The sequence below is a fragment of the Paralichthys olivaceus genome, chromosome 2 (assembly GCF_024713975.1).
Source record: "Paralichthys olivaceus isolate ysfri-2021 chromosome 2, ASM2471397v2, whole genome shotgun sequence".
Classification (NCBI taxonomy): Eukaryota; Metazoa; Chordata; class Actinopteri; order Pleuronectiformes; family Paralichthyidae; genus Paralichthys; species Paralichthys olivaceus.
Window position 1 is genome coordinate 26,806,775 of NC_091094.1, and position 265,875 is coordinate 27,072,649.

At 40.4% G+C, this 265,875-nt stretch overlaps 5 protein-coding genes and 1 long non-coding RNA gene across 6 annotated transcripts; 1 reads left to right on the plus strand and 5 right to left on the minus strand.

The window, feature by feature from the left end:
- Positions 1–23,947: 23,947 nt before the first annotated feature.
- On the minus strand, positions 23,948–28,694 carry LOC138406034 (uncharacterized). Its single transcript, XR_011239703.1, has 3 exons — positions 27,544–28,694; positions 24,354–24,412; positions 23,948–24,268 (listed from the first exon to the last, which is right to left on the minus strand). It is a non-coding gene; the product is annotated as an uncharacterized lncRNA (long non-coding RNA).
- A 5,546-nt stretch (positions 28,695–34,240) lies between these two features.
- Positions 34,241–46,067, minus strand: klf15 (Kruppel like factor 15). The gene is made up of 3 exons (XM_020086481.2): positions 45,506–46,067; positions 41,516–42,984; positions 34,241–36,069 (listed from the first exon to the last, which is right to left on the minus strand). Exons 2-3 carry the CDS (start codon positions 42,757–42,759, stop codon positions 35,901–35,903), a joined length of 1,413 nt encoding a protein of 470 aa, XP_019942040.1. The 5' UTR covers positions 42,760–42,984; positions 45,506–46,067; the 3' UTR covers positions 34,241–35,900.
- Positions 46,068–54,008: 7,941 nt separating this feature from the next.
- On the minus strand, positions 54,009–63,032 carry LOC109629007 (zinc finger protein ZXDC). The gene is made up of 10 exons (XM_069513640.1): positions 61,004–63,032; positions 60,510–60,662; positions 59,808–59,886; positions 58,402–58,532; positions 58,086–58,256; positions 56,554–57,338; positions 56,056–56,143; positions 55,787–55,959; positions 55,393–55,494; positions 54,009–54,763 (listed from the first exon to the last, which is right to left on the minus strand). Exons 1-10 carry the CDS (start codon positions 62,973–62,975, stop codon positions 54,677–54,679), a joined length of 3,741 nt encoding a protein of 1,246 aa, XP_069369741.1. The 5' UTR covers positions 62,976–63,032; the 3' UTR covers positions 54,009–54,676.
- A 1,306-nt stretch (positions 63,033–64,338) lies between these two features.
- LOC109629003 (copine-9-like) lies at positions 64,339–206,440 on the minus strand. Its single transcript, XM_069513655.1, has 21 exons — positions 206,023–206,440; positions 204,517–204,807; positions 186,943–186,983; positions 176,557–176,603; positions 159,034–159,137; positions 145,607–145,646; positions 142,014–142,093; positions 104,216–104,279; positions 101,197–101,300; positions 100,480–100,584; positions 98,058–98,099; positions 91,993–92,068; positions 91,801–91,854; positions 91,497–91,558; positions 90,479–90,525; positions 88,142–88,323; positions 82,136–82,263; positions 75,954–76,056; positions 75,369–75,426; positions 69,270–69,343; positions 64,339–67,344 (listed from the first exon to the last, which is right to left on the minus strand). The coding sequence occupies exons 2-21, from the start codon at positions 204,591–204,593 to the stop codon at positions 67,126–67,128; spliced, it is 1,707 nt and encodes a 568-aa protein (XP_069369756.1). The 5' UTR covers positions 204,594–204,807; positions 206,023–206,440; the 3' UTR covers positions 64,339–67,125.
- Positions 206,441–210,649: 4,209 nt separating this feature from the next.
- Positions 210,650–242,086, minus strand: mtmr14 (myotubularin related protein 14). The gene is made up of 19 exons (XM_020086479.2): positions 241,281–242,086; positions 240,129–240,277; positions 238,825–238,933; positions 237,646–237,721; positions 235,951–236,011; positions 235,591–235,713; positions 233,433–233,506; positions 232,694–232,764; positions 232,013–232,087; positions 231,491–231,557; positions 230,551–230,636; positions 229,428–229,504; positions 228,804–228,840; positions 227,617–227,687; positions 227,434–227,492; positions 217,546–217,672; positions 216,608–216,784; positions 215,852–216,058; positions 210,650–214,546 (listed from the first exon to the last, which is right to left on the minus strand). Exons 1-19 carry the CDS (start codon positions 241,413–241,415, stop codon positions 214,366–214,368), a joined length of 1,962 nt encoding a protein of 653 aa, XP_019942038.2. The 5' UTR covers positions 241,416–242,086; the 3' UTR covers positions 210,650–214,365.
- A 6,021-nt stretch (positions 242,087–248,107) lies between these two features.
- On the plus strand, positions 248,108–262,138 carry lhfpl4a (LHFPL tetraspan subfamily member 4a). Its single transcript, XM_020086485.2, has 4 exons — positions 248,108–248,643; positions 260,176–260,412; positions 261,160–261,176; positions 261,952–262,138. Exons 1-4 carry the CDS (start codon positions 248,238–248,240, stop codon positions 262,003–262,005), a joined length of 714 nt encoding a protein of 237 aa, XP_019942044.1. The 5' UTR covers positions 248,108–248,237; the 3' UTR covers positions 262,006–262,138.
- Positions 262,139–265,875: the final 3,737 nt, after the last annotated feature.

The following is a 265,875-nucleotide window of genomic DNA, read 5'->3' on the forward strand; positions in this document are numbered from 1 at the left end:
CTCCAATGAGTTTTTATCTCTTCATTACATGCCATACCAAATAAATAAGGTAAAGTTCTAAGTGAATCTTGATATGATAGAATCTTCTGTTTGACCTACATACTCTATATTCCTCTAAAGGTCAGCAAATTAAAAAATAATACAAATGATCATGAAAATGTATATTTAGGCTAATTATATCATTATATTATATAATGATTGATCAATGTTGCCAATTTCCATGTCAGAGGTTCTTAACAGTCAACACAGAGAATTTGCATGGGTTCATTTAGTGGGCATTTCTTTGGAATTCAGTTTTGTTGTGAAATTTGGCCATTTTTAATTTTGAAAACAGGCTTTAAACAAAAAGAGTCATCTTCAAAAGGCCAAAGCTACGCAGAGCAGCATAAATTGTGTTTTAATGGCTTCATCATGACAGAAGTATAAATTATGAATCACTTTGCTGATTTTCCTTGTTTTGATTAGTTCTGTTTTGTCAATGACTTTTAGTTTCTAAGCTGAGCGCTAACATTGCTCATAATGAAGTCATATTCAGTGGTGAAAATATCTGTCTTCAGTTCAAAGTTAAGTCTCCTGTTGATTAAATATGTTATGTTTGGTTTCAGTAGCCTAAAGCTAATTAAACATCATTTATAAAGTAAGTAGATCAGTAAGCTCCTATTTGCTGATTTCAAAACATTAATGTTTCAGTTTGCTTTCAATACATTTTTAACCAGGAAGTATAACACATGTATCACAGCTGATCTGCTCTCATTGAGGGGAGCTTCCCTGCTAAAGGCTAAATTGAAGGTAAAGACTCCTACATATACTGCACAACTCTACATAATCTTATAGATATTTAATCATTGTTAATAATGAAATATTCACAAGGTTTAAATAAGTAAAGAGAAATACTGGAGGCATCAGGGGTTTTTGAGAGACCAGGTTTGTCTGTCATTTTGTTACTATACAAGCTAGTTAATAGTTTTAAGGGCTAGCTTTGTATTGTACAACATTTAAAATACTAACATTAGTTTGCATTTACAAATGGTGTGAAAATGCTTTACTTGTATCTAACTGTGATATTAAACTGATCACATTCACACCTGGTGTTAATATGTGTCTCTCGTGTCCCAATTGAGGTCACATTACATTCTCCAGTTGATATAGGTGATAATTAACACAGTTCACACAAACAAACAACTTGGAGATAGACACTGATGTTGCAGTTTGAGTTTTCATTCTTCACATTTGTAGTATAATCTGTTCCTTCTATGAAGACCTGAGGACAGGGAAGTACAAGAAAGTAAAGCTGAGGAATCCGTCTTCAGGATTGTGAAACTTTGTCACAACACCTGAAAGCTGGCCATCACACAATGCATTTTTTTTCCTTATGGGATTCTTGAATCCAGCCAGATTCCTGTCACATTTCCTCTTCATTAAGAGCTTTTTCTTTGCTCCTCTGTGAACTCTTTCTCTCCTGCTCCTGCTTCCTTCCTCCCACCAAGCAAACCATAGTGTGTTTTTATGACTGTAAAATACTGACCCAGGGTAAAGGGGCCCAGCTGTACGACAGCACTGTTTTCCCAGGTGACCTGCAAGAAAGAACTGGAACGAGGGATAATAGCATCAGCACAATATGCTGGCCTATTTGTAAGTACAACTGTTATGGAGTTTCTTTTTCTATCTTTAATCAAGAGCATGGTCTTTCAGTTCGAGCGCATGACTTGTTGAATTTATGTTCAAAATGTGCATTACTTTTCACCTAACTTCATTCAAGTTAAGTGACGTTGTTTCCCTTCAGAGTAACCGCCTGCATGGGACACACTGAAGTAAAGCGAATGACACCTGGCATTCTATTGGTTGGGGACTTTTGAGAGGGTTTTAACACAAAAAATTCCAAGCGTACAGGAGAAATCCAAGAGCAGACGATTCACGAGTGCACAGAAAGCAGCCAAGCTGGAGCGCAGGAAATCCTTGCAAGCACACAGTTTGAGCAGAAGCAGAGCAAATTTAAGTGCAAACAGGAGCTATCTGAGTGCAAGGGAAGGGTTTTGATGAAAAGTAATACACATTCTGATCATAAATTCAACAAGTCATGCGCTTGAACTGAAAGACCACGCTTTTGATTAAAGATAGGAAAAAACTCTATAAACTGTCAGGCTCTTTTTCAAAGTATAAAATGAAGTCACACATGATGACATATGTATTGACTGTGACGTTTCGCTGTTATCACACTTCACCTGACATCTTGACTGCTCTGATGGAAGATAATAATGAGGTATAAAGCCCAATTCGTGCTTCTGCGTGAAAGCTACGATGGAGCCTACGTGTAGAAACAAGAACCCCACACAGAGCCCTACGCTCCCCAAAAATGTAACTATGCGTAATTGCTCTTCAACATCTATCAGCTCCAACTCCAACATGATCTGCTATGTAACACTCCCCATTGTCCTGAAGCAAACAGAGATGGCAGAAGATTGTATATAAGTGGACCAGAAACCGGAAGACACTCAACACCAACATTGAAACTCTACCGTCACCAGTGTTTCGGTGGTGTAATTGCAGCGCGACTCACACAGACCTACGCACAACTATGAATGCTCGACCCCGTGCGTAGGCTTCGTGTGTACCCACAACGTAGCTTCAACACGGAAGCATGAATTGGATAATTAGCCACACAAACAGAGGAAAGCAAAGCTGATCTTTTATTAGCATTTATTTTTAGTGGCTTAATCTTACATTATACATTGAGTTGTTTGCTGCATATCTAAAGGCAAAGGTGTCTTTCAATGAGAGGGATGAGAGCTGTATGAAAAACAACATTGTGATTGTTAGCTTGTCAACCTCAATCATGGCCAAAGCAGTCTGCAGAAATGTTCAAAAGATTTAGTATCAATACCAGAAAAGTGAGAGTAAAACATTTCAAAGACCTTGAGAAATCTACCTTATCACAAAATCTTGAGATGAGAAGTCAATACACTTAAATATTTTGCAGATAGAGCCCTGCTAGTTGTGATATGTAACTTTTCATGGCTGATGTTAGCAAACATTGTCTTATGAAAACTTTTTTACTTAATCAACTGCTGAATGTGGCACTTAGACCTCTTTTACACCAAATTTAGCAGGTACACGTGCACCTTTTCTTTTAAATGCCGTCAAACCTGGCAAAAAAAGCAGTCGACTCCTTTCCCACTGTCAGTAAAGGAGTTTGCCACAGCTGAGGCGCTCCTTCAGTTCACGCAGTTCTCACGTTTCCATTGCTGCCAATCCGAGGTGGAATAAAACTTGTACACCTTGTCTACTTTAGAGTCATTTGACCCGGGAGTGAATGCTGATTGAATCCATTCCCGTTGCAGACAAAAGTCAGATATTAGAACAGCTGCTGCTATTTAAAAAAAACATACATAGATGAGGGTTTGCTTCTCAATAACAAAGCAGGATCTTAGCCACTCAATAAGGCATCTGTGAAAGAGAGTGACACACATATTTCTTGATGATGCACTTGCCCACCAAAGTGAAGGCCCTCAAGGATTTGCTCAGTCTGTTTGACCAAGAGTACCACTATATGCCTGATCCAACTTTGAACCCTGAGTATATGTTACATCCTTGAACTCCCTTCACTATTCCTATTAGATCTGCAAATGGACGACATGAAGGCACACACATGCAAACAGACATTAACGGTGCCTCCATTCATACAAACACATTTACACACATTTCAAACTGGGAAATATATCTTCACTGCCCATTCAGATTTCTTGAGATCATATAGCATATCTCTGCAGCCTCACATGCTTTCACATTAGTAAAAACCATTGCACCTCCCATGAGACCTCATTAAGGCCCTCTCTGCCATACTAACAGGACAGAATGGGGTTCTTGCTTTGTACGCTGGACTACACCACTACCTCAGGCAGAGGAAAAAAAACTGCACCAAGAATAAAGGGCCATTGTCTGATTCCTGCTTTGCTCCCACTCACTGTGTCACTCTTCATCCTGCCACAAGCCAAATGCCAAATGTTCCTGGTCCACTGGGCCTGGGAATCTGGCAGCCAGATTACACATTGAAAACTCCACTTCATTTATCAGATATAGTACTACAATAATGGGCATATAATACAGACGTTTCTGATGGATTCAGTAAAACTTTGTTAAATCATGAAGCCAATGCACAGTAGCAGTCCTCTAGGAACATGTTAGGAAAGTTCTCCATTGTCTATACAGTTAACCTCTGGACAGCCAACACTGATGATTTTCTCAATACTGGCAGTTTGGTTGCGGTTGCATTTTGGTCACTCCGTGTAGATGATTGTTTGTTTTTTCCTGATGGGACAAATGCTATGGGTACAAATATCAATCCTGCACAGCAGTTCCCAAGAGGCCTGCCAGAAAGAACTGGGGTGTGGAACAATAGCATCAGCACAATATGCTGGTCTGTTTATGAGTAAAGCTGCCAGGCTCCTCTTAAAGTGTAAAATAGGGTCACACATGATTACGTCTGTCCCAACTGTGAGCACTCTCTGTGATTCCATTATCATGGAAAACATGCTGTGCCTTACACCTTGACTGCTCTGTAGAAGATAACTGAGCTCGAGGGGTCTTTCAAGTGAAACAGCACATCCTCTGCTGCATGCCCGTAATAATGGCTGATTTTGAAAAGTCGTCTTCCTAACTGACATCATTAATCAATATCTCAATTTAATTATTATCGATGTAAATTTAGATACAACAACTTTACATAAACTCCATCCATCTACAATCTGTAGCTCTAACATAAAAAATATATAATGATCCCATTTTTAGACGTACTTACAGAACCATTTTTTTCCAGCCAGAGAAAATAAAATGATGCTGAGGCTGGGGGCCAAGCTACACACAATACTCTTTCATAAACATTTACTGTATAAATGAATCTGTAACATCAGTGTAATACCTTTCTTTGGGTACTGGTGGGGTAGCTGGGTTTCCAGCATTGATGAGCTTCACACTAACATAAAATACGGCACCCTGGAAAATAAAAGAAGGTTCAGGTTATGAATTAAATCAAAGCCCTGTTTCCATATCAAGATGCACTGAGTGGATCAGAAATTAAAATACTTATATTATATAATACTCAGTAACTGCAGCAGGTCCCTCTATGCTATGCCATACTACTTTCTCAGCTTGATGATGAACTTGTCTCGTAGAGAGATGAGATTTTTTCCAAAAGCAGTCAATGTTTTTTCCATTTGTCTCTATTTCTGTGTAGGCACAGTGAATATGATAGCCAGTGTACCTATTCAGTGTCAGAATGTGCTGCAGTGTAACTGTATAGCGCAGCCAACAGCAAGTAAACGTAGCACGATATGCTGGTACTCAGACACAAGCAGTAATTAGATACAACACCACGAACCCTTGCTTTTAACTTCCTCATCTCTGATCAGCCTGGATTAAAGGTCACTGCGGACATTGCTATACTAAACAGAACCCACTATGCAAATTAAGTACTAGTATTATTAACATTTTTATTGTTTCCTTTATTATTAGTTGCAGCAGTAGTGGTATTGGAAATTATATATATTTTTAATCTGCTGCACTCGACCAGTTCTTAAACTGATCTGCGGTGGTTTGGCACACAGTATGTCTTAATGATTTGTGCTGTAACGCACACCACTAGTTATGTAAGAAAAAGACAGGGGGATAATTTCCTGTCTGGGTGTGTGTGTGTGTGTGTGTGTGTGTGTGTGTGTGTGTGTGCTCTTGTACAGTTATCTTTGTGAGGACCACTTTGAGCCTACAACCTACAGAGGGAGGAGATTTTGGGAAAGTGAGGACATTTTGGCTGGTCCTAACTTTCTGACTCACCTTAAATGATGTGTTGGGGGTTAAGACCTGGTTTTAGGGTTAGAATTAGGTTTGTAAGGGTAATGGTTAGGCATTTAGTTGTGATGGTTAAAGTTAGGGTAAGGGGCTAGGGAATGCATTTTGCCAGTGAGTGTCCTTACTAAGATAGAAATACAAATGTGTGTGTGTGTGTGTAAGGGGAAGAGAGAGAGAGAGAGAGAGAGCGTGTGTGTAAGAGCAGACAAGCTGGTGACTTGGCTCCAAGCTGCATGAGCTTTAAACAAACCTGATTCTAGGAATATGCCTGAGGGACTGAGTAGAGCTAGAAGGGAAAAAATGTATACATGCACACGCTCTGCCTGAACAGTAAGAGTACACAGTAGTCCTCTCAAAGAGAAGCTACACTTCTTATTGAAGTCCAGCATCCTCCCATGTGGATAACTAATTCTTTTCAGTGTTTAAAGGTGCATAAACAGATACAATACATGTTGTGTTTTGTTTTTATGAGAGCATTTTATTTACTTTTGTTTTCATTGTGGAAAATGGTAAATATTTTTCTTCATACTTTGCAGTATGAACCACAGACAGGCACTATATTTGTCAGGTTTTGGTGGAGGTGCGTGGGGAAGGGAACGGACGTGGTAGGAAAAAAGGGAAGGGAAGGACCAAAACGCAGAAACTAAATATGGTTTAACAAAAAAAGTGTATTTTATTTAACAGGGGGTAACGTAACAAAAGAAATCTTCAGGAAACAAAAGTCGCACTCAAAAAGAGGAGTGGAACAGAGAAAGGACAGGAAACCAACTTACGGGGAAACGTGACGAGAGCTGATGGGACACATGAACAGGACCTGACCAGAATCGAGATGACGAACCAACAACCACATGGGGGGAACACAAAGACTTATATACACACTGGAACTAATGAGTAACTGGGGACAGGTGGCACAAGACAAACAGGTGAACCCGATGAGGGCAGGAAGTCAACGGGTGAAAACACACAGGGAGCAAGGACTACAAAATAAAACAGGAAACACTGAACAAACTTATCAACAAGAACAAAATACAATAACCAAGACAGGGATGAACACAGGAGAGGCACAGGGTGAAACATAGCGAGGGACAAGGAGGGGAACACGGCAGAGGGATACAGAGAACAACACAGGAGAATACCAGGGTGGAGCACAGAGGAAGGCAGAAGGGAACATGAGAGGAACACAGAAAATATACAACCGTGACAAAATACACCAAAACGTGACCAAACAAAACCACAACCGTGACAATATTTTTAAAGGCAAAAGAACGACTGAGCTGTACCTTCATGTAGAAAGAAGCACATGCTTTTCAATGTTTGAAACACAGATGGATAAACTCACTCATCAGACTTACCCATCTCCATAAATAATGTGCCACATATTTATTTTCTAATCGTGATCGATTGGCAGTCACTGTGCTTCCATAAACCATGCTGGGACTAATGTACTGAGATTAATTGACAAACACGGGAAAATACGTCTGCTGTGTTTGGACATAAAGCAGACGACCTTGACGACTGCTGTCAGTGCTTAGTTTATGACGTGTTGACTCAGGACTGCTTTAAACGTTGTGATGGAAGAGTATTTACACTGAAGTGAGACTGTGTTGGGGAAATGTTATGCAACATGCTTACTAAATGCTCATTCAGAGTGACTGAAATATACATGTCTCCTGAAATTTGTAACGTCAACATGTGTTCTATATGGCGTCCCTTGATAGAGCTGGCACGGTTGCGGATGACAGATGTACATACCCAAGAAGGCGTAGAGTTTCACAGTGAGCGTCACAGTGCTGTGAAGCTCCGGTGTCTGAAAAGCTGGAGAATGTGGGACATCCCCCATTTGAACATGAATGTGCATTGCAGTAGTAATGATGCCAAACAAATTCAGTTTCATGCCATTTCATTTCAGCAAAACAGAACAGGCTTTTGCTACAGATATGTGAAGTGTTCAAACTAGCTGAGAACAGTCCTACAATTACTCCTAACTCTACTCCAGATTACAGGTTAGGTTTTTATCATGGGCCTTCCACACATGAGGCGCTGCTGCTATCAGATGTCAAAATATAAACTTTTGTCTTTTGGGGCTGATTTGTGTATTTGGCTTGGATTAGATTTTCATTCCAAACAAACCCTACACTTGTTCTGGAGGAGAAAAAATGATGTTAAGTTATCGCTCTCATTCAGCCAAATAAACCAAACTCAAAGAGCAAAGAAGAACTTGGATAAACTGCTCTGATCTTGCTGGGTGTGAACATGGCACATAGTTTTTTTCAGATATTTTGAAAACACCCACAGTATGCTGTCACTTTTTTGAGGGAAAAGCCTTCCAGATTATCATGTCTAACATGAGCCTGTTTAAATATTATAGTGTGAGGGCAGATACAGCCTTTGACCAATCAAATCCAACCATAGACACTTAAAGTGTCCTTTAGAATGAATGAAGATGAAACAAGTGGTCATCTAGATGTCCAGCATAAGACAACAGAGTCACTGTTTGTTAGGGTTAAGATTTTATCCCTGGCCTCTTGCAGACTTTGTAAAGACTCACTGCTGCATTGTAGTTGTTTGACGGCTTTTAGCACATGTTAGGGTTTTACATTTTTCTTCAATAAAACCAGGTCTCACTATGCATTGTTTTCTCTCTGCTCTGCACTGCATGGCGGTAAGATCCTTCAGATTCTCTGCAGAACAAAAGACAATGCTTTCTTACATCATAACTGAAACTAATTTTATTGTAAGATAGCATACTCATCATCTGTTGCATTAAGTTCCTTTTAACTGCAAGGCACAGAGATTTAAAAAAGACAAAGAAGTTGATTGATTTCCTGTTATTTCCAAATGTTAAAGACTTTATGATTCATTTCTACATTGCACCTAGCCAGATGTGAAGGCTGAACTCAGATGCAGGCTAGGAAAAACAGTACTTCTCAGGTAATGAGAAACTTAGAAAGTACAGCAGATGACAAGTTAAGTGGCAGACAAACCAGGTAGGGTCTTGCCATGGGGTAAAGCAAGCGATAGCCTGGGGCCCCAAAGAAGGACGGGTTAGTCCACAGCAACAACAATTTTGTGAGAACCCCCATACATTCTTTGAGTGACTCTGTTTTCATAATTTTAGAAATTTGGCTTAAGACTAGAACAATAACGTGTGTGTGTGATGAGCCAGGGGTAGCACCTAATCTTTACTGTTATTTATGTGTATGCACAGTATGCACTTATGTTTTATGTTTACAATTTGGATTCTAAAAGAATAATTTGAACATTGGAAGGAGGTGGTTTGGTATGATATGCTTCTTTTGAGAGTAGGGCCCCTGAGGTCCCTTTTGCCTGGGGCCCCCAAAGTCCCTTAGGAATGTGCAATACTGAATTATTGCATATTAATGGGGCGGCTGTGGCTCAGGGGTTAGAGCGGTCGTCCTCTAACCAGTCTGCATGCTGAAGTGTCCTTGGGCAAGAAACTGAGCCCAGAATTGCCCCTCCTCATACAGAAAGTGCTGCACATAGATGCACTGTATGAATGGATGAATGTAAAACTGTACTGTAAAGAGCTTTGAGTGGTCATCAAGACTAGAAGAGCACAGACCATTTAATGCTGGATGTATCAAAATGCTGGGTTTAATTGTGAATGTTTTCATCTGGTCTTTAATCTAATCACCTCTGCTCGTAGAGTATGGGAAAATTGTAAATGTAAGTCTTTTTCCACTTTGTGCTTGTGCTTGTTTTGTCCTCATACCCACCTGCTGCTTCTTTCTGTCTCTCTCTCTCTCTCTCTCACACACACGCACACACACACACATACACTAGCACTGTAAAGTCTCACCCATTTAGCGAGGATTTACTACTTGTTCCATGTGTTTATATTATACTATATATGATACAATTACTATTATTCATTAATATTGGTGTTATAAATAGGTTTTGAATATGATTAAAATAATGTGTAAATGCTAATGGTTTTATTAGATTGTTCCTTTCAGTGTAATTGTTTCTATGATTTTAAATTAAAATGTCTTTACTATGAGAGTGACTCATCACTCTGACTCTATGAGAAAGATTTGGATTTGAGTGATCTGAACAGCCAGATTACACTGACTGGAAATATTGATATCGATAAAACAAACAGCCGTTTTGTAATCTTATGTTGTGTTGGGTGAAACAAAGTAAGAATAAAATGATTCGTTGTGTCCATTAGCTTTAATAAACTAAATGTGAATACTGAACTCATAAACCAATCCCTTTCATGCATCATTTTGTGTTTATCTCTACTGCATATAGGTATGTGATTTGATGCATGTACTTCAGTAAGGTTACTCTAAGAAATAAGGTTACACATGTTTACATGCACTGCAGTAAATTGGTTGCTGTAAATAGACCTTGAAGCTTGACTTAGTGACAGAAGTTGCTACTTCAAATATTTTTGGTGTGTGTCTATAACAGAGCACATTGTAAAATACAGAAGTAAATACTGAATTCATTGGTCCATAAATGTACTATTGAAAATGAGGCTACATTGAATGACATTTTTTAACATTAAAACTTCCTTATACACTTTATAAGTGTCCACATGCATGTTCTTTTTTCAAATAAGCATTCATAGCTGTTGTCAGTCTAAGAGAAATATTTATCAAACTTCATTCCGTTCCAAACACATTAGCCAGTTTGACATGAAACAGCACGTAAACACATGTTATCACATTAAGTCAGGCTCGGTACAGAAATAGATCAGAACCTCGGTTAATGTGATCAGATTCATCTGTGTTTATCTGCTATTCCGCATTCAACCTCAGAACCCATCGGCTATATAGGGAGCAGTGGCCAATAATTTGGGGCTTCTGCCGTAGACAGTGGATATCTAGGCCAAGACTCCGTATTTAGTTTCTTCTATCACATGAGTCAAACATCTCACAAAACACAGTAATGCTTTTTGTACGTGTTTTAGGTCCAGACAACATTTTGGCTCATGTCTATTAACAGCTATGTGCATAAAAAACAATAGCCAATGCATTTTAGTTTATGTGTTTTTTGCTCTAGCCAAAGACTGTTGAGCTCAAACATGATTAGTCAAACTAGAAATGGAAACCAGAAGGCTTCCAGCCCAAAATCTTGTCCCTTATCTACAGATTCTGTATTTTCACAAACAGAATCTGTTTATAGAGATTATTCTGCATCAAAATGGCCACCGTGAAAAAGTCTTTAATGATTACTGTAGTATCAAATCCATTCAATTCAATTTTATATGTATAGCGCCAAATCATAATAGACATTATCTCAAAGCACTTTACATAGAAGGTCAAGACCTTCAGTCTGCCTTGAAGAAGTAGCATTGCTCAGAGTGGGTATCATGACCTCTAAATAAGACAAGCCATCACTTGCACCTTTAGATAACCTGAGGATTCTTAATGTGTGCACTGTCAACCAGACTCAGGGTGACATGTCACTGATTTTTCTCAGCTGGAACACCTAGCAGTACTATAAATGTCCGCTGTTGCTGCTGTAGTAATGAGGAGGAGGAGGACAGATGACATTTAGGCTCAAAACATGGTGTAAATGACGCCGCTTCAAGTTGAATTGGAATATCGGAGCTTTTGACACTTGGATGAAACCACAGGAGCAGTATGAAGGCTTTTTATCTTTATTTCTGTTGTTTTTTTACGTTTGAAGAAGTGGTCGTCTGTCATTTCAATAGTATTGGATTTGGCTGCAGAGCTGTTTAGCCCTGAAACTCCTAGTGACTAGCTAAAGGAACAAATGGAGGATAATTGTTGTTGCATGTTCTTCTTGTCACGCACACTGGTGCTGGCAAGGGAGAACCCAAAAGCACGCCAACAGACAGTCTTAGTGTGGGCAACGTGGTTTATTCACCAACAGGCAGTGAAAAGACAGGCAGAGGTCAAAACCAGGATATCAGTCAGTACAGCAAACAAATCCAAAGGGGCAGGCAAGAAGGGAATCCAAAAATCCAAGCAGGGTAGCAGTCAGGTCAGGAACAGGCAGGCAAGAACACAGAATATAATGCGGGATAGCTAGGCAAGAACACACTAGACAATCTGGCAGGGAGCGAGTGAAAATGACTGGTATTTATACTGAGGAACTAATGAGCAAATGAACTGCAGGTGAGGAGGTGGGCGGGGAAAACCATGTGAGGGAAATGACGTGATAGCAAGGCAGGAAGAAGGGCAGGCCCTGAAATGACAGGAGAGTTAGTTATGAGACATGGAACCAAACAAAAAAACAAAACAAACTAAGTGTTAGTGTGACTACGTTACAGAACCCCCCCCTCTAGGGACGGCCCCTGCCGTCCCACCCGGTTGCTCAGGATGAGCCCGGTGGAAGTCTATAATGAGAGCTGGATCCAGGATGCTGCGAGCAGGGACCCAGGAGCGTTCTTCGGGGCCGTAACCCTCCCAGTCAACCAAATACTGCACTCCCCTACCACGTCGCCTGGATTTGATGAGACGACGGACAGTGTACGCAGGTGCCCCGTCAATGAGCCGGGGGGGTGGTGGGGGTTTGGAGGAGGACTGAAGTGGACTCTCCTTGACAGGTTTGACCTTGGAAACATGGAATGTGGGGTTAATCCTCATGGAAGATGGAAGACGAAGACGGACAGCCGCAGGATTAACTATTTTAGAGATCCGGAACGGGCCGACAAAACGGGGAGCCAACTTCTTGGATTCTACTCTGAGGGGAAGATCCCGTGTCGACAGCCAGACGCGCTGTCCTGGAGTGTACCGGGGTGCAGGATTGCGATGTCGATTGGCCGATCGCTGGTAACGGTCGGAAGAGCGCATGAGTGTGGTGCGGGCCTGCATCCAAGTGCGCCGACACCGTCGGACATATGCCTGCACTGAGGGAACGCTGGCTTCACGTTCCTGTTCTGGAAAGAGTGGTGGTTGGTACCCCCGGGAGCATTGGAAGGGTGAAAGACCAGTGGCTGAACTGGGCAGGGTATTATGAGCGTACTCAATCCACAGGAGCTGCTCAGACCAGGAGGAGGGGTTGTGGGAAGTAAGGCAGCGCAGAGCTGTCTCCATTTCCTGATTCATGCGTTCTGCTTGACCATTGGATTGTGGGTGGAAACCAGATGACAAACTGACAGTAGCCCCCAACATCCTGCAAAACTCGGACCAAAAGTGAGATGTGAATTGTGGTCCCCGGTCAGAGACCACATCAGATGGGAGGCCATGCAGCCGGAACACATGTTGCAACAAAACTTCAGCCATTTCCTTGGCGGTAGGTAATTTGGGTAATGGAATGAGCATGGCAGCTTTGGAAAAGCGATCAATAAGAGTGAGTATAACTGTGTTACCGTTTGAAGGTGGTAAGCCGGTGACAAAATCCAAAGAAATGTGAGACCAGGGACGGCGAGGAACTGGCAGAGGATGAAGGAGACCGGATGGAGCTTGGTGAGAGCTCTTTTGTTGAGAGCAGACACGGCAAGCAGCAACAAACTCCTTGGTGTCCCTTTCCATGCAAGACCACCAGAAGCGTTGTCGAAGCAGGGCCAAAGTGCGTCTCACCCCGGGATGGCAAGCCAGGCGAGAAGAGTGCCCCCACTGGAGGACTTCAGAACGAAGACTGTCTGGAACAAACAACCGGTTCTCTGGACAAGCACTAGGAGTAGGGTGCTCGGTGTGGGAGCGTTTTACCTTATTCTCCACCTCCCAGGTTACCGCCCCGATGACGCATGCAGAGGAGAGGATACCTTCAGGCTGGGATGGAGAATCCTCTGACTGGAACTGACGGGACAGAGCATCGGGCTTGACATTTTTGGAACCTGGTCTGTATGATAGGGAGAAATCAAAACGGTTGAAGAAGAGAGCCCACCTAGCCTGACGAGAGTTCAGTCTCTTGGCCGATCGGATATATTCAAGGTTTTTGTGGTCAGTCCAAACCACAAATGGTAGCTCTGCCCCCTCCAACCAATGTCTCCATTCTTCTAGTGCAAGTTTTACTGCCAACAGCTCCCGGTTCCCAATGTCATAATTCCTTTCTGCTGGATCTAGTTTTCGGGAGAAGAAAGCACATGGGTGAACTTTATGGTCCTCAGCCGACCGCTGAGAAAGGACTGCCCCTACACCGGTGTCCGAGGCATCCACCTCCACGATAAACTGGCGAGTGGGATCTGCAAAAATGAGAATGGGAGCAGAGGTGAAGCGTGACTTCAACTCACCAAAAGCCGCTTCAGCCCCGGAGGACCACCGGAAGGGCTTACTGAGGGAGGTGAGGGCAGTGAGGGGAGCTGCCACCGAACTGTAATTACGAATGAACCTTCGGTAAAAGTTAGCAAATCCCAGGAAGCGCTGAAGCTCCCTGCGTGTGGATGGAGCTGGCCAGTCAGCGACTGCCTTGGTCTTGGCCGGGTCCATCCGGATGTTGCCAGCGTTGATAATAAAACCTAGGAAGGATACCTCTGAAGCATGAAATTCACACTTCTCCGCTTTAACAAAGAGCTGGTTCTCCAAGAGCCTCTGCAGAACCTGGCGTACATGCACCACATGCTCCTGCCTGGACTTAGAAAAAATTAGAATGTCATCCAGATATATGAAAACAGACATGTTGAGTAGATCCCGCAGAACATCATTAACTAAACCCTGGAAGACTGCAGGGGCATTGGTAAGACCAAATGGCATGACCAAATACTCATAATGACCATTAGGAGTATTAAAGGCTGTTTTCCACTCATCACCCTCCCTGATTCTCACCAAGTGATAAGCGTTGCGGAGGTCGAGTCTGGAGAAAATGGTAGCCCCTTGTAGCAGTTCAAAAGCAGAGGAGATTAATGGAAGAGGGTACCGGTCTTTGATGGTAATGTCATTAAGTCCCCTGAAGTCAATGCAAGGTCGCAGGGTTTTGTCCTTTTTGCCCACAAAAAAAAATCCTGCTCCAGCGGGAGACGATGATGGTCGTATGATCCCTGCCGCCAGGGAGTCATTGATGTATTTTTCCATTGTCTTTGTCTCAGGAACCGATAAGGAGAAGAGTCGCCCTCTAGGGGGAGATGTACCTGGGAGGAGGTTAATGGCACAATCGTAAGGGCGATGTGGAGGCAAAGAGGTGGCCCGGGCCTTGTTAAAAACCTCCTTCAGATCCAGATAATCTTTAGGAATTTGTGACAGGTCTGGAAACTCAGAGGGAACAGTCAAACCAGAGGCAGGTGACAGGGCAGACTTCAAACAGATAGCGTGACAATGAGTACTCCACTGCAGTATAGTTCCCGAGGACCAGTCAATGTGTGGATTATGTCTCCTAAGCCAAGGAAATCCCAAAATGACAGGTTGTTGTGGAGCATTGATCAGGTGAAAAGAAAGAGTCTCAGTGTGATTACCTGAAATGGTCATTTGAAGGGGAGTAGAGCGATGTGTAACCCGGAAGAGGAGACGACCATCCAAGGCTGAGGCGTCGATAGGTTCCTCCAGATCCACCTGACCAAGACCCAGCTTGGAGGCAAGAGTCCTGTCCAACAAGCTTTCATCTGCGCCGGAGTCAATGAGGGCTGAGACAGTCTGATAATTCCCGGAACAGAACAGCTTGACCTGAACCAAAGACCGAGAGGGCATTTCAGAGTTCATAATCCGGCTCACCAGCGCCCTCGGGATGACTGGTGAGCCATGTCTTTTACTGGACAAGAAGAGGCGAAATGGCCGTCCTGGCCGCAGTACAGACACCTGTTCTCCTTTAGGCGGCGCTGTCGTTCTGCTGTAGACAGCCGTGTCCTGCCCAGCTGCATCGGCTCAGAAGCGTCACCAGGAGCGTTCGTGTGCTGCTCAGAAGGACGCCCCGGAGGATGGAATTGCGGGTTGACCCGCGCAGGTGAAGCAGCGGACCGAACCCTCTCCCTCCGCCGCTCCCGCAGACGACCGTCTATGCGTATAGAGAGAGAGACCAGTGCGTCCAAATCAACGGGAAGATCACGAGCCGCCAGCTCGTCTTTGATGTCGTCTGAGAGACCGTTGTAGAAAGCATCGAAGAGCGAGGCAGCGTTCCAGTTACTTTCAGCTGCTACGGTCCGGAACTCGATTGAGTAATCGGACACGGACCTCCCTCCCTGTGTCAGGTTAAACAAACCCCGAGCGACCTCTCTTCCTGGTGTAACATGGTCGAAAACTTTCCGCAGCTCGTCGGAGAACAGTTTAACAGATGAGCAGATGGCGGATTGCTTCTCCCACTCTGCGGTTCCCCAATCTCTAGCTCTGCCGGTAAGCAGAGAGACGATATACGCCACCCTGGACCTCTCGCTGGGAAAGGCGGAAGGCTGGAGTTCAAAGATGAGGGAACACTGTACGAGGAACGGCCGGCAGGAACCCGGAGCTCCGGAATAACGTTCTGGAGGAGGCAAACGAGCATCCGACATCGGGGGAGACTGGACATGAGGACTGACAGAGGATGCAGGATCCCGACCGCGTTCCGACAGAGAGAGCCTTTGGAGATGTTCCTGAATGCTGTCCATGCTCCTCTCATGACGAGCCGCCATCTCCTGCAGACCGCCTGAAATGGAGGTAAATTGTTCGTCGTGTCGCTGAAGAGCGCTGGCCTGCGCTCTCAGCTCATTGCGCATTGAGTCTGCGTCGGCTGGGTTCACAGTGGCCAGATTGTTCTGTCACGCACACTGGTGCTGGCAAGGGAGAACCCAAAAGCACGCCAACAGACAGTCTTAGTGTGGGCAACGTGGTTTATTCACCAACAGGCAGTGAAAAGACAGGCAGAGGTCAAAACCAGGATATCAGTCAGTACAGCAAACAAATCCAAAGGGGCAGGCAAGAAGGGAATCCAAAAATCCAAGCAGGGTAGCAGTCAGGTCAGGAACAGGCAGGCAAGAACACAGAATATAATGCGGGATAGCTAGGCAAGAACACACTAGACAATCTGGCAGGGAGCGAGTGAAAATGACTGGTATTTATACTGAGGAACTAATGAGCAAATGAACTGCAGGTGAGGAGGTGGGCGGGGAAAACCATGTGAGGGAAATGACGTGATAGCAAGGCAGGAAGAAGGGCAGGCCCTGAAATGACAGGAGAGTTAGTTATGAGACATGGAACCAAACAAAAAAACAAAACAAACTAAGTGTTAGTGTGACTACGTTACACTTCTGGTGTGTTGCTTGATTCCTAACTGATGGCATGAGGTGTTCTATCTCTTTAAACAAAGTAAAGACAAAGGTTTATTTACTGTCTCAACTATCTGAGAAAAAAGCACACTATAGCATTTAAGAAACTGATGAAAGTAATGATTTGACTTGCTGCTGTTCAGAGTTTGGGATTCTACTTGTCCGCAGTGATTAAACGTGTATATCTAATCTAAATTACACAAAGACAATTTGATGAAAAGTTGTTCCACAGAGCAGAAGCCACATTTTGAAGGATGACTGATTGACAGGCTGGTATAATCTCTGCTGTCGTCATCAGCGGCTCACTTGTGTTTGTTTTGCCTTTGCTATCAATATCAATAAAGTGCAGGTCCTGGGGTCCTGAGGGGACCCTCTGGAACACCATCTGCCTGCACAAATATTGACCAGAGCCACTTTCGTCATCAGCTCTGAGCAGATCACCGTCATGAGGTGAATGATGTGTTGCAATGTGTGCATTTACTTACTGATAATCAGTGGTTAAAAGTAACTAAATACTTTTACTTTTGTACTTCACTGATGTACTTGAACTTTTAATTTTGTCCTGCTTTATACAGTTCTTCTACTCCACTCAAAAAGCCATCGAAGGGCATTCTATGTCCAATGAAAATGCTTTCTGGAACAACAGTATAAAGTCTCTGTCAGTGTTTCATGATTTATTAAACTGATTTCATTTTCCATGTGGACATAAAATGAAATAAATAATCTGATATCTGGTTCCGAGTGATACATACGTTTTGCCATAGTGGCTTTTGTATAAGAGTGCCTGTGGCGGTTATTTAGTCACGAAACCAACTTGTTAAATTGCAGGCGAGTATATAGATGGGGATGTGTGTCAGGGCTGCTGCTCACCAGAGGATAATCAGGCCAATCTTTGACCCAAGTGGCCCCATTCCGACAATCATGCAGGTGTTCCCGATAAGAGGCCATTTGGTGCCGATTTAAATAATCCTTAATTGTAAAGGGTTTACAAAATAATCTTAACGCCACCGATTAAGTCAGAGCCCCCCTGGACTTAAATCATAAATATCAAACATATTAGATATTTACAATACTCGGCTCCCATAGACACATGCAATCGCCAATGAGAGAAAGCTGACCGGAAACATCACCTTGTTTGCCAACTGCCGTAGAAAAAAGGAAGGAGAGGAATCTGTGTAATCTGATGTTAGAGGAGAAGCAAACACATCTCACCACATTTTGTAGCTCAGAAGCCATTGAATTTCGAGTACAGATGTTTATTTTTGCAGTGAAATCAAGTATGTGAATTCTTCCTCTCTAAATTCTCTTTCTTTTCAAATTTCTTAGTTTTCAATGTCTACTCATTCAGAATCAAAAATTCTATTTTCAAAAAGATCTCAAGTTTCAAGCTGTTTTCCTCATATTGAGTGCTGTTGTTTCCTACGCTCTAAACTCCTCTGTGGGCGTGGGGCCATCCTTGTCACATAACTGCACGTGATGTGTTGCTCCTAGTGCTGCTTTGTTACAATGTTTGGAATTTTTCCCCTTTTCCATCAACAAACTGGAAAACTTCCTCGTTGGATAAATTCCAGGTTGGAGGCTTGGCCCTCTGGCAGCCGGTGGTGGGTTGCTCTCACTGGAGAGAGTTTTGAACAAGATTTGTCTCTTGGTGAAGCTCAACTTTTTTCTCCAGTGGTGGTGGGCTTACATCGTAGGCGGACAGAGAGCTGGGTGGAGATTGATGAGGTGATGGTTTTACTGGCTGACCAGCAAGAAGCAGCAGATGGGGAAGCCTTGATATGCTCTGAATCAAGAGAAGCCAGTTTCATTACAGTTCCAGAAATGCAACAGCATGTCCTCTAACCCCAGGGTCTGTATTACATCTTGGAACATGTCAAACCAGTTCTTTGCAACTGTTGGGTTGAACCTTGCTGCTCTTGATGCAAAGAGGCTTTCTGCTTTCTGCTTTCTTAATCCCCAGATGTGAGTTCCTCCACATGAACCCTTGGAACCTGCCAAAACCATGTCCCTCACTGTATTGAAGCCCTTTAACACCCTTTTTTGCGCAAACTGAAACACCAGTTTTTGGGTGTCTTGCACACGTAAAGGAAATATTTATCCCCGAAGGATTGTTATTATATCTGCAAGCTCTGCCTTGTCACTGGAAGAAATTATTGGATTTGTCTCAGCCGTGTGCTTGTGATAGCCTATTCCTTTTACCCAGCACTGATGTTTTGACTCAGGGACTGTCCTGGGTATTAGCCTCAGCTTGGGAACCCCACCAGCCTTCAGCTATTACCCTTCATCCTGTCTTACCTTCCTGTGTCCTTTCTCCTCCCTCTCTCTCTGTTGCTGAGCTTCACTCTGCTTTTGTAGTAATAGTAGTGTTATAATACACTGATTTAGTTAACTGATGGATATATTTGTTCAATGAACAGAATTAATTGATATTTAAATAAATATACTGTGTTATATTTGATGTCAATATGACTAAAAGCTATTTATTCAACACAGCTACCTAGGTAGCTAGTTAGCTATACACTGAGCTAGGTGGAAAATCATGACAAGATTTTGAATACTGAGACAAATACGATTCAAAGAATCAGTGGGACAATGCATACTCTGCATGTGCTGGACAAACCCCAACCAGGCATGCAAATCCTAGCATGCAAAGTCTTTAGTCTGAGTTCAGGGGTGTGCCTTCTACTGGAATCCTGCAGTGACATGTGTAATACTTTGACAAGTATGTGAATAATAACATTCCCAATGCAGCCAGTTCCCTATGCGTAGGCATGTTAAACAGCAAGTATATTGCAGGCCTAATAGGAAAACTAATTGAGGAGTGAAATCTTGTCCAATTAAAATGTTTGAATGAAATAGATATATCTGGCTGATAGCTAAAATCACTGACTAAGATAATTGAATATCTCAGGGGTGTTTGCTATCGTATTATATAATTCCAGGCACATCTTTAAATGACAGGGTTCTGCTTTTATTGATTTCTAAACCTAACAAACACTTACTTCACAAAACATATCTTCAAACGGCTGCTGTCTGCCAACTTAAAATACCATCATGATTAAACTCTTTCATTGGGTTATTGCAGAAGTTTGGCCGGTCTGGTTGAATGGAAGTGTTTCCATGACTGTATTCTCCGAAAAACAGACAGCTCCAGCAAAGCACATTCCTCATATGGAAATCTTTATCATCATTTTGGCCTTGTTACATTCTTTAACATGTGATTGAGGACATAAACTGTTCACTGTGTTCTTGTGTGGAGAAGGGGGTTCATTTAAAGCAGGGACATCCCTATAAGAAACATGTGTTGCTGCTTGGGAGCCACTTATAAGCTACTGAAATTGCAGCATTCAAAGAATCCCTGTAGTGTTTACAGAAACACAGGTTGACAGAAGACTGAAGGTCTGTACACAAGCAGGAGTGAATGGAATCCATATGCAGTCCAATCATACACACTGAACACACACACACAAGGGTACAAATATAACACGTTCACAGAACCAGGAACATATCACACCTTACACTTACTGTTGGGGCTTGAGTGTGAGATTTTTATAGTAGTTGACAGTGTGAAGGCAGTGATACCACTGAAGGAGAACAATGAAACCCAACATACATGTCCTCTAGGTGCTATGGGGTTTCTGACCTGAACTTATGAAGCCAGTTGGCCCCCATTTTCTTTGTACCATGCACACGTAATTCTGTGCAATGGTTTTTAATCATTGCACTCTCCAACTGGTGTAAGCAACAAACACAGTAAAGGGAGACTCCTAGCTGGTAAAAATGAAGGTGACATTTTAAATTCTTTTAGATGACAGATTTTCTCTCGAGAAGTGAATGTTTTAATACCTTAGTTAAATCTGTTACGACCATAGACACGAATGCGGGTGGACTCAAAAGCACGACTCCAATGCAGGCGGTGAATATAACAAAGGTTAAAAAGGTGCATAAACAAAAAGCTCTTTCATGGAGGATGAAAAAGTGACAGAACAAAACACTTGCAAAATTATGAATCAAACAAAAGATCATAAACATGAAGAGGCACACAAACTTGGCTGCAAAACTCTCACGGACAGAGCAAGACAGACTGGCACAGGACAAAGGGAGACGAGGACTATTTATACATGAGGAAGGGGAAAACAGGTGAAACCAATCAAGGGCGGGCAAGACGATCACCAAGGCGGGAAAATCACACAAAGGGAGGAAGTCAGGGTCTGAAACGAGAGGGAAAAGGTGAGTAAAAAATAAAACAGGAAGTGCACGACGAGACTGGGCATGAGTGAAGTTTAACTTAACACAGAGTGCTCAAAACACACAAGACTAAACATGGACAAAACACAGGCATGACATAACTTAAAACATGAACATGAATTAACTTAACATAATTGACGAGACATAACAAAACGTCATTCATCACACAGTATTTTTTGGTTAGCTCTGAAAGTCAACATAACATTTTCTTTGTTCCCAAGAAAACTCCACATGGCATCTATAAGCTGTGTTCTAGGCTGCTCTACAATCGGCTCATGCAATTTAAGCAATATAACAATAGATGCTGTGTGCATCAACAAACACGTGGTAAACACCCTGTACCGTATAAACTGTAACACGTGTGCCCGCTGCTTAGCGTATAATCGCTCTGATTGCTTGAGTCAGTAGAAGTGGAAGTGAAGCACTGATTCTGCAGATGACATTTCAAGACAAAATTCAAAAATCATGATTTAAATTAGATTGTGCCATTCTGAAATGTAACAGAAAACTTCATGTGACTGTGGCATTCTGTTGAGCCTGTTAATACTAATGAAGTGAGGGATTAAGGATAAGACGTTAGCCTTTTCTTTGACTGCATATTACATATCAGATTATTCAGGATCAGTATCTGTATAATTAGGTTTAGGGCATGATTCAAAGCATGCACCAAAACGGATATGAAAATGATATAATGATATAATATGATTTATATACAAAATGACCCACAATGAACCGACTTCACATCATGTATACATCAGTCAGCTGGTTTTAAGTTTTTATATCAAATATATAATGGAATTGAGGTCAATGCAATCCAGCCAGACACACACACACACACACACACACACACACACACACACACACACACACACTTTCACCCTTGAGAGATCCCTGCTCAGCTGACGCTGCATGTCAAAATCTCCCAGCATGCTGAATTTCAGTGTCACCATATTGTGCAATTGTCCCTCTGAGCTCCCCTATGTGCTGCTTCATTACATAAGAGTCAGTGTGAGTCTAGTTAACCTGACCTGCTCTCACTGGCAAATGATCATATTTCAAACACTGTCTGACTACGTGACAGTACTGAAATGTAACTTTTAGTCAGTTAGCCATGTGTACAATAAAGCAGCATAATGCAACACTATGACCTTACATAGCTGGGGTTTCAGCTAGCTTTAAGCTGTAAGAAGCTATGGGAACACTTAGATAGGGATTATTTCATGAACACGAGCTATCAGCTGCTTCTCGTACACTGCTCTCATAACATTTATGAGCATTTACAGGCAGCGGTCGCCATCTTGATTTGCTTCGTTCGTTCGTAAAGCATTCAGGACTTTCTGTCTACCACTTTGTTTTTAGAGGGGTCCTAAATGCATTACAGTTGAGGAGGTGTTTGAAGAACACTACCCCTTCATGGCCACGCGCAAAACAAAGTGGTAGGGCCAAGGGGTGAATTGGGACAGGGCATAAGTCTCCCTTTGCTTCCTTTGTCTCAGTCTATATCTGTTGTGTGTGCTTGCGCTTTTGGTTCTCCTCGTGTTTCAGGTATGGATTATTTTGGTCTTGGTTTTTGGACCCCGCTTTGTTTTAACTATATTTGCCTTGTACTTGGTCTGCAAATAAAGACATTTTTTATTATTTTTCACCTGTACCTAGCTCCTGCATTTGGGTCGTCCAGCTCCATTTCTTAACAAGGACTTGTTTCCTCCTCACACTGGTGTCAGGAGTGCAATGTTTCCCCAAACACATGTGTAAGTGTATGTAAGGCTTGGGTGAATGTGTCTTTTCCATGTGTGCGTAAGCCTTTTAGCTGTTATCCAGAATTATCTTACAAAAATCATCACATATCAGAAAACTCATTGACTGCTGAAGCAAAATCTTTTGAGATAAAAAGTGTGAATACAGTTGAATGACAGACTGGTTTGAGGGACACTTACATTCTCAGCACTGTGCTGAATATTAAAGAGCACTGCTAACTCTGCCGAGGTTGACATGCCACAAATCATTGTTTCTAATGGGGAGAGCAACTTTGCTGTTCTTGGCAGCACTGTAACTCAAAGTTAAACTTAAGTGAATTTAACTTTGACCTTCACAATGTGGGATTGACAGGTGGTGGAAGTTTTGCCAACAGAAATGTTACCATAGAGAAGAGTGTTGGAAAAGTGCATTTTTGTGCATTTGTGGATTGACAGAGTTCAGTGACACTGCTCTGTGATCCTAACAGGAGTTGAGTAGAAAATGCCAAGCATGACAGAAACATGACGGGGTCTTTTTCTGAAGTCACTGTAGTATGTTTGACCCACCATGTAAACCCTTCACTGTATTCCAGATTTGTTATCAATTTTACAAATGCCTCAAATGCTGTGGTATAAAAAGAATGTTATTGTACAATATTGTTATTGTAGTTATTGCTTTCTTTGTCAATCCACGCAGATGGTCTTGAAAGCACCTGGCTCGTCAGGTCAATGATGATCTAGAACTCCAGTTTAATGGTTACTAAAACAGACATATGCTCAGTCAATAACGTCCTGAAGATCCAAGAGGTAAAGAAATAGCTGCCTTAGAGCTTTTTACATATTCTGCAGAATCACATTCCAATATTGTAATGAGGGACTTGTTCCATGCAGTGTCATGGTCCAGCTCAACTGTAGTTAGCTGTAGCTGTAGCTACAGTTTCCGCACTGTCTATGTGTGGACAGACTGAAAAAAGTCTAAATTTAAAGGTAATGTATAATAATGATAACAATAATCTTTATTTGTATAGCACCTTTAATAATATAGATACTAAAATAAATACTAAAGAAAGAAAAATAAATTAAATGCATAAAACAGAAAAGAAAGAAAGTGAACAAGAGTTAGTCTGTTTTTCCTCTGCACTCATGAGGAAATACTGTTTTTCTGTGTCTGAACCAGATTCAGGGACCAGCTGTCTCATCGTATAAGGACAGTCTGGGACGCAGATACTGTCGCAGCCATGTGTTCAAACTCCAACACATGTCAGAGGGCAGCAACCCTCCATACAGTGTTGCACAGTAATCATCTGTGGTGCCTCTTCAGCTCTCTGATCCGCCCCTTTTAAAGTGAAAGAAAATGTGTGCAAGGTTTAAAAGAATCACTTCAGCATGGATTCATTAAACTAAACCTGCAACACACACACCTCTAAGGCCTGAGTGCCTTAACATCTTTCCAACCTTGGGCAGATAAGGTGTGAAGGACCTGTGAAGATTGGAACAACAACAAAAGCCACATGAGAGGAGAACTTCATTATCAGGTTTAACAAAGAAAATATTTCAGTTTTTCAGTTTTATTGGACAAAAGATCTTAATCAGTTAAGAAATGAACTTTAGTCACGTCGTCCAATATTTGAGGTCAAATCCTGTATTTCATTGACTGTTTGAACTATGATCCATAGACATCAGAAGATAAGAGACAAAGAAAGAGAAAAAAGATAAAGTACAACTCCCCTGATGCTCTGCCAGGCTGTAACAGACTGATTTTCTTTGAGGGACTCAGGGAATCTGGATGTTTCTCATTTGTCCTCGGTGGTTCCATTATTTCCCTCACCTACACCTTATCGTCATTCTTGTCACCTGATAGGCGAGGAGAGAGGAAACGAGGAAATGCATGTGATGTCCTTCCCTTCGACGCGGCACAGCAGACTCAGCTGTTTGGCTGCATGTGTTAATAGCTTGGACTACTTTGGAGATTGCACAGATTTGTGAAGTACTGCCCAAATGATAATAATTACAGCAATTACTGCCAGTAATAGTGTAGTGATTAGGGTCTGCTATAACTCGGTACTTTTAAGGGTATTATCCAAATGTGTTACAGTACAGCAGAGCAACAATTCACATGAAATCTATCTGAGAGCGCAAGTAGAATAGAATAAAAGAGTAGAATCTAAGGAGAGCTTCCAATAGTACACATTAATTCTTGTGCCATGGTTTATCTGGGTGACATTATTGGGAAGGTATGCATCGGGCTACAGTGTTGCTAATTGGAAGCACAGGCCCCAAGTCTGGTTATGCTTTTGAAAAGTTGAAGGAGACAAATTTGTGATGGGAAGTCTGGCCATGGCAACACATCTAACTTGAGGAGACGCCTGATACAAAATAAATGAAAGTTGCAGAGGAAGTTGAACCGTCCATGGACAATGAAACCCTAGGCTATATGAAGCATTGACAGCTTTACTTCAGGTAATTCATTTGCCAGTTGGATAAGTTATGACTGTTGAAAATACAGCTCACAAACAACTTTAAGGTGCATACTGCCAGGTAGTGTGTCTTGTTTTTTAAATACTTTACTCTAGGAGGTTCATTTTTTGATATTACAGAGTGAGCAATAAAGTACAGTTGATACCACTACTGAATTTCAGGTACAGGAACTGGTACCAAATCAATTCAAAACCATAGTGGTGATTTGAAATATATTTCCTGCAACATCAGCTTCTGTAGAGGACTTATAACAGTATACAACAGTGGCATAGGTCAAATATTCTGCAGCAGATAATAACAAGCAGTGTTAAACAGACAGTCGTTAACAACTAGTTTTCCCTTTCAACCTGCACTGGGCTACGTGCTGTGGTTAGCCACCTCTTAGCTATGCTGATGGACAGGAAAACTACAGGCTGTTAGGGTGGGCAGGCAAACTGTGACCCATGCATTTACTGTAAAGGACCTGGGGAGTTAGTTCTGCCTCCTCAGCTTCCTTTTGACACAGTTTCAACACACAAGTGTGTTAAAGAGAAATCAGGAAAGTGTCATTCCACAAGTTTCCGTGCTGGCAGAAAGTAACCAGAGCTGCAATCAAGTGTATTTATGGTCTCTATACTTTGCCAGAACTAGCTGTTATCTTTATGCATTAACTTTTATGTGGATATTATGGTGGTCCAAGGAAAAACACTTTTTACAATAACAAAATGTATCACATTAATCAGTCAAACAATTTTTATTGATTTGTATTTTCCCAGCTTTTTCTAATTGCTATATAAGCATACAGCACATTTCATTACTGGGTAAATCACGTAAAATGGCCACGTAAAGAAATAATAAGTTGTAGATTTTTTATAGCATGAGGTATATTTGTTCGCCCTCCCTTGTAATAACTAAATTTCTCCTATATACTCATTAATGTTTATTGGCTGAAGAATTCCACACCTCAGCACAAAGTTATATACATTTAGCTCACCAGGTATGTGTACCGTCCATAAAATAACCTCCCACCATCAGTGCATTAACTGGTCCCAGCCAGTCTGAGCAAGGCCCCATTTACAGCAGCTCCCTGTTGAAATCTTCTCTTCCTGTGTGGTTTCAGGACAGAATATGGCCTCCACTCGCAGCCAGTGTGCATAACAAAGCAGAGAACGAGAGTGAAAATAGACGCTGCAGACGTCCCAGTGGACAGACAATTGCTTAAGAGTAGAGTGAGCATTTCTGTGTGGGAGTAGTCTGGTCAGAGACAGACAAAGGAGGAGAAAGTTAAAGGCAAGAGGAAGACGATAAAAATAAGAACTGACAAAGTGGTTTGTCAATCACAAACTTAACATACAAACGTTTAGGACTGAACACAATCTTTGTTGTTGAACCACACTGAGGAAGCACAGCTTTAGCTCAAATTAAGTTTTGGAATCCAGTAAAATAACAGTAGCCAACTGTGTGACACAATTAGTCAAGATAATTTGAAACGCTTGTTAACTCTTGTTATTTTGGAATCAACCATCTGAATCCATTTACTTTGCTTTAGAGGTCATTAGTAAGAGAACTTCTGCACTCAAAAGATATTAAGACACAGGTAATCGGCTAATCCAAATGAAAGTTCAAGAATATTATAGCAACAATGGTGTTTTCTGAGCTGTCTTCCCAGTTGGCAGGATTGTTTGTGGCCATTCACAACCGTCAAAATCAAATACCAAAAACTATCAGAACTTTTAGGATTCTACATTGCTATGGTTATGGTTTGGTTACAGATTTAGTGAAAATATGGGAATTATGTTTGTCATGCTTCAGAGAAATGTCTCTGCTGTATAATAATTAGCCTTTGCAAGCCATCAGGCTCCGAGTGGTAGGCAGACGCCTATGAAGACTCAGAAGACACTGAGGAACAAGAGGGAACAGGAACAGCAGCTCGAGGTAACACTGTGGAGCAAAGTGACTAAGACTGAATTCGCAAGAGAGGCTGGGATAGTAGGACAGAGGTGAAACACACCAGGACTGAGAAGACAATCACAAGAGTGGGAAAACTAGATGACAGTGTTAGAGGCCAGGCTTGGACGCAGAGGCTGAGACAGGTTTAAGGTCACTGAGGTTTATTGGAAAAGTCCAATAGCTTAAGCAGGCAGGTAGACAGACCGGTAAGCAGGCAGGCAGGTAGACAGGCAGGTAAGCAGGCAGGCAGGACTCTGGAGCTGGAGTTGGGGCTGTAATCCAGCTGCTGGTCTTGAACTGAGTCTGTAGTCCGGCGCAGATTGAGAGCAGTAGTGGAGCTTATATAGGCAGCTGGTCAATCAAGGCCCCAACTCCAGCACAACAGGTTCACATCAGTAATCAGCCACGCACCTACACACCAACAGAGAGATAGAGAGAGGGAGAAAGAGAGAGCCTAGTAGGCAGGTGAGGAGGAGGGCATGACAGACAGGAAGTAAAACAACTCAGAAATACAATGAAAGTGACTTCAAAATAAATTTGCTAGAGTCCCAAAAGTCCAAATCCACATTGCAGATTTGCTGTGCCACAAGAGACAAATGTTTAATTCAGCCCCTCATGGATCAGAACTGAACATGAGGCAAAGGTTTGCATTTGTGTGACTGGTGCGTCATTTGTATTAACTCATGATACTTGTGTGAGAAACGCGAGTTAATACAACCCAAGAATATTCACCCATTCTAATACAGAACAGCGGAGGACTCCTAGATGAAGTGACTACAATTGCTGCATTGTTCATATTTGTGGAAACCAATCCAAGACCAATCTAAGGCTCATACATCTCAGGGAATTTCACCATCCTATCCTGGAGCTGTGTCTGGATGACTTGTCGATGGTTTGTTGACCTGTCTCCGGTGGGGTTCATTCTCAACGCTGATTGGCTTTCGCAACATCACATCACGTGAATTTTCTGCTTGAGTTCAAATATTTCAACTGAAGTGAGTGACGCCTATGACCTGAATTTAGCCCAAATTGCAAAAGTCCAAAGAAAGCAATCACTGCAGATGGTAGTTCATGAGTATTTCTGCAGCTTTCAACCAAATCTTACTGTCTTCATAGATCGATGAAATTTAGATTTGTTAAGGATTTGCTGTGAAGGCTACAGCATCTGATCCACACATCTAGTCCAACCACTTAATAACTCTTTTTGCTTTATATGAAATGCATTCAAACGTTGTTGTTTTTTTTCTCTGTCAGACTGATAACAATAATTTGTCGACATTTCAATGCTTCACTTTCATTATAAGGGATTGTCTGATGATTCAAAAGGTTTGTTGAGTTGGGTTGTTTGACTAATTGACGACGACTGAGAGGGAGAAATGGAGAACACAGCTGATACTGCTTGTTTCAAACTGGTACACTTAGTGTCTGGAAATCGACACACACAACCACATGGTCATTTGCGTAATGGACCACAGATGCGTGCTCGGCCCTTGGCTCTCTGAAGAGTGTGCCGTGATGACTGCTTTTTGGAGCTGCCAGGTCTTCACAGAAACACAACGAGAGAAATAATGCAGACAAACACCACGAGAACATTAGTCACGTTTAAAATGATTATACATATATATGTATATCATGAAAGAGAGCAGATCTTTTTTCAGACTGAAGTTTGACATCTAGTTTCTGGTGGAGCCAATGTTCTGTACATACAGTTACCTTGTTGAGACGGAGCAGACTTCTCTTACCTCAGCAGAGTGACATGATGGTCCTCACACAAACAGAAGAACAGGCAACAGGGTTTCATTGCCCGACTTAACTCTATGAAGTCTTTACATAACTTTCTATTTCATAATTTGGGGATTTTACAAGCCACGGCTGAAAGTTCCCCTGTGAAGAGAAGATGGAACAATATTTAGTCTGTGCTGGCAAAAAATAATGAAGAGCAGATTTGGATGTTTGATGAATTTTCACTTTACTGAGCCACATTAAAGATAGTGATGGTCATGAAGTGTGTAAACATACAGACTGAAGCTAATGATAATGCTTATATTTCACAAAAGAATCAGGGTGCAGAAGGTTTACAGCCACGGCATGAAGTAAAAGTTCAACATATTGGCCAGTATATACTATACATATGAAGCAGGAGCTAGGAAGCAATTAGCTTCTATCAAAAGTGAAAAAAAAATGTAAAAAAGACTTTCACCTTGGATATTATTTATTAAATATGGACAGATTTTTTTCAAATGCAAATTTGTATGCACAGTTTTGGTATAAAGACGTATAAAAAAAGGTGTTTTTTGTAGATATGTGCAGGAACTCTTTCTCAGCTATTAACAGCCAAGTACAATATGGACCCTTTCACATTTCTGTTTTTGTACAGATTGAAAAAGCCAGATACCTCTTGCTAAAAAACTAGATTATTAGGTAAACTATCATATGCCATATTGTTTCAAGATAGACAGATAGGGACCTAGCTGTTTTGCCTGCTTCCAATCGTAACGCAACGCAACACTAAAAATACTCTAAACTGTAAATGCCCTACAAACTTCATCCATGATGTTTGTTTGATTTCTGTAACTGCTGATTTTATGCAGATATTGATTCTCATTCGTGTTTCAACTGGTTCACAGAAATAGACCTGGATATTACTCATTAACGTCTTAATTTAGTAAAGCTAAAATGCATAAAGATGTATCAATAATTATAATTAATAGTAATTTGGATACATTCACCTCCCAAAGCTCATGTTTTGTATTTGCCCAGCAGTTCTGGAAACAGGCAGCAGCAGCCTATTGTTCCACTGTTTCCCTTCTAACAGGAAAGACTTCAAGACTTTATTCATCATGTGCACACTTTTACATACAGCAGTTGCTGGCAATGAAATTCTTGGGTCACAGGCTCCCTTCTAGCCATGCTCAAAAATATTTGAAACCACACAAGGAACAAATTTAAAGACTAAATATAAAAACTAAAATTAAATAAAGCTAAAGTAATACAATTAAATATACAGCTAAAATATACATTATAAACTAAAATAAAATTATTGAGTAGAATGAATGAATAAAAATGGAAGGCATACTGATTAGGTAATGCAAATATTACAAGGGTTCCCTGTGGAGGACTGTGTCTGCTTGGAAAGCATATTGACACACATGCAGAACACGTGGACACATATTCAGTCGCACCAACACGTCTAAGATAAACAGTCTTCCCTTGGACATACATATTGCAGAACACACAGCCATCACCCAATGCTGTATCCACCATCATGTTCACAACATTAATGATGGATCGCAGCAATTCTGCACGAGTCCTGAAAACTGCAGCTGGCTGTGCTCCCCAAAGCCAATTCATCAGCCCAGACAATCTGCTGAAACGTCGCTAACTGAAACTCAATACAGACATTAAGCACCTCCTGTCAGGCCATCAGCATGTAACCTTGAGCCTGTCTGAACACCATAAAACCAGCAGGAACACTGATAAGATACTGAATGTGTACATAAAATATACAGCTTTCTGTGCATGGCACTAATAGAATGCAGTGATGGTAAATGAGGTGTCTGGATTATTAATGCAGTTGAAATACATATCTGTGGCCTGTGTAGGTAAAAGACAGCCATAGAGCATGATAAATTGAACTGGTCCCGTATGAGCAATAAACACTTTCGGTGTCTCCGCAGAGACCACCTGTGCAGACACAGTGTACAAATTCCAAATGCAAATAATGCATACACAGATTTGACTTTCAACTTGTCTCTATTGACTTTGTGAACATGTCTTCTACATCTGATTTTAGGACAGGCAACACGTTCCTGCAGCACGGAATCATCTCCCTCAGTGGGCTGTGTCGTTCCTATGGGATTTCACAAATTATCTCTGGGGGCTTTTAGATAAATAGAGTAATTGCACTGCAGTGGTCAATCTGTCTACTCATTCCAGAGATCTGTCTCTGTGGAATGCATATCTGGAACCTGGGAGTCGAGTTTCACAAATCCTGAACAGGTGAACAGCTGTTTGTGCAGCAGAGGTGGCTTTGGGGTTCTGTCCAGACTTGCAGAGTTTTACTGCCAGTCAATTTTACAGTTTCATAAAGAAAGCTGCAACCACCAGCACCACAGGCCAAGCAAACAGCCAGTTCCAACCAGGCAGGTTTAGAGTGGGGACTGTAGTAGTTGATCCAATCAGAGCTGCTGACACTTGAAAATACACCTGAAATGGATTTGGACTCAACCATTCATTTCTAATTGTGTCACAAACCAGAACGGGCCCCAAATGCAGTACAAAAGAGTTCTTTAATTACTCCAATGACTAAGGGCCACCCGTGGCGGCCGGCGGAAACACAGGCTATTTTAATCAGCAGGTTAAGCAGGTAAACAGCAGACCAGAGGACATGAGCTGGAGAGGTGAAGCTGATCAGGTGGGTCTTCTGGTTGAGCAGGAACAGGCCAAGTGCCACAGGCAGACGAGGAACAGAAAACCGGCAGACAAACTCGTGGTCGGGGACAGAAGGCTAGTGGATTTTCCGGGGCGGAGACGAGAGGCGATGTCGGAGGCAAGTCGGGTCGATACCAGGGAAGCAATCCGGGAACAAGTGCTGGAGAGTCAGGCACGGGAACGAAGACAATCTGGTAAAGAGTGAGTGGAGTGAGGCTGCTGAAACACTGGCTTGATGGGAGATGGTGAGCAGGTGAAAGCTGTTACACTGATGAGGGGTGTGGCTGAGCAGCAGCGCAGGGGAGGAGCAGAGCAGACTGTGACATAATTCAACTGTTCTGTATTTATACATCACTATAGTCTTGATGACCACTCACAGCTCTCTACATTACAGTTCTTACCACCCATTAGCACACTTATCCATTCAGTGCCTCTATGTGCAGCACTTTCTATCATACAGGACTCACACACTGCTGGCACAGCTGCAGGGGAAATTCGGGGTAGTATCAGTCAGTCAGTATCTTGCCCAAGGACACTTTGAGCATCAAATGTGTATGACATTGAAAATAGCCCCTAACAATTGCAGTATTCACAATCATTTGTTTAAATCTACAGTGTTCAAGTTTTTCTGAAAATCTAACTATAAAGTTGATGTATTTAATGTGTCTGGATGACTTGCTTCCCCTAAGGCTGACCCGTCGATGGCTTGATGACCTGTCTCCGGTGGGGTATATTCTCAACGCTGATTGGCTTTCGCACACATCACATCGCGTGAATTTTCTGCTTGAGTTAAAATATTTCCACTGACGTGTGTGACGCCAATGACCTGAATTTAGCTCAAATTGCGTTGCGCCGTTCACGTTGCCCGGCACAAGTAACATGAAATCTGCATCTATTCGCATCTTTACTTTGCCTTTGTATGAACAAAAAATGTTGCTTCATGTTTGGTGTTGAGGCACCATTACAGTCACACATAGGCAAATGTATCAATGGCAAAACTTTGCCTCCCATTCACTTCAAAGCGAGCGAGGGGGCAAATGCTTCCTGTGGCAAAGAAAATCGCAGCGTGGCTGAGTGTTGATCCATGATATTCATTATGCGTTGTATGATCATGCCCTTAGACTGAATGAAGGGATAACCGCTGCCTCATTCATTATTTGCTTATATTGAGACACCCTATAATACATTATCACTCCCTAGACTGTGTCTGTTAAGCAACGCTGGCTACACAAATAGTCAAGTCTGTAGTGGAACTGGACAGCTCCCAGAGTAAATATGTGAAATCAAAGCAAACTGTCGTGTTCTACTAAGATCAACCAAATCTTCATTGATAACAGTATTTATTATCTTTATGTGCCAATATTTTATAAAGTAGCTCATGACCAAACCAGATGCAGCCTCCTGTGCAGTGTGTGTGTGTGTGAGCAGTTGTCAAGTGAAATGCTTCCTCACTGGGTTGGATGAATTATGAATCTGAATCTGGTTTCATCATCGCCTTCTTAATTGCAATATTTGGTTATTACAGCTGGTATTTTACTTTGTTTGACTCATTCACATACATGGATTCAGCATCATGAGCGGTTAGGGGTTCAATGTCTTTGCAGAGGCTGAGTCAGAGACTTTTCAACATGAGATGTGTCAAGACACTCTGGTTCTCACAAGTATTGAGTGTAGGCATGTGTGCCAGCAGGGGTTCAAAAGGTTCTGGACGTGTCAGTCCAAACAGTGTCCACTAACATGTATCTAGGGTGAAGCCAGTGTAATACTAGTCGTTTTACTAGCTCAGCTGGGACAATGTATGTATACAAACCAACCCTGGTTCAAGGGTGGTGTCAGACAGTGTTCAATCACCTTATCTTTTTATTTTCCTGTACAACAGAGCAACCGGAGGAACCTGAGTAATGTATGAAGAGTTATCAAGATGGAAAACATCGGCCACATTTGACTGCGAATGGGATTTTTGCGCCTGAGCAAAACTTGGCAAGTGTAAAATGGACACTCAATTTCTGCAAATTTATAGCTCAACAGTTCACCTGGGTTTGTTTAATTCTCTTTGAACGTCTCATTCCGTGGCAACAGAACAAACACTATCTGCTGATGAGGACTGTTTTATGTTTGAAAGCTCCAGCAAAGCTCCTACACTGACTTGGAGTTTTTTGTAAAATTCCAATCAGAGTAACTTTTACCTTTCAGTCAGCCAGTGCATGTGGAATGGATTAAAATATCAATGTAGAATGTGTACAGGGTTTGGTGTCTGGGCTGTGACCTCATCACTCCCCACAGAGAAACACAAAAAAGTGGATATTAAAACTTTTTAAAGTCAGCATCCATTAAAGTGGTAATTTTAGGCTAAGATGAATGAAGAAATACATGAAGGATTGAGTGGAAACAGGCAGAGTAGAGAAAACAGCATTGAGAGCAGTCAGTATAATATCACTTCATAATGGTTGGTAAAGATGAAGTACACACGTTTGCTTCTTTTCACTTTTATTTGTAAATGCATCTTGGATAGAACAAAGAAAAAATATATATAATATATTCATATGTACTGAAATGTTAAGTTATATACACATTTAGGTTGAAACTACAAATCTTCACAAGCACTCATTTGTTTTAAGATATGGTATCAGAATCTCTGTGTCTTTTCCCGGATGCAGCGATGTACACTCCTGCATATTTACATACATTCATAGGATGCGATAAAACACCTGTGTTCGCACAAGCATTGACAATTCAAAAATTGAATGAAAGGAATGATGCACAATGTGCCCCTGCATGTTGTCCCCTTAAATACATGAACTACGCATGGACGGCACCGTCACTCCCCTACATATTCACAGTGGGGTGTGCTACACCTAGAAAACAATATTTGACAGCATTTGGGGCATTTGAAGGTGTGTCATGGCCTCGAGAAGGTTGTTGTGACTACATTTCCCAAGGAGCTTGTCCTCCTGGTAGTTCAGCACCATGGTTTGTAGTGTGTCCACTGATGTCACCTCAGAGGTGGAAGGCTGTCCAGGTCGCTCCATTAACAGATAAAGCGGAGCTGAGGCAGCTTTTGTATCAAGTCGATAGAAAACTAGTCGTTCAAATACTGATCGCAGACTGAGACATTCAGTTCTGTGGCTGTGCACAGGGCCACTGCATGAGACCATGTCACCAGTCACCTGATTAACATGTGGAAAACACTGACAAGCCTGATTTTCAAAACCATTTGGCTCTGTGGTACAGTAAGGCCAGAAAATTGATAAAAAATACAAGACCAGCATGTAGGTACATGTGATAGCTTAATAAAAGGATAACAAAGAACACTTAACACTGATCAGAAGGCTGATTTGACAATCACTGTGCGCTTAGCCTTTTAGTTGTGTTTCACTTTTTGCATTTCTTGTGTTGCTGTGTCATTCTCGCTCTTGAGTCTCAAGCAGCTTTACAAAGTTGCTGTTAAAAATGTCCTGGAAGATTGTTGCAAGCTTAACTAATCTGTACTTTATGTCTTTGTAGTAATACAGTTCTCCCCCCTCCATCAACAACAAAATGAATTTCAGATATATATTATCCACCTTCTCCGTCAATGAACTGCAGCGCAAGGCGACCAAAAGTGGGACAAAGCTGTCGGAGACCCCTCACAGGCTTGGGAAGCCCGGAGAGTAATTGTGACTCTGATAGTAGCTAATAGGGATCCCAGTGAACTTCAGTCACACTTCCATTACATTGCATAAGACGAGGAATGTGCAAGATAAAGGCAGTTGTTTTTATTCAGGTAGAATGGACAGACAAGGCTTTTACCAAGTCTACCACATAGTCCAGACTGAATCTTCTGCTGAGGCAGGAGATAAAGACAGGACAAACACGCCAACAGCAATAACAACCAGCGTATTACAGACAAGATGGTCAACTGTGTGGGCTTGTGGCTTTGATAAAATAAATTAGAACAATCACAGACTGCTGAAATAAAAAGAAAACCTCCTTTCCACTCACATATTCATTTTGACTCAATGAAGGCCCAAAAAGTGTGCACGCACACCAGTAAGTTCACACTCACACACTGCTCCTGTGGCTTATGTCTGTATGAGAGTGATCCCAGCATTCCCAGCGTTCCCAGAGATCCCAGTGAGGCGAGCGCAGCGTCAGTTTTCTGCACGAACTGTCCGGCTGCTCCGTGGAAAACGGTGGACTTTGATGTGTTTCGACAGGTGGTCGCTGCGGGCAAACTTCTTCTCACATACAGGACACTGGTAGGGTTTGACCCCCGAGTGGGACCGCCGATGTCGAGAGAGCTCATCCGACCGTGAAAACCTGGAAGAAAGAAGAGAAGGTGTTTCAGATTCAGGGTCAGACATGAGTGAACAGGAATCACGAATCTGATGATTTTAGACTCAACTTGAGAAAATCATAAAAGTCATAACACTTGACTTTAACTTTAACACTGATAGCCCATGGTTTCACTTTGACTTCGGTCTTTTGACGTGGAATAACTTCATATCTATCCCCAAACCCAAGGATAAAAAAGTGTATATTATAAAAGAAGCGTGCCACAATTTTGATGGCAATAGATGCATATTGCAGTTGGCTATGCCTCGTTGAACCTTAGTTATGACACAAGCACCAAACTTTGATTAAACTGGAAAAAGTTTATATATGTGGATTAGGGTGAAAGTAGAAATAAAATCTTGTTTTCTTGGAATTTAATTTAACGTGGGAATTGTGCAGGATGGGTGAAAACAAACTTATTATTGGATATCAATTTTGGTTAAGAATTATTACTTAATTGTGTGAAGGAAAGGGAAAAGTATGCTCATGCTGGTTCTAATGAGGATCCTAATAAAGAAAGAAAGAAAGATATTCCAATATCCATCCATCCATTATATAGTGTGTTCCTATATAATGCAGTACACTTGTTGTGCATGGCAGTACATTACGTTCATTCCTCAAACAAAGTCTGAAGTGTGGTTCTTTTCACATGGAAACTATTCATCTTTATTCAGTGACCCACTGTACATAATGAAAGAAGTGATGAAAACCTTGATCTTTCCATCGCTCTCACACTATTATTTTGTACTGTGTTCTGGCAACATCTCTGATTTTCCTTAACACGGACCCCTAATGACTGCAGTGGCCCTTTCTCAGTAAGGCGAATCAACAGCATCATTTTCTTTTTTATGAGCCAGCATCACAGACTGATGTGACAAGTTTCCTGTAACTCTTGGACAAGCTAAACGTCGCAGCAGCAGGTTTGGCATGTGAGGAAAATGCTACCTGGCTAGAGCCACAGGGACAATAGCTCCACGGCTTCTTCCCAGAAACCTAGTTCTCTGAAAGTGACTGTCCCCAGCCACACTCTGCATCCCAGATGTTGCTCCACTGACCTGACAAGATGATGAATTGATACAATTCCACTCTGTAATTAAGCAACCACACTTGGGGAGCTTCAGTAGGAACTTGCTGTACTCTCCGTCATATGCAGATAAAACAGCGTTAGGCTCAGGGCTGGAGTAGAGTGGCTGCAGTAATAGACGTGATTCAGATACATGAAGCATCAGACAATAGTTTATACAAGGAGACACAGCCAGTAATAGCAGCTGAAACACCTACCCCATGCTTGCTAGTTCCCCTACTCAAATAACTAACTGTATGGTTGGATCCCATGGGAAGCAGCACAAATATCACGGGATATATTTACTGTGGAGCGAGAAGTCAGCGTCATCACTGCAGGATGGATGTGGGCTGAAATTTCATACATGAAAATAAAGAGGTTATTGGCTTAACCAAATGTTTTCAATCATGCACTGCCTTCCAGTAAACCGCGTGCATCCAAAACGGATCTACAAGCTGGTCTACGTAGTTAGTATGGATGGTCTCATGATGTTAAGAGTAACACTATCACTGCCACTCTGAAGCCTGACATTCCAACATCTGGTTCGGATCTGTTGCTATGTGAGAGAACAAAACAATGACAGGATTTATAACGCTTCATCCGCTCTCAGTCCCAACGGCATCAATTTGAAGCTGCTCGCTCTCTATTAAAGAGATTTGTTTCCATCTCATGTGAGCTCAAGTCTGAAAGGCTGTATATAGATTTCTGCAAATTATAAACCATCCATAAAGGCAGACAGACACTGCAAACTGATCTGGCGAAGCAGGCGGGAGGGAAAAGCAAGTCAACACACACAAAAACACAAACACACACACACACACACTAGCTCATCCATCCCTACCAACGGAGACCCTGACTTCATTCCTACAACAGTCAGCTTGAAGCAGTTGAGTAACAACACGTGGGCTTGACGATGTTCTGCTCTGTAGGAAACAACCTGGAGACACCTTATTGTTTTTGTGCCTCCTGAGGTTATGTTTTTGAGTTATCTGTCCGTCCCTCTTTCCCATTCTTGTGAACGCGATTGCTCAAACATTGTGATGGAATTGTTCAAGTTTGGTACGCTTCAACTCAAACCCATATCATTTTGGTGGTCAAATATCACAACACAAGGTCCCTGTGACTTGGAATCGATGCAAAGTTATTCTAAAATTGTTCTATGGTTCCACTTGGACAGAAAAAGACAGATCATCAATGAATCCACTGTAGATCATTCAATATACATCCTCCTGGCAGCACACCTTTTGTCACAAAAACAGCAACAGGAATAGCGTTAGGAGAGATCATCTTCTCATTCAGGGGCTGCAGCACAATAACAATCACTTCACAGAGTGAGGGACGATAACCAAGAAATGTTCAGAACAATAGATGGTTTGTATTTATAAAGCTCTTTTCTCGTCTTGATGACCACTCAAGGAGCTTTACAGCACAGCTTGCCTTTCACCCATTCACACACACATTCATACAGTGCATCTATTAGCAGCACTTTTTTTTCCTGTGAGGGGCAATTCAGGGTTCAGCATCTTCCCTGAGGCATGCAGATGGGGTAGACTGGGAATGAACTGCCGACCTTCTTGTTGGAGGATGACCACTCCACCACTCAGCCACAGCTGCCCACTACAACAACAAGGCTCCATAAGCTCAAGAAGCTTGCTACAGCTGGTTAAAGTTAATAATATATAATATACAAAGACACCAATAGTTACAAAATGTTACAAATGATGTCAATGTTCTGAAAATATCCAGAGCTAATCTAACCAGTAACACCATCTACTAAACTTGAAATAAAACATTTTTAGAAGTCGACTTCCTGCACTATAAATTAAGTCGAGTCTGTCTGAAGTTGTGTATACATTTGAATATACAGTGGGACGATCAGTTCATCTTTGCATCTGACCATTCCCTCTCTGTTCCTCCTCCATGTGTGGAACCCTGACTGATCCCTCTCTTCCCTTTCATGCAGTATGGCAGCCTGGACGTTCCCAGCCCACAGTCATGGTTACTATTCAACGCTTTGTGTTTGTTCGCTCCACTTCCTCACTCACCCCTTCAAGTGATTGTGTGCAAAACTGAAAATCTCACTTACTCTCGGCTACTCACTCTAGTCGCTTGCATCTCGCAGACTTTTCCCAGCCTTTTTTTTTCCTTCTGCCGGCCCCCTCATTTAGCCCATCACATACAGTGAGTTACACACACACACACACACACACACACACACTGGTTCTCACACACATGCTCACTTCCATCCAAACTAGATCCTGCCTTTTGTGTACAGACAAGAGCCCTTTGTTAGTTGGAGCACACAGCCTGGATTACTACCACACAGATTTCTCCGCTCATGTACTGGGACACACTTGTGCAGCATGACAAGAACAAGTGGCAGGTTGCCAGTTTGGTTCCATGGACCTACATACATCTTGTATGGGATATTAATGATCAGCCAGTACCTGCATGCAAAGAAAGGTTTATAAATAGCTGCACGTACATGCGTTTTCATTCTGATTGAAATCATTCCATTTGAAGATTTTGGGATAACTGTTTAATAAAAAATATGGTGAAAATAATCTTCTTAATTTGTTATCATATCTTTTAGCACGTCATTGATCTGCTCCATGGAGAGTGGAGAAACAGACACTGGCCAATATTGGCCAGTCGCAGGTATCCTATTGGCATGTATGTTGTTAGAGATGCATGGAAGAATACAATTTATATAATCTTGTCGGCATTGGGGGCAAAATACATAGATATAACATCCTGTAGCCTTTTTACTAAGGGACACTGCACCATTAGTAGATTATATGAAATATTATTGAACTGTTATTACTGATACATTAATATATTGCACTTGAATTGAAAATGGTTGAGGAGGAGTTTTAGCTATTGTATAAATATTGTCTATAGTAGTGCATCCAACAGCCCATCTTTGCTCATTAGTTCTTTTGTGAGTAAAATCTGTGAGAAGTAACTAAAGATTTCAGTAAATATGGTGGAATAAAAAGTGCAATACTATTTTTATATCTAAAATGTAATAAAACAAAGGTATGATGTTGACAAACTGGAAACGCAGCAGCCGATGGTAACATGGTACATGGTCTGTATTCAAAGCACTTTGATGGCTAGTCAAAGCTCTTTACAGCACAGTTTTACCATTCACCCATTCACACACACATTCATACAGTGCATCTATGTGCAGCACTTTCTCAATCACACAGCAATCAGGAGCAATTTGACCCACTCTACATCCTGAGCCACAGGTAACTTTGATTTATATTTAAGTTCTTTAAATGCACAGTTACACTCCACATTAGATCAAAAATATATTTGAAATAGCCAGGGAGAGTGTGTGTGTGTGTCACATTTATTCTAAAAAGTGATGTGTGTTTGTTCTCCGGCTGCAGTCGAGCCAGTCTCACTGACTGACCTGATGTCAACTCAAGACAAGAAATCGTCTCACTGATGAAGATGCCTAAGTTGTCTCTCTGCCTCTTTCCATTGCACACAGCAGGTTTCAAATTAGATATTGCTGCTTTATACTTAGCAAACAAAAATACACATACACATGCACTCATACTGCCTCAGCAACTGCACAGCTGTCGAGTCTCAACAGGAGGTTCCCATGTTGTTCCCATGTGACTCCAGCCCATATGCGCTGTCCCAGATTTAGTTTACATCCTTAAAAAAATGGGACCCCAGCTATTCTTGCACATCCCAGATATCTCGCCTCCTGAGAAGTGTGACTGTGTACAAGTCCTCCTCACATTATCGCAACTGACACTTGCAAGGCTGCATGAGAGAGACGCGTCTCAGACAGAAGCGCACGAAAGTCTGCTATTGTAGTTAACCATATTACCACTTACGACATTCATGTTAACAAGTTGCCTCTGTGTGTATCTGTGTGTGTGTGTGTCACTTGAGGGGAGCTATTGGATGTCCCTCAATGTCACAGGTCAGTTCAAGAGTCAGTTAAAAACTGCACTAGCAACATGACACTATGCACTATGCACAAATTATACACATGTCCCCTGAAATATAGTTACTGCTGCTTCCAGATAGGAAACGCCAAGTAATGGGTGTTAAGCTCCTTTTCAAGCACCCTGCTAACTGATGTTATTGCTCAGTCCTGCAATAAACAAATCTTTAAACAGGCTTTTTATAACCAGTCATAAATATGAGTCAATCGCGTATTGTAATCTTCTAAGATAACAAACAATTAAACGTAAAAGCTGCAGTGAGTAAGTAATTGTGTATGGGCAGAGATCATTCTGTCTGTGAGGTGAATGTTTAATCCTGTCAGCCAGGGCCTGCATGTTAAGACGTATGTAGAAACACATTCAATCACTCAGTTCACACTTCCTCCACAGTACCCACCTCCATCCACAGCCCTGCCAGTTGCAGGCGAAAGGCTTTTCCCCAGTGTGCCTCCTCAGGTGGGCCTTGAGGTGGCTGCTCTTGGTGTACATCTTGGTGCAGCCAGGAAAAGTGCATTTGTGCATTTTGATAAGATCCGCCACTGGATTCTTCTGGAACTTTTGACCTCCAACAAGAATCCCTGATCCCTGGCTGGCTGAGCAATCCCCAAGCCCAAGAGGCTTGGCTGCGATGGGGACAGGAGCAATGCGCACAAACTTGGAGGAGATGTTGAGGTTAGCAGATGGCACGATGTGGGGCACCAGCGCAAATGTCTGACCTTGGATGTTGACTAGCAGCTGTGCAATTTTGATGTCTGATGCTGGGGGAGGCTGTGGCGGCTGTGCTACTGGGGCAAGCGGTGCCACTGTGGGCTCCTGCTTGATTTGAAGGGGTTGAATCTGTAGGACGACAGGCATTCCACCATTGTTAGTACGACTGTCTACTGACGAAGGTTTGTTGACTGGTGCATTCTTGGCCCCAGCTCTGGATTCATGTGTGGGGTTAACTAATGTAGCTTTGGTCTCACTGGAGGCAGCAGTGGCCAGGTCAGTTTTGCTGGAGGTTGGGACAGTTTGGTCTGAGTACTTGGTCTCTGGTTCTACCTTATAATCAGAGGATGCCTCCCTGCACCACTCGAGACCAACGTCTAGACCAAGAGCTTCCTCCAGTCCCACTCCCAACTCTGAGCAACTGTCTTGGATCTCCTGCTTCATTGTCACCACATCCATATTCTCCTCCAGGAATTCTTCAATTTCTTCCAGAGTGGGCTGAAAGGACCCTCCAAGTTGCTCCTCTGTCTTCACATTGGACCAGTTGAGAAAATCAAAATTTTCCTCCTTTACAGGCTCGCATTTGGAGGGCTCATCTCTTCGTGAGTCCCAAAGGAAAGTGGCTAAAGGTGTAACAGACCCTGCAGGGACACTGTTGGCACCTCCTAAAGAGGTTTGGGACAGCAGGTGGTCCAAGATGCTATCCTGGCTCTCAGCACTGGAGTTGCTGCCATAGCTTGAGCTGAGCACTTGGGAGTCTGGGCTGGAGCAGGAACGAGGGCTGGACGATTCGCTCAGGTCGTCCTCCGAAAGCGGCGAAGGCATCACCTGGTAGGACCCCAGGTCTGTCACCATGTCAGACAGCCAGTAGGTCGGTGGAGAGCCACTGTGAGGAAGAAAAATCTCCTTGCTTGCTGTCAAGTTATCTACCATTCCTGGCTAGTGCCAAACCTCAGTCTCTTGTTGGATTCAGAGTCTGTTTAGAATGATTTTTAATAGAATTATTCCTTCTGCATCTGGGAAAGTCAGGCCAAACAAACCCAGGTCACCAAGGTCACTTTTCCCACACGTGTGGGATAGTGCAACACCTGGGGTTCTCTCTCAGAGTGGAAAAAGTAAATGAAACAATCCAAGGTCTCCAGTCAGGATACACTGTCTCTAAATTGAAAAAAACACAGACAGAAAGATATCTGTTAATCTCAATACCACATGTGCCTGCTGCTCAAATCCAAAATATGGCCTGACTTAAAAAAAATCAGATGATTGCATATTTCTTGAAAAATGCCTGACAAGGTGCCATTTCCTTCAATCCATCTGTCAAGTAGTACCCGATGCAGCCACGTCATAATATAAATGACAAAGCACAGTGAAAATATGTATTACATAACACGAAGGATTAGCTGCATTTGGGGCAGAGGACTTACTGGCAGTGTGTTTATTTCAACAAGTCCTCAGACCTACATGATCGCAGAGGTCGTCTGTCCCTACCCTTGGACATGACCCACTGGTGCATAAGCATACAAGACAGTCATCACCATGGTAACAACAACAAACACATGGTTAAGGTTGTGGAATGGCCATTAAGTAAAGAAACACTGACATTGAAATGACCTCCTGAGTACATACCAAGTCTTGTGTTATGCTGACCCATCTATCCACTTTGTTTCTCTACATATTATCTTTGTTAACTTCCTCCTTTACTCACATCATAATTACTATGGCACACGACTGTCACATAACAATACACAGAACTATCGGTCAAAGTAAGCGGAGTGCAGAGACGACCAAAGGGCTCGGATTCAGTTTTAAACTATCACTTAAACAGTTTTTCTGCTGCACTGGTTCCCAAGCATATTGCTTGAGCCTTTATTGAGGACATATGAGCTATGGACAGTTTAACACAAAAGTGATGTTCTCAGAATGAGAATATTGAGGTAAAATATAAAAAGTGCTTTAATTAATATTAGAAATACAGTGGCACTACTTCCTCTACATATTCCCTAGTCTTGTACGTCCATAACTCCACACCTGAAAGGTCTGCACCCAATATCATTCTGCCACGGGGGGGAAATGCTCTGTCTTGCTTTTGTTTTTCATTAACAATCACAATTGTTTTGGGTCTTGGGCAGCACTAACCACAGGATGCAGGGTTGTTGGCCACATCGATTTGAGGTTGTTTTAGTGAAAATTGTTTAAGTGAATGCACATTATTGCAAGAAAAATCTCACAAAAAAGAGATTAGACATAAAAACATATTAACTGGGTGATTGCTCGCTTGTTGATCTCCATAAGCGGAATTTGAAAACTAGTGGTGAGAAGCAGAAAAGGAGAATGCCACCTGAAATTGGCACCATATGATAAGTTTATACTCACAGTCAGACTAAGTCAGATCACTACAGTCCCATTGAAACTTAAATTATTACTGTAGCTAGTTACAACTTATCTCCTTTGGCATCAGACTTTATGTATCATACTATCATAAGTAGTGAGAGCTTCTGTGAAACTTACACCATAAATCTAAAACACTTTATGGATTTTATGGCATAAAGTTTACTGTAATATTACAATGATTTTCACACAATGTGGTGGCTTTAGTTACTTTCCTATTATATGATTCAAGAGTTTTATTGACTGCATGTTACTTAAAGTCGTCTTCTTTTGTAATAGAAGTGATTTAATTTTCTTTTAATATTGTTTAGCTTCGTCCTTTTTAATCTCTTGCTTCTTATCTCTGTTATGGTGGCCAGTTTAAATGACTTAAAGATCAGTAGGTTACAGTTGTCTTGTCTATAAAAACTACACTATCTTCTTCGACTTTATCTCATTTTTTACAATGTCTTACTCTTGAATTCATAGGTTATTTTCCAGAGAGAGTCGGTCATACCCCCCTCCCTTATCCACCCTCCCGCTTCCACCTCCTCCCTTTCCAGGGGCCCCTACATGGTCTCATTGACCGAGAGTAAACCCAGGCTGAGGGGGGAGAAAAAAACACTGTCAACATTATTATCAGAAAACACGCATGGGGCAGTGGGCAGCAGTGTGCTGCTCAAATCCCCTGCCTGTTTACGGGACAATTACAGAGCATTACAGCAGCCACGTCACCAAGAGAGAAATATTTAGGTGCAGCTGCAGGTTGGGCCACATGTGATGTGTATTTCTTGCACATGGTCATGGAGAAGTTATCTTATTATTATTTAAAATGTGCATTTACAAAACTTAGAGTTCACCTAAATCATAAATCATAAATCATCTATGCCGAATCATCTCAACAAATATGATCTTTCTGTGTTAGAATAACAACAACAACAATTACATAACCGTGATCTGCTCCAGCGGCCACGTTTCTGAGGCAGCGTGGATCAGAGAACGCGCAGCTCCGAGAGCCAAACTCGGTTCATTCATTTACGTCGCGTCGTTAATCTTCTGCACAGCGACACAGACCCTCCTGTGGAGACACTAATCCACAGGCTGCACACTGACCGAGCCCCGTGCTGTCCTGACCGTCCGCTGGCCTCCGGCCGCGCGTCTTAACGCACGGCGCGGGTTGGCGCGCGTCTCCGCTCTCAACGTAAACATGTTTTCGTCCAGGCTGCTGCAGCACGGGCTGTGGCACGGAGCGGAAACACGCGCACGCTGCAGCCCGGAGCCGCTAACGGGGAGAATAAAGCTCCACACTCACCTCACAGCAAATATATTCCCAATGCAAAAGGCGCGGGGAGCTTGTTTATATCCGCAGTGTGTTACCGGAGCAGGATTTAACCTTGAGACTCGCCATACAGCAGCAGCAGAGGCAGCAGGGTAGGACTGGACCGATCGCTCACCGAGTTGTACTATATGACCGTCACATGACTGCCAGTGTGCTCCTGAGGTGCTGTAGTGAGAAATAAGAGGCTGCTGCTGCTGAAGGCTCGTCCCCGCTCCGCAGCCTCATTGGACGGCCGCGCTGGGATGGAGGCGGGTCGTCCGGTCTTGTCAGTCAGTGTGACTGAAGCGGCGCTGCGTGGAACAACATGTGGACAGAGCAGTTGGGACCTGTCAACACCACAACACAACAACCGGACTGCAGGTGGAGTTGATCATCCGTTTCGACATGATGAAAACAGATCACATTCATGTACTGGTTTCATCTGAAGGATTCTGTGAATTGAGCTGAGCTGCATTAAATGAGTCTGAAGTCAAGTTCGTTTTTTACAGTTGGAAAAGTTCCAAAACAAACCACATAGAGATGACGTGAAAACAGAACATAGAGGACAGGGAGTGAAAACTGGGACTTATTTGTTTGCCTCTAATAAAACACTATTGATTAATGTCTGGACTCAAGTCCAACAGGGCAAGTCAAAGTCCCATCACCAAAATCACACACACACACACACACACACACACACACGACAGATAAGAGGATCCCATTAGTCCCACAATGGGGACAGTCAAAAAATCAGACAAAATCGACATCAGTAAAAGTAATAATAAAATGACATGCAATATAACCACAAGGAATTATAAGAGTAGAAATAAAATATACACATATAATATATAGATTATAGAGGATTTTTTTTCTCATTTATTGATTTGATCTATTATTGATATAAAACATTAATTAGGATCTGAACATTTGTGCTGGAATATTATCATGCATGAGGATCAACAACATTTTTACTCAGTACATTAAAAGATCATAACTAACTCAGTCCATTCTTGTTCTTCCTTGAAAAGTTGAAAATTATATCAAACTCATGCATTTTCCTCTAAAGTGTTCCTGTTCCTTGTATATATCGATGCTGCGTTACACCAGCTGCAGGTCTCAGCAGCCTGACATGTCTTTGCAAAGTGTCAAACTGTGTATTTGTGATATACTGCAGATCTGGTTTGCTTTTTCTTCTTTAATTTGTCTCTGAAATGCCCCAAAATGTGTGGGTCTGTGTCTCAGTACAGTGTGTGGCATTCAGCCATAATCCCGGTGGTTCCTACTGAGGATATAAAGCTCTGGAATAACCCCACAAATGTGTTTGATTTTCAATACAAAGGTTGAGTGATTTCCTAAAACAGCAGGGCACTGCCATTTTCAGCAAACATTAGTCAAACAGGAGGCAGCAGTGTACAGTATCTTCAGCTGCCATTAATATACAGGGTTTTCCAGCAGCAGGACTGAGCATGTGAACCAAGGTGAAATAAACTATAGCATGTGTTCATGCAGAAACATATAATCAGAACAGTGTGCCTCACTGATGTGACTTCTTTTCTTATTATTTTGGCTTTTGTGCCTTCATTAGACAGTGAAAGTAGGAGGAGAGAGGATGGCAGTGACATGCAGTACAACCTGGACCCTGTTGCTTGGGGCATGTATCTAATACCATGACCCCCTCCTGCGTCCTCCATGAGTCCTCCTGCCCCCTCTGACCTCACACTATCTCCAGTGAAGTATAAAGTAAAGGGCTTGACCAGGCTCTGCAAGGGGCCTAGACAGAACATGCTGCAGTAACTGGATGTTATTAGACCTACCATGTTGTGCAACAGGCACAGCAGCATGTCTGGCTGATCCCACTTGACCTCTTAATCCAGCCATCAAATAGCTGGAGCCCCGAGACTGTCCCCGCAGGACAGGGTGGGGGGGCTGAGCCTGGCTCGCAGATTACAGGCTTGGTCCAGAGGGATGGAAACGCCGTTGATTCAAGGATTAGTCACTTTGCCCTACTTCCTCCTCTCCATCTCACCAGGGATCTGTACAAGCTCTGTTTCAGATGGTTGATGTTACACTTTCTCTCCAGAGATGCTACAAGCCTGAGGAGCTGTACCAGAGCTGAATGTGAATGAGCAGGATGATATATTTATCATAGAATGACTCAGTGCTGACAAATTCACAAGCAGAAAGAGTCAAGAAAGAAGCTGGTCACTTTTTCAACAGAAGAAATTAACTTTTTGATCATTTTAAAACCTTAAATACAAATGTACTTTCTATTCTTAAAGACCTTTCAAAATCTCTCCTCATTGTCGTCTTGCTTTACATAATAGTCTATTGGAGAATTACACCCACCCACTGCTTACAATGATTTCAACTCCTTTGCTTCCATATCAGTCAATCAAATCAATCAAATTTTATTTGTATAGCCCATATTCACAAATAACAATTTGTCTCATAGGGCTTTAACATGGTGCAACATCCTCTGCCCTCAACCCTCAACAAGAGTGGGGAAAAACAGGGGACAAGAACGTAGAAACCTCAGAGAGAGCCACATGTGAGGGATCCGTCTCCCAGGACGGACAGAAGTGCAGCAAGAGCCACATGCAATGGAGAACGTCAGAACAATAAGAACAGGATTACAGCATCGGTTAGAGTAAATAGTATATAGTTTGATGGAGGGTAAATTAATTGATGAATTATTGTCAGTAATGGTAGATGATGATAATGGATTATCTGAGGAGACATGTTGTATATCAAGCAGTCTTGTTGTAATTATAGTCCATGACCAGCTGCCACCACGATCAGGATACACCATTACAGTCCATCATCATGATCCACTGCCGCCATCAGGATCCACCATGAGCTGCAACCTGAATCATGGTCCACCACTATGACCAGAAGCCTCAGATGCATGAGACATGCTTGAAGTTTAGTTAATTGATTACACTGTCCTGGTTTTATTGATACATATAACTGGGTGTCATCCGCATAGCAGTGGAAATTTACAGAGTGTGTCCTGACAATGTTTCCTAGTGGGTATACAAAATACCTACTCACATATATTACTATTATTGGCAATACCTCTAATTACAATTGTCATTACTGCTCTCTCAGACTTTATCTGTTGTATAAATACTTTAAACATTGACATCCCTCATGAATGTTGTATATATTGATATTTTGTTGATTTGCTCTGTTAAACGCAACATCAATTGTTCTTCTGTCCGTCCAGAGAGAGGGACATGTGACTGTCTGTAAGGATTCTGCATTTTTTCCCTCCTCATTCTTTTTAATGAACATTTTATGAAAATTTGGCAGAAATCTGTGATAAATTGAACACGATTAATACATTCATCAGAGATTTAAAGAGGGCTGGTGGAGCCATGTAGACTGAAGACTGTGTGAAAATCCCAGTGCCGCTCATGAACCCGGAAATGCAATCTTATCTGCAGTGACATCCACCTGTCTTACCATTTGATTCGTAAAGCTTCTGATAGAGATGAGTTTCTCAAATCTTTCTGAGTTAGAACTCACCCAAACATGGAATGGTTGAAAACCTGACATAGAGCTTTTCGACAGCAGCAGAGAACCTGTCGTGGCTGGTGCCTAATGACAGATATTAACTCCATGTAAGTTTCCCAGAGAGTCGGCATGAACAACAGCAGAGCCCTGGAGCTGCAGCAGGTATTAACAGTATTAGTTAAACCTGTGCTATGGTAGGTCAAAACTCTGGGATAAAGTCAGTTGGCTGAGAGGGACTGCAGGAGACAGTATGCTTGAATTGAAAACTGTCAGTGATTTGTTCATCAAGCAGCAGTCATATATTTAAAAGCTCAGTGAAATAAACTGCTCACACTGAGTAAAATGAGAAATATGCTTCACCAGAAATAGTTCACTGTGACCTGAATTTCTCGATAAACTTTCAATATCTTCCTTTGCATTTCTCCTCTTTTTATGTTTCTGTTTGCAATATGCTGTTTAACCACAGTTCAGTTTTACAGATCAGGAAATGCAAAATGAATGGTGGCTGAATTCCAAACAGCTGTTTGAATTTCATGGTGCTGGTAAGATACTGCTGCCTTCACTGGGACACACTGAGAAGGCAGCCATTGTTAATGTTATACAGTGAGTAACACCTGTGACTTTCCTGCTATGACAAGTAGTCTGCTGTGAAAAAGGCTCAGAGAGGAATGAGTCCCAACACATATGTTTGCAGGATTACACTCTGCCAGTGTTTTCTTAAAAAAAAAGTCTTTTAATTCTTTGTTTCATTTTATGAAATAGAATGTGTTGTTAAATAATCTCACTCAGGATTTTTTTAAGGTTTCACAATGTTTTCCAAAAATGTGGTTGCAAAGAATGGCTTAATAAGACTTGAGAAAGTTGCCAAGGACATTAAATGTCATCACACTGCACACGTAAACCGATCTACTCACCACAGCCTTGTGTTTATTTGTGTTTAAAGCTTTTATTAACTTTTTAAGTGGAGTGGCTTTTGTAGAAGAGTTAACTGTGTTAAATCAAGTTACAAGTTGGACACTGCTTATTGTTTATAGGCTAACGTTGGCTTTTTATTTCTGTTGATTGTATCTATGCTTCATTTGTTTGTAAAGATGATCATACTGAAAGAAATTCAGTTCTCTTTCTAATGCACCAAATCACAAGATACATTATCTGGAGGCACACTCAGGTTGAGACTTTACAATATTATAGAGATCCCAACGAGCAAACACTTAGTGACATTGGAGAGGAAACAAATCCCTTTTGATCTGAAAGAAACCTCCAGAGTATTAAATCTAATATGGTGGTGATTGTGTCAGTGAGATCAGGGAAGTTCTGAAAACGAGCTCATTCAAATCAAATTTGTATAGCCTATATTCTCAAATCCCAGTTTGCCTCTGAGGGCCTTGTACAACCTGTCACAGTGAATCCATCACCCAGGACAGACAGACTGCAATAATAATGTCACGTGAAGCAGAGCATGTCAGAAATAATATATCTACACGCATGAGAAAACACAGTATCTAATATAAATGAAGAGGTGTATCAATGTTTTAAGTGTTTGTACAAAAGGGAGCAGCAATGAATATTATAATGAGGTATGGTCATTAATACTCCTATCTGATTAGTCATATTGTGTATCTGAACAATCTAGTTGTAATCATCAGCCACAAGCAGCTACCGCCACAAACCATGATCTATGGTTGATCCTGGATCTGCCACAATTGGTCTGATTATTGTGACATCTTCAATAAACAGAAGATTTGAAAAAGAGTTGAAAGGGGCCATTCTTACTATGCAAGCATAGGCCATTTTTTACATTACATATCATTGAGCTGACGCTTTTATCCAAAGCGACTTACAATAAGTTCATTCAACCATCACCTTTTTAAACAAGGTGTAGTTGGAAGAGATGTGTCTTTAGTCTGTGGCGAAAGATCTGGTGTCCTGGTGTCAATGTGGAGCTCGTTCCGCCATTTAGGAGCCAGGACAGCAAACAGTCGTGATTTTGTTTGGTGGTTTGCTCGCAGTGAGGGAGCAGCAAGCTGATTGGCGGATGCAGTGCGGTGTGAACTGGCTGGGGTGTAAGGTTTGACCATGTCCTGGACACAAGTACAAGTGTCTTGAAGCAGCCTCTTCAGTGTCTTTGAAGGAGTCGAGCAGAACTGTGTTGAATGCTGCAGGTGTGGTGTGTGAAAACAATTCTACATGGCTTGTTAAACCTCCAGTGTGTGAAAATGAGTCCTGGTCATCACTTCAAAATGTACAAACCAAAGGACAAGCCTGAAATATAACTGTACCTATAACTGTAACAAAACAATTGCAGTCTATCTCATCGATCTGCTACGGACGTCACCATTGTGTATGATTTATATTTGCTGTCATCTTTATGGTCATGAAACTAGCCTGGAAATCTGTCTTGCAGATTTTCTCTGTGAGTGCTTGTAAAGACCACCTGGATGATTGTAGATTTAAATAGCTTCCAGTGCAGCTCAGTATGATTTGTGAATGACCGCTTGTCTTCTTCGGTACGTGCAGGGAGTAAAACACACTGCACGGAAATATCGTGCAGTCCGATAATCCTGTGACACAAAGCAGTTTCCTCTGTGCTGCTCGGTGCAAATCCAAGAGAAAAAAGTTCTTGGACCTTGAGTTTGACCTTTGGGTTCAGTTTGTGTTATGTGCTGATCTGTGATCAGATTTAAGCATCATAGGTAGGTCAGAAAACAAATTCTAAACCAGCACCAGTTAATTATAAACCTTGTTAAACTACGTGTGTTGTGTGTTAGTGAGCATACAAGTTCTTGCACGAATGTAGTGGGGTGAAAAGGTCCGACGAAGGCAGGTTGAGACACACAGGGTACATAGCAAATGACTATATAGTAACAATATGATCTTCATTATATATTTCAGCTAAACATCATAAGGGTTATTATTAGTAATACTGTCATCAGACTTTTGGCATCTTTGAAGATGTACATGAGTGCAGGTGCAAACGCATGTTTACATGTTAAACTTGCCATTAGCTTAGTGGTGCCCTATGTGTGGAAGCCACAAGGGAAGCTCTATATGACTAGGGCGCCATCTCCTGGTTCACAAATAGTACTGTGCAAGACTACAGCTGCACTTCTCTTTCCCAGGGAGAGGGCACTGTTACCCCTCTGGAGTCTGAGCGTGCACAGGCAGATGGGGAAGGACCAACTTAAGTACAAAGGGAACATGTTGGTCCCAATAACAGAATATGGACAAACAATAGTGTGAGGATTTGTGGGAAATGTGGTCCAAACAAATGAGATTGATGAGCACTGATAAGACATTTGTAAATAAGTGAACACATCTGTGAGATCTACTGTCTCTATAAAGTGTCACAGTCCTGTTCCCTTCATTTAACCACCATGTGTTATACTGTGTTATTATTTATTGCTGGACCTGTCAGGGCCATCTGACTAGAGACAACGTATATGATTTTATGAAACAATAAATGCAACAAATATGTTTGAATTGCACATCAACTTACACATGCATAGGCTACAGAGAAGATAAACCACTTTTTAAATTAGTGTTTCTGCTAACCAAAGTGGAGAGGAGGCATATAAGAAGTTCAGAAGTGAATATTTGGAGAATCTCCCACTGTCAAGTTTGATGACAAAATGAGAGAAGAGGATCTTAAGACCTGTTTCACCGTCAGCAAAAGTGAGTGAGTAAACCAAGCACAAAACAAGGAGGTGGAGGAGTTAAGAGCAGACACTAAACTCTGGGTAGATGATCAAAGATTAACAAAGTAAAGATGTTGACATTAGAGATGTCCTGGTACCCTGGTCCAGTAAAACTAAAAAGCCTCCTCTAAAAAAAAAAGAGAAAGCAAAATTACAATCAGGAGTGGAAGATACTGGAGAACTCTGCATCTATCATGGAACAAGCCTCTTGCTGAAAGATATAGTCGAGTTTAAGTGAGAAGCACTCAGTGGAGCCTTGATTATGTCCATCATGGACCAGTGGTAGATAACCAACTAAAGCTACAGCATCAGCAAACACACTGGAATGTTAATGAAGAGCTGAAATGTTCCCATGAGGAGGCAGATACTCGTCTGCTCCTGTGGATATCTGACAGTTACTGCAAGTGAGGATACAGACGTCCGGAAGCTTTGTCTGGATACTGGAGAGAAGGCAAGCTGCCCCCTGTATCAGAGACCACTCAGAATCCACAAATTAGCCACTGGCGATGCTAAACATCTCACAGAATGTGCTCTAAATGTTCGCACATGTAAATATAAACCAAAAAAGGAAAAAATAAATAATGAAAGGGCAAAGACCTGCAAGGACATCAGTGAGATATTTCATCGACGGAGAGACCAAAGGCAGTGCAAATGGATGAGAAGGCTTTGTTTCTACGTGACAGGGATGTACATTCATATTTTGCTCACATTTAGTCCATATTGAATTTTCCCATTTACTGATGTTTGTAATGGCTAATTCCAACAGCATATGTGCATGAATTTGGAGGGTGGAGCTTCTGAGGGAGTAGTGTATTTGTTTTGGCCTTGAGTTAAAATAGCAACAGTCATCACTTACCCTATCTTTAAGTGGTTTTACTGTGAAGGAAATCCCTAGCTAAATACAGATGGGTCATGGAAGAAAAATCTTGATTGAAAGGATGTGAAGAGCTTCTCTCTTCTGAGTTAGACTGAGAAACTGCTCATAGACTTGACCCAAGAACACTCAAAGCTGTAACTTTGAAACTAAAGAGGCTTACACAGTACTGAATTAAAGGTCTGAATACAAAATGAAATGAGACAAATAAATTAATTAACATGTCCAAACATGTCAATTTTGTTCAATTTGTCATTAGGGCAAAATACTTATCTAAATAAAATGAAAGGTACGACACAAAGTGAGTCCAGCATGAAAAGGTCTGAATGTTGTCTGACATCATTGTATCTTTCATTAGCTCAAGATGAAAACACTGCATCATAAATGAAGACCTCTCAACAAACTGCTGTGATTGTGCTTTAAATCTTTAATCCATCTGTGTTTGGCTCAGCCATTCTGTAAACCCACAGCTAAATAATAAATAAACAAACAGATGAGATTATTACGGGAAGGTAGCCAGTTATTATATACTGTAAATAGACACATCAACAGGCATGTTTTCAACATGATCTCACTACCAACATAGAAAAATAAATCTAACAAAACTTGAGAAATCGAAATGGCACCAAATAAAGCAGATAACCTTCCGGCGGAGGTGTGCACGGCGTCTGTAAGGCAACTGGAGCGTAGACGGCACACTGAGTGTGTGCATGATTGGCAATGTGGCACCATGGAATAGACACCGATGCTGCGAACACCCACAGGACAGAGCAGTCGGAGCCACTGACGTGTCAGTGCTCTCCGGCCCGATTTTGGTACAAAACTGGACTTAAGAAACAAACACTATAATAATAAACTTCTGAACAAAGAATCCTCAAATTCTCTTCTCAAGGTGCATTATCTGTGACATCACGTCCACCCCCTCCTCCAACCATATCGACCACATGTCCAAAAAGGCTTTTAAAGTCCTGGCAAAGCTAGGGCCAACTGTTTGATGGAGACAAACATCACAGGTGGGTTGACGTGAACTGTGGACAGTGATGAGGAGCCAGAGAGACCTCTGACCTGCAGCTCTACCGCTCACTCCAGGTCCTGCAGGTTGATTGTGCTTCCTGTGAACTGGGAGTTGTCAGAGCCGTTGTCATCCTCGGCCATGACTGAAGGTTCCTGTGAACAGAGCCACAGAGCTCAGCTGCCTGGCACAGGTGTGCCTGTGTCGACTCACAGGTGTTGGTTGCAGGTGATGCAGATTTTAAACAATTGTAGGCCAAATTAAATGTAATGCTCCTTTTACGTATAATAGTAATTAATCTAGTGGGATAAATCATGTTCAGTAAAACTGTAAAATTAGTAGCAAAAAGTTAGATAAAACACAATAAACAATGTTATGAAATTAATCTTATTATCACCCACAGTTTCTATAGATACTGTAAATATATCCTTATTGTGAATTATTTTGGCCCCGATAATGGTTCAGTGTGAATCTGACATTGTGACAGCTCTAATCATTGCTACTAGTAGTTTGGCCACTCTGCATTGACACCATGTGGTAAAACCCACCTGTGCTTCCAAATGAATAAATATAAATACACTGTTCAGCTGTCAGGTCAATCAATTAATATTTTATTTTACGTGTTTCTGTTCTTTTCTTATCTACACTTATGACTTTATAAAAAATGAACACAAATTTTACCATGCCTTGATATTCATGTGCTTTAGTGTTTGATTTGCTGTGAAATATAACCTCACTGCATCACAAAATGGATTAAAGGGATGAGAAGCTGAAGATGTCTCACCTGTAAAATGTTGACAGGCAGGTCGACAGTGAGCTGAGAGTGGGAGCTGGAGGGCTGAGAGCTTAGCTGAAAGGCCAGATCTCCATCACTGGCTGGGTCATCCTGCATGCATACACACATACACACACACACACACTTTGTCAGCATGTCTGAATACAGTCACCCTTTTTAGAAGATGCTGCACAACACAGGTCATCATCATATATTACTTAAAACCTCAGATGATACATTCAGGTAGAACCCTCATTTTCAATGGTGCAGAGGTACAGCAATACAACTATACAGGGAATACATACAATTTTGGGTCAAGTAGCAATTTCCAAAAATTATTTTAATGTCAGTTGGCAATGTCAGATCTACATACTGTATCGAACCAGATGTCTGGGGATCTCACCTGCAGCAACTGAATCTGGACATACTGGGTGCCTGTGACGGGGTCTCGCAGAGTCAGGCCCCCATTGGCTGTTGCAGCCCCCTCACCATAACGAGCACCAGAGGGAGCCAGTGATCCAGGAGCAATAGCTGCCTTTGCTCCTTTGGTTTTTCTTTGACACAATCCTGAAGTGCCTGGATTTGACAACAACAACTTAACCATCACTCACTGTTTTAGATTTGAGTTTTTTTCTCGTCTGAATGAGCAGTAGCCAATGATGAGTGTGTTACCAGAGGAGGCTGATGGGCCTCTTTGTTTCTTCTTCTTCTTGGCCAGCTGGATGGCTCTATAGTCAGTCCTGGCTGAACCTCCACTCTCCTGATGCACAAAGTAGACTCATATTAGAACTGAAACCTGTTATGTTCACCATCAATTATTCTGTCAAATATCCAGATATCAGATTTTTGGTCTAGAAAATGTTGAAGAATGATGCACAGTCAATGGTATTTCTTGAAATTTACCAACGGTATATATCACTTTCATAGACGGATAAGAAAACCTGCAAATGTTGACATTCGAGAGGATGTAGAACAACGCAAGCTCTGTGGGTATGAAAGCTATCAAATTTGTTGGATATTGTTGATTTGACTTAGTGATACATGAGTAATAACTTCGGCTCTGGTTCATTTAAGACATTTGTGCCATTTACAAAAAATATACAGTATGAGATTTTTAATATTTCAATTTCCGATTAAAGACAGCCAATGTATCAGTCTAAAAAAACTCACTAGGAAGCTGCTCGGTGACACAGCGTTGAGTTCGGGGTCTTTCTGAGGGCTGAAGCTGCTGCCATGAGTGGGAAAAACAAACTGAGTGAGGACTTTTCCTCCTTCCGGAGGCCCCAACACCTCCACACAGCCCAACAGTGGTCCTGATCCCCCCTGACCACCAACCTCAACCACTGTAGAGGGTGAGGTCAGCAGCTCAGCCACAGGAGCCACAGCCAGTGTAGCTGTGGCCTCCACGCTCAGAGCGCTGGAGGAGCTGAGTGGGTGGTGCAGAGTGGGGTCCACAGAGGCACCAGCACCCTGCAAGGTGAGAGCTGTGAGGGTACCCAGGGCCTCTGGGGTAACTGTCTGCACATCATCTAGGTTAAGGGTGCCCTGTGGGGGGAGGACATCACCAACTGTTCCCTCAAGACTGTGGTGGGGGGCCATGTCTGCACCGGCTGCTAAAATAAGAGGGTCAACAGTCTTGGCCAAGGTAGTGCTCGAGCTGTTACAGAGAGTGGTCCCAACTGAGGAGGGGTCAATGGTCAGGATGCCTGAGCTGACCAGGGAGAGGTCCATGGTGAAGGCGCTGTTCGAGGTGCTACTGCCAACAGGAATTCCCACTCCAATACCAGCTGTGGGCGCAGTGCCTCCAGGCACAGCGGAGAAAAGAGAACTGAGGTCCAAGTGGGTCAGCTGATCGCCCCCGGCAATACCAGGCCCAGCAACTGTTGTTGAGGTGGAGCTGATGAGCTCGCTACTGGGGGTCAAGGTGGGCGTGGTCTCCATTTGGTTCAAAACATCTGGCATGGAGGACAGAGGAAAGAGTGTAAGCATTGTTCCCACAGCTTCTAGTGGAAGAAATGATGTTTAGTATAAACCCTGCATCTCCATATGACTACTGCTCTCATTCATGTTGATATTCCTCGTGGCTGATGATATGAACAAGTGCTCGCCTACAACTACCTGGTGCGTCATATAATGCAAAAATAAAATCCTACATATACGCCTCGTACTATCATTCTGTGCCACTGCAGTCAAGTACATTTCCTGACAAATATTTTTCCATCTATAGTGAAAGATGTATATGTGAACATGTTTTTGTATTTTCTTTCTATTGTATTGCCTACTTCATCCTATTATAATATTTTCTCGTGTTCACTTCTGCTGCTGTAATTAATTCCCCTCAAATTTATTAAAACAATGCGCTCCAAAAATCTGAGATCACTTTGAACTGTGAGCTTATTCTGTACTGCTGCTCAATGTTTACAGGTTTCATAATTCATGAATTGGAATTTTGATCATTCTTCATTAACACTGCCACATCTACATACATAAATTATAACATGCACAGTATAGTAAGAAATCTTTTTTAATATGCACATATATTTTTCTGCCAAGGCTGTGACCTGTGGTGGCATCTATTCCATTTATACAATTTCTATTAATTGACTTATAATAAGTGGTACTACCATGACACCCTGCTCCCCATAAAAAAACATCAAGTGTATTCCTTCTAAGGTTATGATTTATCAGTGAGAGTTACTAACCGGGGCTGAGGTGGTGGTGTTTGAGCATGTGGCTCTTAAGACTGCTGCGTGAGGAGAAGTGCTTGGAGCAGTTGGCCACAGGACATCGGGTCCTCAGGGTGCTGCTGTCTTGCTTATGCTTCTTGGAGTGGATGTACAGACTGCTGCGTGCAGAGAACTTGGCATTACAGCCTGAGAAAAACACAAAGGAGACAAGTGTCAAAACATGATAAACTGTTCAGAATATGTGATATGATCAAAACATGCCCATGTCATTTTAATCAAGCATGTACAGTATAACCATTGACTTTCTCCCAGCAGAACATGTGACTCCTACCTTCTGCATGGCACTGGAAGGGCTTGGTACCCAGGTGGGTGATACTGTGACCCTTGAGGTGCTCTGCCCGGGTAAATGACTTGCCACAGCCCTCCTCCGTACAAACAAAGCGACGGTCATCATCATGTTTCCTGATTAACATAGAGAGGGCTGTGGTCAGTGAGACATACTCATACTAAATGGGTGGACCACCAGCAGAGGTGGATATTAACACTGATCTCACAGATTCATGTTTAATGCAGAAAATGCAGAATCGATTGATATATTATTCAATTTGATTTGACTCTTGATTATTTAATTTCATCAGATGAATACCATGTTGCATAAACTTATCTCAGAAATTATTCAATTTGAGAGTAGGGTTGCAAAAAAATCTTATTTTGATAATCAATTAATTGATTATTAATCTAATAAAAAGACAAAAGCTACATTTTACCCTTTCCAGCAGTTTCTTTGAAGAATTACTTCATTTTCCTGCACAATGCTTTATGTTTATTACAGATATCTGCAACTTAAATATGATGATAATTCCAGTTACATACAATCAATCTTCAAGACATCTTCCAATTAAATTAAGTTTGAACTAGGCAGCATGGTGTTGTAGATGTTGTCATGAACATAATAAAATATCATAATTCAACTGATTTGTAGATATCTATAATGAGAAACCAGACAAAAGGAATGACAAAAATAGTTTGAATCTTCCTATGTAATTATAGATATATAAAATTGAGTTTTGAGTAGTTAAAACAGATTCTAAGAGAATGTTTCAAAGTAAGAATGATTTTATATTTTATATACATATATATATATCTTACACAAAAATTCTTACTAGACACAGGGAAAATACAACCAGTCAAAATTAAGTTGTTGACAATGTAATTGTTTATTCTGGATAGTTAAACTTGGTTAAGAAAAGTTAAAAGGTCCTGCTGAATGTGTCTGAGACAGAGAGCTGTCTGTGTGACCATAGGTGTATCTGTCTCACACTATCTCTGTTACTCACAGCAGACGAGCTGCACTGAGTTGAATTCATGTCTGTATTTACACAAGACCTCTTCCAGCAGATTGTTTTTGTGCTTTAGAACATAACTGCTGTGAAACAATCAGAAATGTACAGTTTGTGTTTTTGTTGCACTGCTTTATGTTCAGCGCTCCCTCTCTTCATTAAGCCAATAGGTGTCTCTACCACTGCTGCTCTCTCTCTCCTCGTTGAGCCATGGAAGTGACAATCGAAGTGTGACTATTTTAAGTTTAAGTAAAAAAGTTTAGCAGTGTTTACCTCAGCTCTCTTTCAAACGTTTACTCAAAAAAGGACCTACATCACGTGAGCTACACAATGCAGGGAAGTATTCCGACAATACACATTATTTATTACAATCACTTACAATAATTTGACAACTTACCGTTTGTGTCGCAACAACTTGGACATGCTGGTGAAAGACCAGGCACAGCCCTCAGAGTCGCAGACAAACGGCCTCTCACCTGCAAACAGGAAACTGAATGTATTTACAGTGAACATGATCTGAGATCTTAAAACACTAGACCTGAGTTCACATGCATTACACATTAAATTCAAAATCACAGTTTGAGATGTAAACCAAGTAGGATTACTGTAAAAACACAAATAATTTGTATGTGATCACTATGACAATGAGGCTGGACAGAAGCACAGAATATAGAAATAAAATCACTTTCTTGACTTATTTAAGCCTACTTCAAAAAACAATTCAAAGCCATAACTTTTCCCCTCTGAAATTCACAAACTTTCATGAATTTCAAGGACTTGTGGGGGCATGTGTGCAGCCCAGTTCAGACACATTCTTAGTTCTGTAACATTTTGGAAATGTGCAACATTAACAGCTTCTCTCCACTGACATGAGAGAACAAAGAGCAACACATTCACAGCATCATGTGATTGGAGAATGACTTGCTTCTTAAAAAAACTGCATCAAACATCTCTGTTGCCTCCTGTGACTATTGTAGTGAAAGCAAGTCACCATTCACTGACCCTGAAACTCCAGACTAGGAGCAAGGTGTGGGGACTGGTTGGGGGGGGGGGGGGGGGGGGGGGGACAATGTTACTGACATATCTAGTGTGTGCTTACCCGTGTGACTCCTCATGTGGATCTTGAGGCGACAGGCCTTGTCGTACGTCTTATCGCAGCCTGGGTAAGTGCAGGTGAAGTGGCCTGTTTCTCTGAAGTGAGTGCGATTATGGGAGAAGAGGGCACTGAAGGTGATGAAGGTTTTCTCACAGCCTGTAGATGTGACAGGAAAGTGCATGTTGCACCGGGAATATATGAACAACTATTGATTTATACACATTAAGATAATTGTAGCAATGGGATTTTTACAGATGTACTGTGTTAAATTCAGAAAAATGTCAACATTAAACAGACTAAAATAAGGCTCAACAACATCTTTAGAACAAAGAATCCAACTGGTGAATGTGAAGTGTGTTTTTTTTAGCAAAACCTTACACAAGACCTTACCAGTGCAACAGCCATTGTGGGATTATGCAATATTAGGCAGATATGATCAGCTGATGGAGAATGTGGGCACGGGGGTGGGCTGAAATTGTAAAATGAGCTTGTGTTACCTGGGAATTCACACTTGTGGGGTCTCTGAGGCTCAAAGTGGACCCTCTGGTGATTGGTGAGTCGTGCAGCGCTGCGAAACCTCTCGCTGCAGATCTCACAGATGAAGGAATTATCATGCTCGTGGACTTTGACGTGAGCCTTGAGGTTGTACACGGTGGTGAAACGCCGCCCACAGCCTTCAAACTGGCAGGTATGTGGCCGCTGCTTGTCATGGGACTGAAGATGCCGCTTTAGCTTGTAAGAGGTAGCAAAAGCCCAGCCGCAGCCCTCTACGGTGCACTGGTGGGGGCGAGGATCCTCTGCATGGTTCAGGAGGTGAACCTTGAGTTTCTGGCGTGTGTCAAATGTGCTGGAGCATCCTGGTTCTGGGCAGCAAAAAGAGGCCAACGTCTCTTTCTTAGACCGGACTGGTGGCACAGACTGGAACTCCTCGCTGTCACAGCCCGCCACAGTTAATCTGGGGGCTGGGGTCACCAGATCAGCCTCTGTCACTGCACAGAGGACCCCTGGCTCTTGCTTGATGATGGTGCAGGAGTCCAGAGAAGTGCCCAGCTCTGATAGTGAGCAGTCATCGACCAGAGCCAGCTCAGAGTCACTCACTGACAAACCAGCTCTGGGCTCTTCCTGCTGGCTGGTGCTGGATACTGCTAATGTGCTGATCTTCCCGATGGATTTAGTGCCACTTTCATAGTTGAGCAGAACAATATCCTCATGGTCTTTCATGCCCAGATGCTCCTTCAAGCTCACCATGTCATCATCTTTGTGCACGTGACCCTCTGGCGGAGCAGCCAGAGTCAGGATCCCGTTTTCTATGGTCACTACGATGCTTTGGTTGTTTATCATAATAGTTCCGGAAAAGGTTTCGCTAGCAGGCGGACTCGAGGAGGCCGTGACGGGCTCTGCGTCGTCCTGCAGCCCCGATGAGTCTGAAATAAAGTCCGAGGTGTCCATGGCTTCCGCGATGCCCGAGCTCCCTGAAATCAAGGCACTGCTGTCGTCGACACGGGACTGCGGAGAAAGCGCCAGTTTACCTCCGTCGTTTTCTGTGCAAATCTGGCCACATATCTTATCGCCATATTTGTTGGTCAAAACTACGTCCTCGATGGTTCGGTGACACGCAGCCTGTTTAGCGCACACAGCGGCACAGCCACTGTTCAGCACATTGAAAACATGCTCCGTCTTACTCACGGCCTGTACGTCCACACAGCTCGGGCTGTCGCTGGACTCACGGAGAAGAAGGTTACTCCCGTTCCCCACCTCCATGAAGGGACGCGCTGTGCACCACTCCTGCTTCTTACCCTTCACTTTACCGCCGTCCGTACACGGTACATCCGCCCCGGGTTGGCTCTCCTCGCCATCCTCTTGAAGCACGTTAAAAACCACATATAACTCCGGGGTGGGTCTGTCCGCCCTGCTCGCCCCGCCGAAGCTCCCCGGCGCAGCGGAGACTCGGCTGCCCAGTGGAGGCTGCTTGAAGGCGCCGTCCTCACGCTGCTGCTGCTGCTGCCGTAAACCTGGAAATGGTAACGTTAGCTGCCGCTGCTGCTCCGGTTCCTCTTCCCCTTCAAACAGAGGCAGCGCCATTTGCATTCCGCTGTCCACACTCTCCGCACAGAGTCTCCAGGCACTTCTGACGGACTCGTGGGAACCGAGCAGGGCGTTGAGCTCGTTTTCTTTCTCCGTGTTCACGTCATGAAGTCCGGCACTTTGTTTGTGACCCGGTACGTGAGCTCGGTTCGCCGGCTGCGGTTTGCTAAGAGGTACACAGCCCGTCCCGCTGCCATTTTCCGCCAGCAGGCGAAACGCAGATGTCCTCGGCCTGGTGTTGTTGTTGTTGTCCCTGTGTGGTTCACACTGCTCCGGCTGAGCTCTCGGTCCTGCCGCTGATCGAAGCGGGGACGAAGGGGCTCCATGTAGGGCGCCATGTTGAGAGTGGATGTTTTGGGCATCAGATAGCCCCTGAATTTCCATCTTGGTATCCCTGTAGCAGCGACACACAAAAGGCCCGCCCTAGTGCACACACACACACACACACACACACACACGCACACGCACACACACACACACACACACACACGCACTTACAGTATACACACACACACACACACTTAAAGTACACACACTGTATACACACACACTTAAAGTACACACACACACACACTTACAGTATACACACACACACACTTAAAGTACACACACTGTATACACACACACTTACAGTATACACACACACACACTTTCAGTATACACACGTTAGTAGGTGACTTGTTGGTGTGACTGGTAACAACAATATAAATACATATTTTAATAGATATAATATTTACTCTACAGATTCCAGCATCACAACACTATGTGGCCGTATATAAAATATGGACCCTATGTGTTGGCTATATTCTAGCTCATCCTCTGAGGGGTGAGGTTCACACTGGTCAACAATCCATCACTGGCATAAAGGACAAACCACCATTCAACAGCTCAGGTTCAAACCTACAGACAGCTCAGAGTCCTCAGATAACCTGTGTGTCTTTAAGAAATGTTTGATTATTCCAAGAGACATACATGAGGGCCCCCTGAATATTTTCAATCTTGTAGGAGGTCATTAGCTGAGGAAAAATCATGACTATTGCCTTCCAACTTGTTTTATTGTATCAATGGATACATGTGCATCAGGTACCACTATTTAGAATGTAAACCCTTCTGTTCCTCGTCTTCTTGCATGATGAGTCACAGAGCAACACATCCAGTCTCAGTCAGTGTTCTTTCACCCTGTTTCCACTGAGTGGCAGCACAGTACAATAAAACAGAGAAAACTCTGCACAGCTCCTCCGATCCACGATTAAACCAACGTTTAAAGAAAGTGATGCACGCAGTGTTCGCTCCTCATCACCTAGTAAACTTATTGTTCGATAGTGGAGAATACTATGTATCACAATAACCGAATAACAATAAAACATAGGATGTGTGACATAAAAAAAATTTTTTTATGTAACATCCTCACTCACAATTTGACAATTTCTTTCTATCCATCCATCCATCAGTCTGTCTATCTATCATGTATGTGTAATAATAATGTTCACAATAGCAAATAGATCTTTATTGCCCACTGCCTTAAAGGTCCAGTGTGTAAGATTTAGTTGACAGGGATCTATTGGCAAAAATCTAATGTAGAATAATCCTCATGATGTTTTCACTGAACAAACTAAACACCTTTTGAGTTTTTATGACTGAAGCTACCACAGGTTCTTTTTCATGTTTGGAAGGAGAGGGTGAGGTGACGGGTGTTCAGCTGCAACATGAAACTTCAAAATTAGATATCACAAAATTCTACACACTGTACCTTTAAATAATATCTTTATTTGGTTCCCAAGCAAAAGATAGAAAACAGTGACAAAGCTATAAATTACCTGTGACCAACACAAATGGAGACAAAACTAACAGATACACATTTAGAGTATCAGAGAGGAACAAAATGGAAGGAAGACCGTTCACAAAATATCCTGTACATCACTTTCGACATATTTAAATCTGACCTACATGTAGACTGCATGGATCACGTTTAACTGGGGAGCATTAGTGAGCAGTAAATTGTTTGTCAGTGTCATTAACTAATACTGTACACACTGTATAGAAAGCTTCACATGCTTCATACAAAAATATCCAAGAGGTTACATGTATGTGACTTTGGGTTGGTGTACTAGTGGATAGTAACACACACATGCATGTATGTTTTAACACTATGATACAAATCTACCCTACTATTCATGTGTCTCAGTCCTATATGTTTGGGATTATTATTATTATTATTATTATTATGTTGGCAGTTCCTTCAAGTATATTGTACACAATAACAGTAGAAATAGAAAGAACGCTCACAAGTCAGCACATGTGGGAATACAGTTTGAAGTCATTTTCAGAATAAAGATACAGATAGTTTTCTAAACAAGTACAATCATTGGCAGCATATCAGCCCAGTAAGCATGCAAAAGAACAGATGTCCTGTGTTGTCATATAAAAATAGAGTCCTCCCTTACACACACACACACACACACACACACACACACACACACACTTGTAGAATTATGACAGAAATAAGGCCACATATCCGTTTCCTTTCTGATACAATATGACACAAGTTCAATAGTGATGAATCTATTTGTTATTGTTGGCTTGAAGGAAATCTCTCCAACTTTATGTGTTGCTGTCAGGTTGAACCATTTCTCTACGTTCCAAAGGTCAGAGACAGTTTTAACCAGCCTGCACAGAATCTGTTTTTAGATCCAGTGTTCAGGGAAGAAAATAGAGCTCAACCTGTTACAGTAAATTATATCTGGGGTATAGTCAAGTACTCACTTTTGCTGGATTTGTTCATGCACACGACAAAGGCATAACAAACTAAATAAAATTTAAAAAACAGATAAGTCTGAAAAAAGTCTAAATTCTTTGCTAAAAAGCCGGTTTATACAGCTGCTGGTTGACAGACCGACACAGGAGAAATGCAGCTGTTTATCACACAGCAGAAGTGACGAGGGAAATGTGTGCATACATTTTAAAAAGCAGTCAGCTCTCATAACAGTGTCACTGACACAGCAGTATATGCACTCAGTTGTCGGTTTATTAGGTACACCTAGCTAACACTAACATAGTCACATACAACAGTTCACAAGAGAACTGCATTATGATGAATTTGTCAAAAGCATTCAAACCAATAATGGTAGGCTCAATAACAAATGCAATAGTTATACAGTATCAATATACTATATAAACTATATCCTTTTAATACAGAGTAAAATCAACTCTTCGACACAGTTCAAACACAAACTGATGAGTATAACCATCACAGAGGATGTTTGCAGGACTGCTGTATTAGACTGTATTAGTTTTACCTAATGAACTAATAAAAGAGTATACCAAACCACTGTTTCAATTTCCACTGTTTTTCCTTCTCTTTCCATAAAACAAAATAAAGGAAAGCAAAGGTGACCCTGACACATCCACGCATTCTCTGCTACATATGAAATATTCTGGACTGTGAAATGCACACTGATCAGCTCCAGGCAGCTTCAGACAGAGGCACCCACAGTCAAGAATGATTCGCCTCAGCTGAGAGTGTTACAATTTAGAGGAAGAGGCCGGACAGCGGAGCACACTGATATGAGGATGTCCTTTGCAACCGGGGCTGAAATAAATTGCCCAGCCTGATAATGTTAAATGGTACGCTTGCCGGAGAAAGTGGAGGTGCTGGAATGGAGGATATTTTAGTACGTTCTCCAATTTGAGCCAGTTTCAGGGCCACAAATATATTTCCTGCTTGCAAGTGTCTCCCTTCATGTCCATGTGGGATTAGTTCAGACTTGACGATGCTCCATCACTGGATATTGACCTTGAAAGGCAGAGCATTCATTACCCCCTCAAGGAAAAACATTTGAATGTCATCTTCAGCATAGAATAATATACAGCATACACTTTCATGAAGCAATAAAAACAACTGGTGTCCCCTGGTGCTGAGTTGCCACGATCAGGACAGGATATCATTTCTACTCCACAATTTTCAGTTTCCTGCGTTACCGTCAAGCCTTTGAAATGCCCTGAGAATTAATAAACAAGGAAATGGACATCTTTCTCCATACTGCCTTTCTTTGCAATTGATAGCAAGCACATTGTCGGCTACTTCAGGATTCATTACTATATTGGAGCAGACAGAGCCAGAACCGAATAAAGGAGGATGAAGAATCAACATCAGCAGAAGTTGGGTTTTCAAAAAAAAGGAAAAAAGAGAATCAGTGACTGAGGAAAAACAGCCAAATGACATTTAAGTGCAGTTGTGTGTGACAGCAGAGCTGGGTGTTGCACCTCCAGAGGGAGTATAGTGACAGGAGCTGACAGAAGACAGAACGAGAAACATTAAAAGATCAAAACTGCATTTCTTTTACACTTGTGATCCAGATCTTGTCAGAAGAATCCTTTACACATACACTTTTATGATGGGATATTTTCTCTTCTGGAAGTTGTCCCTTTAAGTACACTGTGAAGCAGTGAACAAGCCTGACCCGGTTCCTCTTAACAACTCCTGGAAACCATGCAGAACACACATGCGCACACACACTCACACATGCCCTAATTTTCAGGCATGCATGTTGCGTTCCTTGGTGGTGGTTGCAGTGTTGGTGGACATTGAGGGGGATTCTGAGGTGATGGGCAAGGGGGGCCGGGGTTCAATCCCCCGACTCTTCATGAAGGACAGCAGCTGGTCAGGGATCTCTGCCAGGACGTCCTTGGCTAGGCGGGCCATGCTCAAGACCTGATTACCGGAGCGGTCGATGTAGTCCCTGAAAGGAACGAACTGGATGGGAAAAGGAGAATGGAAGATGATAGATGATAAAAAACATTTTCTACTTGATAAATTGTGTTTACCTCTTAGTTGTTGCACGTCAAAGTGGCTATTGAGAATTAGCTTGGAATTGCACGTGGATTTATTTAATTGACTTGAGATCTGATTTTTGACTCATGGACGAAGTTTGGAGCCAACACACACAACACACAAAGTGGATTTCCCCCTAGTGGCTGGCTGTATTAAAGGTCATAATAAAGTGCTGCTCATTGTGGGAACTGTTGGGTTTCTCTATATTACAGTAATACGATTTTAAGGTATTGACCTTGAGATAATGTATATTATGATTTGGCACTATACAAATAAAATTGAATTGAATTGAATTGAATTGAATCCCCAGCCCATCCATGTAATTGAACGGAACATGGACCAAAAATACCAGAGTACATGTCAAATCATTTAGACAAAGTTCTTATCACACGGATGTATGTCAAATGGTGTATGTTTCTGATAAGATTGGTTTTACTTACTTATATGATGCTATAAAAACAGGGTGAGACATCATGATTGACAGCTGAGATTGACTTGTTATTGGTCAGGTGGGTACATAGGTGGGACCACAATATGGTGGGAGCCCGATTTCAAGATCACGACAGTGCAGACTCTGGCTCCAAATAACGTCACCAGTGGCCCCTTACTCTCATATCCAACACTGACATACGAGTTTGCCCTCTCCCACATACTCTGCATTCATTTGTTACCAAACTATGCAAGTATATGCAGGTATATGGTGTATACTGATTGATTAGTTAGGACAACACTATCAGAGTTAGCCAATCAGAGGCATAGTAGTGCCTGCCATGTCTGTGTTTGTCTTCCTGCAAAAAAATATCACCAGCCCTTTACATGACGTCCTGATTAACTGAACAGTTGAAAAACACAACATAGTTCAGCCTCTATTGAAATCCAAACATGAAGCAAACCACCCAAACAAAACCTTCAGCAGAAAAGACCTTGTGCTGCTACCTCGGTGCCAGCAGCTCAGTTAGCGTTGGTAGTTCAGTGCCAGAACCAGTACGTGCTCCACCGCCATATCCCCCACGTCCCCCACCCCCTCAGAGAGGATGCTGATAGTGACAACAACTTCAAGAATTTGTCAACCACGGTGAGCACTTTCTAATGGAAGAACCATTTCAATTACGTGAATAATATTTAGTGGAGTTATTTATATAGTGATATTTGTAATATTTAAAACTGTAATATTTATACAGTAATATTTGCAAACTGCCCCATGACAAATCATTTTAATTTTAAAATAGTGGCACACTCTTTCAAATCAGCGACAGTTTACAAAAGAAACTCATAGAATATTCAGTTGACTCAAAACCTATCATCATGCAGTTATTCTGCCATGCAGCCTAAAGTCTGCGGGCCAGTACTGATGAAAAATCTGCATCTGCATCAGAAATTAACTGACAAACACAATTGGCAAATTCTTTGGGAAACAAAATATGCAAATGTCATCTTACGTGTCACTGTTTAATCAAGGTTTATTCTGCTGGAAGTGGAAAGAGAGTGCAAACCAGGGGACTCAACTTGACTTGATTGCTACTGATACTTGTAAAAGTCATCCACAATGTCCTGTACACCACAAACAGCATTTTTGGGAGCCATCATGTGAACACACCTCTGTCTACTACCTAATGTCTCATTGGCCTGTGTTCTTCTCTCACACTGAGGACTCAAGCTTGAGTCCCAGAACTTGCGTTGTGTAACTTTAGTCAAACTTCAGTGTTTTAACCAAACCACTGCAGGATGCAATTCTGAGCCACATCTTGTATATTCAGCTCCATGCAGGTGGTTGCAGGTCACAGTGATATCTTAAAATCAACATTAAAGGACAAAGAGCAGTAGTGTGTATGTAGAATATACTGCACCTGGACAATGTCTCTCTCAGCTAAGCGCCCCCTGGAGGAAACTCTGACTTCATCCCCATCCAGCTCCTCCATAGCTGCAGACAAACACAACATTTAGCTGTTAGGTAGGAGGCATTATATATATTGAACATCCTACATGTATTTTATACAACAAAACTAGATGAGCTGCAAATCTAGACAACCCTGTCTCCTTACCCTCATGCTTCTATATTATTAAACTGCAACTGCAAACAATTGCACAACAAAAAATGTGTCAGGTTTCAAAAACATTTACACAGAACATATCGGTAAAATATTCACATGTTTGTTTTCGGACAAAATAATCAATATCCACATAGTATCCAATGTATTAGCCTCTATTAGCCTCCTGATCCCATGTAAGATGAGCGGCTCCTTTTTGTTAAATGTGGTGTATATGTATGTGAAGTTATCATGGGGAGATCAGTTCACAGTGCTTCATTATTCTATTATTTATTTTCACAACTGGTGTTCTTGTTTCCATCACTGTTAGAATTCATTATAAATCTGCAGTACAAAGTTTGGCTGGCTAACTGAACTCCACTTCCAGAGTAAACAACATTAATTACCTCTCACAGGAAATAGTTCACCCACAAAATGTACAATATTGTTGTTGAAAGGTTTTTCATTTCAATCCTCTGAAGGAGTTCTTTGTCTAACTGTGCAATGGTTATGTTAGCAAACACAACAGAAACACAGAAACACAGAAGGTGATTAAGGGAGAAAACCTCTTTTAGACCCATGCAACTCAAACTAAATAGTATATTTTAAACCAGAAATGTATAAGTTTAGCAGAGGTGTCCCACTTCACACCTCAGGAGGGGGATTATTCACTGTACGTTTCAGTCTCACCCTTTCATGTGAGTAGGATTAAGTTTGGTTATTTGCAAAGTGCATTCACCCTTGTCCACAGGGACCCTGCGTCCCTCTGTCTGAGTCTCAGAAGGCAGAGTGAGGCACCAATTATATAGTGGGAAGTGGAAAGAGATGAGGGGAAAAGAACAAACTGAGAGGGAATACATAAAGTTAAAGCAATTTTAAATAGATTTGTGTGTAAATGAATGAAAGGGTCAGTGTATCCAAAAAATCTTCAAAATAGTGGAATGCAAGAGTGGTTGACCAATCTGAAATGCTCTATGCTGCAAGTAAAGGCTCATGTGCTTTCAGGAAGTACTTCCTCCTGAACAAGCACTTTTGGGGGATAGAACATTTCCCAGAACTTAATTTAGACCCTGCTGGGTCCTCAATATGAATTTGACTTAATTCAATTTTATTTGTATAGCACCCAATCATAATATAAATTATCTCAAGGGCACTTTACAAAGAAGGTCACGACCTCAAAAATCATAGAGAAACCCAACAGTTTCCAGGATGAGAAAGCACTTACGACTCACTCCTGCTCACCACAGTTGTAAAGAGTGGATACACACGTCAGTGCCTTGTTGAGTTCGGTCTTTTCCCGGAATTTATAATAAGAATTATATACTCAAACATAATCTTTCATGCAATGGAATTAACTGATAGGGGTTCAGGGCTCAGAATACGCCAAATGTGCATCAAATGTGTGTAATTCCTACAAAATACCTTTGTTTTCAGTTACACAGTCAAAAGATGTGTCTTGCTGTGTCATGGTGTTATTCCTACATTTGGTGGTTTGTAGTTCTCAGTAAAACTTGACAGTGTTGTCATTTGATGTTGCCTTAACGTTTGATTTTCCTCAGGTCATTGCTCCAATTCTCCACAGAGATTAAGAAAAGTTCATCTTTCCTTCTGTTGTCTTCAGAACATTTTTTGAATGAAAGCTACACTAACAGTTTTGGCCCATTTTTTATCAAATTTTCAAACTCTCAAATGCTTCCTAAAATATGCGTGACGTGTATTTTTGGCAGCACAAGGAAACAGGCAGACGAGCCTGAGGGAACAGAGAAGAAAAGACGCAAGAGTGGATGAAACGAGTCAGAACAGAATTTGTAATAATAATAAACTTCTGATTTCAAAAGGCTGATCCTCTCACGGTGCTTCCTATGAGGTTTGATGTGGAGGTTTCATCACTAAGAGAGCAGACCTGGGCACAACAACAACTGAATACATTTAGAGCTCAGAAGTCACAGTAGGAATGCATCATATATTCTCCTTTGGAAACCTCATCTCTGCTTTTCCGGCTTTTCAAGCATCGCAGAGGGTAAGTCAGGTACACATGGACAAGTTCAGGATGCTGAGCGACAGAAACTGTGAAATGTTCTGTTGAGGCCACACCGACACTGACAGGAGGCGAGTCAAAGGAACAACAAAGATGATTCATCAAATGCAGCAGTGAAGCTGTGCTCTTGTCACTTTCATTCCTGCAAGTGTCTCAGCCTTTAGTCTTATTTGATTCAAGTGTAGTGGACCTCTGTCTGTACAGTTCAATCAGATTGGTGACTGAGGTAGATGGATTTAGAAATAGCTTCACCACATGTCCACCATCTTATTCTCTAATTCTGCTTGAGTTTCCCTTGCTGTGTCACACACAAGCTCTCACCTCTATTTGCTGCCTGCACAGTGACACAGGCCCCAATGTTGGACTGGTCCTTTCTGATTGATTTTGCCAGTAAACTGCAATTTATTTCCACAAGGTTCAAAAAATGAGCTATGAAAATACCTTACCTTTTCTACCTTACCTTTCCTACAATATGATAGTTTGGGAAATTGGAGGATTTTTGGATTGGATTGTAAGGTTAATTAAATAAAACACAATTAAATATAAATGTCAGCAAAAAGGATTAACTTGTATAATTAAATCAATATTAAATGTGGACCAAAGTTTTAATAGGATGCTGATGAAATATAATTAGCAACATGAAGAGTACAGTATATATCAGTTTTATACATTCCAGAAACAGTAAATAGGAAAATTGAAAAAGATAATCAAATGAATATGCAATGGAAAATGATTTAGGTTCACTGTGCAGTGGCATCATGTGGTGAAGTTTCAACTGGCCCCCAATTGAGCCCCCCTTTCTAGTGTATAGGAGAGCCCATTGATCAGATCTGCACTGTGCATACAAGTATATGATGTCACTTTTGTTCTCGAAAACATAGCCAGAAATAAGAATCTCTCATGAAGCCTAAAACTATAATCCTGTTGAAGAAGAATATTTTCTGAGCCTTTGAGAATTGGATAAAATGAATGAAATTAAATTTAAAGTTTAACAAAGACTCTTGCCAACAGAGAAGCAGGGACCCTGTGCTCAGGGCAGAATTCAGACTACACAATAACATCCTGAAAACGGGCCAACCCAACAGATGTTAGGTGCCTGAAACCAAATTCAGCATCAGATGCAGAAAATGCTTTTAATCCATCTAATGAGTAAATGTGGCACACAACCATTGTCTTGGATCAATTATAACATTGCAACAGAAAGGTTATTGAGTCATTCATTTGACGACTTGTAGTTGTTGTTCCACCTTAATAACAAATATGGGCACTGAACCATCTTCCATCCGTGACTGTAAACATGGAGATGTGAAAGTGATTCTGCTTCTGAACAGGAATGAAATTCTATTCATATGCATTGAATGTGTAACCATTATTCCTCTATTGGATTGCTATTTGGAATACCAAATATGGATGTGACATGAATTCTACATGTGAGCTTATATTATTCTTCAATGTATGTTTATATAACTATGATATGAATATATTCTCTATTGCTGATATATCACGTAGTTTGTTCAAAATGGGTTGTGTGTATTCAAGATGGCGACTGTCCTTTATCTGAAGTCTCAGGAACACCCTCGTGCTTGAGGAGCTTTAGGGTGTGTGAGTTTTATATTTGTTTAACGTTTTGTGATGTTTTGTTGAACCAGCACCCGTAACATTTTTCACTGGATGTGTGTGTTATTCCCATTTTTTGATTTCAAGAAAATTATACCACATGATTTATACCTGTGGGGTCAATGTCCCCTTCTGTGCACATTTTTATCCTCCACACTCACACTCTCACTGCCCAGTGACTCCAGCTTCACATTCCTTCACAACATTATGATTATGTCATAAACATTTGTCCATTGTCCTGTCAGACAAACACTAAAGGTCCCATAGTACCTCACCCACCTACACTACACAGGCTTGAGGAAGGGTGGATGCAGGAATTCATGACCCTTCTATCTCCTCATCTGACAGAGAGAGCATCTCAGAAGACTTAAATACCTCTTTGTTATCAGGTTGCTCCAATAAGTCTCTTAGGACTTTGCAGCTAATTCAGAATGCTGCTGCACGTGTTCTAACAGGAACCAAGATCAGAGATCACATCTCTCCCATTTTGGCTTCTTTACATTGGCTACTGGTTAAATCCAGAATAGAATTTAAAATTATCCTCCTTACATACAAAGGTCTTCATGGGCAGGCACCATCATATCTCAAAGAGCTCATAGTACCCTACTACCCGTCCAGAACACTACGCTCTCAGAATGCTGGGTTCCTTGTGGTTCCCATAGTCTCCAAAAGTAGATTGGGAGCCAGAGCTTTCAGCTATCAAGCTCCTCTTCTGTGGAACAAACTACCATTTTGGGTTAGGGAGGCAGACACGGTCAACACTTTTAAGAGTAGACTTAAGACTTTCCTCTTTGATGGAGCTTATAGTTAGGGCTGGCTCAGGTCAGCCCTTAGTTATGCTGCTATAGGATAAGACTGCCGGGGGTGATTTGATATCTAATATCTGCAAAGATCTGTTGTTAGAATATAGAAAATACCATGCTAGGTTTCTTGCTGTGCAGCTGCTGAAAACACCTCTCAGTTCAGCAGCGAGTCCATGATATCTTTGTTCTGACCAAAGTAATTGCTTGCTATGTCAAAATAGATGTTGTTGTACAACAATGTAATTAAACTGTAATGACAAATGTAAATAACAAATGAAAGGGAGGAATGGAGCTATGAAAATGAAACCCAAGCTGTAACAAGTTCTCCGATAAAAGCTGAACATTTGATTAAAGACACGCTGTTATTGGCTGGTGGTTAATTACATATCAAGCCTCCAGAAATGTTCTCTGTTTGAAAGGTTGAATTTTTCCATATGTTGGTCCGTCACTCTTGGAAATGAAGACATTCAAGCAGATTTCTAATTATCCTCTCACTTATCACTGACTGTGGAGAGAGAGTGGTGGCGTTCCGTCTGTATGCATGTCTCAGAGCTGAGAAAAGTAGTTTATAACTAAATAGAAGAGCCAGCAGCTCTGCTGAGTGTGATACATCTGCTCCACTGCAGGTTATAATGTCATGGGAACCATTAGACATCATCATCATCTGAGAATCAGTGTTCAGAATATCCCATGAGCCTCCTCACTCCCACAGACGGCGCTCAGTGACAGGCCACATCCTTGAATGTGATGAGTTAAAGCTCTGCAACATGCAATCTTTTACCACTTTGAATGACTGACAGTCCTTCTGACGTGTGAAAAAGGGCACGGTAAACATTTTGTTCTCCGGAGGAAGCCAAACATTCTCTTTGAAATGCAAAGATTTTTACATCTCCATGGAAACGAATTCAGTAAATAGGTCAAGTGCACGTGTGTGTGCACGTCAAGAGTCTTTGTAATGCTGTACTTACATGTATGGTATAATTAAAGGAGATCATGAATGGTAAAATGACTGGAGTCCAACAGAACAAAGGGCTTATCAACAGAGGGTTTAGACGACAGTTTGTACAGATGATCTAAACCCCTTCATTTGGCAAAAAACCAAAGAACAACAGAAGAGAAAAAGTGGGATCATCCCATGGAGATGCTGGTATAATCCCTCACTGCATTGAAGTCTAAGGAGGCCCTTCCAGTTGCATTGGACTCAGTATTCGTGTGTAGTCCAAGTCCATTCTAATTTTAAAGTGCTCAGTGTTGCCCAGACATAAACTCCCCATTCAAGGATTTACAAGTCTATGCCATGAAATCTGCCATGTTCCTGTAAATATATAAATCGTTTTTTACAATGCAGTGATACAGTGAAGAAAAGGCTCCTCTGTTGCGTTGATTGTAAACGGTCTGATGCGCCCCACACAAACACGCACAGACACACACACACACACACACGCAGACACACACACTTACCATCAAACTCAGCAGGACCCACTCCTACTATGATGATAGACATGGGCAGGGAGGCTGCCTGTGGAGAGAACACAGGGGGCTTGTAAGCCACACGAATGCTCCCTTTCTCAAAAATACACACATATGTACGTAAGAACACAATCTTCTGAGACTATTTGTTCACTGGGTAATAAACGGTTGACTTATTAAGTCGCCATTGTGACATATTAGGGGAATATGGAAAATCATGTTTGAGTGGCTGAGACCAAATAAGAATGACTGAATAAAGTGCATCCACCTGTTTGGACCTCTATGGGGTTCCTCAGGAAATTTGATCTATGTTATATATGATTATGTATATATAATATGTTTCATTGAAGTGGGTGTTCATGTTATTCTTTGTCCATGCATACATATCTTTGAGCCTTGTGATTTTTCAGCCGACAATGCACACATTAAGGCTGTAGTGATATACTGTACCTCTAACTGGGATATTTCTGAGACTTACTTCACCCACTGATCATTTTATTTGAGTCTATATGTTAAGTTCTGAACAGGGCCTTATTCACAATGGTGTGTTTTGTTTGCAGTGTAGTGTTGACTCACATTCACCACAGCCTCCTTGGTCTGAGCCATGTCTGAGATGACGCCGTCTGTAATCATCAACAGCACAAAGTACTGGGAGCCGTCAGTCACTTCTCCAGCACATCTGAATACACAATACACACATACAGAGATTGGTTAATTAAAATGACAGACATTTGAGATGGTCTGATGTGGTACTGATCACCGACACACATGAACATTTTCAGTTGCTGAATAATTGAAATAGAGAGAATGAAGTCAAATGAAATGTCACTTCATTCTGATCATCAGTCTTCCAGAAAACACTTTATGTGGATGTCTGGCAATGTCTCAGAGTTCTAGCATGAATTGAAAGCAGCTGATAACATCTATAAATGGGATTTTATGGGACCAGCTGTGTGAAGGGAGATCATGACATTGTATGAGTGTGGTCATTGACAGCAGGGCTCACTCTGACTCAAATTCTGCTGTCAGGGAAAGCACAAGTTTGAATGCATTTCCAGGTTGTCTTGCATTTACTGCACATCAGCACGGCTGCGGTAAGCATGCAGTGTGGTCTCGAAGAAATGGAGGCCGACATACGATCATGCCAGTCTAAATACAGTATCAGTCTAAATACTAAGTATTTATTTGAATCAATCTACCTGATAGTTCTCACATATAATCTGTTAAGAGGACGCAAGGGTGAGCGATGAGTTCTTCTCTGCCACAGACTTCTCATCATATAGTCCACATAAAACAGCTTTTTATATTCCAAAAGGACACTGTGTGTGTGTGTGTGTGTGTGTGTGTGTGTGTGTGAGTGTGCTTGTGTGTGGGTGTGTGTGTGTGTGTGTGTGTGAGAGAGAGAGGATCCCAGCAGGGAGAAGGAAGACCTGCTGTCTGACTCTCTGTTTGATTGGCTCACACTCTGTCTGGCCTGAGGATAAGAGCAGACAAAATGGCAAACTGTCTTTCTGTCTGCTGGATTTCTCCTGCCTGTCTCTACACCTGTCCCTATTGTTTCCTCCACCTTTCCTCCTCTGTCCTCTTCCTCTTGCAGCCCCCTGCTCCTCCACTTGCTGTCTGTGTCAGAATAATGGAAAAGTCCACTAACAGGTAAAACAATGGAACTGGGAAACAAATTGTACTGTTACAGTAGTTTTTCAGTGTCTCAAGCTAAAGTCCGTAGGAAGTCTGTCACTTCAAATATTCACTGTGCACCAAATGCAAATACAGGAAGATATGAAAGTTAATATATGTCACTCGTAGAACTGAGGATTTTTTCAGTTGAACATGCCCCTGGCACAGGAATAAATATATAGGTCATTGTTGAATCTACCCTTTCACCTCGAAGCACCACTGCAATGCTTCAGGGATGTGCCATATGTGCAAACATTAAACTACACAGCCACAGTTGTGTTTGAGCACTTGCAATGTATATAAATGGATTTTCTGTATGAAAAACATTTATCCAGCTTTTAAGGAAGGTTATAGTAAATTAATTATCAGAGCAGGAACAAGTGAGGGATTTGCTTGGGCTCATCTAAGTTTTGCTAGTGCACAAAAAGTAAGATGGATAGCATCAACAACTCTGTTCACAGTACAAACAGATCAGAGTGGCACACAATTATATATGATGTAAGCTCAAGAATGCTAATGCTACAGCTGAAGCAGGTTGTAGGAATGACGTATAAAAGACTATCATGAAGTTGGTGTGAAAGCTGAGCACTGTCAAATAATTCTTGACGGCAGAGCTGATGACATATTACTGAAATCTGACTGAAAGAGACGGCACGCTGGAGAGAGCAAGGAGAACGGGAAGAGTGTAACTGGAAACATGATATTTAATCAGAGGCAATAACACCAACTGTGAAATGACTCACTGGCCCTCGGACTAATATTAATTCCATGCTGTGCCACTGGAGAACACACGAGCCACTCAAGCTTTCTGTACTGGCCCAAAATCTTGTATCTAATACAACGGTGATTTGTGGAAACAGTTCTTGAGGTTATTCCATTATTATTATTAGATTTAGTTAGAGGATGATTTTGCACTGGCTTCATGACTTTTTGATTGTTTTTACAATAAGTTGTTGTTACGACATGAACAGTTACATGTGGCTGTGTATATTTATGTGCATATGGATTACACCATGCATCTTCCACCTCCACCTCCTCTATCTCTGTTTTCATCACAACTCTTTACCTCCCACATGGATGACAGCAGTAAAGTAGAGGTGGATGAGGAGCAGTGTGGGGAAGAGCTGGACCAAGCAGATGAAGAGGAGAAACATGGGGAGTTTATTGAAGAAAACAAAATACGAGGGGAGGAAAAACCAGAGAAGGAGAAGCAGGTGAGGGACAAGAAGAAATGAGAGGGTGAGGAAGACAACAAGGATGTGGGGGGAGGAGGAGGGACAGTACAGAGGGGAAGACAGTCAGCGTATAGAAAAAGTGAAGAAGGGGAGAGTAGTGCGTCTGATGATCACAGCGACAAAAATATCGAGAGACATGAAAAAAACAAGTATGAAATAAAAAGGACAGAGAAGAAATAAAGCTGTAGGCTCTCTCTTTCCCTCTGTGGATGTCAATGTATCTTGAAGCTCTTGAACCCACAGATGAACAACTCAGCACTACACTCCATTTGATTATCCAACCACAACCACTCAACTGGAACAGGATATTATTTCTTCATGTGGGAGCTAAAAATACAGTAACAGGTAATAAGCAGCCAGAATCCATGAAAAAACTGAAACCGGCTCTACTCCAACATTTCATTGGTGAAAATGAAATTGTTTTTAATAAGAGCCTGCAGGATGATATGTGCTGCAGGGTTCAACATGAAGACACACTGTATTAAGCTATTCCTATCTATTTGTATTACAAAGGCATTCCCATTGTGGCTGTCAGAAAATTATACAGCACTTAATGTGTGACCCACTTGGTTCAAATTCTTAAAGCCAGGGTTGGTAAGCCTGGAAAAGTTTGCAAGAGCAGACTGCGACATGAAACTGGACTTTTCTGTGATTCACTGTGCTCTGGCTATAGTCTCTGCATCAGTGGATGAGTCTCTGGCTGAGGTCTTTTACAGTGAGAGCAATGGCAGGGTGCACACAAGGCAAACAGGTCAATTCATTTCATTTGGTCTAAATGAAATCGTTGGACATTTCAGTCCTGGAATTGCTATTGTTCTTTTTTTTTCTCTGATGATTTTTGGTAGTGATGGCTACTGAGGATGAAGATGGGGCAATACCTTTAATGGGGCAACTGCATCAGCTGTTAAAAAGGAATTTAAAATAACTACATATGCAAGACGACTCAAATTTAAAGCCCTGGTTGTGGGCTGTAATGTACTTAACTTAATTGATAATTATATTGTTGAATAATTATGAAATACATGTTAAATGTTATATAGTTGATGAATATGAAATAATATAAATAAGAGCTGCTATTTGTAAATCAAAACAACCTGTAGCCATGGACATGTTAGGAGATAATTGACTCCTAGAAAACTACACACTGAAGCTGCTCCATTGTGTCTTAGACCATTTTGTCTCTATTTGTGATTGTTTTGACTAATCCAAGCCACCAGCCTAGCAACCATTGTACAAGGTGCAACAAGGGGGACAAGACCATCAGGAATAACAGGAGGTCTCTGTTGGTTGCTATGCTATACAGGCTAACGATGTTTGATTACCTGGTTCCTGCAACTCTACCACTGCTGTGATAGTGAGGTTCTTAGGATGATGACAGGCAGTGAGCAGCAGACTGACTGCTTTCACATGAATAATGTAAATGTGAAGGAGTTATTTAAATGCTCATAGTAAAGAAGTTATAAAACGGAAAAGACTAAGGCATCCAAATACTTCAAAATAACTTCGTAAAGCATCGAGGACCAGCAGTGTAAATTCAGGAACACCAGTCAAAGTTTTATAGCAAAGTCAGGTTCAGACAACAGGGACAGAATAACTTAAGTTCACTCTGTTTTCAATTCTAACTTCCAAGATGCTGATGATACAAACTTCTATACAAAGATAATAATATTGGCAAAGTATTATGTCAGTGAAATGATCTCATACTTTAGGAAGTACAGTCTGACACTGGCTGTATGGGTGTTTGTGTATCTCTGGGTCAGGATTGTTGGGTCTGACTCAGATGGGTTGATTTTCATCCCCACTCCACCTCTGCTTATGAGTCACTTATTGGAACTAAAGGACATAAAGTTCAAACACTTCTTTTCTCAAGCAAGTTGTCTCTGTGTGAAGAGACACTACGAACGCCCCTGTCCTGACACTCATCCTTTAGCATAAGTGGTTACAGGGAAAGATTGTTCAACCTAAATGCATAATGAGACATCAATCTCCAGTCTACAAAAGCTATGAAATCTGCATTATACTTTATTATTATTATTATTATTATACATTTTATTCATAGACGCTTTTCACAGCACTCAAGGTTGCTTTACAAGGCAGAGATAAAAACAGAACAAAAAAAATAAAAAGGTATCAAAAAGATCAATAAACTCAACAGTGAGTAAAACTGTATGTAGGTTGGCCAAATGGAAAAAAAAGATTTAAAGATGGGTCTTTGATACGGGATTTCAAAATGGAGAGCGAGTCAATGTTACGGATGCCTGGTGGGAGGGAGTGCCAGAGGCAGGGAGCAGAGCGACTGAAAGCTCTCGATCCAATGGTGGTCAAGCGTGCAGGTGGTTCGGAAAGATAGAGGAGTGAGATTATGGATGGCCTAAAAGTTGAGGAGCAGAAGCTTTAAAAAATGTGGTATGTGACCGGGAGCCGATGAAGCTGCATGCTGAAGGACAGGAGGGGGTTCTGGAGAGAATGCAGGACAGAATCCTGGGGAACACCAGTGGTGAATGGAAATGGATTTGAAAGATTTGAGTTGGATGAACTGCGTGTGGCCAGAAAGATACTATTGAAACCAGTCCAAGACTGTGTTAGTGATGCCAATGGAGGCTAGACTGTCAAGGAGAATATTATGAGAATTATTATTATTATTCAGATAGCATTGCCTTGGTTGACAAGGGAAACCCGCAAAATAAATTGTGTAATAATTAAAAGAAGTTACATAAAGTCACGGGTAAAGGCACATGTAAAACAAGGTTGTAAAGTATGTTTTTTTCTGGAAAAATAAGAATTATAAATTATTGTGCAGTGATTTTAACATCCAAATAAGCTGAACCCTCTAGTCAGATGAGTGAGAGTCTTCATAAGGGTGTTGGCAGTGGACTGAAAGAGGTGTTAAGGCACAAGAGACATTATCACATACAGATTAAGGTGGTACATCTGCACTGGCTTACCCTGATATATAATTCATGTCCCTTGATGAACAGCAACAAGAACACTGCCTGTATTTTAACTAGCTGCCCCATTAGTCAAAATGATAAGTTCAGTTGTCAGACATTGCATCGCACAAATACCTCATTAACAACTGCAACCAATGAGGTTTTTACTCTGAGAGTCAGAAGTAAATCACTAACGGTGGTGTCAGTTTATTCCAGCCCCACTGTGATCCAATATAATACCCACTGAAAATGTCTGGAAAGAAACTGAATAAAACTGATTTCTCTACAGAGTAGAGGTTGTTTTCTGGAACATGCCTCCATGTCTTCTGCTTTTCGCCATCGAGCCGCCTCAGATCTTCTGTTTATATTCATGATATGCGCACTGTATACAAACAGCTGGCTTCCCATGATGGTGCAAGTTATACATGCATATGAAACATCTTTACATCTTTAATGGATGAGAAACATAATGTACAAGTGAATATGAAACTATGTGTCAATGTGTGTATACTGTGTGTGTATCTTGTGCAGTATGCATCTGTGCACAGGTTGTTTGTGATCCTTCTCATGTGTGTGTTTACATCACTATATATTTATGAGGACCAATTTCAGTTTCAGGACATTTCTGTATTACGAGAACTTTTTTGCAGTTTGAAGGCTGAAACTGGGATTTAAAGTTAAATTTATGTTTAAGCTAAACTGGATCAATCAACATAAGTGGCCAGTATTCTTTTATTTCACATTTAAACTGTGTATAATTTATTAATAATGTGCAAGTATAAAATCGTTTTGATTGTTGGAGGGTGAAAGTCAAATGTCAATCTCGTGAGTCACAGACAGAGCAATCTGTGTGTGCATGTGTTTGTGTGTGTGTGTGTGTGTGTGTGTGTGTGTGTGTGTGTGTGTGTGTACTCACCGAGCCACCTGGTTGATGACTGGAGAAAAGTTGGTTGGACCATACAGCTGAACTGTTCGCAGACTCTGGAAATATGCCTCTAGCACCCCATCGATCCCCACACAGTTTGGGTTTTCTGTATTTGAGTTCTGCAGGAGGAAAAGAATGTAAGCATGAGGCTAATGACCTCAACAAAAGCTAGCTGCAGTAAAGAGATAGCAAACCTGGAGTCTAATCAATGAAAAAAGTTTGGAGGTGGGGGTTGGAGCTTCTTTTGCTACATCTAAAATCAGATACTTCAATCAGTACACATATTTGTAGAACACTGTGTGAGTCCACCATGTACAAATCATTGTGGATGGATGCATGGTGCCAATCGTAAGAGACAACAGAGGAAACTGCATCAAAAAGTACCTCACCTGAGGTCAAGGTCAACGTAATATTCCCATAATGCTGCTGGGAAGACAGTCATGAACTTGAGTATTTTGGATGAACATGCTTCACTGCATGTGGTATAAACTGGACACTGCATACCAATCATCCATTATCTCTATGGAAATGGAGTATCACTATTCATTCACTTTTATAACATATCTTCCAAATTCTTCTGTTGCGTCTAACAACAACTGAAGCTTTCGGCCACGTCTCTGTGCCTTTATCTGCTGAGTTGCTGCAACATGATTAAAGATTTGAACTAATAAACAGCTTAGCTGTAACAAACGAAGTGGCCACTGACAGACACACAGTCAGCTCTATGATCCCAGAGTCTATGATTTACATGAGGATGTTTCAAATCTGTGAGAAGCCCTTTCATCTCCTTCTTCAGTGTGAATGAAGATAAAGTTAAGGTGGAAGAACTGAAAAATCTTTTATTTCAGACACATCCCCAAACACACAGTCGTGCCTTCACCTTCTTTTTTTTTAACTCTTTGAAATCCCTGCACCGCTGTTGTGAATGTGCCATTCAGTTCATTTCTGTCAAATACGCGTTTATTCATTGATCCCTACAATACGTCTTCACCCCAGCCAAGGTCAGTAATAATCGAAGCTGCAGGTAAATTCAGAAACACTCTTCAATCTGTCTTTCTTAAGAATAAAGAACTCTCCTCAATCAGTATCATAGTAATGCTCCAACTCATTAACACCACATCATGCACACATGGATTCAACAAGAATAGCACCATTTTGTGTATAATTCCAAGGCTGAACAATTCTACACACGAGTGTCTAGTCCTGACACAAGTTTAGAGGACATCAGTTCAGTAGCTTTAATGTAATCTTGCAAACAAATAATCCAACAAACAGACAGGAGTGAAAACAGGACCTCATCAAGACCATTTACAAATTCTAAACCTAAAGCTTTACGCCAACATATGCCCAAAGTTCAAACACTGGCATCTCCACACATTTATTGTAATCCCAGCATTTCAAGTTGATCATGTCAGAGAGTTGCATATTTGATAATTTATCACTATATAATACAGACAAAAGCTGAATTTTATACTGCAGAGTTTAACGTTGTGTTGTTGAGGAGGCCAAAAACCAAAAGTTTATTTAGCCACTGGGTTTGGTGTTGTTAAACATGAAAGGAAGAGTTAGCAAATACTTGGTATCAAAAAACTCAAAATCAGCCTATTAAGGATGAACCATACAAATGATTCTTGTATGAGATATAGTACAAACATATGCATGTTTTTTGAGTCTTTTGACAGTGCAGTGAGACATTTATATTTTTGATAATATTGCACAACAGCGAATGATAAATATGAAAATGAAACTTTGCAATGTTGCTGCCATCCGTACATATCGGGTTTCCTGAAATGACACAGTTTTCCCTTGAACAGATACTTTTGTTGTTCACATAATCACAACGTGTGGTGAGTGAGCAGCTCCTCCATTTCTGCTGTTGTCTGGATTTTTCTTGCAATTTTAATCCACATGCTGGCATTTTCAAATAGTCCACATGTTATTTTCCCACTGTTGAGACAATTCAAATGCAAAACTTGAATAGAATTTGAGTATAGACAAAGACAGCTTAAGTATTTGTTTACCACAGTGATGGTCCCTGGTGGCTCTGTTGCGGTAGAAGCTGGATAATCTTTGCATAATATTATTCATATTCAGACTGTGGAGAAACATTGCGGTTCTGAATACAGTAGAATTATCCACCATGAATACAATATGCCTCCGTGCACAGTGCATCAAAATAAAACAAATCCAACTGCTGCATGCCGACAGATTCATTCAGCATGTATGCAACCTGAAATGGTGCTGACAGTTTAATAAAACACTGATACAGCCGGAACCATCCCCCCTGTTTCAAAGGCAGGTTCCCACTCTGAGAGTCTTCTCTTCTCTATCTCTCTCCAAGATTTCTTCTTAATTATTTCCTATGAGACTGAAGTTTTTCTTTAATAATATGGATTTCTTTAAAGTATCAAAAGCGGGCTCAGAAGCCAGTGTTAATTAAGCTCTGAAACAGAGGAGCTCTGCAGCAGCATCTCCAAAGTTAATCAGTGTCAAGTAACTCTCATCAAAGACAAATATTTGATCTCATGTACTTATAAAGGCGAGGCTGCTGTAAGGTACATTGACTCTTCATTTATTGCAAGTGTGAGCTCTTCAAAATGCATATGTTCTTTATTAAGATATAACAAGCTGGTTAATAATTATTCTGACCCTTATATGAAACAGGGATATTAAGTAAAGGGGCATGAACATCGGCACACATCGCACTGTACCCACGATCTGTCACATGTGATCCATAGATTACAGACAAAGTATGATGACTCATAATTTACATGATGTTGATGAAGTCTAAGATTGCTCGACATGCTTCAAGCATTTTCCAAACAATATAGTGCTAATTAGAGTCGGATGACGCAGTGGCGGGATTTGTCACGCCGAGGTAGACCCTAATTGCGAGAGTTAATTGAGGGGCTGCTCATATGGAAATGAGCATCTAGACCAGCCAGATTCTGACGCTCTCGTCCACCTCTGACTTCTGATTGGGAGCCAGGAGGATCATGGGATTTGATCAACCTGATTAAAAATGACAGTTTCAGGTCAGAGAAACTCAGTCCACAAATGCAAAACCTGAGGCATGTCACCCACATTAAAAGCTCAGCCCCTTTTAGCATCTTCTTTGAAAAACCTCCTACTATTCTTATCCTGCAGTGTTGGAATGTCAACAGATTTAATGTTTCTCTACAACCCACTTACGTCTTGAGTGTCTGGGAAGAAAGTTGCTTTGAATCAAAGACAGAGTTGTTCCTTCTGTCTTCCTAATTGCTATTGTTGCCGTCCCACTGACAATGCTAAGCTAAGCAGGGTAACATCAAAATGTCTCCCTGTGCTGTGCTGTGTCAGTCTCATCTGGATTGTTTCTCCATCACTGCCAAACCACCTCACAGACACCACCATCACTTTTCTCTTGATTCATTTTCTTCCTCCCACCTTTTGTCCCTCTCCTCTGCCTCAATCATCCCCTTCACAACAATACTCCACAGTGCCTGCAGCTCGTGGTATTGTGCAACCTCTCCTTTCATTGACTGAGCAAGTCGTCCTGAGCTGAATAGCTGTGTTGTTCAGTAAAGTGCAGGGGGTAAATTGGCTTGTCCAGATACATTATCCTTCTAATTTGAATGTTAATGAATTAATGAATTGATGTGTGTTTGCGATCACTCACAATTAATTACTAAAAATAAATTTGTGAAATAACATCCTGTGTCCCTGCAGGGACTTCAGAATGGGTAAGGAGTGTAGAAAACAGGAAAATCTGACAGCTCACAGCCATAATTTTCAAAGTTCATAGTAGGCCTTCAGCTTTTGCAAAGGCGTCACATGGCATATTATGTAATAATTTGATACGTGCATGCATCAAATACGATGAAGGATCATAAGAATATACACAACAGGTGGAATTTTCTTGTAAACAAACATTCATCTTGACATGCCAGCATGTAGCTCAGTGGAAAAATACAAAACCATTGACTGGAGTGTATATCAACACACTAAACAGGGGCAGCCAAATAAACACACTGTTCCATTGTGTTAATAGTGGTCACTAACTTTCATGTTCTTTCAGCAACTTTGACTCTGTGTGGTTGAGCTTATGTTTTAGCACATGCATGAAAAATAAATGGTTAAATGACCCGACAAAGATTTTAAGTAACATTAAATACTGCATAGATTCACATTAATCTAAGGAAAACATTGCTGAGATGGCATTGACTGATCCCAGTTTGCCATATTTGAGCTGTCAGCCAATTCATGTCCAGCACCAGCAGGAGGGCCAGGTCATGAATGAGCTTTAGTCAATCTCCTTGTAGCTCTACTTTGGTCTCCACCAACTCCACGGAACAATATCTGTGCCAGCGCTCCGCTATGTTCCCCAGGTAGTTGCTCATTGTGTGTTTTTGGTGTTGGTTTATCGGAACTCTTTCACTAAAAAACAATGGCTGATGTTGTTATGGAAATGGTGCTGACAGGTTTGGAAAAACAAAGCAAAATAAAACGCCTAGCAGACCTAAGGAAGGTCAATTGTCCATTATCAGGCAGTAAACATCCTGGTTAAAACATTTATAGTGAAATCCACTTGACCTCAACGTCACAAAGAACAAGGAGCTGTTGTTTATTATATAATGAATATATTGATTCAACAGTCATTGTCAGACCTTAAAGGTTCTTCCACTCTAATGTATTTTTCTGCTTGATGCTTCTTTTTGCCTTGACTTGCTCTGAGTGTTTGATTACACTTTTATTTTCAGCCTTGAAGAAAATCCAAAATGGACTCGGGCTCTACATCAGTGAGACCTTATATCTGACAGACACATGTCACATCCGGTGATTTAGTCAGAGCTGATCCGATAAATAAAACCTCCAATTTCAACTTGGCAAACCTGTTTCTGTACTAATAAAATCAGGTCATGAAATTAGTACCAGTTAGGATTGAGTAAAACAAATAGACTGTATGTCCTCTTTTGTCTACATATCACAAAATGTCATGCACTTGTATTTAAACATTCACTTTCTCAGAGGTCCTGTTCAGACCTGGTATTAACATCCATCCTGAGAGATCTCATCATAAGTGGACAGCTGTGAGCTAATCATGTACATAAAACCTTTACACAAAGATCAAATGATGCTGTATGTACCCACGCTATACAGATATGTCTGTTGTCAGTGTGTTTGTGTAGGCGTGTGTGCCTGTGTGTTGGTGCGAGCAAGAGACAGGCAGAAAGCAGAGTCAGTATGGCTGAGATCATCAAAGTGCTGCACGGAGCTCTATCAGTGGCAGCATGTTAACAAGGGGGTGGCAGGGCCGCTGCCCCCTCCAACATACTGAGACAAAAAAGTTAATGTAAAAATGTTAAACAAAATTTAATTAGATAATTTAAAAAGATAATAGTTTACTTGTACAATGCGTCTGGTAGACCATAAGCGCCAGTAAGCAGTCAATAGATATTTTTTTCAAATTGTATTTGGTTCTTTTCTGTCTAAATACATTCCTGGTGTGGCACATCAGCCAAATGAAAGGGAATGTAAGTTCTTATATTTCTGTCCACCATGGGACCTGAGGGTTGGATGTTGCAGATTGTCCACGGGATGCAGTGGCAAGTGATCGAGGACGAGCTTACACCTTGGGCTTCTCCCGCTCTTGTTATGAGAAACAGAGGTGACTACACTTAGTGACTACATTTTTGCAGCAGGCTTAGTATTGCTCAGCATCTCTATGCAGGCTACAGGATTGGCCTATAGTGTGTTGAGTTGTTTTTGTCTGTCTGGCAAAGTCTGACAAAGTCTGGGCTTCTGTTTTCAATGTGGCTCAGGAAACATTTGTGTTCGCACTGCTAAACAAAGTGGCCACATGCATCTCAGAAAACCTTTTGAATTTGCTCCGAACGATCTGATCTCAAGACACATTAAGGGCGGGTGGGTTCACACCTGTAATTCACACTGACCACTTGTGATCAGATGATGTCGCATGTTAACACCTGGTCTGAACGGGGTCTTAGTGTCTCTTACCAGGGGGAAGGCGTGAGAGATCTTGCCATCTGGGGGAAGTTTAGCTCCAAAGCCATATGCTGGGAAGAGTTTGTCGCTGTCGTAATCCTGAATGATCTCCCCTACAGCTTTTAGAGCCATGGCATAAGCATTCATCTGGTATGGACTCATGTAGTGCAGTGAGGTGGGCTGGGATGGGTTCCCTGGAGAAAGAAAGCTTTCATGTGATTATGGCACATCAATTAAAGCCACGTTTATTGATGCTACTCTATGGCATACGGATAGAATAAGCATAATTAGCATAATGAGGATTTGTTGTTATTTACACACAAATACAAATTTAATTGAATAGATATATAAATGTTTACAGACATATTTGTTCACAATCTGATCTTACATTTCAAACCACTCTCAGTGACTAAAGCATTATTAAACAGATCTATTTAGACTCTGGCAGTAACCTACTTGGTGAAGGTTAGTGAATGATTGTGATCTGGTTCAATACAGCAAAGACACAATATTCCCCCTAAATCCAACCAAAGGCACAAAGAGGACTGTGGATGCAAACCCTCATCTCTAGACATGTTGAATGTCCACTATCCACCCCAACAACCTCCTTGTGACTCAGCTGCTGTCAATAAATGTGGGATGGATGTTCATTCAAAAAACTCTGAAGAAAATCCAGACAGATCATTTCATTTCATCTGTTTAGTTTGATTTGAATTTTTATTTTTCTTAAACATAAATATTTAAAAAAATACTTAATTTATTATTTCTCTGGGGTGGCCACGAATGCAGAATCCCAGCAGGTCAGAATTTTGTGGGGCTGCTTATGTCTGAATACATGTGCATCAGTGAGCCATTTGATTTGGAGCCCCAGTTAACATCAATTTTAGGATCTCATTTAATTAGACCAGCCCTGCTGCGCCACCCAGAAAGTCAGAGCTACCATGCCAAATGTTCACCTTTTTCCCCCAATGTGCTGGATCTGTACGGATATGTTGAAGTGAGCCAAGCACAAACACAAAATGCTCTGTTGTTGGCTGCACAGAGGAGGACACATCTTTACAACAATTCACAGTAGCCTAAGTTTATAAATTAACGTCCCAGCTACAGTCAGGAAAGATCTGATGCCGTGTGCGGGGAGTAAGGAGTTGCTTTGTTTGCTCTTCAGGCAACCCAAGCTTCGACCCATACGCTTGCATAACTACTCGGTTCTTCTGACACACACCTTCCCACAGGTGCAATCGCTCAGTCTAATCTTCTCTACCTCCCTCCCCAGCAAACAACTTCATTCACTACACAGCTCCACATACCCTATCTACTATATTTTTGCTGCCAGTTCACAGTGACAACACCGGGTGAAATACTGCCTGTGGATCTGTAGCCAGTTTAAATCTCCATAAAAAAATTACCATCTTTAGCAGGATTCACCATAAACTCAGACCTCAGCTAAACACTGGCCCATATGTCTCCTTTTACTTTCTTTATTGTGAGCGCCAGCTAAAAACACTACCATAGAGCCCTTAGGGGAAATGCCAGAAAATATAACATATGGTAAAACACTGACAAATTACTTTTTTGTATGCCGTCACTAAAGTTCAACAATCATTTGTTTATGTCCTGCCATCACCAGCAGCAACTACAAGAATAATATATTTGGATGCATGTCATTCTTCACGTCTCTCCCCACATTTCCTATGATCACTGTTCTCTCTTCTGCTGAGTCCCTCCACAGTGGGCTCTCTGCACTAATGGAAATGTAGGGTGTACTACATTTCAATTTAATTGATTCATGTCTGGTGGGGAAAATTTCATGTTTCATGACGGTGTCTCTGACGGCCGAGTTATGCAGAGATTTATAAAGATTTGAATTTGAACTTTAACTTGTATTTGTGTTGTGAAGTTTCAAAATCACTACAGCTACTATCTTTTACTTTGTTAACCCTCACATAGAGAGTGAATATGAAAATGTCACCATATCCACTGCATGCATGCCCAATAATTTAACTTCAATTACATTTTGATCATGTATAACATAACATACCATATCTCAACAGAGTAAAACATTAGACAGAGAAACCCAACAGCTTAGCATTTTAATTAAATTAAATACAAATAAAAATCACTTGTTCTGTGTAAGACAGACAACTAATTGTCTTTTGTTCTTTTCTCGAATCTACCACAGTCGCTAATTAAAGAAATCAAGGGTACAGACACTTTGGGCGTCATAAATGCATGTCCATTTCCACATTCAGACTAGACACTGTACGTGTCTTTGATTGTCAGATTTTTCATTTTCACTGAACAACACATGTGGACACTTAGTGCATGCACAAAGAATAAATGTTATCCTACCGTTGGATGCTGTGAAGTCTATGGCCACTGTGAAATTGAGTTGTGTCCTGGTGGGAGAGGGAGCACATCAGCATCAATCCAAACAGAGATGAAAGGACTGGGCCATTATGTCCAGATGGGAGCCCATTAACAGCAGTTCAGGCTGGACTAAGAAACTCATCAAGAGTTCACTACTTAAAACACAAGGCTGCTCTGTGATATTTAATATCTTTACAGTTGAATATTTTAATGTTGAAGGCCGCATCTTTTGTCAGAATTTTAATCACAGCATTTTACAACACATATTCTCCACTTTCTTTGAAAAAATATTTTACAATTGAATCTAAAAATCCATATTTAATTGTGTATTTTAATAAATGACTTCACTGTTCAGTTATAGTTGCTGTAACATTTACTTCCAATATGAAGATCTAAATATTCTTTCACAGAAACCTTTGCCCACTTTTAAGTTGTGAACAGAGTGGTAAATTATTTCTTGTGAAGAGATTTAAATTTTAACACTAGCATAAGTAAAAGTTTTCTAATCAAGTCCAAAATGGAGGAAGCTGTTGTATTCAACCATCCACTGTTCAACCAACCATCTGTTAGTGTAAAAACTGAAACATAAAGGATTTCTTGTTTCAACTGTGACAGGAATCCATGGTACAAATTTGTATTAGCAGGAATTAGTTTAACTTTTGATGATATGAAACTTATGCAGCCGTGGAAAAAAAGTACCAGGGGGAGTAAAAAGAGGAGTGGCGAAAAAATAGCTATCGTCTTTCAGGACTGACAATAGTGCTACAACAGCCAGCTCGTGAGCAATTACTACATAACCAATTCTCTAGGACCAAATATTTGGTATGAACAGGCTTTAACACAAGCAAAACCCTGGTATAGTCCTTCAGTTACTTGTCATAGACAGTGTGGCAGCAGACCCAAGTATAATTTGGGTCAGCATGTTATGCAAACATTAAATTTAATGTGATTTCAAGTTCCCACTCAGCACTGATGAAAGATTTAGAGAATGAGCTCCTACCCTCCTCTGATGAAGTCAACAAATGTGTATTCTGACTCCACTTTGAAAGACAGCAAGGTCACCTTGAGGACAGAGAGAGAGAGAGGGCAGAGAAAAGAAGAAGAGAAAAGTATGAGAGTGCAGAGAGGGCAGAGAAAAGAAGAAGAGAAAAGTATTAGAGTGCAGAGAGGGCAGAGAGAAGAAGAAGAGAAAAGTATTAGAGTGCAGACAACATCCGTTTATTGCTCAGAAATGGTACTGCTGCTGAGTCATGTCCATGAAGGATGTGACAGCTGCTGATGAAACCCACTCCAACAGGTCTTACCGTCCCTGAATTGATGTATTTCTTCTTCTTGCCTTTCTTTTTAGGATTTAAAACCTTTGGCCACAAGACAAGAAACCAGATATTAGAATGTGAGAAATGAGAAATGTGAAGTCATTCTGTACATTGACTATTCCTGTGAGTGATGACAATGTTATCACAGTACAAAGTAGCACTGATATTAAATACTGTTACCTCGTAGACATTGAACTGACTTTGGCCTCTGGACAGTTCTCTGTAGCTGGTGGTGAACTCGCCGATAAAGTCATGACTGGAAGAAAGACAGGGGCAGATAAAGTGTCTACATCTGCTTTGACATGATAATTCAATACTCAGTAGTGTTTTGGTTATTGTCTTAGTAGCACCTTCAATCAACAGCTTTAACTTGAAATTGTACAATATATATATGGAGTGGAAAATGTGTCAGTGCACTGTCTTTGTACAACAACACAAACACTTAGTGGATCTTTTTAACACATGGAGAGAGATCTCTCTATCAAGTCTTGATGTCAGTCTCGTCAAACCAGAGGTCGACCAAATCTATTGAGGTGGCTCTGCTCCTTGGAACTTTAGAAATGATTCTATACCCTTTTTATACCTTGATCTAAAACCACAGTTTAATCAGTGGTCTATAGAGAGGTTCTTGGACTTCTTGGCCTGGTTTGGACATGCAATGTGAATTGTGGGACCTTCATTCATCACACCTACATATCATGATGGCCAGAGGAACAGATAACTCTATTGTATTACAGTTAATATGCTTCTTGTGCAAGACGTGTGCAGAGATGGTTGGCAGATCAGCAACTAAAAGTCACTCTTTTCCACAGGTGATTGAAGTTATTCTTCATAACATCTCTAGTCACCCTGCAGACAGGAGTGGTAGATGCATGAACCCAACTACACACCAGAGAGGGCATGTCAAATGATTTTACCTGCTGCATATTGTGGAATAATGTCATCAACAGAGGTGTTCCATTGCCTGTTCAGCACCAGTGTTACGGGCCTTGTCTCATTCCTTGCTGCCGATTAAGATGAGGGGCAGTGTGTTTCATTCTCCCACAGGTGAACCACTCCTCCACCCAACACACCTCCAGATGATTCCTCCTGGAGCGCCACCCTGCACTGCCCACTGGCTTTAGGACTCAGTGTTCCCCTGTTGTAGCTGGCTCGTCCAACCCTTTGTTCCTCAACTTCACGATTCACTTTTGTTGTTTATATAAATCATTTTAGCACTATAAAGCAAAAACATTTCATCATATTGCTCTAGTGAGACTTTGTTTATTTAAAGCCATTTTCATATTGAACAATCTTTTCTAATCGCTGAAAGCAGGACACCTTTATGCCTAATATGGTATATGGGGCCAATAATCATGCCAATCTTCTATCCTTGTGCCCATTTTCTCAATATGCACAGGAGGAATTAACCATCTTTACAAAGGTCAGTTCCACACTTCTCAAAAATTAGAAGCTTCTTACACGAGGCCACAGAAAAGGGTCTGAATACTGCTGGAAGTTGGTTTTGTCACGGAGTAAAGGCTCTTTTCTGCTCTTCTCATCCTATTAAAATGAAATGAGTTGCATACACAGTTTTATTCCCAAGACGATCTTTTGCAGGAGGCACTGAATTAAAATGTGTGACTGTGTTATCTCAACATTCTAAATTGCAACACCAAGCTTAGAAGTGGCCCTTGTTAAGTTGAATTCCAGATATATTCAAAGCCAGGTCTATCACTTTTATGTAAGATAACAGTGATTCATTCAGTGACCATGTGTGGTTATATTAACTCTGTGGTACAGTACAAATAGTCTCATTGTTGAGACAGTTGCATGACTGCTCATGCAGTTATTGATTTCCTTCTCAGTTCATGCAGTTAATTCTTTTTTGTAGCTTGAACATTTTATCAAATTCCTTTTTTCTTTCTTGTGGGTGACTTTCAAACCAATCTATTTGTTCCCTCATGGGAACAAACCAATCATCTATTAAACATAAAGTATGAACGCTGTATATGCTCATCTCAACTGTTGCCTTTTAAGCTATTTTCAGGCATGAACTTTGCAAAATGTCTGCACATTTGGATCTGCAAATTCTTTTTGTGTAAGTTTGCCTTTCACACATGAACGATGCAGCTGGAGATTCACCACTGAGACGCTTTCACAAAGACACAGAAATCTCCATAGCGTTCAGGTGAGGGCTGGTGCAGCAGTCAGAGCCAGGACATAATTTACAGTACGATGAATCCTGAAAAGGATCTCCTGCTGTTTTCTCACATCTTCTCATTTGGACATCTTCCTGAGTTTTTACAAGGGGGCTGGCAGAAGAATCTGCAGAGAGAATCCGGAGCCTCTCACTCAGACATTTGTGTTCTCATACTGTATATACCTCCAGAGAACATCAGGAGAATACCCAGAGTTCAGTGCTTGAATGTCTGAAAGCAGCTTTATTGATGCTCACCCAAACAATCATGTATACCACAACATGATTTTGTCATAACCACTAGAGATTTTCTCTGCTGCCATTGTGAAACCCTAGGTTGCAAACAGGCTGTTGACAAAGCATCTGATCCAGATCTCACATCCACAAAGTTTCTGTGCTGACTGTCCTACAGCTTCTATTATAGTCACCCTTAAATTTGAATCATAATATTGCAGGACATTTCCAGGAATCACAGTTGCATCTGGAATACATGATCTAATGAGGATATGTTGTTAATTTACATATTGGGCAAGTCCCAAATGCAGTAATACTGAACACATCAGTAAAATGTTAACAGACATCATATTTGTTTTCACCCAAATATTTAATCTTGCAGGACAATACAATACGTCCATGCATGCCATACACTGTCGACTGCACCGCCTTCAGAAGCAAAGCGCTTGCATCCCATCAATAATAGAAACAATTCAGTTGTACAAACTTTTTTTTGGTGCTCTTGCTTGGACAAACAAGGCTAAAATTAGCTCACTCTGGAAAGTCTAATGCGTAGCTGAAATAAGCATTAGCATTTCAGATGACATTGACCAAAAACAGCTTGGGTCATAAACCAACCATGAGGGAGGCATGAGTGACCTTGGAAGACCATGCAAACGTCCATGTGGAGATTCCTGGGCTGGATTAAAGCCCCTGACCTGACACTGTGACTCAACCACCCCCTTCATTTCCTTTTGTTCCCCTGTATTACTTGTTATTTCTCCATCACCCCAACCGGTCCTGGCAGAGGCTGTCCACACCGAGCCCGGTTCTGCTGGAGGTTTCTTCCACCTGGGAGTTTTTCCTCCCTGCTGTTGCTCATGCTTGCTCGGTGTGGAACAAGTTGGATTTTGTGTTTCTTAAGATCTTGGACTTTTGTGCAGCACCCTGAGACAACTGTTTGCTGTGATACCGTGCTGTATAAATACATTAGATTGATTGATTGAAATTTGATAAACATGTGGTCAAGGTTGGTTAGTCCATCCACGTAGCTATGAATGTGATTTGCATACAACATAGAGTAACATATGAAGTCACAGTAATGTATGGAGTTCTCATATAAGCTGAGAACTATCTTACTGCTTCTATCACTGCTGGAAGTTAAAATGTTTAAACTGACTATTTTTAATGCTCACCTACCCAAATATTGTTTCCATCAAATCACCAATAAAATACCAGTATCGTCAGTTAGCAAGAACAATCCAAGCTAAACATTAACAAACAGCTCCTCTAACCTAAATGATTATATAAAACCAAATATACATTTAGTTGGATGTTTTCCATCTTGTTTCCAATGATAAACCTGTAGTTGAGGTTGTAGATCTGTACTGATAACTAACTGTCTTTTTAATGTCTTTCAGTTACTTATATTATGATATTTGCTTTCTTTAATTACTACTTTCATGGTAAAAAGCACTTTGTGAAAGGTGCCCCACCACATAATTACATAAACTGAAAGTAAGCTACGTCACCTATGCCTTAGTCAAGTATTTTTGGGTCATAAAAAGTTGCACACTGCAGAAAAATAAATAAAATTACTTTTCCAGTGGAAGGTCACTCGACTTGAGCTGTGCTACAATAAAAATCCATCGCTTAAATCTTCTCCAGATGACAGGATCTCTCAGAAAAACATTTTATGAGTTCAAAACTTTATTTTTCATCCGCAAAAGAGAAACGCCCCTCCAGCATCACCAGACTGGTAAATATCAACTCCCTCAGATCATCTCTGCATCTCAATATATCACCACCTGAAGCTGTGCATGACACCAACTCTGCCTGTATAATGCTGGTATTTATATATTTATGTTAGAGGGGAATCCTCAAGGTGCAAACAACGTCTCCCAGAGGGGGAAGGAGGAGAAGATACAACAAGACGAGGAGAGGAAACAGTAACAAAGGAGACTTTTAGTTAAAGAAATATACAGGAGGACTGAACGTCTATGGAGAAAGAGAAATTAAGCATAATTAATAAAGCAGATTTGTGAATATCTATATAAATATATCAGGGTTGACAAATACAACTGTTTATAAATAAATATTACATTATAAGAAATGTAATCCAGTCAAAATTTTTTTGGGGACTAATAACAATTTTAACCCATTTGTTATTGCAGATTAGTTGTAAGAATAAATGTATAGGCTTGTACCAAGAGCGGAGCAATGAATTTAAAAGCTGGCTTTTTTCTTGTGCTTTGTAAAAGACTTACACTTTGTGAAAAATATGATCCTAAAGTGTTGATGTGGGTGTTGCCGCTGCTGCACCCTGTTGTGAGAGAAGATTGATAAATGACCTCTTGTGATCTCAAGTGCTCACAAGCTGTGAAAACAGCCGGAGAAGAAGAAAAAAAGAGAGTCAAGTGAGAAACACCCGAGACTGAGATTCTGCTCTTACAAATGTGCTCTCAGACATTAACTTGTAAACTCAGTAGTGCTCAGAGGATGTTCTGTGCTCACACCTTTGTCTTCAGTATGCTTCCAAAACCTGTGTTACTCCCAACAGTGTAACATCACCTACTGTAGGTCATAATACTGTTTGGATGAATACTATCATGAGTGTCATCCCCTTGAAAGAGGCTTTATAACACCTCTCTGGTGAAAATCAAGTTTCATATTTCCCCAATATTTCTTTTTTTAAATAATTTATGGAATGGTATCCGGTTGTAAAGAGGATTTCAACAAATAAGATTAAAAAGAACCAACCTAAAAAACCAATCCTGTGACTTGGGCTGAGAAGGGTAGGGAGACGATGAATGGGCCGGGCTATGTCAGTATATTCATAGATCCCTGTCATAAAATGATGAAGGAGGGAGTTACATCAAAGATCCAGTGTGTAAGATTTAGGTGAAAGGGAACTATTGGCAGAAATTTAATGTAGAATAATCCACATGATGTTTTCACTAGTTCATTTCATCTAAATTGTTTGAATTGTAGTTTTCTTTACCCCAGAAAAGGTCCTTTATATTTAAATACGTTATATTTATATCGAGGGGACCCTCTCTACAGAGGCTGCCATGTTTCTTACATTAGTCCAGACTGGACAAACTAAACACCTTTTGAGTTTTTATGATAATTAAAGGCTACCACAGTTTATCTTTCATGTTTGGAAGCAGAGGGTGAGGTGAGGGTGTTGAGCTGCAACATGAAATTTCAACTCTAGATATCACTTATTTCTACATACTGTGCCTTTAAAGCCATGACAGATTATTTTCACGACAAACCTTTCAAACATGTAATGTTTTTGGAACAAAGAGGAGTTTTAGAGGTGTGTGATAAGTGGGAATCCAAGCTTGTAACTTCATGTCAAACAATTCCTTCTTTCTTCTGTCACAGTACAGTGCTGCTGTGATGATATATCGTTGGCAGCTCTGCTATTCTGCCAGACAGTGTCAGACTGAAATACTGTGCTCGGACAGACAAACTGCTGATTTGCAGAAATGGGATTTGGAGTGGTGAGACCAGGGATCTATACAAACACCACAAGAAGTGAATCTAGACTGAACTGAAAAGTAAGACATGGCCAGAAAATTCAATTAAGCCCACAAATCTTTCAGTGAAAGATAAAAGCCTGTGTCAGACCAAGGTCTGCGCTCATAAATTCGGACCTCCTGTCCACTGCAACCTTTCACCTGCAGGTTGTTTTGGATTCATCACTCAGTGAGTGCCAGGTGGGTGGAGCCCTCCTGGGGTCAGACAGAGCAGGACGTGACATTTTGTGGGATTCAGTAAACTGCTGAAAATGAGTCAAGGAAAAGAAAAAAAGAAAACAAGAGAGATGGTGAGCGAGAGAACGTACCTCCCATCTCGGTCCCAGTCAAACACGTCCACCTTCACTGTCCTGGGGGAGATGATGGAACCCAGGTGAGACAGACAGGTGGAGTCACGGCCAGTCATGGAAATAGCAGGGTAAAGAAGAGAGATCAACATATGGAAAGTTAAGCCAGGAAATAAATCTAAAAGTGTATACCATTTTAAAATCAACATAAAGAATTTCAATTTGACATCCATCTAAAAATTTCAAAGTAGCAAATGATTGCACCTTGTCAGGTTTGGAGATGACAATGCTTTACCTGTGTGGTCGACAAGACTACACCTGTTTTCCTGCATGTCGACAAGTCTTTTTCAAGGATTGACTCTTCTCTAATTGTCTTGTGATCTAAAGGAATACTTAGACTACCACCTATAATATTTCTACTGGCCACATTGACTGACCATAATGCATTATTTCTTTGCATTAATTTGACTTTCAAAGCACCTAAAGCTCTCTCGGATGACATTTTGACCTTGTTTTTGAATGACACTGCCTCTCTGAGTTTAGAACCAGTTTGTTGTGTTTGGAAATAAGTCTTAACAAATGATATTAAAACACTAATAGAGATGAATTCCAGATAACCAAACACTGAACAAATGTCATACATCCTTGAAGAGACGAGGATAAAATAAAGTTTTTCTGTGTCCTACATTATGGATCAATTATTGCCAACATAATTTGAAATTTCATGGTTGTAGAGAAAAAGTAAAATCGAATACATTAGGAATCCATGAACATAATCAGCAAGTGTTTCTGTGTTTTAGACTTTTCAGGCCTGGTATCAAATGTTTTGTCTGGATTGATTGGGAAGGCCATAATTCATGATCTACCTTCATTGCTCGTCAATAAGGATTTAAGGTTCATTTCAAGACAGTGCAAATTGTTGCTCAGAGGTCTGACAGTTGCTGCCTCACATCCTTGCACCAGGAAATTACAACATATTTTCACAACATGTTGTTACTTCAGCTGTCTATTACCTGAAATAATGAAGCAAAATCCACAAACTCTGGAGAATAAAAATAAAGAATGAGCTCCATGGGTCATGAACAGAGGAGCACTATACGCTAGACGTTTGTCAATCAGTAACTATGGTTGCGTGTTGGGAGACCCCAGGGTTGGTCGTTAGGGAGAAATGCTGCCATAAAGAGGGATGATGAGGAAGGGGGGCAGGGATTTATGCTACGCAACTTGTAACTGTCACTTCTGCAACATTTGCAAATTGCAGCTTGGTTAAAAAAAAACATATTATAGACAATGTCAGATTACACCAATCTTACAACAATGTCTGAGATAAAGAAAGACACTCATGTTTTTATCTTGCTGGATGTATCCAATAATAAAAAATAACTTAAACTGCTAGTTGGTATGTGTCCTTGGCCCTGGTGCTCCACAGCAAACACTGTGAGGACTTCAGGATAACACTTGGCCTTTGTGATAGCAGGTCAACAGCATAATGGAATTTTAAATGAAATAAGGGTTTACATGTCATATCGTGTGCATGTTGTTAACCCCTGATTTCTATGCAGTTACTTTGTCTCTGAATACATTAAGCCCCAAACCATTTCTCAGTATTTTCAGATTGTCCTACTCTCTCCATGGTGCTCCATTGGTTCCTGTACATCTTGGCTCACAAATGTTTGTTTATTTTTAAAAAAGGACATTTAACAGTTTCCTACAGCAGCGGGACACTGTGGTTTCTAGCCAACATTTCACAAATAGAGGAAAATAGTGCTTGGGGTACTTTTTTTGTGCAGGTTATACATTTGGTGCTCTGTTGAGTGGCTTTAATATTTGTGTGACTGTTGCTGCATTGCCTCCATGTTGGTCTCAATAACACCAGCACTGGCCTGAGACTAACAACATGGCCGACTGCTGGCATTATTCTGACAACCACAGAGTCTGTGGTCCACACACGATACTCAACATATGATCGAGGAGGAACTAATACATAGTGTAAGTGCATGAATAAGTCAACATGTGTGGTGACAGTACATATTCAGAGAGAGATAGGTCATTTATTTCATTCTGATAAGATCGTATTGGTTTGGTTGGTTCCATTGGTTTTCTGGCACTTCTTGATGCTTTTGCTTAGACCTATTTTGTACATGAACCTACTGAGTGCAGTGGTTTAATTTGATGTGGACAGCAACTGTCAAAGCTTAAAAATGGTTTTATACCCTGACCTGCAGAGAATACAGCAGAAAATGTCTTTGACTTCACTGCCTCACTGTTTGTCCTGACTTTTTCTTGAATTGAAAGTGACATTAACTGTTGCTCATTGATCGATAAAAAAGCCACTCTATGTAATCACAATCATATTTACAACATTTGCAGTGAAGTGAAGGGGTCTGTATACACAGTATTGATTTGAATTGATTAACCTCTGAACCTGAAACTGTCCCCTCACCTGTCATAGTCTCCGTTACAGAGTGCTCGGACAGGGATGGTAAACGGCTGCCAAACAGGGTTTAGATTGTTCTTGATCACCTCAGTCTTGTGGCAGATGGTGAACCTAGAAAGACAAATAACCCCAACACGGTGAAGATGAAATGTCTCAAAGTAGAAGCTAGGATGCAAATTAATCTGTTGAATAGTTTCTCACAGGGATTAGATGTCCTTTTTTTGTACAACGTAACGTGTATAAATAGCTTGATTAAAATATATGTGTGTATGTGTGTTACCCTTTGGACAGAGTATTTTATATTAGAGTGGAGCACAAAAGCCTTTTATGCAACTTTATAGGATTCGGTTGGAAATGGTCTACAGAATAAATTCTTTAGCATGTTAGAGCAGAAACAGTACAGGGTCACAGATGGCTTTGATCCTGAACTGTGTGTCTGAAATAGTGAAGGCTCCCGTAAGTGCAGATTTATTATAACGTTCTATCGCAATGTCAAGAAAATCTATTAGCCCACTTTTAAACTACCAGTCAAACCACTTTCACTCTTGTCATGGGACTGGATCCAACAGAGAAATCTTTTGTCAGATTTTCATAAGCTGTCAGTAATAAGGGATGAGCTACGACAGAGGAACAGAACTCACTGCTTTGAGGAAATAAATGGACCGTACAGCTGAGGAATTACAATGTTTAACAAACACGAACCTTATAAAATCACACACTTACGTCCCATCTTCATTGCTCCGGTAAAAGACTAGGAAAGGGTCAGACTTGCCGAAGAAATCCTTTTTGTCCAGCTTGTTGGCACAGAGCTGCATTGTCGCTATGTCCTGGGAAAACAAACAGTTCATACATCTTTTGATCTGTTTTACAAGTTTGGTTTAGTTCAGACTTAGTGTTGGACATTCAATTGACTACTGTTTTCTCATGAATTCACTTGGCCCTGAACTTTGTCACTTGAAAGATCTTATACCTTTCTCTAGCCCTGAAAAAACACCTTGTGACCTGGACAGAAAACCCCGTTTATTGAGGATCAAAAGGTCAAAACCCAACTCCTCAACCTAGGACGTGGCCATCAAAACATTTTAACCTTATATATGCACCATCAATGTGTCCATTGTGGCTCTACAGGTTGAGCTAAATTTGCATTTGCCACTTGTAGATGTAGAGATTAGAGTAAAACGACGACTGTCACAAACAAATGATAAGCCTAACCATTAAAAGCCTAAACCTTTCCAAATAAACCAAATTCATCCATGAATCATTTTAAATGAGTCCAACCAAAGGTAAATACATAAAGTGTGAGCCAAAACTGCCAAACTAAGATGTTTTATAATATTGTGATCCAGTTCCTCATCAGTGGTGTTGACAATAGGGCAACAAAGTCAAGCAGTAGTTGACTCAAGCAAAAAATAGACATGCATTACATGATACCTGATTGGAAGAGTAATCTGCCCAATCTAATCTCAAAGCAGGGTCCAGTCCCAGAAAGGATCTGATATTCCATATTTGCTTTAATTTTGTAATGTACTTCCCCTTTTGTGGCAGCAGTAGGCCTTTTCTCTCTGGGAGCTAGCTTGACTTCCAGCCATTGCATCTGTCATTTGTGTAACTTTCATGGGTGTGGGCATGTCTAGTTGACATGTTTTGGACTTTTGCAAATTGAAGATCAAACAAGCATTTGACTAAAGCTAACTGCAGACAAGCACACTTGTCTTGTCTTGCTCTGAAATATATTCTTGCACACATTTTTAACATATGCACAGTGTTAAAGGTACAGTGTGTAGAATTTTGTGATATCTAGTGTTGAAATTTAATGTTGCAGCTGAACACCCCTCACCTCATCCTCTGCTTCCAAACATGAAAAAGAAACTGTGGTAGCCTTTAATTGTCATAAAAACTCAAAAGGTGTTTAGTTTGTTCAGTCTGGACTAATGTTAAAAACATGGCGGCCTCCGTAGAGAGGGTCCCCTCGATGTAAATATAAAGTATTTAAATATAAAGGGACTTTTCTGGGGTAAAGAAAACTACAGTTCATAAAATTTAGATGAAATGAACTAGTGAAAACATCATGACGATTATTCTACATTAAATTTCAGCCAATAGATCCCTTTGACCTAAATTATACACACTGGACCTTCAAAACTGAACATGCACATTAGAATATTACTTCAACATTTTTTCTTGTTAGCTTTAAAGGCAGAGCAAGTAAACAAGCAACCACATATTTATTATATTATTATAATATCTGCCACAAGACATATTATAATATAATATGATATCTAACATAAGTAGTGCAGATGGTCGTCCTCACTTCTGTGAGATAATCCTTTCAGTATCACTGCTCTCGGATGCACTGGGAACAACAACGTGAGCTGCCAGAGCAAAGTGGCTCTGCTCGCCCTGTCAAGTTCATACTATTGGTTAGCATTGTAGGTAGGCTGATGATAGCTGTTAGCGGACAGCTGGATTGGAAGAAAAATTCAAAGCCCCAAACCAATGTGCAAGATGACCCAGATGTAGATCCATATGCACTTAACCATAATGAATGTTTTAGGCAGCTACTTTCCATGTTTACTTATGAATTAATAAAATCTGTAAGAAACCACGATGACAAAATTGCTCTGAAAATACAAATTTGGATAGAATTGTTGTTTTATTCTTATGCCAAAGCCAACCATGGGAGTTTTTTTTTCTAGAGACAGGTTTTTTACTATACATTTCAGCAGACCTATGAACCATGACTAATACATGGGAATGAGCTTGGTGGTCTCAAGCCCTCAAGGACTCAGTTTACTGTCATCACTGTTTTATGTCCTTCAGTTATATATATATATATATATATATATATATATATATATATATATATACATATATATATATATATATATAGAGAGAGAGAGAGAGAGAGAGAGGGGGGGGGGGTAGGTAAGGTTAAAGTTAATTTTGTGTATACACATTAGCATATCTCACCATTATTCCAGCATGGATGTAACTGTATTTGTTTACATGTAAATGTGTGTAATGTAAAAGCATGGTAAGCTGTGTGTGTGTGCTTGCAAGTGCTTCTCTCTTTGATTGGAGTGTCCAATTATTTACCCCCTATGGCAAGAAAAATGCACTGTAGGACTGGATAAATAATTCATGTGTAGCTGTGATCACCACTTTGAAGGAAAAGTACAAATTCCCTTTCCCTCCATTTGATGCAAATGACAAAATTATTCTGAAGTCTGTGCAGTCATTTAAATTCTCTGCAAAGTTTAAAAATGGAAACACAGAACATGACTGTAATGAATTCAGAATCTAGTGCTTAACTTTCTGACCCCTGTCGCTGACGTTTTATATCACACAGTGTGTTTGTGTGCGCATGTGTGTGTGTGTGTGTGTGTGTGTAAGCCTGGTGAAACACAAGCCCTGATCAGACTTGAATTAGATGAACCGACAATTGTGAACACACCCAAGACACCCAAGACACACACCAACAACACATTTGAGATCGCATTAGGAGATGGTCTGGAACGCATGTTGCCACATTTCTGGGCCACAGGTCCAAGGACTGCTGCAGCTGAGGTCCTCTGACCTGCTGCAGATCTCCATGCAAAAAACATGTTTAGAATTCCTGTGAGCTCTGATCACAAATGGAGTCCCACTCTGAACAGATGCATTTAGAACTATCCACAAGAGACAAATGATAATACCAGGTCTGAACAGGTCCACTGTGTGCAGAGTGTAATGTGAAACTAACCCGGCAGTTACTGAGCTCCTCGGCTGCGAAGATGATGGTTCCACACTTCTTTCCGGGAATCCCACTGAGAAAGAGAATACCAGAGAAAGATAGAGAAGGTGGTAGGGTGGGAATGAAGAACAGATCAGAACAGTTAAGTTAAGACAGTTTTATTCATTTATTTATTTATTTTATATAGCATCACAATGCAAAAGCACTTAGAGAGCGCAGAGGTAACTTTCTTTGGGTGGCCATCTGTTGGAAAGACAGAGGTAGAGAAAGAGTGGAAGTGAGGTAGAGAGAGACAGAAAGAATTCACTAAAATGTAAATCATTCAATTATATAAGACAGACAATTCTAGGATTTTGAATTATATTATTTATTCTACAGGAAACCAGTTCAGAGGAGCTAATATAAGATAAATGTAATCTTTTCTTCTAGCTTCTGTCAGTATATATGCAGCAATCTTTATAGATTTGTTCGGACAGCCTAATAAAAAAGAATTGCTGTAACTTAGCCCAGAAGTAAGACATGCATAGAAATCTTTTTTTATGATGTATGTGAAAAAAGGCAGTCATTTAAATGTGTTTTATTTTTGTAAAGGACATGTTGTAATCAAAGATAACATTTGAGGAGTCCAGGGAAATGGCATATTAAAGGTTCAGTGTGTAGAATTTAGTGACATCTAGTGGTGAAGTGTCATGTCGCAGCTGAACACTCCTCATTTCACCCTCTCCTTCCCAACATGAGAGAGAACCTGTGGTGAACTACAGCTGTCATGAGAACTCAAAAGGTTTTAGTTTGTCCAGTTTGGACGACAGTGAAAAAGATGGCAGCCTCAACAGAGAGGATCCCCCTCCATGTAAATATAACGTTTTTAAATATAAATGGCCCATTCTATGGTAAAGAAAACAACAATTCATACAATTTAGATGAAACACAGGGAAAACATTACTAGGATTATTATATATTAAATTTCTGCCAAAAATTCTTATCACCTAAATCTTTCACACTGAACCTTTAAATAATTATGTCATTAGACAATTAACATTACTGAGGTGTTTTGGAGCCAATTACAATGACTTGTTGAGTTAAAAGCAACAAATTGCAGTTCATCTAGGTTCTTAGATCTTTAGGAAATGCATGAAGTTTAGCTTACTGATTGGTTCCATCTGGCTTCATTGATTAATATAATTGGGTATCATCTGCATAACAATGGAAGTATACAAGGTGCTTCCTAATAACACAATTAGTCCACTCTAAATCCTGACTGTCAATCCTTAAGTAAACCATTGTTGAGTAGCAAGCAACAGCTGATTACTGACTGTTTTCTCAAGGAGGGGAGGTTAGATAGGTCTACTGTTGGCTTTCACCTTAATTACAGCTGATTTGCAGGAGTTAGCATGCAGTAAAAGACAGATTGATCATATGGTTAAGAAATGGTAACTAAGGTTAAAACATCCTTATACAGCCTAGTTAGGATGTGGTCTAAGAGGCAGGTCGATGGTTTAGATTAAAACATTATTAAAGCTACATGAAGGTCAATGGAAGAAAACAGCAGTTATCAGATTTTACAGAACGCTCCTGTGGATGAAGATAAATTGATGCCAGTTGAGGGCGGTAGGTGATGAATTTTGTCTTTAATTTTTCATTAAAGAAGCTCATGAAGTGATTACAACTTAGAGCCATGGGAATACATGGATCAATACAGCTGTGAGTCTTACTACAGTGCTGAAAAGAAACCTGGATTACCTCTATTAATGATGAGTAATAGGCTGCTGCAGAGGCTGATATTTACAGATGGGCTTCCTATATATTTTAAGACTATATTATCAAACCAAGCAAGATTCTTCCACACCTGGGAACACCATTTTCCTGTCATTGTCTGCTTTTAATGTTTGCTTTAATTTGCAGGTCAGTTTTATCTTTTTGGAGGATCATTAGTATCAAGTGTTGTTTGCAGTCAGCTATTAGCACAATCAACAACATGTTCACTTTTAGAGTGGAATCAACTAAATGCTGGTGGGATCACTTTCTTAACTTTGTCTGATGCATAAGCTTTTACATAAAGATTTTACTTAGCAGTGTTAACCCATCTATCTGTCAAAGAACGCTATGACCAACAACATTCTCAGCTAAAACAGGTTCCATTTCTGTGCTGAACTCTCTTGGTGTACTGGCAGTCTCCGCAACGTTCAGGTGAGGGGTGGTGTTTTTGTTGAATCCTGCGGAGGGTCTCCTGCTGTTTTCTAACATGGGCTCATTCAGACATTCCCCAGGGTTTTTAATGGCTGGAGTATCATTAGAGAAACTCCACAGCCTCTCACACAGACATGTGCGTTGTCATATACAGCTGATGATGTTAGGAGATTATGTGGAGATCAGTGATAATAAGAAGAGGGCAGGACACTCACATATACTACATGTAGCTGTGGAGTCAATCATTCGCTGCAAACCACAGTACAGTAACTCATCAGCTGATCCCAATGCAGCTTGGCACTTGACATCTTGGTGAATAATTATAGCAACTGTGACAAACAAAGTGACCCCACAGCAGATCGCACAATTATCATATATACTGTAGAGGGTGAAAGGACTTGTGCTCTGGAGATACATCACCTAGATTCTGATCACGTCTTAGCTCCCTCTCCCTAATTTTTCTCAGGGGAGATAGGACTTTTCATTTGGTGCTGATTTATGAAACAATCTCAAAATTGTATTGAAATTGGATCTCGATTATCAAACAAGGCCTGAAATCATTCATTGTGAAGGAGGAATCCCCGGGTACAGCAGGAGCTCCCTGCTTCTCTCTGCTCTGCCTTTAATCTTCTGAGACACTAAACACAAGACTTCTAAAAGCAGGTCACTATGCAAGACACAGCTTCAGTCCAGGTAGTGCGAATTAAGGTAAAAACGCCCAATAATTTATGAATGTTTTTACTTGAGTAGCACACTCACACACACATTTGGTTGGATGTACTGTTTCAATGCTCCATAACACGTGGATGCAAAATAAACATATTATGTATATCTGAAGTGCCACAGTCCCTCAGACCCTGTTCATTTCCATCCACATGCTGAATGTGGGAAAGGAAGCAGCAATAACACTTTCCTATGGGTTTTCTTTTCTCAGTGAGTATGATATGTGGCATCACAGGTAATCCTTAAGCCAATCATGATCTAATAAGTGCAATGGTGAAACCTGAAGACACAAGACCACTCTTAGATTGTCTAACCACGTAATTGAACCATTTGTTGGAAAAAAAACCATCAGATAAAAATTGTTATGCAAAGCAGCATATTTGACGATGCATGAAAAATCTTTTTCAGATTTCCTTTTATTATGTAAGATTTTTTTTTAACCTTCATTAGTCAGTTACCAGTGAATAAGACGACATGCATGGGATGAGGGGGGTGGAAGTCTCATAGCACAAGTGTGCTGTAAGTATTTGACTACTAGAAAACTGCATTTATGCTGCTGTCATGCTAATTGCTTGTCTTTGTGTGTTTTCCAGCCAAATAAAACTCACAGAGCTCATACCTCCACAAAGAAACGCAGACAAAAAGCATAATGTACTTGACGGCAGTAATTACTAAGACTCATAGGCTGCCAGTACACCGTATTACACGCTGACAGAAAACGCAGCATAATTAAAAGTTTTCAAGTCAAGTCAAACCTAGAGAAAAAAAAGTTGCAGAACCTTTATTATCCACTTGATAATTTCCTGAGGCTATGAGTCACACTCCACCTCAGATGACAGCGATTCGTTCCATCCACTTCAAGCTGCCGCTGTGAGCAGGCCGCCTGATGCTATGCTGTGATTACAATGCAGGCAGAGACTCAAGGATGTCACTATAAACATCTGTGACAAACAAACACGTGCACACAATCTTTCATGCTGGAGAAACCCTACAGATTACAATAACGCACACACACACAAGCACACACAAATAATATATTCTCCTTCCTGTGCCCTGGAATTAGGTTTTGTCTCACCGTCAGTCTATTGTCCCCTCCACAGCTACGTTTGTGAACACAGTCACGTAACGTCAGCTGCGTGAGGGCAAGTAAACCTCAAATACCTCCACTTGAAACTAAAATTAAAGTCTGCCCTAATACCAGTTTCCTCTCAGTATGGTTTTCTTTTTAATCAATCACTGCCGACCATCTAACACAAAAAGCTAACAGTGATGTATGAGCAGACAGAGATTGCTCCCATTATGGCTTCTGTGTGGTCGCGTGGGGCAATGGGGGATACTAGTAGCATCACACACACACAAACACAAACCTGCACACGCACACAAAGCCACCACTTATCGCAGAGGGTCCTATTCACATTCTTGCTGCAACACTGTCGATGTAAAACTGCAGCGACGTGACTGTAGCAGATGCACAGGAGGATGGTAGCAATCAATATAGCAAGGATTAAGAAAATAACCTGGAGATGGAAGCCATCAAAGGAAGTAGGTGTAGATGCATGTGTGGGTGTGTGTACGTGTGTGTGCAGCTCTGAGTTTCAATTAGTTCAGCAGGAGTTTTCCCTTATGTCCTCCACCCACGTTCCACTGGTTGATGTGAGTCCACACTCCCACATATAGTAGTACCCTTGTACACATACATACAAACATGTTGCTCCATTGGTGTGGGGAGTGGGGACACTCATTGACATAATGCATTCCCTAGTCTCTTACCCTACAGCCCTAACCATCACAAATAACTGTTCGGACAACAATGGCTTTGAACAAACAACCACACACACAGTAAACCCGAAACAGACACAGATTTCTACAAGAACTGTTCACAAAAGCCTGAAAGTCTTCTTTCCCCCCTTTTTTTAAACTAAGGGGGCTTTCACATCTTATATAGTCCAGACCTTCAGACTTCTCAGTTTAGTCTGAACCAAATAAACAAGAGTGAAAGGGGCCTCGGACCATGACCTTGACAAACGGACCAAAATATAATATGATCAAAAGAGGTGGTTAGGTCCACATCAAAAATCATGGTTCGGTTTGTTCTGAATGTGAAAACACTTTGGATAATTCAGACTTTCAGACCAATTGTAGGAAGTTATGACAGCGGACACCAGTTCATTGTTTTCAATTCAAATGGAAAAACCTCTTCTTCTAAATGCACTTAATTTTAAAAGGTTAGCAAGTACAACAAGTGAATTGACAACACTCCAATGTGAGACGCACGACAGTCTACAAATCAAATGTCAATGACAGACACAGAACACGAGCATAATTAGTTCCGTGTGATCAGATTGGAACCATGGGTTTATTAAGGTTTTGCAATAAAACTGGAAGAATAATCATTTGTACGTGTCACTTTAATAATAATAATTAATTTCCAGAAGGGAAAGAAAAATGGAGTGCAGTCTTTTTTCATACAACTTTAATTCTGTATTGTCAGAAGTGAAGTTCTGTTAATGTTAGAGATAATTACGACGAGAATGAGCCCACTCTAGAATCATACACTGATTGACAGTTTTTATGCTTATGTGTAAGCCCAACAGCCGGTGGCTCTGCTTGTGTGGGAGTTTTGTTCTCTTGTTCTTGTTCACAGTTTGTCTCTTTCTTTCTTTCCAGCATGAGTTTAGAGTCTTGGGTTTTGTTACACAGGTTAGTTTTTTATTTTGGGTTTGAGATTAACAGTATTCCAGTTACTGGTTTCTTCTTTTCAATTAAACTTGCCTTTAGGCAGTTTAGGGGAATGAACTGAATGTTAAACAGGATGCGAAAAACTGTTCCAGTCTTGAATTAAGCCTTTGTTTGTTTAAAATGAAAAATGTCCAAAAACAACTTATAATGAGATTGTGGACATGTTTTTTACTGCAGTGTTGCACAGATCCTTGATGGTGAACCTGTAAATAGCCTGGGAGGGAAACCTTTGTGTGATCATCTGAGACAATAAAACTGACTCAAGGAAACACTCTGTGTTAAAGTTAAAAATAAAGAGCACCTTCTGTGCAGCCATGCTGCTGCTCTGTGAGCAGGACGAATCCAAACTTAAGAAAGCTTCTTCAAAATCAGATTCAGAATTCCTTTATTGTACCAAGATTGGGAAATTAGCAGCATTGCAACAGCAAGATAATCAGCAAGCATGAAAAATGAAGAATATAGAGTAAGATAAGTTAAACAAGATATATTACTATATACAAATTGAACTTAGATTTCTGACATTGGTTGTACATGATGAGGTTCTGTGTGTGGGTGTGTGTGTGCGTTCAAGTGTGAGTGAGAGAGAGAGAGAGAGGGAGAGAGAGAGGGAGTGTGTATGGTGGTCTACTGGGTGCAGCGCTTGCTGTACAGTTTGACAGTAACTCTTTCTGCTGAGCACTAAATCTCTCAAATCCTAAATGACTTTTACAGCGTAATCCTTTGGTTCTTCTGCTTTTCAAGATGGGAAGATATAATGTCAATTGTAAAGAATATTAGATTATAGTTTGATTGTACTAACAGTGTAACTATCCTTGATGGAAAGATAATTATGGCTGAAAATTCTAGATTACTACAAGACAAACATAAGTTAATTGACTCATGTTTAAAGAGTATTATTTAATGTTGGAAAAAGATTTTCCCATCAAAATGATTTTCTCTAACAGTGTCATTGCCTCAGTGCTGTTAACTCAATGAACTGAGAGAGCAAACAGAGAAAACGCTGTCAAGTTTGTTAAGATCACATGCATATTATATAACCTCCCTGTGGTCACATATACATCAGTGACCTGGGATTTCACCAGTGAATGCAAGCAGCAAGCCATCATGAAGACATGTGCAGTGCAAGGGATCCCTGTCAGAATTATAAATAAATGCATAGAGATAAATGTGAATGCTTTCAGGGGGCCGTGACTCAGTGTGGCTCTTGGACGCTTTCCACTGCTGCCTGTAATAGGTGATGGTGTCTTTGATGTCGAGCTGGGTTAACTCCCATGTGACTGAAGAGGGATATTTTCATGCATGTGTAAGTAGAAGTGGAAAGTAAAAAGGAAATATACTCAAATACTGTAACAAGTAAGAAAACTAGTGATTGTATGCATGAAGATCAGTTTAGTATTATAGGGTGCACTATGCAGCCTGTAAAAACAGCTGATCCGTGTTTTCTGTGGGTCTGGGAGAACTTTGTTAAGTTAATAACACGGTGATGTCATCACGGGTTGTCCCTGGAGAATAAAGAAAAAAAGCCTTACAGCATTATAAACTGTGGTGTGAAGTTTTAAAGATTTACCAGGAAGGCAGGCTGTGACACAAATACACTTTTTGCATTCTGAAAATAAAGGAATTCACTATTTGTAGAGCTTGAGGTCAAGATATTGCAGCTCTTGTTGCACAAGTTATCCCATTTGTGTCCCTCAATCAATGACTTCATTAAAGGGCATCGCTGAATGGCTTCACTTCCTAGTTAAGCACAGTTCTAAAAGCAGCATAAAATAACAGCTACAACATCATTTTAATAGCGCAGTGACTTGTTATAGAGAAATGGTGCCTTTTTCATTCCCACTCTGTGGCTTGGACACCTGTCCTTCTACTAGGTAACTTTCGTGAGAACTGACTGAGTGATCGCAGCTTCATGCTTAAATCAGGACAAGAAGTTCAAGAGTGATGCTGAAGGGCAGATCAGTTCAAAAGCCTAAGTAGCCATTATGAACCTGCATTTATCTCCAATATTTAGCAAGAAAATCTAAGTGGAGTTCAGTGTGTTTGTTACAGTGACAACACAATTGGAGCTGAGTGATTGATTTGTTTTCTGTAGATGAAAACTGATTAACCACTGATACTCAGAGCCCAACATAATCAATTACCACTTGTGACTGCAGGGCTTGATATGGCTCTTGTAGTGTTACTTTGAACACTTACTTGAGTATCTTCATGCTGTGAGACATAACATAACTAGAATCGCACTCAGCAGAGCGCATACCTCCACCAAAGCCAAACAGTCCCCATAGGAAGCCCCATTTAAATTCACTGGATCTGAATTTTTATTTGGTTCCACACCATATTACACACATTCATAGCTATCAGTCCTCTAAATATAAATGTTTTCCCAACTAGATCCATGAATTTTTCTCTCAGTAATCTGTGAAAATGTCAAAAAGCCCCAACTCACAATAATAAAGAAAGTTATAAAAAAAAAATCTTGATCCAATGTCCAGATAAGCACTGAAATGCAAAGGTTTCTTTTCTAGCCTATGTCCCATCTTTGCACCAAGTTTCAAGAAAATTGGTTTTGTAATTTTTGAGTAATCTTGCTAAGAGACAGACGATAAGCAATGAAAACAACCTCCTTGGCAGAGGTATTTTTTATTTCCGTTGGTTAATATAGCACTGTAATTATCAATTATTGCTGAGGTCTGTGAACAAAGCAAAATCAGAAATGGCAAAAAGTTAAATTTAGGGTTTTTTGTAGGATTTTAATGGTACCACATAGAACGCAATTTAATAACTGACTGTCAGTTATATTGAAAGGCTTTTATATTTCAAATCATCAGCAGACACAAGCTCAATAACCTCCTTTTTTTCCATATCTGAAATCACTGAAGGAAGCTTTTGTTACAGGTGGGGCTTTCATCTTCCAGCGACAGATGTATAAAGCAGAGAAATGGGGACAGTTCCTTCAGATCTTCTTGACCAGCATTACACATCAGACGGCAGATTATTAACATCTAATTAACATCTGGTCTTCCAGTTTTCACAAGCTAAGATTAAACAGGACTTCAAATGCCATCAATAAAATATCTATTGCCAAGGAACTTCAGAGTTTCATCTAACTGAATGAAGTGGGACTTTGAGTTCTTCTCTGAAACAGAAAAGGATATAACTTTGGCTTTGACATAATTTGCAGTCTAGCTCAAATTTTCTGAAATAATCATATTGCTGATGCTCCCACTTGTGTTGAACTTTGCTCTATATAAGCTAATATATTCTCAATTCTCTTACTAACTAAATGCAAATCAAATGCATTATAATTGGCTTGGGATTTATTTGAATCTTTGTTTAAATTTATTTAAAAAGGTTAACCCCACTGATTTATATTTTAAAAAGTATTTTCTTTCAAAGGAAACCAGGCCAAGACACAATCATTACAATCAATATAAATGTTCAATAGCACCAAAATGAATCAATGAAAAAAACTGAATGAGGTCAAAGTGACATGAAAAAGCTGAGTGAAGCCAGAGCCAGAGGAATCACAGGGTCAACCTGTCCTTCAGTGTTATTTCCAAGAGACAGCAGCTTTGTTGGTCATCATAAGTCATTTTAAAATGGTATTCTGAAATAGGTTTACATGGTGGTTTGTTTTTCATGAAAGATATCCTACCACCTAACATTATTTCAGAAAATGAATGTGATGTCATTTATAGATATAACTAAGTCCTGTATGTGGTGAAATGCAACATTGTGCTTAAAGTCAATTAAAACAAAATATCAATTTTTTTTTTTACTAATACTATACTTGACTACAAAACATTTCTGTTTCTACTATTGATGATTATGTTGACTTCCATTGCGAAAAAAATATGTAACTGTTGTCTTGTCAATATTTAAAAACATAGGTCTTAATTTGCTATGATTAAAAAAAAATTAAACAAGGAAAACAAGGATTAAGATCGTAATCGTTCTTGCTCCAGAGCCCGTTTTACATCAGAGATAATGAATGAACTGCATCTGACTTGGAACAAGATACTGAGATTGTTTTCATCTTCAGTTAGCTAAAGGCATTAGCTAATGTCATTAGCTATAGTACATTAACTGTGTGACCGACAGTGATGCATGCACCACAACAAGTTTCTGTTTTTTGCCCATCCATTAAAGTCTGCAAAAACTGACCAGGAGCTAATTCAGATCATGAACACAGGTGGGGAATATTTTTCCATTTCAAATTTTATGGCATCCTTCATAGGCCATCCTAAATGATATATTATATATATATATGTATACCATATATATATAACATCCCTAATGTGCTGGCTGGAACTGATTATCTTTGGCTAGGTGTCTGATGTCAAATGGTACCTAAACTACTTAAAAGTTTTAACTTTGCTTAAATTAACTTTGTCCTCACAACTCATCCATAGCTGTATGTTTAATGGTGTTAAAATTGTCTGTAATTTAGAGAGATGAGATGAAATAAACCATATCGATACCACACCAAGGATATTAACTAATTACAGCAGCAGATAGATAAAATTAGGTAGACAGTACTTTGGTGTACAATCAAAGAGCGACTTATTTAGAACATCTCCCTCTTTGCAGAAGCCAAAGTGTTTCCACACACTGGACCGCAATGGTGGCTTCTCCTCTGCCATCCGCCATCATGCTATGTTTTGATATTTTCGCTGCTGCTGGCACGTGGCGATGAGGTCACAGACAGGTAGACTGAATCGAGTAATATTTAGCGCCTATATCATTAAAAGTGTAAAAAAAACCCACATCCATATAAAGTCTGACGTTCTTAAATCCAATGCGTTATTTCCTAGTATCGATACAATCGATTGATTACCTTTTAAAACGATGTTAGATCCATATATGTCATCTGGAAGGCCAACTTGCCGAGCACAGATCGATGTAGTTGGATTGTAGGAATATAAATCGATACATCGATGTAGTAGATGAATCGTTACACAACTAATCTTTACGCTCTCTCTTCTCTCCCCTCTTTTCCACCCATCTTCTCCTCCGCATTTTTTCTGCTCAACCCAACCGGTCGAGGCAGATGGCCGCCCACATTGAGTCTAGTTCTGCAAGAGGTTTCTTCCAATATTAGTCTCTCCACAGTCGCCAAAGTGCTGCTCCTTGTGGCAGCTGTTGGGTTTCTCTATAATTTTTTTTTTTATCCTTTTTTTTTTAGGTCCAGTTGTTTGCCTCTGCCAACTAGTGTCTCCACTTACAAATTTACTCAAGGCGATCTTGAGATACCACTGAACAGGCCAAAAACATTGTTGTGAGGCCACCATGCACTTGCCCTTTGACCAACAAATTTTAATAAAATAAGTTGTGAGTCCAACTGAACATGTGTACCCAAACAGAAAGAATTCCCTTGAGGTGTTCCTCAGATATCACATTCACAAGGCAAAACATTTGTTTTCAGGTCACAGTGACCTTGACCTTTGACAACCAAATTCTAATCAGTTCATGCATTTGTCCGAGTAAATTATGCCTGGTCTAATTAAGGGGTGTAACTAATCTCCTTTATGGCAGTCCTGATATATCACATACGAAGGAATGTGGTTACTGTGACCGTGACCTTTGACAACCTGAAAAGATAATGCCTCTGACCACCGACTGCTACCTGCTCAGAAGCATAAAAAGTTTGGGGATTCTGGAAACTGTGAGTGAAATTATTAATATTTAATTGTAACATTTCAAATACGTTTTTCCATAGCTGTGGCTCAGGAGGTAGAGAGAGGAGGTAGAGAGAGGTAAAGTCAACCACTAATCAGAAGGTCAGCGCTTCAATCCCAGGCAAAGATACTGAACCCCAAAATGCTCTTGACGGCTGTGATGACAATGTGTGATTGATGTGTGATAGAGAAAGTGCTGTGTGTGAATTGGTGAATGGCTAAAACTGAAGTCTGAAGCACTTTCAGTTGCAAATACAGACTATTTACCATTTACAGTTTGGTTAAGGTTGGGCAACTAAAACAGTTGGTTATGATTAGGGAATATATGGTAACAATACTAAAATACACAACCATCACTCTATTGTCCTTATATTCTGCTTTGCCTCATATGGTCAAAGATACAATACTTGAGAGTGCCACCAGACATGAAGATACTAATATCATTTAGAAATTAAGCTACCTCTCAAGTAATAAATCTTAGTGGCTACAAAAAGACAGGGATTCCAAACTGGAAAAAGAGCGCCTGTGTTTAAAAAAGAAAATACATTACCTTAAGGAGTTCCTAGGTTGATGGAAAGCTGAACAGGGCTTTCCACATCCTGAATAAGAGCAAACATCAAGTGACAGTTTCAATGGACTAAATGGATTTTGCTCTGCTTTACACATAAATGTAAGATTAGTGATTTATTTGTGCCAGATGTGCCAGATGTGCCACTTGTATTCTTCCAGCCTGAAGAACTACTTCAAGTTACATGAGGCATGGCAATTATACAATGGCGTAGTGAATATTTAATAGAAGAGAATATTTGATTAGTTTTCTATGGCTCTTCAACCACTTTGACATTTTCATCAGCATTTCACTTATTAGTTCAGATACATAATTATAAACAACATTCTTACCCTTCAAATAAAAAGTAATTATTTTGTGAACCTGCTTCTTCTCTACAGTGTTTGGCATCTAGGAAAACAAATCATGAGTGTTAGTTTTTAGATAATTCAACATTAAATGCTTACATTTTCATAGTGACAGAATTCTCTATGGATACAATGCATTCCCAGAGTTTCACTATCAAAACTACTTCTGCAGATAAGAGAAATATTGCTCTATTATTTCACAGTGTGCTCTCTATTATTAAAGCCATTCTAAATAGAGAAAATGGAGCTCTCTCCTCTAAGCCTGTCATTAGGCTGCAGTGATAGCCTCCAGCAGTTTGTCCCATATAGGCTAGTCCTCATCATAGTCACTCAGCAGCGACAGAGATGTCCTCTGATGGCTCAGGGAGCGGTGCCATATCACTGATCCTGGCTTCACTAAAAATACATTTCTGCCATGGTGACATGTGATTGGTAATAACAATAATATATGCCTTATAACTCTGTGCCTTTCAATCTGTCTGTCTGTCTGTCTTTTGATTTTCACAACTTCTCATTCGCCTGAATTTTGTGTGAATTTTCTGAGGCAGCAAGGAAATCAACTGTGAAATTTTTTTGATGAGAGGTTCACGAGAAACGTAATTAAAAACGAACTTACGATGTTAGGGCTGATGTGACTCATTCCCACTGACATCTATTTTGACCTCCGCCCATCACAAAAAAGGACTGTCAGGCCAAAGTAAAATAAATATGAATATGGAACATGGAATTCAACAGCTTTTATCTTTGTACTAAAATAATCCTTGGCTACCTTTTTAATTGGTGATGTATCAGGCTGTGGCTTTTCAGGTCCAAATGCGTATAACATGTAATTATGTAGAAGAGGATTGGTTCACTCTGGAGCCTTTTGATGGGAAAGTCATTAAAACCAAGTTTTTACAACTCTTTAAATTTGGACCTAAATACTTCATAATACAAGAAACTTCTTGTCTCAACATTTGAAGAAATTCCTGGAAGGCAGACAGACAAACCGACAAACAAACAACCTGAAAAACATAATACCTCCAGCCATTGACTGTAGCTCTTATTCAAATTGTTTCTTCTGTTGTTGTGAGCCAGAAAAGCCAGTTAATTTTCTTCAAGGAAAACACCCATTCTTTGAGCTACACTTTAAATTAAAAAAAAAAAACTTATTATGAACCATATTATCTTTGTCTTTTGAGATCACAAGGGTTAATGCACAAATTGCATTATTTATTAGATTAATACATTGCACAGCTGTAAGGCTACAATTGTAACACCTTGAGTACAAGTCAAAATTGATATCATCTGGCTTGTGTGACTCAAAGACCTTGAGCGCTAAGCAGGTGGGCGTTTTAGCTCCTAACAGGTTCAGCTCAGCCAAGGACCTGAATAAAATACAAAACAAGTCTCCGGCACGATCAACACAATCCATAGAACAGAACAGAAGTTCTGTTACCACTCAAAAAAAGACGTTGGTAGTTAGCAAGGTGACTTTGAGCTTTGTGACATGGTGCATTAACCTGCTGGAAGTAGCCACTGTTGATTAACTGTGGCCATTAAAGAAACAATGCTTAGATAGACGGTGACATTCAAACCATGACTGATCCGTGTTGTAGGCCCAAGGAGTGTGAGGGAATCATTCCCCATAAGATCAAACCACCAACAGTAGTCTAAAATGTTAACGCATGATAGGTTGCCTCCATGGGTTTGTGGTGATGACTCCAGGCTTTAACTCTACCATCTGTTACTAATTGGTCAAAGGGCATCTGACAGTCTTCAACTGTCCAGTGTTTACAGGTCCCACTCCTGTTCTGGGCTAACAGGAGTGGGACCTGACGTGGTCTCTACTGTTGTAGACCATCCACTTCCAGGACGTTTGAGGCTTTTGTCCCCACTCACTAGTAAGAAGTGGTTACGTGAGTTATGAGTGTGAGAACTGTCTGAATGTGACACTGAATTAGGCTGCTAAGGTCAAGTCTTCAGTATTGAATGATGAAATTACTATTTAAGTGTACTTTTAAGTGTACTTGAGCTTCGTTGTTTGCTCGGCTCCTGTTCTATCAGGCGCCAACTCAGACGTGATGGAGGAGCAGCAGTGAGGTGTCTCTTCAATCTTTGAACTTCAGGATTTCTTCCTAGTTTTTCCACACTGCTTCATTTTAGTGTGACCTTCAGTATATCCATTATAAAAGTCTTAGAGGAAGCAGGAGGAGTTTCAGCTTCAGTCTCCGTGTTTAACCACGTGTGTGTCTCATCCGGGAACATTTTCATTAAAAGTGACTATGCAATAAATAGTGATTCGCTGAAAAACAGGCGGAAAGCATTACGGAACATGTAGTTAGTTTGTTCGTCCTTTTAGCCTGTGAAAACGTTTTTAAGGTTTTTATGTTTTAGACAATGACTAAGTGAGGAGAGCGATATTAAAGCAGATTACAGCAGAGTAATATGAAATAACAATGAGCACAATTCAGACCCAGATAATGTTCCCGTTGACCAAGGCTCAGTCACTAAGTCCTGTTTGATGAGGAAGAGGAAGAAGGGGGATCTCTGTTTGTTCATGTTGTTGTTGTTGTTTTTAAATTCATGAAGTTTAGTGAAAATGCAATGATTTCCAGTGAAAGACAAAAGTTTAGGCTATTAAATGTTTTATTTATTTCATGTCTCTATCTGATTCAGAGGCTGATAAATTAAAGTTTCTGTTAACGTTGGCAGTTCCGTCAGCTCTTCAGAAAACCCCCAGGTTTAGGTGGTCACTTTCAAACAACGCTTCGGTTTTAGAGCGCGCTTTTATTCTGCATCTTAATGGATAGAAACAGTGTTGTGCAGGATGACGATTATTTTATTATTCAGAGGAGGTTACCGATTCTTCAACACTAATTCTCTCCTCACCCAACCGTCATGAAGACAGACATGGAAGTGTGGCGACGAGAGTACATCTGTGTGCAAGTGTGTGTCTACGCATAAAACATGCATGTGCGTGTCCATTCCTGACAACGTGTGAGGTTGTCCCTCTGTCAAAGTGTCTCTCCCCACAGGGCTTTCTGCATAGAAACACTGATGTTCATTTTGATTACAAAGGAGAAGAGGAAATGAATGGGCTGGGTGAAGCCAGTAACATTGGCCTCTGCCACACGCACACGCACACACACTCACACAACACATCCTCCACCCCTTTCTCTCCTGTCACCTACTGATGGGAAGGACAGGGCGAAGGACAACTGACAGTATGAGCAGCTCATTCAATTACACAGCTCTGATGAAAAGCTTTCATGTTCTCAGAAGAGCACAGACAAAAGAGGGAGGAGAGGAGGGAAGTGGTTTGGGTTTGGGAATACACTGTCTTCAGGAGAGGCAGTGCAAGGCTGACCATAAGTGGGAAGCACAAAAAAGAATTCCAGTAGGAAGGAGCTGGCTGGTTTGTGAAGACAATGTGTACAAACACACACAAATAGGACATATTCATATAGAGAATAAATCCAAATAAATCCATCTGCACTGTGGATTGTTCATGTCTGCTGCTTGATTTGCTTGGAAATGTCAAGGCAATGCCATTAGAGTGACTTGACTTGATTTGACAACAAATCACATTACTCTCAGCTTTTCAAGCTAGCAAAACAATGTAACTATTCAACAGTGCCTGGGAGCATGCTTACTTACATCATCCCAACACTGTATTTGCACTTGTACAGTTCATTCAGAATTAATGACAAGGGCTGATTTCCAAGTGACAATGGTTAGTTTTGATATGGAAAGTTACCTCAGCAACAGCAAAGAAAATTGCAATTACAGACAATGGCAGTGAATTATTCGAATGAATGCAAATTAACACCAGGCAACAAAATAGGTGTTAATATCTATTTCAAGACATCCCCCTGCAAATAACCCCTTTTAAGGGGTTAACCCTAACACCTTAATGATCGCGACCGTCATGGACCATCCACCACTTACAAATGAACAAATCTCCTTCTGTGAACTGTGTCCATGTGCTTGCTGTTGTGTCATGATAGACTCTCACATGTCGTGATAGATTCTGACATTACTGAGAATCAGAAATAAAATGCTAATTCATGAAGAAAGGCCATGAAACAGTAGTAGTACTTTTAGATAAGTTCTGAAAACATGTATCTGTTACTTGATTCAGGCTGTTTGTTCCACCTTACAAACCAAGTTAGCGCTGGGGTTATCTACCTTCTCCAGTTGGTTAATCAATACTCCATAGTGGCCATACATGTCCAAGTAATGCCAGGAGAAAACCTGTTTCCCATTTGATCTGAATATACTATAAATTTAAAAGCACACTTAGAGGGGGGGTCCTCTCTGTGGAGGCCGCCATGTTTTTTACTGTCGTCCAAACTCCACAAACTAAAACCTTCTGAGTTTTCATGACAACTAAAGTACACACAGGTTGTCTTTCATGCTGGGAAGCAGAGGGTGAGATGAGTAGTATTCAGCTGCAACGTGAAACTTCACCTCTACATGTCACTAAATTCAACACACTGAACCTTTAACTGCTGAATCAGCTGTTTGATGTTGCTGCAGATTGGTTATTTGGAGATCATGTCATGGTATCATGGGAAGAAGTCTAACTTTAACTAATTTGTTAAGAGGGTCAGAATTCATTCAGTGCAAGAATCCTGCAACATAATTTACAGTATTTATTTTTCATGTTCAATGTATGTTTTTTACTGATTTGGTGAAGGTAATATTTACTAAATAAAAATGTTTAAAATATGGATTTGATAACATCTCATGTAAAGAAATGCTCTGGCAAGTACACGAGTATGTGTACACACCTGTTTATTAGTAAAGTAAATTATGTTAGAGAATTACTTATTTACTTAATTTCCTCTGGATCAAATCACACAGGCCTTGATTTAGGGGTTGTAACCATATTCTGAAGTATATGTGAGGGACCCTCATTCAGTGTGTTTATTTATTCCCCATTTTCCCATCGTTTTTCCACAAATCATTGAAACACCACCAGGGCGTCTGGTGTTTACATATATATCTAGGTTTAGATCTATATACAGACAAAGAAACCAACAGCACTTACAGCAACATAATGTAAAATAAAGTAATCTTGGGTAACTGCTGCACACAATACTCGTTTTCTTGCCTTCACAAAAGAGGGTTTTGAGTATTACCATTTCAATTACACCGTACCAGCAGAGTTAATGACTTCTCTTTGTGTGGGTGAACAGGTAGCCAGTAGCCAATGAATAGAAACAAGAAAAGATTAATAATCCACTCCCTCTACTTCTTTCCTCACTCCAAATAAAGCCTGCACTTGACACAGACATCCTCTATCTTCCTGTCTCTTTTCTTCCATTGCTCTGCCTTATAGTAATTAGCTAATGAGCAGCCACCCACTACCAAACTTTTAAAAAGTCGGCAAATGCACATGCCTCTAAGTCAGATAGACTCTTGTCTATCCTATAAATGAAAGTGTAAATAAAGCAATGGTAGAGTCTTGCACTAAAGGATTCTGGATCCAAAATATTAAACCTGATCAATGGCTGATCCATAAAAATCAAACCCATGTGTAGGATCATTTCTAGGGCTTGGACGCAATGACCAAACAAACAGTCTATGTAGTGGACGGGCCTGTAGTCTCTTAAATCCAACAAAGTACATTGCGTCAGGAGAGTAACTGGGAGCATATCCATTGTTTTCTTTGACATTTGTAAAGTTGTGCATGGTCAGACGGTCAATGCTGACTTCAGTTGAACTATTCTCAGATATTTGACAGAGGACATTCGATGCAAAAGACCAGAATGGATGTGATGGCAACAAGGCACCATATAATGCCACTGTGGCCGCTACAGCATGTTATAAAGGTGCAAGTGTTTTAGTCATGCCAACACAATAGTTGCTCCCTATCTGCCCTACTTCAAGGGTTGGCTCCCTGTGACTTCTTCACATAAAATTCAAGCTGAAGGGTCACCATTTTTAACCTGTGAAAGATATTCACCATGCATTGCATACAGTACTCTATTTGCTGTATGGTAACTATTTTGACAGGGATGGTGGTCAAATTTTGATCAGGTTTGTTTCTGGCTTGTTATAGACACAGTCTTGGATCCTTTTTATCAAACCTTGTTTGGAGAATGTTGCTGGGGAGAGGGACAATTGGGCTACCTGCCTTTGTCTGCAGCCACATCAAACTGGACCCAGATGAGTTGAAGTTTAAGGGAGGTAGTCTAGGTATCTGTCTCCTCATACATGTCTTCTTTGAGGAGTTGAAAAGCTTGCATATATAACTCTTTTAAAAAAATATCTTTAGGTTTTGATATACCTACAGGGATGCATCCTCCACAGGGAGTCATACAGAAAGCAACCTAACCAGATGACCCATGTACCTCACCTGGCTCCTGTCATTTATCCCAGCTCACTTTGAGTGCTGTTTTCATGGTCATACTTTTGGTCAACACCTATGAAAGATGGCCATTCAGCTTCACCTTACTCCTGGTATTTTGCAGAAGTATGGGGTGCCAGGACTGCTGATAACAGCCATTCAGTCCAGATATACAGTAACTGGACTGAGAGCTGTGTGTCTGTCTCTTTAGTGTTGGACCCTGCTCGAGTTGTGCCTTATCACCAATTGTCTTCATTAATAACCACCTTAATAATCGCGAACGTCACGGACCATCCACCACTTACAAATGAACAAATCGTCTACATTTTATGGACTGAATCCTGAGGTGCAGCCCAGGTAAAATATCTGGTATAATGGCCTTAGGATTGTATTTCTGCCTTTTGCAGATAGTGTGGATGATCTGCCAACCTCATCAAACAAGGCAGTTTGCAGCCTATGTGTAAAACAACAGGGATGATTAACACTTGAGATGTTGTGTGGGGAGTGAGTCAGATGAAAAACCGAAACTACTGAGGTCCTCTGGAGCTGCTGCTGCAGCTATAAAGTCATTGTTAGGCTGTTTTTACTTTGTTGTAGTTGGACAGCAAACAACAAAAACACAAGCCAAAGCAAAATAAAAAAAAAACCCAGCCAGGAAATAGCAAGGGGAGCCCCTAAAATAGAAATGTAATCACCAAAAAGGGTACTGCATGTAGGCAAATGTGTGTTGGTTTGTTTTTTATTTAGTTTAACAAATTATTCAAAACATAGTGTGTCAGGCAGACACACACATATATCCATGCCAAAATCGGCACGTTGAAGAAAACTCTTTTGAAAATGGAATCTTGCCATCCACAAAAATGTGCGTAATACAGAATAGACAATGAGAATACCAGGAAAATGTGTGCCCTTCTCCAGCATCCCCACAGAGCCGATAATGAACATGGCTTTTTTTAGAAAAAAGAGGTAGATTCATTATGCATGTTTGTGTTATTTTGCTTCACATTCACCCTCCTGTGAAATGCGACAAGAAATTTCACGCAAGATGAGTAGAGCTTTTAACTGGCAGTGAGGGGTCATTATGAGGAAATCTCTTTTCACTGGTACTTAAGTGGATTACTGAGAAGATTTAGAGCAGAAAGCAACAGGAAGTGAATGAAAGAAAAAAATTTGAATGAAAAAATGTGGTGGTTTACTTTGTTGTCTTTCTGGAAACCTCCCATGTCTGGCCTACATAGGGACTGACACTGTGGAGTGTTGTTTCTCTCGTGAGGGGCAAAGCCAACAAACACTAGAAAAAGAAAGTTAGAATTTAAGGCACACAGGTACATTTGGAGTGAAATGTATTCACAAAGGTATATTAATCTTAGTAATTCTACCTATTGTGCTGGAAAGTTTTAAGTTGAGATATGGAAGAGGAAAAGGCTGAGGGATATTCACATTGTATGATTTCTATGGCATTAGAAGTAATGCTTGGATTTCAATACACTTGTCAGTTTACATATTCCGACTGAGGAGTGGGTGAGTACATAATGTATTGTCTACCATCTGGACCTTTCAAGTCAATATTAGGATTCAATTTAGAAATGATTAGATTTGGTTTTCCTGTTTTTCTTAAACAGCTAACTTATATGCAGCTGCAGTCATCTCTTATATTATATTATATATTATTGTATATCTTCCTTTTTTTTGTGCCTGTATATATTATTTGTTTTATAGCAGAAGCTATAGGTATCAAATTCATTCCGTTGTTTCAACATTTACACACAAGCGCACAGTATGTAATGTCTTCAGAGTAAGAATGTAAAAGTAATTAATTAAACCTGGTGCAAACACAGTGGTAGTTTACAGACAAAAATAAATTAGATGTGCTTGTCTGAAAGAAACTCATTTAGATGGAGAGACGTGCAGACAAACTTACACAGAACCTGGTAACGCATGCTTGCAAGTTTGGGAATTGCCTTTGCGGCAAAAAGGTGCACTAAGTGCTTATAGCAAATGTTACCTTGCTAACATGGTCATTTGAGATGTGACCCATATAGTGCAGCTTCAGTGAGCTGCAAACATGGCTGTAGACTGGTTTCCTTTGCAGTCATAAAATCAGTAAATACATTTAATGGTAGCTCCTCCAAGCCACTATAGCAGTAACACCCCCTGCACACCACCATCACACTCCTACCACACAAATTCAAGAAATACATTGATGGTCTTGCTCTTCATCAGTGAGCAACCATTCTGTGTAGACCTGCAGCTAACGCAAAAGGAAGACCACCAACTGTATGTACTGTATGTGTGTACTGTGTACAACCGGTTGTTCTCAAGGAGGAGCCCTAATGTTAACATATAGCAAACAATGATATGCATTGATGAGCAGCCTGTAACTTGCCTGGTAATTTTCTATTCACAAGCTTGCCTCACTGGCTCTTCTCTGGTGCCTCTGCCTCTGTTTTCCAGGTCGAAAGACAGTCTCTTGCTAAGAAAGTGCTAATTAAGGCTGTGTGCTCTTCTGTGTTTACAGTGTTCACTAGAAAAGGAGATGTGCTAAGATAATAGTACGTTGTAGAAGATGCTGCTTGTTTTCAATAGTTTATAGTAAAAACTGATTAGCACACCCCTATTCAAGTGCTTGCTTCCCCACAGACCTTTTTAGCACAGCAATCTGTTAAACCTCTTAATCTGTGATTAAAACAAACAGTGATATATTCTTAGGCTGTATTTTGAGTCAGTAAAACTGTGCAATGGTTATTATCTTATATGCATGGTGTCATCTCATATCAAAAGAGAGCAGTCTGGACTGAGCACAACTACAACAACATCCTATCTAGGTTAGACACAAAGCCAGGGAAGAAGCTATTACGTTGTTTTCAATAATAAATGGCCAGTATGACTGAGGTTGAGCATGGTGCAATGAGTGGTGAAATTCTTGCCATGCCTATTACCCTCATGACACTCGAGGGAATAGCTAATGGCAACATACTGCAAGCATCAGGGCTGAGGTGGAATAAAGGAGTGAGGGGCCGTAATTTATATCTTGACGTGGGAAACTGGTGTTGAGTCTTAGCTCAGACTCAGCTTAGTGCACATTTACCTTGTTAATGTTAGAATATAGAGTCAATTAAGAGAATCATGAAGATGATATCTTATATTGTAATATATTAGCAACATTGTTTCCTTGTCATTTAGCCTGATTTAGTGATTAATAAAGGATTGATGGACTGTACAGTGCTGATGCTGACTGAAGGATTAGAGAGGTGCTGGCCTGGAGCTGCTGGCTGGATGGAAGAAAACAAAGAAATCTCCAGAGACATTCTGACCTCCTTTTTCTGTTCCTGTGAAGTACAGGGGGAGGTGATGGAAAGAGTGATGGATGGATATAAAGAACAGGGTTTCCCACTGCTCACCCAGTATGGAGCCACACTGGATCTCATTCATTTGAAATGACTGTTCTCTTTCTAGGTCACTTAAAGGCCTATCTGCTGTACCACCGTCGCTGTGGGAATGAAGGAGCTTTAGGACACTTGTGAAATTTGCCGTTTTAAAAATGATTTTCATAATTAATACTTTTGGATGAAAAGTTAATTTGACAAGTAAACTGTATAATTAATTGTTCTGTAGCACTCAATCTACTTGCTGCAATTGATTCCCTGCACTGGAAATTCCTGTGGTGACCTATTAACCAGGTTCAGAAATTTCCTTTAAAGTGACTTTAAGTGACATTTAGTTAAAAATAACAGGAATACTTTACTAGAATACACGTCTGATTGTTGTGTAATTAAGAATTGTGTAACAGTTTGTATATTTGTGACGTCTCAGCTGCCCATTGATGAGCACCATTACAGCTGATTCATCTCTCCACATCCTGGATTCTGTGATGCTGATCCCTCTCCTGTCTGTACACTGTGAATGTTATGGTCGTTATGTGCTTTGTATGGCAAGTGGTTGACTGTGCTGTCACTTTGAAAGACGATAATATAACACTGATCATAAAGAATAACAATGTTTGTCATACTATATATTGTTGTGTCTGCCAATGTGTGTGCTCCTGTGTTTCATGGCTGTGTGTATAAAAGTGCACATCCCTTCCTCAACTGAAGCCTTCATTTAAATGTTGGGTTGGACATTTGGTCCTCACAGTGAAGACACCAGCCAGCACCATAGTTCACTTTAGAGAACGCAGTGTTTGCATGAAGCTACTGCAGTACAACTGCTGCCAAGAGACTCCACATGTGGAAAGTCACAAACCAAACCTGAAAATTGTAACAGAAAGTAAAGCAACAAAGAAAATGTTCCAAACTATTCTGGTTTCAGCAGTAAGAGTGACGATGGGGTCGTTGTGATGGACGTTTTCTGAAGGCTGGTGAAAGGAGAACTCGGGAAGCAGCTTATGTCTTACGCAGAAGAGTTCAATGAAGACTTGATGCATCAAGGAGACTAGAAGGTGGAACAATATACAAACGTTTGCTAGTAACATGAGCAATTGTCACCCCCAAGTCTGGAGATGCCCCACAGCATCCCAACATAACTCCTTCCCTCCCCACCTCGCAATCACCCATTCCATCAACACGCCGAAAAGGCTAGAATTGCTCTCACTCTCTACGTTACATCTCATCTCATAGTAAAACCTAAAGCATGCATACCTAAATCACTTTGTGCCCCTGAGCATAGACATTACAATTAGCCACTAATGCCCTTTTAATCTATGACCTGACCTTTGGTATTGCTGGAAGAGAAGGGAGTATGTATGCACTGAGTCAGGCTCTTTTCTCCTAATGGTGCTGAATAGATATAATGTGGGAGGATGGGCAAAAAGTGAAATACTCTGAGGTCACACAAGCAGTCAAGCACAGAGCATCCCTCTGCTTTCAAATACAGTATGTCCAGAGCATCGCCAGGTTCTTCATTTAGTTTGTAGCGTTCCTCTCCTTACATGGTATTGTTGTCAAGTCAGCCACGCTTTCAACTGTTTTATTTTAGACATTTTCTTGTTGTGTCAACTCGAGTTTGAGGTAGCTATAGCAAACAGTAGGCTAACATGCTGCCAGAGCCATGTAGAGAGTATGTGGACAGCAGAGTTAAGTGTAATGTTAACAAGGCATGTGGTGATGTTCATAACATTTGTAAGCAGGACAACTGTTCCAGTACAGAACTCAGGTACTGAAATAAGACATCTGTGTTGGCCTGTGATTATTTGTGCATATACAGTATGTATACATGCTATCTTAAAACATTGTCAGGTCTTAATCTGTGTTACAATAATGAACAAAGACAATTTAACTAATGAAAAGTAATACTTTTCCTGTTTACATAAAATATATGATTCAAACCTTCACAGTGTAGGTTGCAAAAGTATGTAAACCTATTGGTTGATGCCATCAACAAAATCTAACCAGTCCGGTCAGTGAAACCAGACTGAAGGTGTGCGATACTTTATAAAAACTAAAACATTTTGAGTTTGACGTCCACAAGAAACACCTGCTGGTGTGAAACACGCCTCGCAAAGGAGAGCACTCAGAGAGATCAAGAATTGTTGAATCCCCAAGTTTATCAGTGGATCTCACAGGAAAATGCAGGAAGATGTCAGGATGTCTTAACAAGCTGAACATCAGTGGAAGCTCAGCGATGCATGTGAACATCAGAGTGAATTTATACAGAATGACTTTAAAAAAAAGCTCAACATAGTCCAGACTTAACTCAACAGAGATCAACATCCTGAGAACATGTTTGGGCTGAGGCAGCTCTGCAGGAGGAATGGTCTGAATGACCACTTCATAACAGTGAACTGTGCCTGAAATTTAATTAATGAACAGAGCACACCCCAGCATCCCAGCACAAGATATAACAGCAGCAATACAACAAGTTATTTTTCACTTGACTTCACCTGTTTCCTGATGGTACTTCCAATGTACCACAGATGCAGATGCCAGTACCAAATAGAGTAGAAGATAATATCTGTTGACAGAAATAAAAAGGTTTGACAAAAATCCTGTACATTGATTTTACATTGATCGTTTCATTGAGGTGACAACATTTTTTTGGAGCTGTGAACTAACTGACATGATTATTCTTTGATTAAATAAATTAATCACAGTTTGCACCGCATTAAAACCTATGGGCTGAACATGACTCATTACACCACCTTGTGTTTCACACAGTCTCGCCAATTTTTACGCAAAGTCAACTATTTAGCTTGTCTCTACTTAATGACATTTATATATATTTTAAATGATTAACACCCTCTAAACAAAGAAGGGTGGCACCCACACACCAGCAGCTGCTCATGAAGGGGTATCAATGCTGACCCACCAAACCATCTATCATTCAGAGACGTCCCCCATCCTGCCCCTCGGTTGTCTCACACACACAAACCTTTTGGACCGCTGGATGAGACAGCCACATACCAGCAGTTTGAAGGGCTCAGTATGACGGGGGTCTGGGCCGTCAGGAAACTCTCTCAAAAAAATTTCTCTCACACGTGTGCAGCTACTAGAGTCCTGGACAACCTGGATAACTTAGCTATAAGCAAGCTAATTGATATGTTCTATGAGTGTGTTGGGGGAGAAAAAGATGGGGAAGGGTAAGTGTGCATTTTAGCCACACCTCCGTACACTGCACTCTCAAGGCATTTCCTGAATTTCCAGGGAGAGACACTTCTGCCAAAGCTTAGGGGTGAAGTTACTTTAATGCAAACTTGCGATTAAAAAGTTTCTTCCTTCAAACATTTAAAGTTCAGTGGGAAGCAGGATGCAGCATCTGATCTCATTTAGTGGCACTTTATACTCATCAGATTAACTTCAGCCAGACTCATTTACACATGTAGTGTTGTCAAGTTAAAACATTGTGGTGAAGCCACAGATTTTGAGTCCCTGACAGGAATTGCAACAAGGTTAATAACATTTTCAGTCAACTGGCTGACATGAACGAACCTGAAGGCAACATACATTTCTGAAACCCACACATGGTGAGGGTGATGAGATGTTATTCTTCCAGCACAGCAGACGTATGCTGCAAACACTAAACATGTCACAATTCAGAAAGAGGACCTGCATGATGGGATCATTCTCCTCACATCAAACTGCCAACAGCTCCTGTTTGATCACCACCTGTCTGGAATCACAAGCTATTTCTAGTCTGCACATGGTCTCAACCACAAATAGCGATGTAGAAGAAATTATGTTTTGACTGTTACATCAACCCTCAGTGAGGAATCTATTGGATTTAAGACCAGAGAGAAGAGATGATGCCATGAACCACGTCTGTGTGAGCAGAGAAACAGAGGGAAAAAAGGCTTTCTCTTGATGATCTATTGTTCTGATGTAAGTAAGAGAGAAAGAGAGGAGAGGGAGCCTGTGGGGAAGAGAAACATTACTTCATCTGCAAACTGTCTTTGATCCTCCAGCAAATTGTCTTGAAACAAAGTCAGGATTGTCTTGCCTTCGTTACGGAAAACTTTGCTCTCGCTAGTTTGTTCTTCTCTGATGACCCATCTCTCTTTCAGGGGCAAACACACACACACACTATATGGAGGCTCAGGACTCCATTTTAACGATCTAAGCTAATAGAACAAGTGCATGAAAGGTGTGGAAAAAAGGTCACTGCATGAGGGGTATGGTGTAAACTGGTTGTACTTCGTCTCTATATTTATCATGGCTGTGCCTTTAAAAAAACCACATGTACCTTGCACCTCGGTGGATTGATAATATAATGGCAGAAATGTCAGGTAATAGGAGAGAATACTCTTCTGCAGAGGAATATGGATCAGCTTGTGTAGATTATAGTGAAATTGCACACAGACCATCTTTTTGTGTAACAAGCAGAATACACACTGATTGTGTGCCTACCTATGAATGTGCTTATTACTATAATGTGTTCTTAAAATACTAATGAAACACTGCCTCCTTGATGTCAGACCAGGTTTAAGAGCACTGGCTCAAGATATCAAAAAATGTGCCTGATAACACCTCCTTTTAGGGCCAATATTAAACAATGTGGGCACTGGACAGGAAAATGACCACTGCATTGGTTTGAAACTACAAAAGACACGTGCATCTCCTTTTGTCCTGGATGCTCTGTGATGATCTGAAACACACGGCTGGTAAAGGATCATCTGAGCTATCGTCTGCTTAACCCACTGCACAGCTCCACCTTAACCCTGATAAGAACAGTAAGGAAGAAATGGTTAGTTTGGTTTAGACTTTGATTAACTTTTGATATGTCCCCATCAGCACAGATTCTACTATATGTTGTTGATCAATGAAAAGCCCTCCCTTACTGTTTTTAGCTTCGATCTTAATAAAATGTCCTTCCAGGAGCAACAAGGATACAGCAATAATAACAAGGTGTATTCAGTATTCAAGTGCCACCCAGTCAATCATTTATTGAGCCTAAATGAGAAATGGTGATCACTTGCAGGGTAAAAGGCACTATATAGAGCCTCAGCTGGTGAGACTCCTGACAAGAACTCTCAAGAACCCTTCAAGATCCCTCCCTTCTGCCAGAGAGGAGCCTGCTAGTAGAAATGGATCCATTTTCTTTGCCAGTGTCTCCTCACAGCGAGGGGGTGACAGGGAGAAGGTGGGTGGCGTGCTTTGGCATCTCTAGCTAATTATCCATTTGGACAAAGTTCAAATACCCCACTGTGGAAATTATGTTCATTGTTTATGCATTCGATGTGCCAAAAAGTTTTCTCACAGAGGCGGAAGGCCGGGAGAGGAAGGAATAATCCGAGGCCCTGACTCTCAGTGGCGGACAAGTGCTTAGCACAAGACTGTATAGTGTACTACAAATGATGTCTGTAGACTCTAAAGCTCACTCTGTTGTCAACAAATGAATCTCATTTTGATATTTTAGTTTTGTTGTTTTAGGATCTATACAACTTTGCAAAAACAGCATGCCGTCCTCCTCAGAAGAGAGAAGCCCTGTAGACAGACGATAATAATAATAATAATAATATGTTTCTGTTCAACCAATGAGGAGCATTAAAGCTGCTCTGACTGATGGTTTTACAATAACAATGTATGAGTCAATGTAGTGTCATAAAACTCAATTTGAGCACATACACTAGGTAATCTCCAATTTTCTGGAAGGGTTGTATGTGAGAACGCAGATGTGAGAGGCATTCTCTGGAGGACATTCTAGAGAGTTTCTCTAGCCAGTAACCTCGTAAAATCTCTGGATAAAAACTGAATGAGCCCATGTGGTAATACAGCAGGAGATCCTCTGCAGGATCCACCGTGGGCGAGGGGATGTGTTGATGATGTTTCTAACACACGACAGAACCAAAATGAAAGAAAACCTGAAGGATTACTAATGTTTCAGGATGAAAAAAACGATGCCATAAAGAGAACTGAAAACAGACATCATGTTGCCAGCTTGATATTGTCACTCTCAGGCCTTCTCGTGACTCAAGCAGATATATGGGGGCTCTGATTATACACAACAAAAGGTTAAATGCAAATTTAATATTCAATCCCCCTTTCAGCACCATGGATAGTGCCACTTGGCTACGCGTACCAGAATGCAGCAGCACGTTGTGCTCTGCTCTCACACTGCAGTCATTCACTTAGATATACAGCATTTCAAACACAGGTATTTTATATTTTTAGGTTCATGGGTGAAATATTAATCACAAGAAAAATATGTCCCCAGTAGAGATAACAATTATTCATCAAACACAGGAATATCAGAGGATGGAAATTACACACATTCCCCTCTGGCAAATCACACCCCGGATTAGTTTCATCTAAGCCATCAGCCTCTCACCTGTCTACTGACACACAGTGTGATCTACTTGCCAGAATGGACATGGATCAGAGTTCCTCGTTTCACATGTGAGCTACACAGTATTCATGTATTACTGTCATTTTGTCCTTTGATGGGGTGAAATGTCATGTAATACATGACCTAGCTGTTGCCTTCGATTGCAGCACCAGAGGTAACACTGAAATTACAGATAATAGAGACGTGTGGTGTTTTCTTCATATATGATCCACTGAGCTGCTGCAGCAATTATCTGATCCTTGATTGGTTCAGAAATGTTCTGTGTAAGCAGAGTGAGAGTCATCCATATGATGGTGTTAGGATTACTGTAAGTGCAGAGGTCTTTCTTCTGCTGGTGATGTTACCAAACAGCTCAGATGCTTTATCATCCTGTCTAAACCATTTTACACACACCCATGAAAACCCATGTATTTGTTTAAAAAGTGGCTAATTTGTAGATATATATATATATATATATATATATATATATATATATATATATATATATATATATATATATATATATATATATATATTTAAGCTGACACACTACTTGTGGACATTTTAAGGAATTGAAACAGCTGACTACATCCACACTAACATATTTTAGTGTTAAAACAAAACATGTTTTTCTATGTTTATGTTCAGTGTCCACACTACTCAAGCCTCTAATGCTGTGTTCACATCAAACAAGAAGTTAATTGAGTTTAGCCGCTGGATCGTTGTGTTTACTTGAGGTCTTGTGTGAGCAACGCGTGTCCAGTGAGTAGACATAACCCGGGAATCTGTTGTGCAGTTAAATTCTGTATTTTATAAAGCTACAGCACACACGTGAACATGTGTTTTAACATGGATGGAGGTTATTTCTGCTATAGAGATAAAGCCCTCATCTGGACAGGGATCAGTGTGTATCAGTGTGAAGTGAACGTTGCCTTGCTGCCATGGCACCCTCTCATTTTATTCAAATGAGTAAGTGTCAGACTGTTCTCATAATAAAGTCAGTGTTTGTTCTGCTTTAGAAATGTTGTCCAGGGTTGTTTGAGTTGTTGTTCAGCTGTGATGTGTGGAGAGAGGTGGGGCTGAGGGTCTTTAAGTTTCTCCTACAGTACAACACTTGTATTCTTTTCCTTAAGGTTGTCCTCCTCTCACCTCCGAAGTTTTTCAATTCACTTTTTTCTCTCTTGCTTCCTGTGTTTCATTATTCATGTGCAAGTACATCATTAAAAAGTAAAACGAGTCCCAACACCGCACACCACAGTTGTGTGTCACTAGTACATTTGTGCTATATTGCATTAAGCATTACCACATCTACTGAAGATTTGTTACAGAGCTGTGAACAGAAAGCATAAAAAATAAGGTTTGACTGATGATATATCCAAGGTCTTCTAATTGCAGGGAGAGGGTGCCGTTTAATTAAGAGGGTTAACACTAGCGGTCAGTGATGCACTGTAGAAAACACTTGAGGAGACTGGGGGAACCCGACGCCGTATATTTCATCTGGATCTTAATTTTCTCCGAGCTAAGAGCCTCTCGCTATGTGGAATGTAATTAAAGGAAATCCAGGTTGCTGCTCTGCACACATGTGAGGCTGCAAGAGGAAGAACAAGGACAAAGCAGCAAATAAGAATACCTGCCGCCAAAGACCATCCCAGACATTTGTGTCAGGCTATTGTCACAGTGTATCACTGTCAGTGAAATGACTTTGTGATTGGTTTCAGTCCAGTGGTGTGTGATTTAACTTTTATCCACTGTGTAAATCACATGAAAGGATACATTTATTCAGCCGGTCAGGGTCTGTCTGTGCTGAGCAATGAGAACGGAAATGAAAAAATATATAATTAAAACAATTCGACATTTTATCATTTATTTCTGACATGCCAAAGTCATCCAATGACCGTTATGAAGACCGAGCTTGTGTTGGGTTGTGGTTAGTACTGTCACCTTCTTCCTCCGCTGATTTAACTCGGACCCTACAGCTCATACATCTCAATAAAACGCTGCGACAGCTTGTTCCTGCTGTAAATTGATGTTTGCTTGGATTTAATTTAGTTCGGGAACGTGACTCCGTCCTCTGGGGAAGATTTAATTATGTATGTATGAAATAAGCAGGTAGGCACAGTGACCTGTGAATGGGCTCTGAGTTATTAAAACATATGTTGAGTCTCAGGATCTCTGTGGGGCTGAGGAGGAATGCCTTCACAAACAGTGAGGAGGAAGGCACTGAGATGGGAGTCTGATAAATTCTCTTATCTGATGGCAGTGATTGCTGCTCAAGGCATTGTGGGATATAGTTATGTAGGATATAAAGGATAGTAGCAAGGGAGAGGTTGAACATGCCTTTATGCAAATAAAGGTAACATTTTCATGTGTGAATCCTTTCTGTTGTTTCATGTGCACCTGCATGAAATCCAGATAGATTCAATTCAGCTTCACATGTAAACCACATACACTGCATGTGTCTTACTTGCAAATCAGTGTTGGCCTTGCTCCAGTGCAGAAGGTGGTGGTAATGCACCTGGAGCTGTTTGGCCTGCTAACAGTTCTCCATATCCAGACACACAAAAATATGACTTGCATGAATGGAAGAGTGAGCCAAACACAGCTTGTTCAGCTTGTTTAGGTATCAGATGCAACAACGTGTTGCTCCTTCAGACCAAATGTTCGTCCCTCTCTTATGATCTATTTTTATGCAATTTTAATTTTTTTAATGATAATACGATGTATTACATACAACTCTGGAAAGATTTGATGACTTTTTTGACATTATATTCGACTCATACATTATTATAAAGCCATCAGTCGGAGCAGCTTTAATGCTCCTCCTTGGTTGAACAGAAAACATATTGTTATTATTATTATTGTTATTATTATAGTATGATGAATATTATTTTATTTTCAAAACCAACTTGATCAGAGAGTGAAAAGATGAACAGAGATGCTGGTCCTCATGAATCTAAACATCAAAGATGTGATGGTCATTAGATTCTGCTTCCTTGCTTCAGAGGGATGGTTTCTCATGGCTGTTTTAATTTCTGATCTGAAGGCTGAGGCCGTACTCTGCTGCCACACAAGAGACAGGAGTTACAAATATGAATTCAGCCAGAGATTTGACGTGTTGAAGGAAACTAAGTGACCAGAAACCTGCACTCTGTCTGTACCAGGGGCACAGCTGCACCCCTCTGTGACACAGACACCCTCCATGGTCAATATGTATCTGATGATCAACATGCTGTGCGTGAACTACTTAATGTTACGGTCAATCAACATCTTATTCTTGTAGTTTATGCAAAACAAGAGTAAGTAAATGTTATCGTTGCTATTATTATTGTTATTATCAGACAGACAGCTGACGTTTACTTGGCTCTGTTTGTGTCCTGCACTCATCTGGGATCTATTGTCAATCAAAACACAAAACCTTTCAGATGTGTGATAGAGAAACTGCTGCACACAGATGCACCGTGTGAATGGTTGAATGGCCAAACTGTTCTGTTAAGAGCAGTGGTCATCAGGGCTAGATTAGTGGAATATAAACACAGACCATTCACATTTACAGGCAGTGTACGAATGGCTGCTGATTGGTTCCTGGACAAAACAGGCTGGGGAATGTGTGGGTTGCGTGGTGTGGTCTACCAGGGGTTGCCCAGCTATCTTCTTACCTGAGGCCTCCTTCCAGGTTAATCCAGCCCTGCCTGTGAAGCTATTCTTCAGATCGGTGAAGAAGTTTTCACTTGTACTTTTGGAGCAGAAGGAAAAGAAGCTACAAATTGTGATGGAGACATGTGAAACCTGGAAGCAGATGTACAGGAGATCTGTCAAGGTTCACCGTCACGCTGAACTGCCCCCAAGGCTTTAATTCACCCATGATGTTGCTCCATCACAGAGTGCAGAGCCGTCAAAGGGCTTAGCAGCAGCTACAGCCTCAGCATCAAAACTCCTTTCCATGACAACACATCAAAATAAATGTAACTCAGACAGACAGGGGAGCAAGGACATCAGTTCAGATCAAAACACAAACACAGACGTCCTGCTCTGTTGAAACTCATCACACATCAAAGACAAAGCTACATGCTTGAATGCTGCTCTCAGTCGGTAATCACAAACTTTAAAAGAGTTGGGAATCATCAGCCTCATGTCAGATGAACAGAGCTCATGCTAAACACTGGGTGATTGTGATGGCATGGAGCGAAGTGAAGGATCAGTGTGAGGCTCTGATAACAGTCAACCGTGATAGGGACTCATCAGAGAGCTGGTCTCCAGCCAGTTTGTGGATCAGCGGCACACTGAATGGGCATGAATATATCAAACACCCATCTACATATGGCTTTTAAATATTTAATGAGTGGGACAGCCAATAGAGCGAGATGTACATCTGAGAGGCAAAGCCCTCATTAAGCACAAAGGTTGATAAAGTGGGCCTATCACCTTACACACCGCTCAGCATTGATTCTTTGTCTAACCTGCCATGTACAATACTGTGAGAGGTTATTGGTTTAACTTAACTTTAACTGAGATCAATCAATCAAATTTAATCAAATTTGAATTGTATAGCCCACATTCACAAATCACAATTTGTCTCATAGGGCTTTAACAAGGTGCGACATCCTCTGCCCTTAACCCTCAACAATGTAGAAACCTCAGAGAGAGCCACGTGTGAGAGATCCCTCTCCCAGGATGGACAGAATTGGAAAAAAAATTACTATATTTAAGACACTGATTAGAAGAAATAGATTTTAACATAATAGAAAGGTGTGTTAATGTTAGTATTTATGTAAGTATTTATATAATTCTCAGCTGATATAGTCATCTTCATTGGTGCCCATTAAAAACCACCCCAACACAATACAGACGTAATAGGGTTTGTTGCTGTATGGAAATATCTTTCACTTTCATGATGCCATTCACAGTGACTGTTGATCATATGTCAAATGTCACAGCAGCCATTGTGGTGGCACTTCACCACAGCACAGGAGGTGATTCAGCTGAGGTCGGTACGTGGATTATTGCCACTGTAAACAATTTTTCACCCCACAAGCACTAAAGCCTCCTAAATAAGGGTGCATAGATGACTTGATGCTTGAGGTGGGTTTCCCTTCTAATCCTGTCCTCCACGTGCTAAATGCCACAGGGCTCCTTCCCTCTCCCCACCCAGCATCTGAAAATAGATCCTCACCATGGCTCTGATGTCATCTTAAGCACAGGAGAATATTGCAGCTTGTAGGAAAACAGTTCACCTCGCCGAATCTTTGAGCAGTGCAGAGTATGAAGTGCACTTCATGCTTTCAGTTGCCTTGGAAACCTGCCTGTCATCAAGAGGATCAAGCTTTTTTTAAATGTCTTTCTCTGTCTGTTTTGTGTGTGTGCGTGTGTGTGTGTGTATGTGTGTGTGTGTGTGTGTGTGTGTGTGTGTGTGTGTGTGTGTGTGTGTGTGTGTGTGTGTGTGTGTGTGTGTGTGTGTGTGCATGTGTGCTTTGGACATAAAACTCATATAGTGTTCTGCCAAGGGTATCCTCCTCATGTTCCTCAGATATTACCATTGTTTAAACTGTCAGACATCAACTCTGTGTCCTAAAAATGTAATTTTCTATGTAATAAAATTACAGCAGCACACACACGTAGGAAGCTCAAATGCAACAAGGTTAAATGTTTGATTAAAACAGTAATGATACTATCTGTTGTTCATTTACTTGGTGCAACTGACAAGTCTCAAAATAATTAATTTGCTGCCAAATTACCTGAAGCGACTAGTGACTGAAGCAAATTGAGTTGTGTTCATGTCAGGATTGGCTTGGTTGAGGTTAAGGAAAGATCCTGGTTTCAGTGTAAGATTTAGGTGAAAGTGACCTATTGGCAGAAATTGAACATAAATCCTAGCGATGCAGTGAATAGTGTGTTTTATCTAAATTGTACAAATTGTTGTTTTTTTTACCCTAGAATGGGCTCTTTATATAAATACTTTATTTCCACATCAGGAGAGGGTCCTCTCTATGGAGGCTGCCATGTTTTTTTACGGTGGCCCAACACCTTCTGAGTTTTTAGAGAACTGACGGCTGTCACAGGTTCTCTTTCCTGTTTGGAAGTGTTGGGTGATGTGAGGGATATTCAGCTGCAACATGTAACTTTACCAGTAGATGTCACTAAATTCTACACACTGAGCCTTTAAGAGATAAAGCACTTGTGACTCTACAATCATTCATAATCAAAATCAAGTGTGATCCTCATATTAGTCTTTGTTATATTCCAAAGACTTACACTTTTAAAGTGCAGGTAATCAGGTAGTGCTATCAATGTTCCGTTTTCTCAAATGGCAACAATTGATAACCTGGTTTACTTTAGTACTTTTAGTAGTCCCGGTAACAAAGGCTTTACATTTGTCTTGATTCGTAAACTCAAACTCATGTCATGCAGCTCAGAGAGAGATCGTATTATTTAAATGTTGACAAGTGGCTGAGAAGTCTCACCCTTTGTGTGACAGTGTTCCTTTTAAATTTGGTATTTTACTGTGCCAACATTCAGCTAATCCAACTCATGCATGTCTCGGTCCATCAGATGTTCTCTGGGTTTGATGTGATCTCTATACTTTCACTGTGTATATCTGGCTGTTTACTCAGCGAGTGTGACTTCCATGCAGGTTGGAGTCCTCTGTAATGAGACACACTTCGCTTCATGCTAACACCACCCACTCCGCTCTCCCTGTCCCTCTCACTGACAAGCTGTCTGGTTCAGGGAATGCTCCTGCGGGCTTCAACAAAGATAAATGATAATACAGGAGTAGCATCTCAATCGAAAGGTTTCAGACTGGGAAGAGGATTTATAGGTGGCTCATCCCGAAACGCGTTATGACTATGTAGAGGAGTTTTTTACTGTTGAGGTTATTTATGTTTTTCACTTTAAAGGGGGTTTCCAGCAGTCAGCTATATTAGTAGCCAGAACATGTCAAGTACGACAGAGCATTTAATTCCAATTTGTTCTTCATTTACACCCAAATAAACAAAACAAAAACTCTGTTCATTTTCTGCTTGTCTTCAGTGAAATTATATCTCAAAATCAACCTCCAAACACACAAACACAACAAATTGCACATGTTGCTGCTCAGCCCATCACTGTGGCTGTCTAATTATAGACCAAACATGTTGAAGCCCTCCAGGCTCTCCAAACACATAAAACGAGAGGCTTGGAGAAATAGTGGCCTCATCGTGTTTCACGCTGTCTCCATCAGGCAAACACACCACTCGCTCCTCTGCTCTCTCCAAGGGGAAGACAAGCTGCCATTTTGTCAGGCCACATGATGGTGACAGATTGATCAGAGGAAGGTGACACGTTCCTTAAATGGCAGTAGGTCATTTTCAGTGTTTAATATTTGCAGGATGGAGGATAGAGGAAGGCTATACTTACAAGTAGGAGCTTCCCAGTGCAACCACAGCTTCTCACTGCTGGCCAATGGGGAGCTCCCATGCATGAAGGGTAAAAGTCCTCGCTCAAGGACACCCGGTATCTACAGGAGCTGTGCATTTCCCAGCACTCCTGTAGGCAAAAGCCTCCTGGCCTCCTGATTGTGAGAGGAAGTAATGAGGTCGAGGTGTACCTTATTACTTTGAGCAAGCAGTGTCATCAGTGTCCATAATAATGTCCGCAGTGACTCCCAAATAGACATTTCACAGTGTTCACTAACAGGCTGAGCCATGCACAAGCTTACGAAACAGCCCGAGGAAATGATGCAATACTGAAGAGACCGTTGGACACCACCTCTCTTGCCATCAATGTGATTGGCATCACTAACATCTGCAGATGAAATTGATGAAAACTGATTCACAGGTTGGAGAAGCATGACAACACCACCTGCTGTATTATTCAGCCACCTAAAGTGAATAAACAAAAGTTTACGATACATTTAAGAACTTTGGATCAAACTGTTTTATCCACAGTTCACCCAAATAAGTAACTTTGAATTGTCCATCCATCAAAATGCAGCAGCCAGACTTTTAACCTAAGCACAAAAGCATTGTCGTATCTGGTTTATTTTAGCTTCGCTCCACTGTCTGGTTGTGAGTTTTAGAATTGATTTTAAGCTGTTGCTCTGAACTTTAAGGCACTGCATGGTTTGGCACCAACCTGCAATGCTGATCTTCTGAAAAAGAAGTCACCAGCCTGTAGCTTCAGATCTTCTTATGAGGTCTTGTTAGCTGCTGAGGACCGAGGGTGACAATACCTCAACCCTCTGGAATTGTTACTCAAGGAACTCTAGAAACATCACTGTCTGTTTTTAATCATCCTTAAAAACATACTTTTAATGAATGGATTTACATAATAGTCTTATCTGTTACTTCTATTTCTCATTTATTTCTCAATATTATTTTATCTAAATTCTTTTTTGACATAATGCTGTTTTAAGTTTCTTGCTGTCTTTAATATTATTTGAAACACTTTTAACTGCTGTTTTGTTGTGTCATATAAATACAGTCATTAATATTAATATAATGATTAGAATTGTTCTAGAATTGTCATTGTTATCATCATTAATATTACAATAATGGACCACCACTTTGCAACATAGCATTTGATTTGAGATCAATGATGCCACTGACAAATGGCTGCCTTGTTGTAGAGAGTAGAAGTAGTGGATGTACAGAAGCAGGGATGTGCACCTCTGAGAGGCAAGTGTGATAACATTGCTGACACATGTGCTGTAAACTTGGGAAACATGGCATGTGCACAGCTTTAAAATTCAAGTGTGTGGGCTATAAGGAAAATACAATTCAAGCTAAGGTCATGTAAGCTCTCCCTACACTCAGTCCTGACAAATTACAGCATAGCTACTTACAGACATACACTGAACCTCAGATATCTGAGAACACAAATGACCAGGTGAAAGCATCTGCACTTTTTCCAAATATCTGGATGAAAAACTGTGTCACACACGTAGACAACACAGACGAACATGTCAAGAGATGATGAGGTCAGACGCTGGTGTCAATGTGCTGTAAATGAAAACAAGTGATCTCCGCAGCCTCTGCCTGCTGCACCACCCCTGATTATTCTGTTGTCGTGAACACGCCTCTGAGCAGAGAACCTCCTGCTGACTTGTTCATGTTTGAAAGGAAACTCCAGAGAAAGACCCAAATGTGCAGACATCCCCTGACAGTTCAAAATTTGTCAGCTGTATGGAAGTAAACTGTGAAGTGGGGAGAGTGGAAAGATACATTAATGAAGCATTTGTGTATTAATTTCAACTATTGGCCACAGTCATTCAACTGTAGATGTAGATTTTAGATTTTTTTTCACAACCAGAGATTCAACAATGTCAGTTTAAGACCAGGCAATCATCAGGAGTGTTAACACAAACAGCACAAATGTACCTGTTGTTTCTGCATTTTGTGGATGACATCGGTGTGTTTAAGATTTTGTGTTGAGATCAGTTTTCCACTCAAGCCTTAGAGAGAACCCAGAGAGCTCCTCTGGAGTATGCTGTACTTACGAGAGCGTCCTCTCCAGCCTGCTTCCGGTCGAGCCGATGATCTCCCCCAACGTACAGAACATCTGACCCAGAAAGTCCTTTACAGAGGAGAAGAGTGAGTGAATACTACACAATACCGCTGAGTGGCACACATGCAGCTCCACATCACTACTGCCCATTACTACATCACAAAAGTACATCAATACTATGGAAAACTTAATGTGATATTTTCATTATTCACATGGCCCTTTAATGAGAAGTCTCTGTCTTCATTTACATTCTGGTTTTACAGATTTAACTGTCTCGACATGTCACACTGTCATACTAAACTATGCGAAGACACAACGAACAAGGAGAATCTTGTCCTGCATTCCCTCTCATTGACCTACACACTCCCTCACAGACTCACATGCTTACTTACATTTAACTAAAATACCAGATTATAAGCAGAAGAACTTGTAAATCAAGGCACGTTTCCACTGGCTATAGTTACGTGAACGTTAAGACCTGGACATATCGAGCTAAAAAGTTGGTTGAGCCACTTGCTTATGTGGGTGCCATTAAAGGTACAGTGTGTAGAATTTAGTGATATTTAGTGTTGAAGTTGCTTGTTGCAGCTGAACACCCCTCACCTCACCCTCTCCTTCCAAACATGAAAAAGAACCTGTGGTAGCTTCAGTTGTCATAAAAACTCAAAAGGTGTTTAGTTTGTTCAGTCTGCACTAATGTAAAAAACATGGCAGCCTCCATAGAGAGGGCCCCCTTAATGTAAATATAAAGTATTTAAATATAAAGGGCCTTTTCTGGGGTAAAGAAAACTGCAATGTGTACAATTTTCTACAAATTTCTGCCAATAGTTCCCTTTCACCTAAATCTTACTAACTGGACCTTTAAACCACTTCAGAAGATGAGGGTGCAACAACAAAGAGCGCCACTTAAATACCAAGCAACGGTGCGGAGACCTTCTTTAGAGCTCCACTTACATATGATGTTTCATGGTCCCAATATAATCTCAGAAGTGCAACAACAAGAGCAAAGTAGTCTTCTAGTGTGTACAGCAGCACAAAGTGCAAACATGCTGGGTGAGATGGAACATATAAACCTCTTAACTCCAAACCACAACACTTTCAGCCTGGTCTCAACACTCTGATCCAGCTGAGCCAATTGCAGGAAAGTATGATGAGAGGAGCTCAACAAATGGGGATGGCGAGGAAGTTTCTGGATGGTGCCAGAGCATCGCAACATGTTGTTCCATGAATCTGCAGCCAGATGCAGACGGAGTTGATTATTTAAATAATCATAGAAACAATTGTTTTGATCCCATGTTCTTAATGGTGACATTACAGCTTAAAATGCCACACCGCTTTTTTTTAAATGCATTTTAAGAATAAGTCATGTTCTTAGCTGTACATGTTTTCAAGACAATCTGACAGGATGTCATGACACACATGCAGCATTAATGAGCCCCAGTAATCTGATCTCTACATAAACATCGGTGTGACAGTGTCTGATCTGTGCAGTTAATTAGGGGGGATTTTTCTCTCCACAGTCAAAGTGTTTACTCATCGTAGGTTTCTCTATAATTCTTGACCTTACTATGTTAATATTGAGATAATGTCATGATTTGGGACTATACAAATCAAATTAATTACATTTTCAATCACTCAAGTCAGAGCTGCGCATATCAACATATCTGTTGTGCTGCCTTCAGACAATGTACTCATTAGAGTTTCCATGGAAAGTCACAATAAATCAAAAGCACAGGAGTGGTGATGCATACCCTTCACCTGCTCTTCATACTGCAATCAAAACCTTTGTATGTAGGAATATAATTTCAAAAGGGCATCATCAGGATGCCATTCACACCATGAGGAATGATATTAATCTAAATAAGCTGTAGATCATGTGTCTAATGTCTTTGGTTGCAAAAATGAATGTAATACTACCCTATGTGATGTAATTGTTTGACTGGCATTATATTGATCAATAATTTTTAAAAGTTTGTTTTGATACCCATTTATTTGGACAGTGTTGATTTCAATCACTTTATTTATTATTCAACTATCATTGCGTTATGTCTGCATATGTTTTGCCAAATATTCACTTCACTCGTTTACAAAATCATCAGAGCTACAGTTGAAAGTAAACTCACTCACTCCCTCACTCATTTAATTCATTTAAATTAAGTGACAGCGCATGAAAAACACAATGAAATCTGATAACGTGATAAAAAACATTTAGCGTTTCCCCAAATTGAATAAAGAACTTAATCGTAGGAGAAAAGAATGTATCTCTGTGGGATTTTAAACCTCAGTCGTAGTCTCTGGGATGAGATCTTCTCACAATCCAGCCCAGATGGTCTATTTTCTGTTCAACAGTGTGACTCCCTTCACTTTCAAATCACTTTCAAAGTCAGATCCTTTAAGCAGCCACAGAAAGAAAGAAACCCACTGAAAGGTCAACCAGCTGTTTGTTTCACATGGCGCTAACTCCTCAACCAAGAATATGTCCCTCAGTAAACAAGACAAAATTAAATAAAGGTACGTAAAGTGATGTCAGCCTACCTTCTGCTCATCCAGACAGGGAGGCAGGAAAGAAAAGCAAACATATGTCAGAGGAAAAGCTGGAAAGACACAATGAAAAAACTTCAAGTTGTTATTAAAATAACACTTTCATTATTCTTTCAGTGTAACAGAGATAAAGGATAATTAAGGCTGTGCAATATTCCACATTTAAAACAAGGATGGAATCACTGTCTTTGCTGCTTAAGTTGTTCTGAGCTGAGGTAAAATATTTTATCATGAAATATTACTTTTATCAATGATGTGTTTAAATTAAAACTAAAATCATCCTGTTGATTTTTGTTTCTTTACATTATAATTTCTAATGACTTAAATGGAGAGTTATCCTTCTCCAGACTTTATGAAGTCTGGAATTCAAGAGAGCAGTAAAAGATGAGTCAACTGAATCAAACATTATCATAATATTACTTTACAATATGGGCTTGTTTTTGTCTCCCTATGTAATATGTCCTGCTTCATTACCACATTTGCAATTTTCTGAAAGCATATATGACAATAAGATGGGAAATAATGTTCATATTTGAAAATCACACAAGCATTATTTAAAGGCAGGCCGAAAAAGGAATAATTTAAAATATGAATTAGGCAAACTAAATCAGGGCAAGGGAGCATCAATATATCTCTGGATGATAGCTAAGCAGAAATACTTACATTGTACATTAGATTATAGTCTGTATAACATAGGCTGAGTTAATTAATCTTGGCACAAAGATTTGTGAGGGTGTAAAGTAATTAACAGAACGCTAAATTCAATCATATTTCTACATTTTTATTCTGGTGTACTTTGAAGGTAATTTGCAGTTTGGTGACTAGATGGATGGTTGGTGCTCAGTGTGTTGAGCTTTCTGTGTTTGGGGTAAGAGAGCTACAACCCTACAATCCTCAATTTCACTGAAACCAAACGCATTTGTTTTCAGTGCTATCTGTTATTCCTATCGTGACAAGACTAATTATTTGAATTACAGTAAGTTATTTTTATGGCTTCTTGTCTGTTTCACGCCTCCATTCTGTGTCAATGACAACACTGCTTACGTGTTTTGAAAGGTTGGAGCTCCTGGTATCCACATTGTACCTGCAATCGAACAAAACACAGTAAACTTTAGAATACACACTTTTATCACCTTACATAGGGACACTATAGAAGACAGGAGGAACAGCCCTCAGGACTGTACTGAGACTATATGCAACATACACAATTTTAAATGTTAGACGTCAGGCAGAATTAAGGGATATGACTGACAAAGCTTCTGTATTAAAGAGTCTGTGTTGAAGTCTTCAGCTCAGGATGCAAAAACCAACATTCAGAAATCAGCACAATGTCATCATTGTCTAGAAGACTTTGAACAGCTGTTACACAATATCCCCGCAGTCACTGATGTTTAGGGTTTTCACACACCATGCAAAATTTTTTATATACAGTTGAAACAATAGTTTGTAAGAGAATGATTTGAAAGATTATTCATGCCCCCGGTTTGTCTGCTTTGTTCTCCCTCCTCTATTCTCTGTAACCACTGCCTTTTTCACAACATTTGTTTTTCTTCTTGTATCCTGCTCTTCCCCAGATCAGCAGGAGATTATTGGATCACCACCTTCTGTACATGAATTCATGGTTCCCAGAAGATAATTTCCTAATATCCTTGGTGAAACTTAATAGCTAACCCTTACTGTCAGTTCAGCACTTCATTTCAGGTCAAAAGGGATTGGTGTGATATTGTGTGGAGCCATTCATGGTCACTAGAGGGTAACGCCAACTACTTTGGGGATTTACTATGAGATACTGCGACATTTACTGGATGGATTGACAAAACTTTACACAGACATTCATGGTCCACAGAAGATCAATCCGTAGAGGATGAATCAATAGCATTGTGATCCCAGACTTAATGTCGTAAGTAGTCATTAGAAGCGTTTTAGTACAATTAGTGCTTTCATTAAATCCAATTATTACTAATTTCTTCATGCACTTTTAGTTTTACTCTTCTCTTTCTCATTCTATCTATTCTTTATTAAACTCTTTCAATTTCGTTATGCTTCTTTTACAATCTGTCATGATGCCTTATATATTTTATGTAAAGCACTTTGAATTATGTTGAAATTAAACGAATAAACTTGCCTTGTCTTGCTAATTAGCATATGTTTGCATGACAACCTTATTATTATTAATATTACTATTATTTCCAGCTCTACCCGTGACACAACAGCAAGATTTTCTTTCAAAGCTCTTGTTTGTGGCTCCTTTCAAAGGTAGCATGTCAAAAACAGGACAGAACATCAGACAGGTTCAGGGTTGCAGAAACTAAGCGCCTGTGGTTTCACTGCAGGATGAGAGGAGACACAAAATCAATAGATCTGGATGTTTGCAGGACTGGACACACACATTGTGGGAGTGAGTGGTCATTGTGAGAAATCCTCAGACACAGACCTCTACTCTACTGCTCGCAAACTGACATTTTATTGCTGTTGGAAAATCTTGATCTGTCTTTGACTTGGAATTACAACAAGCATGTTCACATGCTTTTCACGCTGTCTGCAACTGTCTGTATAGCACTGACCGATATGACACAAATGCAACACATCCACTTATCCAGGCAACAATTACATTTCTACCAAAATTGAAAAAAATATTATGTGGCATTTGTGACAGTGTTCCTCTACCAGACCCTCTTCTCCACCTGCTCTTTCTCTCCTGCTCTCAGCGTTTTCTCTCTTTTCTCTCTTCATTCTTCAGCCCTCAGTCTTGCAGAGCTGTGCTGACAGGTGAGGGTTATGCATGGTCAGAAGAGAGAGTGACACGACACTGAAGCATGAAGGGACTCACCAACACATCCTGCATAAGGAAAAGGTGGGGATGCTATAGTTTCAGAATTGATGCACCCCTCTTCTATGGTCATGCTGATTTAGAAGGCATAAAAGAGTTATTTTGGAAAATGAATATAACTACAGTACTCAGTAGAATCACTTCCATTTCCTGCTGGTTTCTGGGTCCATTCTTTTATAGAATCAGTGTTGGGTTATAGGGCCTTGAAGAGGAGGGTAAAAGCTGCAGACTAATAGAACTGAGAGGGAATGTAAGAGAGTCACCATCTAAATATACCACCAACTGTGGCACTGCAGTCTGCCTAAAAGTGCCAAAAGCAGTGCTCTCTGCTATTAAAAAGAGTCACTCCATGACTCCCTACACACACTTTCATTATACTGCAGCTCTATCGTCTATCCTTCAGCTCTATCCAACGAACCACCACTGGTCCACAATCTCTCTGCTCCTCGACTTCAGCTGAAATCTCTCCCACCCCCCACACTCACTTTCTAAGTCTCCTTCTAGAGCAACATCACATTGAGCCCTATGCGCCTGAGCTTGGGTGGGATCAAATGAAATTACCAGACAGCAGGATAAGCCTATGAGCAATGACAAAATGAGATTTGAGTGCGGAGGTGCAAACAGAGCTGCAAAAAAAAATCTAATGACCTTCATTTACATGGCAGGCGGCAGGGGAGCTGGGCTTTGTATCAGAAATGAGAGTGAACAATGAAAACAGTTTGTGTTTCGTCACCCTCATATTTCTTCATATCGCTCCATTCTTTCATTGCTTTGTATTTCTCTGTGCAAGCCACACAGTGGGATTCCAATCAGATGATGTAAAAACTACTGGGGTTTTATGTGGATCGACATCCACACACTGCACGTAATCAGAATCTGTTCTGAGGGAATCAAGGTGTATCATCCTTATACCAGACACAATGAAGATTCTGGTTTATTAAAAACTTGGATGTCCTCTTCTTTTCGGCTTGATGCTGAGAAGTAAGAGCATTATCCCATGCAAAATATGCAGTGAGGTAATTTAAGATGAATCATATAGTCCCCATGGGGGTGATTAGTGCAGTGGAAACACATCACTGCTATGCAAAATTACAGGCTCCCTGGGTTCTGGCTCTGCAAATCTTCATTCAAAAAACAGTACTTTTAAGTCTCTGGGTACTACGGGAAGTTTAGTTTAGTTCAATTACTATTTACTACATTTCTAAACTTTTTATGAGTGGAGCAAAAATTTTGCTTAGTTCGACCTTTAGGGCATGAGGGGAAAGGACACTCATTAACTATAATGACATTTTTAATATTCAGAGAACGGCATCACAAAATTTTGCCGCATTTGCCACTTTTTCCTCAGCAATTCCTAACAAACTGAAGGTGTGTTAGTGAACATTATATTTTTAAATCTACATTGTAAATCTGTCCATGACACAAACAGCAGGTTGGCAGGTTGGCAGGACTTTAAAGAAAGATGCATAGGGATTGATTTAACAAAGCGTGCATCAAAATGTAAATGATGTCATGATGTGATTTACATATTCTCCTTGCTTTGTGGATGAGGCCTTTTTTATTCATCATTCAAGTCTGGAAACAGCAGAGTGCATTGCACATGTAAAGTTTAATTACACACCACTGCTCGTTTGTTTTGGTCTGATTCGTTCCTTAAGGGTTCAGAAACAAAATGACCAACAGCCTTAATTACATTTTTCTACAATAACCCATGATTGCAGCACCTGTGCTAAGGGAATTAGCCCTCTCGGCTATAGGTTCATACTCTTTTAGAATAGCTGGTATTTGTTCAATTCTCAAGTGGATCTTTGATAAGCTCACAATACCACAGGTTTAGATGATGCAGCAGTTTCCTTTAGCTGCTATGTTGTGTCTTGCTTACTCTTTGTAAAATAGTTTTTTTGGTCTACAACTGTGTGTAACCCACAGGTCAACATCACCACCACAACATTTTGATTATTTGATATTTTATTTTCCCATATGGAACACATCAAGGCTGATCTCTGTCATGGCAACAACATTGACATAATCACTTCCTGTTGTATAAACCCAACTCAGAAAAAGTATGGACAGTACGGGAAATGCAAATAAAAAAAGACAGCAGTGATTTCTAAATTAAATTTGACTTGTATTTCTTTGCAGACAGTATGAACATAAGATATTTTATGTTTTGTCTGGTCAACTTCATTTTATTGGTAAATATACATCCACTCCTGCCATTCAGGCCTGCAACACATTCCAATAAATTTGGGACGGGGGCAATTTAGGGCTAGTGATGAGGTAGCATGATTAAAAGATGAAGTGATTTGAACTATGTGATGTCAACAGTTGTAATCAAGACTTCATACAAAAGCAGCATCCAGGTAAGGCCTAGTCCTTAAGGAGCAAAGACAGGCTGAGGATCGCCAACGAATGTGTGAGAAAATTATTGAAATGTTTAAAACCAGTGTTCCTCAAACAAAGATATGAAGTGATTTGGATATTTCATCCTCTAGAGTGCGTAACAATAGTAAAAGATTCAAGGAATCTGGAGGAATTTCAGTGCGTACAGGGCTCAAGCCTAAGCTGATTAACCGTGCTCTCCGATCCCTCAGACGACACTGCATCAAGAACCGTCATTCATCCATAAGCGATATAACCACATGGGCTCAGGATTACTCTGGCAAAATTTGTCAAGCACTACAATATGTAGTTACATCCACAACTTTACTGTGCCGAAAAGAAGCTTTATGTTAACCGTGTCCAGAAGCACCGTCAACTTCTCTGGACTCAAAGGCTGGGATGAACCATAACAGTGGAAATGTGTATTGTGGTCAGACGAGTCAATATTTCAGGTCTTTTATGGAAGAAATGGACGCCGTGTCCTCCGGACAAAAAATAGGACCACCCAGACTGCAACAAGTCCAAAAGCCAGGGTCTGTCATGGTATGGGGTTGAGTCAGTGCCCTTGGCAAAGATAACTTATGCTTCTGTGATGGCAGCACTAATGTCAAAAAGTACATAGAGAATTTGGGGCAGCATCTGCTGCCTTCAAGACGACATCTTTTCCAGAGACATTCATGCATATTTCAACAAGATGATGCAAATCCACATTCTGCACACGTTACAAAAGCATGGCTGCTGAAGAAGAGGCTGGGGGCTGGACTGGCCTGCGTGCAGTCCTGACTTGGCCAAAATAAAGAATGTGTGGCGCATGAACAAAAATGGAGACCCCGTACTGTTTCACACCTTAAGACTAGTTTGAGGGAAGAATGGGACAAAATGACACCTGACACGTTTCATCACTTGGTGTCTTGAGTCCCTAAACATTAAGTGTTGTGAAAAAGGAAAGGCAACATTACAAAGTTGTTAAAACTTTACGGTCCCAACTTTTTTTGAAAGATGTTACAAGAATCAAAATTGAAATAAGTGTTTATTTTGAAAAAACAACAAAATGATGTCAAACATCAAATAATGTGCTTTTGTATTGTTTTTACTGTAATACAGGTCAAAGATCATTTCTAATTCATTGTTCTCAGTTTTAATTTCATTGTAACATACCGTCCCAACGTTTTCTGATTTGGGGTATGATGAAGTGCTTTATATTAAGCTGAATTACAGAGCTCTTAATTTAAAAAAATGTGAATTTGACTCTGAAATATCTGACATGCAAAATCAATTTAAAGTTAAATATAAGACACACACATGAACAGTATTAAAGAAGTTTCATTTGATGAAAACTCTTATTTATAAAATCTTCATCTAGCAAACAGTCCCTTCCGAACGGGCATGTTTGAACAGCAATAGTTTTTTAAATGAACAAAATATATCTTTGAATATGTTGATTACCAGATTACCAGTGACAGTACTTCAGATGTACTGCTTTTAATGTCACAATGGTTTTTCCCCTGTTAAAAATGTTTTGGGGGTTGTTTTGCCTAACTCTTGTTGAGGGTTAAGGACAGAGGATTTTCTTGTTAAAGCCCTAAAAGACAAATTGTGATTTGTGTATGTGGGCTATACAAGTAAAATTTGATTGATTGATTGACTGACAAATATCCATTCAAGTGAATGGGAAGGCAGTCTCAGACTTTGGACCACACCGTATATCACTTTGCTCCACATCTATCTATTGTGATTCTGTGGGCTAAAAATAACCAAGGTGGAGAGATGGGAGATTAATAATGTATTTCCTGGAATGCTCCCTTTTATTGGAATCCCCTCTTACAACCTCACTTCAGGGAGACCACAGCATCCTCCAGGGACTGAGTACAATCCATATCTGGGCCACGCTGGAAACAGGCTCAACACCATTTATTCCAAGATGGTCTAAAATGGTGTTTCATCACTCCTGATGTGTGGGAATCTGCCTTTACATCAGAAGAGTGACCAATATTCTCAAGACATATAGTTGACGAAGAACGATACAAAATTAGAAAAATAAAGTATTACATGTCTTGATGATGGATGAATAAATAAAATCAGTTATTGACTCTTACAGTAACTTAATCATTTAAATTATATATTTATTGATATTATTTTATTTATCTGACTTACCCAGGCATTACTTGTGTATCCCTGTACTCACCGTTGCTGGTTATGGGATATCTGAGCTGTGTGTACTGTGAGCAGCTGTCGTAAAGGAATAATAAAAGTTAAAGGAATAATAAAAGTTAAAGGAATTTTAACTGGATGTTATTTTGGACGTTTCTTGATTAACACATTTATTCCTGTAGCTTTTCAACCACTTTACTGTGGTAAAGCTGTTTCCTATTCCTTCCTGTAACATTATTCCTACTGTTCTGATCTGCCATGAATCATGGTGAAATGTTGCCCTATGATTATACTGTAGCTGACCTTTTTGTTTTTATAGATCATGTGGAGAGAAATAGCAAATCCAACGTTCAGGTTACCAAACAGAACTTCAGTCTGGAAAACAAACTGACTGCTTCTTGTCCTCATGGCTGCATGACTTTGACTTCTAGCCTGGCAGATGACAGGCAGGTGATTAGGACTGTTTATTCTGCACAGAGTTATAATCTGTCTCCTGCATACCCCACTGCTTTAACTTGTGAATGATTTCCAGCGCTTAAAAGGACGAATGTTCCCCGGTGTGGCTCAGTGCCTCACTGACTCAGATTGAGAAGGTGCGAGAGCTGCACACTGTGATCCTCCTGGTCTTTATACAGCACATGTTGGTAACATGCAAAAAACCTGTCTGACCTAAATAACACTTCAATGTCTATTACTAAATACAAATCCAATCTTAAAAGCTCCCCTGTGGTTAGGATGAATAATTTACCACACAAGGCAATCAAGGTCCAAAAAGAGAGGTTCATTTATGTCGTAAAAATATGTTTGTAAAATACATTTAACACTGAGCATCATCTCCTTCCAAATATCAATTGTCCTTGTATTTGGAATGTAGATATAAAGCTTAAGTATTAATACATGTAGCTGATCCGAGCGAATCCTGCAGGGGTGCTTTTGTAATAATTATGTTTCACTCATTTATATTCATCCTTTAAGACGTATTTAGTAATATATTCTACAGAATAAATATGAATATATGTTGCTGTGCTTTTTCAGTCAATCCAGGATTAGCAAGAATTAATAGAACATTTGTTTGAGCATGTTAATACCATTTCCAATTAAAGATGCAATTGTTGGTTGTAGCTTGATTGTTTAACACTAAATATTAACATTCCCTGGTGTGATATTTTCATGCTCCGCATCCAGTGTGATGCAGTTCGTTGTTTTACGTACAGTTGTGTATTACTGCAAACGGCTGAGCTGCAGGTTCGTCACAGACCAGAATCGCTTATGGTGTATCCTTGAATGGCTGGTTGAAGTAGAATACTAATATAGAACATTTTGAAATGTGTTTGTGTTGAAAGCTACTAAAAGCTATAAAACCACTTGACTAGTAACCATGGAGTTACCATAATAAAGACACTGTCTCTCTGTCTGCACTCTGTCTTTATCACCCCTCATATTCAAATTATCATACTGTATGTATGAAAAAAATAACAAAAAGTCTAAATTAGATTCATTCTTTTGTTGAGACATGAGGGCGTTTTTATTGTTCTCCTCGATTCTGGGCATTTTAGGCTGCAGTCAGGCTTTGTGTAACTTCATGTTGACTTCTCATCTAATTTCTACATGAAAAATCTGTGATCTGAACACAACTAGTGTGTTTACCATTGAAATTCTGCTCAGTCCAGGGCCAAATGTTGAGTGACAGCATTATTAGTTTTTGTTTTATTTTATTTAAACTTCATTTAGAGCACAACATTCAAACATCTTGTGTTTACTTAAGTCGTTTGCAAAAGTTGCTCATAAGATGACTGAAAAAAAGCTTCATGATGAAATGTTTTTTTATATGCCTCTTTTGATTATTCAGTGCTCTGTCCTAACATTGAATAATAAGTTTTGAGTACTTTGTAGAACACCATTAATAATTCCCTTTTGTCACTTTGGTGAAATGTTTTTTCAAAAAATATGCATAAAGCACAGTTGCATGACTAATTGGATTAATTCAGTCTTTTCTCCTAGTGACGTGATGACACTGAATATAAAGTCAAATGGATTCAGTGTGAGTTTTGCAACAACAAAAACAATGAGCGTCATGTGTGAAGGACAGTGATTCAGGTAGCATATATGGTGTCCAACAAAACCAGTGATGCACACAAGACTTTGAAGAGATGGAGTGTGTGTGTGTGTGTGTGTGTGTGTGTGTGTGTGTGTGTGTGTGTGTGTGTGTGTGTGTGTTTGTGTGTGTGTGTGTGTGTGTGTGTGTGTGTGTGTGTGTGTGTGTGTGCGCAGGTGTGTGTTCAATTTTGCACTACTTAATAATTTAGCCTTAATGATTTACTTTGTCAGGAGATTAAGACTCCTCACTAAGCAGGGCGGCTGCTGTCCCAGGGGAGCAGAGCTTCAAACTCAGAGCTCAGCGCTGTGAAAACTTGGACTCTTATGCAGGGACAATAACAATGCAGTGGGTTTTCTGATATCTGAATTCATTTGCAGCTTATTCTCTTTCCTCATTCAATTTTAAAATGTGAAACAGATTAGGTCTATTCCCCTGGGCTCCCACAGTCGTCTAATCTCACTCAAATGAAAAGGCCTCGCGACCCAGCAACATTTATTTCACAGCATATGTGGTGCTATACACTAGGGACATGGTGAACAGCTAATCACTGGCCTAGTTGTTGGACTACTACAGCTGGTGAGCTAAGGGCCAGTGCGAGCCAGCCACAATGGTTTCCTCTGTAAGTGAATTCATGGGTCAGCTACATCATGACGGGTTTTTATTGATCAACAGCACGAACAACACCACAGATTTATTCTACATGAAAAACGTTGCGTGGGTTGAATGTTGACCAACATCAGTTTGCATGCAGCACCAATACATCCACGGATGATGCCATCTCCCGAGCACCTCACACCTCACTTCCCATTTGATCGCCACCCTCCCCTCAGGCAGACTCAGGGTCACACGTTTCTGGACAAACCAGCTGAGGAACCATTTTGGACTGTGGACATTTCTGCTGAAATCAAATCCCCCACCCCACCCCATCCCACAGAACAATGTTTTAACAACACTGAGCAGCTCCTTCAGTGACAGACTCCTTCACTCCAAGTGTGTGAAGGAGAGATTCAGGAAGTCCTTCCTCCCTGCTGCTGTGAGACTGTACAACAAGCAGTGCACCCAGTAGACCACCACACACACTCCCTCTCTCTCTTTCTCACGCACGCACGCACGCACACACACACACACACACACACACACGCACACACACAGAACCTCATCATGTACAACCAATGTCAGAAATTTAAGTGCAATTTGTATACAGTAATTTATCTTGTTTAACTTGTCTTTACTTTATCTTCATTTTCTTGCTGTTGCAATGCTGTTAATTTCCCAATCTTGGGACAATAAAGGAATTCTGATTCTGATTTTAACTGCTGCTGCTATATCTTATTTGTATGTTGTAGTCTCTGTCATATTTCACTGTTTTTAAACATTTGATTTATTTGATTCTCTTATTTCATTCATTTTTAAAATAGATATGCTGCTAAGTGGACTGGTGCCAAATGAAATTTCGTTACGTATGAATGCACAGTTACAATAAAGAATCTCTCTCTCTATCAATTATATCATAAATGAATGCAGAGATGTGACAATCCAACCACATCGGGGCTGAAATCCAGGCAATCACTACAGACGACTCTTAACAGTATGAATGTGAAACCTTTTCTGGGAGCAGATGTGCAAGTGACTGAATTCTGATGAAACAGGTTGGATAGACAGATTTGCTAAGCTAATTTGTGTCATAACTCCCTCACTGACAAAAAGCAGCAATTGGGTTTTCTTCACCTTCTTTTTAATAAGGCTATGACTCTGTTCAATAAGCTGCAGAATTGCTATTGTTGACATTTTTAGCTTGATAAATGGACTGATATTTACTCCATGTATAATGTATTGTATCAAATTGAAGTAGTTCATTTTCAAGAGGAAGTTTTTTTTGTATAACTGATTATTTGCTGAAGAACATATATTATACACCCCAGTTAACAATCTTTTGATTTCACTCCATCACATTCTACACACACGTCCAATGTGCAGCCTGCTAATTGACATATCAGTTCAGACGGCAGCTTCTGCAGGTATTGACTGAGGATTGGTTCAATCAATGCCATGGTGTTGTTGATTTTCACTGGTAATAACCACACAGTGATAGTCAGAGGTCTCTCTGACCTCTTCCTGTACCTGACCCACACTGTGTCTTCTTTTTTAACCCCCTGTGGGGTCATCGATCCCCAGAGTGGAGAGAATGAAGGTGAAAGTCGAGGTTTCTCTCCTGTTTGCATGTGTCTACCTGCAGTCTCCTTTTTTACTGACTTCACTTCACGTTTGAGACAGATCAGTAACTACAGAGAAGCTGTGCAAATTCTGTATGCACATTGTTTCAGATTCACAATGTTAAGTCTCCTGTAAATACTCTGATACATGTTGATATATTTTTGAACCAAACAAAAGATGAACAATATAGATTCAAACAAAAAGATAAGAATGGACATCTGCTTTCATTATCTTTTGATATGTTCAGTACAACTAAATCAGTAGGTATTTCAATCCAGGTGTTTTTATGCACATGAAAAAATAAACAAAGATTATAAAGTTCGTCCCAGGGATTCAAAGTGCAGAGTTTGTGTTCATATTTTGCCACTGGTTTTTACCATTATGCATCACAAGTGCATCACAGTGACAACTGTGTTTTATTGCATGAGAATGTGTTGAGAGTTTTGAAAAAGGAAGGACAGAGATCTGCAGATAGTGTTTTACTAGGTGAAGATAGTTTATGGTTTTGTCAAAATGATGCTCAATTCATTGAATGAGTTAAGACAACTGAGCAATTGATTCACATAACAGGAATTAGTGTTTTAGCAATTGAGAAAAACTGTAATATGAGGGTATTTACACTTATTGCTTTTCCACCTTGCCTGTGTCTCAGAAAGCTCCTACATGGCTGACTTCTTTTGTGAAGGAGATGCCTCTGAGTCTGTCCATGTCGGCTCTGTGGCTTGACCGTGCAGAGGAAATGACTGGATCTATTAAACTAACTAATTATTTAGTTTCATATTTCATAGAGCTATAATGATGGCAATAATATTTAATAAAAGCCATTAATATTCAAAATCTATTTTTTTTCTTGTGGAAATTGCATAGACTAAGACTAGACTGCAGTATATGTATTATTCATTTTTTAAGTAAATCAATTAACTATTCACAATTGTTCAGTGGCCACAATCTCAGTGGTAAGATCATTGTCCTCTGGCGTAGCTCAGAGTCTAGGTGACAGGGACTTGAACCTTGGATCCTTGGATCCAGCATAGTAGATCTATGAAGGTAGTCCTGAAGATAAGGGGGGTCGCTGTGTCCGGGGTTCATTAGGGTTGTGGCTGTTTTAAGGGGTTTGAGTACCTGGAGGACCTCCTCTGCCACTTCCACGTCACCATCAGACAAGGTGACGATTTTTTTTCAGAGTCTTGTCTGTTACTGCAGAGTATACAGCTGCCTGCTGCTCAAGATAGCGCTCCAGCATGCCATAGGTGGAGTTCCATCTTGTTGTGACATTGTGTATAAGCTTGTGGGTCTGTAGCTATAGCATTTCTTGCTTGTTCTTAAGCACATGAGCGGTCGTTGTGCTTTGATGATTGATTTTCCTTTGAAAAAGGAAACCACTTTCCTGATCCTCCCATTTGGTTCACAGAGATTCCCTGGGATGCAAAATTAATCACATGAGCAAACCAAGCTATCTGTGGCTCCAGTCCCATTTCTATCACTGCATTTACTTGGTTCTTAGTATTATCTGTTGTGACCAGGATATTACTATAGGGCCTCTCCAGCTTCCATACTGCTCCTATCAGTACCTGCACCAGATTTGTGCCTGTGTGACTCATAGAGGGGACGTGTCTGTAGCACTGGACTTTACATCTCCTGCTCTGCTGCTCGTGAGCTGTCACAGTCACATAGCTTTCCGTTGTCCTGGAGGTCCATCCATCTTTGGTGAGGGCAACAGAAGATTCCTTAGATAATTCATTTGCAATTGTTATCTTTTCCTGTTTTTAAATATCTGGCATGATCTTCGTAATGAAGAAGGTGTGCGGGGGGATTTTTTAGGGTGGCTCCAGGAATTTTACCATATTTAAATCTTTTTTTTCACAAGAGAGCATGACCTCATGACCTGCAGCAATAAACACCCCAATAGATTTCGTAACAGCTTTAGCCCGGTCTTAATCTGCGGTAAAGGGCTGCTTAAAGGTACAGTGTGTATGATTTAGGTGAAAGGGATTTTTGGCAGAAATTGAATTTAAAGTGTGACCCATGATAAACAACAGTCTTCATTTTCTGATATTTAGGCCAAATATCTTATGGAGAGAATGAGGACTGCATTTTCTGACCTGAATACATGTCTAGAGACACCAAACTGTGAGAAATACTTGGTCCCATGAATGATTGTGCTGTAATGTCTGAAATAATCTCTAACAGAGTGTGAAAAATATACTTCATATTTCATTCAAACAGATATGTGAAAAGGTAACTAAGTGAATTTACAGGTAAATAGGCTTCATTTTTTCATTTTAAAACGTTTGCAAGTACAAGTCACATTCACTCGTCCACACACATTCATACAACGCTTCAACACGCAGCAATTTTACGATTACACAACATTCATACACTGCCAGCACAGCCATCAGTTGTTATTTCTGATTCAGTATCTAGTCCAAGGACACTTCAGAAAGCAGACTGGAGGATCCGGGCATCAAACCACCAGCCTTCTGTTCTACTTCTTGAGCCACAGTCGCCCCATGATGTTTAGGGAGCCAGCATTGACATTATTTTCTGTATTTTACAACGTATTTTGGCTTTTGGAGTTCTACAGTGTTGCAAAGAGACGAGGAAAAATTTGATATCCAACACTTTGATGAGACTCATCCAGTCAAAATGCTTTCATTATAATCAGTATTGACTGGAGGACTATAAGCCTAGTGGGTGTGAGTCTGCAGGCAATAGTAGGTGGAGGCTTGATTGAAGTCATCAACAATGAGACAGTGGTGTACTGCGGAGGGAAAAGGCGGAGATGTTCCTACTTACACATCAAAGCGAAGGTTCTGTTTCTCTTCGAAGAAGAAATCAAGGACAAACTTCCTCACGAAGTCTGGGTTCAGCGTGTTATCGATCACCTCAGTCCGACCAAACTGGAAGACAGACAGAGACACAGAGGAAGGACAGTCAACACCACAACAAATACTGAAGGAGGATAATGGTTAATGTTGTGTTCTCACCCAGCAATCATCACATACAGAGACCCTCGATAAACTCGATGACCTGATTTAGGCAGTTTTTTGTCTGAATAACACAAGTCAGCTAAATATTTAATCTGATTGTTTCATCTGTGGGGAAATCTTTTCTTTTTAATGGGAGGAAAGTTAATGATGTAGATATCATCTACATCAGCCAGAGAGAGCTGCCAGTTTAAAAATATAGTACCTCACAGAAACTCTGATTTATCATCTAGTGGTCCCAACATTAAGTCTATTAATCCTGATCATTTGTTAGAGTGAGGGTGAATTTAATAAGGAGCAAAGCTAAAATTCTGGTAAAGCATGCAGTGAGTGCAGTCCAACCTATCTGATTTGGTGGCTTTGTATTTTTGCATTGGGTTGGCCAACATCCAGTTTGCTCTTGTGTTTGCTGTCAAGCAGCTGTGTGCAACTTCACCGATATATTTATTAGAAATAAAATTAGTAGCAACATTTAGTATTTTTAACAGTGGATCAAGTGATAGTATGAAAACTGTAAAAGAGGTCTGTGATCGTAACGAACCTGTAGAGAATTATTAACTAAACCTGCAACTCCCCCCGACTCTACAAAGCTTCATTATTTAGATCTGACCTTTCTGTTGTGGTTCATTACGACAGCTGTGAATGATTTTCAACATAAAATCCCTCTCATTAGCCAAACAGCTGACAAACATCACACTACATCTCGTACATTTTACTTTACCGCTTGATAAAATTACAACGGTCTCCATCCAGAGAGTGTTTTAGCTCTGTATGAGAACAAATCTCTTTATACTAACACACGAAAACACATATATGATAATTCTTGTACACTGGGCATGTGCATGTCAGTGTAAACAGGAAGCTGATTGTCTACTTTGTACTCAGTTGTTTAGTTGTAGAAAAAACTACAAACATTGAACAGCACGAGAGACGAAGTAAGAAGCCCTGTTGAAAGAGGCAATGTGGGGCCTTAACATATTTTGTCACATTTGGAAAAAAAATCAAACATTTAAATAAATAATTATTTTTAATATTTAACAATGGCATTAATACACTTTCAATGAAATTGAATGTTAACGGACTGTTTTACAATTTCACAATTTGGTGTCCTATTTGTGTGTAAAAAGTCAGAAACAATTTGAAATAAAGAACAAAAATAAAGAGAATGTTTGACATCACAGTTTTACAGGCACCAGTCTTCAGATTGTTTGACTCTGTGGCAGCTTTATTCTTGAAAAAACGATGTGTGAGTTTATGATGAAAAGAATGATAGGATATACATGTCGGAAAAAAATTGTTTAAAAAGTGCTGAACATAGAAAAAACCTATGCATTGCAATAAAGGAAGAGAAAGGAAGATTCAGCTGCCTGTTAAGAGGAGCTACTCACTGTCAACCTCAGAAGTATATGTACAGAATTAAAAGAGAAAGTGATAAAGGGAACGATAAGTCCAATTGTTATGAGAGACCACTGTTCTTCTAATCCGGATAACCCATATTTTAATACTATGCAGATATGACATATACCTGGCAGGCTTAGAGAGGATTAAACAGCCAATCTACGAACACACACAGAGAAGTGACAGACAGAGAGAAACACTCCTGGTCTCTACAGTGTGACAGTTCTACTGGAGCCAGATGGGCAGGATGCAGTCATGGACAGAAACTTAAACACTACCTGCTCAAAACTTTCACCAGTCATACCTTCAGCCTCACTGCTCCTTACAGTACAGCCCTTTGTTTTACATTCACTACTTTTTCTCTGAGGTAGACAACGGACAGACTCATTATATTCCTGTTGGATTCAAGATCAGATCACTTAACCCACTCTTGCATTACCACCTTTTGATCATTGAACACTTTTTGTTTGATTTCCATTAGTTTGTTGAGAAAAATATGAAAGTGGTGGGCAGGGAAAACACAAAAGATGATGAAATTCACACGCATTAAACTGCATTGTATTCCAATTGTACCCTGATTCTCAAATAAAGCATCAGTTTTCTGAAAACTAGTGCAGTACCCGTTCTAAACCTGCCTGTTCTCCTGTCTAGGTTTCTGCTCTGGAGCTACTTCGGAATTATTCCTCAGTCATTGGTGAGTCCCCCTCAAACAGTTCTACAATATACTTATTATTGTTTGTGTGCTGGACATTGCGTGCAGAGCTTTTTATAAACAGTCTATGGTGAAAACTGTAAGTTTGTAAGAGTTTGCACTCCTCCTACCTGGTTTATCTGCAACGAAGATTTTATAGGCGATGTTTTTCATAAAATGAATTTGATTTTGCTTTATTACTGCATGTGTGGTTTATATATAAGTTTGAATGATTTACTTAACTTGCATTATATCTTCATTTATTTCATGTCAGCTATTTAAAAAGCATGGCAAACAATCTTCAGACCCAAGTTCCAAACTTTCTAAAATAAAAGCTAAAATATTCAGCTGCAGTTTTCATGCTTTCACTACGACACACACACACATTTGTACTTCTATCTTAGTGAGGACACTCATTCACATAACCTTAACCCCAGTGGCGGCTGGTGAAAAATATTTCTATGGATGTTGTTGCCATCACAGAGATCAGTTTCCACGACACCCATGAACGTCTGTGTCGTCTGATATGAAATAGAAATAGGCAAATTAGCAAAGTAATCTGTCTGCAATTTTGACCTGCTGCTGGACCCAGTTTCCAAACGCTGTTGAGCTTGTCCAAAGACATAGAAGACTGACTGTTATCACTCACTCCCACCCCACTGACTACTACAGAGTGCTGGTAGCCTGCTTATTCACTCTTTATAAATATAGAACATATCAAATCTCCAAATTGCACCAAATTCGACACTGCACTTTCCCTGAGCCCTTAAAAATGCACATGCGTGTGTGAAGCCGATAAGATGAACAGTTGTGGAGATACGAGTTGCACATACAGACAGACAGACATTTGTGGAATTATCGGTTGTAAGCTTGTATACTTAATAGCAGAAGAAAGTGTCTGTATGTTGGTCACTTTCAATATTTTGCTGTGTGACATTTTCCTGTCTCACAGAAACCCCTTTTAACACAGGTGACTAATGGTAAAAAAAATTCTTGCAGTGAAAATGTATCTCATGTACTGTGCAGTACAGGGTGTAATATGTGTAGTATTTATGTTCCATTAATTGCAATCGGTGTCAAATTGCTACATGACCACATTTCTGTAACCATGTCCATATGTACAGCCACAGCCTGACTACAGAGAGCTGCTCGGATGGGCAGGAGAAGGCCCTCAAGAGAAACTTAGGTTCTCAGATGTCTAGATCTCTAACTGAATGAATAACACATATCAACTGCTAAATATGCAAGAAGAATGAATATGCCAGTTAGCTAATTAATGTGTTCAACCTGTAACCCTTCCCCCCTCAGACTTAAACCACATTAAGGTTTGATTCATTGGCTCCTGCTTTTATTTCAGCCCTGTTCAGTGCTTCATCTATGGATTTTAAGGTGGATCTCACAGTTTTTTTCTGCATGAACTGGTGGTTTTTGATCTCAGTGTGAAATTTGAATCTTGTCAGGTTATCACTAGACAAAAACTGGATTACTTACTATTTCTTGGCATATTTAGGAATGTTTATTGACAATGGGCATCAATTGATACTTTGATATCCTCGGGACAGGATATAACTCGCCCTGAATGATAGCAGTATGTGTTTTATATGTGGGTGTGAAGATTTGACTCAGTTATGACTCCAAGGAGTGTGATTTTTGAGGTGAATTCACCTCACGCACTCTTTGCCTCGCCTTCAACTCTCCCACGCTCCACTAGGGAGGCTTTTGGCTCTGTCCTGTCGAACATCTACATTTTTTGCAGACCTTATAGCAGATGCTTAGAATGCTTTCCCACACTATGAGTTTTAATATAGAGTATCTCATCATTTCCTGCGTGATGTTTATCTGGTCAGAATGAGGCTTCAGTCCATTAAAGTGTAATCCAATCCATTTGCCAAATTAAAGTATAAAAGCTTGGTTGTCCGTCTGTCCAACTCTTGTGAACGTGATTTCTCAGGAACACTTTAATGTGATCTCTTTTTTTTATTATTTTACTGAAAACTTCGATTTGATTCAAAGATGAATTAATTACAATTTTATGATCACAGGTCAAAAGTCAAGGTCACTATGACCTTGTAACATGTTTTTATCCATAACTCAACAATCAATTTTCTTAGTAAGGAAACAAAAATATACAAAATAATTGATAGCTCTGATCTATTTCCTTCTTAACTCCATATATAAAATAGTAGTCTGGACCAACATGAGAGAAAACTGCAATTTGACAGTTGGCCGATGCAAACAACTGTGAAACAATAATTCTAGTTACATCTGCACTTGGCCCACACCCACTTTATGTTCGCTTATTGCCTGCATATAACTTCTGAATTCAATTTTGAGCACAGCTCTGTAGCTGTAGAGTTAAGATGTCGATTGCGTGAACCACCATGTCCAGTTCAAATCCAGCTGAAGACCGTATTGTATCTGTCTCCCTCATGTTCTTTCCTCCCTCTGCCGTCTATTTCTGAGCTGCCGTTAAACTTGTAAAGAGGGTTTAATAATTTCCTCATGGCATACGTCTCATGCTGTGGCGGTGTGGTCTGATTACTTGATTGGCAGTACATAATTACTGAGGGGTATTTTGAATACTAATGGCACAGTGCTATAAGGAAGCTTATATAAAATGCAACAAACTGTATCCATGAAAGAAAATGTGTTAAATGTTAATCAACACACCTTTACCTCGGACATTTGTCCACTTGTTTGCTAGAATGCTAAACTGCAGATGAAAGGGGGCCCATTCATTTTTCATACCTACTCACAGTATTCCTGCAGGGTCATGGCTGACAGAAGTATATTAGAAGCAATTCAGTTTTCATTTCCCCTCATGTGCATATCTCAGGACCTGAGGATTCAGCAGCAAGTTCTTGTTGTGCAGCAACACAGCTGAGCTTCTGTGACACCCATTTTCTCCCTCCAGGCAGCAGTATGTGTGTTTTAAGTGAAACCATGCTGAAGCTTTGAGGCCACCACATGTGCATACACTCTTGATCTGGGCAAGGCAAGTGGGACTCAACATTGGAGACATATAGCATCAGCTCAAATCCCATCAGCAGAGCAAGACCCCCAAGGATCATTTGGTAAAGAGGAATATCGAGAGCTGCAGGATGAGTTTCTCTGCTGCTATTCTCCTTTGTCTCCTTTAAGGGCTGAACTGTGGAGATCTCAATAGGTTAGAAGAATATGGAAAGCAACCTGCTGAACAAAATTAGAGTGATTAAGGGACTACACCATCTTGTCCAGCTATCCCCTCAAACAGAGAAAGGATTGATCCAAATCATGAAAAGTGACAAACATGGAAGGTTTTTTTTTTTTTTCCGGAAGTGTGTGTGTGTGTGTGTGTGTGTGTGTGTGTGTGTGTGTGTGTGTGTGGAGGAACTATGCCCTGACCTACATTCACTGATCACTGTTTCCTAGTTTCAGTCAATCCCGTCCACTTGAGACATTTGGTAAAAATAGTAACCACCTCGATCACAGCAGCCACAATGTCTCTCAGTAATGAAGTAAGGACTACTGAGTGCACATGGGTGAGGACATCACTAAGTTAACAAGCCTTGCTGTTGGTGTGAAGATACAAGATGGTGTCTAGTTCTCTCTGTGGCTGATGACTAAAGTGAAACTCACAACAGATTACAGTCACAAGACAATTCATTCAGTTGTGTAATTGTGTGTGTATGTCTTTGTGAGGGCCATTTTGAGAATAGGCCCTACAGAGTGAGGACATTTTTGGAAAGTGAGGACATTAACTATGATAAATTATTTAAGTATTTATGTGTTTAAATTTCACAATAACATGTGTTGTATAAAATATAAATAAATATGTTCAGTGGAAATGTGTGGTAAACCAGTGTTCGGGGCACACAGTCGATGGTTCAGGGGCGCTGGAAATGTCGCCCATAAAGCAGAGACCAGTAGCCAATAAGGGGAAGATACGGTACGGCAAAGTAAATTTTGCATATCAACATCTTCCAAAATAATGTCTGATACGTCTGATAACGCCCCAAGCCTGGTCACTCAGTGTCGGTGGTGGAGGAAATCAGACAGAACTAGTGACAATGACGGCCACAGATATGCACGAAACAGCATTGCAGTGGCCAAATTTGGTACACTCTCTTCTCCAAACTCAATTCGAGAGGAAAACTTTGGTTGAAAAACTGCGAATTAAAGAAATTGGACCAGATTAACTTGATATTAAAATCATCCAACAAGCCAGCGAAAAAGGTAAAATGTACACCCGAGGATTTTCCCGTCACTGGTCCAGCAGAAAGGCGTGGCTAGCAGGATGTATAGAGTATGAGTCATAAGATATCCAGCAGTATATGGCACCTCCTCTTTTGTTGTAATAGTGTTTGTTAATAGAACTGTGTATGTTTCAGGAATGTGTACTTAGTAAACACTAGTAACCAGACTCAGTCTGTAGTCTAATGATGCATACTCTACTTACTGTCTGAGCACAAGAGCTACAACTATTAATAATTTACATTATTGATTTATTTTATTTTTATATATATTGTTTTGATTTAGTTTTCTAAGTTTAGTTTTCTATGTTCGTTTGTGCAGTATGCAGTAAACTGTTTCCTATCTGTAAAAATTACTGACATGGTTTATTGATGAAACCATCACCAACTATTTCACAAAGAACTGGAATCCTGCAGTTTGTGTTAAACCGTAGTGGGATGGTTACTGAAAACTGAGTATGGCACAGCACAGTGCCAACAAGAATATTCTTCACCAGCCGCCACTGGGGTTAAGGTTATGCGAATGGGTGTCCTCTCCTCACTAAGATAGAAGTACAAATGTGTGTGTGTGTGTGTGTGTGTGTGTGTGTGTGTGTGTGTGCCGTAGTGAAAGCATGAAAACTGCCTTAAAGCTGTGAGACAATCAGGCCAGCTTTCCTCTCTTTTTGAGTCTGCTGCATCTGTAATGAAGTTTCTACAAGATACAAGACGGAGAGAAAGGAGGACAGAGAGGCAGACAGGGGGAGAGTGAGTCTGTCCCAATGGATCAGAGATTCACAAATTCATGTCATACCCACAATGTGGACACAAAGCTGAAATGGGGAGAGGATCATTATTATTGTTATTCACCAGAAGTTGTCAGAAAAGTAGGTTAGAATGGCTGTGTGAGCCTCCTGGGGGAACATGTTGTGCTGGTAGACAAGGTTCTGTCAGAAATGAACTAATGAATCAACTTAACTCACTTAAATCAGTAACATGTTCCAGAACAATTCTCTTTTAGGGCTGGACCAGACTTGGAGGCCATGAGCAGGATCTGCTAACACCTCCCACTCCAAATTGACAAAACAACAACTGAACAATGTCCATTACTTAACATTTAAAATCACATATGACAGAGTGTTATGTAGATATGGGTTTAAGACAAAACTGTCTGAGGCCCAAACAGGTTACCCTTAAACATGATAGTGAACACGTGAAGAAGTTTTTGCTGAATGGAATCAATATAAAGAATGAGCTAAAAGAAGTTAAAATGCACCAGAGCAGCATTCTTTACACATTATTCATACTCATTGCTGCATGGGCTCATTTTAAAAGTAACATTGTTATGTCCTCATCTAAAATACAAGTATGTGGACTCAGACTTAGAAACAACAAGTTTTAAAACTCAGAGTTTTAAAGGTTTTTAAAAAGTGTATGTGATTGTGGAATTCAAATTCTCAAGAGCAGTGATCTCTCAGTTCAGCAGGGTCATTTGATCTGCTGTTATTATCTAAATACTGATTAGTGGAGCTTTGAATACTTAAATTATTGAAATGAACAAACCCACAGAGACTATACTTTATTTTTCAGTTTATCTGTGGGCCCCTGGTGGATGTGAGGCCCTATGCAGCTGCACAGGTTGTTTATGCCTCAGGCAACCTCTGTACTGTTCCCATTAACCTGCAGCACAGGAGATAACTATTTATACAACACTTATTATACACAAATTAAAACTAATCTGACTTTGTATTTTCCAACCACAGATTTCTCTTCCGTATAAACTGTTTAGGTTTCAATTTTTCTTTTTTTGCTTTATGACAAGGGGAAGATGCAAGATCAACACTGGTCACTCACAAACTTCTTAAGTTTGAAATTGCAAGTGCTGCTCCCACACACTAATAAGTAAATGTATCTAAAATAAGCCAGGAGAAAAGATGTTAAGGTTATTTTTTGACAGATGGAGTAGAAGATTGCTTTATATAATATAAGTTGATTTCCCTTCCTGACTCTCTTACATACACCAACAGAAAGCATCTTTTAAAAAGTTTTAGATGTTTTCTCCTTTTGTATATTGCTTTTATTTTTTCTGCAATTTTGTTTCTGTCACTCGTCCAAATTCTAGACATTTTTTCTGGCAAAGCTTTAATTATATTTTTTCTTTTCCCTTAGTGTGAGAATTTGATTTCCACTAATTGCATCAAAAAGTGCCTTGAGCCTTCTCTGCCAGTGTGTTCAAACAGCCCACGCACTACAAGATGGTGACAATACACATGTCGCAGGGAGGCTGCTGACAGAAGGCTATATACAGTACTGTTGAAGACACAGTAGGATGTGGGCAGCTGAGTGGGACCTGGAAGCATATGGAAGATGTCCAACTGTGGCTGCACTCCAACCTGGCAACGCAGGCCCAAAGACAGAGCCCCTGCTCTTAAATCAGCTCGGATTTATAAAAATAAAGAGCAGTGGAAAACACATTTACAGCCAAACCATGTGCCTCAGAAAAAGACCCTGGTATTTCACAGCAAGAGAAGAAAAGCTTTGGCTCACTGCTAAGATAGAGAGTCGAAATAAGTTGAGGATGCTCCTCATATCTTCTCCCAGAAGCAAAAGGCTTTTTATGATTTTCCAATTGTTGTGTCTTTGCTGTGATGGAGGCTGGAAATTTTATCCTGCACCGTTTCCTAATCTTTGTTAGGATTACTGTTCCAGTGCTCCAAGCAACCAAACAGTTTCCCAGCATCTGAAGTATATTAATATTATACAGAGTAGATTTCATATACTGATGTGTTGCCTGATCTGAGATGTAATGTTCATGTATAGGATGGCTACCAAACCATCAGAATTCAATTTTGTAGCATCATTAAGTTCTGAAATTATAAATCCTGCTCTTGGTGCAGGAACAATTTAGATTTCCTATTTAAGATTGCTACATAAAGGTTATGTTACACATTTTATCTCACCGGGTTTCTGATGTTTCTGTGATGCATTTTGGCCGATGGCAATCTCTTTCTCTCCCTGTGTGTGTGTGTGTGTGTGTGTGTGTGTGTGTGTGTGTGTGTGTGTGTGTGTGTGTGTTACACACCATGCAACACACCAATTGTATTTATTTCAATCATTACATTCAGACTACAATAGTGAGTTTGCCGCAAAAGAATGTCAATGTTTATAATGGACATATAAGAAAATAAGCAATATGAATTTTCTTCTCAATTTTTTTATTTTTCTCTGTTGAAAATAGTAATATGATGCTTATAAAATATATTTATACTTTTAAATTATATATTATATTTATTTTCCAGTAAATGAGTTCATGTTGCTTATGTGTCCTTCACCAATTATTTCAGAATAGTCTCTTATTTTGTTGAGGAAAGAGAATGAGAAGAAAGATAATAAAGATAAACACTCAGAGTAAATTGGTTTTTAAAGTCATTACTCTGAGTCATCACTCAGATTGATATACATTGAATGAAAACAACTTTTTCTGATGCTCCGCCATGAACACTTTTCTTTCACATATTTTTTTTTTTCAGGGACACAAACATGGACCTAAAGATTAAAAGAAACACTGAAAAAGAGAAAAAAAATACAGTAAACAAACAAGCACCCACTGGTGTCCTTGGTCCTTGTGTTCACAGCGACGGTTCTCATGCATTGATTGCTGACTCACACAGAACAAGTAACTGCTCCATCTTCTACAACAATATCAACATTAAGTCAAACTCTTGGGGTTGTGGAACCAAAAACATTTATTGATACCGAGGTCCGGTTAGGTTTCAAGGTTTTCTATGTGAAAACAAGCATAGTATCAGTTCTGAGACCAGCCAGTCAATTCATTTGTGACGTCAGCTTTTCAGACAGCTTTGATTGCAGTGACACACAGCAGCGCCATTTACCTGCAAGCTGATCCATACTGCTCTATGAGTGCATCGACCACCCCTGTCCTGTGTGTGTGTCTAAGTGTGTGTGTGTATTCTACTCTCTCTCACTGTGAGACTGATTGAGGCACACTGTGAATGTGTGTGGATCCCCACTGAGCTGAGACTGATTTTCTTTGATGGCACAAAGCACAAATTACTCTAAGACAGAATGAGAGACACCGAGACAGAGAGACACCGAGACGGAGAGAGGAAAGAGAAGTATGAGGTTTTCTGTATGTTTACACAGACACTGTGTTTCAGGGCCGACCTCCCAAAGCCTCTCCGATGGTTTTCCAATTTATGAATTCCTATATTTGGCTGCCGCTGATTCAGAGAAGAGCCTCTTTTTATTATGTTCTGTTTGCCTGAAAAAACTCTGGTCAGTCTGATTATTACTGGATGTACTGCTTCATCCTTATACTCTTTTAACTTGACCTTAAGCACGGACCATTTTAAAAACATTGCTTTGTGCTAAGAACAAACATATTTGCTGTTTTTTGTCGTTTTCTTTGGCAGTTTGCTGATTTATTGTGTTTCATCATCTAGTTTCTTCAATCAAATCCCAAAGTTAAAGTAAAAACATGCCACAAATGTATAACAAGACATTAAGTGGCCACAACATACCTCTCACTTTCAACACCAGGGTTGACTACTGTTAATATAAATGGTAGGCCCACAGGAGTAGTTGATATGTTTTCACTGTTGTGATGGCAGATGTTTCAGCCTAAAACCTAATGATTTTGACATGTAAAGGTTCTCTTAGACAGTTTTTATTACACAACATCTGATATGACATACTTTAAATGCAGCAATTTGTTAAATAATAAGCCTTAAGAGTATTTCTCTCTCTATTATAATCCCCATCTCTAAACATACATGTCTCCTTAATGCATGTTACTAACTAAACTTCTTCCCTGGAGTTTCTGTGCTCTCTCGTCCAGCAGCTTCTCACGGATCATGGCTGCTCCCAGGTCATGGATCGTGGTTCCCACTACTGCCATGGCCCTGCCTGACATCCACTCTTGTTATTACTATTAGTCATAACTCCATGACATTAATATTAACTTGTTTAATGTTCTAGCATTGTTATATATTACCACCACTGCTAACCACTGCTACTGTAATCATTGTCTTTCATTGTAATTGTACGATATGTTTCTGTTGCTTTGTTCTGTACACGTGACATCCGTTGCACATCTGTCCATCCTGGGAGAGGGATCCCTCCTCTGTGGCTCCCTGAGGTTTCTTCCACCTTCTTTTCCCTGTTCAAAGGGTTTTTTTGTGGGCAAGTTGTTCCTCACTCGAACCGAGGGTCTAAGGACAGAGGGTGTCACTCCCTGTACAGATTGTAAAGCCCTCTGAGGCTAAATGTGTTTTGTGAATTTGGGCTGTACAAATAAAATTTGATTTGATTTGATTTAATGACCTATTTTTAATCACAAGATTAGCAGATATCTAGTCTCTAGTAGGTTGCCTTAAATTGTTTCAACAGAAGCTCGGCTATATAGGACCAGAGTACATAAAATGCAAAAATTATTTCTGAAGGGAAACGATTGTCAGAATAATAAAAATCTGTGTTTGAAAATCAGTAAAATTACACATCGAAAACTTTCACACAAGAGACCCCTGTTTGTTTCCTGTGTGAAACCGATTCTTTATAGTCACCATTCAAGGCAGAAATGTTGTACCTTCATTCCACCTTATTGTTCTATATAGAAGGTATGAATATGGAATGGATGGCGTTATTGTTGAACCCTCTTTTAAGATGGCAGCAGAGGTAATCACAGAGCTGAATGAACGTCTGTTTGAAAGGGGGAACTGGTATGGCAGACAGACACAGAGAGACACACCTCTAATTTTGAAAAGCTTTCATGTTGAAATCGCTGTTGTTTATTTAAAAATTATTTCAGGCCCAGTTGCAATCACCAAAAATACCCCATTTTATGAGGCACGAAGAGAAAAAATTAAGCATGCAAAATTTGAATTTATTGAATACTATTACATTAAGATTTATTGCATAAAAATAACCTGTGTTAAAAATGACCTTCTTAAAAATGCCACATCATGAAAGTAAAAGAGACATTTACTTTTAGCTTTTTTAACAGCCCGGTGACATGGAGGGATTTCTCCTAGTATCACAAAAAAAGAGTAAGTGAGCGAGAGAGATATAAAGACAAGATAAGTTAGAGAAGTTATAGATCTCTAATGTTTAGATTGTGTAAAAACAATGTGGTTCATTGTGAAACTGTGGTAGGACAAATTAGATTATGATGGGCCCCAGTAGGTAATTACTTTAAAATTCAAAGGGCTCCCATTGTGTCAAAAGTTGCCCATGCAGGCTATGACACTTTTGCGAGAGCAATGTTCAGCACTGCACAGATGCACTCAAACACAAAGGATTCAATCTCAAAATCAATGAGTATTTGTTATTATTATTCCTTTTATTTTGTTGGTGTTATTTTTTGGGACATGGCACTGGTTCTTATTGGCCTGGTGGAAACCAGCATTGTTGACATTTGTGTGAGGAAAGCTCAGTTGGATGTGTGTTAGGTTGGCTGGCCTCCCATTTCTCTCTCTCCCTCTCTCTCTCTCTCACAATTCAATAGCATTATTGGCATGCATGTAACAAAACAATATTGCCAAAGCATATAATACAATATACTCAATACAATACATATAAAAACAATATTACTAATCAAAACTAAATTATAATTATAATTATAACAAAATGAATGAGATAATGTGTGTGTCTCATAAGAGTCGCTGACACACACCTCACAACCTAACTGATTTTATACATGGTATGGTGATAACAACTACATTAGCATCACCATCAGTACATGATTCGTTTGCTGATTGCCAGGATGAGGAGTATCTAGAAGAGGAAGTTTCTGTTACATCCCTAGAGCGGAAAGGCCAATACAACGCACTCCCAAGTATTGTTGAGCAGCAGCTTGCAGAAGCTTTGTTGAAGTTGGAGTATTTAGTGCATGTACCAGGTCGATGCGTCAGAATGTGGACGATTTTGAAACTTGCAAAGCCCCTCTTGGAAGAAACATAAGCTTTGTGGTGTTTATTGGGTTCTAGGTAACCTGCCACATGGCTCTGACTCATCTTTATCATCTATTTTTCTTGCAGTACTTTGCTAAAGTGTTGATTTAAAAATATATGGTTATGACAAAGTGTTAAAACCTTTTCTGTAAGATCTTAACACTCTGGAGGTGTTTTCTTATGTTGGTCATGTACTGCAAAAAGTTGTGATATCCGGTGCTTTTAAGCCTATGCGGCTCATTTGAACGCAGCTGTTAACAATATTGCCCATTGCTTTGGAGTTAAAACAGAGTGTGTTTTAACCAAAAATCTGTCTCATTTTTACGTTTTCTCCTGACGGTGCTCATGATGCATTTGAGGGTACTGTCCCAGTCGAGCTGGCTTACTGTTTGAAATCAATGATATCACAGAAGTAATTTACATTAGATGGGCTGAATAAAGCTATACTGACTTTCACCTATGAATGGTGAGACAAACAAATAAACCACATGCTGTGCTACATAGTCTCTAGGGTCAGAAAACTATTAGAGGCATTGCCCGTGAAATTTGGATTTTACCGAGGTTTCACCTCTAGTGCCAGAAAATGAGCCAGCATGGCATAGTTGTTGCTCCAGTGCATACAGATATATCATATCATATCATACCTTGAAAGCGAATTAATTGAGCAAAGCCAGAAGAGCTCTTTCCTAGTGTCCACCAAGCACCACTATCTTGAGCACTACCCTCAGAAGATAAGGTGTTTTGGTCCTCTAGGCCCTCTAGTTTCTTTAAGCGGATTGTAAAGCATACAAGTTGCTTTAAGAAGGCCAGTTTATGATTGCTTTCCACGTAAACTCACAATCCTGTGGCCTTGATGTATCAAGTGTGTCCACACCAGTTGATGTACTGAAACACATCTGAAGTGCATCTTGCCAATAATGCATCAAGTACTGGCATAGCCTATATCAAGGGTATGATAGTTGCCAATGGATCAGCAAGTGGATTGCCAGAGTTTGCTGAAATCATTCAGATGTATGTTATAAATGAGGAGTTGTTGTTCTTAACATAAGGAAACGTTCATCTTAACATAAAACAATATGCAACTTTTAGAAATGAAATCTTTCTCATCCTGTTCACAGACCAAGATGTAGAAGGATGAATTCCCCAGCCATTCTCAAAGTAATCCTGGGTCACACAACAACAGCCAAAGTTTAACTTTCCAAAATGGACTTCCTGGATCCGTTAAAGAAATTGTTAGCGAGCGACAAAGACAATTTGGTCTTGACACTAACTTCAGACTGAAATGTATGCAATGATGCACAATTTGGAAATTAGTTTATGTATCTCCCTTCAGTGGTAGGATAGAGGGACCATCAGAGTAACCCCCATGACAGAGGCCTCAAATCCCCAGTTTGCTAAAAGCCTCTCCATCTCAACTATTTATTTATGGTCCCTGTCTTGTGGGTGTGTTAACAGTGACATACTCTCCTCACCAGAGTCAGAATCATTTGGGTCAAGGTCAGTTTGGCCTAGCATCTTCCGTGCTCCTCAGTTCTGCTGTGATGCAGAGCTGAAACTTGAGCGGGGTCATGCAGCATACAGGAAAAAGGGTACCTTGCTTATTCTAAACTGAGGTTGAACATTCTCAAAGGACTGGTGCAAGAAATAGTCTGGTACAAAGTTTATGTCACAGATAAGCAGTTTAACATGGTTGGAGAGGCCCTCATCACAAAGCATCCCTGCCTGACTGAGAAAGGCTCCCTCACTGGAAAGTTAGCTCTAAGAATAAACTGGCAATCTACCACACTCACTTGAGAAAGCTGGGGTGATGGTTAACTCTCTCAAGCAGAAACCAGAGAGCAAATCAAGGGCTGCTTTTGGAATCAAATAACCAAGGCGGTCTGAAGTGAACTACTGCCCCCCTTATACTGTTGGAGAATCTGAAGTCAGCCTTGAGAGTCTGAGAGTGGAACTTCTTTCAGATGTTAAGAAGAGGAATAACAGGGAGCTGGTGAGAATGAAAATAGGAGATATGAAGTGTTACGTGACACACCCATGATACAAGACTTCCAAGCAAGATGACCAGCAGTCTTTCAAGTAAATTAGGTATGTGATTTATGAAATTACACTCTTGAAATGCAAATATATATTGATTTAAGTTAATAGTGCAGTGCAAACTTTGTGAATTATGCATTGTTAAAATTTTTGTCCATGTTTGCATGCATTTTATTGCTTCCTGGGACATGTCCCATCAACCAAATTCAACCTGTCATGTTTTTGACAGCCACTGGCTGGAGGCATTTTGGTTTAAGTTGTCTGTCCTATTCTGGTGAAAGGGATATCTCAAGAGCTCCTTGATAGAATTTCAATCAAGCCATTGTTATTCCTTAATTTCAGTGCCATTATAAAATGCATCATTAGACTACAGACTGAGTCTGGTTACTAGTGTTTACTAAGTACACATTCCTGAAACATACACAGTGCTATTAACAAACACTATTGAGACAAAAGAGGAGGTGCCATATACTTCTGGATATCTTATGACTCATACTCTATACATCCTGGTAGCCACACCTTTCTGCTGGACCAGTGACGGGAAAATCTTCAGGTGTACGTTTTACCTTTTTCGCTGGCTTGTTGGATGATTTTAATATCAAGTTAATCTGGTCCAATTTCTTTACGTAATTCACAGTTTTTCAACCAAAGTTCTCATCTAGAATGGAGTTTGGGGAAGAGATTGTACTGAATTTGGCGGCTGCGATGCTGTTTCATGCGTACCTGTGGCCATCATTGTTACTAGTTCCATCTGATTTCCTCCACCACTGACATTGAGTGACCAGGCTTGGGGCACTGTCAGAATCGTACTTCGGGCATTATTTTTGTTAATGTTAATTGGCCAAATTTACTTTGCCGTACGCGTGTCTTCCCAAGCAACAGTCCCTTATTGACTACTGGTCTCTGCTTTATGGGCGACGTTTCCAGCGCCCCTGAACAATCGACCGTGTGCCCTGAACACTGGTTTCCCACACATTTCCACTGAACATATTTATTTATATTTTATACAACACATGTTATTGTGAAATTTAAACACATAAATACTTAAATAATTTATCATAGGTAATGTAAGATTTAAAAAAACAAAACAACAATAAAACACTCTCCACAAGGGAGTGTGTCGCCCTAGTGCCCTCTATTGACCAACCGCTACTCTATTGGGTTTTGGGGTTTTTTGGAAGCTGTTCTAAGGACTCATTCAGTTGCATTCAGTTGTAGCAGTTATAGGTATTTACTATGCACTCTTGAGAAGAAGGGTTACACGTGTTCCTGTGAAGGAAAAACTGCTGTTTTCCATCACGTGAGAGATGTTTACTTATACATACATACATAAGGTTTTTTGGAGGTGATTGAATATTTTACTTTCATTTTTTTTGGGTGGAAAAGGCCAAAAACTATTGTGGATTTGTAGTCCACTGTTGTTTTATTCTTTGAGAAAATACACTTATGTTGTTAAAATAAATTAGTTTTTCTAAATTCCCTCTTTTTTTAGAATATGTTATGATACATGCTGTAGATAAGAGATTAGGAAGGATCAGATAGAAGAATGTACGAAATGCCTTTATTACCATAAAATAAATCAGTGCACAGAAATAATCCTGGATCCAAAAATTAACGCATATGTTTTATAACTTAATAGTGTATGACTTACTTGAGCAGGTGAGGTAGATTTAACAAAAACAGACTGCATGTAATTTAAATAAAAAACTCATGTTGCTATAACAGGTACTAATTGAATATACAGCTTTAAATTAACATTAAAAAGTTATGTTGGTTTAACAAAGGGAAATTTAATATGCTTAACATTAAAATATATCTTTAAATTAACGAAAAAAAGTCATGTTTGTATGACAAAAAAAATAATTATGTGTATCTAACAATTAAATAGTTTTGAGTGAACATGATTTTAATAAGTGCAGCTGATATACATATTTTTTTCATGTAAATCCACCAGATTTTCTGATCAGCTCAGTTAACTTTTTATTCCTCTAAAATAAGAAAGTTTGGTTTAGAAACTGCTTTGCACTCACCTCTCTCCACTCCTTGGTCCCCAGGCCTTGAACATACAACACTACCACTGCAAAGAGAAATACATATCATATATTAGGGTTATTTTTTACTTAAAGTCAAATAAATCAGTCAGTGGAGCAACTAAATGAAATGAAAGTTGAAAAACCAAATTTTAAATGGTGATTACATCAATAAAGAATACAGTAAAAAAAACTAAATATTCAATGCTTTGTTCAATAGTGAAAATGTATTAATTTATTTCCTTCTACAGTTACAACAAACACATTGTTGATTTTGTGGGAAAAGTATCTAGATTTTTTTTTTATTGCTCTCCTCTACTCTATCAAAGCAGCTAATGATACTGGCAGCATGAAGCACAGAGAAAGCATTTTGTTCCTGCTTCAAAGGGAGAAGAAGCCATGATGACCCACAGATCCAGATTCTCCACTTCAAATGAAAAAATGATGGAAGGAAGAAGAAAAAAAAACTGTGTCAAACTAAATTAATAAATATCAAAAACAGAGAGTAAGTTATGGATGGTTGGCTAACTGATTCTATTTGGTGGAGAGAAAGGGAAGCATTTACGTGAGGGTCAGAGTGAGTGTGTGTAAGAGTATGTGAGTGTATTCGGGGGGGGGGTGTACATCACTACATGTGAAATATTTACAATCAAGAGTCTGGTACTTTGAGGAGACAGAGTTCACGGATATTGTACAAGATGACATCATCCTTCTGGATCGAGGCAGTTTAGGTTATAAAACATGAATGGACATACAGTAGTTCATTACCAGCTAATGGTCTTCTCCAATGTTTGCTATTGCACAGTTTAAGGAATGTTATCCTCTTGATTCTTTGAACTTAATTCAATCCTGCTCTTGGATTGATCCTAGGATGAACTCATATAACGCTATGTGGTCAGAATATTTAGTATTTCAAAAGAATTGATATTCCCATTGGTCCTGGCATATTTTGTGCTTAACATTAATTAGCAAATGCAAAGGCTTATAATCAGTCTCACTGAGATGTTATTAGCATGTCAACTTCAGCATTTAGCTCACAGCATGGCAATGAACAGAACCCGTTCTATAAATAGGAAAAAGCTCCCCTAGCTGGTGATGTAGTGCTGCCAATGAATGCTGTCATGAAATTTGAAGTTATGTGTTCATATTCTGTTATTGTCATTGTGATCAATTAAACCATGTGTTACTTAATGTGTAACTTTAATTGGTACACTGTTCTGCCATAACGTTTACTTGCTATATTGTTTTACGTGGTGGTGATGGTGGTGTTATGAATTATATGGAGAGAGACACAGCTCTAAAACATTCATCAAAACTTCGAAAAGGGGTGTTGTAGAAACTGGGTTGTATAGAGAGGTCAGAGAGGGCATCTTGATAAGATGAAATTCTGTATTTCTGGACTGAACTACAAGGCAGCAGTCAATGGACAGAGGTTTGAGCTTTTTTGTGTGAAGGCAAAGATCTGTGCAATACATTATTAATGTGGGGAGAATTTTATCACGGGGAGCTGTGCCTGATCAGTGCTGCCTGCCTCAAGGATGTGAGCCGGTGATAGCTGCAATCAAATATCTAATCTCAGAGGCATTTCTGCAGAGATGAAGGCACAGCTGAAGCCGAGTGCACTCAGCCAGCAGAGACTGTGAACACAGCCACCCACAGGGATAGTTTAGAAATAGTTTAGTTAGGCGGGGACAGTCAACCGTCAGGGTGCCCTCTGGGTCACTATCAGAAATGTTTGTCCATGTTGAAGTGGTGGAGGTGCTGCAGTCTAGGAAGCTAATGAGCAACAGTAACGTTGCCTGTGAACCCCATTCACTGGAATCGCATAGATATCAAACTACAGCACTGCAGTTTATTGGCATTTTGGCCTTTTCCATAGTTTATTTCATAATTACATCCTAGTTGATCCATCTAATATTCCTGAAACACAGTACTCTTGGGGAAAAAAACATTTATTTGTGACCTCTGTAAGAGAGTGACTGCAGACCCTTTTCTGGTTGGAGGAGGTGTGAATTTGTCAACACAGAGGCTGCAGCGGTGGCTGTGGAGCAGTTCATTATCCCCCAATGCTGCATCAGTGCTTCTTCAGCTCAGTGTTTTGGTTTTAAGGATTGCAACACTTCTCACCAAGTTCACTTAGACCAACAGTCAGCAATAGTTTTCTGAAGAAAACAAATGTCAAACAAAACAGCAGACAGACAAACTCAGACTATGTTCAGACAGGTCTGCCAGGGCATTAAAAATATATATATTCGACTCGGAACAAGGTCATTTATGGAGGTATGTTGTGATTTTTCCATCACCATTGAATTCATTGCATTGGATTCTGCTGCAACAAAGTTTACCCCTGAGACTCCAGAAGTGTTTTGTGGACACAAACACTTCAACCACCCCTCCATCTGCATAGTGGTGAGTGGACAATGAATGAATGTTGATCTGTCCTGAGTGGTCCGATCACAAGTGGAAGGCGCTGTATTCAGGTGTGAATGCACTGTGGCCACATTCTCCCAGCTGTGTGAACACAAATGGGCCATGCACACTGAAGGACTGCTTACACAGCTGACGTGCTCTGACACTTCTCAGATTTTCAGATATTGAATTATTTGTTGCCACCACCACAGTATTAGCAGTGACTGACACATATTGAGTGATTTTTTTTTTCACTCACTCTCACACACTGACTCACACCGATAACACACATCTAGTCATACTGGGTAAAAACATCATTTGTTCTTTGTGAACAGAAATGACATACATGCTTATTTGCATACAGAGCGAGGAAGTGAAGTGGTCACTATAGATACACTGGATGTGAATGGACGTACTTTCGGCTGTCTACTACCGATCACGTCACTGGAGACAGATGTTAATACCAGGTTTGGACAAGACCTTAGAGAAATTGCGTTAAAACAACAACACAAACTGCGAGCATTGATGGACATCTACGTGCCAAGGTTAAGTGTGAAAACGTCATCAGGGAAAACAGCTATAAACCATTCACTGCATTGGGAAGACAGTACCGCAGCATCCTGACCCGAGTCCAGAACAACCTCATTCCACAGCCACAAGACTCCTGAACTCTTAAATTGTAAATCCCCATCCTCTTTTATTAAGACACACACTCACAGGCACTAACCAAAACCAACACACATACACCCTGTAGCATTATAAAGATGTACTCATTATGAAAAAGCGGCTCCACCTCCTATCGGAGCAAATTTATGAAATTTAATAAACGAATCAATCTCTAGAGGTCATGAGGTATAGATTCAATGTATCTTTGTTCTCTACTCCAAAAAAACACAAAGCCAGCAGCCAGGTCCAAAAACATATTATATATAAAAAGATATTTATCAACTAATATCTAGTAGGAAGGGATTTGCAAGGATAACACATTAAATATGCAAAATGAAATAAATTAACTGTATGGATTTAAAGCAATGGAATGGAAAGTTATTTGCTGGATAGCAGCAGAAAATATTTTAAAGTTGGATTTTACTGTGATCATGAAAATGGCAGTTATTCTGAGTGATTTCATCTGTAAAGGTAAATATTTATATAGTGTTTTATTAGTCTTGATGACCACTGTGCTTTACAGTCCTGCTTTTTTGCCACTTACCCATTCACGCACATTATATCTATGGGCAGCACTTATTCTTTTTTTTTTCACACTTTTGCACTTTTTTTTAATTATCTGGCCAAATCATCCTCTTCGTGTGAGAGGTTCCCAGACATCATCTTAATGTCACCAACTGAATCAGAGCCTGTTTGATGTTTTACAAGTAAGCTCCAGTGGTTTAGTATGACAGGAACAGCGATTGATTGAATGAGCAGAAACTCACAACAGCCAATGAGAGCGAGCTGACCGGGAAGCATCTCCATCTCGATGTTGCGTGTTTGTGTTCAGAACTGAAACAAGGCTGTCTACAGTGTAACTGTCTCCTGTGACAAAAAGAAGTTTTAATGTGTTCTCTTTATTTGTACAAAACATGAAACAAACAAACGCAACCAGCTGATGATGCCAGCAGTCCACCTTGTTTGTTTTGATTCTGAAATTACATTTGATTATGCAGTTTTCTTCTCAAATCTCTGGAATCACCACTTCAGAAAGGTTTGTTTGAAGAGCAGGTGTGTGGTCCAGCATCCCAACTGAATAGTCTAGTGTCTAGTGTGCATATTTGAATGATCTGTCATTACATCTGTTAAGATTTGAAACTCCTCCTGTGTGGAGCAAGTTTAAGGTTAATTTGAGTCCATTCTTACAGTAAACTGTTTTGGGGTTCCAAGGGCCCAGCACAGATGGGGGCCCTCAGAGATGACTATTAGTGTTTTAGTTAGTTAATGTAATTAAAATTATATTTTCATCTATTAGGTTATAGAATAACATCCCATCAAAATTTGGAAACCTTTACTAGCAGGTTAAGCTAACTACCCTTTTTTCTATTTTGTATGCATCCATCTCCAGGCAGCATGTTATGACTAATGTGTTGATGTAAAATTCACCATTGTGTTAAAAAAAAAGAAACGTGTTTACCTATATTGTCCATCTCTTTTGTACAACAAAGCCCATAAGACACTTGGAAATGAATATTTATATGTGGAGTGGTTATCTAGCTCATTTGGAGCTGTTGAAGAGTGCTTATGCATTATGCACTCATCTAGGGTTGTTCTAGCACACTTCTTTTTTTTTTTTCTTTCTTTCATTCTTGTTTTCATTTTCTCTATTATTAGACAACAGATCATAAAATGGATTTTCCAGGTTGGTGGGTGGTTTATGTTTGCCGGGGGGGCAATATTTCAAGCGGCACCCCTGCCAGAGGAGGTGCATATGTGAATTCAAATTTCTGAGTGAGGAACGACACAGTTTCTGCAGACTTCCTCCGTCTGGCCTTCTGGCATAAAAGCCGTAGAAATTGGCTTTACAGAGCAGGCCCTGAATGAAGCTGAAAGATCAACACTCATGAAGACCAGCAGTCCCCCAAAAATTTCAAAAAATTGACTTTTCCTTTAATTTCCAAGATGGGAAATGGAACAGAACAAGATCCAGTAAACCTACATGATCGACAGTATTAGTCCATCTGCAGTTGGTTGCTGATCCATGCATTTAGTGATTTAAATATACATAGAATATACTGAATATACATATACAATATACAGAATATCACATTCCATTTGGCAATTCTTAGACCTCCAAAGCATCTCTTCCTGTGACCTCAACACAAATAAAAAGACAGACGATTAATTTAGGTTCAGTAAAAATACATTGCCTATTTTGGTTTTATTTACGAAATATCCGAAAAGGTTTATGGGTACGACAATCTCTGAAAAACAAATCAAACGGAGTCACAGAAGTCAGGAGTCACAATGACTTTCCGTCAGCAGAGTTGCACCTCACTGTGTGAGAGATAGCATCTCTGTGTGGTTCTCCAGCTGCACCACGGCACAGGGGAAGGCGCTGCAAAGGGTCATTTAAACCGCCATCAGTGCAGGATGTTGTTTCTAGCCTGTTTCAAGCTGGGGACCTTTTGCATATTAAGCAAATGTTATAACCACTACAGTACAATAACTGAGCTGCCATGATTACCAAATTTCTATCAAATGATAGATAAGGCAACAAAGTTCCCTGTGAGGAAGTGGCTGGATCATGGCTGTGCAGACCTTCCATCCAAGTGTTTCATGTCTACTGTATCTCTTCAAAATCCGTTGAGATTCAATAATCCAAAAGTGTGTGGATTTGGCCCAGTTTCAAAGAAAACAGGATAACTGTATGTTGGTGTGGATGTGGAGACACAGCGGTTGTGAGTCACAATGACTATGCGTCAGCTAAATTTGGCATCACTGTGTTTGACAAAAGCATCAGCGTAGTTTCTGCCCAGGTTCATGCTGAGGACCTATCGCGTGTAAGATATCAGAGAGAGAGATTCTAAAAAGGATATTGTCGCAGATGAAGTAAAAGGCAACAAAGTTCACTTTGAGTGCAGGCTTTCCATCCAAGCTGGTCAAGTCTAGTGCATAATCAATTAAGGCCCCCAAATCCAAAAGTGTGTGGATTTGACCCAATGTCTTAGAAAACAGGCTGATTGTATGTGGGTGTTAGGTGATTGTCTCTATCCAGAAAGCACTTTGATGACATTCTTGGCTGACCATTCTGTTGTGTCAGGGGAATGGAGCATTGATTCTGACAGCATCGGTGCTGTCTGTGACAAAGACTGAGTGGAAAACACAGATGCAGCCCCCATCTGGGAATCAAACACCAGTCTTCTGCATGTCAGGTGAGGAGATACTGGCCACTGGACTGCTGCGATGCTAATCTCAGCCATCTCAATGGCAGGGTGGAGTCATTCTGCTTTTTATTGCCTTGTTCTCTTTCTATAGCGGGATGATGACAAATCAAGAGGTTCAGGCAAAGGTAAAGGGTTCAGATACGATCCGACTACACCACACTCTGGATGAATGCTGACCCAGACTGGGCTTTCAAAAGCCTAAATGACGTGCTGAGCCAGGTAGTCCACTCGCCCTCTTCCCAGGCAACGTCCGGGATCATAATGTGTGCCCAGCCTAGATGGGACATCTCATGGGTTTCATGTATTTATAAAATCCTTCCCCTTGTTCTGATGAATGGGACATTTTTTAACATTATAGAAAGTCAATTTTGGCCAAGTGACATAACTGTCAACTGAGTTGTGAGATATGGATGAGTTGTTGGCATGTGACCTCTAACACCCAGTCACTCACTAATCAAACAACCTGTAGAGAATCAATACAAATGATTACCATTTATTGACTCCAGCTCTGAACACTTATCTACAGGCATGGATTTGCCAGGATAACTGATTCAGTCATTTATAGCTATCTATGCTGTGTGACATTATCAGCAGGTATCGACCCCGTTCCTGTATATGTCGGAAGCTGGGGTCCAGTTGAAGGCTCTTACCACGGACATGAAAGAGCTGAGGGGGCACGGTGGCCACAGCGAGTCCAGCTTCCCTCTTTGCTACAGTGGGGAGCAAAGCTTTGAAGTTCAGGACCCCTCTGAAACAATCATTACCCTCCACCATGGCTCTCCACCTCCACCCAGCTCAGGAAAAAATACTGATCTGTGGTGATGTGTCACTTAGGACCCCTGGTCTCCTGACTGACAGTGTGGGCAGAGATTGTGTGTGTGTGTGTGTGTGTGTGTGTGTGTGTGTGTGTGTGTGTGTGTGTGTGTGTGTGTGTCTCTTCCTAACAACAAGTAAACCCAGAGGCTTGTTCTGTCCAAAATCTACAATCTATATTTCTCTCTCATATTTCAGTTCCACACATATCTATTAATCTTAATAGCTGTATTGAATACAGATGGTTCCACATAATCTCCGACTTTTTTGTCTGGGGAAAGTCCATTTGCAAGCTTTGTAAAATGAACATTTATAAAACGATTTTCAAAAATAAAGGTAATACTAAAACTGAGTTAAAGTGTAATCCTGATTATTGTCAGGGTGGTTTAATTCAATTGCTACTGAAAAGTGGTTCATAGTTCATGAATGTATATCAGCACATTTTGACGTGTCTTTCCTCCTCCTCACTGATAGAACCTGCCTATCACTGTGTTTAAATCTATACAACTCTATAAAAAGATAAATCCCCTAAACAGCTTATCCATGTTGACATTTACGTCTTGCATATGAAATAACATTTTTTCTGAATCAGAAAGCTTCTCAGACGTTTTTGGAGATTTGTGATTATTACTGATTGTTAATAAGATGAGGAACATTGTTTCTAATGTTAAGTCCATGAAACAGATAGAGATTAAAGGACTGGTTTTAGCTCCTATCACACAGACACACTTGTGAGAATGTATCATGAGGCTGTGAGAGTAATGTGGTTAATGTAATAATTGCAAATCAGTCTGGTAATTTGTTGGGATAGCTAATCGTTAATAAACAGCAGCGTGACTCTGTAGCTCTGAGGTGATGTTGGTCAGTCCACCACTGCAGAACAGACAACAAGTCTCGAAACTATAATTATATTAAAATGTAGACACATTCCTGGTCTGTAGAGGATGATTCACACTGCCTTTCATCAAACTACTGATAATGGCTTGTATTTATACAGCGCTTTTCTAGTCTTGACTACCACTCAAAGCACTTTACATTACAGTTCACCCATTCACACACATTCATGCAGTGCATCTATTAGCAGCACTTTTACTTTAACAGTTACACATTTGTTTTTTTGTGAAACATCTCAACCATCCATCCATCCATCCATTATCAATCCTTTGAGGGTCATTGGAAGTGCATGTCACCAACTTATTACCGGGGTGACATTCAGAGATTCACACCAAAAGTCAATTCAGAGCCTCTATTTAACCTGCACATCTTTGGACTGTACGACGAAGCTGGAGAACCAAAAGAAAACCCCCACAGACACAAATTAAATGTCATCTTATAATATATTTCATAACAATAAAAGCATGTAAATAGACAAGTTCACAGGGACCAGAATATAGGAGAAGCACAGTTTAACCCTTTTTATATACAGTCTATGCTTTAAACATTTCAACTTTCCTGAGGAATTCCTGAGGATGCTGTGCCAGTTTCAGTTCCAATGCCTTTTCAATATTAACACTACATTTCCCAGAAACCCTTTGCTGCCTGATTCTCTTATGAGACATGAAGTGTTAGACTTTATGTGATAGTAAAGTTTGTGCTTTTTGACACTGAGATCTGAGGCTGCTTATACTATACAGAGAAATTAATTACTGTGCAATACACAACTCTCCATCAATTCCATACACAGTCAGACATCTGAACAACAACCACACAGACCTGCACAGAAAACACTGAGCACAATACTGTACTCTACACTTCAGGAACAGTCTTTCAGACATAAAAAACATTTATGTATCTGAATTAATAATATAATTGATGATATTTTTAACTCGTCTTTTTGTCACAAGTACTTGTTTTGTTGCTTTGTATAAACATATCAGAGCTAACCTCTAAAAGCAAGTGTGACCATAATTAAAATGAGGATGTCAGTTCTGCAGCTCACTGGGGATTCAAGGGGATTCTTTTAATTAACATTTGCAGTGCAGCAACAAAAAAGAAATCTATGACTCTGAAGTGTCACCTCAGAGTCTAGAAGATTTGTTTTAATGTGGGCGACATGTGAGTGTAAAGTCTGGAACCTCCTCTGTCCAGGGTAATGGAAAGATCCATTTTTAGCTGTTTGATTCTTGATTTGGTTTTGGACTTCACCCAACAAATATAAAGACCTGATAGTTATTGTCAGTCAGTATTTCAAAATTATCACATTTTTGTCTTGTAAACATTTCGTTGCTGCATCTGTTGTGTTCTGCTGCCATGGTTACAGGTGTTCTCACCTGGTGTATGGATTAGAATAGAAAAGGTGCTGCTTACTTCTTGATGTTTATCTTGAGAGAAGAAGCTCAAATGTCTGATATGATCAAATAGAGCAGAAGCAGCAGATGTTGTTTTTCTACTCCACACATACACACATTTTGAATAAAAACAGCATTTAGTGCATTTGAATCTTTCCCATTATCATTTAGTTTTCTGTATTTTTTAATGTAAATTGTATTTAGTCATAGTTCTCAATTTTATCATCACCCTCGTCAAACTGAACATCAAACGACAAACCATCTGATGGAGATTCTCTATGATTCCATGATTAGGGAGGAGCAGTCAGGTTTCAAGAAAATATATTAAAAATGAAAAGTATATTATGCAAATCGATTCAATTAAAATTACATTTTACACATATTCAACAGATTGTGCTCCCAAGATATAGCAAACATAAATGCACATCAAGTCACCCACTTGTAATGCATGTAAGATGATGAGGATGATAAAATGATAACACGTGTCATTTCTGATTACCCAAAGAACTATTGTATTTATCAAGGAGATTGAAATCTCCACCTCTCCCTTTCTCACCAGTCAAGCTGAAATCTCAATCGCACACCCCTCCCCCAGCCAAGAGTGAATCACCACTTACTGCTGCTGCTAAAGGTTACTGTATTTCACACATAGTGTGCATGTGTGTGTCTAATCATTAAGTGATCAATCAGGCTCCAGTGAGAATTTGCCCTAATTGGGAACAAACTTGATTGAAAGTCTTCTCCAGCTTTTCATTCTCTGCTCTGCTGTACTGTGTCCATTAACGCTCTGAGAGACACTGGCTGTGTTGAACTCACTGGTGCTTGACACGCACTGATAAGCCGCATGAAGCCCTGATTTAATTATACATGCATGAAACTGAATGAACACATCCAGTCTGAGTGGAGTGTTGTGTGGAGTGAAAGATGTCAGGGAGCTGACACTGACAGACATGGATGTTGAATTTGATGAATGGATGAAAAAAGAAGGTGGCAGCAGTTACCTGGGTCTGACTTCGAGAAGGTGTCCATGTCTAACAGGTTTCTGCAACACAATAAAAGAGAGAGAGACAGGTAGTTAGAGCTAGTAGTTTTGTCTCTGAGGCTGAGGCGTATATGAATTTGAATATAATATCATTTGATATACAGTTTCAGTCATTTTAAAATTATTGGAATAAAGCTGGACCAGTCAGCAGTTTTTGTACACTAGCTTTAGTGTGATTGTGTTATCAACTGACTTCAATACTAGAGCTTGTCAGGACTGCAGGACTTATGCCATACAAAGTCACTGTATGGATGTGTTCACATTAGAAAAGTACAGTATCTACTCCAAACAACACATTTTTCAGTGTGCTGTTAATTCTATCTACAAAGGACATAGATGAGCTTCCTGCTGTTGGAAAACAATATTACAAACTGCAAATAATGGTGAAGCAGCTCTTTTGATCAGTGTGACGTCTGACAGTGTACAGCATTACTCACTAAAGTGTCTTTAAAGTTACACTCAGGCCCAGAGATACGAAGTAAACAAACACTTTCAGGAGGAGCATGAGGATCGAAGATATGAATAAGGACACTGGCATGAACACTTGACTTGTGAAATGTGATTACTTCTTTCTCATATGAGAAAAAAAGAGCAGATTTATGAGGCGTATTCTAACTTTGAATGTCAGTAGTGCTTTCAGGTACAGATTTGAAATGGATGAATCCAGTACTGAGGAGGACACTTGGAGGAGTCATTTGCTCCAACAGTGGGAATTTACCGGGACATTGCAAATGTATGCGAGCAAAGGCCAAAGAGGGGAAGGTAATGATTTCATCAGCCGATCTTTAGAAGATGATGTTCCCAAAATGATCAATAAAAGACGCATTTGCCTGCCAACACCTTGGTATGGCTGCAGATCGAAAAGTGTTTGTCAGTGTATCCCACCGGGCACACAGAGGTGAGAAAGTCAATCCGACTCGTTCATAGTTTGTAATTAGGAATAAGTGAAGCACAGCACATGAGACCTTTGGCTCTGGTGCTTCATGTTCGCTCATGTTGGCACATTTCACCTCATAGAATCACACATGCATAACTATCCCTGGGGTGACCAGATGTCACAGGACACATGACACAGTTCCAATTCATTATCTTGGTATCAGTAAAAAAAACTGTCCACCTATATATACAGTACATATAACTGAATCACAGTGAGCAGTTATAACCTCCACTTTTTCCCCTCTGGATTTCATCATTTTTACAGCGTGTTGTGATAACGACAAATGGCTCTATTTACCAATTCCTGAGATTGAAGTGCTGACTTTCAGCTTTGATTTGAGCAGTTTCAAATTACATATTGCTCCTCCGAGCAAAATATACATTTGCAATTAGGCAATGCCAACAACAAACAGAGACCCTGAAAGCCCCAAATCAGAAACTTTGTCAGGGAATTATTGCACCACTAATGATAGATCTATTACACCATCCTGATGAGGGTAAGTTTACTTTACATTTATTGTTATCACAGGGCACGTTTGTAGTTGTAAATAACGAAATCACTGCAGAGCAATACAAACAGGAACCAAGTGGCCCTGTAACAAGGAGGTAACAAGGAACATGCACAATGCAATCAATAGAAGCTCAGCAGCATCTCAGAACAGAGTCTATAGCTAAAGTCTTCACGTCTCTTTGGTTAATAGATGTGCTCTGAGCATGATACACTCTGAAGAGTCCCTGTATAGAAATAATTGGCAACATCTATTTTCATCATGGTGTTCTTGTTGGGGAAAGATCATGTGAACGTTACAAAAACCAGCAAGAACCAGCCTCCAAGTTGAACACTTCATAGAGCGTCATCCTCTTCCACCACATGATCATCTGTAGAGGCCTTTACACACCAGGAGTGTGACAAAGACGTGAAAAACTCATGTGCAAATATTTTGCATTAAAATATTCATAGGTACTGACCTCATCCTCACTTGACGAGGATGTACAGAAAGAGATGGAGAGTTTCACAAGATACAGAAGCTCTACCACTGCCCTTGTTTCAGACTTGTTTTAGGATGTCAGTGGAACAGTCCTGCTGGGGATTGTAGTGTGTGTCTGCCATCTGTCTGGATAAAATTGGTCCATAGCCTAAAATCACTATGATGTATGTAAGCTGAGAAAAAAATATCCACATAATATTCACCGTCTGTTTGTCAGTACTCGTGACAAAAACAAGGATTCAAGATAATTTATGTTAATTAAACTTGTGGGGGGGAAGTATCATATGATGAAAGTATCATCATAACAAAGTGACTTCCAGCTGATGAAGCTGACTCTTATATAGACTGCTTGAAATGAGAGGGGGGGGGAAACAACAGAGTATTAGGAGCATGCTGAAGAAAAAAGAAATTCTGAGATTTCGAGGATAAAGTCAAAACTTTACAAGAGGAAGGTCATCATTTTATGAGATTGAAGTCTAACTTCATTCTACACACGGCAACTATTGCACCTTTGTCCATTCCTCACTGTGACTCTCTCCAAAGGTCTTTTGGGGGGGGGGGGGTATTTCTCCCCACTCTTGCTGAATAAGAAGATGTTGCATCTCGTTAAGCCCCATGAGACAAATCGTGATTTGTGAATAAGGGCTATACACAACTTGGTTGGTCGGTCGGTCAATCGGTTGGTTGGTTGTAGAGGGGGAACATCAGAAGATCAGTCTGTTCCATATTCATGAGGAGGGTGGAACATCTTGTTAAGTTATATGAGGTCGAGCAAATAACGTAATACTTTGGCAGTGGGCAACTGTATATCATTGGTTACATCAGAGTAGTTGGAGTGTCATAGTTTCATAGTTATAGTTTCAAACTGAGATTGGTTTTCTGGTTATGTTAAAACTTTATCTGCATAATGTTACAACTTTGTTCCTGTCAAATTGGTTTTTTACTTCAACATAATAATTTAAAAAAAACAGGTTTTCTTCCTCCCATATCTTGCCCTGTGTTTTCTCTTCTCCCAGTGTTTCTTGTTCATCTCCTTCCCTGTGTGTAACTACCTGGAGCTGGGTGGGGCCTACTGTTAACTACCTGCACAGCTTAGCTTCATCTCCTCATCAACTCCACCATTGAGTTTTTTGTGCCTTGCTATCTTTTTGCTGCATACTTACCCGGGCTCCTTTTTGTAACAGAACCAGCTGCGCAGCGTCAACATGTTTGTTCTCCCTCAGCCTTCCAGCTCCTTCTGATCTCTTCCCCCCAATCGAGCAATAAACCTTTTGTTTTACTACCACCGTTCTGCTGTGTTTTTGTTCTGTACTTTAGCTCCGCTAGAGGCAAATTATAACAAATACTCATCAACAAACAGAACAATATAGCAAAAACCTGGTATATGACTTTTAAAATTAAAGCATCTTGCAGCACGTCGAGTGGTAAAACATTACCCACAGAGTCAGCCCTGTGATTGATTGGTGTAATATGGGCACCATTTGAATGTGTTGTCTTTATTTGTGGCCAAGGATTTTTTCCAGTCAACTCAGCTGCAAACACAAATGTGAAACTGTCGCAAGGGGAATGAATGACACACGACATCAAATCACAGTCAGAATCAGGACCCATATTCCCAATTAACATCCTGACAAATCAATGATGACTGATAGTGATTTTTTTTTTTCAAACAGTGAAGAGCTGAGGATCAGTAAGTGACATATTGAAAGGTTCCCCTCTCGAGGGCTTGTAGCTGTCTGGGGGATGGAGGAGGAGGGAGTCAGAGGGACTGCAGGGAGATGCACGGTGTGTATCTTCACATGTTCATGCTGCTCTGACCATGTCCATACAGTATGCTCATGTTCATGCATGGGCTTCGGTATGTTAGGCCTCCCTTGCCAATAGAGTGTGACAGTTTGTATTATACAAAATGTACTGCGCGCATATATATATACATATATACCTGTATATATATATATTACAGTTTACCACAGCAATAGAGCCAAATAGAAACCAGAACCCTCGAAAATTAGGAAAGCCACATTAAACAAATACTTTTGTTGGTAGAAATCCATATGACTGTTGACTGAAATAGCCCAGCACAGTACTATGTCATGTGGGTCATTCCATTTGTCTTGGAAGGGTTAACTTTTCCAAAAAATCTATTTTATATTGTTGTTTGTTCAATATTTCTGTTTTTAGCAGTCTCTAATGAACAACATTTCCCATAAGCCCAACACTGTCACTTGCTTGTCAGACCGGCCAGATGAGTGAGGAGCTTTGAGAATAGACCTGTCCATCGCCATAGTCACACAAAAGCACAATCTCGCTCTTCTATTTTAAACATGATCCCAGGAGAACACGGGATTAATCACAATGAGGAAACCTGTAATGATGACATATAGTGAGTTAAATGGAGACGTCTCATGGGAGCATGTGTTTTTTATAGTAACAAATTCATCAGTTTAGGTTAACTTTGTTATATCTTGAAAGTTTGAATTTTAATATCTGATAAAAACCTGAAGAACATGATTAAGGTTTTCAGAAAATACAGATTTCTGTCCACCGTGGCCCAACAGTCCCCTTCTAAACTGCTGTCTATTTATAAATATAACATGCCTGATTTTTTTTCAATTAAACACGACAAATTATTATCTGAGAAATCAACAAAATATTGCAAACAAAATGCCCTAAGTAGCAACGTTAAAGAAAGATAAATTATATTCTTGCATCCACCCCCTGTTCCTGATCCACAACATTTAATGGATTCTTTCCAGACCCACACTACATCCTTCCATCAGGATTTGTGGTAATCCATACAGAAGTTTTTGTGTAATCCTGCTAAATAACGTACAGACAGACAGACAAAAGGATAACCTCCTCAGCATTGGGGGTCGGGAAACTGCGGCTCTGAAGCCGGATGCATCTCTTCAGCCACTCTGCAGTGGCTCTATGTGTCTTTGACAAAAAATGACAATAACAGTATTTCTTTAACTTCTTAGTGTGCAGTGGATCATTTTTCAAAGGGAACACGTCTTATCTTGGCGCTTGGGGTGACACTGACACTGTGCTTTGTCACCACCACTGTTCCCTTCAGGTGGCTAATTGAGTTTCTGACTCAACCCCTCATTAAGCTAACCATGAAAGATCCCCAAAGGTCTTGGAGGATAATAGAAAGTTTGATTCTGCATGGGTGGATCGTTTTGCTTTCTCTGCTGGCTTACCTGTGTGCTTGACATGTGGAGAGAATTCCAGAACAAGCACACAGCATTTGCTGAAAAGTACCAAGATGGAGATGAGCCAAAAACAGCGAACTGCTTCTGAAAGCTGAGCAGAGCAAATATGCGTTCAAGTAGCAGATCAAGTCTCAACTAGTGCTGCTAGTTTCTTCCATTCACATATGGAGAAAACTGGACGGAATCATTGAAAATATCAGAGAATCTTTTCTCGGACTTCAAAATAAATCATTGAGTTGATATCCCTAAAAGGCCAAACGTGGGGGAAGACATTTGTGAGGCTGTTGTGAATTGTTTGAAAGCCAAAGAAATAAACACCAGCGTCAAATATGTTTTGCGGCACCAGAGGAATTTTATTTGGTGTGACCTGTGGCATAGTTTAAAAAAATGTATTATGTATTGTAACAAAAGGTAATGGTGCCACAGCTAATTGCTGACCAGGCAGAATCAGGACTTTGATACTTACAGTGATTACCCACAATTCCTGGGCCTTATGCCTTTTATTAATTCCAGAAACCTCAATTTTATTGGGGTATTGAAATCTCAAACACAAGGCCTAGACTCATAACCCTAGGGTTACTACCACCAGAGCTGTGGTCATTTGAAGGTACAGTGTGTAGAATTTAGTGATATCTAGTTTTGAAATGTCATTTTGCAGCTGATCACCCCTCACCTCACCCTCTCCTTCCAAACATGAAAAAGAACCTGTGGTAGCTTCAGTTTTCATAGAAACTCAAAAGGTGTTTAGTGTGTTCAGTCTGGACTAATGTAAAAAACATGGCGGTCTCTGTAGAGAGGGTCCCCTCAATGTAAATATAAAGTATTTGAATATAAAGGACCTTTTCTGGGGTAAAGAAAACTACAATTCATACAATTTAGATGAAATGAACTACTTAAAAATTCATGAGGATTATTCTACATTGAATTTCTTCCAATAGATCCCTTACACACTGGACCTGTAAATGAACTCTATCTTGTGAGGAAACTCTTTTTTTCAATTCCTCTGTCCACTTCACTTTTTTCAGGTTGATTTTCTTTCTAAATTCACTATGAACATAGTTGCCTTACTGTCCAGTGACCATAATATAACTAAGTGAGGAGAAGAGAGCTAAAAGTGCTGATATACTCATCCATGTAGCCAGGTACAGCATCACCCTGTAAGCTTAAAGCAAGGGTTGGTAGTCCTGGAAAAGTTAGCAAGAGCAAACTGCTAAAAAACAATGCATCCCACCTCCCGTCAGCCCATGAACGTGCACAGCCTGACAACTGCTTTGTTCTCTGCTTCAGCAGTGCATGTGTCTCTGCCTCTCTGGCTGAAGTATCCTGTCATGCACAGTGAGAGCACAACAAGGTGCCTGCAGGCTGGCAGGTCAGTTAGTGAGGTACAGGTGCGGCGACCAATCATTTCATTTGGTCTGAATGAAATGATCGCTCATGTTTATCACAGTCCTGCACGAGCCACACACACCAGCTTTTTCTTTTTTTTCCAGGTGACTATATTTATTGATGGTTATCAGGAAGTGGGGAGGATTTTAACAAAATAAGATTTTTTTTTTTTTTAAAGTGTTTCATAAACAAATGACACACCCTGCCTAAAAGGAGAGGAAGCTATAAGTGCTGTGATTTTTTGAAAACATTATTTCAGTTATTGGAGACATCAAGAAATAGTTACGAAGTTTAAGTTTATTTAGAATTTATAATGTCCTGACAGAACTGAACATCAGTCAGTCAAGTATTTGTTGTAAGTGTGTACTTTTTCTAAATTGATATCAAAGTGTTTGAACATTGAAAGCACACTGACCTGAAAATGAATTGAGATGAATACAGTCACAGGCTACTGGTTCAAGCGATATAGTTTTCAATAAGTTGCTTTGCATTTCTAATCTCGCAATGAACATGTGTATTGAGGGATTGCCTGCTTGTTAGCAAGGTCTTCACTCCAGTATGGTGACAACTCCCAAATCTATGAAAAATAAGAGGCAATAAATCACTGGTGAGAAAACACAGCTTTTTTCCAGAAACACTGAAATCAGATTTACATCATTTGATGCATGACCACAGACTGTCTCTCATCTGAAGGGTTTTGTTTGGTGCTGCATTTATAGAACAGGGATCTGCTCCGTCTTTGAAGCCTAATTTCTGTCAGACACTAATCTCATTTAGGACATGGAGGACTTTTGCTTGTTATGTAGCCTTATGCCTCAGACCTTCAGGACATGATAAGAGGGAGGCTCCAATCAGAGCCCTCCCCTGCTGGGATTGACATTCTCCCACTGAGATGACCTGGCTCCCTGTTCTCTCTGACCTACCTGGCATTTCACTTGGAAAGCCACTTTTTAGTATCAGACCACCTCCCACACTGAGCCATCACAGCCACGCTGCAGCCCTCAAATGCCCTCACGACCACTGACAAACATGAGATCACCCACAGATAACAGTGTTTGAAGACAACAATAGATGACATCTGTTCCCACCTTAAATATAAAATCAACAGAAATCCCTGAATTGGATGTTAAATAAGATATGAGATCTACACTACTGGGTAGTACAATTGACAATTACTGTGATTATAAATTATTTTATCAGTTATTTGCTCAGTATATCGATATATTGTTTCCGCAAACATCTGTCTGTATGTATGTGGAACATGCAACTGTTCATCTTATCAGTTTTACACTTGGCATGTGTATTGTCAGTGGTCCAAAGATTTGCAGTGTCAAATTTGGTGCGATACATTCAATATTAACAAAATGTGAATAAACAGGTGACAAGCACTCTGTAGCAATGACAGTGTTTCTTCAGTCTGCAAAATGAGTTGAATATGTCTTCTTCTATGTCCTCAAAGAAACTACAGCAGGTTGATAACTGGGTCAAACCATATCGGACTGACACAGACATCCACAGGTGTCACAGGAGCTGATCTCCACTATTCAAACCATATTCATAGAATAACCTCCTTTTTTAGCAATTTGTCTACAAAGTAAAGGTAAAAGATTTGCTTCATCATGTGAAAACATGGACTTTTCAGCTCAACCTGGTAGGAGAAACACAAAGTTTTCTAGTTTCACTCTGCACCATAGACTGTTCAAAAAAAAAAGCTCCACAACATCCTGCACACAAACAATATAGAGTGTCAGTATATTGTAGAACTGTTTGAGAGGGACTCACTAATGACAAGGAATCATTCTGAAGTAGCTCTGGTGCATTAACACAGGACACGAGAACAGCCCATTCCAAACAGGCACTGCACGAGTATCATAAATGTAAAAATCACAAGTATCACAAGTTTCCAGGTCCCATGACAATCTGATCTAAGAAACTCAGTAAAGTCAGTGAAGACAAATAAAGTAAGTTAATAGAAAAAGTTCAGACCTCAACATTTTTAGAGAAACCCAACAATGAGCAGCACTTTGGAAACTGTGGAGAGAAAAACCTCAGTAACTGGAGGAAACCTCTAGCAGAGCCATCTGGGGGCGGCCATCTGCCTCGACTGGTTGGGGTAAGCAGAAAAATGGGGTGGAGAAGAGAGAAGACAGGAGAGAAGAGAGAGATGGGGGGGTGAGAGGAGAGAGACCAGGAACCTTTGTGTAACCATCATGTTTCAGCTCTGACAGATTAGTTGTTATAATGAAAACAATAAGAGTGATAATTGAAGAGGAGGAGAACCTTCAACCTTCTAAATCAGCAGGCGACTCTCCTGAGTCACAGCCACCTGTGCATGACATATTATTCTTCAAAATGGTTTCCTATCAAGTTCTACTCTGACTGCCAATACAAAAGTTAGCTGGAACACACACTGGGGCTGTGAGAGTGTGGTGGGAGCTTAGAAAGACCACCTTCAATGTGTTACTTTGAGGACAGGTTTTACTACACTGTGCACTCAAAATATTTCATTCTCACTTGAAACATTTCCTTTCTACATTTTGATTCATTTGTTGTTATGTTTGGTTAATTTGTGCACATGAGGTAATGGTGTATTTCCCATGGGGAAGACTGGCCTCTTCTCTGCAGAGAGCTGACGCGCAGGGTTTGTGACTTTATTATTCCTCATTCATCTCACTTTGCCAAGGCAAGTGTTGCGGTACAAACATCTTAGAGAGGCGATCAAGTTGTAAGTGTAATCAAGCACACCATATACAATACCATTTATCATGAGGAGGCGTGTGACTTTCAAAATATGGTGTTAACACAAAGTAGTCATACATGGGAAACTGAGACTTCTGTTGTGTCATTGCACATCATGATTTGTTTTATGCATGATGGATTCTACAGATTTCTTGGAACTAAAAGCACCTTGCTGAAACAATTGAAAGCTTAAGTGCACCATGTACACAGTGGATAAGACAGTGTATGCATCCTCCAGCTGTATCACAACTTCAAAACATCATTTCAACACTGTCCCACTGTCTGCACTTCATTTTTTTTTTTCTATTTTCTATCATCCATTCATCCATTTTGTCAGTTACCAGTTACATTCCAATAATATGAATATTAGGACTGTTTGAAAAATATGTTTTTGGTCATTGTTGATGTTCATCCTGCAACACATTTCTTTGTAAAGAGGGAAACGGACAGAATAAAGTCCCTAACCCTCCATATCAGCTCGCTCTGCGCCTTTTCAAAGCATTTTATCGTCTTTGGGTAGAAAAGCTGGTCGGTGGTGCTGGATATATGTACATACACACTTATCCTGTGTGCACAAATGAATCAGAATTAATCAGTAAAATGTGAAAAAAAATGTTATCAAGGAGCATCCAGCCGCAACTGCAAATTAAAGCTTATGTTGCTCTACAGGTGTGAACAGGCCGGTGCTAAATGTGAAGTAGCAGATGCTAGGTCAATGATGACATGTCTGCTGTAGCACCTTTTGAGGCGCTAACCGATTTTAAATTAATTAATTTTTATGATTAAAAATAATATATAAAACATATGTGTCATGATCAGTCAAGTTATATCATCTGGTACTACAAGGGGCCCTCTACATTAAACAGAAACACTGCTATTAAAAACTAACCCTAACCCAAAATATTGGTCTACAGTGATGACTGCAATCATACAGTCACAATTATTATTATTATAAACTATCTTGTCTACAACATCCATTCCAGGCATTAGGGAGCCATTTCTATACTTGGCCGCCCACCAGTCAGAGACACATGGTGGGTTAATATAGGGGGTTAATAGGTGCTTTGCTCACAAAAGAGGAGAGGTCATTTATTTCCCACTGCCTAATTTTAACAATCCAGTTGCAGACCACAGGCTGCCTTGAACGCTCAACTTGTCTAATAGGATCCAGAGGAGAGGCAGCAGTTTGGGTGGCAGGCGGGCAGCCACTTATATAAGACAGAAGTCAAACACAGGCCAGGACCACTCTATCCAACTGCCTGTGTTAACATACACTGTCATCTGACAGATACAACATGCTGACACTGCAGCCAAACCTGAGTCATCTTCAGAACTGGGTTGGGGTTTTTTAAGCTGCCTCCATATTATCACTGAATACTCAAAAGACCAAATTAGAGGTTTGTGTTTACAGAGTAGAATATTGTTATTCATTTTTCTAGAAAAATACACATTGTGAGCTATGGACTCAGAAACAGACCAGCAAAGTACATGGGATGCTTCATCACAGAACTCTGAAGAAGGCAAATATCTGTCAGATATTAGTGCTGATATGTTCTACAGTATTCTGTAGGAACAAATTCTTATTTTTGTCAGATCCTCAACCCTGGACAAAATGTGGAAAGTAAAAAACGTAAGTCCAACATTAAAGGTAGAGCATGTATGTATTTCTCATAGTTTTTGGTTCAAATACTACATTATCATGTGGAGAGAGGCTGGAGGTCTGTGTGAGCCACACCTGTTGTATTGCTACATGGATACTCGCATATGGTTGGGGAGGCGTAAGTTAAACTGAGGCAGCAGCACAGCCTCAACTGCAGACACCTAAACAGATCGGGCAGATCATGGAGACTTCAGCCAAAGTTAGCCTAGCTGTCGCAACGACAGGCGCTAATCTTAACAGAGCCAGACTGAAGAGATTTATGTAGGTTATTAGACAAGCAGCAATGAGGGGTCAGGTCCAAGGAGGTCAGAGGTAGAACCTCAACTGCTGGATCGTATTTTTTACAAAAACTAAAATAAATGGGGCCGGAGTCGTTCACACATGCACAACACAGCAGGAGGTTCTCTGCACAGACACATACACAACAGCAACAGATACTCCACATTATTCAGACGAGAGGTGGAGCAGCTGGGTGCAGCAGGAAGCAACATATTAATTCTGCTGTGGAGATCACATGTTTTTCTTGACAATGGATAATCCTGAGGTTCTAGCATGTTTCTCCCTTAGAGGTAGTGTGTAGAATCTCAGAGTTCAGTGAATGTTCAGTGAGGTGAGGGGTATTCAGCTGCAACATGCAATTTCCCCACTAGATGTCACTAAATTCTACAGACTGTACCTTTAAGATCCAACTTAAAATCTGTCCAATATTACATGTACTTGTACCTGTACACACATGTGTTTCCATCATATAAATATAGAGAGAGCACCTGAGTCCTATCATATATAATGTCTTTATTTTATTTCATTTAATAATAATGTTGTAAAACTGCCCTCTTGTGCTTTCACTGGCTGTAGCTCTAGCTGCAAACATTTGGGTCACAACACGTTTCACTCTGCTGGAGTCATAGACTCCCCGACAGATCCAGATATTTAGCCTGTTGGGTGTCTGCAGTGCATCAGCGAGTCTCTTGGATCGTGTCTTTGAACTGTTCACAAACAGCGATCGAGCGCTGAGTTTCCTGTGCTGAGTAAACACCAATTTGACTCGAATCTGCTGCTGCTTTTCTCCAAGATCTCTCTGGAAATTGTGTAGTGCAAATTGAGCACAAGAAGAATTCTGACAGCATGGTGTCACTTCTCTCCAATTTTAAAGAAGTATGAAACATATGAAGCTTCTCCACATTTAAGTAAGGAACGATGGAGTGTGCCGTTTATTTAGTTTCAAAAAAATATTAAAAAATTAAAATTTTTACTCAACATATTGGAGCCAATCAGCTGACACGGTTAGAGAGGGGGTACATCACTTTAATACATAAAAAAAATCTTTCAACCTGCAATTTTTTCAACATTTGATTTTGTTGAGTTGGGGCTGCAGGTAAATCATTGAACCCAATCCTGGTATATCACCTTCTATGTTTTAAAATAGTTGCATATTAACACATTCTTTTTGTTGGTTTTGGTCTCCTGATATAATCGAAATCTAATTACATCTCCTCATGCAAATGAAGCACTCGTCAAAGTGAGACAGTTTCAGATCTTGATATAAATTGGGACCATGTTCCTTTTCCTTCTGGTAGTTTTCTAATTGCACTGCACAAAGGGTCTCCCCTTCTATTTCTGTCCTACTGTGACGTCAAGCAGCTGTCCCGTACAGTATAAAATATTTAAAGCATATCTGACTTGATGCTGCTGCCTCTGTGTCTTAACATAATAATTCTGTACACAGACACCGCTCGTCCTCACTCTCCCCTGCCTCATTTCCCTTTTCCACTCAGGTCTCTGCTTTAAAAAGTAACCTCTGTGTCAAGCATCTGAGCCTAAATGGGAAAAGGAAACCACCTCATTACCACCTGCAGGTGGTAATGAGGTGGTTTAGAAGTAAAGTCACATAATCACCTTCAGATAGCCTACTCTGTCCGTTCATCAGCCCTCATGCAGTAATGAGACTTTGAGGCTAAATGAAAAAGTTTTAAAGACGCTGAGTACGCAGTAAAGTGAGGATAAGAGGTCGGCTTGTTTGGGAAACTGCAGCTTTTCCGACAAGAAGGAAAAAAGAAGATGAAGTTGATGTCACATCAGAATCACACTTCAGCTTGTTTCACGGAACAGGCTTGGGTAGTGTGCCATTTTGAAAAAAAACTTTAATGCCATTAGAGAACTGTGAGTTAAGTTATACCACATTCTAAGAGCTATTGTTCCGCTGGAAGAAGAGGACCAATGCCCTTGCCTTGTCAGCACTGGGAAAAGAAGGGAAAGCTAAATGGATGGCAGCTGGGGGTAGTTTTACTACCTCTTCCAGCATGGCACATGCATTTACAATGTATACCTATACAAATATGTAATATAATTTTGATGCTATTTATGGTCAACATTCCCACATTGCAAATTGCATTAATGCAAGTTCCACATTAATTTGCAAGATATTCACAGGAAATGACAGTGATGATGATTTAGAACATAAACAAATGGTGCAGGACAGCACTGTTGACTGTCCTCTTTAGTCTCTACCAAATGTTTGCATGTTTTCTACCCACAGTGATAAATACATGTCTGGGGCAAGTATTATTAAGTAAGTGCCTGTTCTAAACCTGCCTGTTAGGAATGGGCTGTTCTCTTGTCCTGTGTCAATGCTCCAGATCTACTTCAGAATCATTCCTTGTCATTAGTGAGTCCTTCTCAAGAGTGAAATTAGAAAACTTTGCATTCATCCTACCTGGTTTATCCACAATGAAGCTCTTCTTTTTCCATGATAAACCAGATTATTATTTTTTTTAATACGTTTTAATATGTTTTAATACTCTTTAACTTTAATACTGGATTTGCTTGATTAATATTCAGGTGTGTGAATTGTATAATAAGCGTATTATTTTTTTCATACATTGCATGTTGGCTTATTTTCTTTTACTATTATTTATGAATGTGGACAGATGTGTGAATAAAAATGTGTATCTGTATGGATCTTCTTTTTTTTTTGGTGCTGCACAACTAATCTTGTTACTAGGTCTGTTAAGCAATCGACACAATCTTTAGACCCAAGTTCACAACTTATCAAAATGAAAGCTCTTTAATTTAGCTTGATGTAAATCACCACAGTAATGAAATGAACGTTGTGCGTTTACTTTATAGACAAGTTGCTAAAGATAGAACTGATTCTCTGAATGCTGCTGCAGTGACAGAGAGCAGCACCAGTGACACCCGTGGACGTCTATGGTACACCCTTATGGGGAAATAAAAAGAAACAAATCATCAAAATGATCTAGCGGGCCAGACATTATTGCTGGCAGGCCAGTTTTGGCTCGCCCGCTGGCGGTTGCTGTTGGTTATTCGAGGACGTGGAAGAAGTCATGTTCAACTCAGTCCACAGACTGATATTTAAGGCTGAGCCCCCACTGACTGCAAGGCGCTGTTTACATGTTGTTGTTTTTTATTCTATTAATATTGAACATATCTTGTGTCTTAATTGCACTAAATTCAACAGTATACTTCCTCAACCATTAACAATACACATGCCAAGTATGAAACAGAGAAGATAAACAGTTCTGATATATGTGTTCCACAACAAGAGACAGAGATTTTTGGAATTAGTAGATGGATGGAAGATAGAGAGATGGCAATCATCACTAAATCAGCTTTTAAAGAACAAGTTTTTACTACATGGGGCAGAATTCAAAAACAAGCTGGAAATCACACAGTCATATTATGGCCAGATTTAGTTTTTAAGTCTAATATTTACATGTCAAGCATAGATTAGCATAATGTCTGACGGACGTAAATGTGCAGGGTAGCTGTCGCCCAGGATGTGAAACAGGTGTTCTACAAATCAGAACGTCAGTGGTTCGATCCCCCAGGTCCTCCGGGCCACATATTGGGCAAGACCAAACACCCAAATAGCTCATGATGGCTGAGCCAGCAGTGTGTGAGAGGGGTGTGTGATCAGGAGTCCTGCATGAATGTGTGTGTGAATGGGTAAATGTGATTAATAGAGCAAAGCACTTTGAGTGGTTGCTAAGACAATAGAAGCACTATAGGAATGCTGTACATGCACTGCATTCATATATTTCATTATTTTCCCTCTTACAGCCCTTTCTCCACTGATTCTTTCCAGGAAATACATTTTTCAAGAAAATGAAATACTAATTTTATTTTCTGGACTCCAAAACTGCTTCCCTTTATTATTATTGTCCTTTCGTGTTTTTGACATAGTTTTATTATTATCATTTGAGTCGTTAATTAACAAATGTCTCTCATGCATCTTACTACAAAATACAATATTTATTAGGGGAAATACTGAACTAAATATGGAACACATTCATTAATCCCATAGACTGTAAAGACAGATGATCCGTCTCCAATTCCTCCCGTTGTACAAAAATTTAATAGCATTTTTCCAGATTCAGGTGCTGCCATCTTGCACTTGACCTCATTTGGAGCCAGTCTGCACAGCAGTGATCTTGGTGTGGTGCCGTGGTTGTGAGGTCCTGCCAATACATGCACTCCACCAATTGCTCAACAGTCTCAGCTGTCAATCATTACATTTAACCCCATTTTTACTTATTTTACTTTGCCTTTCCTGCATTACTTTACTTGCCCACTAGCTGGCTAAATTGTTAGCCTCCATGACTCCTAGACAGACTATAATGTTAGTTTCCAAATCAGCCTTTCAAACACAATACAGACGGTTGTTCATCTGTGTTTCCACTGCAGTCTAAAGACCAGGATTAGGCATTTTGGCCTGATTTAGGAACAACTGATGGCAACAACAAGCTGTACCCCTCCAGTCCACCAGGCAGTGGTGATGCAAAAGACTTGGAGAGTTACTGCTTTTGAGATGAGATTAATGAGTCAAAGTTGGAAAAGAGAGGAGAACTGTAACAAAGCATATCTGAAACACCCCCAATGCTAGACTAACGCAAGAAAACATGTTTTACAAGATATTGCGGAGATTGACAGTGAGTTGACAGAGATATACTATCCCACCATACAGGAGTGCTCGACAAATCTGGCATCTTCAGTGCTGCATGCCAGGTTCCTCATGTGGAAACGCAGCTTATGATGCCCAACAGGTGAACATGGTCATTGAAGACAGTGTTCATGTCAAAATATTGACGACTGCAGCTTTAAGGATTATTTAAATTCAAATGATTTCAATCATTTATTTACCTATTCATTAAATGACAGGGAAGATGTTCCAATACAAAAGCCTCACAGTGAACTTAATGGTACATTCACACCAAAGCAAACACAGCCCTCAGTGCAGGGTCACACAAACCCACACTTTCACTTCCTGTGTTAAATCTGCACGCTGGATTGGTAGAGTTCAACTTTGGTGAACTTTGACCAGAGATATTCACTTCACATATTCACTTCACATTCAGATATGGGAGACTTGGCCTTGAGACATTTTTGAAGTGATGCCCAGTGTACAAATAAACATCTCATTCAATCAACCCAGTGAAATCAATGCCGTGCGTAGCACTTTGTTATGAAGTAGTCTGATGCAGAAGTGTTTATCAGTCAGTTAACCCTCAGTCCACAAACTACAATATTCTCCAGCACAGCTTTATTACAGGTGTCTCTGACAACATTGACGATGCCTCACTCCTTTAAGTATCAGCCAACCTTCACTGAGACGGAGCTGGACCCACCTGAGTGGATTAGAGTCACTGTTACAGGGATTAATTACACCTGCATGAGAGAGGCCTGCTGGGTAACTGTGACCGACCATCATCGCCATGACACTAACACAAACTAGTCAGCAGCGAAGCCCTCACGGCAGTGTGACATTTTGCTTTTCATGCTCTTTAACAAAAGAAGAATCACTTCACCAAGTCGTAGTGAGATGAGAATGGTGAGTTTCACCGGCTGTCAGACAGTCTTTACCAAACTGCCCCTCTTCCTTTTATTGTGGTAATCTCCGTCTCTGGCAATGACTTAAATAATTCAACACATAAATCTGGGCTCAGAAACTATGCCATCACCTCACCTCACATTTCCTGTCAGAGTGTCTGCAGCACATTTTATCAGGAATACAGCTGTTTATCAGCTTCATAATAAGAAGCATCTTTTTCTGAGGCATAGGCTGCAACGATCTTAAATAGCAGAACCAACAGAAAAATAATAAAACAAAAAACTCCACCTCAATTGATTTATTAAACCTTATACTTTTATTTATAGCTCCACTGAACGAAAAAAAAAACCTCCCTACAATCTTTTGCATGTTCTCTCGCACTGACTTTTGCTTGGTGCTTTTAACACCACTTTGAGTGATGGATGTGATTCCTGTTAGTCTCAAACAGAGTCTACTCAGCGCATCCATGTGATGTGAGAGTCGCGCTCTCCAAAGCACTCAGAATAAATCCTGGTGCTGCTGGTTGCTGCACCCCCCCACGCACTTCTACACCCACAGCACATGCTAATTCTTCTTTAAGGAGAAGACAAGAGCTGCTCCGTGCACGGTAAAGACGCACAATGCTGACTGACAGCAGGAGGAAAAGTCTGGTAATGAATAGAAACCGGCAGGAAATTACGCGCACTGATATCAGAGCCTCCTCAACAAACTGACTTTAATATAAAACATGGATAAATATAAGAGGATGTTTGTTTCTCACCTGCAGGAGACGGTGACTTCAATCTTTGTAGCAGGGACGGTGGAGTTGAGTGGGTCGAAATCTCCTATTGTCGCCATGGCTCAGGCTTTTTTTTTTTTTTTAATTTATAAGCACTCAATCTATCAATTAATCACTCAACCCTCGAAGTTTGCACTTGTGTCACAGCTGGATTTTCCTCTGGCCACTCTGTTGGCTCCACCGCTGGATGAGAGACTGAAGCAACCGGAGCCGGTTGTAGTAATAGTTGGTGCTGACGGTGGCTGGAGCGCAGCGGAGGGTAAAGAGACATACCTGAGGACGAGAGAGGGGGAGGGACAGAGAGAGAGAGAGAGAGAGAGAGAGAGAGAGAGAGAGATCAGATTCTCTCACTCCCCTGCCTCTTATTTCTCTCCATCCATCGCCAGGTGGAGGCAGAGACCTCCTCCACTTCTTCGAGCGGAGCCTGGCCGCTACTTGCGGTCCCTGTATGGCGGGTGATTGGTGCCACAGGAGGAGCAGGCGGAAGGAGCGGAACAGCTTTGACAGAACATTATACTGTTTGTATCCCTGACCCGTTAATTGCTGATTTAAGTTGTGCAAGCATATTTTATCAACTCAGAAACCACCAATTAAGAAACTAAACCAGAACACTGTAGTTGTGTAAAACATGGCACCATAAAAAAGTGTGGACAACGTCTGGTTCACTGTGTCCATCACAATGGGAGCAAGGGAGAACAGACACTCGAAGAAGATCAGAGGCTCCTTCTTAGATAATAACCCTTTTGTATATTAGAATGGACAACGACAGAGCTAAGTGAAGTGAAGCCAAAACATCTTGATCGCCCCCTGGTGGTTGGCTGCAGTAGAGGTTATGAACTTTGAACACGCCATGTTAGCAAATTAGACACTTAATACTTTAAATAATTTTTCATAATGATGAGAGATAGTTCTTAACAATTTGTTTTTTGTTTTAATTTGTCATTTAACACTATAAAGATGGAGATATACAATGATTGACAGCTGAGATTTGCTCGTGATTAGTCAGGTGGGTGCATCAGTGGGACCTCAACACCGCGACTCCACTCCACAATCAATGAACGGACTCTGGTCACTTTTCCCAGCGGGAGGAGTTGGAGATGCAATGTGTACGTTTATGTGCCGTCACTGGTCAAACACGTGGACTCCATGGTTAGACCCTCAGTTCAAATTAGGAAAAATGTCACAGTATAAATAAGGAAATTGCACTACACAAGTGTAGCGATAATACAGTGGACATCAAGTCAATCACCAGTGTTAAATTCCTGAGAACACATCGACACCTCTGACCAAAAGAAGTATAAACCAAATACAAAAGATATGTTTATATCTATATCTAACATATCTATTGTCACTGAGCCTGACACTTTTGTTGCACTGTTGTTAGAGTGCTTTCCATTTGTTTATAATAGATTCTGCTTTAAAAAGGAGTTTTAGTGTAAGTGTAACAGTGTATGTTGGACTCAATACTCAGAGTCAGTGGGAAATTACCTTTGATGCCACTCTCAGAGAACACAGGAAAAGACAGGCAGGTGATCAGAGACTCCAGGTAGAAATCAGGAGTCTCCAGATATATGGACTCGACCCGTGGGCTCAGGCTGAACGAGCAGGCAGAAGAGCAGGGAAATTCTCACAGTCGTGTCAGGGATCTTCACCACAGAAATGTGCAGTCCAAGGTGGAAAAAACACAGGTCGACATGTGAAAATGCCAAACAGCCACGCGCAGACAGGAACCAGGTACACAGAAACAGATCTTGTAGTCTGGAACATAAGGCTGAGTTTTTTTCAGGGAATCAGGCATCAGGGACATGCAGGGATGGCAACAGGGAATCAGCCTGACAATAAACATTGGAAAGCCTTGCATGGGATATGGTGAAGAACAATCTGCCAGTGAGCGAGTGTGTGAGTGACCGGGGTTTAAATACTGGCTTGATTACTGATCAGAAGCAGGTGCACATGTAAACAGAGTTGGGCTGATGAGGTGGGTGTGACTGACTGCTGGGTGAGGTGAGGGGAAAAGGAACCGAGGGAGAGTAAACTGAATGACCAGTGCCACAGCAGACAAAAGTGATTTATTTCATAAATCAGGTAGAAAATGCAGCAATCACAGAACAGCAAAGATCCGACAGGTTACGGCATAGTAGGCAAGGTCCTGTTGAGAGCCTCCACTCCAATCACCAGCCGGACCTAAAACTCACAGACACATGCAAAACACAGAACAGGGTGAACAGCACCACCCTTAGGCAGGGAGGGAGAACATCACCATAAATCCCACACATTATGACTCAGAGTCATAAAACAGTATGCAATTTTAGCAACAACAATTTTCAGCTAAATGGCATGCTAGCAACATGTGAGGCTAACCAGCATGTTGCCTGCGCCAACCAACAATTAACCAACCAAACAAACCAATCAGTCCTTTCTCTTCTATTGCACTTCGGTCCATCTTGGCAGAGTGATCCCTCACTTGTGGATCGGTTTTTTCTGTAATTTTCTAGGGTTAAGGGCAGAGGAGGTTGCACCTTGTGATTTGTGATTTTGTATATATGGGCTATAGAAATAAAATTTGATTGATTGATTTGACTAACTTTTTGCCCCAGTTAATCTTTCTTTTAACCTAAAACCTTTCACTCGACAAGCAGTTATTACTTCTTTCCTTCTTCTTTGAGGTTTTACAGCAGCTGGCGTCCTTAATGCCTCATTACTGCCTCCTTTAAGTAAGTTGGCCTGGAAATAACTTTGTAGGTCAACTTACTAATTTTCTCATTTTTTTGCAACAGTCTGATCATTTCTTTTTCCATATAAGGGTGGCATGATGGTGCAATCGTCAGCACTGTTACCTCACAGCAAGAAAGGTAGATAGCGACATAACTCACATGGCCATTCACATACACTAGGAATGGGCATGCCAGTGTAAACAGGAAACAGACTTTCTACCCTGCAGTTGTTTGCATAGTTGCAAAAAATTCTACAAATGAGGAACAGCAATTGTGAAATGTAAGAGCGAGAGAGAGAAATCATGAGGAGAATATGGTTCATGGATTTTATTTCATTTTCAAAAGTCTCAGTTTTAGGGACTCAAAAACTCCAGAGTATATAGGACACCAGACATCAACATAGCAAAATTGAGGCATTTAAAACAAAAACATTAGTATGGTTGTAGCCTATACGTCAGCACTGTGATAGACTGGCTACCTGACCAGGGTGTATTCTGCCTCTCGCCTCATGTCAGCTGGAGGGCTTTGAGGGCACTACCTGCTTTAGGCTCTGCCTTTGACCTCCCCAACATGGCAACATGTAGACGCATGCAGCAGGGACGTGCAAGGACATTTTGGGGGGCAGGGGCTCAAGTGAGAACAAGAGAGGTACTTCTCATAATTATTTATAAAAAAAAAATTTAAAACAAAAAGTTTAATAAAGAAGTACATCTCTGACTTACTCACCAATTTATTTTAATACACTCAACAGTTCAACCAAAGACAATGCTCTTGTTTAGTATTCACTAGGTTTATCGCAGGAGCAGCAACAATAAAGGAAACTATGCCACAATGTGCATGTTTTTCATTCTACTGTAGATTCTAGTATAATTGATCTGCAGCTGCTGTAGCACTTCGGCCTAAGACAAATTTACCCGCGGGACAATAAAGTATATTTGATTTGATATATTTTGAATAACACACACACACACACACACACACACATAATAACTGATAGTGACAAGGACTTACCTAGGATTCCCTTCTTTCACATTTGTCTGTATCATGTATCAATAAAGATCTATCAGCAAACAACAAACTAGTAGAATTAATAGTTATTAGACGAGGAGCCTACAATCAAAATGACCTAAATAACCCTAACCCTAACCCAGTTACTGTTTTAGGCAAAAACATTGTTTTTTCATGTACTGGTCAATTCTGAGATTGTGGTCTATTTTGCTTCCATGGATTATTTTCTAATCTGCATATTTAATTAAACATAACATTACTTGATGTAAATCATTAACTGGGAAAGTTCTGTGGTGATATGTTGTAGTTATTTTTTTCAAATCCTATTCACCTGCTGTGTCAATTAGCACATTTTCATAAGAAAACAAACACCTAATTTGTATACCACAGTGGGGATTGTGATGACATCATTAGATACAAATTTGACTGTATTTACCTGTAGTGTCTCCCCTTAAAAGTACATTAGCCTGTATGTCCTAACTTATTACATTAGCTAGTAGCTCATGCGTGTACATTAGCAAGACACAAGTTGTATATATTTGTTTTTGTCTTTTGGCTAATTAGATGTAAACTGAACGGACTGGTAGCTTAGTCCTTTGTTCATCACCGCTCACCTCCACACAAGCGAAGAAAAACCAGCTCAACTGGGACAGGAGCTGGAAGCTGAAGAAACAGAAAGTAAACATCAGTCCTGTACGTGTCCTAGTAACTTGTGATCAGAGATGGTGTCTATTGTGTAAAGGGTAAAGTGAGCGCAGGTCAGAGAGTTAGGGTTAGGGGGAAGCAGACTCCGACTGAGACTCTAGAACAGGACCAAACCTGTCATATGCATCTGTTCTGATCCAGGAGCAGCGCTGGTTATAATTATTGAGAAGAGACCACTTCAGCGTCACGATGCATCGAGTTGCTCACCAGTGTGCAGGAGATGTGGAGGGAGGGAGGGTAGTAAGAATAAGAAGTCCTTTATTAATCCTGCAATGGGGAAATTTGCAATGTTACAACAGCAAAAAGTGCTGCAGAAATCCACTACCAGTTAGAGACTAAGTCTAATCTCCCAACCAATTTTTTTATATATTTCAATATATTGGTTGGACAGGGAAACTGCGCAAAAAGGACTTTAATATGAATTTATTTAAAATAGAAAGCACCCCAGACAAAGGGTGCTGTCTCTCGAGGAAGAAAAAGGGCAGGGGTTTAAGCCCCCTCTGATGTCTACGTGTGCACGTGCCAGCATTGCAATGTCTCAAATGATTGTAAATTATTAAAGGCTCAGTGTATAAGATTTAGGTGAAAGGGATTTTTGGCAGAAATTGAATATAAAATAATCCTAGTGATGTTTTCAATGGTGTGTTTCATCTAAATTGTATGAATTGTTGTTTTCTTTACCTGAGAATGGACCATTTATATTTAAAAACGTTGTATTTACATGGAGGGGGGTCCTCTCTGTGGAGGCCGCCATGTTTTTTATTGTCGTCCAACCTGGAAAAACTAAAACCTTTTGAGTTTTCATGACAGCTGTAGTTCACCACAGGTTCTGTTCCATGTTGGCAAGGGGAGGTTGAGATGAGGAGTATTCAGCTGCAACATGCAACTTCACCTCTAGATGTCACTAAATTCTACACACTGAACCTTTAAAGCAAGATGAAAGGTTTCTGTCATTAACACATTGTTGTAAGAAAAAGAAGAGTGGGCTGACGCAATATGCAAGAAACTGAAAGGGGGACAAGAAAAAAGGCAGACGGAGAAAGTTTGATGAGCAAAATGGAAGAGAAAAGAAGCTGGAAGAGGACAACATGGAGCACAAAGAGGAGGAGAAAGTAGAGAATGTGGAGAGTTCAAATCCAAAAGCAAAGGGAAATAGAGCAGGAAAGCAGGAGGACAACTGGATGGAGAAACTAAATGTAAAGAAGGTGGGAAGCCTGGCACAAATCCCCCCTGGCATTAATCAGCCCTCCTATATTTCTAAGCCTATGTAATATTTCAGGAATTGATATTTCATTAACACCGGAACCATTTCAGAGTGAGCCAACAGGAACATGTACTGTTCAGGTTCCAGTGATCATCTGACCTGCTGCAGTTTGACCTCTAATGTTAAAAAGAGTGAATAGAGAATGTATACACCACACCAGACGTGTTAAGAAATAGCTTCAAAGTGCAAATTTGAAACATCCAGTTATATAACTGCTTTATGCAATCACATTATATACACACTGAAATCTTATTTGCCAAACTTTACTCATGTGTAAACACTTAACATCAGCTCTGTTGCTGAGGGAGGTAGATTATGTGTAAATAGTTAATGCATCTCACAGTGGATTATAATGAATAAATCAGAAGCACATTTCAGAGATTATCTGCCAAAACAATTCATCTGAAGAAAGAATAAAGCTCACAAATGTCTTCATTTTCTTTATTCACAACTGCCACCTGCTGCTCGGTTTATCTTTCATCATAGCCCTGCCCGCCAATAATTCAGCAAAATTCATGACAAAAAAAAAAAACGATTAAAAATGCATCAATAGTACAAAGAAAACTCTTTACACTGAGAACATCAGGACAAGTGCAATGCAGCATTTCAATATTAGTTTCTGAAATAAAAAGCACTTTGAAAAACAAATAAAATCATTATAATTCACAACCGAGATATACTTTGAGCATGTCATGCAAATCCAGTGAGTGAAAGAGTCCAAACAGAGAGAAAATTATATGATAAGTAACATTTTCAGCAGTTTGAAAATGACAAGGTGTCCAGTGGCTGGCAGCTACAGGAGCACATGATGATGACAAAATGAAAACAAGATATGAAATACTGACTGAATCTGAAGTGTTCAGGAAAGATGTCTTAAAAAGAAAGTGTTAAACCAGACAGGGAGACGTGGCTGGACAGACTGATCTGAACTGAAACCATTTTGAAAGTCCATGATTAGAACTGACACATGTTGACGAATGTTGGAACATAGTGGCTTAAAAACTGTCCTGACAAATGTGTTACGTGGTATTAAGAAAGCAGACTTTGGCCTAGTCTAGCAGAACACTGAATTCTACCACAGGAAGTACATTTTGGGAAATATGTTATCTTTCTGAACGCGAGATGCAAAGATCAACTCTCATGTCTGTGCGTTAAGTACAATCTGACTAACTACTATATGGCTTAACTGTATTTGGATGTAAAATCGATTATTCGACAGTCTATTCCTTTTTTAAGATAAATGGTCATAGCTCAGTAACTGACTCGTACTGCAGTGTTGAGTTTCTCTCCTGCCGGGCCGCATGAAAAAACAAAGGGAGTTTCTGTTTTCGCTGTGCACGTTCCTACGACAGGCATGTAGTTCTTGGAGGAACTGACGCCAAAGGTGAAAGTATTGGAGCTGTCAAAAAAATAATTCACACTTCATGATGTAATAGTGACTGTTACCAATAGGTTGTCTCAAGCTTGTTCAATGGTGAAACTAACTCTCTCACTCAAGCTGACTCCGCTGTTACAGACCAGACTACCAACAACCAACATCTCATCACATCTGAAACGGACTCAAGTGATCAACATGTATCTTGTTTGTTAAACTCAAAGTTAAAGTGCCAGAGACGCTGTCAGACAAACTTCCAACAGACAAGCTTGAGTTTGTCCAGTGTTGAGTAGTGACCCCACTTTACTTCCCTGACGGGTTTAAAAGGCTCTGTCTATAGTTCTGTTATTGTACGCGTCAACAAACTAGATACATCCAAGTTGTTGCTGTCTGTATATTAGAGTTGTAAAATGAGCTACACTTGTAGATTTCATCATTATACCATTGTAAGCTAAACACATGCTGCTCTCACTCCGTCCCAAACACACGACAATAGAGCCAATCTTTTTATCTGTGTCAGAAAAAATATATATTTCCCAAAATTCCTGCTATAATTAAACTGTAAATCAATAAAATCTTCTCTGGCTACAGTCATTTTCAAAGGCAGATAATGAAAACGTATTTGTGTCTCACGCTTCTGGGGGCGAATGACGGATCCCTCCCTTGATTGAAATCGCCCCTTATCAACTTCAGCAAGTTTATAAGACTCAACAGCTTTGTGTTAATGTACAACAACAAAGACTTATCTTGCTACAGAGAGAATGAGCAACACGAAGCTAACGCTGCGATGCTTTACAGTCAAAACAGTCAACGATCAGCAGCGAGCCCCTATAGTTCGTGAAACCATTTAAGAAACAGAAAGTACACCTGAAACTAGACCAGATAAAGCAGAGGTCTGATCCATTGTCAACAAAGATAACAAAGGCACAACAGTCCTGAGGTACAGCAGCCTTCAAAACCGTAGTTTCAAATAAAATCTCTCTTAACAGATTTCTGCCAAGAAAATCACCTAAAAGTGTGGACATACCGAAGAGTAGTGCGGTCAGAAATGGGTGTCCGAGTGTAACCTGGAAGAAGGCGCACATGTTTCTGACAACATGCGATTGTGAAAATGGCTGGGCAGAAATCTGAAGTGAACCTCGCTTCACCCGAGTCCAACAAGAGAGAGAACAAAAAGAGATTTACTAGCACAATGCTCCGCACATGTCATGCTACCCTGTCAGTGCTACTGAAACACAAAACAGTAAGTGGACATGGAGATGATCTGGTGAGATGAAAAGCTCGGATACGTTCAGCATTTCATCTCCTTGTTTATGAATTTTTTTAATTTGTGCAATGCGAACACATTTTCCCTGAACATGTTTAATGATCAAATCTAAATTTATAAATACACATAAAACTTAAAAGTTAAAGGAGAGGATCAGATTTATTTTTTTTTAAATTCATGTACATCTCAAAAGTTCTTGGTCACAATCATTCTTCCTGTCGATCCTGGCTACGAAGAGATCATTCTGTAGCGCAACTAAATTGTCAGACAATTTTATAACTTTCCAAAACCGACCGTCCAAAATGCAAGCCCACTTCACGCTGTGGACAGGTGTCCAGAGACGAGAACATGGGCTGTGTGCGAGCTTTTCCCTCAAGCTTTCCTTTTCCATTCTTTACTACTTGACATGACATAGTGCAACATCCCCGTTGTTACAGTTCATCTTTCCTTGCAACGCTGCAACAGCAGGCTGTTCATCCAGCCCTCAAAGTGAAGCTATTTGGAACGACTCTAAACGTCCATATAAATGTTTGTCTTTAGATGTAATCAGAAGACAGCATTCATAAATGACCTACATAGTGAGCCCTTTAAACCATGTGGGATTTTACATAGACCGTAATTGCTAACCAGGTCACACAATATGATGTAAGATAAGGGCAACACCCGAGCAGTGAATCCACTTGAGCTGAACTTTTGAATGAATTTTTGCAAAGAACAAGAACCGGGGAATTCAGCCTCCATTTCCTACAGTTTAGTCGCGCTGGAAAAAGATCTCTTCGTGGACTGGGAGTAATAGTTACAGTGACCAACAACTCTTAGTGTACATATAGTATATAAATATTGCATTATTGACTAACACTGACTTAAAAAAACTCTGATCCATCCTCTTGACCCAAAGCTGTAAAATCTAAAACTGATTCCGTGTCAAATTATCAGACAAAAAGCAGCTCGGGGCCATTTCTGTCAGAACAAATCAAGTGCTGTGTTTGTCTCACTTTGCACATCCACCTGACCTAAAGAACCTCCCTGTGCTCGGATCAGTAAAGAATAGCAGCACAAAAAAACAAACATATTGCTTCCTATACATGGGACAGCTGCACTGTCACTGCAAGGACTCCTCAGGGATTCAAAATGTATGAAGAGATAAAGGAAAAACAGAGGAAGGAAGAATCCGTTACCAACCCCATGTTTTCAGCCAGTTACATTTCAGCAGCTACAAAGCTCTCCAACTATCCCTTTTTGATACAATGGCTGAAAACATGTCCCTCCCTGAACGTGACAGAGTAACTCAAAATGGAAGATAAAAAATCCAGAGAAAAGCTGGAGCAGCACAGAAAACAATTAAATCCAGGCCATGGACAAGCAAAGAAGATTCAACAAAAAAAAATTAATGCGTCACCCCTGAATTGAACAGAGATATTTGGCACTTTATTGTACTGAGTCCAGACATGTGGATGGATGGAAGCAGAAGGAGGGTCTGAAGTCACATTGAGAGGGTTCAGACGATGGCGTTGGTGCCTCTGAGACCGACCCCACGGGCGAACTGCTCCAGCAGGCCGGAGATGGCGCCAGAGGGGCTCGGTGCCGAAGATTTGAGGCCCACGGTGGAGCTGTAGGCTGCCAGGAAGACTTCCCGCACTGCCTCCAGACGGGCCTGGCGCTCCGAGGGGAAGGGAAACCTAGAGAGGAAAGAGGAGGGGGAGGAAACAAGAGGGTGCAGGATCAGAAGACAGAAAGGAAAAGCTTACAGAAAAGGGTTTTAAATTATAATAACAATTAGACACAAGAATTTTAGATCAGTGCTCACATACAATCATCATCATCAATTTCCTCATCAACTGTCGCGTTCTCTCCCTTTGAGAGATGAATAGATGTTATTTGCCTTCTCTGACTCTGAAGTGATACAGACGGGACACTCTCAGTTTGGCAGTCAGATCAAGCAGAAATTAAAATGGGTCCCCTGATGGGAGCAGATAGGAGGAGGACGACTCAAAGGGAGAACCCAGTGGAGAAATTCAGCTCATGATTCTCCTCCATCTTCTGCTCGGTTCCGCAGAGGAAACTAGATCAGTGACAAAAACTTTTCCGACTGGAAACCATCGCTGCTGAGCTATATTTATTTTTTACATGAACACAGAAAATACATTTTGTGATCTATTGGCCAACATACGTATAGAGAGAATGTAACTTTAACCTATGTAAAGAGTTCCATCACTCTGGAGAGAAAGGAAACTGTATTCAATCTAATATGCGACAATATTTTGTCTTATATTTCCGCACTAAACAATCATGTGATCATTTATTGCAACACTCAATTGTTTTTAAGTCTGTCTACAGTGAGTCTTTCAGAGTCAATCAGCCCTACATGTGTTTGGGTAGTTCAGATGAACCTGCAGTTCTCTGAAAGCTATTTTAACATGTTCTCCTGCCACAATGGAAGAAACTCAGTTCTCCAGATGTCTTTACTGTAGAATGAACCAGGGAGAAAATCTGTTAAACGGAAAAAACTATAGATAACTAGAAATGAAGAGCTGAGACTAATGCGTGAAAAATGATTCAGAGGAATGGACTCACTGCAGTAAGTCAGTCAGCTGACAGTGAATAGAGACGTCCAGCTCAACAAATATTCTGATAAACAGACAAATGCTGACACACTGTCAGATGGTTTCTGGGAGGATGAGAAGAAATTCACACTTTCTATGATCGGTGTGCTGATTCACAAACACATGAAGGACTACTTCTTCTACGGGACACGGTTTAACCTTTCTTCTTCTAGCTAATGTCTGAGTGTGCTGTGTTGTGCTTTAATAGAAATTGTAATAATGTCACAGCACATATGCACCTCAAAATCCCAGGGAATACAATGCTGCACACATGCAGCTGCCATTAAAACTGCTGGTCACTATGGATCCGATCGACGACTTCAAGATGAATTCAACAACAAATATTCATAATAAATTCAATGACAAAGCAGCGTTACTTACAGTCGCCCACTGGCTCCGTCCTCTCTAAAACTGAAGGGCAGAGGGGAGTCATAGGCAGCAGCCACAGCTGACGAGGTGGAGGAGGTGGAGGCCAGTTGCGGAGGGAAGGGAGCGTGGTCATGGATGCTTCCACAACCAGAAACTATCTGCCAACTGCCATACTCTGTAGAGAGCGACGAACCTGACCGAGTGTACTCTGCCGCTAACCTGAGAAACAAAAAACACAACAAAAAAATATTTTCAATGGTTGATGCTAGTGTGCTAGGAAGCAGAGAGAGAAAAAAGCAGGACAGAAAGACAGAAAGAAAGAAAGTAAGAAAGATGGAAAGAAAGAATTCAGCATGTTGGGCACAATCATGTTTATATCCATCTCTGGTGCACTGTGCATGAGGATAATTAGCTGGTTTCAGACATAATCATTATCTTGCCAATATGTAGCTTGCAGCCTCCATCATAGGGGACAGATTCAGGTTTCATCGCCTTAACAATCACAATAAAACGTCAATAATATAGTAAAAGGGAGCACCCTCTATACACCACAAAATGGAGGCAGCACAGTATTATAGCGGTTATGTCTCTGCTATGTTGCTCTGTTGGTTTGTCGACCTGCTTATGTCTAAATTAAGATGCTGCACAGTTGAAGCTCTGTGCCTCCGGTGATCATCCAAAATTTACCCTGCTCAAGTGTTTGTATAAGTGAAGATGTCACGCAAACTTCAACGCTTGACTAAGTTGCATCGGCTCCGCCTCCCTCACCTTCTCCCGGGGACAGCCAATGGGCTGCTGCCAGTGCGCGTGACAGCATGATCGGATTGGTTGGAAGAGGAGGAGCTGGAAGACCTGGCCTCATTAAGTGGATGAGAGAGGTGCTCTTCCAGAGGGTGCTGCTTATTCCAAACAACCATCTGAGGAGAGGAGGTAGGACCTTTTCTCCTGAAGAGAGAGAAGAATGCATCATCAACAGAGGAGGAATGGGAGGAAGAGGGGGAGCATGTGCAGCACCAACAGTTTATGATGTAAATGATTGATCCAGTGGTGATGAAATGAAGGAAAGAGAAATAGTCTATAAAGACTGAAGTATATTTTGACTAACATGAAGCAGCAATAAAGTTTAGTTGAACCTGACTCAATTTCTATGGCCTGTCATCCTGTTGTACATTGTTGTGATGTTGATTCAGTGACCACCAGGAGCAGTCCTCACTGTCCTGCAAGTTTGTCCAACTTTAACTGTTAGCTCAATAAAGTTATGAATAAAGTTGAAGTTGGCATTAATTATTGTTTATTTTGGCGAATAAGTATTATCGCAAACTAGAGGCAAGATTGACCTGATGCAAACGTCTTTACAGAGTCACCATTTCTTTTGCTGATAATGTGAAACATTACATGAAAAATCATTTGATTTTTATATTAATAAAATTAAAATCTCAATAGACACATCTCTACAGACAGACTGGCTAAAACATAAATTGGTCTTCATGAGCAGAAATGATGTACATGTTTATTTGAAAATAGAGCAGGGACGTGAGTGAGATCTAATTCACATTAGACACATTCTATTCCAGGTGTGAGCTGAAAAATAGAGGGCATATAAGGGAATATAAAGATACTGACAAAGTACTAATGATAAAATATTCACAATCAAATTTCCTCAGAGTGAGTGCGTGTGTATGCATGTGCGTTTGTATGATACTGACCAGCTGGAGGCCTGGGGCTGGCTGGAGAACAGGTCCACAGTGTCGTTGTTGAGGCTGCCACCCACTTCCTCAGTAATGAGGGAGAACTCACTGCTGAGACTGGTCACACTGCCACGATCCCTCGACTCTGTAGCAAACCACAAAGCTCTGTTAGTTCTGCTTCCACCTTTATATATTGAGTTCAGAAATGTTTTTGATCTGCTTCATAGTGTGGTGTCTGAAATGCTATGTGTAGTCTTCCCCATAAAAGAAATTTATCTTTAGGTTTGAGGTCCACAGGTCTTGAGGAATGTGGAGAAAGCCTGAACAAATGGTAGGGTGATAGGTCACAGCTCTAAGTGCAACATTAAATTTGGGCTAGTGTCGTCTCCCTTCCTGTGACGGTATAAACGTGAAGAGCTGGTGCTATTCCCTTCCTGGCACCGGACAATCTGGAGGAAAGCCAGATGCATTTTCTTTAGGTTTACGCAAACAACCCTCCTATATAAACGAGGAGATGAAGTTGCCTCAGCAGAAGAGATTCATATTGGCTCCGAATCTCTCTCCAGGCAGCAGAGAAGATTCACATTGGCCCCGAATCCCTCTCCAGGCAGATTGCTTTGCTTGTATTGATGCTGAACTTTTTGTATTAAACTTTTATATACAATCAAGACGGTGTCATCGGAGATTCCTTCATCATCTTCACATCATCGCAACCCCAATATACGACAAGACTTGGCGTCACGAACTTCGGACGTGCTGTGTCCTGCAGCGTCGCCGACAACTTCAGCGCACCTACTCCCGCACCACGTCGACAAAAGAAAAGGGTGAGCATTTCTCACATTATTGGGCGCTGGTACGTTCGTTGCTGCTGTTGTGTGCTGCTGTTTGGTCACACCGTAAATGATTCATCTGTGTGGGCATGTCATGATGTGTTGCTGTTGAGTGGAGCTCCGTTCTAAATTTGACTTTGTTGCGTAGTGCACAACGCAACAGGGGGGAGTACAATAGAGAATATAAGGAATATAAGGAATATAAGGAATATGAGTAAAAGAAAATGGAAAGTACTGAAGATAGTACAGAGTTAAAGTAAAGGTGTAGAATAGTCTGATTAGTAACGATAAGGTGAGCTAAATAACACCATGCGAGATTAATGAAGAAAGGGCCCTCATCTTCTTAACGGTAAGACATGTGTAGATTAGACGCTGCGTGAAAATAGACTTTAAGGAATAGTCAGATTTGGTTTAAAAAAAGTAAGTAACAATCCTGGGCCCAGGAGTAATTGGTAATGTGTAAAAAGATGTAAAAACGGATAAGGTAAAAGGATAAAAGATAAAGGAATAAGGTAAAAGGATAAAAGATAAAGGAATAAGGTAAAAGGATAAAAGATAAAGGAATAAGGTAAAAGGATAAAGATAAAGGAATAAAGTAAAAGGATGAAATAAGAGTAAATGCTTGTAAAGCAAATAGGAATAAAGGTAAGAATTAAAAGAAAAAGCCGCGGATTTGACCAAGCCCTCAGGGAGGCGATTCTAAATCGGCCTAAATCCTAGAAAGTCACTAAGTGAATTTCAGGTCAGTTCAAGGAACTGGAGATGTAGAAATAAAATTCAATTGTAAGTTTTCAGCAATAGTTGACGAACAGATGCTCGAATTAACCTCTCATTGAATAACTACACCTCAAAAGGTAGCATAAATTTAGATTTAAAAGGATAAGGAAGGAGCGGCTAAAAGCATGCTATAGGAAAAGTATGAATGAGTCGACTTGAAACTTTAGGATTGGATGCTGTCTGTGTCTTTGGAGTGATGCCAAAGTTCTCTGTGTGTGTGTGTAAAATCAGCTGCCAAAGTTCTCTGTGTGTGTGTGTAAGATCAGCTGTTGGAGCTCTGTGTGTGTATGTGTGTGAGATCAGTTGAGAGCGCTTGATCTGAGTGGTTTGTGTTGCTGTGTTGGTTTAAATTGAATAAATACATGTGGTTGAGTAATAAAGAGACTTACTATTTTATAATATAAGATATTTTGTTTTTAATCTGTTAAAGAACATGTATGAGCCCTATTGATGATAAAGGGACTTTATGATTTGATTAATTATATGAGCCTTCTTTGGGGACGCTTCAAATATTTTAATAAACCTAATGAGCCTCTGAAAGGAGGACATAATGATTGGTTAAACATGAGCCCCAAAAAGGACGTTTATAACTATTAAGAGAAATAAAGAAATCAGTGAGGATGTTTTGTGTGCATAAGCATGGATAAAACAAGAGAGTATTGGGAAACACTGCTTGGGGATAATAAAATACTATTAAAATTTGAAATGCTATTAGGGTGAATAAAATTTTGTATTGATGATGTCTGGTATGTGACTGTGCGCTGATGTTTGAAAAGTGGATGACTTCTGTCATAGATAAAACAGATCTAATGTGTTGGCAGATGTGCGTAAATTGTATTGAATTGTTATTTTGCTGTTATAAGGACTTAGTGGGATATTAAGTTCCTGTCTGTTTTTTCCCTTATCCACCTATGGTGTGTAAGGGAGAGGAGAGAAGAGAGACACAGACAATAAGCAGAGACGCTGACCAGTGTGTCCCACGGAGCGATACTTGCTGTGTGCGCCTCCTGATTCCAATCTGATTAAGGCCAGTGCAGTTTTATCCACAAACTCTTTAACCTATATCTGCATTTAAACATATGTATGTCCACTCATTTATAGTCATTATTATTGATAGATATTAGTTTTCTTTGACTTAAAGGCTTTTATAAAGATATTTCTCAATTTGGGGGGTGTTGGAGAAATACCTCAGTAAAGTGAGAAGATAAATTGAGCGAGTTGGGAGATCGTTAAAGTGTTACTTTTATAGCTCTGAGTTGGTTGTGATTGATGTTTGTGTGACACTTCTGGTGTTTGCTTGACCTTTTAAAACACTTAGTGGTAGAACATCTGGTTTTGTATGGTTTGTTTATGAACTCCTGCCACTTCTCCTACATCATGTGTTTCTCTTACACTAAATTGACTTAGATAAACATTTCAGTATTGCCTGGTATCCATTAAGCAACTTGAGACTCTGAGTTGTTTCCTTTTTAGCAGAAAACTACCATTGTCTATACTTGGACTAACCTGAGCTATCAGTTTTTGTACTTGTACATTTCTATTTTTAGTGCATAAGTACATCCATCTGTCTGCTTATATATGACATCTCACATGCTGTAGTTTTTTAACAGAGACGCTTGGCAAAACTCTGACCAGTTGATGAATTTAATTAATTCATGGAGTATGATGATTTGATTTAAACTCAATGCTGAAAGTTGCAAAAGTGAATTTGTTGTCTGTGTATGGTTCATTCTGATTTGAGCTTCATTGATAATTCAATTTTGTGAGTGTTTGATGATTTGAGGTGAATGTGTGTGAGTTTGATGACAATTAGGTGGTTGTCTGGCTGTGAGTGGGAGCACATTCTGTGATAGTTTGTCCCTTGTTGGAACGCTAGATTTTTTGAGCTTTAATTCTGATTGGCTTTTCTTTGTTTGCAAGACATTGAGAAAAGTGTGTTTATAATTTGATAGATTGTTTGTGTGCTGAGTCGACATTTTATGTGGACTTATTGTGGTGATCTTGCTATTATATCAATAAGTGCTTGATTTCTTTAGAGTTGGCAAATTAATTTCATTTTCTCTCATTGATTGTTATAACATAATGGCTTATTAAAAATCAATTAATTAATGAATTAAATTAAATTAAAAGAAACAAATAAAATAAAAAAGTGATTCAATTAGCTTTAAATTGTCTTAAGTCTAAATAATTAGTTTAAAATACAATAAGGGGATATAAAGGCACCATTAAAATGTTTAAAAAGGACAATAAAACTTCAAAAGCACTCACTCCGGTTGATATAGTACAGAAAAATAACCCTTTAATTAAAGGCATAGGCATCGTAAAGTTATCAGAGAAATGGCATAAGCGTTGGCCTGATATTGACCAACCATGGCCAGTTCAGGGGACTCTTAACCCTGATGTAATTAAAATAATGCAGGTTCTTGTGTCTACATATAAGGCAAACCAAAAGAAAGGAAAAAAAGGGGCAAAACGTAAAGAAAAGAGACAAGTGGAGCTCGGCATTCTCCAGTTGTTTGAAAATGAGGGACAGAAACTGATAAAAGTCGCAAAGGATAGCAGAGACAGAGGAGCAGAAGAAATAGGACAAAATGCTAAAGAAACAGAAAAACTGATGATAGAAATCAGTGCACCGTTCTCACATACGGATCCAGTGAAGAGACCCCCACCTTATGAGAAGGAGGTGAAGTACAAGGATGTCTATCCTCAGCTCCCAGTGATCAGTCAGGAAGGAAACTATCGTGTCAGAGATGATGATGACCGAACGATAGAGATGGGAAAAGCGGAAATAAACATAAGAATGTATCCAAAAGTTCAAAAAAGTAAGAGGAAAACAACAAGTATGGAAGCTAAAGGTGGTTTGAGGATGAGAAAGATGGAAACTGAAAGTGATGATGATCAGAGTGACTCGGAGCATATGATAGGTGGATATGACTCTGAAGTCAGACGGATGCTGGCTAGAGTGGAAAAGAGAGGTGATATAACTTGGAGGACAAAGGACTTGGGAGATGCTAGCTCCAATGAGACTGGAAAAGTGAAGATCAACGATTCATTAAGATTATGATCTCTGTTCAAGGACAGGGACAGCCACAAATAGTGCGGATGACACATGAGTCAATCTACAGTGTTAAGGAGAGCTTAGACACTATGAGAGAGGAAATGCTGCAACAAGTTCCAGAATGCTTATGGTCACGACATAGTACTGATATTGGACTTGTGAAGTCAGCCCAACCGACGAAAGTTGAACTCCGACCAGGAGTCAGACCTCCTTGGAAGAACCAGTATCCACTAAAAGAAGAGGCAATCCAAGGGATTGAACCACAAATTGAAGGACTTCTGAAAGCAGATGTTCTTAAGATAACACAGAATCCTCAAAGTAACACGCCTTTGTTACCTGTGAAGAAGCCAGATGATTCTTATCGCCTGGTACATGATTTGAGAGCAGTAAATGAAGTAGTAGCTGATTCTCCAGCAGAAGTGCCGGATCCGCATACTTTGCTAACTCAAATTCCTCCGGATTCAACACATTTCACAGTATTAGATCTATGTGGTGCCTTTTTCAGTGTTCCACTTAGTTTAGAAAGTCAGGGTCTATTTGGGTTCACATACAAAGGACAATTTTATGAGTATAAGAGATTGCCACAAGGGTTCAAACATAGTCCACATATTTTCAATAAAGTATTGAAAGATGATTTGGCAGGGATAAATCAGGAACTAAAAAGCACTGTTGTTCAATATGTGGATGATATTATCATCTGTTCACCAGATAAAGAGACATGTCATAAGGATTCGATTAAACTACTACAGATACTGGCAGAGAAGGGGCACAAGGCCTCTCAGAAGAAGCTGCAGTACTGTCAGGAGAAAGTGGTTTATTTGGGTCAGACGATAACAAAGGGACATAGAAGCATTTCTGATAGTCAGTTAGAAGCTATTCGAAAGGCTCCAAAGCCTAGAACAGTTAGAGAAATGATGACATTTCTTGGTATTGCTGGCTATTCCTCAGCATGGATAGAGGATTATGCTAGTTTAACGGGGCCGTTGAGAGCTATGATTAAAGATACTGGCAATAATCAACTTCATGGTAATCTTTCCTGGACACAGGAAGGCCTTTTGGCATTTGAGACTATCAAACAGAGATTACAGGAGGCTCCAGCATTAGCACTTCCAGATTACACTAAGAACTTCTTGTTGTATGTGTCCACTTCTTCTGGGGGTAAATATGCGTGTGCAGTTCTTTGTCAACCAACAGGAACGGGGACAAGTCCTCAACCTATTTCTTACTATTCCACTGCTTATTCAGAAGTTGAACTGGGACTACCACTGTGCTACAGAGCAATGGTGGGAGTTTCTTTAATGTATGATAAGGCATCATCTGTCACAATGGGTTATCCGGTAACAATTCTTACACATCATAGTCTCAGAAATCTCTTGAACTATGGTAAATACACATTGACTATGTCTAGGTTAAGAGACTATCATAGGCTTTTAGAGCAGGAAGATGTCACCCTAGCCAGGTGTGTCACGGTGAATCCAGCTGAGAGTTTGCCAACCCCAGAGGATGGTGAACCGCATGACTGTTTGCATGAAGCAGAAAAATACTCTAGACTTAGATCAGATTTGCAAGCCCTCCCTTTGCGTGAGGCAGATCTTGAGTATTGGACTGATGGATCTTGTTATCGTGTGGGTGATAAATTGAGTGCTGGCTATGCAGTGGTAAAAGCCCAAGGAACGGGATTTGTTGTTGAGAAGGCTGAAGTAGTGCCACAGCCTGCATCAGCGCAACTTGCTGAACTAGTGGGGCTAACTGAAGCATGTTTGTTGGCGGAAGGTAAGCGAGTGACAATATTTACAGATTCTGCGTATGCACATAATGTGTGTCATTTGTTTGGATCAGTCTGGAAGAACCGAGGGTTTAAGAAAGCAGATGGTTCTCCAATACAACATCACGATCAAATAATGAAACTGTTGCATGCCATGATGAAACCTAAAGAGATAGCGATAGCTAAATGTGCAGCACATAAAAATGATGTATCAAAAGTCACACAAGGAAATAAAGCGGCTGATGAAGCTGCAAAGGCAGTCACATGTGCAGATAAATTGGGAAAAATCTTTCTAGTCACTCATGAAGTGGACTTAGAAGAAAAAATTACACTCAGAGATGTGATCTTAATGCAAGAAACTGCTGTTGCAGCTGATAAACAGCTTTGGCTAGATCGAGGTGCAACCCGAGATTCTACTGGACTTTGGAGAAATCATGAGGGGCTGATAGTAGCACCTCCAGACCTGTTAGGTCTGATGATTCAGGAAGCTCATGGGTTAGCTCATGTTGCAAGGGGGGAAGTTAGGAGAAAGATCACAAAGGAGTATGGTTTTTGGGCACCATACTTGCTTGAACAAATTGACTATGTTATTGGCAGATGTACTATCTGTTTGAAAAATAATATTCGGAGGGGTGTACCAGTACTTCCTGGTTACATTCCAACTCCGAGAGGTCCAATGCGTGAGTTAGTAGTGGATTATGTTGACATGATAAAACCAGTTGAAGGAAAAAGATATATGCTGGTTGTTGTGGACAGATTTTCACGATGGCCTGAAGCTTGTCCAACCAAGCGGAAGGATGCTCAGTCTGTAGCTAAATTTTTGTGTAGAGAAGTCATAAGTGGATGGGGACTTCCAGATCGAATTTCTTCAGACAATGGCAAAGAGTTCGTGGATAAGACGATAAAACTAATACTGCAAAGACTAGGAATTAAACAACGTCTTGGTGCAGTCTATCATCCGCCCTGTGTTTTTGTTATTTTTTATATATATAGAATGTTATTATAAAAGGGGGGAAATGGAAATAGTGACTCATAATTGGAAATAATGTGATGTCATGACTTATACATTTCTATGCATTTGATTGTTTCTGCACAAGATACTGTTTGGTGTTTTCTTTTCTTTCCTCCTAGAACAATATTGGGGGATATGCTGAAGGGATTAAGACACTCAAACATGGACAATAAGAATGGACTGAAGGACTCTGAGCAAGGACACTGTGATAATATGTCTAGAGTCACCACACCATCGACACTACACTGAGAGTCGACACTGCGAAGGAGCTGCAGTGTGATATATTCTTGTCTTTTCTTATATATTTTTTTGTTGTAATCTTTGATGATGCTTATGATAATCCTAGTACAATATAAATGTTTGACTTAGCTTTTAGTTCTTTTATTATTGTATGAGCAATATTTAACTTTCATAACATTTTCTTTTACGATAATTTTTGAAGAATGATGTTGTTACTGGGTGAATATATTGGGACCTTAGATTTTTTGATTGTTTTGATGTTTAGGGATATTGTTGCTAGGCAAGGACAGGTCCATTGGAAGGTGCGATGGGTCGACCAGCCTGAATTTGGACATTTTTTGATTTTATTTTTCTGAGGTTTCCATATATATTTGTTTAAGTAATATTCATATACAGATTATTAAATTCTTAATTTTTTTGATTGGTCTGGAGTACTACGTGTGGCCGCCCAAGGCAGAGGGGCCGTGAGAGAATTTTCCTGTCTAGATTGATTGAGGGATGTTTCAGGAAAGATAGCTGCCTGACAGGTTTTTCACTCTCGCACTCCATAAAGTTACTTAATGTTGCTAAATCACAAATATAACATATATGTTATTATTTTTGTTTTTCGAGACTCTGCGTAGTCTCGAAGGGGGGAAATATGTGGTGTCTGAAATGCTATGTGTAGTCTTCCCCATAAAAGAAATTTATCTTTAGGTTTGAGGTCCACAGGTCTTGAGGAATGTGGAGAAAGCCTGAACAAATGGTAGGGTGATAGGTCACAGCTCTAAGTGCAACATTAAATTTGGGCTAGTGTCGTCTCCCTTCCTGTGAAGGATATAAACGTGAAGAGCTGGTGCTATTCCCTTCCTGGCACCGGACAATCTGGAGGAAAGCCAGATGCATTTTCTTTAGGTTTACGCAAACAACCCTCCTATATAAACGAGGAGATGAAGTTGCCTCAGCAGAAGAGATTCATATTGGCTCCGAATCTCTCTCCAGGCAGCAGAGAAGATTCACATTGGCCCCGAATCCCTCTCCAGGCAGATTGCTTTGCTTGTATTGATGCTGAACTTTTTGTATTAAACTTTTATATACAATCAAGACGGTGTCATCGGAGATTCCTTCATCATCTTCACATCATCGCAACCCCAATATACGACAATAGTTAGCACATCTGATACAGATGTGTATTTACGTTACAACAATAAAAGATGCTGTCTGCGTGACAACATTTTTTTAAGTTGGTTTAAGTTGGTAAGTAAATGGTTCTCAAAGTAAACTTTGTTCAAATGCTCTTTCTCAGTATTGTGGCAATTGTGTGTCAGGGTTACAAACAGAGTTTTCCTCCATCATTCCAACACAAACTTATACCAGACTTCAGAAGAAGCCATTTACACCTGTGAAACTGATGGTATTACATAACACAGTGAACCAATGACTGTACTAAACTATACACAAGGTTTGTTGCCCACAGACATAAAGGTTGGAGATGTAAGATGTTTTGAGTCCAAGCCTTACAATTCTAAAGACATGAAGACGTGTTATCACCCAGAGTCTTGTTGCTTTGTCTCTACCCCGACATTGTGCACAGCCTTTGTCAACCTTTCTCATTGCATCAGACCAGAAGCAAGTGGCAGGGGCTGCTTATGCTCCCACAAGTACGTCAGAAAACATAATCAGATGTGCTACATCAAGTTATAGCAAAGGTAAGGAGGTCAAGAGGAAAACGTGGGAAATATGTTAGAAATTGTTTCCATAGTAAGCATCCTGATTTAATGTTTTCCAGTTAAATCCAAGACCTTAGCTCCTAAACTCAAGACACATTCTTAAATGTGTTCATACTTACTAGTAATTTTATCACATATTATTATCAAACTGTATTTTTTGAGTTTTCAGCATATCACAGGGCCAACATACTAAAACAAACAACCATTCACACTCACAATTTACCCTAACCCCAATCTGTATAAATTTAGACTGTGGGAGGAACCTGGAGTACCCGGAGAGAACCCACATGGACACGAAGAGAACATGCAATCATATATATATGGCCAACTTAGAGGCCAACATATAAGACATTACACACACACACACACACACACACACACACACACACACACACACATATATATATAAAATACATTCTGTACAGATGAATCTGAATGTTATTTGAGCTACATCCATCAAAGGAGCCTGTACAGTTACATAGAGAGGGAGGCTCATGTGAGACACACTGACTTACTTAACTGGCAGAGATCCTCCACAGTGAAATCACTGTCCTTGAAGTGAGAGTTCTTCCTTCTGTCAGAAAAAGAATATGTTATGAAGTAACATCAGATCAAAAGAACAGAGAGAATCTGGTTATTCACTGAGAGAGAGAGAGCGAGCGAGAGAGAGAGAGAGAGAGATAGAAGGAAGTACACACCTCTGTTTCTTAACAGCAGAGAACTTCTCTGAGACAATGTGCTTCAAAAAATTGAAGCAAAAGAAGAAAATCTGGGGGAGAGAGAGAGGACACAATTTAATGAGAGAAGTAAACACGTTGTTTTTTTACTGGTAACACTTGTGAAGAGACAAACCGCAGGTTAAACTTTATTTAGCTTCATTCTGCTCTACTGAGACTTCTCTACATTTACATTTTATTTCTGCTGCTTTTCTGATACAGTTCTCCCTCTGTAGGAGAGAAATTAGTGATAGTTAACTTTTAGGGAAGTGTAACTTTGAGCACGACTGGCAACATATTGGGTTTCCTTAGTTTATACTGTATAAATGCATTACACAATCATTTTAAGGATCCCCTAAATTTGCTTGTATGAGTATGTGTGAGCAGGACATTTAACAGATGGGAAAAAAATGGCATTATATATGTGGTTTCTAAACTTACATTTCTTGTTACTTAGAGGCCAACATGTAAATAATTACACAGCATCTCGGATAAGTTACAACCAGCAGAAGATAATGGCTGTTCTGATCATCAAACCTATATCAATCTTGCCTCTTAAAAAAATACATTTGCAGGTGGAGCTTCACTTTTCTCTGAAGCCGATTTCAACTGTCAGTGTTTGCAAATGTTTTCATTCATTTATCTTACACATGGCTGTACTTTAACACAAACAAGACCCTTACTGAGGAAGCTGTGTTTTTGTTTGTCTGTTAGTCAGCAGCATTATACAAAAGTACTGGATAGTTTACCATTGACACTTGGTGGAAGGATGTGGTATGTGTCAGGATAGAACCCATTCAATTTTGGCACAGATTATGGTCACAGGTTGATCCATTTAACAATATGGGGAATTTAGGTATTTTTCAACATTTATTTTGTATTTTGATGGAAAAAAGTTATGAATGTGTGAAATTTGGTGCAGATCCAAATAAAAATCTAGTGAATTCATTTGACCCAGTCTGGGTGAGACTGAATGAAATTCGTGCAGCTGCAGTGACGAAAGATTTCACCAACAAATGAGTATATGGGCACAGATAAGAGCAAAAGAAAAAAATATAAAGGAATTTTATTTAACAGTCACTTCATCAGTTGGAATCTGAGTTGAAACATCACTGAGGCTATATCATCATCATCATCATCATCATCATCACAGAAAAAAACGAACGTACCTCCTCCCCTTTGGAGAGTCGATCTGGCAGCATGTGACTGGAAATAGAAACAGAACAATGGACTTCAATAAATACCAGCTGACTCTTACTTTTGTCAACAAACTATTCAACCAAGCCCTGTATTGTAAAAGCTACAACATGTTTAATTAAAATGAATTTTTACTTTTTGCGTTTGAGTCTTTTGTGTTGTAAAAGTAAAACTTTAAGCAAAGTGAGCATACTGATGTATAATTACACTGGCTAACTGACATTGAACAGACTTTTTCTGCTTCTGATTAGGTCTCATTGGAGACATGGAGGCTGGTAATTATGAATGGAGTACCCCGAGAGCGTGTGTGTGTTGTTGCATGCATGAATACATGTGTGCGAGAGAGAGAGAGAGAAAGAAAGACAGAGAGAGGAGAGAGAATGTGGTCAAAAGCAAAGCCACACTTGTTTCATCTCATGTCGCTCCCAGTGCTTCATTAAACAGTCACTATTCAATTATACAAACACAGAGAGTCTAAAACAAGGTGGCACCAAGATGTTTGCAAATGCAACTCTAAAGTATTTATGCCCATTGGGTTATGGCTTGCAGGGAAGTCATGAAATGATGATGGTGATTATGTAAATTATTGTTTTTACCCGAAGAGGAACCAGTCGTAACTGATGGTCAGATACAGGATCTCAGCTGGCTCCAGGCTGGCATGCACCGCACCGTCCTGTGACATGACAGAAAGTGAGTCACACAACTGTCAAATATCCCATGTTTAAAAATACTAGTGCAGTATCCATTCTAAACTTGACTGTTAGCTTGTCCTGTGTTAGAGCTCCAGAGCTACTTCAGAATTATTCCTCATTAGTGAGTCCCCCTCATACATTTCTATAATATACTATCACTTTTTATTGTTTGTGTGCTGGATGTTGTGTACAGAGCTTTTTTATAAATAGTTTCATAAAATGAAACTGAATCATTTCTGTTCACGTGTGTGGCTCATATATATGTTTGAATGGTTTACTAAACTGGTGCTGGCTTTTTATACATCCAAAAGAAAGCCCTGTAATTCAGCTTGATATACAGCATTGGCAGCAACAAAACATTGTGCTTTTACTTTGTCGACAAATGTATGTAAGAATGTCCGTCGCAGTTCAATATCGTGAAATAAAAAATATCAAAATTATCTGACGGGATTTTAACACACGGTTTGACCCAGTTACTGACCACTAGTTTGCTGCACTTTATCTGGCAATTTAAAATACAAATGCCAAGTGTGAAGCTGGTTAGATTAACATTTCCCAAGATAGGCGTTTCACATAGATTTGTGGAATTAGTAGGTAAGATATATATACACACATATATATATTTGCCCCAGAGTCTAATCATCCATGAAATATTATGCAGCCTAGGACACCAAAACTGGATTTCTCATTCAATTTGAAAAGCTCTTCGAGAAGTGTAGCCTGTGACAACATTAGAAGCTTCCAGTATTCACCATGTCTTGGGAAAAGGCTGCACACACATGTCAGTTCTATTTTTAATAAAGGTGCTGAATAAAGAAGAGTGTAATTAAAGCGCGTGTTTGAAATTGAATGAACGAGAAAGGGCACTGGGGCCAGGGCAGATGGATTCACCGTGGGATTACTCAACTCACTAATGAATGCTGGAGGAGCTAAATGAGCTTCTAGGTGACTGAGTGTCATGAGGAGAGACACCAGGGGAGGATAAAGGAGACTGAAAAAGAGCAAAAGGAGGAGAAGGAGGACTTACTGCCCACAGGGAGAGCCTGAGGAGGGACACAAACAGAGGAGTCCGGTCCCAGCCTGATATACAGTGCACCAGGAGGCCGCTCTGATCTGGAACAACATACAAAATCACCTTCAGCCACACTTTAAAGGCTCATACAAGCATTGTGAATATGAACCAGTCTGTTTGATGTGAACAAACTGAAGCTTCTGACCTGTATCTGCTGGGTGGATAAGGTGCTCCTAATCATTGAGTGTATTTCATAACAAATTGGAAAGTCTTCTGTCATATGTGCTTGATGAATAGAGTCTCTGAATGTTAAGTACTGAGGCAAAACAGGAAATGAGATGATGTACCTCTGAGGACAAATGTGTAAAACTGTCAATAACAACATACACATTCAGTGTTGCATGTGTAAATAAAACATGAGTTTTGTGTATGCATATATATAAAAAACAAGGTCATGAGCCACGGTTATTATCACACACAGCAGTCACTGCACAGAAGCTCTCGCTGCGGTGTGCACGGTAACATCGCTACTTCCGGTAGTGGACATTCAGGGTAACATCACAGTGTAAATGATACAGTTTTGAGTCGAATTTGAATGTCGGGGCTTAGAGACACTTGGATGACACCACAGGAGCAGTATGGAGGCATTTCATAGATTTTTTTCTGTTGTTTGAAGGATCGGTCACCATTTATTTCAATTGTGTTGGATTTAGCTGCAACGCTGTTTACCCCTGTTGTGTAAGCTGTGGTGAGTAGATGAGGGAATTTTCATTTCATTTCATTTCACTATCCCAGCATTTCCAGCATTTCCACAAGGGTGTGATGTCAATTTTAATTCAAAGTTTCACAAATTAGACACTGTGGCAATGCCAGTGTGAAACCCAACATCTGAGTCTGGGACTGTCTGCATTGTGAACCGAAGGGTCGGGATCCTAGTCCCACAAACGTCACCTACCATCATTGTTGATGAAGTGGAGCAGCAGCTTCAGGTAGTTCTGGGTCTGCTCCACCAGGTCCCACGACTAATCAACAAAAACACACATCAGAGTAAAAGTATGCTGTTGGTAAAACTGAAAAATGAAAGCAGTGAAGAGAGTTTTAACCATTCATGAGACAATGTTCCCCTGAAAAACCACCAAACACTTCTGTCAACTGCACAAACCACCTATTAGTTTAACTAAATTAAATATTCAATATCTGAGCCTTTCATGGTTGCACCAATATTTGAAACAGCTTTCATGGTGTTTTTAAATTTTAAAGTTAAGTTGGAGCATGTGGGTTTCAACAATTCTTCAGTGTGGTTACACTGTAAATATTACAGTAGGTGTGCAGTGGAAATGCTCATGAATTATGACTAAAGCACTTTGTAGGTTGGACAACAGATGGCACTGACACACTACAAATGAGAGCATAGCAGAGGAGAGGAGAGGAGAGGAGAGGAGAGGAGAAGAGAAGAGAGCAGAGATGAAAAGGTCACCTGGTATTGAGTCCAGTCAATATTCAAGTTCTGAGTAAAGCACACAGGGATTGTCAAAGGAGCATCCACATAGTCCTGTCAGAAGAGACACAGTGAAATCAGATTCAACAGAGCAGAGTTGACTTGAGCTTTCAATGATTCATCAGTTATCTTTCCACTAACATTTTCAACAACTGAATATTAATCAACAGACAATGGGGAACATGAGGATATGTAGTATTTGTTGCTGTAGTTTGCTCTAGCAATCGGATGCACCACTTTCTTTACAGAGCAGCATAACTCTAAAGCTGTTCTGTGCTGCTTGCTGAGGCAGTCATGTTGATGAACTGCAGCATGAAGTTGTGAAAACTACAGAGGTGGCAGCTGTCCAGTTCAGCGAGCTAACTGAGTCCTGTGACAATACTAAACTGGACTGGATTAAATCTGGTTTAACTGATTAAATTGGTGTGATGATGTTTGTGCATCCCCAGGACATGTGTAGTACACAAATGATCTTTCATAAAGTAGATAAACTGGAGATGAAGGATATGTTCTATGGATATGTATGAATTATATATATAATAAAACCTAAATAACCACTGCAAGTCACAATTTATTAACAATTAACAGACTATTGTTCGTAAACGTAGCTGGATTAAGGAAACTGATTCCTTCTATGATCGCAGAATAAACAGATTGTACCTGATTCCAGTTGAACACCAGACCTTCAGCTGTATAGTCTCTGTCTTTGTAGTCCTTAAAAAACTCACACCCTTAATAAAGACAAGATGAAAATCATCAGTTATCATATGGTCACACATTAAACTCCAAACTCGTGTGTGAAGATGACAGACGATGATAAGAAGTGTGTAACAACTGCGAGCATCTCTGAAGCTTTCCCTCACATGTGTAAGACTCAACTTCTCTGGTTTTCACACACAGTGGAGAGTATGAACACATGTTTAGGGTGTGATGCAACCATAAGACAATTTTCTTTTATGTGGTTTTGTGCAGGTTTTGTCTTCACCAATGAGATTCTGTTCTCATTTTGTTTATCTCAGCAGGATGAACTGTCCATTTTACCACAGAATATGTTGGAAGAATGTGTTCAATTTGGTGAAGATCCTTATCAGGAGGTTGAACAAGGAATATTTTGCACTTTCTCTAACATTGCCACATAGGACATTATTCAACCTTTTTGTTGATCTCTCAAAGAATAATTCATGATCTTGATGAAAAAAAATCACATATATCGATATATTTGAGTTTGTTCAAGAAGAAGATCCCATGTAGTGAATTTAATGTGTTTTCATAAAGGGAATGTTGGGCCCTGGTAAAGGTCATGCCAACAAGTTGATGACTGGTATCAGTTTTAGTGTTTAGAATCCTGATAATGACATATAGACTGATAGTTGAGTGACTGAGGGAGTCAGTTCTTTACCTGGATAAGGCACAGAGAGCAAGGTGAAGTCTGCATAGCGTTGAGCCTTGTCAGCCTTCTCAGATGATGTCACACTGCACAGACAGGAAGACAAGCAGTTCTCCACATGGTCCAGCATATATTAAGGCACACATGCAGAAAGACACTGCAGTGCAATAAAGTGCAGCTACGTCTAAGAGGAAGTGTCTTTACCATACATTTTGTGAATCACTGTACATCTTTAAATAGATATTAAATACAGTGGCCAGAATAAATATGAGCCTTTTTGGATTAGCCTGGTTTTCTGGTGGTCATAAAATGTGATTTGATCTTAATTCAAGTTAGAACAATCAAGACATTATTAAGCTGATAAAACACAAGCAATTTTAACTTTTATAATATTTTGTGTATCCGTGGAACTCACCCAATAAACTTAGCATGAGTAAAAAAGGCAAGGAATTTAATAACTGGTCCTTTCACAGCAAGAACTACAAACAAGCTCTTTCTGCGTTCATAGGCAGATAGCTGTTATAGAGATGAGCCTAAAATCATCTGGACCTGAAACACCTACACAAAGTAACACTGCTTGTGTTTTGTGTGGAGAAATGGTCGACTTGATAAAATAAACTAGTCAGACTTTAAACAGTGTTTGATAAACGGAAGACAGAGTCTTGGCCCAGAGGCAAATTCGTCTTCAGACGATAGAACTAGTGGATCTGAGATTGCTTCAGCTCAGACGTTTTTCCAGATGTCTGAAGTGAACATTTCGTTCGAGTTCATTAAACGGCTTCGCTGTTGTGGTAAAATCTGGACTGACTGGGCCAACACAACACACTGATCTCCAGTAGATTTACAGACATTGTCCTGATGCTTCACTCAACTTCTACTGATGTTCGGCTGGTGAACAGACACCCTCACATCTTTCTGTGAGATACACTGACAAACTTGGGGATTCAGTTTATCCAGGTTTAAAGCTCCCTGCACTGCACTTTAATGATGATATTTTCATGCTGGTATGCAGTGCACTGTTTACACCAAATGTAGTGCTGCATGTTCTTCCCAAACAATTCAAACTTAATTTCATCAGTCCGCAAAAAATTCTCAGAAGTGTTTTAGAGATTCAAACTGCTCTTTGGCAAACTTCAGCCCTCTGTGATGTTTAATGGAGTGGAGCAGTAGCTTTGAAAGTTAAAGTATCTCTAACCCATACCTCCAGTCTGACTAGCCTCCAGGTTTGATTAATTCCTGACAGTCAGCGTTTGTTGACGTCATTAACCGAAGGTTCAAATACATTTTACAACTTAGATGTGAAAGACTGAATTGTTGATGTATTTAATATGAACAAGAAGTATACAATGATTTGTATGTTACTAGTTAAAGTAGATAGTAGTGTTTGTTCATACTTTAATATCATAAGGATATGACCACATCTGAAGAGCTAATGTATATACTAATGCATTTTCTTGTTTTAAGCCTGTTTCCTGCCTCATTGACATAATATTCAGTACCACTTGAATGAAGCAAATATGGAACATCTGCAAAATCTGGTGAAAAAGCAGTGACATACACAAAGAATACACTGGTGAAAATGTCAAGAGAGTTTATAGTGATAAGAGCTGACACCGGTGTCTGTGTTTTGTCAAGAAAATAACGTGATCTCCGCAACAGAATTAATACTCCCTGCTTCTGTTTGCTACATCCGGCTGCTCCACCTCTCGCCTGAATAATGCAGAGTGCCTCTCGCTGCGTTGTGCATGTGTGAAAAGCAAACTACGGGTAGAGTCCGGTCCAAATTCTTCGGACTTTATCGGCAGGGCATATCTGAAAACGGCTTAAAATACTCAGCATGAATTCTGCAGGTTATTATAAAGATTAGTTCTACATGCGGGTGATTAGAAAAGAGCAGAGAAGCAGAATCACGCTGCTGAACCGCAAATCTCACTCAGGCAGTGTAGATACTCTAATTTGTTAACATGATAATTTTTCTTTAAAGTTCAATCAGTGTGTGAAGTTTTCCAAAAGTCAATACGTAATTGTGCTAAACAATCGTGACCATGATTTTTGCTGTAATCGAGCAGCCCTAGCCAGCAGTCGGATTCCTTCCCTGTGGTTTCTTGCTACACAGAGCAGTTCAAACAGTGACCTAAATAACAGCCAGAGTGTGAATGCTGTTCCTTACTTTAGGCCAAACTTAACCTTCTTGTTCTCCACCATCAGATCACAGATGTAGCGAACCGAAAGGTAACGGAGCAGCTTAATGTCGTGGCCTCGGACCTTGTCAAAGAGCTGCGAGTCTCCGTTCCTGAGGACAACAACAAAAGTGGGGAAAAATTGAAATAAGGGAACTATTGGAAGAAAAAGGTACATTCCTTGTTTGATGTCTTCATTTTAAAAAAATGTTTAAGTTTACTTTGCGTCATTCATGGATAAAGAATTTGTGCTCCATCACTTTTTATGCACCTTCACTGGGGTCAGTCACTTGCTTGTTTGTTTTACTGCCATCACAAGTTTACTAATCTTGTTAGAGTAATCAGATTACCTGACGGCACTGTCATCCTCGGGAACCTCCTCTGACTCTGTCCACGTGTCATCACTGCCCCCTGCAACACACACGTATACATGGTGAGTGGAGGTTCACCTCCACATACATACATCAAGTTGTGAACATTCTATATACAACAACAAAATAGTTCATTTAAAAAAAAAAACCTGTTTAAGTTAATGCATCAAGAATTTTTAGAAAGAGAAACATCAGAACGGGTTTCTATCCTTTCGATCATCTCTCTGCTAGATGTGAGCTAATCACTAAATGAGTGACAGGACCCGACTGTCTTTGCGTCGGGAATGTGGAACCTAAGAATAAGGAGCTTGACGTCAGATTTACAGTGAAAATGCAGAAAGATACGTTGGCTTTATCCCAAATAGAATCAGAGATTGAAGCTTTTAAAAAACAGACGTTGATTGTTGTCGTTAATTGGCGGCTGTGGCTGAGCAGTAGAGGGGTTGTCCTCCAACCAGAAGGTCGGCGGTAGAATCGAAGTTGAACCCTGAATGGCCCCTCATAGATGATGATTGCACTCATGTGAAGTCGCTTTGGATAAAAGCTTTAGCTAAATGACATGTAATATAAATAATAATCATCTGTTTACCTAAACTAACTGCCTGTTACAAAATGTCACCATGAGCTTTAATACCCTGAAAAAATCCTGTAGCAATCAGATTTAACATTTTGTCCATCTTTTTTGAAACCAGAACCACATTTGGGGGAGCAGGGGGTGGGGCCTGAGTGAGAGCACAAGGACACTGCACACTGATGGTACTAGGTGTCTATCTATCCAAGCCCCAATTCATACAATGCTTCGTCTATTTGACTCCAAACTTAAAATAACTCTAAAATGATACTGTAAATTCTCAGGAAAATTTTAACTGACATTATAAATCAAGTGAGGAGTAGAGTCATTTTCTCAGACTTCTATCGAAAAAGACTTGTTTTTACAACCAGTGGCGTCGCCCTCTGCTGGAGAGAATACAGGTTTCAGGCACTTCCACATTGGTTTAACTTTCCATACCTGGAGTCTAAATCAATGTTTTATACAGTCTGTGATTCAGACCCTGATTTATGTTATGTCATGTTTTTGAAATAACAGCAAATGAAAAATTCAAAAAGAAAATGTTTAAATTATAGTTATAATATTAGTTATATTATAACTGGTAATGATTTGTGCATCATGATGACAAAAGTCAGCCATATTAAGGGGACAGCTGTTGATGAGTGCGTGCAATCTGGTGCAAGTTGAAAGAATTTAAGGGGACTGTTGGGCCTTAGTGAACGTATCCAAGTGCTACTCTAGTTATGTCATATTTCCACATGGTTTTGGTGTGTGAGGTTTGACAGGTGCAGATGGAAAGATATATAGATAGATAGATTTTCTGGTCAAATTTGAATGGTTTGGATGGACACTTGTGAATATACTTGGTTTCTTTTATTGGTTACAGTATGTGTTAGTAACAAGAGATATTTCTAAGTACTTGAGGAGCATTAAGTCCTAATAGGAAAAGTTTGACAGGTGTCTGACATCTGCTGCAACTATTCTCAGGTCAGAGAGCACACACGGAACTGAAACGCACCATGGAAAAATAAGCCAGCCACAACTTCCCATGTTTTTGCTAAAATTGGGTTTATGGGTGTGTGTGTGTGTGTGTGTGTGTGGGTGTGGGTGTGTATTTGTTGTACCTGAAAAGATGTAGTTGTAGCCCGTGCGTCCATACAACTCCCCCCAGCCTGCCAGAGTGGACGACCGGCAAATATGCTGCAATGAGGAAGAGACAATACAAGAACAGAAAGTGTAGTTTTACTGCTCACTCCATCATGTATATCCTGCCACCTGTCCAACCACAATGTAAGAAGTAGGAAGTGGTGGCCACAGAAAAAGTTTCATTCTACAAAGAGGTGACACAATAAGGTATTTCTCATTTAATCTCCATAACCAGCCCTGCTTCTTCTTCTGTAACAGTGTTTTTCAGTACATGCACTCACAAGAACTAACTTATTTCCTTGTCTTGTTGAGCAAATTAGAACATTTTCAGTAGCAGTCACCTTAATTTCCAAATGTATTCAATATTTTGGTGAATCAACAGTAGCAGCACCCATGCCATGAGAACTTCACACGATCTATTAAAAGTCTTAGGTAACTGGTGTGATTGATGTGTGTTTAACTTTCAGCCAGAACTGGACACAGAACAAACCGTGATTCAAAGAAGATTTTGTGTTTGCAATGTTAAATGAGGAATCCCGCTGATTCAAATACACACTGTTTTGTGATTCACAGATTTGTTCGGGTCATTAAACACAGATGATTCATTCTTCAGGTTTAGTGACACTCCATCAACATCCGGCACAAACAAACGTTTCATGTTTAAAAATTGATTTGAATGATCAGCCCACTAATTGGTTCATTTCTAGCCTGCTCCATAGAGGCACCTGGGAAAAAGTGATCTTAACCCAAATAAAATGTTGTGATTTTGACTTGTTATATACAGCAGCTCTGAAAGGTGAGTGAAAATGAAAAATTATTTCGTGTCATCTGGGAAAATATGTGAAAAATATATTTTTCAGTTTATTTTTGTAATACTCCTTTTGGCCACAAGAGGCTTAAGTGCCCAGTCATAGATTGGAGCATTCATGTTTTCTTTCAGGTAATTTCTATTTCTCTATGCACTCTAAATACAAGGAACATAGATTGTGTTTTATCAAAGTTTACTGTCATGTCTTTCTATTGACTGGAAATGTTTTCTCATATAGAACCTGAAGAAGCTTGTCTTGAAACGTGTCAGCTTTTCTGAGGGGAAATATGAATATAGGTACTATTAAAGCCCTGAGGAGAGAGTGTAGTTTACTGTTGTGTAGCAGTACCTTGCCGTTGTAGAGGATGACGGGGCAGACAAACCTTCCTCTGCAGCGAGCCAGCTTACTCCGATTCACTAGGTCTTGCAGCTTACTGATCTGCAATGTGCTCTCAAACCTGGACACACAAAGCACCACGTTATCCATTAGACAGCCTACTCAGATTTTCATTTCAGTGGATGTGGATGCTAATTTGGCCATGAATATTTGAATGATCATATCATGAATTTAAAAGGTTTCAGTGAACATTTAACAGACAAAAAACACGTGTGCCTGATTGATTATTAATGATACACATTAATCAATGATTAGCAGAAGACTGCAGGATTTTTACCCCCATACATTTCTACCCTCTATAACCAATCATTCATTGCACAATAGACATAAATAGCCATTGTATATATACTACTATACCTCCTCAATATAGAAGCTTTTAATCATTGTACATTTTCATGATAAAAGATCTAATTTATAGTTTCTCCATACACACAGTGATGTCATCATGTTGCTTGCTTTGTCCGACTAACAAACAAAAAACTAAAGGTATTTAATTCACAAAAAAATAAAAAATAATTTAAAGTCAACCAATCGTCACATTTGAGAGGATGACTAACTTTTGAATTGTTTTTGCATTCACGTAATAAAGAACCAACAGTTTTCTAAGTCAGTGGTTGAGCCAGAAATGTCTAAAGTATTCAATAATTGTTTGAAACCATTGCTATTTAATGCTTCAACTGGCACTATGTTTTTATGTCTTTGTCGTTTTAGGGGCCAGGATTTGTTAGTCTTGCCATCTGTTGCTTTTCTTGTTTTAAGCCACTTTTTTGAGAATGATTCTGCTGAAGTTTTGAGCGTGTGTTTTTATGACTCAGGCTTTGCAAGTTGTACTTCATGTATTGTGGTGAGTGGCTTATTCCAAAAGTGTGAAACAAATTAGTTGTTTTTAGAGATTGCGGCCTTCTGAGCAGCATCCATCGTTTCCCATCCAAACCACAGCATGTGAGTTACGTTGGTCCAAATATGACGACGTGTATTATGAGGCTGGTGGTGGTGTCTGTATTTTGCCTCCTTTTTTCCTGTTTCCCAACTGCATTATTTTCCTATTTCAGCCGACAACGTGCCCTTGTGAGACAGAATTGTCACTTCTCTTGATCTTATCTCAGGGACAGGAGATGAGTGACCTTTGCTCTCTGCACCACAGTAAGGTGTGCATGATTAGAGCAGCGATACAAACAAAAAAGAGGTAATAGGTAACTGAGTGGACTGGACTTTGTATCGGAAAACAATGAATTGGCCGAATAGTGGAGATGTACCTGTTGCTCTCGGCATCTGTGGATTCGTACTCCAGGAAAACTATCTGTCGGGGGTAATGTCCACACACTTCACCATTGGCGTTATGGATGATACTGTACTTGTAATCTCTGGCAAATAACTCCAGACATCGCCTCTCTATCGCCTCTACCTGAAGGGAGACAACAACAAACATTATGTCAGTGGTTTAAAAAGAAGACTCAGATTACAATGAGCAAACAGCAAGTTGTCAGTCATCAAAAACATCTAAACAGAATCAACACATGCTGCTACAAGTTCTGTGCCTGATGTTAGCATGGTTATAAAGTGAACTGATCTCCCTGGCCCATTTAATATCTTAATGTTGAATTGACGATGTATGAAAGAACTGATTTATTGTTGATTGAACAATAGCATATTGAAAATAAAATCCCTTTAAGACTATATATTGGGAAAATGTAACAACACTGACAGATATGAACGCACACAGTGAGCAAAGGTTCAGGAAGCAGCATTAATAACTCATGGTGAGAAGTTGAAAACCGAATCTATTTGGTGTGGGGTGTAACGATTCCTCACATCCATGTTTTGGTTCAGACTTTGTTTGTTTGTTTGTTTGCGGACTAGGTTCTGGCTGCAGGTAAATCCTCCGGGTTGTTGAGCTCTTTCAAATCACCAAACTTTTCCTCTAGGCATGATCACTCGGTCAAGGTTGGACCAAATGAACCATGTGACACATGCAGTTTGGTGTAGTATGTTATATGTAAAAAAAAAAAAAAAAAAGGGTTATGCAATAATTCTGAGGGGCCATTGCTCTAATCTCAAAAAAGTGAACACCCCCTGTGGGAGGCACAGGGATTTGCTTTGCATCAGTTTTTAAAATCTTGCATAAATGGAGTATATCAGATTTACCAAGTGCAGGGCTACTCATATTTATGTAGCCCTGATCGTGATAAAGCGGATATTTAGTGAAGAGGTGCAGCTCAGTCACAGAGCTCAACAGGCTGCAGCTGTGACAGCAAGGCTCTGTCGCCCTGTATCGTGATATGTGACTGCGGACCTTTGTATCGCGGTTTCTGTTTGAGAGTTGTTCCAGTCGTAGTGTCAACACATGGAACTACTGACATTATTGAAATAAAGCTGCTTGTGTGCACTAGTGATGAGCACGGTCTTACCCGAGGAGTGACTTCCTTAGCTCTGTACTGCGTCTTGGAAAACAAATCTATCAAATCCGCTATTTCCTCGCTCTTTCTGACCGACAGCCCGGAGCCCGTGAAGCCGCCGGCCGGGGAGGACGAGGCGGCCATCATAGCGCCTCGACCCGCGGCGATGGCCTGTAGCCGAACTCGACCTCCTTCAAACACCGCAGAACCTTGTCCTTTGGTTCGGGAAGACCGACCAGGCCATCCCTTCCCAGCCAGCTTCTTCCTGACTGCCCGCTTGAGGGGGCCGGAGCCGGGGACTCTTCCTGAATTCAGGGCACCGGCGAGCGGCTACTCTCTCCGCACAGAAGCCGTTGCCAGTCCGCACAGCCAGCCCCTCGCACCGAGGAGTTAGCACTGCTAGCTAACACAATGCTCCAGCTGCCCAGGCTTAGTTAGCTCGGTTTCCCCTGACACGAAACCCTCGAAAACTCCTCAGACACAATTTCAGACCGTTGTAGTCCTCCACCACATGATCCCTGTAAGACTGACACAAGGCGAAGTGATGCGGCTCCGTGCAGCACAAACCGGACCGCAGTCCGTCAGCTGCGGTCAGGAAAGCTCCGGGATCCCTCCCGGCCTGCTCACGTTTCCTCAATGTCACGTCTCCATGTCTCCTTGGTAAACAGGAGCACAGCAGCGAACAGAGAGAGGTGGAGCAGAAGACAGAGAAGCTGAGAGAGCTGCTGCTGCTGCTGCTGTAATGAAGGACGAGAGCCAGAGAAGTGTGTTGCAATCAGTGTACTCCAGCCTGTCTGTGCAGCAGTAAACAGGAAGTGAACGCAACCACGTGACAGCTCAGCAGTCTCCCCTTTTAATGACGTGTGTTTTCAGTCAGAGCGGAGCTGAGCTGTTTGTGTCTCTGGAAAAACGGCTTTCCATATGTGTCTGCTGCTGCCACACGTTGTTTACTATCCCACTGCTGCTGCCACACGTTGTTTACTATCCCACTGCTGCTGCCACACGTTGTTTACTACCCCACTGCTGCTGCCACACGTTGTTTACTATCCCACTGCTGCTGCCACACGTTGTTTACTATCCCACTGCTGCTGCCACACGTTGTTTACTAACCCACTGCTGCTGCCACACGTTGTTTACTATCCCACTGCTGCTGCCACACGTTGTTTACTATCCCACTGCTGCTGCCACACGTTGTTTACTATCCCACTGCTGCTGCCACACGTTGTTTACTACCCCACTGCTGCTGCCACACGTTGTTTACTACCCCACTGCTGCTGCCACACGTTGTTTACTATCCCACTGCTGCTGCCACACGTTGTTTACTACCCCACTGCTGCTGCCACACGTTGTTTACTACCCCACTGCTGCTGCCACACGTTGTTTACTATCCCACTGCTGCTGCCACACGTTGTTTACTAACCCACTGCTGCTGCCACACGTTGTTTACTATCCCACTGCTGCTGCCACACGTTGTTTACTACCCCACTGCTGCTGCCACGCGTTGTTTACTACCCCACTGCTGCTGCCACACGTTGTAAACTATCCCACTGCTGCTGCCACATGTTGTTAACTAACCCACTACTGCTGCCACGCGTTGTTTACTACCCCACTGCTGCTGCCACACATTGTTGACTACCCCACTGCTGCTGCAACACCTTGTTTACTATCCCACTGCTGCTGCCACACGTTGTTTACTAACCCACTGCTGCTGCCACACGTTGTTCACTATCCCACTGCTGCTGCCACACGTTGTTTACTATCCCACTGCTGCTGCCACGCGTTGTTTACTATCCCACTGCTGCTGCCACACCTTGTTTACTAACCCACTGCTGCTGCCACACGTTGTTTACTATCCCACTGCTGCTGCCACACGTTGTTTACTATCCCACTGCTGCTGCCACACGTTGTTTACTTACCCACTGCTGCTGCCACACGTTGTAAACTATCCCACTGCTGCTGCCACATGTTGTTAACTAACCCACTACTGCTGCCACGCGTTGTTTACTACCCCACTGCTGCTGCCACACGTTGTTGACTACCCCACTGCTGCTGCAACACCTTGTTTACTATCCCACTGCTGCTGCCACACGTTGTTTACTAACCCACTGCTGCTGCCACACGTTGTTCACTATCCCACTGCTGCTGCCACACGTTGTTTACTATCCCACTGCTGCTGCCACACGTTGTTTACTAACCCACTGCTGCTGCCACACCTTGTTTACTAACCCACTGCTGCTGCCACACGTTGTTTACTAACCCACCGCTGCTGCAACACCTTGTTTACTAACCCAGTGCAGCTTCCACCACACTTTGTTTACTTACCTACTGCTGCTGCCACACGTTGTTCACTATCCCACTGCTGCTGCCACACGTTGTTTACTAACCCACTGCTGCTGCCACACGTTGTTTAATAACCCAGTGCTGCTGCCACACGTTGTTTACCTTCCCAGTGCTGCTGCCACACGTTGTGTACTATCCCACTGCTGCTGCCACACGTTGTTTACTAACCCACTGCTGCTGCCACACGTTGTTTACTATCCCACTGCTGCTGCCACACGTTGTTTACTAACCCACTGCTGCTGCCACACGTTGTTTACTAACCCACTGCTGCTGCCACACGTTGTTTACTATCCCACTGCTTCTGCCACACGTTGTTTACCTTCCCAGTGCTGCTGCCACACGTTGTGTACTATCCCACTGCTGCTGCCACACGGTGTTTACTAACCCACTGCTGCTGCCACACGTTGTGTACTATCCCACTGCTGCTGCCACACGTTGTTTACTATCCCACTGCTTCTGCCACACGTTGTTAACTATCCCAGTGCTGCTGCCACACGTTGTTCACTAACCCACTGCTGCTGCCACATGTTGTTAACTTACCCAGTGCTGCTGCCACACGTTTTTCACTAACCCAGTGCTGCTGCCACACGTTGTTTACTAACCCACTGCTGCTGCCACACGTTGTTAACTATCCCAGTGCTGCTGCCACACGTTGTTAACTTACCCAGTGCTGCTGCCACACGTTGTTTACTATGTGAGAGGGATAATATGTTCTTTTAAGAAAGTTTACCAAGGTAATCAAACTTTTCTGTGGAATAAAACATGTTAGATACAAAATTAGATGAATATTTTCAATAATTCAAAACATGTCTGGAGGAGCAAATTTTGGAATTTGATCTGACTACACAGTATGCTGTATTTTGCATGACTATCATCTCTTTTTGCCATTAATAAATTGGTAATGTTGCAAATTACCCATGAAAAGATGTTGGACTTGCAGATCAAAATTCATCTGCAACAGAACCAGAGATATTACTTTTTTGTCTTACATTTATTCCATCTATTCTTCTTCCTAGTGCCTACATTATCCACAGTACATCCGCTAACTGATTTGGGCATGAAGTCCTATAGCCTGGAGCCGAGATGTGTTGTGTCATAGCATGAGTTAGCTATGTTATGTTAGTTATGTATAAAGTAACTTGACAATTATGTTGGAATGTTCTAATCTCATTATTCTCAGGGGATTGCTTTTATTCTGGTTAGGGTGACATATATTTGACATGACATTCATTTATAGATGAGATGGTAAAAAACCGAAGCCAGCAGTCAGTAGTTTGTGTGGTCTTCAGCCCCACAGCTAATGAATATCTAATGTGCAGTTACTATGGCCAATATGACCTCTTCATGCTGCTTTCACACTGTCATGTGTAAACATAGTGTGAGACTCAACTACATGAGAAAGGCTCTATAGCCAAGTACTTTCTAAATTTAAAATCAAAGTAATCATTCTTTCTATTATATTTGAGTATTATGTAATTATATGTCCATCTGTCCATTATATAACACTTATCCTTTGAGGGTCATAGGGGGTCATGGGAGGTCATTGGCCTGTGTATTCAAGGGCCAACAGAAAAACAACCATTCTTGTCCACATTCAAATGTATGTTAAATTCAGAGTCTATAGTTAGGCAACAGTATTAACCACTGCACCATACAGCTGCCAAACCATTGTACCATTATATGATGTTACCTCAGGTGGATAAATAGTAACTTAAGAAAGGCTTTCTCTGATTTAATTTTTAATTTATGTTACCTTTCAATTTTCACAGTATGATTAAATGAAAACATGTTTTAAGATATTTCTTTAGTGAAATACCTCATTTATTAAAGTATTCTGACCTTTAAATCAGTTCTGCATAAGCTTCTTTGGCAGCAGTTACAACGTCTTCTTGGGTAAATCTCTTTCATCCTAAAAATCCTCTATATATTGTTTGATATAACTTATTAAATGTTACATTTTATCTATTGACTCTAAACAATCTAATGGTTTTGAATTAATTGATAATGCAAATTTGTACAGTGACTTACTTTGACCATAGATTGCAGTGGAGTTGCACATTTCTCAAGTTGTTGCACAGTGTATGACTTTATGATTTAGTTGCAGTTTCTTAAAGGTTTGACAGCCGTGTGGCTAAACTTGTGAAAATGTACTTATGATTCTCACACTTGATGAATTTAAACAACAGTAAACAGAACCATTGGTCAACTCATTTTAAATTCAGAGGAAAAAACACATTCATTTTGGGCGAGGATTTGGCAGTGAGGCAATTGGTTTTAATGGAATGGAATGTTTTTGATTGATGAGAGTTTAAAGGAAATCAAAATAAAAAACTAATCTCTGCGCCTGAATACGACATATATGGATGTTATCCATGAAAAAACTCATCTGAATTCCCTGCTCTATAAATTAGCCACATTTCTATCTCCACCCACCCGTCAGCCTCTCGCCTGCAGCTCCGACTCTGCTCAGCAAACACACAAACCTCTGGTTTTCTGATTTGCTAGCTACTGTACACTTCACAACGGCAAGTGCTTATAGGCTATAGGAATAATTTAGACATGTTGGAACTGGAAAATGACTCCAAAGTCAAAGAAGAGTGAATTGTACAAGATCGCCTTCAAGTTAATGTATCAGAACATTAATGTATATTATGTATCACTCTTTACAACATTAGAAGCATGACTATGAAAGAAAACACGAACCATCTTCTTGACCACAAGCGCCGATTCTGTGCGTGTTCCACAGCTCGAGGACTCACAGAGAATGCAAAGTACCCACATGCCCCGGGCACTAGGGGCCAGCATACAGTGTGAGCTAAATTTAAATTGATTTGATATGTAGGTTGGTGCTAGATTGGACAAACGGGGGCAAACTCATCCGTGATTGGTTATTTCTCTGTCAGTCACCTGCTCCAAACCTCCACTAATCAGAGCATTGCTCCAGATGATCCAACAGTGCTGATATTTAGTAGCTATGTGAGTCAATGTGTTGATGGACGAACGACTATAGTTTACTGCTTGAGCTTTTATGCTTTCTTTGTTTGTGTAACAATGTTATCATGTTTGGCTTTTAGTGTGGCCTGTAGTGGTGTCTCACTGACATGGTGTCAGATTTGAGTTGGATTGTGCACCTATATGATTCATGTTTATTTGAGCCTTTTCACTGAATAATCAGCTTTTTGTGTTTTGTCAGTTAAAACTTTTTATCTCCTTCATCACCATGTCGAATCCCTTTTTCCAAATCCTTTTAGCAAAAATTCATGTAGACTATGTTTTCAACATTAGGTTTATTTCGGACATGGTTGTCAGGCACTCATCTGTTTAGATTTACCCACAGGCAGTAACAGAGCCAAAGGTCTTGACTAAACAATGTTACAAATATGTTAGTCGTGATCACCAACCCTGACGGACTGAGCATGTCAAATAGAGAGTATAAACTACACTGCTCCTCCTCTGATACCAATCGCACTGCTGTTTTTGAGATTCTCATTGGCTCCCTGCAGTTCCATGATACATCTTGCATCACATCAAACATCATAATGACATGTTAATGAGGTTAAGTCATATTACTATAACCAGGTCCTATAGGTAATAGCAATGTTTTTCTTGAGGTTTATTATCCCTTGTGTGTGTGTGTGTGTGTGTGTGTGTGTGTGTGTGTGTGTGTGTGTGTGTTTGCGACTGTAGAGGGAAAGGGGGAGTCTGTGAGGGGGTGTATTCACATTTCTGCAATATCAAAACTGTGCACTTGCTGTCATTTACAGAGAGAGAGACTGCAGGGGGCACAGCAAGAGAGAGAGAGAGCGAGCGAGAGAGAGAGAGAGAAAGAGAGAGAGCGCTAACATAGAGGGACAAGAGGAAGAGATATCCAGAGAGTGAGTGAAAGAGAGAGCCACAGGATCCAAATCCACAGTCGGGGCTGGCGGTGTGTGCAGTGTTGCACGATGTTTACGCAGGCTCTCGTCGTGCAAGAGTTTCTTTCATGTTTTTTCTCTTCTGATTTATTTTTTTCTCTTTTAAATTATCAGTGAAGCATGTCACAGGCTCTACTCCTCTCTCTGTTCATTTCTTCTGGATTCCTACATTTGCAGAGGATTCATCATCATATCAGGGACACTCGATGGGAGGATTGCATCTCTTGTTTTGCATCAGATTGCACAGCAGAGCAGATAACATTACAGTATAAAGCGGAGGTGAAGTGCTGACTGAAGACAGAGCTGCTCGTTGTCTATATTTGGCTGCTGTGTTTGGCACTGTGAGCTCGACTGTCGGCTTTGCTGTGCCTTAAACGCTGAGAGGAGCTGAAGAGAGGAGAGGCTTTCCCCATCAGGTGAATCACAGTTCGCCCCTGAATTCATTTCACTTATCAGAGGGGAGGAAGGAGGGAGGAAGGAGTGAGGGGGGCATTCAGATGTGAGACTAATCCAAAACAGGAGCAGGATCTAGATCTGCTGGTTGATGCGTCTTCGTTTTTTAATATAATTCCATTTCATCCATTTTACATCACGGATAGAAGAGGAAACAAGGGAGATCAAAAGGAGCAGGAACACCAGGGTGACACTGCTGTGTGGGGAGGGGGAGGAGAGGAAGGGAAGGGGTTGGAAGGGGCCCCGTGGTTGGGAGACAAAAATGCTGCCTTCACAGGAAGCCTCCAAAATCTACCATGACAACTACATGCGCAACTCCAGGAGCATCGGTGTCCTGTGGGCCATATTCACCATTTGCTTGGCCATCATCAACGTGGTGGTCTTCATCCAGCCCTACTGGATTGGTGACAGTGTCAACACCCCCCAGGCTGGCTACTTTGGCTTGTTCCACTACTGCGTGGGCAATGGGAAAGCCAACAGGGAGATCTTGTGCCAGGGCAGCTTCTCTGACTTCAGCTCCATCCCGTCGGGAGCCTTCAAGGTGGCCTCCGTCTTTGTGCTGATGTCCATGGTGCTCATCCTCAGCTGCATCGGCTGCTTCACCCTCTTCTTCTTCTGCAACACCGCCCTGGTCTACAAGACGTGTGCCTGGACGCAGCTGCTATGTGGTAAGGGTGGGAGACACTTGATGTGTGTTTGGGGGCCAAGGGGTGGGCAATGGAGGGGGTCTGCCAACACTTTTTTGACGAAGAGGATCAATAAGCCCACGTCACCTCATTACGTGTTAGGTTACACTTTATCTCTGTCAGAAATTTCATCATGGTTGTGATCCTCCGAAGATTAAGCACAGCAGGAGAATATTACTCCATCTGTGCGCAGACACCCTCCCTCTCTGCCTGTTTCTGTGCACGGCTGCTCACCTTAGCTCTGAAGATAGCTGAAACATGAACGTGAAAAGATCTGAAAAGTTCCCCAAAGGTCTATCCGGAGTCATGTGATGCACTGGAGACCGTCTCTTGAGAGCTTGGTGTCCTGCATATTTTTATCAAACTGAAAAAAGAATATCTGCGTCATCAGTCATTACTCCACTGTGTTGCTTCGCATTTCGCCAACAAAAAGAGGCCTTAAAGCGTTATTTATCATTCTGACACTGCCTGTTCTTTTTCATCCGGCTGCTTGAAATAATGTGTGTAATTGTATGGAATTATGATAATAAAATGCCTTCAGCAGTGTTGCATCAACGATCACAGCCTCTATTTTGGTTGCCAGACCTTCCTTCCAGATTAGCCTACATTATGCATGATCTGGTACATGCATTGCTGTAATTTATCCCCATGAAGTGCATCCATTCATCTGTGCAAAACCTGGAGCAACACCATGTAAAGGCTTTGAATTATGTAATTACATTAGGAGGTGTGAGGGATACGTTGGAGAGGAGACTCAGTTTCCATCAGTGTCAGATTACATTTTTCATATTGAATCAACGCAAAGATTTTGTGTTCATTTTTTCTGACTTTAGGTTCGTTCTAGAGTTCTATGCTTCCTTCATAAAAACGCTTAATTATATACTATGTGTGTGTGTGTGTGTGTGTGTGTGCGTGTGTGTATGTGCCTGTGTGTGTGTTTGTGTGTGTGTGTGTGTGTATGTGCCTGTGTGTGTGTTTGTGTGTGTGTGTGTGTGTGTGGTTGGTACTCCTCCATCATTTAGTGTTGAACAGATTGCTGTATTGGTTCAGGTGGAGCCCACAAGTGTCTCAGCTCAGCGGACATCACAGAATCCCCTGGCACACTCGCGATCACACAAACTACTAATGAAATGGATGCAGATGAAACTGATTCCACACGTTCTTATAAAGGTGCTGAGAGACTTGGCAGGTGTGAGATGGGTTTGATTTGGCTTTTGTCGATTTTTGTTCTCTCTGTGCTTAGCATGAGTTCACTTCCTCTGTGATGGGATACACTATGATGGTGTATGTGCAGGGAGGGGGTGGAGGGTGGGATGTTAATTGTGCATTGGTGTGGAAGATTTGACATTATCTAAGAGGACGTGTTGGAGGCCAGATTATTCTTTCCAATAAGGCAGCTGAGTGTGGATGGTGGTGGATTCAGGTCCTTTGGAAATCATTGACTTCAGTGTCTCTCGCAGAGATATCAACGCCAAGAGAGACACGGGCAGACAAAGAAATAAAGAGATGAAGGAGAGAGAAGGGTAGAAAAAACAATTGCCAAAATGCAATGATGGCTTAAATATGAACATTTGATCTAACAGTGATAGCACAGTCCTAATTCACAATATTCACCACAACATTGCAGCTGAATATTAAGCTCATACTGCACTGATGTCTCCACATGTACAAGCCTCTATTCTGGTTCTATAAATAGAAGAGCTATGTGGCATTTATAGGTCCTTACCCCCTTCCCCCATTTGGTATCTCCCACTCACAGGGTCCCCCAGTCGTTCCCAGACTCCTTTCTTCTCCATTTCTTCTTCTTCCTCCATTCACAAGCATATTTTCTTCAATTTCTCGGACTCTCTGCCGAGCCTGCTGGTGTTTCTTAGACTCATCCGAGTAACAGCCGTTGCTTCAGAGGTGTGAAACTGACAAAACATTAATGGTGAATTAGTTTCAACACTTCTGTGAAAACACAAATTCTGAACAAATGCTGTCCCATCTGATCATGATTTCTGCTGTGGGAAAAAAATATGGCTGTTTCTGCATAAGACATACGCTCGAATCCTCAAATACTTAACACGAGCAAAACAACATGGTTTGTCTCTTATCTATTATGTGAACGTAACTCAGGGAAACATAATCTTACTGTATGACAGGATTCTGTGTTCCAGAAAGTTTCCCTTCATGCTCTGATGATTCAAAAGTAAGAAAACATACTGTTTTACTTATTGTTTTTTATTTTACCTTCAGCTGACAAGTTTGTGACTATTGTAAATGCTGGCATGAGCTCAGCTCTGAGCTCAGTGATCTATATGGTGGTTTGCTAGGTCAGTACAAATTAGTGCAGTGCACACAAGTTCTCTGGAAAACCCACTGTCAGCTTTAAAAGGTGCAAGAAAAACCACAATGGGGCAGTTTTATGTCCCCCAACATATTCTTCAGGTCTGGGGAATAAAAAACAGGGAGGTTCAACAGGAAAAGAGATGAGCAAAGTCTAGAAACTCATGAGAACATGAACACCAAAAGGACGAAGAGATGAACTAATGGAGCAGCGGCGATGACAGGGAAAATGTGAAGATGCTAAAGCCAGTGAATACACCTCTGAGTCCATTTATGTGTTCCCCAAAATAATGAAACCACGTCTGCAAAACATCTCAAGCACTGAAAATGTATGACAAAGAGAATGGATTTATAAGGAAGCTCCAACTGAGGGAAAAAAGATGCCCAATTGACCACCATTTGGGGGAGGGGGGGTATAGTACAGATTACTATCAGGCAATCACAAGTGGAATTGTTGGGAAGACATGTTGGGGTCAGCTTGGTTATGGTTGACACTGATTTTGTTTCTGCCTGCTGGGAGGACAGCTTGTCCATGAGCTTGGCATAGGGACTGGAGGTGAGAGGAGGGAACCAGCCTCAACCTTTAGGTTTGGTACAGTGGGTCATTACAGTAGCTTTCTATGGACTTGTAGCTTTGCCTACATCCATTACGGACACCTTCTATCAGGAATCAGGTGGTTTACAAACAGCCACTGCTGATAAGCTGTATTTTCTATCTCTGCACGTTAAATACAGAAGATGTGATGTACAGGTGTGGCAGCTTTAAGGTCCAGTGTGTAAGATTTAGGTGAAAGGGAAGTATTGGCAGAAATTTAATGTAGAATAATCCTCATGATGTTTCACTATCTCATTTCATCTAAATTGTATGAATTGTAGTTTTCTTTACCCCAGAAAAGGTCCTTTATATTTAAATACTTTATATTTACATCGAGGGGACCCTCTCTACGGAGGCCGCCATGTTTTTTACATTAGTCCAGACTGGACAAACTAAACACCTTTTGAGTTTTTATGAAACTGAAGCTACCACAGGTTCTTTTTCATGTTTGGAAGGAGAGGGTGAGGTGAGGGGTGTTCAGCTGCAACATGAAACTTCAACACTAGAAATCACAAAATTCTACACACTGTACCTTTAAAGGGGCCAAATGACTGGAGGGATATTTGTGTGACCTTCTGAAACTGATGATTCACACACACCTCTTGTCATGGTTGGTCAGCTGTGCAGAACTGAGAAAGTAGGCGTAGCTAAGTTTGAACCCGTCTCTCCAGCTCACTTTTCATGTGAACAGAGTGCAGCACAATGAATGTCTTACATGTGCAGCCTTATCACCATTTTGAAACACTGATGGAGTCGTCCCCCTTTCTGATGTCTACTTTTCTTATCGATCGCAGCTCTTGAGTTGTTGAATGGCACAGAGCTGGGCTGAGTAACACATCACTCTGTTGTTGTCCGTTCATTTTCATCTATCCAACAACTTTGGTCTCTTGAGTGTGATGAGTATTACGTCCTCATAGAGCTGTTAGCATAAGCTGCTTTCAGACATGCACTGAACTTTGCAGTTCCTATGTTTTTTCACCGGAGCAGGTGCGTCTGTGACTTCAAATGTCCGAGTGAGACGCTCTGCAGTCTCAGCTGACTTTCTCCAACTGGCCTCCTGGTATTAAGTCCATAGGAATCTTTACCAAGCTGATCCTGTGTTTAACCCTGGACCGCCTGTGTGCCCTGATTTTAGTTCCCTGACACTAAAGTTAACAATGACAGATGCAGCGTGTGTGTGTGTGTGTGTGTGTGTGTTCGTGTGTGTGTGTGTCAGTGAGGAAGCAGTCTAATGGGACTGGAGCTGAGCCTAATCTAATGCTCTCAGACCGGATGCAGGTGATAGTTTAATCAGCTCTGTGGTGCAGCTCCACTCTGGGGCTTCTCCTCGTCTTGGACCTTGCGACGGAGCTCTGCTGATTGCCAGCAGAGTGTAGGTCGGCCCAACAGACGCCTGCCCAGTCAGAAACACCAGAGGGACAGCTGCTCTGCACCACACCAAATGATCACACAAAAACCTAAACTTCAATACTGAGGAATTGATGAAGGTATAAAAAAATAAAGCAAATATGTAGTATGTTATATAAGTATGTTATGTTGCTTTGACGCAAATGATATTTTCCAGAAGGTTTTAAATTTGGATTTTTACATTTGAACGAACTGGGAAATTCCATCTGTCAGTTTGGTTGTATCTAGAAGAACAGCCGACTGCTTCTCAAAGATCCAAAGGGCTTAATGTGTTCATATATTTTGAGTATATCATAAATGCATTTTTGCTTGAGGCCATTAAGTGATTTATAAAGTAACGCCAGCACTTGAAAATCTGCTCTTGCACTAACTAGAAATCAGGGAAAGTGCTCAGTTCTCCTGAACAGGAGTCCAGAAGCAGGATTCTATAGTTTGCAGTATCGCACAAGAGGACACATCCAGGGTTTCTGTTTCCACACTGAAATCTTAAGTGCCCCTGTCCCAGCCATTACTAGTCACTTGAGTCATCACAGATGAGACTTCAGTATTTTAATCTGTATTTTAAAACAGTGTTATGTGATGTGTTTAACATTTTAAATCTCAGATTGAAATGCAATAAATCTATAATAAAATAATAAATAAATAATGATAAATATAAGTCTTCTAAGCTTTGTTGTAATGCACCAAGTGTTTGAACAAGGAACAATTAGCAAAATATATTCAATGATATGTGTTTTTTCTCTACAGAGCCAACGGCAAACCAGGAATGACTTTGCTGAATAAGGATCTGTGCATGGATGTTGGACGTATACTTGACCCCTAAGAGTGAAATGTGGCCCCTTTATGGCCCCTTATTTAGAAAAATCTGAGATCCATCCTTGAACCCTGTAGCAGCCCATTTAGCTAATCTGCTCATAGTCACAGTGTCAATGTAGAACAGTTTATGGGATGTAAATGCAGTCTGCATACAAATTTGATGGGTTATTTTGGGACACTTGCTACACTGAGAGCATGCCGACCTTCCAGAGTTTTACTGCTCACAGCTTGAGTGTCGACATCTTAATCAGTGTCTCTCTGTGTGGTGATAGCAGACGGGTGGTATAACTCTTTGATGGTGTCAAATCCAAGGCCAGTTTTTTTCTTTTACAACCGCATATACATGCAAACTCGAGCTTACTGGATGAAAAGAGGATCAGGGTTAAAGAGAAATGTTGGCTGTGATGTTTGTGATGTTTCCCACCCTGCTTGTTGAAATCCAAAGACATGTCCTCCCATGTCAAATCGGAAGATGACTATTCTTTCAATTACCTCGACCTGTACAGGAGTTTTCTGTCTTTCATAGGTTCGACTGCTAGCTTTCATTGATAATTACTGGGAATATCAATAGGATCAATGCTGTGATACAGTGGCAACAGTATTCAGAGCTTTAAAATCTATTACCAAAATGTATAAATAAATCTCCAATTTCTTGTTTAGTGGATTAAATCCACCAATTGACACACAGTAACTAACAATGACAAAATAAAAAACATGTTTTGGAAATGTCCATAAATTCATTAAAAATCATGGAAATCTTTCATTACACTTTAGACTGTAGAAATACAGTTTGTCTCCATCTGATCAACCTGCCTAATGAACTGCACATACAGAAGTTCCCCATTGGTGCAACAAAATATTCGAACCCCCTTCCTCTCCCAGCTGTCCAATTCTGGTCCCCGACTATTAGCTACATTTCCCTTGTTTATCTGAGGATTCACTGGCTCCTGGGAATGTCCTCTCCTTCTGATACCAGCAAACTACGTGAACAAAGCACACCTCCTTTGAAGTCAAGGGTCCACAATCTCAGCAACACACACTCTATGTGGTTCTCCCCCCAACCGAGTGAGTGAGTAATGAGAGAGTGAAAGATAAAGAAAGGAAGCGGGAGGAACGAGGATGCTTCAGCTGTTGTTTGTATCTAATTAGCCTACATTCAGAAAACAGAGAAAACAATTCCTCAGGATCTCTTCCTCACTTCCTCCTTCACTCTTCTCTCTATACGTTTCATACTTTTAAGCAGAATTTGTCCTAGTTAGTCATGATTGGTTGGTGTTTGACCATGAAATAGTAATTATAAAGAACAACAAAGACAGGGATAGGCTGAGCTGATGACCATACTAATGCTAAATAGACCACAAAATTAAAGTCAGTGTTTTACATTGACGATGAAACAAAGGATGATCAACCCAGAGAGAATTCTGCAGAAACATCAGCAATAATGCAGCAAAAGGTACCTGTGAGAGTGGTGAGACAAGCATGCTGCCTGTCCAGCACCAGGTGGCACACAAACACCAGCCAATAGCTGTGAGCATTCAGCAGTAAATGCTTCTGAGCATTTGGCAGCTAAAGAGCCAGATATGCTTCTCTGGGTGGGTAGAGAGATGGAATCAGAGCTAAAAGGAGGGGACATTTTGAACTTGCAGAGTTGTCAGCGCATTCAAATAGTTGATTCTCCCATGCACTATACTGCACATGTTCATGCACTAAATGAACAACCCCACATTCATCATGGCATGTCCCTTAAATTGATTGTAACACCTTACTTCTTGGTATGGTTTGTATCTTTCTGTCTTCTTAATTCCTGTAGAAGAAGAAGTATTTCCTCTTATTCCAATTTCAATTCAATTCAATTCAATTGTCTTTGTATAGCACCAAATCATAGTATACATTATCTCAAGGCACTTTACATAGAAGGTCAAGACCTTAAAATCATATTAATATAGAGAAACCCAACAGTTCCCACAATGAGCAGCGACTGTGGAGGAAAAACTCCCTCATCAACAGAGAGAAACCTCTAGAACCAGACTCAATGTGGGCGGTCATCTGCCTCGACCGGTTGAGCAGAGCAAAATGGCGAGGAGAGGAAAGATGGGTGGAAAAGAGGGGAGAGAGAGATAGTGGGAGATTATATGGACAACATACAGCATCACTCAGCAGCTGCTGTACATATATTCTCATTGTGGCTTGTTTGATATGTGCACTAAAGAGTGAGGCCTCAGGAAGAGGTCTTTTTTAAGCTGAATGTTTTGCTTCAGTGGAGACAGATGTTTCTGTTAGAGACTAAATGAAAATATAAGAGAATTGATCAGGGGTTTGCGTATGTCGACATAGAAACATGTTTCTAGTTGAGGGTTTTGTGTACCAAAGATGTTTTATAGCTTAGAAACACATGACAGTAGCCTAATCAAAAATCTCATTTGAAATGACTCAGGTTGTTTTGCTATAATGAGCCTCCGCTGCTTATTTTTGGAAATGACCTGAGACATTTGCGATACTGACAGTCGACTCTGATCTTGTGTTCGCTTCGGGGAAGATGATGATACACGAGCGAGCTGTTCCGTCTGTCTGCAGTCTTACACACAGGTCACTGGAACCACTGAATTCAGACATTACATAAATGCAGAATTTGATGGGTTATTCTGGGACACTCGCTGCCCTGAGAGCGTTTTGTATTCTTCTGACATCACTGCATGCTCTGTTCCAGCCCCCGCAAGAATAACAAGGTTGAATAATCAGGCTGAAGTCGCGTCTATCTCAAACAAACAGCGAGGAAGGCTGGAGAAACGTTTCTTCCAATGTAAAAAATGTAACAGCACTGACCTCATCAGTGGAACTATATTAAAAGCCTCATCTGAATGAGTGTGTACATTCATTCATTGAACACATTTTCAGGAATTGAGTTGCATTCTGGGTAATGTAAGCACCAGGTTTTGCCAATGGAGATTGACGCATATAATAAAAGACATTATGTCTTAATGCATTTATTTTTTATCAGTTTTTTTAAATGACCAGCTTGAGTCTGATAGACTTTGCTTTGTTTGTACAAATGGTATAATGATGGTGTAAACCTTCACTGTCTTTCTTATTTAATCAGACTCTAACAGGATAAAGTTGTGCTTTTGTTGGTATTGTTTGGTGTTCTAGTGAATAGTTCTATGAGCAAGGTGGCTTGAGTCCATATAAATACAGTGTGTGTGAAGTTATATCAGACTTTGGACACTCGTCTATATTAGATATAAACACACACACACACACACACACAGTCTGACTTTCCTAATCTAATATGTCAAGTAAGTTTATAGTATTTATGCTAAAACTCACAGGATCATTACTGAACATGCAACAACATTTAAAACATGTCACAAGCATCATGTTCCACCAGGGCTGGGACGACAGACTCCTGATACGAGGTCTGTCTGCTTGTTGACTCAATGTGAATGAACATAAGGTGATGGATGGCCCTCAAGATGGAAGTGAATCAATCAGCTGTCTTTTTCTGCAAATTTTCTATAATGACTCAAAAGAATGAAAAGTATGAACATACACGCTTCAGTAGTTTTCACTGGGGGATGAGATTGCCTCCTGGTTGGTGCTGTCAGGGGAGTTGCAGGAGGTGAAGTGTGACTCAGTGGAGTTTACAGCCTGTGAAATGGCCTTTAGCTTAGAGTGCATGAATCTGCAGAGCTGAGGGAGTCCAGGGAATTAATGCAGATCTCTCCTCCTCCATATTCAAAGGACAGGCAAATAAAATGAGCCTCACCTTCCTCCCTCTCCACGGGAGTCTTGAGTCTGTAGAGAAGCAGGGGGCTGAGGTGAGGGGTGGGTGCGTTGCTGGATGGAGAGCTCCAGTCTCTCTGGTGTTGTTGTTGGGGTTGAAGTGAACAGCCTCTTTACACGTAGGATTAGCACTGGTGTTTGGGGTACCAGGCTCTATCAATGGTTTCAGTATCACTGGATGAACGATCCAGGTCAACCTCCCAAAGAACAGTTCCAGGTTCCGGGCTGTGGTACTCATATATTAACATACTGTATCATCTATGGATCCTAAAATACAGGAAAGAAGGATGAGCCAGGAGGAGGGGGGGGGGGGGGTTTGTTGATGTATTCTCCACAACTATATAATTTATATAACAATTTATGGAAACTGCAATTGACGTTTTACTTTCCTTCAGTAATCAACTCTATTGTGTATTTTCTGTGATTATACACAACTTTCCCATGTTTATAAAATAAAATACCAACATAGAAAATTTACATCATAGTACAAAGAATTAAACCCCAAGATAACACATTCTTTCACCGTTATTTTCAATTATCTGTAGAACACACTTTAAAACACTGTGTACACTTTATGGCCTTTTCCTCTGAATGTGTAAAACTGAAACGGTGCTGTTCCATCAAAGCATCTTAAAGGTACAGTGTGTAGAATTTTGTGATATCTAGAGTTGAAATTGCATGTTGCAGCTGAACACCCCTCACCTCACCCTCTCCTTCCAAACATGAAAAAGAACCTGTGGTAGCTTCAGTTGTCATAAAAACTCAAAAGGTGTTTAGTTTGTTCAGTCTGGACTAATGTAAAAAACATGGCAGCCTCCGTAGAGAGGGTCCCCTCGATGTAAATATAAAGTATTCAAATATAAAGGACCTTTTCTGGGGTAAAGAAAACTACAATTCATACAATTTAGATGAAATGAACTAGTGAAAACATCATGAGGATTATTCTACATTCAATTTCTGCCAATAGATCCCTTTCACCTAAATCTTACACACTGGACCTTTAAGACAGATATCTCAAATTATATATATATTATATCTGCTTGATAAATGCGAACCCACATGTGCGATGAAGTCCCACGAATCTTTGACATTTAACAGAACCTCACTCATACACATACACATGTTCCTACATCTTAATGAGGACACTCATCGGCAAAATGCATCCCTTAGCCCCTTACCCTAACTAAACCATCACAGCTAAACGCCTAACCCTAAGCCGTACCCTAACCCTGATCTGAAAATAGTTCTAACCCTAACCATTAAACCGAGTCCAAAATGTCCTCACTTTCCCAAAATGTCACCCGAGCGTCAGCTGAGCTCTATTTGTGTGTGCATGGCTCTAAGTAGCAGTGGTCCAGTAAGTGAGGCATTGACAGACCCATCTGTTAGAGCCAACATGGCCTCAGCTGCACCCACACACCAAGGGACCACACAGGCCTTATGGGAACGTGCACACATCCACAAGGCCTGATATAATATGTGCATGTATAATATTTTGAATTCGAGTGTTTGAGCAACAGAAGTCTCTTGCACTCCTGAATGATCTCGGCGACAAACACAGACATAGAAGAAGAAGTTCCTTTTTGCTCGGGACAACATATATCTCGAGGCATTACAGCGTTGAGCATCACAGGGAACAGCTGGCCTGTGTGACCTTGTGTGAGTGATATACTCGAATTACTTCCTCTTCCACATTGGACTGTGACGATTAGCTGGAGGAGCTGAGACGTTTGCTACAGAAGTCATCAATGATTCATGGTTACATTTTATATTCACTGACTTCAATGGCAAACAAGTGTGTTTGTGTGGAGACCTGTGTGCAGTGGCAACAACAGCTGTACCTACTTGTTTGCCCAACATAAGCATTTTGCGTCCTCGGGTCTTTCTCTCCTTCTCAAACTTTAATGCCACTCAGTCGAACACATACCTCCACCATAAGAGATGCAGAGGTTATCTACTGGAGCGATTCCTGAGTTTTTCTTAGTACCATTCATTTACACACACATATATATAAACATAAGGTCCATATCCATCTTATATTAGTTCACATGTTGTTTCAGGGTCTTGAATGAATACAGCAACAACTAACACATGGTGTCACCACAGAGCCAACAACTGAATCTGCACCTCAGTACAGTGCAGCCCGCTGTTTCTGAGGGATGAGGCAGAAAGTGGAAATACCTGAACACTGACAACTCAGGAAGAAATGTGTTTTCTCCTCTGCTTCTCCTCTTTCCTCTCATTTCCATCTTGTTCACTTCACCCTCTGCCTGGTCCACTGTCTGATTACTCCTCTATTTCCTCTCCTAACCTTCCTTTGCCTCCTGTTTCCACTGCCCTCACTTTAAACCATCCTTTGTTCTACAACTAAACCTTATCCCTGTATTGATTTTCTTCCTTTGTTGGAACTCAACCCTGTCACTCTGACCCAATGCTCCACACCTCATCACACACGCTCTCACAAAAACCCAAATACTGTGACTCTGCTCTGTACCACATCCATCATGTCACTGTACTCAAACACTTATCAATCTTTCAAATCCCTGCTACATCCACTCTTTCTCTTTCTGCTGTCTCCGTCCGTCCAGCTGTTTGTCTGGTGCTCGGCTGTGTGATCTTCCCGAACGGCTGGGACGCAGAAGTGATCCGGGACATGTGTGGAGAGGACACGGGAAGGTATACTCTGGGCAATTGTTCGGTGCGCTGGGCCTACATCCTCGCCATCATCGGCATCCTGGACGCCCTCGTCCTCTCCTTCCTGGCCTTTGTGCTGGGGAACCGTCAGAGTGATTTCCTGCAGGAGGAGCTGAAGGCCGACAGCAGAGGTGAGAGGTGACAAATCAACAGTCACAAGTAGTTTTAGTCAAAAACACACCTTAGAAAGGCAAAGATAATAAAGGACATTTAAATCAATGCCGGTCTTAAAAGTGTAATTTCAACCCTTGAAAGTGTCTCTCCCTGGAAATTCAAAAAAATGCCATGAGAACCACATATATATAAAGAGAGAACACAGAGAACACTAGCTGAGTGTGGCTGTCCACATTCCCACTCACAAGTGATCACTGGTGGCGTAGAGACACAAGGAACAGTTGACACTACATGACCAATAGGCCAGGTCCAAGACGGTTTGTTCAACCCATAAATGTATTTCATCAAAGAAAATGACCACAATTAAGTTTAGCGCTCAGAAAACACAGTTTGCAGCTCAACTGGATCAGAGTAAAAGATGGACTAGTTGTATTCACTCGCATCACAGCTATTCTCCTCTGATGCCAGCCTCAGGCTGGGAAGCTCAAATGTTCTTATCAAAAGAACAGTGTTGCAGAGCTGTAAACCAGGTCACGTGAACAGGAGGAATCTTGACTGATGAGCAACTGAAAACAATGGTTTGTGCAACTTTGTTGAAAAACAGTAAAATGGAGTGAAAGAAAGAAATCTTCACTTTCCTTTGTTGTGCTGAATCCCTGTAACTCCTGAACCTAAGACTGTGTTAAATGTATGGGCCCTGTCGCCTTTGTCTAGATCCAAATAAAAGAATATGATTCATTTTTCCCATTTTGTCTTCTCCACAGACTTTGCTGTATCAAGGGTAAGTACATTTTCTTATGCTTGTGTGTGTGCGTGCGTGCGTGCGTGTGTGTGTTATGTCATTCAGTGTAGTAATACATTAAATGGAGCGAACCCTGCGAGCTAGTTGAGGCAGCCCACTGGAGCTGCTCTGCCTCAATCATGACGCATTCACCACGTGACATACCTCACTCTCCACAATCATCTGTGTCAGTGTTGCTGCCAGTTGCTTCAGCCCCTCCACCACCCCAGCATCCACCTGTAAGCTCCGGTGGGGGGTTCTAAATATTTGCTCATCACTCCCATCATATCTATGTAATCATATCGGGGGGGAGAGATTAAGTCGGAGCCTAGATTCCAAACACTAACCTGTTCTGGTGCTGCAATACACATTTGAACGTGACTGAACTCATTACATCTATAAATATCATTGTGATTATTTTCATTACAACAACCAGAGCTTAAATATAGCGGTTACACAACTGCTCCTGCGGCGTCTGTTCTGCTGCACGATTTGAGCCAAACAGAGCAGGAGAGAGGAGGTCACAGGTTCACAGGTAATGAAGATGCTTTATGAAAACAGAGGCTGGAACATAGGAGGAGTTCCAGTGTCTTCTGGAGCATGTGGCACAAACGACTCCCTCACACTGCTGTGGTGTTTGGAATTTAGCACTTTGAACATTTTTATTAAAAATGTGTCATGGTGACACGAAAACATTTTGTGTTTGCAGTCCAAGAAGTTGCAGTTTCAGCCAAACTGACGCTGCATCTCCTCTCTCTCTCTCCTCCTCCTTCAGATTATAATCCGGGACCCCCGGGATGCAAGATTTGGAATCCAGCGCTTCCACTGAGTCACATTTCCTCTCCTGCTCTTTCAGCTCCCTCTCTCCTAACCCTCCCTCCCTCTGTCCTGCTCCTCCTTCCTTTCTCCTCAGGATAAAAACTTCTGGGCTTTGAGACCAGTGGTTTGTAAAATTGGTCTGAAAAGAAATATTCAAACATCGAGGAAACATGACGAGTCTGTGATACTGGAGTCAGGAGGTGATCATTTGTAAAATGAGCTGTTACTGACAATGAAGATTAGCGTGTTGCTAATAATGATAATAATGCATGCAGGAGGAGTATTTGATTTATTGTATTTTAATGAGAGGGAATGAGCTTTTTCCAGTTTTTCAAAGTCACATAAATATGTTGTGTAACCACAGGTGCTACTTCTGACAGAAAAAACCAACCACTGAAAAGATGATTTTGTACAGTTACTTTGTGCTTTTCCGCTTCTCTTTGTATTTGACGATGTCTGATCCCGGGAACAACCAACATTTAACATGTATGGAAACAGACACATTTTAAGCACTTTTGACCCTATACATGAAAAAGCCATGTAAGCTGTGAAATTCTGAAACTTCTTGTTTTACTGTCCTGTCGTCTGTCTTTGTGATGGTTCCTCTCTTCGCTATTCTTCTGTTTTCATTTTTATAGTTGCTTATGTGATTTTGCATTCTATATTTATTATTATCATATTATTGTTAGTTTATTATAACTGTTTTCATTATACCATTGGTCTGGTAGTTTAGTTTAGGATGCTGGAGTGGCTGAGGTGAACATGGATGAATGTTACAGGCAGGGTTACGACAGAGAGGCATCTGGAAGGGCTAATTTTTTTTTTTAACCAGGGCAAGAGACACATTGTTCATCATTTCAACTGTTGGCTTTCCACAATGGTACAATAGACCTCACCAGAACACAATGCTCAACTGGACATTGGACTCCCAGGTGCCTCATTGGCTTCAGTTTGAATCTGAGTTTTTGGGATTTGGAGTTTGAGTTTAACTCTTCCTCTTTTGAGGACAAACAGCCTCCACAGTCCAGACTACACTGACAGAGAGATGTCTTCCATGTCCCAACTGTTTACTTCTCACTGCTTTCTGTCTTTCCTCTTTGTTTTTATTGAAGTTTGTCTCTTGCCTCTTAAGTTGTGTCGACTTGTTCTCCAGTGGACTGGGTTTTGTTCATATGTTCCTCCAGCAGGACGAGCCCTGCGTGCTGCATCTCTCTCAGGCTTGTGAAAACGAGGCTTCCTCTCTACGCTCAGCGGGACTCACAGTCAGTTCAGTCCACAACTCAGATCTGAGCGACGGACCCAGCAGACTTTCATCACGACTACACACACCATGCGCTGTGCTGCTGCTCTGCTGGGATTCTCACAGGACGCTTCTCTGACAAGAGATGAGTGTTTGAAAATCCTTACATCTGAACCTGACCTAGATGTGATCTATTCAGAATGAGCTCTGAAAAACACACTTGGGGAATAAAAAGCAGTTTAAGTACAGTCCGACAGCGAGTCAGCAGCTGCAAGTCAGAGAGAAGGCCGCAGTAATCCCCACTCCCAAACTCTCAGTACAACAGAACTAACCAGCGCCACCTACTGTGCACCCCTGGTTTGGAGCCAGAACCTTACCTCGACCTGTTCTTTGTGTTTGGACACCCACAGAACTGCGTCTCCACCAGAACTACTGGTTCAAGTGAGGCAGCAGCTCTACAAGAAAGAACTGCATGTGTCAGAGGCTGGGGGCGGGATTAATGTGACCTACAAGACCTGTTGTGACCTCTAATTTTAAAAATCAGTGAGCTCCAACAACAAACTGTCTGCAGAGAAATAACAACGGATGCCAAAGTAGTCGTCCGAGACGAGACAAGTCGTCGGATGCTGGGAGCGTTAAATTGTTGCAACAAACCTGGTAGCTGTGTCTGCATTCTGATATTTTACCAAGCAATATTTTTTTGTTCAGCCTAGAGAAAAAAGTGTTTCAGCTCCATTCACAAAATAATATGTTTTGACAATAAGGATGTAGCTGTGCTTTCAAACCAGGTCTGATTTTGTGCTAGAACTACACGGTCCACTGGAATCTGGGGCAGAATCATTTTTTTGTACATTTTCATGGATGATTTATTGCATTTTTTTTCCTTTTCCTGAACGTTACACTGTGTCAGCTGTGTCTCTCCTGGTTGGTGGGATCCTTCGTGCAAACAGTGACATTTGAGTTTCATCAGTCATAGTTTATCCCTCTGGATGAATGAATGAATGAATGAACGGATGAGAGAACAATTGATTGAACAAATGAATGAATGGAGCTCACTCACCTCCATAAAAACTAATACTTTCCTCCTTAATTTATCCGGTGTCATTAAATTTTGTCAAATCAAGATGTGGAAACTGTAGTTTAACATATATTTCACCTCCTCTCAGTCTCTTTTTCTACATTTTCTTATTATGGGATGCTGTGATGTGAAAAAAGTCATGTTTGTGTACGGTTGTCATAGCAGCCGCTTCCCTGTTTTATCAATGTTGTTTTAAAATGAATAAACTCATTGACTATTAAATATTTCATTTTCAGCTTCGAACTTTCTCAGGTCGCCACAAACACCCACGAACTGGGGAGTCAGTGTGAGTCAAAGCTTTATCATGAGGAGCAGATAAAATCACCACAATGAATCCACGTTCAGTGTCAGAGTCATTTCTAACAGTGCTGATAGATTCTGTGGGTCTGATGGGAACAATAAATTATAACAAACTAAAGCTTAAGTATGAATGACAAATGTAAGGATTTTATTTTCTATTGTATTTGTTGTATGATGATCTTTTTGCTACGTTTTGTTTTTGCATGTGTTGAGTCTTTTTGAGCTCAAGACTTTAGACAGAAATCTGACGCCACAGCTGACCTTTAAAGGTTAATCCAAACTGGTGTCTTTGTTGAAGAAGACTGAAAAATCGGACTGCTCATTTGAAGGCCGACGTATTATCAGGTGTAACCCCTTTATCTCTGAGCTGCACACACACATCGGCCCCCTCCTCTCCTCTGACTGGCTTCACCAGAGGGGCCCTGCTCTCTGGGACCACTCATGGATATTAAATATGGAGAGTGGTGCTTACTTAAACAACAACTAAGAAGCAGACAGTAGGATTTATCTAAACACTGACATTTTTACATGGGCTAGAGTGTTCTCTGGACTTCAGGGTTTGATTTCTGTCCTGAGATAATAGTGGGACCTGCTTGTGTCCAGTCGGTTCAGTTTGACACCTCAGAGCTGTGCTGGGGCCTCACACCTGCAGCCCTCTGTGTGTGAGACAATGTCCCCCACCATCATACCTGTTGGTGCACTCGACACTGACTGAAGACTTCGCCACCTGCTCTCTGGATCTCATTCACACATGTGACAGGGAGATCAGGCTCAGCTGGTCTCACTCTGATAAAAACTCACAGTCATGTTTGATCTGAGTGTGAAAATGAAATGCTTCTTGTCTCTGTATGTAGAAGAACTGAACATATGACCTGAGTGATCTTCGTTAGGAAAACAGACTCACAGCCTCTCGTTTCCTGGGTGTGACGCTGATTTGTATGATTATGAATTTTAAAGGCAGCACGAGAATATAGACCAGCAGCAGAACATCCGTAACTCAGACAGAGAACAATCTCAGCTACAGTGAATCTGTCTGAGTGATGCAGTCACGTCTCATCATTCACACAATACTTCCCCCTTGTGGACACCATTGGTATTTGTTACTAAAACAGAAGAATGTCTTAAGAACTCATGGAGGTTATGTCTTCATTGCGTCTGCCTGCTCAAAGGATTATGCAAAAAAAAAAGAAGAAGCTTCTGAACCAAGTTTACTGGCACATAGTAGAAGGGTGGGGTAAGATCCAAGGAACAACTCATTAGGT

Bases quoted from the DNA above. Each gene is read 5' to 3' on its own strand.
- klf15 (XM_020086481.2), bottom strand. From the start codon at position 42,759: ATGGTAGATAACTTGACAGCAAGCAAGGAGATTTTTCTTCCTCACAGT. The intron at 36,070-41,515 runs GTGGGTACTGTG...TCTTTCTTCCAG, and splicing joins TGGCAGGGCTGTGGATGGAG to GTTTTCACGGTCGGATGAGC.
- LOC109629007 (XM_069513640.1), bottom strand. From the start codon at position 62,975: ATGGAAATTCAGGGGCTATCTGATGCCCAAAACATCCACTCTCAACAT. The intron at 55,960-56,055 runs GTAACACACTCA...TGTCAAATCCAG, and splicing joins AGGCCCATCAGCCTCCTCTG to GCACTTCAGGATTGTGTCAA. The intron at 54,764-55,392 runs GTGAGACATCTT...CTCTGTTCACAG, and splicing joins TGCCTGTCAACATTTTACAG to GAACCTTCAGTCATGGCCGA.
- LOC109629003 (XM_069513655.1), bottom strand. From the start codon at position 204,593: ATGGCGACAATAGGAGATTTCGACCCACTCAACTCCACCGTCCCTGCT. The intron at 90,526-91,496 runs GTAGGAGCTCAT...CTCTCCCACCAG, and splicing joins GTTGACTTCATCAGAGGAGG to GACACAACTCAATTTCACAG. The intron at 75,427-75,953 runs GTGAGTCAACAC...TTCTCTCCACAG, and splicing joins CCAAGGAGGCTGTGGTGAAT to GCAGCCTCCCTGCCCATGTC.
- mtmr14 (XM_020086479.2), bottom strand. From the start codon at position 241,415: ATGATGGCCGCCTCGTCCTCCCCGGCCGGCGGCTTCACGGGCTCCGGG. The intron at 232,088-232,693 runs GTACAATCTGTT...CTCTTCTGACAG, and splicing joins TGGTGTTCAACTGGAATCAG to GACTATGTGGATGCTCCTTT. The intron at 216,785-217,545 runs GTCAGTATCATA...CTCTCTCTTCAG, and splicing joins CAGCCCCAGGCCTCCAGCTG to GAGAAAAGGTCCTACCTCCT.
- lhfpl4a (XM_020086485.2), top strand. From the start codon at position 248,238: ATGCTGCCTTCACAGGAAGCCTCCAAAATCTACCATGACAACTACATG. The intron at 248,644-260,175 runs GTAAGGGTGGGA...CCGTCCGTCCAG, and splicing joins CTGGACGCAGCTGCTATGTG to CTGTTTGTCTGGTGCTCGGC.